Source organism: Pelecanus crispus, chromosome 6 (genome assembly GCF_030463565.1).
Source record: "Pelecanus crispus isolate bPelCri1 chromosome 6, bPelCri1.pri, whole genome shotgun sequence".
Taxonomy (NCBI): domain Eukaryota; kingdom Metazoa; phylum Chordata; class Aves; order Pelecaniformes; family Pelecanidae; genus Pelecanus; species Pelecanus crispus.
This window is the reverse complement of record NC_134648.1, coordinates 54,586,377-54,874,734: the sequence shown is the minus strand read 5'-3', so window position 1 is coordinate 54,874,734 and position 288,358 is coordinate 54,586,377. Positions and strand designations below refer to the sequence as shown.

The 288,358-nt window shown below is 39.9% G+C and overlaps 4 protein-coding genes and 1 non-coding gene across 5 annotated transcripts in view; 2 read left to right on the top strand and 3 right to left on the bottom strand.

Moving 5' to 3' along the window:
• PSMC1 (proteasome 26S subunit, ATPase 1) overlaps positions 1-1,627 on the bottom strand; it is a 10,903-nt gene extending 9,276 nt beyond the window's left edge. Inside the window, exons 1-2 of the mRNA XM_075711766.1 lie at positions 1,602-1,627; positions 754-807 (exon numbers count right to left, since the gene is read on the bottom strand). Coding sequence (XP_075567881.1) covers positions 754-807; positions 1,602-1,604 — 57 coding nt within the window. The 5' untranslated portion in view covers positions 1,605-1,627. The remainder of the gene's footprint in view (positions 1-753; positions 808-1,601) is intronic.
• Positions 1,628-60,458: 58,831 nt separating this feature from the next.
• KCNK13 (potassium two pore domain channel subfamily K member 13) lies at positions 60,459-133,403 on the bottom strand. Its single transcript, XM_075712976.1, has 2 exons — positions 133,067-133,403; positions 60,459-61,351 (listed from the first exon to the last, which is right to left on the bottom strand). The coding sequence occupies exons 1-2, from the start codon at positions 133,401-133,403 to the stop codon at positions 60,459-60,461; spliced, it is 1,230 nt and encodes a 409-aa protein (XP_075569091.1).
• A 9,587-nt stretch (positions 133,404-142,990) lies between these two features.
• On the bottom strand, positions 142,991-194,767 carry TDP1 (tyrosyl-DNA phosphodiesterase 1). The gene is made up of 15 exons (XM_009486222.2): positions 194,221-194,767; positions 192,615-192,658; positions 191,883-191,938; positions 189,616-189,712; positions 187,330-187,364; positions 185,050-185,142; positions 182,697-182,867; positions 181,067-181,145; positions 179,134-179,319; positions 178,277-178,325; positions 175,091-175,157; positions 170,849-170,956; positions 168,654-168,756; positions 155,316-155,430; positions 142,991-143,064 (listed from the first exon to the last, which is right to left on the bottom strand). Exons 1-15 carry the CDS (start codon positions 194,765-194,767, stop codon positions 142,991-142,993), a joined length of 1,824 nt encoding a protein of 607 aa, XP_009484497.2.
• Positions 162,066-162,147, top strand: TRNAL-AAG (transfer RNA leucine (anticodon AAG)). Its single transcript has one exon. It is a non-coding gene; the product is annotated as a tRNA-Leu (tRNA).
• Positions 194,768-194,898: 131 nt separating the features above from the next.
• Positions 194,899-269,371, top strand: EFCAB11 (EF-hand calcium binding domain 11). The gene is given in 7 exon segments (XM_075713050.1): positions 194,899-194,996; positions 195,154-195,541; positions 197,084-197,179; positions 201,098-201,141; positions 204,218-204,321; positions 205,685-205,775; positions 269,272-269,371. Coding segments are annotated over 7 exon segments (921 nt in total).
• The last annotated feature ends 18,987 nt before the right edge of the window (positions 269,372-288,358 follow it).

Genomic DNA, 288,358 nt, shown 5'->3' with positions numbered 1-288,358 from the left:
CTTTCCAGTCGTAATTAAGATTCCTAGTTTTTACTTTCATTATAAATAATCTAGCCACCAAGCCAGGAAACATGAAATTCCTACGCTACCCTTAACTGGTTTAGTGGTGGACTTGGTAATGTTAGGTTAATGGTTGGACTGCATGATCTTAAAGGTCTTTTCCAACCTAAATGATTCTATGATTCTATGAAGTCACAAACAAAACTCATATGTGAAAGGATGAGGAAAGTACTGAATCTGAACGTTTCTGTTGTGTCTTCATCAATAGGTAACATGCATTCAGCTTCCCAGCTTGGACATAGCTTGCCATGTACATTATACTTCCATCTCCAAAGGAAACTGGAAAGGCCTCTAAGGGTCCACGACATGAAGTACAGACCTCATGCAGATGACAGCATGATGTCATTTTCAAACCAAAACCAGTTACTTAAGTGACAGCTTGAAGGCAACTAGTCTTTCCTAACCCAGACATATTTATAGCTTTATTCTTTTTAAAAATAAATTACTACTGCCAACTAATTTCAGCTTTCCTTGACAGTTAAGCCCTCTTCTCTATTTTTGAATGGCAACCTTTTTTCTCCAATGTGCACCCAGATGAGATTAAGACATTTCATCAAAACTAGCAAGAGTGTAACTTCATGCAGTTGAGTACAAGAACGAAAAAAAATTGTAAAATAAAGTGTATTGCAGCCAGTCTCTGTGGTAGCACACCTACAGTTCATCCTATAAGAAAAAGCATTTGGTTTTAGTTACCTTGTCATCCTTCTTGCCACCACCAGGACCATGTCCACCACTCTGACTTTGACCCTAAGGAAAAGGAAAAAAACCAAAACCAAAACAACAGCCAAATGTAAGTACACTACTATGAATCTTGAAAACTGACAGTTCCACGTAAACGAATGCCAAAATTAGATTTCTCCTATCTAAACAAAGTACTGATATATTCCAATTACTTGTCAAAAGCCAGCCAATAAAGAGAAGCATGCACTTATGGGGCAAGGAAGGACGTGTTTATTGGTGTTTTTGACTCATACGGCATTGCGTTCTCTGGCTACATGGCAGTTTTTGCTCATTCCTCACCAGTGTAAATTAACGAGCACCACTAAGTAACGTGTACCACGAAAAGTTCTCCTCTGCTCTCCTACCAGCTCGTTTACCTGCCCCTCCTCCCGCCAGGAGAGCAGACCAGCACCGCTGGGCCTCTGCGGGCGATGCCCAGACCCACGGGCCGATGCCCAAGCTCCCGGCCGGCGGGGCCCTGCAGACCCGCGGCTACACAACCACTCTCCTCCTCCCCCAGCAGCGAGGCGAGCCTCCCGCGGCGGCGAGCCCCGGCTCACAACCCCGCCCGGCCTCAGCCCGACCGGCCGCGCTGCCCCCGCTGCTGCCCCGCCGGAGGCGGCCTAGAGGCCCAGCGCCGCCGCTGACTCCGCAAGACCCCGGGCGATGGCGGCGAGACGCCCGAGTAGGCCAGGCCCGGCTCGGCCCGGCTCGGCCCGGCCCCCCCTCGCTCCGCTCCGCGTCGCCGGCCACGGCCACCGCCACCGGCACAGCCCCCTCCGCCGCACGGCGGGGCCCGGCAGCGCGGGCCGCTGTCTCACCATCCTGCCTCCGCGCCGCACCGGAAACCCCGCCCCAGCGGTGCCCGGCGAGGGACGCGGCGGCGGCGTCACTACGGAGCGCGGCAAGGGCCAGCCGCGGCAGGCGGCCTGCGCGGGGCGGAGGCGCCCGCCTCAGCCGCGAGAGGCAGCGCGCCACGCGGCGGCGGTTGGCGGTTGGCGGTGGCCGGGCCCTCAGCCGGGACGGCCGCCGCCCGCCCCCCGCCCCTCCGCTGCGGGCCCCTCGCTGCCCCCGCCGCTGCCGGCAGGCCCGGGCCGCCCGCCCCGAGCCGAGGGCCCCGCCCGGGCGGCGCAGGGCACCTTGAGGCGGGCGCTCGGGGTGTCGCGCCGGCGCCGAGCGGCAGAGGGCCCCGTGCCGCCGCAGCCGCCCGCCTCGGCCCCGCAGGTGCGCGTCGGCCGCGGGGGTTTGGGGTGTTCGCCCTCAAACGGCCGTAATTCATCAGGCCTCGGCCTGCTGGGCGGTTGGTTCCTGTGTAACGCTGCAAGTGAAGGCCGTCTGGCTTGCTGTTACTGCTGCCTGCGGGCGGTTCCAAGCGTATCTAAATTAGTCCTCTGGAGTGCGACGAACCGTTTCCTGGAGGAAAAAGCGAGTGGCAGACACTTTGTGGTCACAGTTCAACAACCACTTAAGTTGCAGTAGCTTTTGAGTACCATTTCAGATTAGTAACACTTTTTGCTTTTCATAACAGAAGAAACGGGTTGTAATGGCAAAGTGGAGAAGACGTTTTCAACAGTCTGCTAACTGCCTTTTCCTTCAAAAGTGTGAAACTGCCTTCTCTGCCATAGAAACCTAAAAGAGAGTTCTTTCCCCATGAGATACTTTCTCAGGTATTCCTACAGTTCCGTTCACATCAAAACAAGAACCTCATGATACGTATTAAAGCTCATAATAACCAGCTGCTGCAATGTTAATATCCATAAAAATGATGTTAAAATTTCTGAATAAGCTGGGAAAGTATGCCTTAATTTGGGTAGTTCAAGTTACCTCCCTTAAGCACTACTACTTAACCACTGACAGATGGGTCTTCCTGGAAAGACCAAAATGCTCTGGTTGCATTGTGCCACAAGTGGAAATGTTGACGAGCTTGCAGCTCTTGCCTGCTTTGTATGCCTGCTTGGGGAGTGGTCCTGCTGTCAGGCGTTGTGGGAGGTTCTTTAAAATACGCTGTCCCGAGGTATTCATCAATCACAACTTAGCCTGGCACATACTGCAAACTCTGCTTTTCATGTGTGGCCTGGTACTGTGGAAGAAGGTACGTGAGCACTGTAGAGGGCGGCAGCTTTAAAGCTGAGGAGAGTAGCCTGAAGTATGGAAAGGAACAAAACCAGAGCTAATGTTTTACAGCGTTGATGGAAGGGTGAGACCATGCCTGGACCAGTATACTGAGTACTGCTTGCAGCAAATATTTTCAGAGTGCTACTGGTGCTGGTTATTCTCCACCTGTAGTGCGAGCTGCCATGTGTTTTGACTGTTCCAACAATATAAACAGACATTCATTGTGTGTATAAAATGCCAGTAGCACTTCTTCCAAAGGTTTGTTTTCCTGTAACATTTTTCCATCTGTGTTTTCAAAATAAATGAAGTCATCCAACCTTGCTTTAAAGTTACTTGCAGAGGGAGTAACCAGAAAAGCTTCTCAGTAATGAACAAATGGAAAGACAAATCAAAGAAAGGGAGGGGTTTTTCTGTATGTCTAGAAATGAAATCTAAGCTTCAGGAGTTTTAACTGCCAAGAAAGAAGAGACACTGTTACCTTTCTGTTAGGAATTCTTGCTGTGAGCTGACCTGTGTGGGAGTGTAGAAGTAGAGCAGGAAGAGTGACAAATACTCTTTGTGACCTGTATTTAAAGTTATGTTTTTCTTTTCCTAGACCTGATGCTTCCTTCCATCTCTTGCATCAGCTAGTCAATATAAAACCATAATTTTGTTGTGTGTAAGAATTGCTTTTCTTAAAGGTAGCACTGTAAGAACACTGGTAAAGTTTTCAGGAAATCCCTCCCTCCAGCTAAACATAACATACCTACGATGAACTCTACCAATCCGTAATATTCCTGGGGAAATGCAGGAGAAACTTTCAGCGTCTGCTTTTGACATTCCCAAAGGTAAAGCACAGGTTGAACACAAGCACATGCTCAGTCCAGACCCAAATGCCTGGTTTGGGTCAAGTCTGTTTTACACTGTGTCCTTGCACCAGAGGCCCCGTCCTCGTTTGGGGCCCGCCACGACCCAAAGTCCCTGCTCTGCGGGAGCCCTGGCTGTGTCACTAACAACCTTAGGGGATCGTCGGATACTTTCTCTTCTTTGGGCTGAAAACTGTGACAAGATACGGCAGGGTTGCGTGGGCAGTTGGTATGGAAGGGCAGGGTCTTTTGTGAGCATCACTGTCAGCAGAAGGGTATTAATCAAGATGAGTGTATAGTCTAAAAATACTTACATTCTGCTTTCACCCTGTTAACCAGCATATAGATATATATTTACATCCGTCACTGTTTCCAGTGTAAAGATCAGAGCATTCATGAAAAGGGCCTTCACTTTAGAGCAGTCAGTAGGATGTGGAGTATGTTTTGCTCTTTGCTTTGATGTTGTTTTTTCTGTCACACTTTCTCTAGAATTCATGTCTGAGTAGGGAACTTTATTAAATATTAATGTAACAGCCTGGGCTGTGTAGAAAGGTGTGAGCTTTTGATCATCTACTTTGGTTTGGTTCCGTTTGTTTACAAGGGTTACTGTTTTGCACTGTGGATTTAATCTGACTTTTCAATTATTTTTATTCTTTTATGAATTAGCTGTGGTTTTGTTATGGTATCAGCTGTTCTGTAACTTTTAAGGACACTTGGAATAAAATGAAATGAAAACAGATGTTCTTTGCTTTAATAACATTCACTTTGTGGAGTTCACTGTCTTACAGGATTGCATCTGTAACCTTACAGTGTACAGATGCTACAACATCCTCTCCCTCTAATATATGCAATTCTCTCTTCAACCTCACTTTACATTCAGACATATCCATATTTATTTAGAATTATACCTGTAATTGGTGGTGCTGGTTATGATTCAGATTTATTGTCACATTTTTCTTATAAAACCCTGATTTTAGTGTCTTGTAGCTTTGAAGTCATTCCAAGTGGGAGAATTATTTCATAAGCTGACCAAAATGGTGGGTGTGTAGGGTGAGTCTAAAAGCTCAGCTTCGCATTTGTGAGCTCGCAAGACACATCTATGACAGCGTATCTGGTTTTGTAGCCTTTATAAATATGAGGAAATTATATATGGGAGCAACAGTAAAAGCATGTTGTCAAGATTGTCTCCCCGCTCATTCACTTAAATACTTGCTGTGGAACAGCTGTGGCAGAAAACATGAATTACGGAAGGGAAACGCTGTGGCTTTTGAACCAGCTTCCTGATTCGGGGTGATCTGGTTAATGGCCTTCAATTTTTGGGGTTAGTAGTGCTGGCTGACTGTAAGTGCTGTAGAAATGCAGTTCTGTAACCTGGCTGCTTGTCTTAACTTTCCACATCCACATTTTTGGTTTGCTTGTGGAGTATGGATAATGTCAAATTAGGAAGTTTAAACAATAAATATCTTTAATGACCCAAGTGCCTCTCATTTTTTGTGTTACCCTCACTAGAAAAAAACAAAAGAGCGAGCGAGCAGGGGGAACAGGAAAGAACACGCGGTCCCTGTTTGCTAAAGAGAACATATCCTTGGGGTAGTCATAAAGCTTCTCTTCATATCAAAAAATATTAAGAGTTGTTCGGGGGGGGGGGTGTGCTTTGTTTTTCTTAGTGTTTTCTACTCCCTCTTCTTTATTCCGAAGTAAGCTTACCGCTGATCTTTTAGGCATATCGTAAAGCCCCCATCTCTGTTCCCAGGCTTTTGAGGAGGAAGAGGGCAGCTGGGGGCTGGGGGAATATTGGGGTTGGGATTAGTACATAGCAAAGAGGTTTATTTTCCCTTTGCACATAGAGGAAATTACTAGGATTGCTCGTGTTTTTGATATTAATTTGTCTGTCTTAATATATGTCTAGGTGCCTAGAGCTTTTTATGTTTCCATAAATTTAAACAAACAAGCCTACAGATAAGAAAAAGATTAATCTTGCTATTGTAACTATATATAGTGGGTTACATTTTCAAAAGTTGCAATTTGGACTCTCTTTTTCTAAGAGGGTTATGAACTTGCATCCCCTTCAATAAATGAATAAAGCTGCACGTTATTAAGGACCATTTGGAAAAGATTTTTTTTTTTTAAATGTGTGTGTATCTAAGTACCCAATTAGCCATTAAGTTTCTGTGCTGCTTACAAGTTGTTAAAACATTTTAGCAATGGAAGGCATTCCCACCACCTACTAACTGGCATGTAACTATGTGAAGGGTCATTATTAGCAGGGTACTTACCCTTGTAGGCTCCCCACAGAATCAACTCAGAGGAGTTTCTCCCCCAACTCAGAACAAGACTCATCACCTTCTGGAAGAGTCTTTTACTTTACATTGCCCACCTGGGGAACTAGGGATGTAGCTTTTTTTAACTAAACTGCTCAAATAAGTGCTTTCTGTCAGGCAGCACGATTACTTCCTCCTTCTCCCATCACCGAGACTCAGATACGATGATTTTAAAAATAGGAATGTCACCTTCAGCTCCATTCTTTTCCTGATGTCTGTATTGTGCATTTGCACCAGTTCATTTCCAAAAAGGAGTGGAAGCCTGTTAGCTTCAGCCCTAACTACATCAGTGGCTCTTAGCTAAAGCCCATTTGATTTGAATTATTGGGTATATACAAAGACAGCATTCCCTTAGAAAAGATTCACCTGATGTTTCACAACTTGAATCATTAGTCAGAACTTCTGTGACCTTCCTTGACATAGCGTTGTGTTTCTAAACTTGAACAGTGGTGGTCCTTATGCCTTCCCGATCCCTGGGATCTTCTGTAACTGCCTCGCTCCCAGTGTGGATGAGAGCAGCTTTCAGCCTCCTCTGATCTGCAGCGACTCTGCTGCGTCCCCAAGGCACGGAGGCCTCTTGCCCTGCCTGTCTTTCCCTGCACATAATCGCCATGCCATTATTTGAAAGAGTGAACAGCAACTGAAGGTAGCTCGCCGACTCCTCGTTTCAGTGGAGAGCCCCGAGATGGATCCCCAGCTTTAGTGCTGCTTTATGTTAGTGAATTAGCACCAAACGGCTGTAACAGAATGGAGGATTAGGACTGCAGCTACGGGCTGATCCCTCTAAAACATTAATGTGTGTTCCCACCAGTGGTACCGAAGACTCCAGTGAGACTGTTTGCCTGCTCAAATTGAAGCAAATGCTGAAGTGGATAGATTCTACTGTGCATTGGAAAGGAGGTGCTAAAATAGATGAGAAATCCTGACAGTCTGAATTCTGAAGAATTAGAAACCCACATTTTCTCTGCATGGTTAGGAATGATCTGGGGGAACATCATGTTCTTGGATATGAAGTTCTCCATTCATGCAACCTGAGTTGGCATTTATTGTATTGCTAAACATTCTTATGCTTAGTTTTCTATTGTGAAATTTTATTTCTTGAGTGCAACCACATTAAAGCAAAATTAAACGTCTTGACAGCATTACATATAGGCTTGATTACTGAAGTTTTGTTTAGGAGAAGGTCAGATAGGAAAGGTTACTGGGAACACTCTTTAAAAGCAGCTCATAAGGTTTTATGCACTTAATTTTTGCAATAACCAGCTTAGAGGTTTATTAAACTTGGAGTATGCTATAAAATTTTTTGTGAAGAGAGAATGAAGGCTCTTTTAATCCTTATGGAAAGGTGATATCTTACTGGACACACAAATCTTAACCCTCCACTGAGAGGGAGGGTCATGAAGGGTAACTTAACAGGCAGTGTGTTAAACCACCAACCATCTAAACAGATTGTGTAAAAACAGTAATAGTGCTGCCACGTTTCCTTGGCTGTGCACTTTGGACCACACTTTGCCATTGGGCTGGTGTATGCAGGTCTCTGGAAGGCTGCAGGGCTGCGGAGGCAAGTGGAGGCAGGAAGGGCTGTTCCCTAAACACAGAGCTTCGACGTGGGGTGGGCTGAACTATGAACTATGAGAAGTTTCAGATTATTTCTTTCTTCCAATAAGTTAGCTAAAATTTGTAAACAGAAAGGCATTAACAAAACCCTTTTTATTTAAAAAATCAAGTCAAATGGGTTGACAATGTTGAAGTTTTCCCCCAAGCTTTTCTTGAGTAAAGAAATTAATTCTAACAAACCTTTTCTATAGTCTTACTTTTGGGAAACAAACAAACAAACAAACAAACAAACACTTTCCAAAGAAAAATGTCTAACCAGATATTCCTAATTAGCTTTGGGAGGAAGTGACTAGTTTGTTCATTTTCCAGATCAGCAACAACTTTAAATAAAGCTCAGCAAAGCTGGTTTTGGTCCTGTAGCCAAAAAGACCAAATTTAATACATCAAAGATTTCTTTGAAGGGCAAATGATGCCAAGTTGAATGGAGTAGAGGGAACAATTTCTATCTGCAAAGGGCAGAGTTCATTCCAATCTATTGTTACAGCTGGAGGAAGGTATTCCACTTAAATTTGTATGTTTGAGAGAGGGAGATCAGGAAATAAGGAAAAACGATCAACTGCTGAATAGCAAGAATCATAAGGAAATACAAATATATGTTTCTTGTTTAGCTTAATAATTATTAAGGGGACAGCTGAGCAGTACAGCAAATGTTTACTCTCAGGAGCTGGATTAATTACACTGCACTTAGCTACAATATAAACAGGATGCCATAATTTTTACTTTCCCTTTCTGTTCTAGGAGTTGAAGTGTACTGACATGTTGTAAAATATCTGTCCCATCCCATTTCCCTTCTGGCTGTGTTGGGGGTTAATTAGTGCCACAACTGGTATGTTGAAACCTATTTTTCTGCAGTACCTATTCATTTGAATAGCTCACCTGAGTTTCCAGCCACTGACTTATCTGCATCACTCTACCTTCAAGTACTTATTCCCCTGCACAACAGCTCCCACTGATATGTGTTGGTGTTGTGAAGTCTGAGTGCCACTGAAAAGCAGACTTCTTGGAGCAGGAATTATTTGGAACTGGACAAGCAGAATTCGAAACATCCAAAGTGAATGGATGCTTTCAAAACTTTTGATAATAAAGTTCTTGGGAATCTTTCAGTGCTGTAGCAAAGTCTGACACCTTGAAGACTGACTCGCACATGTTTTCAGAATACTGCAGAACAAGTCATATATTAAAAGTTATGCTTGTAATATACTCTGTCTTCATAGGGTCTCCTTTGGAAGTCTCAAAGCAACAGACAATTCCTCTCAGTTAAACCTCGTAGTCTTGTAGGCAGGCAGGTGGGTGAAGGAGGCTGTCTCAGTCTTATCATCCAACAGCTGAAGTGCAATTACTTCTCCCTTATTGTAAGCAGTCTTAGATTCACCTCATTCACCTGGTGGCAAATACATTCCTGTAAGTGATGGCAAAGTTTGGCCCAAAGGGTTTCAGTGAGTGAAAGCAGCACAAGAGCAAAGTGGCATCCTAAACTCAACTGAAAGTGAGCGTAAGAAGAAAATGCCTTTCTCCCTGTCTTTGAAACAGTGGTTGGCAGAATACTAGGTAGTGTGGCTTATTCTCATTTTTCTGTAAGAAAAGATCCTGTAGTACTTCAGCAGTGAGCGAAGAACGATGTTGCTATGGTGACTTTTTGTTGCATGGCAAATGTAATAATCAGTTGATTTGTTCGTAAGGTCTAACATATTAGCCAGTCTATATTTTGTAGAGCTTTTGGTAGCTCTATGAAAGCTGATACAAAAGACTGCCTGATGAGAGAATTACTAAATTTGGGGAAAAGAGAAAAAAAGAAGTGATGAAACACGGAGATATCATCTAAATGGAATACAGAGTTCTTTATCTGGCTGATTAATAGTTGCTGATGTTGAAAAGATGCCATCACCCAGCACTCCTCAGAACCACCCATTGATATACTAATAGTCTAGGATGGTTTTAACAAACTGAATACTTCATCATTAATTACCTCAACATTCACATAAATTGAGTTTGTTCCAGAGCCACTTTGCAGGACTCAGTCAGTTGATGAAGAGACACTGAAATAATTTTAATGGAAAGAGGAAAACCTGACATAGGCTTTTCCCCTCATTTTACAGAAAGTAGTATTTCTAAAGACACATACAAATGCTTTCTAAATATTATACTGACTACTAGTTAGGCTGTGAGCCTAAAATCCTTAGACAGTACTAGAAGTTTGCCAAGTCTGGGCACTTCATTGAATTATTAACTGCTAATGATTTGTATGTTTTTCCTCATGAAAGGGCAGAGTGGTTAGAATTACTTATCTCCTGCTGCAAGTGCTCATGCTTTGCAAAAGCCAAGAAAGGCATTGTGCCTGCCCCACAGGGCTTCTCCTCACAGTGCAGTGCAGGAGGGAGGCCAGAGGGCAAAGCACATCAGCGCAGATACACCGGCGAAGGGTTTGTTAAAGACACTAGTTTTGAGGAGACACTTGGGGTCAGAAAGCACTTAGGGACAGTCCTGAAGCCCACTGAAGTGGATGGAAAGAAAGGCTGAATCTAACAATGAATAGCCTAAGTGGACTGAATGCACCGGAGTCTTAAATGGAAGCAAAAAGTAGAGAGAAGGGAGAGAGCTATCATCAGTGTAGGAGAATGGGAAGTCATTGTCTGAGACATCAGAAAAACAAGCGGAAAAATCTTAATGTCCCTAGTAACCTAGGAGTCACTAGCTCACCACCTTGCCACTGGAATTGAGATGAAGATATGTTGGTTTTAATTGCTCCTCACTGAAGTACTGGTTCTACATTAATCTGTTGGCTATAATGTAATCACTCCTCTCTGTCATTTCCTGCAGCACTGTAATCTAATACTGCACAAACGTCTCACCATGTTCACATCCTTTATTGAATAATTGTGGCTTCGGTTTCATGATGCATAGTCTGTTCAATCAGCCTGTAATTGCAGCGCTATCTGGAGGTATGGTTGATATACCTATGTAATTATGTTTACTGTTAATACTGCAAATTGAATCTGTTGAGTTAGTGAAATCAGTCATCCTCGCTGGCAAGCAGCAGTCTCTACAGATGATTTCTTCAGATGCTGAGGGACTGTTTTTTTCTAGTTCTACTTTGCTCATTCACACAAAAGATACCCTTATTGAAAGATAACTTTGAAAATAAGAACCAAAGCCCCACTGTGGAAGTGTCAGCACTTACTATAGAGGCTGTGCAGAAATCTTGTCTATCCAAAACAGCTGGAGAAGGCCCTGAATTCAGTGGAACAAGTGTGGTACTGGCAAGCGAAGTGAGAAATGAGAAATGCATGAATTCCTGTTTGTTTTGGGTATTGCTTCATATGGGCTTTTCTAATAATGGGCAGGGTGGTGAATTCAGGATTATTTTGAGATGCCAATCTCCTCTGGAAAAGTGTAGGAGCCATGCGGGTGCTGTGGCTCTGGAGCTGTATTTTATCTTCTCCAGAGAAGTCTGTTGAAAGAACTTTGTCCCTCCCTGATACAGATTCTTTGCCCCCCAGTCTCATATAAAGTCAGCCCTGGAAAAGGTTTTCAGATATACGTTCACTAACTATAAGTGAAATTGTCCATATTCCCTGCTGTAAAAAAAGCTCTCTACTTCAGTTTCCTTCTTTTTCATTCACAGCAGTTTCCTTCATGCTGTATTACTCAAATGTTACATCTATCAGGATAATATACTTCATATTCTAGTGTGAAGTGTTTAGAGACCATATGAGTTTGACTTGTAGGATCATAGTGGTTTTCAATAACATCAAACTGTACGGGGGTCATACCATGACATTTTGGGTGTCACCTCTTCTTTCATAATCTTCTGGTTTAGAAGCTATGCTATTTACTCTTAACTGCATTTGAAACATGTAAAATCACCTGTTGTATTAGTGATTTCTGGAATGGCAACATGAAGAGGTTGTAATGTTTTGGCGACAGGCTGATGTGCACAGTTCTTCATGTCAAAAGTATTACACCGCATCAGTGCAAGGACTGCAACTGTCTGTGCTGTGATCATTTGGTAGGATTTGTCTGTATCCCCTCTAACACAAGAGAAAGGCTTCAACCAAAGATATATAGAATTATACAAGTTAGAGGTAGAAGAGACATTACTTTTTGCAGAATATGTTTCTCAATCTGCAGAAAAAAATGATGTGACCTGTGAGAGTACCCCCAAGCTGAGTCTGAAGTAACCTATCTGACACAGGCTGCATGTGAATCAACAGCAAGATGCAAAATTCTCTAGTCCATTAGCATGCTTTCATCGCTCTTAACACCTAAAGAAACTTTCTGCAGCAGCAGTGTATTGCTGGTGGGTCTCACATCCAAATAGTGATCCAGCACACACATATTTATACATGAAATGTGATTGCATCATGGCACAATCGTGGCTTCAGAAACCTCATGGAAGTGTTCCAGTTAATTAAATATGAAACAGAAATAGTAGGTACAACAATGTCAACATATTCTGCTGTCAGCTCTTAAAAGGAGAACTCTTTAGCTCATGGTAAATCAAACCTCCCCAGCCTGAGAATGAAAAAGGTGGGTGCCTACTAAGAGAAACAATGGTCCTTTGCAAAACTAAAAGAATTCCAGCTAAAAAGGTATGTTAAACACAGTGCACCATTCGCAATAATTATACACGACTGTATCTATCTTTGGATCTAAGAGTATAATTTCATTTAGAGAAATTAATGTCTTTCCATGACTGATTGTACTTCTATTTTCAGTATCTGTCTTTGTGAGTGTATGAGCTCCATCCACCTGTGCTTCCCTGTGATCAGCTTTAGAGATAACATGGCGTTTACCATATATCGCCAGGATTCAGAGTAGCAAAGCATTTGCAGTTTCAAAAACTGTCTGGTGTTGAGTGTCAGATTTAAGTTGTTTCTAATGAATTTCTTGGAGGACTGGTTAGAAGTAAAATTCATTAAACTGTTTCACATTTTTAGATTCTCATTCTCATTTCAGTGATTCTCAAATAGAGATTGCCAGCAGCGATCTTCATGTGTATGTGTGCTTTTGTCTTCATGAAGAGATGCACTTTTTGCTCTAGGTTATCATGTTTTTCCCCATTGTTACTCATCTGCTGTTTGCTGTTGCTCTTATTGACAGTGCGCATCTATGCAGTGGTCATACAATCTAAGTAAACTGTCTCCCTGCACAGAAAGGTCATAGCTGCAGAGAAAAATAAGCAACGCACTTATAAAATATAGGCCAGTTTAGCTCTATTCTAGATACGTGATAAAGTGAGAAACTAAACAATGACAGAATGGGATGTGATAATACAAATCACCAAGACGGAAATATGTAACATTGCAAAACCAATAATAAATAGAAAAAAACCAAGCCAACTAAGCAGTATCTAAATGTATGCCTGGGTATACACATGGCAAGGTTTGAGGAGAACAAAATAATAGTTTGCAAACAATTGAAGAATATAACCACTGAAGAAGGGAGAGGTAGTATGTAAATCAGAAAGAAGCAGAACATAATCTTAACTGCAAAAAAAAAGCTGCCTAGAGATGAGCCTGTGGAGTATACTTCTAAACAGAGCACTGGAAATCTAGATTCTAAAGATATTTGAACAGACAATGAGGCAAATGTTTGGGCACACACCATTGGCAACGTCTCACCCTGGCCATGAGTGGCTCCGGGTACAGGGTAGGGACTTGCTGCTTCCCAGCAGTATGTGGCACGTCATTTCCTTCTGCTGAAGCCTGCTTTCTTGGGACTTCCCCATCAACAAGAATTACTCACCTCATGGGCTTTTTAGCTCAGGATGCTCCTTTTGTAAATGAAGAATTGGTCATACAGTATGAATAACATTTGAAAATGGATCTCTTGAGGACATTTATTTGAGACTAAATACAGCACTGTTGCAATAAAATAAATTCAGTTCAGCTTCCAACAGCTGGGAACACTGCGTGGTTTATGTTACACAGTTCCAGAGTTCTCCCCCCTTTTCTGCATTTAGGTGGTTGTTGGAAACCATTTGTTGGTACTATATTATAGTTATTCTGGGCAACTGTATTGCCTATGGCTCCATAAACTCCCTGAAAACAACTATTAACGACCCTGAGTACAGCTATTTACATAATGACTGTGGAGTTTTCTTGGGAAATGCTCTCTGAACACACAAATCTCCTCATGTTGCCTGTGTGGTCTCTCAGCTCCAACACTGCAAACATCACTTCAGGTTCTCATATAATGCAAAAGTGCACAAAGGAAGAACTGTCAAAAACAGAGCTTTCAAGGGGGGGTGTTATTTTCTTTACGCAAAACTCGTAAGTATCCCTTGAGGCACTCTCCCACCATCCTCCTATCTCACAGCTGGCCTGCTGGGCCCACAGGTCTGGGGCTGTGGCCAGGCTGAAGAGTCCCTGCCCAGCTGGTTGGAGTTGGCCCTGGCCATGCAGCAGCTCTGCAGGGGGAAGAGCCTTGCTGGCTTCTGTGGGGCAGGGTTACAGAAAAGGTTACAGAAAACAGTCAAGGGGAACCTACCAAATTTGCTATTTGTTCTTTAGCAGCACTCTCAACCTGTTTCATACTTCATTCTTCTGTCCAATTTAAGCTTTGACGTTTCAGAATATTAGTAAGGACTTCAGGGCATTTTCCTAATGAATCCGGGCTTTTGGCTTTTCAGACTAGAACATAGTTACTACTTTGTAAATTAGAAGCGCTTTCACGTTGGTGTTATAGCAATTAAATGGGAACTATCACTGTTTCCCTAGAAGCTAGACGAGAGCCCTCTCCCATTGTTTTTGATTTCCACTGTTACTCCACCTGAACTCCACTCTGCTCTGAATGTGGGACTTTGTATGGAGATGAAATGGTTTACTTCTCTACAATACAGGTGATGAATAACATTCATTTGTCTCTTCATTACATCTTCTTGATAATGAGGCAGTATTTGCTTTTTTTTCCTAACTTAAGCATCATTCCGCTGGAGCAACACCTGAGTCCTTGGAATTGAGCATCCCAACAGAGGCAAAATCCCCATGCTGGGGCTTGGGTAAATGCGAACCATATTATCTACAAACTGATTTCAAAACAGAGAAGCAGGGGACTCCTCTGAAACCTAGACAGCAGTGGTGTGTTCCCAGAAAGCCAGTAAGTCTCAGGAATCAGCTGTGATTACAGAGAGTGAAAACTTCTCCACTTTTTATCCTGGTCTATTCTTTAAAGATGCCACACTTCTTCTATAGCAGATAGTACACAGCACATCTTAAACACAGCACACCACCTGCGAATCTTGGTCTGGAAGTCCTGACTTTTTTTATGCATTTCCCCGGGGAGCCCACACACTGAAGTCAAAGTCATGATTTCCAAGAGGTGATAAGAAAGAATTCACAGTCATGTGATTCCAGAGGATTTTGGTGGGTGTCTGAAGCCCAGCTTGGCATTTACCCATTTGAGGATCTAGATTTATGACCTTTATCTCTGTGGTAACTACAAACTGCCCTGTACTAGTATGTGCCATACCCGGGCAGAGGAGAAGCAGGCATGTTACTGTAAGTAATTATGTTACCTAGGTCAAACTCTTAATATTAAATACCTGTTCCTTAGCCAGAAAAATCTGTAGCCTGTATAGCCATGGTCTTTTTCATTTATGCTAGATCCCAAACTATTAATGTGCTCTTTAAAACATAAAGAAATTTAAAAAGAATCTAATGTGACTCATTCCTTTGTAAGGAGACTGTCTCTCTTTTTATGAACTAACTGCCCTCTGTGTCTCCCCAAGATATTTGGAGCAGCTGATCTGTCTTTCACCTCATGACTGGGTTATTGGTTATATCACAACAGGAAAAATTATATCAAAATAAATGGTACAGAAATGATGCGTTTGGACAGTGAATGGCAGCACTGACAATTATGGCTTGTGTGGACTTCATTGAAAGTCTGCAAATTGTTCAATATCATAAACAAGACAAACTAGGAGCAGGAATCTCTAGAGCAGGTGGATTTACTACCCCAACCAGATGTATTTTTCAGAGATCCTATTGCCAGTTAAAAAGTGATTGGCTATGTAATTACAGATATGATTACGAATATTAGATCAACAGGCTGACAATAATCATGGTAGCCAGAATTTAGTCTCTGGCAGAAATGAGATTAACAATTGAGAGGTCCTCTCATGGAGACTAACCAGATTTCCTGTACGATATAAGCATTCTTCATTAAGCTTGTCGAACAAAAAGGCCACAAGACATCCTGGAATGGCAGTTCCAAGAAAACTATCATTTCATCTGTTTTTCTTCCTCTGCATAGGTCAATGTCTGATGTTCCTATCAGTTTGTTCTACTCACACAGTGTGGAATGGGAGCCAGGTTTGGTGAGTGATCCAGACATGGCAGGGAAGGTTGCAGAGCTGGATCACTGCTAGGTGAGGTATCTCATCTGAATCTGGAGCAGGGCAACTCACGTGGGTTCTGGGCAAGCAGTGGGAGGCTGGTGCACAGGCTGTTCAGGGCAGCAGCCAGGTTTGAATTGCAGTGTCAGAAATCACCAATGTCTGTGCCAAGCAGGCAAAGGTCTTGGCTGGAGGCAGTGCAGCCCCTGGGGAGGCAGGCAGCACCCTTTGCTTGAGAGTCTACGTGTTCATAGCACTGGGTACCTTCTGTTCCTGCCAGTTTGCAGAGTCTGAACACTCTCCCCCTCAAGGATGCTAAATCCCTTGTAAGAGGCTCTTCTCAGAGTTTTCTGCTGTCTTCTGATGATTTTTCTGTGGAGGCTGCTGACAATCCAACCCCATGCTAACAACTGCTGGCTGCAGTGCTTGTGTGTAACATTCCCAGCACTGCCAACCCCAAATCCCAAAGCCACGCTGTAAGCACCAAAATGAGAATCACAATCTTTTCCATGATTTTTAGAAACACATTTTAATGTTCCCTCTGCCCTCAGCCTTATGACCTTACAGAGTGCACCAGAACCTTGTGTTCAAGCTCTCTTTGTGACCATGAGAGAGTACTTTCTTTTGTAAAAGAAAGCTGAGATGCTCCTGGATCACAGTAACGCAGGGGCTGGGAGTTCCAAGGGAAGTGTTCAATATCCTCAATACACCAATAAAATCAACGGTGCTGACAAGAACCATGATTATTGCTGATCGCTCCAGGAGCAAAGTGGAGACCTTGCGAGGCAATGATAAAACAGTAAGAACTGGTTGGCTAGACAGAGGGCAACAGTAGCTGAAGCGATGAAAGGAGAGGCAGGGGAGCAGAGCTTTACAGGGGTGTGCTGCCTGGCTACTGGCTGAAGTGCGAAAGGATTTCAGCTGATTCCTGTCACCTATGGTCAGAGAAGGTATTTCCAGAAGAGGAAAGTGAAAGTCTGGAGGAGATGTGTAACAATGAATAGAAAAAATGGGACCATTGTTTCTTTTTCAGCATTAGCTTGTGGTAGGAACATTGGAAAGTCACTGTTTACATACACCCCAAATAAAAAAGGAGTGTTGGGCAGGCAGAGGTCTGATATATCCTCAATTAAACCAAAACTAGCAGGAATATGTTGTCCCTGTCTGTGCTGTCAGATTCCTTGGAGAAGGCAAAAATTGCTGGGGGAACCCTTAACCTTTTACTTACATTAATGTCCTGCATTTGTAAACAATTCTATTCCTCCCACGGTAAAAGAGATGCAAGGGAGGAAAACAATCCCGAGAGTTTCAGTTCTGGGGTGACAACACTACATGTCCCCTGGAGCCAGGCTAGCCAGGCTTTCAGGCTTTCCAGAGACTCGGGGCAACCGGAGAGCTCCTGCACTTGCTGCTGGCAGCTGAAAGACAGTGTCACACAGAAAGGTGAGTGGCCAAGTGGTCAGAAGGACCAGGAGGGCTTCTTTTTTCCTTCTCCTTTCCATTCTGCATGCATCATGGCTGAACATACTCACTGACAACCTAGTGCCTGAGGATTTCTATATGTGCCAAAGACAGCCTGGATTTCATCCCTACTTGTGTGACCTGGGGGGAGCGATACAATTCCAAACAGGCAGAAGAGTTCTGTTTTCATGACTCTATCTCTCTTCATCCTTTCCCCTCAGCTCATGTGGTGGCCAGGCATCCCAGCTGCAGAATACCCTGAGGTAGGAGCATCAGCCCCAGAGGAACTGGGCATAGACAACTCAATTCCCAGAACAGCTGCTGAGGAACGACCAGCTACTGAAAGCATCCAGATCCAGCAGCCACCTGGAAACTTGTAGTGAGTGGCCCAGGGGGAAAATCACTGACTGCCTCCCTTGTGCTGCCAGCCCTCCAGAACAGACAAGCAGTAAGGAGGAATGGAAACACACACAGTATCACCTATGGGTGTCAGGAAACTCCCTGCACATGCTGTTCAAAGATAGACATATAAGCAGCTGGGTCATTTGCCACACCAAGGCATAGGCTCATTGGTTTGCTTTTCAATGGGTGCACTGCTGAGAAAAAAGAAGAGATGAGACTTTCCTCCCATGTGGCTTGTTGCAACTGATTATTGTAGCAACTCACTGTGAGACCATGGAAAGTGTCAGATTAACATCTTTTTTTGTATTTAAACACAATACCTGTTTGGAACGTGTGAGCTATTTGTTGCCTTTTTGGCCACCTCCGTGCTATTTCTCTCACTGTGGAGAAGCTCTCAAGTCCTTTGTCTACACAGCTAATTGAAAAAACCCCACCACTGTCTGTCTGAGCATGAATGCGACACTCAGGGCCAGAACCAGTTTTGGTCATTAGACTAATTCAATTTGCTGAAAGTAAGTTTACACCAGGGCTGACTGTAAGAGTCTGCCTTGCAGTAAGCAGTGGCCAGGGCTAAGAGCTCAGATGAAAGTCCAGAAGCAGCACTAATACAAATATTGGAAGTTTTCTTACTAAAAAAGTAGAAGTCTATTACAGGCCTGTAAGTTGTTTTAGTTAGCCTTAGGTGCGTGGTACCAGAAGCATTTCATGCTGCTTGAGGATTATGTTATTGAACAGCTATTGTTGCAATTAGCCTTAATAGAAAAATCCTCCTGAAAGCATATTTCAGTTCATTGTCTGACCTCTGCCTTTAGCTCAGTTATTCATTTCCTCTCTAATTACCAAGTCATATTTCGTCTTTGTTACAACATCCCCTGCTATTTTATCCCTTTGTAAAGAGCTAGTCTGAATATTTACATCCTTACTGCTATGTACCTAACATGTAAATTGCTTCAGGAATTCACTTGGGGCAGTTTGTTAAGGAAAGCTCATTTATTTACTTGCCTGGATTGCCTACACACTTCTCTGCAGCTGGGAGTGGAGGTGCACGCAAACACTGGTGACCCCCATCTTACAAGGTGCGAGCTACTCCTCTCTGGCACACAGCCCTGCTTTCACTGCAACCAACCTGGTGCCGCCTGGCAAACACCAGCACAGTGAGTACCTTCGTTAGCAACCTCTTCAGAGAAGGAAAATACCAAGTTAGCTTCGAAACTGGATTAATTTAGTTCATTTAGCATCAATATCGGTGTTTCTCCTGACTGCAGGATGACACAATGCTTGGGAACTATGGCAGGATTTGCGGAACCGATGTCGATCTGCAAGCCAGCAGATATAATTTGACACCCTCCTTTCCACTGTTTATTCTCCCTCTAAGTTACACTGTTGGACTCCTTGTCTTTGCTCCTTTTCCAAATTGTAGAGACACGGGGTGTCTCTTTGTGGTTTCTGTTCCCTCACAATCTGTGTGGGAAATCCTTAAGGAGAAAAATCCCTGGAGGCTGAAAGGCTGTATGGAGATACTGTTGCATGAAGCTCCCTGGACTTCTGCTACTGACTGCTGTTGGAAGCACAACTAGACCTTTGACCTGACCTGATCTGGCATAGCTTCATTAAGGCATCTACTGTGAATGGGTTTTTCTTAGCTTTTGGTGCATTGTAATATAGAGGCTGGTTTGTACCCAGGAAGATGTTGAAATGAGCACATACTGCTACCACAAAGTAGTATTCTTGCATATATTCTTCTGTGCTCCATGAGGAATAAAATCTCATTCCTAGCCACAAAAAGCAAGCACTATGCAATGAAGAAGCCTTTGTGTTCCATTAAGAACTTTGTTTTAGGAAGGCTACAAGGGATCCATGTTCAGGTAGCACCTCTTTAGTGAAGGGATGCCCAGGAATGACCAAACCCTGCCTCAAGAGGTCTCCAGTTTGCATGCTGTTTCTGAGGTGCAGAAGGCAACTTACGGGACAGGAGACAAAGACGTGCATTCACAGAATGTGCTCGGTGGCTTATATTAACACAGGAGAAATGAGGGAAAACAACACCTGCCCATACCATGCAGGCTTATGAGGGGGAGAAGAATGGGCTAAAGTAATCTAATCCTTTTCCCCGCTGGCACAGGCGAGTGCAGCATGTGCTCCCTTAAGTTGCCAGAGTCTGCTCAGAGCAGAGCCACATTCCTGTCCTCTGGGCTGGCAGCCACAGCACCTGTCTGTCCTGAGTCAGGCACGGCCAGGGCTCGGCTGCCTCTGTACTCGGGAATTTTAGTTCTAGAGCCTAGAAGAACTTTACCTTGTGCATCAGAATCAAAGAGCTACCAAGCAAATCACATATTCCAACAAGTTCGGAAAACTGGAAGGAGCTGTTCGAGTCATGAAACCTAGACCCTACAATCCCAGGCAGCCACACAATAAGCACTTAATCCACTGCCTTCTCCAGACCATCCCCTCTGTGCCATAGCTCTGGCCTGGAAATATTTCCCCATATCCTGTGATAAGTGTAACCTCTTTTGTACACACTACCAAAAGTCCACAAGACTGTAACATGCCATGGCAAAAAGGCACAGGACATATGGAGAGAGTCACCACAGTCTGAGGTCCCTGCAGCAGTGGAGCTTTATTGGGTGAACATGCCAATCTGATCTGGAAACTGATGGCAGCTCATCTACCCTTCGGTTTGGGTTTTAATCTAGAGATTCTTCCTTTTGTCACTTGGGGAGAAGGAATTTCAGTGACTGCTTTCTCCCTGTGAATTGCATGGATGGTTTTGTTACTGTGCCTGTTGCCATCTTTGTGCCTCTGGTTAGAAGCTGTCAAACAGCTTCTTACCCAAGCACTTCTGATTGCAAATTCCAGATTGTTTGCCTACATTTGATTTGGCTTCTCACACAACACCACAGCCAGAAACCATGTTGACGAATACGAGAACAGGACTGCGTTGCTAATTAGCGCCTTGTCAATTTATCGTATTTTACCAAGCGTAAGTTCCCGGCACAAGTGGCCACATGTTACAGTCTGCTCTAAATTTGCCCAAGAGAGCAAATGGAAACTACAGTGGTTCTTTTTTAAAAAAGGGAAAATTAAAATTAAAGTGAATGTCAAAGATGCTCTGAGGCCCTTTGTCGCACTTAACAATACATTATTCCTATTGATTCATCTAGAGTACATGAAGCATGTCTAAGCTGCGGCACGGAGTGAATCTGAAGTCTGTCAGGAGGGAACTGGTTTGTGGAAAGACAAGACGTTGGGCAGATGAGCATCAGCCTCCATGTTCCCCAGCACGGCAGGCAAACCACAGGGGCACCCATCGCCCAGGCAGCTAACGCTGGTCCTTCGGCAGGGGCTGTGCTAGAAGGCACGTATGTGGAGGGCAGAGAGCCTGTCACGAGCAGAAGTGTCTATACAAATGCCCACCTGGAGGAAAGTACAAGACAATGATGAAGCACAACAAGGGCAGTGCCAACACTCCCAACCTTTCAGTTGCCTTTCTGCTTTATATGTTAGCCCCACAGAGATCAGCCTGAGCTTCCCAGGGAGCACACTTTCTCCCACAGCTGGGGTCAGGGAAGCCACCTTTCTCCCTGCAGCAGCTGGTTGTCTTCTCATTAGAATGGAAGGTCCAACAGTGGTAATACAAGGGCTTTTATATTTTGTTGACCCCTGACTGCTGCTGCTACTGTCCTAGCACCGAGGTGCAGGCTTGGAGCTAGAGATGCAAGCTGAAGGAATAATTAGTTCCCATAGCAGCAACCTCCAAGCCTTCAGTGTGGAGTGAGGCATGAAGGAAGGAGCATGCCACAGGAGAGCAGCTCCCAGGATTTAGTAGTACAAGATGTCGGTGCATCTGCCTGTCTGTGGGAGATGTGAGAGCGCTTTGGGGTTAACTGCAGTGAACCACCTTATGTCTTTTTCATACTTCTAGAAATCACTCTGAGAAGTTAGCACAAGTACATCCTAGCAGGTGTACGTGCCACTACTGCTTGTGATGCCAGCTGGGGAGAACATTTGGATTTGAAACATCTAGGAAGGACTGAACTGCCTCACCAAACTGGGACAGCTGTGCTGTGAACATCCTGCACCCCAGGTCCCCAGCTGCTCTGCAACATCTGTTAATTCTGACAATATGCTATGGTGTCGATTTTTATTTGTTTTCACAGGAATAAACAGCTTGAAGAATAGGTGACTGATGCTAGAAAGGCAGTTCTGTTTTTGTATAATTTACCAAGTTTGTAGATCTCCTTCTTAAACATTGGAGGAAATTTTATGTACTGGTGCAGAGTTCTGGAGCTGGGATACTGACAAGAATGCCAAAAAGAGATCAGCAGGCCACAACCCCCCCTTCCCACCCCCCCCCGCAAGTGTAGCTACATTGCAGTTGATAGCTCATGATGCCATCCATTGGCACAATGTGGAGAATGGAGGCTTTTAGAGAGAGGATTTCCCTGCTCAAAGGCAAAAGCACTCACTTAGATAACTAAAAAGAGCATTCATGTCAGCCTTGATACCATTATGTTTAATGGAGCTGAATGTGTGCCTTCTGCTGAAACAAAATAGTCTTACAGCAGTGGGAGAAGAGAGACACACATATTTCACATTGTAGCAGCCTCATGGGAAGGAGAACAAGGCTATAGATGCTGCGAGACTAATCACAGAGCTGTGGTTGTTTTGTGCATTGCAAAAGTGAACAAGATTGATATTTACATAAATCCCCTGGGAGAACTGGGCAAAGGCAGAGTGACTGGCTTCCCCACTAGCATGGCCAAACAGGCAAATGCATCTCTGGCTCTCTTTTCTCTCCTTTGTGATTCCTCTTTTCTTCCAATATCATGCCGTTACAGAACCGTTATCATGAGGGCTTGGTAAAATCAACCTGCCCAGCAAAACAGCTCCTCTCCTAAAATTTCAGCATTTTTAAAATGAATAGGTTAATAAATTGTTGTTTGGATTCTCCGGTCAGAGGGGTAAGTATGAACGTTCCTTTTCCATTCCCATACACAGTCTACATTGAACTAATGCACAGTGGAAAACTGGAAGCAGAGAGAAACGTTCCTCCTCCCCCTTAACACATGGTCAGGGTCTCACTCTCTGGCCCCACACTGGATCTTGCAGTAGAGTAAGGTTTGACTCTTTTCCCCACTGAAGGTTATCTAGCTGACACTGACTCTGGTCCCAACTTTTCTCTCAGGCCTTCTCCACAGGGCAAGACTTGCTAGCATGATGAGCAGTTAGATCCACAAAGGATTCACATGCCCAAATTCAAACAAATGGCCATAGCATGACAATACAGAAAGTCTGAGATGCTAAACTCTAAACTCAGTTACTGCCCAGCCAGCCCTGGAGGCGCATGGAGTCATTTCCACGGTTATGTCCTCAAAGCAGGTCCATATATAGCTGCATGTTGGCTAAGCACCTGGATTATGCCATGGGGCATTTAGATGCTGCTCCAGCTGTTTTGTCTGCAGGTGTTTTTGGGGCATACCTGATTGAGCTCGGGACAGAGTGTACCTGGGAGCAATGGGACCTCCCAGCTACCCTTCCTCCAAATGTGGCAGTATCTGTAGCACTTCGCTCACAGGCTAACACTGGTTTGCCTTGGATGTCAAACAGACATGCTTTTTTTCTGCCTACCCCCAAAAGCATAAACAAATGCATACTCATAGAGGAGATGGAGGGGTAAGAACAGCTAAAAACAACCTGTCGTAAAAGTTATCGAAAAACCTGGTATTTGTGGCCTGCAGATTATGGATATGCTGCTAATCTCCTAGATCTAAGTCCCATTCATAACCTGGTTAGCAACTGTAGCCTTGCTTTTAGTGCCATGTACATGGGCCAGATCAGTAGTGATGTTGGTACAGGGCAGGAAACATCCCAAACTAAATGCAAAATAGACATTAGCCTCTGGTTGTCTTCCAGAGTTCAGCAGCTGGAATCAAGCCACATGATTCAGACCACTTTTGGAGGAAATAACATAGCTACTGTCTGGCTTTGTAGCATGGCTCACTGCAATCAGTCTTTCCTCAGTGCATTTTTCCACCGTTCAAGTAAATTTTGGAACAATAGATGATAATGTGACTGCCAGTCAGCTTTTTTCCTTCTCTTCTGTTGTAATTATGGGTCTCTGTTCAGTGCCTTATTACTCAAAGAATCTTTGGTTTTTCATGACTATTTAATTAATCCCATTATTTTCTGAATTACAAATCACATTTTCAATTTCTTCATTTATTAGGGTGGCAAACCACTCAATTAGTTTTACAGTACAGAATTTCCATACGGTCTGATTATTATAGATCAACACTGCATCACTGTGTTGCATCTATCGCTTGAGGCTCAATCATTTCAATAACCAGCAGGAAAAGAAAGCATTTTGTATTTAAATGACATCATTTTGGTCCCAGTTCAATAGAGCATTTAAGCCCGTGCTTAACAGGCTAGGAGGTCACTAGGACTCCGCATGTTTTTCAGCAAATGAATGATGCATTGCTGTGTCAGGGAAGGACCTGAAGAGCTCAGCTGTCTGAAACAGCATACCTGCCCCTTACAGCACACACCACACAGGAGAGCTGCAATGCACCTCCAGCAAAGCTGCTTATCGTACAAGTAAAGCACAGATGCTCTCTGCAGGAGTTAGGGGATGCTGGTAGAGTCAGCAGCAGCATTTTCATCTGATTCATGTTTCTGAGGGTCTTGGCCCCAGATCAGTATAGCAAGAACGCACGCTTAAGTCCTGCTGCAGATAATTGGGCTGAAATCCATGCTGACCTGAAGGTACGTGCTAGCTGGTATTGCTGCCTCCCACTGCAACCCCGCAGGCCTTTGTGTTTGCTCTCCTGTACACTTTGGTGGGAGCTGCTGGAGCCCTGTAGTGCTGCCGTTGCTCACTCCTACTCTAAGGATGACAATCTTAACACTTTTTTTTTTAGGAATATACTTGTTTCTTTGCTAGCTTCTGTTCAGAGGAAGAAGGGAGAGCCATTAGAAGCTGCTCTGCGTGTACCCTCTGCAGCACCATTTTATCCAAGTGAGGTGTACCATGGCAACCGCCGATGCGGATCTCAGGGTGTGGGAGATCCACTGAGGGCTGGCAAAGCTTGTGAAAACCCTTCTGTGCCAAAAGGTACCAAATGCCATTCAAAACCAACATTTGACTATGGCAACCTGTAAAAGACTCAAAGGATGCCACCCAAACTAACTCACTGTTTTATTAAACAACCATAATCCTTGCAACTTATTCAGTACCTTGCAGTCAGTAGACTAAAATGCTATAATCAAATTAAAATCCCAAAATTTCTTTTCTACAGTATGGACAAGTTACTGCAAAGCAAGATACCATGTGAGTTTACAATGTAGAAGAGTTGGGGAGCTGGTTCCTCAATGGCAGGGGTTGAACAACCTTGCAGTCCCTGCAGGCTGGGCAGCCGGGGTGGAGAGCCACGCGGCTGCATGTTCATATCCCAGTGTACTCCCTGGTAATCTGCCTGCTCTGCACTGGCTGAGCTGTGAGGGAACAACTGTGGTGCTCATGTCATGGGAGCAAATCTGGGAATGGACTACCAGATCTCCTACCCAACCCTGCAACTCTCTCCTTTGGATCAAAGAGGACAGATGCCAAAAGTTTTCTTCTGAGAGGATGAGAAATTTTTTTTTTTTTTTTTGCTTTGTTTGTGGGGTTTTTTTCTGTCGGTAATACAAAGTTCTAACTTTTTTTTTTTTTTCTCAGGGAACTCCTCATTCAGCCTTGCCAGGAGATACTGTATCAGTACAGCATTATGAAATCAGCTTGTGTTTGATAAGATGTCTCTAGTTCTTCAGACCACAGGTAAATGTTCTATCAAAACCAGAAACAGTACTTTTTTTTCACTTCACTTATTTGTTAGTGGTATGACTTACTGTGGACATAAAAGCAGACGACCCACTGACATGAAGACCTATTTAAACATTTAATCTGTATCAAGACATGGGCCAATGAGTGCTTTCATCCTTATGGATCTCAGCTTGACCTTTCTTGTGAAATTCTGGCAGCTCCAAGGATCACAGTGTGCTTTGTCTGGGAGCTTGTTGCTCCTATGTGGTCTACTTGTGCCTTAAAGATTACAGTCAGATGCAGAAAATACTCATGTAACTTACTGTATCCTGAGCCAGATCCTGCAAGGACACTATGTGCTCCCACAGCTTGCTGAGATTCTCATTTTGTAAATCTCTCAATGGAATCATACGACAGCTGCAAATTTAGGAAAAAAAAGGTCTTGGCATTTGGATTCCACTGTGAGCCTTTTACAGGTCTTGGCTTCATTGGTCTGACTTAACTCCCCTCATTTGATGAATCAGAGCATCCACTTCATAAAGAGAGGAGTCTTTTGGCAGCACAGTGCTGCCAAAGCAGTGAGATGTCTTTGGGAATAACCGGCTGGGAGCGAAGTGCTTTGACTTCTCTGGTTATAGTCAACAGGTCAGTGTGCTGCCTCTGCGGTTCTGAACACCCTGTTCTGGAAGGCTTTTGGTTTTGTCCAGGGACTTTTAAAACTAACAACATTAAAGTAGCAGCGACTATGAGGAGTGTTTGTGTCTCCGATGCTTCAGCAACTAAGCACATTGATTCCTGAGTGAAATGCAGTCTGCTGTTGAATCATGTAGGCTGTATTCCTAGGGCTTCTCCCAGATGAGACTGCATTTCCTACTCTCTTCAGCTTTTGTATTTATTAGTTTTAAGAGTCTCAAAGTCTTCAAATCATCAGACAGAAGCACAGAAACACACTGGAATGGAGTAGAAGTTAATATAGTGTCTCAATAATTGTACTCATTTGGGAAGACAATTTGTAATGACTTTCAGGTCCATAAAGATAAATCAAAAGCACTTGAGGCACAACTCAGTGCATAAATGCTGTTTATTACCAGTGCTTTTCTTCTGTAGGTCTCAGTGCATCCTACAGAAGTAAGCTACTGCAAACCATTCTACAGGTGAGAAAACTGAATTACAGAGAGCTTAAGTTACATTTCCAAACCACTGTTCTGAACCAACATCATCCAGACAAAGTCCAGGCTTTATAATTCCATATCTGTTGCACCATAGTGCATGAAGTACTAATCACATATAGAAAAGCAGTAGAGTTGTGCTTCAAGCCACAGATTTCACATCTCAGTTTGGAGCCCAGCCTACTCTTTCCCCAAACCTTGGGTGCATTGGTGTTTTTGTGTAGGCTGGTGTGCTGGAATTTCCCAACTGAAGGCCACTCAATGCAAAATGCAGTGCAGCTTGAGTGCCAAGGACTGATTTTTCCAAGGTCAAGGGAAAATGAGAGTGAAACAGGTAGTCTGTGTCCTGATTGGGGTCTGCACATCTAAAAATGACTGTCTAAAGCATCTAAAGACTCAAGATTCATCTGGACTGAAAGTGAGCTGGGATCAGAAGATATCCCTAAGGGTGTGGTTTTGCACCTTCTCTGCTCCTCTGTCATTTTCCAAGGCTCTGGCTCCCACAGGACCTTCTGGTGAGGGCCGGCTGGGATTTCTGCTGCTCTAGTGAACAGACCTTTCTTTTCCCCAGTGCTAGAACATGGACAAGAGCCCACCCTCCCTCTGACAGCAAGCTGTTGTTCTGGTCTGAGTGGTCTTGTTGAGCTGTCCTGAGACAGCTTGCACTTTGACTATGGTTTGAGGATCTTCAGAGCTGGATATATTGGCTCGTAATGCAGAATCAAGCATGAAGCAAATCACCAATCTGGTAAGAATTTACTCAAGTAGCTGAAGTTCCTTCAAAGTATTTTCACAAATAAATTTGCATTGGCAGGCTTACCAACCTTGTATTTTCATCTCCATGAAGTCATGAAGCTGTTGTAGACTCCTTATTCTGTGCTCTGGCTAATTTAATAAAAGTACAGTTGCATGTATGAGTTGGTCAGTCCAGGGCTGAAGTATTATTGTGTGATATATGGATCTGCTGTTGATGATTGCAGACCATGATAGTGGGTATGATTACAAGAATACTTCCTACAGTCTCTTCCAGCTGCAAGGGTATTCCACAGCTAACCTTAAAATAGGAGAGCTATTATGAACTCAAATAACCGCAAAAAATGTAACATATTGGTACACCCTCACTGAGGAAAGAACTCAAATAACTCACAAAAGAGAACCATGAAAAATCCACACAGCCAAAACATGTACACTGATTTAGTCATTGTACAGTGGGAAGATAAACATTCATCTGCTTTTATACCTCAAGTACAACAAGTCTCATTAGAAGTCTATTCACAGCTCATAGCAAGCTGTAGACTCAAAAAGAGTCAGTGTACTTCAAGGGAGGTGTAAAAGCCATTGTCAGTCAGCAAAGCTATAATTTATCATGATCATATTCTCTGGTGACTAATTGGGAGTTAAATTATGATACCGTTCTTGTTTTTCAAAATAAACCACGGAAGCTTTAAATTGCTGAAGGGAAATATTAGCTGTGATCTTAAGTTATTGAAATGCTGTGATATATTCCAGTATTTAGTGTTATCATTTCTGTGTTTGAATTGTTCACTGCATATGACTCACTCTTGAACAGATGGCAGGAATTTTTGCTTCTGAATGTTGTTCTGATGGTGGAGGGTCAAGAATCCCTCAGTTACAGCAAACCATTGCAAAGGGCGACAGCAACTGGAAAGCAAGTATGGTTGTTTTCCTTTCTTGCACAGGCAACCAACCAACCACCCACCCACCCACTCTCTGCCCAAGCCGGAGTGTGTGCTTATGGCGAGACAGCCACCCACTGCCACTGGCCATGCATCTCTCTGCTTCCTGCCATGGTGTGTGTGGAAGATGGAGGTACAGAGAGAGTCAATGGGATAAACATGTTCTGGCTACACAAGTAAAATGTCAATTTCAAGGATATTGGCTCGATTAGAGACATCCTGTTGGACAAAACTTGTTTTTACAATTGAAGATTAACTCTGTCAGTCACAATAAAATCTTGACTAAGTCATGAATATGCCCAAATACAGACGCTGAGAAGAGGGTTCTAAGGCTTATAAAATGGGACCCAACAGGTGACTCATTTGTGTATTTGTTAGAAAAAATCGAACATTTGTGTTTAAAGAACATCCAGTATGGATTGGTGTTGTAGGAAAAAATTGCCCAGGCAGGCCCAGTGGTTTGGATCAATGCAACAGCCATTATGTCACTGGGTACGTTCTGTAATTATTCTATATTTAAACAGTGGCTAGAGTCTCATCCCCCAAACCCCATCATCCTGATCAAAGCTACCTGCATATAACGAGCTCTCTCAAAGTCTCCCTTCTCCTACCATATGCTGCCGGCAAGCCTTGTTGTCCCATTTCTCACAAGCCCAAGTACACTTGCTTTTTGCATCAAGTAAGTTTTCTGCCCAGACAGAACACAGCTGCTGCACTGTGGCCTCTCGCCTGAACCCATGTGAGGAGCTGCTGCACCCATGTGAAGGGTGCTTCACCAGTTCTACATCATCTGGCCTGTGCAATTCAGCTCCTGCTCCTGCTGCCTCCCTCCCTGCACATTTCTCAATTGTACAAAATCTGTCCCCATGTCCCAGACTGCCTCCATTCCCCATCTCACACAACACAGCAGGTGTGCAGTTCCTGTACTTTTTGGACCATCAGCCTCCCTTTTGTTCTCATGGCACGTTTTAGGAGAGGTCTTCCTCAGCTAAGAGCCAAAAGGGACTGTGGCACCTGCTCATGACGCGAAGCCTGTGGCACACACAGGCTGCTCCGAGGAACTGGCTGTGCCAGGAAGAACCCGTAAGAGTGATGCATTTTTTCTTCCCTGCACCTTTCAGTGCAGGTCACCCTCCTCATGTCTCAACACAAAGACCACAGCATAAGAGTCCACCATGCTGCTGCTGCTGTCACCCTTTCACCTCTCAGGACAGGAAGGAAAGACAGTAAGAGACAAAGCAAACCCAGCTTTTGCTGTCTCCCACTGAGGAAGCTGTGCCCTGCAGAGTGCCACCAGAGCAGCAGAAGGGCTGCTGCAGGGGAGGGCCTGGGTGGGCGAGCGCGGGTGCACGTACGGTGAGCTAAGGAACCTGCAGCTGTTAGAGGTATTGGTCAAAGCACCTCACTGAAGGGAACAGGGTCACTGCTGTCACTAGCGTAGGGCATTTTTGTGTATTTATCTGAGGACAAGACATCCCCTTTTTCAAATTGCCATAGAACAAATTGCCTGCACAAAACAAGAGCTTTTAGAGGTTTTACTCAGAAGGGGAAGACTTGCTTCTTGCCAAGCACACATAGCTTTCACCTGCATCACCTAATTAGCTTCCTACAATCCAGTCTGTGTTGTTTCAGAACCTGATACATCCCATATCCGACAAAGTCATTCCTGTTCCTATGTCATGCTTCAATTGCCCCAGTTTGCAGGAAGCATTTGGATGCTAAATTTGATTTAAGCCATTATGTTTCATTTTTATTGAGAATCTTTGACTCACCATTTATTTAGCTGCTTCAGTTGCTTGTATGGCAGGTTGCCCATTGCCAAGTGGTTTAAAAATCGGCAGACTGAGAAGCCCCAAATCCTCAGAGACTGGGCCAGATTTTACAGGGGGTGAGTCATCCTTCAGTTGACAACTTCCAGCTGCTGATATTGGGAGTTTTAATCCTCTGTATTGACAGCACAAATGTCTCAGCCAATCTTAGCCATTTTATGCAATATGAAGAGATAACGTCTAAACTAGCTGATCCCTGATGCAAAAGGGCCTGCCAGTGTTTATTGGTAATATCACGAAGGCTATGTACTCTCTTTAGTGCTACTGATAGCTCTTGACGTCAGTGAGAATGGAGCAGAGGCAGAGGTGTCTGTGTGTGTCATTTTCTTCATCCATGGTATCAAGATTATGAATCAAGACTGAGTGTGAGGCATCTTGTAATGAAGCAGCATGGCTGGGAGCCGCAAGGAGGAGCGTGCATGGTGCTTCCCTTACAGCCTCAGAGACCCAAAATCAGTGAGTAGGTTGTGGGAGATCCTGGGACTGATTTCTAATTATGCTGATGGCAGTCTACTCTCCAAACAGTGTTGCTGAGAGGCAGAATCATTTCACTAGACTGTAAAATGCATGAACAGCAGACAAGATTTATGACACATTGTGTGTGAGCAATGAAGTTGTTTTAGTAGTTACAAACATTGTCAGATATAATGAGTAACTGAGATTTTCCAAAATTAGGGTATTTTTTAAAGTTATCCTTAGAAAGTCTCAGAACCATTAAAAAGAACTGCAAAATCAAGTTAGGGACTTCAGAGTAGATTCACAAAGTATAGTTAATGTTAGTTTTAGACAACTATATAAAAAATTTAGACTCTCAAAATGAATGTTCTGTTACTACCCAGCCCTCGAGGACATATAAAACAGATCCAGTAAACATACAGCCTATGGGCATGTGGGCAACCACCAAGGTCTGAGTGGCATCCAGCCTCTTCAAGCCTGCGAACTGGTGGTACACCGAGCGCTCTCTGACCCACACTGCTTGCACAACCTTCATCCAACAAGCTAAGAGCATTACAATGTCAAAACACCACACGTTTGGGAAAAGGTAGTGCCATCCTTTTTGGGCAATGCTTAGGGCAGTCTCTGTGAAGATTTGCTACATCCTGTGAGAGTGTACTTAACAGAAGCTATAAAGCATATGGGAACATCATCACCAAAACTGCTAAACACTCCTGAGGCATTGCCTGCTGCTTCTGGTAATTCCTCCTCTCCTGACCAGCTGCTGTGATGGTTATGCCGGAGTGTCAGCCCCACATGAGGCCACAATCTGAACTTGGGGCTGCTCCTGTGCAGCTTCCTGACCCCACCAAATCTAACTTTTAAGACAAGGCTGACAAATAGGTGTTAGGGCTGTGAATGCCAAGCGGAATTTGCAAGCTGCTATTTGCATCTGTGCCTGCCCAAATACCTTCGAGACTCCAAGAGTGAGGCTGTCCCCTGCTCACAGGGCAATGCACACCATTTCAGCCTCAAGAGTCAGTGTCACAGAAGACAAAAAATCAATAAGATGACTAAATAGCAGGATCTGGGTCCTAAGGGTCACATAAATTTGATAGTACAAGTAACTACTGATGTAAACAGCTGCTGAGTTTTATAAATCTCTGTATAAATGTTTAACAGGATTGGGCCCCCAATCGCCTGCTTAGTGCCAAAAGACTTGCTTGTCACACACTCTGACTTCTTTCCTGCGCTTCTTTTTATTTCATCATTGTATTTAAAAAAGATAGGAAGAAGATGCTTTAAAGGTGTTTACATTACTCTTTGAAGCATAATTAATATTAAATTTTGCAGGATGATGAAATACAGGAGAAAGTAACCCTGATTTTGGAGAAATTAATTTCCTAACACCTTCAGTTAGGGAGGGAAAAATCAATTTTTTCTGTTCTACAGCCTTTTATAGTGTTTTAGTCAAAATCCAATTCAATCATAGCTACATCCAGGTGCACAGCCCCCATAGAAGCCTGACTATTTCTAGCAAAAAGTGAAAACCTGTTTTCTGGCCCCCTCCCAGGAAGGTCTGGTATAAGTGAGCTGCAGGGGAAGGGTGTATTCTTTCTTAAATTTGGTTCTTTCACTAGTTATCCCTAGGGTAGCAGTATAATTTTTTTTAAAAAGTCCTAGTTTAAGGATATTAAAGTTACTACAGGGAAAAATAATTTTATTGGATAACTATTGAACAAACAACTAAAGTGATTTTCTGCCTCTGGACATGCCTACTTGCCTTCCTTAAATTAACAGCTTCTCAACTAAAATCAAAATATTTCCTAGTGTAAAAGCCACCTGTCCTGTTTATTCACACCTAGCAGGGTGAATAGTTCACTTAGTAGGTTCAAAAGGAAATCACTGTAAGCATCATCTGCAGCTGGACGAAGGTTGCCTCAGGGCCCTCTGAAATTCTTTCCTGTCTATGTCTTTCTGAGTCACAAAGTGCCCAAGACAGCCAGAAGGTTTCTGGCAGTGGCAGAGCAGACAGAGTAGTGGTCCATGAGCCAGGAGAGCCAGGCACTGCTTGCTGCAGTTCACCTGTTGCGTGGCCCTGGCCAAGATACTTCTTGCTCTATCTCCTCCATGGGTTGTCTGCTGCTGGGACAGGGTTTTGTGCAGCAGGGGCTGGATGCAGCAGAATGAGCAAGGATCCCTCCTGAAGCCCTGGAGCAGAGGAACAGGTTTGCCTTACCTGTTCCTTACCTGTACCTGTAGCTGGAGGAGGCCTTTCCACTTCCTGGAGGTGTTCACAAACCAAACACTAGCTCATGAAATGGGACTGGGGACAGCTTTCAATATCCCCTAAAGGCTGGGATGTTTGTCTGAACAATTCAGAACTTCTCAGCCTACAGGACAGAGACGGGCAGCACTCAGTGTAACATTGTTCTCTGCTTCATGGTTCTCCTTTACTGTTTCCTTCCAAAACTCTTTTCTCTTTCCAAATGTAAAGTACACATTATAAGGAAAATATAGCAAAGGGGGGCAGGAGGGACAGCTGCCTGCCAGGAGTCAGGAGAGGAGAGACCTTGCTCTGGAGAAGGAGCCAGGTCCCTTTACATACAAGGAAAATCATAGAATTGTAGAATCATAGAATATCTCAAGTTGGAAGGGACCCATAAGGATTATCGAGTCCACTCCCTGCTCCTCGTAGGACTACCTAAAACTAAACCATATGACTAAGAGCATCATCCAGATGCTCCTTGAACTCTGACAGGCTTGGTGCCATGACCACTTCCTGGGGAGCCTGTCCCCGTGACTGACCACCCTCTCAGTGAAGAACCTTTTCCTAATGTCCAATCTGAACTTCCCCTGGTGCAGCTTCATTCCATTTCATGTCCTGTCGCTGGTCACCAGGGAGAGGAGATCAGCACCTCCCCCTCCACTACCGCCCTTGAGGAAGTTGTAGACTGCCATGAGGTCACCCCTCAGCCTTCTCTTCTCCAAGCTGAAGAAGCCAAGTGACCTCAGCTGCTCCTCATAAGTCTTGCCCTTCAGCCTTTCACCATCTTGGTTGCCCTCCTCTGGACACACTCGAACAGTTTGATGTCCTTCTTACATTGAAGCACCCAAAATTGCACACAGTACTCGAGGTGGGGCTGCACCAGTGCAGTGTAGAGTGGGACAATCACCTCCCTTGACCGGCTAGCTATGCTGTGCTGGATGCACCCCAGGACATGGTTGGCCACCTTGGCTGCCAGGGCACACTGTTGCGTCACATTCAACTTGCCATCAACCCAGACCCCCAGATCTCTTTCTGCGGGGCTGCCCTCCAGCCTCTCGTCCCCCAGTTTGTATGTATAAGCAGGATTACGCCATCCCAGGTGCAGAATCTGGCACTTGCTCTTGTTAAATTTCATACGATTGGTGATTGCCCAGCTCTCTAGTCTATCTATAAGGCCTCTCTACCCTCAAGGGAGTCCACAGCTCCTCCTAGTTTAGTATCATCGGCAAACTTACTTAATGTACATTCGATTCCTGCATCCAGACCATTTATAAAAACATTAAAGAGCACTGGCCCTAAAATTGAGCAAAAAAAAAATCCAAAGAGTTTCTCATAACCACTCAGAGTACAGAGATTTAACTGATTTTCCAGCTAATCTTAACAGTATTCACTTTAAGACAGTCCTTCTAAGCCCTGTACTAAGCTACCTCACTGATAAAGATCTGGATATGAAGTGTCAATAGAAGGTTCAACTTTTACATTCTTCACTGTAAGCTCAGTTTATAAAACACACCTGCTTTGGTATGTACAAGTGGTCAGTCCCATTTTGGCTTGATTTGTTAATGTTTTGACTAATGTAATCTTCATCTCATCTAGGCTGTCTGGTTTGCTTGCAAATAGGAAAGTCTGGGCTAATACTCTGTTCAGAGAAAATAACAATGTAACTTGCAATTATTTTTATCAGGCAATGTGTGAAGAACTTGGAGAAGAGAACATACCCTTGTCCTAATAGTCTTCTAATTTTCTTGAGACAAATTACAAAAAATCACAGAAGGGGCATCATATTGTAAATTCTAAGAAAATTGTCCCATTTTTTGTGCCTTGGAGTATCTTTTAAAGGAGAATGTCTCATGCAGGTTCCATTTAAAAATACCTAACTGAATACCTACTGAAGCTGCTAAGCCAAGCACAGAACTGTTAGAAATTCTAGGTTGTCTGATCATGATTTTCTCTTCTTATTCAGGTGCATTAGGCTACAATTTTTTTTTTTTTTAATATGAGTTTTGGAAGAGTTTAATAGCCCCGGTCAGAGTCCTATGTCTGCAAATAAACATCCAAACTGTCTATAAATACTTATAAAAAAAAAAAAAAGAGCAGACCTGCTCCCTGGCTCCAAGCAGATGAAGCATACCTACATAGGTGTGTCAACAACAAATTATGGCAAATCAGTGTAAGTCCTTTCTACAAGAGGGAGAAGAGGTATAGACCATACATCTTTGCAAAGCTCTGATGCCACCTTTCCACAATATTTTCATAAGAAATCTAGGGAAACGTGGCCCAAATGAGGCTGCTTAAAGGTGAATCAGAACTGACTGAAAACTCTGTCAGAGACACATGCAGGAAAAGGGGCTTGGTATAATTCCACATTTTCACCAGTGAACAGGTCAGAGTTAACACTCTCTTTTCTGGGATTGAGCGCTGCGGAGGTCATGTGATGTTTCTGAATAGTGTATGGCAGAAGCAGCCAGGAGCTGAGGGCAGAGGCACTGAGAGGGGTGAGACTGGCTCCTTCACCCCAAGTTCTCCACAAACAGCATCATGAGGCTTTCTGTCTTACTGAGAGCAAAGGTAGCTGTTGCTCAAACAGGACAGACATGCATTGCAGAAATAATTCTAAGACCATTATCTTATACTTTTCTTTGAATACAAGAAAATGTGTGCATCAGATGTCAGGAGTGATTATGGTAATTAGATGAATGATTAGGTCAGATCAATGATTGCAAAGCCTCACAGCAGCTCACTGATTAAATGAAATAAATTTTCAACCTGATTTTCCTCCATCCAGCTTCAAAAACATAGCTAATATTTTATGTAAGTTTATGTAAGTAAATTCCTTAAACTTAGGGGTTTGGAACCTAGCCAAATATCTTTAAATTAGATGAGATTATCTGACAGTATCCTAGTGCAGTTTTGGAGTGCCAAGTTTAAACTGTACAAGGAGCTGTGCATGTAACATTAATAGTGTGTAGAACGCTTCACAGTGGTACATAGCTTGCCCCACACCACAAAGCTCCTGTTTGTGATGATACATAGCAAAGACAATTTCGGAACCCCTGGTGTAAAATAAAGGAGTTGAAGTCCAGAGTAACAGCCTGTAACACTAATGATGCTCATTAACACTTCTCACTCATCATTTTGCCTAGAGTAAACTATGACATACTGCAAACATGGGATTAAATTTTAATGAACAAATGCCCAAAACTCCCCCTTCCCTCATGTTAAAACTGGAAAGCTGAAGTGACTATATATTTGCTGGGGCTCAGGGGAAATATATAAACAGTATGTCTTTCCCACTGACTGTTACATGAGCTTAAAATCTCCTTGTTCGACTTAACATTAGTCATCTGCCAGTTTCATTACCCATGAGCAAAACTTGGAATTGTGTGTGTAGTTAGGGTGTAATATAAGGAGACTTTATAGCACAGAACAAATAATGCAGTATTGAATTACAAGTATTTTTACAAAGAACTTTCTAGAACAAGAGCCAAAGCTGAGAAAGGGGAGGCCTTAATAAGGGAGACCTTATTGCTCTCTACAGCTACCTGAAAGGAGGTTGTAGTGAGGTGGGTGTTGGTCTCTTCTCCCAAGTAACAAGTGATAGGACGAGAGGAAATGGGCTCAAGCTGTACCAGGGGAGGTTTAGGTTGGATATTAGGAAAAATTTCTTCACGGAAAGGGTGGTCAAGCATTGGAACAGGCTGCCCAGAGAGGTGGTGGAGTCACCATCCCTGGAAGAGTTCAAAAAACAGGTAGACAAGGCACTTTGGGACATGGTTTAGTAGGCATGGTGGTGTTGGGCTGATGATTGGAATGATGATCTTAGAGATTCTTTCCAACCTTAATGATTCCTAGTTTTTACTTTCATTATAAATGACCCAGCCACCAAGCCAGGAGGCGTGGGGTTGCTACTCTACCCTTAACTGGTTTAGTGGTGGACTTGGTAATGTTAGATTAACATTGGTTGGACTGGATGATCTTAAAGGTCTTTTCCAACCTTAATGATTCTATGATTCTATTCTATGAAAACTTGCTTGAAACCAAGTACTGATGGCAGACTGACTGGAGCACACCAGCGTTGTGAATGTCTGTGCCAGACACAATTCCCAAAGCAATCTTGTGCTGCCTTGCAGTGTCTTATACTGCAGTGTCAGCCTTTCAGCCCCTAAATTACCCATACAATGGGTATGTGTGTACACATCTCTGTACTTCTTGACAGGGCTCAGAAGCTACTTATTCGGTTTTTTTTACTACTCCAGGGTAACACTAGGGAGGTCAAAAAGACATTGGCTTTTGTTCAGTAGCAGGTTACATATGGGTTCCTCCAGAAGTGATAGACACCTTCACATCCCTCTGAATGGGCTGCCTGCACCCTTTCTCTGTGTGTGGAGCAATGTCCTACTGCTACTCAATGTATGGCTTTGCCATACAGCTTTGTAATGCAAAGAACAGTTTTTAAGCTGAACATTTTGCAGGTTGAAGTCCTGATAGCCTCAGATTACATGTGACCCTGGGCAGCTCATCAGTGCGCTGAAGGCCCCGTTCACAGCCATACAGCAGGATGCTTCTTTCTGCTCTCAAATGCTGTGGTGGCAACTGTCACCAAGAAACCAAACCAGGGGGAAGCGTATAAACATCAAAATCAAGTTCCAGCTTTCCTTACCTAGCCACTTGCAAGGTTACATGAATCAGTATATTGCTGCTTCCCCTTACACTTGAATCTAATGGTTTCATGCCCACCATACTATTAATTTTAGGCCTGCTAGCACCTCTAAGTGAGCTGAGCTGGGACAGAATAGGAACATGCAGAAATGACTGTTTCAAAGCAACAAAACTATCCTTTGGATGAAGGATGTGCATCTGTTATACTATGAGAAATCAGAAAGCAATAACTGAAATCCACAGTACAGTCAGACACTTAAAATGAAATGATTAATAATTTAGTCAGAGTTCATAAAACTTAGGTAGTTTTTCATATGAAGGATGCTTTATCAGAAGACAACAAAATATCTTTGTTCTTTTTACTACTGCTGTTATCATCTTATTGAAGTAGTATCATGCCATCTTGCCTTATAAGAAAAATGAGTACTTTTCCACCAACTTTGCAAAGTGTGTAGCTGAAAGGGATACAGGTGTTTACATAGGTGTAATAGAAAATAATTTATTAGAAATGAAAAATGTGTTTTCCCTGTAAATTTGGAAGGATGGGGAAACAGGAAAATCAGTGAGACTTTTCTGGATCAGCTAGAGTATTGTAAGGTGAGAGTGAAGATGGTGAAGATGGTTCAGTGCTTAAGGTCTTGGCGAGTTTTGATGAGGAACATTTTCCACAGAAACATCCCAGTGTTAGTAGCACTGGCCTTATTCTCCACTGCTTTTCTCCTATGCACTTTGTGTAGATGTTTAAAATGTTACACTCAACCCATGAAACTCCAGTGCATGATTTCTTTAACACAGAACAAAGTAAGACAGTAACATCCATCTGAACAGGACCATTCAATACTAGACATGACAGTTTTCTCAGCAATATAAGCTGTACTGTTTCTGGACATAAGCTACATTCTAAGTGAAAGATATTAAAGAGAAATTTCCCACATAAGCAGATTATTTCATAGTTATCCACTAACAGAATTCAGGCAGTCTTCTCTAAGGCATCTTGCACTGGTTGCTGCCAGACACAGATTTGAATACACCATTCATCTGATCCACTATTATATTATTTTCTCCCCATAAAGATAAATGAAAGTCCTAGTTGTTTATTCTGGGAAATTTTTTGGGGGGTGGGTGTGTGGAATCAGATAAGGAGTTGGAGGATTTATGGTTTTGAAGTTTTTGCCTCAGGATGCTCCCTACCACCTCTTAACTTCAAATGCATTACATTTCAAGTAAAAATAGTTTAACTGCACTTCAGGGAAAAAAAAAGAAAATTGCCACCAAATCCAAAGTATTTCCACCCTTAAAGGCATTGGAATTTGGAATTTAGGTACAGCAAAATAAAAGAAAATTATTACATTGTGATAATATTTTCCCTATGCAGGTCTTGATATTCTTTAAAATACTGATTCTGAAAGGCATTATTTTAAAAGAGAGATTGACATGACAACAGAATTTGGAGCCAGACAAATGTATGTTGGAGTTGGATGGGATCATCATATCCAGGATGTCTTTATACGGCTTAATTGAGTAACAACAGAAGCAAAGCTATAAAAGGCACCAGCATTAACTTGAAAAAGCCTGCCAGAAAACTTTGATATTAACTCTTGCATCTAGGGCATGCCACAATGTTTATACTGAAATTGTTATTCAGTCTCACTGGACTGAGTGTGAAGGGGGTCACTACAGTGACTGGAATGACAGAATTGGTAGCAGACCTCAGAATCAGTGAACTGCAGCCCTTTCAGCATGATTCCATCATGTCCAGCAGTGAATGAAAGAAAAGACAAAGCACAGAAAAAGCATAAATCAGCTTTTTTTCACCTTTCAATAACTAGCTGAGGAACAATTCAGAAAGATGCAATGGTTCTGAAGAATCAGAGGCCTGAGATATCCCATCTGTTGGAGAGTAATCTAATTACCAGATGACAGGCTACTCTAGGGCAGGTCTTTTTCTCCCTCTCTTTTATTGCAGATGTATTATATATTAGTATTTTTATAGACTATTTAAACACAGAGCAATAACTTGACCTCTTAGGTAACCTAGCAGGTGAAATACTAGGTTTTCAGACCCTGTTCCTGTGGAAATAAGTGTCTATATATGAAAACTGGACTGTCAGCAAGATATTCCTTGGGAGAAGGAAGAAACCAGCTTGAATACTCAGGTACAGGTGCAACTTCAAACTAGAGTTCTTGCAACCTGAGCACATACTGCAACCATAGGAGCTCTAAGATCACTATCAAGCCTAGCAATAAGAGACAGATTTTATTGCTCATTTGTGACCATTTGGCCAACATGTGAATTTATGACTGAGACAATTGAAATGGGTATTTTTTTTCTTGTCAGTGTAGTGTTCTGTTAAACTCCTGTTACGTGAGAAGATAATTAAGGAAAAAAGTGAAGTACCAGGCAATAGATCACCATGATACCAGGAGCTGGCTCCAAGCAGAAGCAGGCTCAGGAAAAGTGTTCCCACCCAGATGGAGCTGTGCGGGGAGAGCACGAACACAGCTGTAGAAGTGCCCAAATGGGCAATGAAGCTGGTGGGGCTGAAGGCTGCATATGACGAATGAGGGCAGCGTAACACACCTTACAGCTGGGAACATGACACTTAAGTCTGGCATGCAACTTGCTAGTCCATACAGGGAGGGATAGAAAAAGGATTGGAAGATATATGGTGAGAACAGAGCTGGACTAAAGGGCTTTTGTAGATCTAGTCTGTAGTTGGCAAGCCCAGGGAAGGTTTGTTTAGTTCTGCATAATCCATAGCTCAAAAATGTCTCACTAAGCCCAAACATTGCGGAAGTGTTTCCACATCCATTATGAAAGGTTGGCACAAGTGTAGAGCGCTTGAAGGAGAGAAGGAGATGGCTCATCTATCCATTGGAGCAAAATGGAACTGAAGCAGACAGCTGCTGCTGTTTCATCACAGTTAGCAGAAAATAGTGTCTCCAGGTGACATCAGAGAAGAAATATTGTTGTTCAGTAAAACAGATTTTCAAACTCGCAGTTCCAAATAGTCTGTGCTAACCGTAGGCAGTGTAGCATTTGCCACTGTACTTCAGCTGCCTCTGTATAAATACATATTTGAAGAGTCCAGTTAGTTAATGCGACATCCATAAGCAAGAGGAAGTGGGAAGCAGCAGTTTCCTTCTAAAATGTTTATCTGAGGAGCAGAGAACATAAATGAGTGATTTAGTGAGAGATGGAATTATCTCCCTCCCCTTATGGGCCCCATTTTGTAATCATCAGAGCCAGGCTGCTCTCTGAAGGCTCAAAGTACCATTGTGTCTTTTTCTCTAGACTCAGATAATTTTTGCCAAGAAAATATTCAGTTGAGCCACTTGAGATTGATGAGATATCTGAGTCTTGTCAGGAAGAGATGTAGCTGCTATACTTAGTGAACAGAAATTGTGGGGTCTTACTTTGATAAGAAAAGACAGTGCAGGCTGTTGGGGAAAAAAAATAATTTCTATAGCCCATTGGCTTCAAAATGCTTCATTAATAAATACAATTTTGAATTTGACTTGTTTTATATTCAGAAGAGGTGGCTTGGCAAGGCCTAAGGATGTTTAGCCAGGCCCTATCTTTACCACAACATTTGCCCTAGCATAATGATCAGCACAAAGCCACTTGGCTGTTTCAAGTTCTGATCCTTGCAGACATGACCTTTACTTTCAATGTCTTAGAAGGATTTTCTTCTTCCATCCCCACAACCCAATGCCCAGAACCTTGTCCAGTGTCCCTACCCATAGCCTGCATTCAGTATGTCTGCTAGAACTGGAGTTTGATCTAATTTCTACTTCTCTCAGATGGATCATCAGTTTGTTGGCTTGAATGATTCCTTACCAAATATGAGCACAGACCACTCCAAAGAAACACCAATAAGTATGATGTAAATGCAAAACACTTGATACACTTTATCCAAGTATGGATGTAACACATTACTGCGCATGGTTAAACCTAATTCTCCCTGAGAAGAGTGAGGTAAAGTGGACTGGAAGGCAATGTTCTCAGAAGAGATTCATCAAGATAATCACTAGTGACAACAAAAGAGAAATGTCTTTAAATACCCCAGGGAACCACCTGCACTGTGGTTCTTTACTAAAGCAAGTGCTAGTAAGGTGTCTAAACTAACTTGTCAAGAAGCAGAATATCTACAAATTACCTTGCAGCTTTGTGACATATTCTCAGAATATTAGAGCTATTATAGTTCAAAGCTATTTTAACAAAACGTGTGCTTAAAGTAGTGCTGCTTTGGGGATAATTGTGCAAGTACAGTAAGTGTCTGATTATATACTTAATGGCCAGATACAGGTATTCTTTTAATACTGGAAAGTGTATTTGGCTTGCTCTTACATTTGTGCTGCAAATGGAATTGCTTGACTTTGTGCTGTATTGCTAAAGCTGGAGTAAAGTTAGCTCCTATTGCTTGAACAAAAGGCAAATGCTTTTGAAGTAGGATGGTCAGATTTTTGCCCACTGTCACTGAGAAATTTCAGATGACCATGACCTGTTGCATGGTGATAACCACAAAGTGCTAGGTGGACATGGGTTTCTTAAAAGGCTTACAGTTAAATGAAATTGTCATCCCTTTTCTTACTACAGATACTTCTGTTATTTCTATCTCCAGGACATGAAATGGTAGAGTAAGTAATTTTTTAAGTATTTTTACCATAAAACTTGTCTGCTACCAAATCATTAAGAGGCAAACAATTCTGAAAGTTGGGAGGAGAGCTACACAGCAGTAAAAACAGTGAACACATGCAAAATGATTACACAAGGTGAACATATTAAGATTTGTTTAGAGCTAATATAAGGCACACACATGCATGCAAGAGATAAACCATGCCATTTTCAAAGGAAGTTTAGCTGAATATGTCTCTGGGATGTATCTCAATCATTTCTCTTGCACAGTCTGGGCTATGAGCTTATACTGGAGTTTTCAATTCAGCCTCATTTCCTAGACTGCTACAGATACAAAATGAAAAAAGCATTGCCTTACATAGTGCTGCCTTTTAATCTATTTAGTATTATGATTCTCTTAACATTTGGCTACCATCCCAGGAAAAGCACATAGGTGAGGGAAACGTTTGAAAAATAATGGAGAAGCCTTGGAGCAGTTAATTCAAATAAACTAAACTGGATTCTTTTCTGCAGGAATCTTAGCAAATCCACTTGCATAAATTCAAGCAACTTTCTGCAAATAAAGAATGGAAAGGAGAAAAATGCTTCCTTGCTCTTTTTGAGGTCATCTGTCCCATCACAAATTCCATTTAAACAGGCTACAAGAACTCTGGTGTAACAATCAGGGAGAAATGGAACCTTCAATCATCTCCTTTTCAATCAAACATTTTAATTTAGAAGCAGAAGACTGCAGTACAGGAATATATGGAAACTCATTTTGCTCCTGTATATCAGATAATTAATCCACAAGGGTGCTACATCTGCTATTTGCAGAGGGAAGAGGGAGTGCCATAAATGCAGAGGAAACTGCCAGCGTACTAAGTAGCAAATTTCCACGAGTGTCCACAGATTTCTATCAATCTGCATATGCAGACTTCCTCTAAGCACAGCTTCTGACATTCAGATCAAAAATAATGGTCAAGAGAGGTAAATGAGACCACTTATATTTATTTTCATCAGCAACAAGTGGTTTTAAATTATCACAGTGGCACTGGCATGCTATGAAAACCTCTGAGTCAATCAAGAAGTAACAGGAAGTAATCAGTAAATTGCAGGAGTCTTAAAAGTAAGAAAGAGGACAAGCTTAACAGGAAGGTCCGTGAAACTTGACATGAAGGACAGTTCTCCCCCGAGCTGCTCTCAGTATTGGTAAAAACAAAAAAACCCAAATCCATTGTCAAAAATTAGTTTAAGCTACTTGGCTATCCCTTAGAGTAAGAACAAGGCTTTCAGACATGAATAACCAGACAAAGTAGAAAACATACAAACCGGAAAAAAACCCATCCAAAATCTGACTCACTGTTTCACTAGGACCATACTAATAAGCACTAAGAGAAACCAGTCACCCAATAAACGTCAGAAGTAACACTTTTCATTGGAAAAAAATGGCAGAACTTGTGGTATTTCATCTGAAGACTGAGATTCTTAGAACTCGAAGACTGAAAAAAAAAACCAAACCCAACAAAAGAGGTTACTCACTAAAGGAAACCAAATTAAAATGCAAACAAGAAGATTACAAAAACCATTGCATAGCTTCTGCTATTATCTTCTATTATCATGCTAGTGCACTGGCCTTGTCTGGAGATCTAATCATCTGGATAGCCTTTCAGTTCTAACTCTAAAGTTCACTGGAATTGGTGAAGGTTCAGTGCCTGGAAGGCAGGATCCTAAACCTGGGATTTGAACATACCAAAAAGAGTGAAGGGGCAGACCATGAATCTTCAATACCTGTAGCTTCCCAGAAGCTCCTCTAGTCTCATTGGCATTGATATGAAGGAAGGGTAATGTCAGGTAATGACAAGGTAGTGTCACGTACTCAAAGCTATTAACATCAAACAAGCCTACTGCTCAATGTAGAGCACAACGCATTCCTATCAGTACTTGTTGCTTGGTATCGATTGCACTGGAAATGAGGAGCAGCGAGAGGAAATGAAAATAATATTAAGTTCAAAGGTACTGACAGCCAATGAATAAAGACTAACCAGATTCATGCCAACATTTACATGCATTTGTCCTGTCTCAGCTTGGTAAGTACTTATCAGGCCTGTTCCATCATCAGTCCGTCGTGCCATAGACAGTGCACTACAGTCAAGATGAAAATGGTGGTTTGTTTTTTTTTTTCAGGTAGCACAGTAGTTTTCCCCACCAGTTTGCCTAATTCTCCTTTGAAATAATTTGAATTTTTTTGTCACTTACCAATTGGAGAACTTTTCAGGCCCATAGTAACATTTTCTAAGACAGATATAACCCAAAGAAAGCAGTCCATGACCCTGTGACTGGGACACTAACCTGGGATATAGAAGTCTGCTCTTTAGTAGAACAAAAATCAGGTCCCATCATTTGTTTCCAACAGGGATTTCAATCTGAGTATTTGTCCTCTGCTTACATGAAACCAATGCATTTTCCTGCAGCATTTTTTATCTTATACCAAGCAAAGCAGGAAGAGAGGCCTTCAGGAATCTGTAAAACACAAACCCCCGGTTATGCTCTGAGAAAAATGTAGATCATTTACTTCCCCTGTGGAAACTGTGTTTGCCTCGCACTCACCACTGATACTGTATTTTTCAGGAACACAAAATTAGCCACAAGAATAACTTCTGAAAAAATAGAACTGAAGACGTAAAAATCATCTTAACTATAGCGAGTGAGTTTCAATGAGCAGAAACATCTGCCTTCCAACAAACAGCGCACACAGGAGCTGTATGCGTGGATTTGATACATCACATAAGAAGGTACAAGTGTCTCATTTAGCTGTTTGCTGAGACCACGAGAGCGTTTTGACAAGCTGTGCTAACATACTAATAGGCAGGGATAGAGGCACTCTCGCACAAAATTGCCTGAGTCCATGACAGACAAATTAAGTTAGAGAGCATCTAATTGAGCGACTCTCGTTTCGGCAGTGAGTGCTGACTGTCTCTCCTGCCACAGGACGTGGCGGGGCCTCGCAGCACTATGAGGGAGCAGCCACGCCATGCCACGCCATGCCGAGCAAACAGCTGGTGGGGTCTGGGAACATCCTGGTGGGGCTTCTGGTAAACGTGAGTTTTGAATGATGTATTATCACAGTCGCCCATCTTCATGGAACATTAGCCTAATCCCTGATGCTAAGCTTATGTACCAATTCCCAACCTCTGCAAAAAGCAAACAGCTGTTAAAGTAGAATAAGATGATGGAATGGAACACTTAAAATGCAATCTAAAAGATTCATACAGATACATATATTAGCACACTAGTATTCCTTACAGGTCTTTTAACGTAAGTGTACTTCTATGCTGTACTTCTACGTCTCCTTCTACACTGTACCCCTACTGTTATCCTAATATCTAACTGCTGCAAGAATCAGAAATGTGAGCACTCCATTTCTTTGGAGTGCACTTCCACTTCCAGTACATTACTTTAATGGGAAAGAGCTGGTCTAATATTTGGGCCCCACAGTGCCAAAGGCCAAATCCTCCCCTGGTGTAAATCTGTCAGTTTACCCCCACCTGAAAAATCTGTTCATGAAAACACTTTCCCCTTAAGCAGTTCAGAGCAAAGCTGAAAAGGGACTTGGTAGTTTGCTGAGCATTCGTCAGCAGAGAAGAAAATCTTTAAATGTATGATATGGTTGCACTATATAGACATACATTTTGCTTTTTCAATAAATATTCTGTTACAGGATCTATATTGTTTTTAGCACAGATATATTTCTAAAGTAAATTTGCTTTGCTCACGTACTTCCTGAGCAGTTTAGTAACACAGGAAACAGTGTTTAGGAGAACTGCAGAGGCGTATTTGTCTGGTTATGAGCCCTTAATGCTACCTGCTAAAGAGAAAAGTGTAAAACCTTCACATGCACTTTTTATAAAAATCTATGTTTTGCAGGAAAGGGAAATTTTTTCTTAACATTATCTGCCTGGAAGAATGATGATTCAGAAGCATTCAGATAGCACAATTATTATTTATGTAAACATAATTTTTTAAATGCTGTTGCATTCTTTACATGATTATTGTTCTGCATTAACTAAACGCAACCCTAAAAGTGCTTTTTTTTGGCTTTTATTCCAATTACTTCCTTTTTAATTCTTCCAATAGAAATAACCATATGGGTCCCAATCTTTATTCTGTTCCTTTTATTCTGCAAGTGATAACTCTGCTGGGCACCCTGGGACTTGAGTGAGACATGTGAGCCTTGCTCCTGTTGCACCTGCACAGGAGGGAATAGTTGCCCTCCTGAGCACCCAGCAGAGCTTGTGCTGAAGGACTGGCTTTTCCCAGTCACGCCCCATGCCCCTTGTTTTTTCTCTTCTTTCCAGTCGCAGTATAAGCAAGACCCAAACTTATTTAATTACTCAGATCTGCAAATAGTCCTGACTTCCTGTTTTCTTATGTGTGTGCCTTGGAAAGAAACATTTAGGGACCTCTGATTTGAATATTTTTAATTGCTTTTCCTTGGGCTTTATGCTTTTGCTTTTGTAATCATCTTTTTGTCAAGCTTTTACAATAATAACCAGGATGAGGACATACATCTGATCTGTATAGCACAGTAACACATCTTCTTAATACAGTTTAACATGCTACTCGTTTTTCACTTGCTTTGCACCTTGAGCGGATGTCATCACTCAGCTGCCTTTGGAAATACAGGCAATAGCTTTTTTACTTGTCTCTATAAATATCATTCAGAACCCATCTCATGCGGTTTAATGTTTTCCCTTTAAAATACAATATACTCAAGTGGTTTGTGGTATTACATCTGCTAATAACACAGTGTTTCTGGAGTGCCTCAAAGTTAGCTCCAGCCATATGTATGTGAAGTATTATTTGTTCAGGTTTTCCACTGACCCTGAAATATTCTGATATTCTTTCCTGGAATACTCTGATTCTGATTCGTTATTAGAGTATTTGTGCTGGCAGCTGGACTGGGTCAGATGCAGATTCCATTCCCCCCATCATAATACCTGTTTAGTATTAGAGGTGTGTCATGGTTCCAGCCTCCTGCTCACACTTTTTGTTCATAATGAGCTGGGAACAAAACTGTTTGGACTCTTTGAAAGCGGTTGAACCTCTTGGTTATTTTCAACAACATTTGATGGAGGGGTAGAAATATAAAAGATATTAAATTTCTACAAATTTTGTGAAGGTTAAGTGCCTAGGAGAAAATTGTGCCTGAGGGAAGGGCAGGGCAAGCTGTTACCTGGCCTGGTAGCAGCCTGCCCAGCCACCGCTGGCTTAGGATGTGCTGGCCTGGGGGCAGGAAGCAATGCAGGAGACAGGGGTATTAAAAATGTGGAAAATAATTAGGATATCATAGTGGGCTTGCTATGGCTGCAGGAAGGAGCTGAGAGTATCTGAATATTGGATATTGGATATCCAATAGGGGTATTGGATTAGGATGTCATTGGGAATAGAAGGAAAGGGGTTGGATTTCTTTGCTGGTCATACAGGGAATATGGGGCTGTTACAGTCATTGCAGGGAACAAGTATAGGGGACATCAGACATATGTATGCAAACAGGCATTGTTAGTTCCACTGCTGACAGGAAAACTTATGCTAATTTTTGCTAGCTATGTCAGTAGAGGGGCTTTTTAAGTAAAGGAACGTTTGAGCAGAATCTTACAATTTCATCCTAAAGCTCCCCAAAAGTGCCCATCCCTGTATGTATCTGCCCCAGGAACGTGCAGGGGGTGCAGACACCCAAACTACTCACTGGGCGCCAAAACGTCCATCAGAGGCTGGGCAGACAGCCCCAGGTGCAGCCTTTTCTGCCGCTGTGGTGCCTGAACACCTGGCTGTGGTGGGTGTGCTGGGACACGGTGCGGGGGAGGCCCCCGGTACATGTGGCTGCCTGGCTGGCCAGCCTGCTCCCCAGGAAAATCAGAGCTGGATAACCATGAAAACAAACTCTAAGAGCAGGGAAATGCCTTGCTGCTGCAAACACAGCACCCCTTGCGGGATGGGGCCGTGCGTGCCGTTGAACCCTCCAGGCGCGGAGGGGCCCCAGCTCAGCAGGAGGAGCAAGAGGTGTGTGGTGGCAGTGTTCATGTCGAAGGAGGCATTTGGAGTGACGTGACCACATTGCCCACTTTCTGTGGTATAACGACCGCCAAAGCATGCTGGTGTTGGAAACATAGCCGCTGTTTAAAAGTGGCCTATGGAACCTGACTGAAAATAACTCTAATTTGAGGCTCAGTCACCTAAGTCATCTAAGTGTTTTGTAAATTTTATTATTTGGGAGTAACCTGGTCTGTTTAAGGTACTTAAATCCTTCTCTTCCCTTTGGAAGAATACTCTGTTCCTCTAATAATAACACAAATGTGCTTTAATTATCACGTATTCCCCTGCTGCAGCTCACCATGGCAATAGGATTACCAGGATGCCGCATGCAGCAGGCTCTTCCTCTTGCACACTTAGGGGCAACTTCTTGAAAAAGCAGCCCTAAAAATTTCCCACTTTACCATGCATCTGAAAGGAGACCAATACTTCCCTTTTAAAAGTCCCAACCTACATCTAGTACTCATTGACATCCAGTGTCATTTCCTAATGGTAGTAAGAAGATGAGGAGTATGTTTAGTGAGTTCTCTTCAGTTTCCTCTCTGTGGCCCTGTTCTACATTGTCTCTGTTGTTTGCTATTATTATTGTTATTAACTTACATTTGCTTCCAGAGGCCCCATTTAGGTCTGTGCTGTTCTGTGCTTGAAACTGCTTATTGCAGTTATTACTGTTGCCAAACAGCCATGATACAGCTCCTCTCATCAACCCATTCAAAGTTTATTACAATCAAGAGAGTGATGGCTTTGCTGTATTGACCTACTTCCTACAAAGCAGATTTTGTATATTTAATGTGTGACTCTCCAGGGTATGACAGGGAGCAGCACGATTTCCCTCCAGCAAGCCTTAGCTCAGGCCAACTTCACTGCAAGGAATATTTACCTATGATGCATATCTGATGGGGAGGCAAAGTACATTTTACATGGTTTGGTGGTTTTTTTTTTCCTGTTAGACAAGCATTTGCTTGTGGACCAGGAGCCAAGATGACTTAGACAAATAAATAATGAACAAACTCACATTCAGCATATTCATTACAAATACACAAGGGATGTTTTGGGGATTGGAGCAAAGAAGTTTCTATGGTCTGCTGATCATACAGCTCTATTCCTGCTGTCCTCATGAGATCAGTGTTTCAAAAAGATAATCAACAGCCTGATACAGCAAGGGAAAATTGTTCTTGAAAAACCTTTTCGTCACACACACACAAAAAGTTGTTCTGTGTTTCAGTACTTTTAGCCAATCAGGTTAAATATGTCTAGCATAATCTCACCTAAAATAGGATTTGATGTACAAACTTAAACTAAAATTGAACTCATATTTATAGAAAAATATTCCATGCTGTTATTTGACTTTTTTTTAATGGATATTAAGCAGTGGAACAGAAATACATGGTGTGGAGGAAAAAACCCAACCCAAATACTACCATGTGTTGCCAAAGTACTTTTGTATTTTTCAGATTGAATTCTTCCAGATAGTCTTTCAAGTAGTTTAATTTCCTTCTGTAATGCTGGGAACACAACTATTTTATAAGATGTGACTGTAAAAGGACAGAGTGGAGTTTTGTGCTGGAGGCTTGGTAAATCAAGATTTCCTTTTGTTTGATTTTAAATTTTAACTACTTTTTACCCTACTAATCAGTTGTGCAACTTCACTCAGATCTGAAAACTAAATTTTTTCTGGCTCATATCTCACAACCTGGAATAAAAATACTGGAACTGCAGCTTACTGTCATTTACACTTGATGAAACTAACACAAGATGAGTGCAAAATTCATTGGGAAACCATATTCAGACAACAGTATGTACAGAACGATAGTTTAGTTTCAGACTGGAAGAAGGTATATACTGGGTTCTGCAAGACCTGCCCTGGGTCAATATTTTTATTTAATAACTTAGATGATGGAACAGAGAACACAATTTTTAAGTCTGAAGATGATCCCAGGTAGTCAGGGGTGGCAAAGATGCTGAAGGACTAGGATTCAAAACAAAATGGGTATGGGAAAGGGATCTGAAAAAATAGAAGCAATTCAACAACAATACATGTAAAATGGTACATGGGAATAAACACCTGTGTGGACTGGAGGCACTACAGTTTAGGTAACAGTTTTGCAAAAAAGAATTGAGCATTAATAGCACATGACAAACTGAACATGAATCAACTGTGTTTTAAAATACCAAACATCAGCCTAGAACCTAATGAAAAGGATGTTGTATAGAATCATAGAATCATTTATGTTGAAAAAAACCCTTAAGATCATCGAGTCCAACCGTTAACCTAACACTGCCGAGTCCACCACTAAACCATGTCCCTAAGCGCCACATCCACATGTCTTTTAAATACCTCCAGGGATGGGGACTCTACCACTTCCCTGGGCAGCCTGTTCCAGTGCTTGACTACCCTTTCCATGAAGAAGTTTTTCCTCATATCCAATCTAAACCTCCCCTGGCGCAGCTTGAGCCCATTTCCTCTTGTCCTATCGCTAGCTACTTGGGAGAAGAGACCAACACCCACCTCACTACACCCTCCTTTCAGGTAGCTGTAGAGAGCGATAAGGTCTCCCATCAGCCTCCTCTTCTCCAGACTGAACAGTCCCAGTTCCCTCAGCCGCTCCTCATAAGGCCTGTGCTCCAGACCCTTCACCAGCTTTGTTGCCCTTTTCTGAACACGCTCCAGCACCTCAATGTCTTTCTTGTATTGAGGGGCCCAAAACTGGATACAGTATTTGAGCACTTTAAAAAAAAAAAAAAAAAGTGGATCAACCAGACAGTCTGGAGCACAATAGAGAAACTATAGAAAATGTCACATATGGAAAGGGATTTTTCTAGTCTGGGGTAGAGAAGACTGAGAAGAGATATTGTAAAAAATACCTTCCTTTGGAAATGGAAGGGAATATTCTGCTCTCTGTATTCAGCATGGCTAGAATGAAAACAATGTGCCACAGCTGTAGCAAGGGAGAGTGAAGTTAAGCACTTGGAAAAATGTTTAAAAATAAAATCAATGATGCTCTGTAATAGGTTGCCTGCGACAACTGTGGAATCTCTTAACACTGGAAATTCATCAAGAGCACAACCAAGTTCTCTGTTTTCTTATCATCGTAGACTGTGATGTGTGGATACTAATTCTTGCTATTGCACAGACCTATTACGTGGTGTCAAACAAGGACCAAATCTTTTGCAAATACGGTGACACATTTCTGTAGTTTCGATTGTTTCAGCACAAGGTCTTTAAGCCTTGGGCATCCAAAGAAAGTAACAGAGCTCAGGGCAGCTAGAAAAGCAGCTGATTGTGCTATAAATAAACTGTTAAAACCCTGGCAGATTAAAGGGATCTTTTTTTAAGTGATGCTAAAATATTGCAACGCTCTTTTGGATGCTTTGCAGGACCTGGCATTTCAAAAATTTGTAGAAAGAAGGTCAGAAAATCTTCCAGCTGATATGAAACAATTTCTCAATCAAAGACAACTACTTTTACTAAAAGCTAGATGCATTATGAGACAAAAACATAGGTCTGTCTTCGTTGGACCACATGAAGCTCTTTTCCCTTTGGATCTGTGCTGCGAGTCTAGGGAGGTGTAAGCTCTGTTTGACACCTTCTCAGCTGACGGGACATTTGGAACATCATTCTCTCTTTGTGCCTCACTTTCTTTTCCTCCTGACCTGCTTTGTGTGGCTTTTCTTGTATTTAACAGGTTATGAGCCTGACTCTCAGACTTTTTCTCAAGTGGGGTGCTAACATCTATCAAAACATGTAGGAAGTCGATTCTGTGCAAGGCCTCTCCACCTTTGGCAATTTTGTTTGAAACTGGCCAATGTTTAAAACACAGCAGAGGCACACAGACACATATGTACAGTCTGATCCCATGCATTTTGTTTCCATAAGGCATCAGGCAGAAATGCTTTAAGAACATCTTATTATTGCCTCTAGTACTGGTGTGAGAAATCCTACTCAAATGCCAGTGAAATCATGGCTGAGAAGCTGATGAGATAAAAATCTTTAACATCCATGACATGGTTGTATTTTATAGCAGCCATGAAGACTAGTCCTTATCAAAAGGAAGAAAACTGAAGTCAAGACTATTGTTTCCCTAATATGTTGGGAAGTCTGGAGTGTTACTGATTGTTACTGTGCTCACAGAGCAAAGCAGACCCATTCATTTATTAAAAATATAGTAAGCCAAAAGCAACAAATATTGATACCATGAAGTTGAGTCAACTCATCAACCCTTACTGAAGGCATCCATAGAGAACATAAGCATCCATGCAAATTGCAGGCCAGTTGGATGTACAAAAAGAGGCAGAATATCCCTTCCAGCTGCCAAGGAGTCAAAGACAGTTCTGCTGCTCTCCATCCAAGTACCTGTATGTGATATTTTAATTCCAACTTCCTAAAAACTGTCTTGCTACTCTCAGTGGAAGTAGGAATGAAAAATAATAAAAACACACCTTTATCATTACATTTAATGGATAAGGTATCACTCTGAATCCATATTGAATAAAGAGGTGTTTGTTTTACAAGACTGCTTTTTTGACAGTGAGTCCACTTTCAAGTGATTCAACAGAGGCAAACCCCATGGTATATTTGGCTAGGAGAAGGATTTGATGAACTGAGACAAAGATGAATGGAAAGAAAAAAAGGAGGGAAGAGGATCTTGTAGGTAGGGACTGAGGGAAGAAAGTTGAGGCAAAGAACAAGCTGCCACGGGCAGTCAGCACAGAGCAAAACCTGCCCTTGCAGAACTGCAGGAAATTTCAGGCAAAATGTGATAATTGTCAGAGTTTTCCAGCTGAGGAAATGAGTGACTACCAAACAATTCTTAGAGATAATAATCTGGATACTTTCAATTTTAAATAAGTCTTCCTTATGAGTAGATTATTATTTTGTAGACCGAATAATGGTCCCTGGGTAATAAGTTGGTGCAGAACACAGTACTGCATGAGTAGAATTAGCATTTGCACAGCTGGTGGTAAAAGCAAAGCAAAAGGGTAGTCAACATTTCTTTGGATTATTTTGTGAAGTGAAATTAATTCTTGTGAAAAAATGACAGATAAAGAGCTCAGTAGCAAAGTCTCCATTGATTTCAGTGGAGCAGAATCAGTTTTTGAGCCAAGAACGCAGCCAAATCCAACATGCAGCGTGAAGCCAAGATGTCATGAGTTGCTTGCCAAAGGGGTAATACCCCTGCCTAGGAGGCTAGGGCTGATGGACTGACTGACCTTTCCAGCCCTTGCCATCTCTAAGACCACCAACAATAATGATACCTAGGGATTACAATACCCATCTGCTATGTATTAGGCTGAGAAAAGCAGCTGCCTAGATGCTATTTACAAAGAAATGTGTTTAACTTGGAGCTAAGTATTTGCTCAAATGCACTAGCTGCAGAGGAAGGGTTGTGACTTCTTGGTAGGGGGTGGTGGTCAATATTTCATGAGAAGGGCACTTTCAGCGCACTGTGAACAGAGTGCTACACGCAGAAGCAGCATCACCCAGCAGATTACAGATATTTGCACCAAGATGGGCAGGAAGTAGCTGCGCCTGCTTTGGAAAAGGATTTGAACGGCATCCAGAGGCTTCTTCCAGAGTAAATTATTCTGTGAATTTCTGAACTGGTGGTTCTGGACAGCATTATCTCTGTTTATTTCTGGCCCTGTACACTAGATGCAGACAATATGACACCCAGAGGTTAATAGCCAGCAATTGCTGCTGCTGCAGCAATATGGACTCTACTGGTCACAGTGTCTCCTTGACCATTGCAGAGATGCGAGCAAAGGTGATTCCAGCCTTTTTAACTCCAACAGACTTAGCACAGCACCCATTATTCTGACCATCAGCTCGTTTCCAGCATTTAGAACAGATGAACAAATACATCTTCAAACTTCTCTGATCTGAACTGTGACTGTTCACTAATAAGACCAAACCTCTTCGGTGAGCTGGAGAAATTAAACTCTCATGCAAGCTTCGAGTTAGCAAAAAGGAGGATTTTACCAGCTCCAAGCGGTAGATGTAAAGGTTATGTAAGGTTATTTTCATTTTCTTCACGTGCATCCTTTTCTTCTAAAGATACCAAAAACCAAGGTTAAGTTTTCTCAGATAAGACCACAACCAGAAAACACTGACAGTGTTCTGTTGGTTTGAAAGGGAGAATAGCTTTGAAAGACATTTCAAAAGATAAAGTTTGAAAACTAGGCCATCTTGCCTTTCTCTGGGAGCTTCTGCATGGACACCTAGTAGGAAATCCATTTGGAATCCAGAAACTCACACACTTGCTTGGAAAGAGAGCCTGTTAATTCTAATTTTAATCAAACTTTCCCTTTATAAAAAGCTAGGCAGCCTGAGGAAAAGGATATTTCATTCTATACAAATTCTACTAGTATGCCTCTCAAAATCTCTGCAAATTTATATTCTTTATTCTATTATTGCAAATATTTCAAATCATGAAAACTGTAGGCAAATGTTAGAGTGGAACTGTAGAAAACCAAAATATAAATTAGTGTATCTATTCCACAAGGTTGTTCTTACATTTACTAATGCTTTTAATAGTCTGCAGTGATGGGGTTTTTCTCTGGTTTGATGTGAAGCAGCTTGATAATGGGCCATATTAAAAAGCTTCTGACTGCTTGGACCTGAAATGTCGTTCTTTGTGTTCACACTCTGTTTCTCTTGAATCTGATAAAGAATAGGACTGTGTTGGTCCACTTAGATGAGCAATGGCTTTAATTTTCGTATTGAAATGTGATCTTCTAAGCAGTAAGCACAGAATATTGTATGGGCATTGTTGGCAAGAGATGTTTGGAAAACAGGTAAGAGGGAAGGGATTGTATTCTTATTTCCTGGATTAAGCAAAACACTACTGTGAAAGTTCTCAAGTAGACAGATTGGACTGGTATGTTTGGCAGTATTTTCAGTGCAGGGGAAAGACAACACTTGATGATTTTCTACAACTTGTATATGAAATTGTACAAAAGAACTTTACTACTTCTTGAGGAGTCCACGGAATTACAGTATTAGCCAAATGTTAGTAACCTAACTCAAAACAACGGACAATGCAAACTGTATTGATTGAAATGCTGACCCTTCTCTCAGCTAAGGCTCACTGAGCTGCTGCTCCCGGAGTGGGGGCATTGGCAGGTCATAGCAAACAGCTCCACTTCCACAGCTGTTGGAGAGGAGTCATCCAAACAACTTAATACCCTCACCTCCAGAGGAACTTTGCTCAAATATAATGTTAATCAAAAAGCACTTTCCCTGACTTGACCTCTTTCTCTTCATTAATTCAGTCTGAGAAATAGATCTCGTTTGTTTTTCATGCCCAGCCCAACCTTCTCTTTGTTATTCAATTTATAAATGTGTCAAATATAATTAAAACTGGCAGAGGCCAAGATTAAACCAAACAAATGGTAAATATTGCTTGTGCTATTTGGTTGATGCAAAGCTTGCACTATAAAAGGCTTTTAAATAAATGAATTCAGCTGTTACTATGCTGCAGTACTGAAACCTTGCTCCAAGTGTTTGAATTGTTCAAGGACACTGTCAGGTCATCTTAGATTCAAAATCTAAAATACGGCTGGGATTTTGAAATTGCCTAAAGGAATTAGGTACCTGACTTCTACTGAAAGTCAGTGTACAGTGGGAAGTGAATTGACTTTCAGCAGGAATTAGATGCCTTTGAAAAGTCTATTGATGTCCTTGTAAACAGAGGACCATGTCCTTCATGGAGATAAATTAATGTAACTCCTTTGACACCTGTATACCCAGCAAATTTTACAAAACATAAGACAAGCCAAAAAAACCCTAAGACCTACCTTTACTTATTTGATTGTATTTTGGTTAGCACTAAATATTTCCTTTCAATGTGCAATAATTATATTGTACAATAATGATATTGTTAGGGGGTGGTATAACTATAAGCCCAACTTCCAGGAAATTAGTCCATTAAGGACTTTCAGTTTCAGTCTGCCAGGCTGCAACTTGCAGTTTAACCCACTGATTTTAGTGGTTCTCCTGACCTGTTGAGTGCAGATTCGGAGCCTCAGTACATCCAAGGTTTTCCCCAAAACATTTTTGCATTAAAAAACCCACACCCGTACCTGATTAGCCATCATGCATTTTCACAGCAGGCAATGGGGAAACTCAGTACTTTTGAAAGCACGTTTCTGTCTTGCTGACTGAGATTTTAGTGCTAAGCAATACGGCATTAAAATTGAGATTACACAGCTTTGAAAATAGATCCCTGGCTATTTGACACTATTTCCTTTAATTCCTCATCACTACTTTAAAGAGTAATGCAAGAAATGCGATGTTGTCTGCATTTTTATTGTATCTTTTTTTCACACAGGATGGGCATTTGTCACTCCTATGCTAAATTCTGCTTTTTTTGGCACATGTATGTTTATATCTCCACATGTTTTATGACTTTAATACCTTGACGCTACATTATGAACTGAACTTTTTGGGATTCCACTGTCCAATGCCTTTAGAAAACACAACTGTAGTAGTACCATTGGACTGGAGTCAGAAATTTCCCATTGTGATCTTAAAAGTCTTCTTATTTATCCCCAAATATTCTCTAAGAGTTCTACCGGTCTTCTAGGTAAAGCTACCTCATTCAACATTCAGCATGGCTTCTGGAGGGTGAACTCCATGTCAGAGGTCTCTTGGGGACAGCATGACATCATGATAAAAGATGGAACAGTCACAGAATGTACTGGTCCTTCATGTCCGAAATGTCAATTCACATCTGAACAGAGATGATTAGACAAAATTAGTGCACTTATTCCCTCTTTATCTTCAGTGGACATGAAATCAGACCACAAAACAGGTGCATAGAGCCTTGCAATTGGCAGGCTCGGGTCACGAGGAAGCCAGTGCTTGAGACAGTAGAAGGTCAGGACTGATCAACAAAGGCAGAGCTATTGCGCACCAAAGATCTCATACAGCCTTGCCCAATCTGTTTGATCAAGACTACATATTAACCCCTTGCTTTCATAACCATAGATGTTTTCAAACTTATTGAAAATAGCTGATAAAGATTCCTCTGTGGTGATGGGTAACAAGGCTTGGTATCACAAAGAATGGAAAGGAGCAACATAACTGTCTCATGTCTTGCGAGCAATTGAAACCATCTGAAGACTACATTAATGATCTGCTACTGGGATGCATCATATTCTAAAAGCTAAATAATCTCTGTTGAATTGACTATGCAGACTGTAATATTTTATCTATTTCCATCAGTGTATATATGTTTTTCTCTCCTTCAATTTGCTTTCTCACCTATTTGCTATGAATATTGCCCTGTATTTAGACTTCCAGAACCAAATTTTGAAAGCTAATTGGATATGGAAGGATTTGAGTGAAAATCCTATATGGAAGCCAGATCCTTCATTAACAATGACACAGAACTATATAACAAATTAACTCAAGAAACTTGCATGTTTTGCTGATTTGTCTGTGATAATAATGTGTATTACTTCAATCATCTGGAAAAGGGAGTAGTGTTGAGTAACTTTTCCTGTGTTCAGTGCTCAGCAAAATCTGACATTTGCAACTAAGTGTTATTAACTCTCATAAATGGAGAAGTAAGCTGCAGTTTTCAAGACTGTGACTGTCTGCCCAGAATGAGAGCCCTGCTTAAGCAATGAGTCAAGTCCTAAACTATTTCTGCTAGTTGGCGGCATGAGGAACACTTTTGTAACAATGAGATCTTGGGGTTACAGGCAGTGAAGAGAGGCATTGGTGAATGAGTCTGGAAAGAAGGCTTCAGAGCAAGACTTTTTTTATATCCAAGTATTTTTATTCAGTGAGGTTGAGACAAAGAAGGTCTTGGGAGAAAAAAAAAAAAGTGTAACAATGTAATGGTACTATAATATCATCTAAAATAATTCAGTGGCAATTTTTGCTAATACATAACCCCCCCAGAAACAAGTCAGACTGCTTTTCTCACCAAAGTTAGGGTTTGGGAGCTGATTCAGATTTTACATGGATCCAAATAATAAGGGATAATATTAGGGATATTCCACTGCTGCACAGCTGAGTAGATATCAGAATTTGGACTAATGGCTTCAGCTCGAAGCTTTCCTTGTAACTGAGGGTGGCAGGATTTGACTTTTAATCAGGACATTTTAGCTGTAATATGTCAAAAAGAGCTTGCAATACTTTTCATTAGTTAAGTACAGTTGTTGAATCTAATATCTGGTTTTACTTTATTATATGAAAGGATTCCAAGAGGTATGTTTTTGTTTTCAAATTCAAATATTGTTTGAAATGGGTATTAAAATGTTATCGTACAGTATTAGGAAACTAAATAAAAGAACTTTTGGCCAGAATGAAGGAAAAGCATATGATATTAATTCCTAACCCAAATTAAACTGAAAAGGCTATCTGCATTGTTCTGAATGAGAGAAATTAAGAACTGCATACTGGTGTTTTAAATTCCCTAAAACTGTAGTATTCTGCAAGGTTTTCTACCTATGAGAAAACATTTAATCCTGATGCATGTACTGTTCTCTTCAGGGGGAAGTGGATCAGGTCCTTTGTGACCACTTCTCATATACTGTTTAGCTTTAATGCATTGCACGGTTTAAGGACAGCCAGGAACTCAGCCCAGTCTTCCTTAAATTCTTGCTAGACTTTATGTTAATTTAATCCCTTATTTCTCCAGTAACCTAATACAAAGCATGATTTCACTGTCATTAAAGATCACCTTGTTTCCTGTTTTCATATTCTTTTCATTGTTATTCTTCTTCTCATTGAAGTCTCCTTTCTAGTCATAATGAACACTCGGAGTATTTCATTGAGAAAAATGAGGACTTAAACGTTTTCTATTTCCCTAATCAAGACCCTGTCATTATCATCACTGAAAGCCAGAAAAACAGGTGAAGAATGGCAGAATTACATGAAAGGTAAAAAGGACACTGCCAAAGTGATTTTGTGATCACAGTCGCTTATAATAATAACACTGAATGTTGGCATGGCAATCTAATTACATACTAAGGCCTGTTGTGTAAACTCAGTTACTAGTTACATTACATAATGCTGATGCTCAGTTGCATCAGTCACAATTGAACATAATATGAATAGAAATTTGGAAGTCTGATCATTATTGTGGAATACTTCATACAACTCATCAGCAAGGCAGTTTTCAATTTAATTTGATATTTTTGAAACAGAAAGCCACAGTGATTCAATTCCAGAACAAAAAGTAGCCTAGAAAAAAATCACGTGTTTTGCAAATGGAGAGAAGAAAACAAAAGTAGGATAAATTTTTATTCTCTCACTTTTGACAGTATCCTTTTAAAGGGAAGACTAAATTAAATTCTAAAGGCCAAATTCTCTTCTCATTCATATTGCAATACCTCCAGAGTAGTTCTACCAACTTTCATAGAATTACTCCAGATTTACACAAATGTTAATGACAGCAGACATTGGCTTTTCAAGCCTAGCCATTTCACAATAGGAATACATTTTAAGAAGTGATGTATAAAAGATAATAGTTTGGGGGTTTTTGTTCCATTAAATTAGATCTGCAATATCACAGAGAAAGGCTGATTCTTCTTTTGGTCTCAGATAAGCTTCTTTCAGAACACAAGTATGACGAGAGTGAAACAGCTCAGAACAATCTTTGAATTAAGAATGTGTTCAGTAAACACACTTGGTTTCTTCCCATACTGCAGTATGGGAATAGTATAGGATTTCTTATCCTGACATCCGTATTTCACATAAATGGAGAACAGGACATGGAAAATTGATCTGAAGGCTAAATTAAATTTCTCCTGCAGTGACCTGTTTGAGGAACAGAAGGAAGGGGAAGAAGGAAGGCTGAGACTGGTGCAATTCAAAGAGCAAAGACATTACGTGACAGCCCCAGAAAAGCGTCAGAGGTCTTCCAACAGGAGGTATGCCATTCACATCCATTCTACTCTCTGGCAACACTATGTCCCTAGCTGTTTCCACCTGATTCACCTTGTTTCTGTACTTGTTGAAATGATTCACACAGTTTCACTGTTATTACTCTTATTATTTTACCTATCCACACTTGTCTCTGCCAGTCTGTTATTCATAATTGCTAGGGCTCCAACCCCACCAGAGAATCCATTTTGCTTTGAATTAGAGCTCATTTGCCTCGGATAGCCGTTAGCAGTTTCCGACAGCTGTTTCTGCATGATGGCCAGCGAGACTTTATTGGAGGCCAGGAAGTCTTTCATGGAGATCATCTCGCCTGACTGCCGGCGTCCATCTGTGTCGCTCTCATTGACAACATCAGTCTCAACAGAGATGTTTCTCCGGCTGCGCACGTTTCCCGGCATTACCACGTTCCTCCGTGAACGAAGTAATTTTCTTTGGCATCTGTGGCAGCACCTGCAGTCCAGCTTCTTTAATATCCAGTTTATGGATTGTTTGATGACAATAGAGATCACATTAAATAAGGAATAGATGCAGCACACTCCCATGAGTATGAAGACAAAATTGCCAAAGCGGTAAAGGCCTTGGCTCTCATACTTGATGTTCTGGCTACTGACCAGGTCACCGAAACCAATGGTGCTGAAGGCCACAAAGCAGAAGTAAAGTGAGTCAAAGTAACTCCACCCTTCAATTGGTGTGTACATTGCAGAGGCACAGCAGGAAATGATGAGCGATGCTACACATAAAATCAGCATGACATAGTACACGGAGGGCTTCCAGCCTGCCAGGCTGTCCACCTCAGAGGTCCCTGAGCCCCGCCGGCCATTGTGAGGGAGGACCCCTTTCCTCCTCAGCTGTCTTTCATGGCAGGACTTCATGACGTAGGCTATGACAGTGATCAAGCGCTCCAGGAACAGGTTGAAGAACAAAATGGTCCCTGCACATCCTATAAGGCCGTAAAATATCAGAAAGATTTTGCCTCCAACGGTGGCTGGGGTCGTCATGCCAAACCCTGGAAGACAAAATCGAACAGTAGAAAAAAATAAACCTGTAGTTACCATGTCAGGAGTTTTGTCACAGAAAGAACTGGCAGGAAATCCCTGTGGCACACCTCAGCTCTGGAAAAAAGTGAGGACACTCTCCCAAACTTTTACCTACTTGTGCTTGACCTTGTCTCAGCAGTAAGGGGAAGAAAATTCATGTCAGCATTTCGTCCAGAATAAGAATTAAACAAAAAGTGGAAGAAAACACACTGGAAAGAAAAGAGAGTTTAGTGAAGGTCTGAATTTTGGTCTGGTTGCTAGGCTTGCTCCATCCCCCTTTGTGCCTTGGATCACTTCCAGGCTTCAGGGTTATCGCACCCACTTCCTTCTCTCTTATGTTGCTCTAAAACATCGGTCTGATCCAGATATGGCTCTTACCTCGCAGGGGTCTGTCCCCACCAAATCTTTGTAACCCAAGGTGAAATCTTTCTAAGCCTCACTTAGCTGCTGCTGTAGGTGTGGGTGGCACATCAGCCAGCACCGAGCACTCACCACAGCCCAGCTGAGGAAGCCCAGGCTGGGAGCACACACCGGAGGAGGCAGCCCCTGACAGGGGAAGCAGCCCCTCATGGGGGTCCCCAGCAGGCGTTGGAGCTGCCCTGCATCTCACGCTGGTGTTGGTCACCCCTTATCAGCCCTCTTTTAAATCAGCATTGCTGAAGTTTTTCTATTTCTTTGTGCCCCACTGCACAGCTCAAATATATACGTGAGTCTTAACGAAAGCCTCCTCTGGTCCCATTCCCTGTCATGGGATTTCTCAGGTCAGAGGCGCTTCAGTCGTCTCTCAAATTCCTCCCTTCCTAAAGCCTGCAAATAGTAATTTTGTTTTGGTTACAGCTATTGATAAGACAATTTTGCTGTAGTAAGATATTACTAAAAAATAAAATGTCCAGAACATCACTGAGCAAGTTTGAGTAATACTCATGATAAATAACTTTGCTCCTGTTTTATTAAGATGAATAAGGGATTACATATCTGATCAATTAAGCCAAAATAATCTTGTTGAGAGGACAGAAAAATCATGTTGGACAAGAGACACTTTTATTTGTTTCCCTCTCTTTGTAATTGTGAGATGTTAATTATGAAATAAAGACATTAGGGTCTGGGAAGTAAAGGAAATCGTATTCAGTGCGATACACTTGTGCTTGGAAGACACAGCTGCAGCGTGAAGACATCATGTTTCCAGCAGTGCTGAATTGCACTCATCTTCACTTCACTGGAAAGCTGCTGGCAGCTCAGATTCCTCTCTAACACTGCTCCTGCCTCACACAGTTAAGTGACAGCCCTCACCTTCACCCCTCCGGCATGACCCCCTCTGAACAGCAGCCCCAGGTGTGGGCTCTCAAGGGTCTCCGCATCTTCAGGCAAACCACAGCATCCAGAGGATGAGGAAGCACAAGCCTCCTCATCAAATTTGTGTGCTAGAGAGAGCTGGCCTGCAGCTCTGTGCCATGGGGAGCAGCACCACAAGACAAACCACATAGACAAAATGTTCTTTGTGACAAGAACTTTTCGCCATTGTTCCCCTTGGCGCACAAATATTTCCACTCGCTTTCTACCTTCCCCTTCTGCTCCATGACCTGATCCCTCTATAATTCTAGTTTTGATGCTTATTTTCTGTGTAGGCTGGCTTATATGCAAGTCATGACCTCCACCCTGTGGACAGACACGTAAAGACTGATGGATGAAGGGAACTCCTCTGCAGCTGGTAGGACCTGCCCAAAGCAGCTGGCAGGCAGGGAGGTGGGGGCTGCTGCGTCCCTGGCCCACCCTGCTCTTTGAAGAAGAGAAGCGGCTGCAGGCTGGGCAGGGGTGGAAAGGTGGGGAGCCTCTGGCACAGGGTGAAGGGCAGTGGGGACCAGCATGCATCTCTCACAGCATAAAGCAAATGCTCTGGGAAGACAAATGTAGTTCAACCTCACAACTCCCGTGTGGCGTTATGCCTTCAGGCTGCTTCTCACAGCCCCTCTTGGGATCCTGCCACCGGCATCACAGCTAGAGCCTGAGCTCCTCAAGTTCGTTCGTTTAGTCAACTGGATTTTTATCCAGAGCTCAGCTCTGCCTGTGTAAAAACCCACTAGCAAAGGCTTTACAAAGGCACCCAAACAGGCACGACGGGAAATGCATGGTGAACTATAAATACCAAAAGATGCAAAACATTGAGCCAGAGAGGCAGTGAGGCTCTGACTGTGACTCTGCCCCTTGTCAGCTCCTCCGCTTCAGCAGGGGCACTGTTTTGACCTCCTGGAGTAAATGTAATTTTTTGTTCATTTTTCTATTTATAAATCTCAATATGTAGCAATCAATACTAATATTTCCACAGAAGCACTAAAATGGAAAACCTAAAAGCAGTATAAAGATATTAATTTAACAAGTATTTTCCTTCAAAGATCATTTGTCAAAAATGAGCTATAAACTTTTAGTTCCAGAAATAATTTCAGTTCTTGAGATGCCTTGTATTTCCATGTACTGGGCCACACTACGCCTGGTTAACTTTGACCATCACAGTATTACACTCAGGACTCATTTGGGATGCTGTATTATAGAGTAGGACTTGTTTGACAGTAAGTACATTTTTCTACAAATGGACTCTTGGAGTGTTTGAAATATTCATAAATCCAAGTAAATTTGGTGAATTGTTTCAGCCAAGAAATTCAGGGGGGCAAAATTGAAACAGGCTGAAACAGTTGAAATGAAACTAAATGTTCTTTTTTGGCATTTTTGTGATAAAACTTTTTGTTTCAAAATATCAGTCACGTTTTGGTTAAAAAAAAAATCAGTTGAAAGTAAAAAGAATGGAAAAAAATACTTTGAAAAATCTTTCAGATTTTTAAGTTTCATAATCTTAAGATGGAACACAACATTTCACTAATGATCAAATCAAACCTATCAAAATTTCATTATATGATATTTTCAACTTCTGAAAGACCTAAAAAAAATCTGTTCCTATACAACTTCAGGTTAAGTTTTTTTCCTGTTTTTTCCTGCTGGCCATCAAACTAGAAATGCACTGCTCATTAATCTCTACTAAAAAGTGAATTCTTTCAAAAAAGCTTTTCATACAACAGCCCTGCAAACGTTAGCTGGAAGTAAATTGTTATCCTTGGTGGGATCTGCCTCTTTTTTCCCCCAAATTTTTGTAAGGAAAAATGTGGCTCATTCATGGACAAGCAGGTATGGCAATAGGATTTGCTCTTGCGTTAGTAAAATCACTGATGATCTTGTGCTGTGCAAACACAGAGGACCTATGGATAAGTCAACTCTTTCATGAGGTGAGTGACAGCTCTCACACCAAAACTCTCCCCTCTAACCTAAGGACACCAAAATAAGCCTGTTGTCTGCATGCTGGGATCATACACGTTGCTCGGGCATCAGAGGAGCTGTAAGCTGCTCTCTCTGAAAGCAGAGACAACGCTTCGCACAGTAATGCCTGTCCTGGGGGCAGGTATCTCCATAAGTCCTGGACATATCTCCCCATACGTCCCCTCTGCATCCTGGACCTGGTCAGGGTTTGCAGTGGCTCTTTTGTGTGGAGAGACGTGAATGAAGGCTGGTGCAGAGCCGGGTGACATCTCCACGTGAACCTGGGTCATGCACCCAGTCCTGACAGCCACAAAGTGCACCTGTGTTCCCCCACCAAGACACAGCATTAGTGCCTCACCGTATATTTTCCAGAAGATTGATGAGACACTAGCAAAAACAGTATTTATCCCCTCTCTTCTGCTTCAGATACTCTACAGGGCAAGGGACTAAAAAAAGTGGATTCCCTACTTTGCTTGTAAAATGCCTTTTTTTCCTTCCATTATGGAAAAGGATAATGAAGTCTGGGGTGCTACTGCAGCATTTAAAAACTGAACTATTGCAGCATTTAATTTTTTTTGCAAAAGCGTAATGTGAAAAAAATGCCTGGCAGGTCTCTCCATAGCAGCTGAGGGTTTCTCTGACATGCCACGTGAGATGCTGCCTACCTGACAAACTGAACCAGAGAGGAACAGGCCACAAGGTATCTGAATTACTATTGATATGCTTGATTGAGGCACCATTTTTAATCAAAAATATTTAATTCTGCAGCTGAAATTTGTCGGTTTGAAGTCTTGGCACAATGGTAGGACACCTATCGTTCTGCCTGGTGTCTTTCTCCAGTCCCTGCACCATCCCAGGAGAATTGTGCTTCCCCTGTTCCCTGTTGGGGTACCCCAAAACTGGGCCAGCACCCCCCATTTCCATGCCCATGACTGGTACATGCAGAACTGCCCCTGAGCTGCCCTCTCTTCATAACAGAGAGTAGAGCCTTACAAACAGCAGACTTTTCATTTCCAGTCCCTTAAAATGTTAACCAAAGGCAGAGTACTTATAACTTCAATGATTCCTGCAAACACTAGCAGAAAGACTGTACATATAGACTTGCGAGTTCATTTTTGCTGTCTTCTTGAGATAGCTAAGAGTGTTGCATGCAAGTATTTCTCCACTGTAATTATAAGATCAGGTTTATTCACAAACTGGACCTACATATCTTTCATAGCTGCAAGTCGTGTTTATAAGAAAATGTAGCTCTTGGTATTGTCATTGTCAAATCCACCATCAAAATACATACTACACTTGTGTAACTAAGCCTTCCTAGTCGCTTGGCTTTTCTTACAGCAAAAATGATGGGTTTAGAAGCAATTGCCATGTTTTTCCTTTCCACCTACTGCAAGAGGTGGTCATCATCCATGTTCTATGTGCCAGCTGAGGGGTGTCAGCTGCCCTGGGATTAGAGACTTCAGGTGAGCAGGACCAAGCTGCAAGGACACAGAATCTCCATACTGGGTCAGATCGCTGTCTTTGACAGTAAAAAAAAATAAGAAAGTGTGAATAGGGAAGAAAATACGAACAGAGTGATCTTCCCCTGGGATATCCTCCCAGCTCGCAGAAATCAGCAGTTTAGAGGCTTGAAGGACATCACGTTTAATAATTCGATCATCAACCTTGTCAAATCATTTTTCAAATAATTTATACTGCTGGTCTCCATTAAACCTGAGGCAGTAAGTTCCCCAATGTAATTATGCTTTGTGGAAAAGAAGTCTTTGTCTACCCTGCTGCCTGACAATTCATTTCAGGCTTCCCACTTTTTGCAGTTAGCTGTAGCGATCATCATTTGCCATGCACATTCTCCCTTCACCCTTCACCCTTCTGATTTCATAGACTTCTATGATTTCCTTCTTTCTCACTTCTTTCCCAGTCTGAGGAATTCTATAACATTTAGTCTCTAGTTTTCAGTCTGCTAAGACATATTTCTAACCAGCTGTATTACCTTTCTTGTTTCTTTTCTACCTTAATAGAGTCTTGCCAAGATAAGGGAGCAGGACCAGAAATATATACAGTATTTGCACTGCAAAAGTACTTTGAATTAATGCAGGGCATACTGATGTGTTGTGCTTTGCTCCTTTTTCATAGGAATTCCTGTTTACCTTTTTAATTGCTATTGACCACTGAACTGGTATTTTCAGCAACCTACCCACAGCAAGTCTTAACTCCCTTGCTCAACCGGTGATGGCTGTCTTGGAGCAATTCAGTGTCTGGCTGTAATTGCATCTATCTTTTTCCATGTGCATTACTTTGTATTTGTCACCACTGAATTTCATCTATTTTTTTACTTAGTTATTCAGTAATATGAGATTCTTCTACAGTTCATTACAGTCAGGTTTATAGTTGACTATCCTGAATAATTCTCTGTCCTAAGGAAATGTTACCTATTTATTTATATCTTTTCTTACATTGTTTCTGACCGTTGAAATGTGTAGATGTCAGCAAAGAGCCTCAGAGACCGTGTTGTTAATGTGCTCCATTTTGAATACTGAATATTGATACCTAGACTTTTCTTCTTTCCTTTTTTAACAGTTATTTATCAATGATAGGGCTCTGCTTTTCATCCCATTTGAGTTTTATTTCTTCAGACGCTTTGATGAGGATGTTTGTGAAAAGGCTTTTTGAATGTTCAGGTACACTGTTATTTTTGTGCAACAAGTTCCCTCTGCAAAAGCTGTATCACATTTTTGAATGTCCTGACTAATCATATTCTTGTTTAAACTTTCCTAACACGCCTCTATGGAAGACAGACTTACTGGCCAATGGTTTCCAGGAACATTTTTGCCCCCTTTTCTACAAATTTTTGTTACATTTCCTGTCATTTCTTCTCCATGTGCCAAAACTGACTTTAGGCTATAAACCACACTTAATTAAGCAGCAGTTTCATGTTTACGTTCTTATATAAGAAGTCCTGCATGAAAAACTTCAGTCCTAGCAGTTTGAAAGAGATTACTCAAATAGGAGAAGTAGAGGAGAAACCAACAGTCAAATACAGAGAAGGAAAATGACTTAGTGAGCAATTAGAGCAGCAGTCTGATCCACACAGCATAACAGTGAAAGAGCAAGAAGTTAAACTGTCAGACTGGGAAGTAAATCCAGAATAAAATTATGAAATCATATAAAAGAGGAAATAAAAGCAGTGGATGACACTTGGAGATTATTTGAAAACACAAGATCCATTGATTACTACAACCTGGTATTATCTTTCCTAATATTCAACTGAATTGAGCAACTACGTCCCTTGTAATTTCAATTTTCCTTCAAGTATTGTGAGGTTTTTTCCACATGCTGCTTAAGCAAGGATTCAGGTTTGTTTGTTGAATATTCATACTAATTCTGAATTTCTCTGAGCTACATTTTCAGAAGTTGAAAAGAGTTTAAACACCGAGTAGAGTCAGTAAAAATTTTCTAAAGCACTGCACACCTGCTACGCAAAGCAATTTTGTCTTGGCAGCAAAACTTCTATCTTGCAGATTGTTACTGCAAAATGCTCTAAAATCCACCTGTGTGCTCAGGTTATATTGTATGCATATGCCAAATGAATATAGGTTACTTATACCAAAGACCAATTAAAAAGTGTAAGCACGTCAATAGTATAATATAATCATGCTTCATGATTTCCTGAAGGAACTACTGAGTATGACCAAAGAAAAGCAAGCAGCTGTAATTCTTATCAATAGTCAGTTTGGTAAGAAGGACTGAGGTCCAACAGGAAGTTCTCTCAAAGCAGAATCCTCTGACAGAAGGTAAATATTGACTAACATTAAGCAAATATTGATCTCAATCTAACAGTAACACGTTTATATTGAAATCTAACAAGAGGAAATGGGCATCAACTTTCTACAATTAATCAACTCTACAAAAAAACCTATTTTCTCTATTTTCTTTCCTCAATACTCTGTTTTATCAGCCCCTAAAAATCTAGAAAAGCTGAATTAAAACAAGCACCAGCCTGCAAAAGCCAGACCACCGAGAGGAGGCTGTGCAGCCGTCCCACCCAGCCATTCTTGCTCTGCCAGGGACCCCTGCCCCATCAAATCCTGTTCCCCTGACACAGCCAAGTGGACTTGTGCCACCCACGTCCTGGCATGTCCTTAGGAGGCCAAAGGGCACAACACAGAGCCTCAGGGAATCCAGCTGCCTACTCCAGGCCAATATTAGGTCATTTCATCTTTTCTGTTGTAAACTGTTCCAGTGCTACCAATTGCTGTAAGTGTTTCTCCTGGATCATTACCCACACTCATCTCTCTCTGCCTGGTGGTACGCAGTTTGGCACGTGTTTTAATTCTGGATGTCCTGACATTCACGGGTTACATTAATTACACCTTCAGTTTTCATTTCCTGGTATGCTTGATGCCGTGAAAATGTGTGAGAAACAGTTCATCAGTCCTAATCCCTCATGAATGAAGCCTGGAGCGCTGAATATAACGTGTGTGTAGGAAGACTAGGACGAGACATATAGATTTTAAAGTTAATTTTGAATCGTGAGATTGGGTCTTTCTATAGTTCTGCAAAATATCTCTCTTTTCTGAGAGGTTTCATTTCCTTTTTAAATGTGTGCAGTTTGCTGCTCCTGCCTTTCCAACAAAGAAGAAGTGGGTAGAAAGAGGGGGTAACACTATAGCAACAATAATGAATCACTGTGATGCTAGAAATATAAATATCATCATGAAACAGCTTTCCAGCTTAGCCTATGATCAGAGCTCTGTCTGTGATGCTGTGGCTATATTCCTAGTGCATTTTCTGTTTATTTGATTAACTCTTTTCCTTGTTTTTCTCTATCAGTTCTACTTTGGTCATGACTCACTGGGGAAATGATTAATTTCACCAGTGGAACAGTCACTGAAAAATGATTGAGGACCTTGACAGGTGTGAACCAAGCTAAATAGGACCAAGACTTTCAACTGCAGTGAAAAGATCATCAAGAAAATAGTAATTAGGAAAGAGAAGTACAGAAAGTCTTAGATACCTGCAAAGATGCTGACCTTCCTTCCCTCAGACACATTCTGCACTGAACTATCTACGTAAGGACACTTTGGGCTTCTAAAAGAGAGGCAGAAGAAACAACTGTAAGAGAAGCTGTACTTCAAAGACTTTACTGAGAAAATGTCCTGTACTACACACTGTTCCTACAGTGTGCAGACACTAATAATTTGGCAAAATTCACGTCTGCCACAGTAGCCTATTCTGGTGCTGTCGGAGCAGAGTAAGTAGTCCTAGAAAAATTCTAGTTCTGCTGGAGTAATTGTTACCCATAGGAACTCTTGTAGGAAGAGCTAAAGCACTCTCAAATCATGTCATATCACTCCCCTTATGACACTGCTACATCAGCAAGCTTGTAACAGAGTCCTGTTCTGGAAAGGAGCAAAGATATCAAGTCCTTCCCAGGAAGAGAAGAAAAAGACACATTTCTGTGAAGACTTTCACTCTGTGAGAAGAGATGTCCATGGAAGCAGGCATAGTGCTGTCACATCTACCTGACAGCAGTAAACTTGGACTTGGGTCCAATTTCTGGTATGAAAAACAGGTCTAGTGTGATTCATTTTGCTAAGTGTATGCGGAAAATCACACACATGCTCACACACACCCCTCTCTCATTTCCCATCAGTGGCAGCTCGGCATCTGCACTGTGTGGCTGCCTGGTGACACATACGTTCCAACATGTTAGAATCATAGAATCACAGAATTGTTTAGGTTGGAAAAGACCTTTAACATCAACAAGCCCAACCATTAACCTAACATTACCAAGTCCACCACTAAACCAGTTAAGGGTAGAGTAATAATGGATTTCATGTTTCCTGGCTTGGTGGCTGGATTATTTTTTAATGAAAGCAAAACTAGGAATCATTAAGGTTGGAAAGGATCTCTAAGATCATCACTCCAACCATCAACCCAACACCACCATGTCCACTAAACCATGTCCCAAAGTGCCACGTCTACCCATTTTTTGAACACTTCCAGGGATGGTGACTCCACCACCTCTCTGGGCAGCCTGTTCCAACACTTGACTACTCTTCCCATGAAGAAATTTTTCCTCATATCCAATCTAAACATCCCCTGGCACAGCTTGAGCCCATTTCCTCTCCTATTGTTAACTACTTGGGAGAAGGGACCAACACCCACCCCACTACAACCTCCTTTCAGGTAGTTGTAGAGAGCGATAAGGTCTCCCCTCAGCCTCCTCTTCTCCAGGCTAAACAGTCCCAGTTCCCTCAGCCGCTCCTCATAAGACCTGTGCTCCAGACCCTTCACCAGCCTTGTTGACCTTCTCTGAACACGCTCCAGCACCTCAATGTCTTTCTTGCAGTGAGGGGCCCAAAACTGGACACAGTATTCCAGGTGCGGCCTCACCAGCGCCAAGTACAGGAGCACAATCATCTCCCTGCTCCTGCTGGCCACACTATTCCTGATAGAAGCCAGGATGCTGTTGGCCCTCTTGGCCACCTGGGCACACTGCTGGCTCATGTTCAGCTGGCTGTCGACCAACACCCCCAGGTCCTTTTCGGCCAGGCAGCTTTCCAGCCACTCTTCCCCAAGCCTGTAGCGCTGCATGGGGTTGTTGTGACCCAAGTGCAGGGCCCGGCACTTGGCCTTGTTGAACCTCATACAGTTGACCTCTGCCCATCGGTCCAGCCTGTCCAGATCCCTCTGCAGGACCTTCCTACGCCTGAGCAGATCAACACTCTCACCCAATTTGGTGTCATCTGCAACATCATGTTGTCAGAACCATTCATTTCGGTATCTCTGACTATGAGGGGAGAATGAGCTAGCCGCATCCTGAAACTCCCCATTACTGCAACAATTATTTGACAAAATAATATTTTATCAGGGACAGCCTGGTGTGTGGTAGCATTTATCTTATTGGCAATGCTATTTTCTCATGCAGATGGCTACATGGTGGAAAAGGGCTCAGCCTGCCCAGGAAGGCAGGGGATGTGTGGCTATAACAGCGCTCCTTTGTGCTATATGCTCTTCTGTTTCCAGATCTGCCTGCCAGAGCTAGCTCTGCACCTCCCACCCAGGCATCCTGAGCACTCTGTGGAGCTGTAAAAGCTGCAAATGTCTCCAGGGCTATTAGAGCTGAGTCATATCCGCAGATATACTGCTACGCTGCTTGGTGACCTGGGACCCTGCCTTGAGTGCCAATGCTGCTGCTTCCTTCTGCGCTGGTCTGCACCCGCAATGTCATGCTCAGGCAGGCTGAGAGAGATGTAACCTTCTGCAGAGCTCATAGCAGGGTTAAGTCCATTCCTAAAGGGCAATATTGATGTTGAAACTAATGATATAAGATGTTTTGATGAAACAATAAATATAGTCACCCAAGTACAATCTACACTTTCTCATAGATATTCAGATTTTTTTTCCCACTCTAACTTGTTTGGAGAGTTCTCAAACCTGGCAGACAGCAATCTCACCACTGTTTCACTGAGGCTGAAGGACAGGAGGGAGATGCTGCTCTGACTGCATGAGTCCCATGCTCAGTCTGTGCCGCTGTGGGTGTATAAAAGACTTTTGTGAACGATTGTGCATAACATTTCTTTGCCTCTGAGAAAAGCCTCCTGAGAACCCAATCCTGTAACACAGATGTAGGTTAGCATCATGCCAATTGTGTGAATGGGACTTCGAGGGTAGAAATAGCAAAATCTGGGGCTTTCATGGATTTGTTTTCAGAAAGCATAAGAAAGGCTGGTTTTGTTTTAGTGTATGTGAGGTAAGGTCTGTATTTAACACAGCGAAGTTCAGCTCACAGCAAGTCACTCTTAAAACTAGTCTGGAGAGCAGGATACCTGTTATCATAGAATCATAGAATCATAGAATGCTTTGGGTTGGAAGGGACCTTGAGAGATCATCGAGCCCAACCCCCCTGCAGTGAGCAGGGATTGAACCTGTGAACTTGGCGTTATTAGCACCATGTTCTATGGCCCTTCTTCTCCCATTTCGCATATATAAACAGCATGTTCTGTCTTGAACAGAAACCTAGCTTAAGAAAAGCTTCCAATGTTAAGAAATCTAAAAGTTGTAGTTAAAAAAAAAGCTAAAGGGATGACATTGGATGAAAAATATAATAAAAACTCAGTTTTAATAGACAACATCTTTATGGGTCTGTTGATACATCCGTTATAATGTCTGTGTAGCCCTTAGATAATACATGACTCTTTGTGAGACAGAGCCTCTGTAATTTTCATTATTGTAAGTTTTTCTTATAATTTATGGAAACTTTGCCATTCTGCTTTATATAATTAAGGCTGTATTTTATTTAAGGTTCATTCCAGGTCTTGTGTAAGAAATGTACACAGCCGTGTTACAGCTTCTGTGCTATCATAAATTCCATGTATAAATATTTGACGTCTACCTTCTGGTTTCCCTTTATAATTTTTATGTAGTTTTTGAAGCCTGAGGTGCTATGCCCAGTGCTTTTCCATCATCCCTATAGGGGATCATTATTATGGGATAGAACAGGGCTCAGTTTTGAAAACACATTATTATTTTCAAACTCTTTTGTGACTTATTGAACAGTCATTTAAAGGCTTGTGTAGTTTTTATTTAGCCTTAAAACATAAAAACATTAAGTAATCTAAATTTTATTAACACATTTGTTCTTAATATTTAATTAATTTTAATATGTCATATGAAAAGGTACTCAAGCCCTATATATGGGTGCAACACCACATCTGGTCCATCTTGAGCACCCATCAAAGCCAGCCATCAATAGTTTGGCAGGCTCTAAAAGGCAGAATAATATCACTAACTCTGCTGGGGCTGCAGGATTGTTCAAGTGCTTGGTTACATCTATACTAATACTTCCCAGCCCTTGGGAAGGCGGTAAGGGTTCAGTCCCTGCAGCTGTTTGCAAATGTGCTGCAGACACCAGCGTCCACCTCTCTCCTCCATAGAAATGTCTGGCCCCAATGGAGACACCAAGCCCAGCTTCGGCGGGGCTCAGAGCCCTCTTTGGGTGCAAACCTGCTCGTGCATGGCCCCAAGACAAGCTGGAACTCTGTGCCGAAATGTGCCTAGCAGCTGATACCTTGGTATGGATACTGTAATAATGATGAATGTTAGTTCTGTGGACAAGTAGCATCAACCGTAATTCAGTGAGTGAAGCTGTTAGTGCTCCTGCCCCCCCGTCTCAGGCCTCTGGCAGAGGTTGCAGCCCTAAAGCCACTGTATGAGTCTTGCTATAGTCAATTTTTGCTATTCCTTTTTGGATAAATGAAAGCCCTACATTTTACAATAAAAAAATAAAGTTCTGTTTGATGTCTCAATAAAAGAAAGATACTAAAGCAGTAGTGTTTCTTTTGTTCAAAGTAAATAAACTAAAAATTATTAGATTGCTATGTGCTGGAGGGATGCCCAGCCTGTGCCTCAAGGGGAGGGTGTGCCTGTTCGTCCAGCCCGACTGCACCAAAACCAGGGGACTCATCTGACCCTGCCACTAACCCAGTGCATCGCCTAAGTCCTCCCCCTGGGGTGGATGCCAACATGCCTCGCAGAGATTGGCAAAACTGTGGTAAATAAGTGTGACTCAAGTTCATACTACAGCAAAGTGTTAGACCCCTCCCAGTGGGTCAGCAGATTATTTAACACTAACTGGTTTTCCTTAAAATTATAATATGCAATATCCTCAACTCCAAGATATACAAATGAATCGAAGGAACAATAAGGAAATATGGTAGAACGAACTGATCTTTTCCATAGTTAAAAAATGCCATGGCTGAGGAGGCAGTTTATGTGATACAGTAAAAAATAGCAGTATCACCAGTTCCATTCCTGTTAAAAAACACCATAAAAATAAATCAAAATTTTAATCACAACAGAAATATTTTCAATTTGAAAGCCAAAGGCATACGCTTTTGGATTTAAGATCATTGAGAAATGCAGTAACAGTCTGATTTGTGATGTATGTTCAGTTAACATTTAGCACCAAGAGAAGGCCTTTAAAGACATATTTATAGGAAAAAATGCTTTAAAATATTTGCCTTCTTTTACTGATCCCAGAAGAATATGTTCAGAAGACAGGTATATAGTGTATACACCGTGTATATGAAGTGTCTGTGATGTGTTGAAGAATCAAAACCAGACCTAAAGATCCTGAAGTGTGACTGAAAAAATATTTCTTTGTCTCAGTTCCTTACAGCAGAAGGAACTTAAGAAAACGTGAATGGATTCATATATATGCAAAACTGAAAAAATACCTATATCTGCGTCAGATAAGCATGCATATGATGAATACATATATATGTATATAAACCTTTTTTCTGTTGAATAGTCTACCTTAGTAACAATAAGCAGTAACTTCAAGCCATAATTCATCTTGGCAGGATCATACTTTATCTGAATCGTGAATGTAATTAACACTGTTTCAAGGGTTTGTTTTCAGTCAGTCAGTCTGTGTAAACATAGTAACTTCAGCTATTAAGGAATAGGAACATAATGTTGTGTACTAATTAAGCTATAGGCTCATCTACACTAAAATTTTCCTTTTAAATAGTACAAAACTACCCATATTTTCAGAGTTTTCAAAGGTTAGTTTAAACTTGCTTATTGTGAATTTTATTCTTGGCATGGATACATAAGATATCTTATTTTTCTTGGAGGAAAAAAGTGTTTCTCTGTCTCCTGGAGGGCATTTTTCATGTAATACTGTAGGAAAGGTACATATGTCTGCAGCTTCTCTGATTTCCTTTTTCAGTCCAAGATGTATTAATACAGCTTCCTCTGGAGTAGAGCTTTAGTGTTTCTTCTCATTTAGGGGTAGAACTACGGGAAGTAAGACAGGTTTTTGGTTTCCCCCAGTGGAAAAAAGCAAGTGAGAAAATGTGGTGTCTGTTTGTATCCTTTTGGTAACATGAGCCTGGGGAAATGCTGGTAGTGGCATTTTAGTGAAGGGGATTTTGTAAAATTAAAGCTCTTCCCTGGCTTAAAATACCAACACAGTCAGAGCAGTTTTATGCAGCAGTGTCACTTGCAGTTCGACTAAAGCAGAAAGACCTTGGCTGCGAGTGTTAAGCTCAAAAAAGTACAGAAAAGAAAAAAAATCTCCAGCTTTACAGGAAGCTGGACACAGATAAGGAAAGATAATTTTTGGTAACATGAAGAAATAGTATATGTGCATGTGTGTTTGTGTGTGATTACATTTTCCTAACCAATTTGAAGCCTTATCTTGATGGCAGGGAGGAAGGTTGAGAGCCATGACTACCAGAACCACCACGTGCCAAGGGCCTCAGCATTGCTAGCTCCAAGGAACAGAAAACCTCACCCAGAAAATTAGGTTAGCCTGGTGCTTGGATACATCAAACTGAAGGACAGATCGAAGGAGCATAGCATAAAAGACAGCATGAAAACTGCTTTAGTTCCTTGGAGACTGACAGACAGCCCCAAAAAGCTAAGAATAAAGACAAAAAATTCAGTTCCCAAGCAGGTTCTGCAGGGACTGCAAATGCAAAGGAAGGACCATGAGCTCACATGATATAGAAAAGGCTGTTGGTATGGTATGTTGTAATGTTTTTGAAATATTCTGTAAAAAGAGGAAGCAGATATTAATATTGTGATTAAAATTACAAAAGCTAGTAGACAATGCTGATGGCAAACATTATCAGAGATTTCAGTGAATATTTATCACTAGAGAACTGGTATGGAGAACTGACAATTTTGTGAGCGCTTGCGATGAGCATATGATGATGAATTTGAACACCCATTTTATCAACTTTGAATTTCTTATCCATTAATCTATATCTCAAAAGTAGGAGTTATGAAGGGGGCAAAGGCTATTTCTCACCCTTTTTGACATTTTGAAAGCAAAAACTTGTGCTGGGAGGGGCGGATAGATGGGCACTTGGGAATAAAACCTGAGTTTGTGAAGTAATCATAGAATCACAGAATGGTTTGGGTATGAAGGGACCTTTAAAGATCATCTCATACAATCCTCCTGCCATGGGCAGGGACATCTTTCACTAGATCAGGTTACTCAACCTGAATAATGTCAGGCTACTCCAAAGAATACATCATCTACAAAAGAAGCCTTATTGCTACTAGGTGCAAAAATGTCAAGACAAACTTAGGACACCATAGAGAAGAAAAAAAACAATCAAAGAAATGTGACAGCAGTAGAGAGCACAGTGAATTTTGGCTTGGAGAAAAGAGTAAGTCATTGCCGAAACAGTGTGCTGGCTTGTGCGGATGCACGATGACAAGGCATATAGTTTTGGTGTTGAAGTGTCTGTTTTTTTCAAAAGGCAAGGACTTGCTAAGTTCCTCGCTCATGGATGTCCTAAATGTAATGCACGTGTCCCTTCTTGTGAAGCCAGAGATGCTCTTTTAGTGACAGGTCTAGTGGCATATGTCTGTAAGACAAGCCTAAGGCCAATGATCCAGCCTACTCATATGATTGTACCGGTCCAAACATTCATGTAAAAAATGACATATATGTAAAATAGGACAGGGAGGTTCACGCTGCACTACTCCAAGTCCTCCACAGCAACTTTGGCTTGCTGTCAAAGTACTGTGCCATTGCAAATATTTAAAAAAAAAAAACCCAACACAATACCTACTGCAGGGACTGCTTCTCTTCTTACCTATCTGGATGATGACCAGTCCTGCTCTCTGCACATCAGGCAGTATGATTTGTAGATGTACTAACATTAAAATGCTGAACAACCAAGTTAGCTGGTCCAGTACAAAAATATTTTGTGAAATAACAAAAAGGATCTGTAGACCAAAAATTGATTAGTAATTATTCCAACACACTCAGTTTCACCGAGGCTATTAGAGCTCCTGGGGCGCTGATACTTTAATGAAAACTATGGGTGAACTAGTAGTGCAATGTTTTGATGCTGAGTGTTGCTGCCCTCCAGGATCTCTGGGGACACCTGAAAATCTGTATCACACAGACTGGATTCGACCAAAAAACACCACTGTCCCTTCTTCTCTGGCTTCCTAGAAAGTGAAAATTGGCTAAAATACTTTTTGTTCAGTATATAATTTTTTTTTATATTTTAAAGATGTGATTTTAAAGTTTGACTTCAAATAAAGTTTTGCTTTAAGAGGTGTTACAATGAATGTTTTCTTAGAAGTGGTTAAAGCAAAACTAACAAAAAAGTAAAAAAAGCCACCTGCTGTCTTGCAGTCCCAAGAGCGATGTTTTACTTAGAAACATGACAATGACGTTCCTTCGAGATGCATGTCTGGGCTTGCTAAAACATGTTTGTAGCTAATCTTGACATGTTTATGGCTTTATGATTTAACTTTTACAAAATACACCACTAAAAGTCCTCTTCAACAGGAGCACTGGAATAACAAGCTCTAAGTATATTCAAATGATAAATCCTTCCAGTGGAGGTAAAAAAAAAAGCATCCAATGCTGTCCACGAGTAAGAGGTGTTTTAAGTATCCAGTGCAAAATATAACATAAAATCCACTCTTACTTGAACATTTAATGACTATTCTGGAACAGTATATATGTTTCAAGGAAAGAGGAATGAAGATGTCCTGACGAGTGAACAGCAATCTAAACCCCATCCATCTATGTGAATGTGCATTGGTGGATGAATCCAAGGACAGTAAGACACCCTGCTACCCAATTTTTATTTGGGTATTTATTTCATGTAAGATCTATTAATCACCCATGTAACAGCGATGGTAAGGTGTCATCAGACAGAAGATCTGAATACATTCAGATAACCATTGGCCAGCAATGGCAGCTGCTTCATATGCATGTTATAGCTGATTCATGTTCTCTTCTTCTAATCTTCTGACCTCGTATTGTGGTTTTGAATATCAGGATCTTTTCAACATCCACTTACAAGCTTCACAACTGACAGCACAACGTTTAAAGCTGAAGATGTTGTAGCAGACTTTCTACTGAAGACATAGCTTTCAAAAAACCTGACACCTAGCTTAGAGAACTACCTCAGGAATTGTACTGCCAGTAACTGGTCCAGCTGCTTGAACATCTGCATGCCATTACTGTATAACCCATGCAGTATTTATCAGTGAGGAAGGCCTAGCAATACCTTCACCTCCTTCCCAAATCCTGGTGTGGGTGCAGCCTGTAGTTTACCATGTTTGGTTAGATCTTCACTAACTGAGCAGATGAGCTTATTGAAAGTCATATTGCTTTCCATTTCCATGTCAGTTAGTAAACTTGTCTTGAAAAAGACCTGGTTGTTGCCCAGGTAACTCGGAAACTCTATTTTTTCACTTTGGCAATGAGTTTTACTTATTTCTTAAATCCTGTTTCCTATTGTCCACTTCTGCTGGTTTGTGTCACCAGATATATTTACAAAATAAACCAAGAGAAAATTGTTAGGTGAAGTACTGATGCTGAAGTTAAGCATCAGTCTTTGCACAAGCAGTACATGCCACAGAAAATTTCAGAAAAGGAATGGCAATATTCCATTTAAAACCTTATAATTTATGCAATTCCCAGGAATAAAATTGTCAAACAGGATTCCTGATCAGCTTCTGTAATGCTAGGAGGGAAATTATCTACTTGTACTCAATGCTGGTCTGCCAAACAATAAACTGGAGCACAACCAGTATGGAACTGGCACACCCTTTAGACTCAAAGGGTAAAACCACCCAGTGCTAAAAGGTTTTATTTTATCCGGGAAGTTCTCTCTTTTGCCCAGGCATCCTCTTAAGACTTTCCTTAATGGCAGGTATGACAGCTTAAAGAATTCAGGAAAAATGGGGTGTCAGCATCCTCTCAGCCCAGATCCTTCACGTTAGTCAAAAGATTGGGCAAAGTGATGCTCTATATTCTTGGCTACTTTGGAGATGTTGGTTTTTACATGGTTTCCCTTCTCAAAAGAGCTATAACGTTGAAAGAATGCACTGAATATTCCCACCAAACACACTGGTTCCAGGCAGCACAGGTGGAGGATGTGCCCAGCCTCTAATTAGCAATAGGTCTCCATTTTTATGATCTGGAGTCTTTGGGTTTTAAAATCCTAGTGCACTAGAGCAACTTTGCTGAAGCAAATGGAGATGTGTCTGCTCTGCTCTTTTCTGAATGATGATCATGTCAGGGTTGTGTTTGTTTAAAGATGCAATGCAGTTTGCCGTAAGAGTTTGCATGCAGTCTGCTAATGTATTTATTATTTATTCTTTACATGGGGAGGCAATGCAGTAGGATATTAAAAAAAAATCCTCTCTAAGTGGTTGTTACTTGATTATGTACAGAAACAACCAGTTTAAATCTGTATTCATTTTTACTGAAGACATTGGATAATCCCAATGAATAAAATCAACAGATAATACGAAACTATTAGCTAATAATCCACTGTGTAAGGAGCATCACAGGAATGAAGTCTAACCTTATGATCTCTGGGTTTTCTTTCATATATATAATAATGCAGAGTTGAAAGGCTTCCCCAGAACTCTTGTATCTATTGGATCATCCAAAGTAATTAATTAAGAAGCACTTTTAAATGGCCTTTTCTTCTCAGCTGGAACATTTTAATCCCTGTCTTTTTGGGGGCTAAGTAGTTTTTCAGTCAGAAACAAGAACTGGTTTTTAAACATTATGCCTATATTCAGGTCTCAATCTCTTGCTTAAGATATCATTCATGATGAACAGTTCAGCAGTAAACGTCTGTTCACAACTCTTTCAAAGATGCCTTTGATTATAGGAAGAAGCCTCAAATGATCTGCCTTTGAAAATGAGTTACAGACAGGGCAAACTGTCCTCATAGACTCTTTCCATGCTCTCAGAAAATTTGTAGGGAAATGTCAGTACATATGTGACAGGCATTTGACAAATTTTGTGTTAAAAATTTTCAAACTCCAACAAAATGCTTCTTAGCAAATGCTGCTGTGGATCAGAAAACGCTTCCACATCCTAGATGGTAAGCTTTGTTTTGTTTCTGTGATTGATGAAGCAAAAGCTTTTAAAAATTGCTTCACAAGTTATTAAATAAGTCCCCTCTCTGTTTAAAATTTTTGGTATATGTGTTGTCTTCTTAAAAGGTTTTGAAGAGCTTGGGTTCTTCAGCAACTCTTGTCTTTCAGACCTAAGGACTGGGTTACTTAGAGAAAACAGCTAAAATTTCACTCAAAAGTTCAAACTGTGTTTGGTGACCTGCCGCCATAGCTGCCTATTACTGAACCTCCTTGTCTGAAACACTTTTCTTTTTAAGTGTGTTTGTGCTGGTGGTTACAGTGGAAGTCTCCTGGCTTGGAAACCAAGTTATATCTGCCTACTGTTTTAGTAAGTGCTTTTTGGCTGCTTGTAAAAAATAACACTCACTGCTTCAAAATTCCCACTTCATCTGAGGAATGATACATCACCTTTAAAAAGGCTTTCTGTATAAATGCAAAATATTGTGCACTAGTGAAGACATATTGGTTACACAGATTATAAAAATGTTAAATAATACAAACAAAAATTATTTAATGAGGTAATAATATGTACTGTTTTACAGCTGTTTGATAAAAGCAACTCCCTTCCAAACTATGGTAATATGGCATTTGAGATGATCTTCATATAATTTATTTCATACTCAGAGTGTCCTTTTAAACACCTCTGTCAGACATGACCACCAATGGAGCGTGAAAAATATATTGACTTCTGCAGGACTGCCAGTGTGTAGTTCCTGAAAGGCTTTAAAAGTTGAGCTATTGAGGATAAAGAGAAGAAACAATAATAAATCACAGCTTCTGTTTTTCATGTAGTTGATCAATTGCTCTCCTGGCTGCATGCTGCCTTTCGCTTTTAGTCCCTTTTGCTGTTTGTTATCTATTTGCCCATGCAAATTTTTTCCTTGGTTCAAACCATTATATGGATTCACCAAAACATTTCTCCAACAAGAGTTCAGAACAAGAGTGGTCTTTCCCCTTGCTGTCTGGGTAGCCGTCACTGATTGATGGAGTTAAAGTGATGAATTGTTTTTAGGAGCTGCTTTCTAGACATCCCTATTTCCACATTACCTTCCACCTCCCAGGGAGGATAATTTGTCCTTCTGTTTGAAAACTGCTGCGTTTGAGTGCAGCCCCAGCCTGAGCAACCCATTGCTGCTTTCTCTTCAAGTGACAACACAAGGAAGGGAAAGTTTGCAAACTGCAAAATGTTTGTGTTGTTTTCCATAACTTACAAAAATGCATTTCCTCATCTCTTGTAAACAAGACCTAATCCAAGGATTCCTACCTAAAAGACTGTATAAAGACAAACAACACATTTGACATTCCTACCTCATTTCTCACCACTGCCCATAAGGTCTCACACCCAAAGAGTTCTTATATTCTAGATAAAGAACATAAAGTAAATCATGCTTCCCAGATTTAATTTAATAGAAACATCAATGCCATGGGAAAGATAAGTGAATTAAACAGGAAGACAGAGCATGGGTCAATACAAATATATGCATGTGCAAACCCTTCCTGAAAAACTTATTGACAGCAAGTAAGAGAAGAAGCTAGTGAAATCTTTCAATTCAACAGGAAGCTTTGACATTAGCAAATATTTGCTCTGTGTTAATCTGTACACCAAGGGGAATTCTGAATTATTAGCTGTTCCTTTCACATTTGCAGCCCCTTCCTTATTGATGCATTTCCATATAAATTGTCCTTGCCATCTCCTTCCTGTCCTTGCAAGAAACACCCTTCCATTTCAGCAGGATGAAAGTCAGAGGGAGTTAATCAAATAGGAACTAATCAGTTGAGGCTGAAAATATGTTTCTTAAAATCATGTTAAATGCTTGAATTTAGTTGCTCATTACTTTTATTTCCAGTAGGCAGGAAAATCCAGTTGACCAAGTAGTAATTAGACAGTAGTTTTAGCCAGATTTCTGTACCCTTTGTACATGACGGCATACCAGAGAAATTCACTGGGCAATCAGATTTTGGCCTTGATACAAACCATATTCTACAAATTAGACATAAACCTATTAAGATAAATGGAATTATATTGGTTTTGCAGCAATAAGAGTGAGGTAAAATTTGATCCACAGCCCTGGGGTTCATTTGGAGCTACCTATTTATAACAAAAATATGTTAGTAGATAGAAGCATAAATGCTAAAAATAGAATGGTTACTTTTGCTAGCATTTTATCTTGTCTAGAAATTGGGGTTTTGCCTGCTGCTATTGATGTGAAATTCCTGGAAATTGCTACTCACATCTCAGGAAGTGAAGTTTTGACATTATTTTTTGTGATGAGAGCAGATACACTGCAGAAACAAACTATGGAAAGCAAAAGAATACTATAGACTGAGAACCATATATACTGATGTGTGCTACTCTTGTCTTTCCCTAGGATTGTATAAGCTTGCCTGAGATCATTCAGCTTCTTAAAACCTGACAGCTGATTCTGAGGAATGAATGAAAAAGCTACATGACATCCAATGATGATTTGAGGACTCTGTGCAAAGCAAGATAAGTGAGTTCAAAGATAAGTTTGCAATTGTATGAAATTGTCTGTCCTGATATGTAGCAACTCAGCTGAGGGCTGACACATACCACCTCCTCTCTGGAGTAAATAAACAGAATAAAACAAAGAACAACTTCACTTCAATAACCAAATTCTGGGTAGCTGATGAAGATACCAAGAAAGGTCTAAAGACAGAAAATAAGCAGTTTAATTCCTTTCCTTCTCAGGGAGGGAAAAATGTGTGATGATAGGTCCTGCAAAGGAACAAACAGAACTGTTTTAAAAAGGGAGCCAAAGGCTGTCAGCAGAAGAAAGGTCTTCAAGTCCCCAGAAAATGGGACTTTCTGGGGAGCAGAAAGAGCCATGTTTGTCTAGAAGAGAAGGTGTGATAGCTATGAGGAAGGAAGTCTAAATTAGAAAATGAGGGATACTGGAAATATAGTGGTCCAGTCCATCTTAGCAAACAGGCATTTCAGCTCAGTTTGAATATTTCTTCTGCTTTTCAGAGAAAGCCATGGTTGATTTTGAGTATTTGAAGAGTTTGTGTGGGATGTGCTTCAACGTGTGGTCCTGGAGAGGTAAACCACACATCAGAGCTCCCTGGGGCTGCAGCTCTGGGAAGGGCAGTGTTTACGCTGGCAGAGTGTCTTGTGGGATCAGGATCGGTCCTGGAAGCCATGACAGCCAAACAGTAAGAGCCATGAAATGAAAAACATCAGTCTTTTCCTAGAAACGTGCTAGGGATACCAAAAAGGTTTCAAGCTCAAACTTAGGAAGCTAAAGCACAATGACCAGGAAGTTGGGTGCAAGCACAGAAATTTGGTGACAATGCAAAGGAGGTAAATTAAAGAGGGACTACACAGATAGATTATTTTTTTGGTTAAAAAAAAAGAAGAAAAAAAGCATGTAATCTTTTCGTTAACATTCTCTAGAAATAAACACAGCTAGGAATTTATTGCTTAAGTAAAAAATCCTGTGCTGTGAAGAGCACCTAGCAGTTGGATGTATGTCAAAGAACTATTGGCTGAAGACAAGAGGATATATTGACTGTAAAGTAAATCTTTAAATACTTACCAAGGACTAAAGCAAAAATGGTACATCAGCACCTAAAGTGTGTTTCATGAAAAATTTAGGTGACAAAGTCTAAGAAAGAGATGCACAAAAGCCCAGCTTTTCCTTAAGTATTGGAAAATCTGCATGTAATTATGTTACCCTGGATACTTCTCTAGATGCTTAGCTTTGCCTGAGAGCCTATAGATGCTGTTACCTCCACTGGCCTGAGCATTTCTAGGATGCACAGGTGAGGCAGTTCTCTGCTGAGGTCCCCACAGCACTTGAATCACTGGCTGTACTCTAAACGTGGCTAATGCGCAGCAGCAGGACTCCATTTAGCACAAAACACAACAGCTATTGTCACTTCCGCTTAACCCAGCTGGCAATGTCTGTGTGTTGTGGGAAGTTTGAGATTTGGATTCAGTCCTCTTGACATCACTCCCTTGTGCAGAGCATTGGGGTGGAAGCAGTGTACGTGGAGCTCGTGTCAAGCACGATAAGGGGTTCCCCTCCATGCTGGGCAGAGCAAGGCTGGCGTTAGGAGGCACAGCATTCAAGTCCAGTTTGGATGAGAAATGTGTCAGGCTCTTGACATCCCCTGAACATGTCTTGAATACAAGGTGCCATCAGATACACCTGCACACCAACTAGATAGCTTTCATGAAGAGCAGCACGCCAGGTGTCTCCATGGACTTTAGAGCAAGCCAAGAATAGAGAAAGGAATAAATCACAATTGTTTTAACAAAGTATAAGGTTGTACACCTGATTAGAGGACTGGTAACAATAATAATAAAAAAAAATCATCAAATATCTACTTGAAAATGTCTCTGTTCATACTCTAACTCAGGGTTTCGAATTTAGGTGTCAGAACTATGGACACAGCCTCATAAACATTCTGCTCTAAGAGTTACTTCACATCCAAACTTTCTTTTCTTCCTATATTGCTTCTTTACTAGATATCAATGGGTCCATCTGAACCTTCAACGTGAAGCTGGATTAATTCTTTTTTTTTTTTTATCACTATGTCACTGTCAGCAAAAATGTAGAATAGAGATTCTGTACATTGATATACACAAGAGATCTTCTGAATGTGCTGATTTTCTCAGGAATCGGTATTGAGACCAGTTTTATTTAGCATCTTCATCAATGACCAGGAGAAGGGAGCACACTGTGAGATCCCCAGGTGACACTAAGTACATTGGGGTAATCAAATGGTACACTGAGAGCAAAGAAGGATTTCACAAAACAGAGTGAGTTTGCAGAAAGGTAGCAGATGAATTTTAGTGTAGAAATGTAGGGAAACATAGCAAGGGAAAAATAACCTAAGCCATGCCTATACAATGCTGAACTCAGACCTGGCCATTTCACCAAGAAGATCTTGGGGTCACCATTGGTGTTTCTCTGAAATTATTGGCTCAATATGCAGCAGCACTCAAAAAAATGCATCTTCAACTGCATTCAGTTCTGGTTTCTACATCTCAGGAAGGAGATACTGGAGTTAAAGAAGGTACAAAGAACAATAACTAAAGTGATTAAGGGAATGGAGTAGCTTTTATATGAGGAGAAAGTGTCTCTATTTAGAGAGGTATGTGCTGAGGATGGATATGATTAAGGGTTGCAAAATCTATGCAGTAGAAAAGCTGAATTGGTGGATGGCATTGACCAGATCCTGAAATACCAGAACTAGCACATCATTCCATGAAACAAATAAGAAACAGCTTTAAAAATAAAGTTCTTTTATACTCAAAGCAATTTGAACATCCAGCATTTGCCTCCAGAGGAGACCATAGAGGCAGACTCTGAGCAAACTCAAAAAAGGATTGGACAAATTGATAGACAAAGGGTCCATGAGCAGAGAGGAATTGGAATGGGTCAGAACATACCTTCTTAACATCCATAGCCAACGATTGTGGATGTTGAGGGAGTACAAGGACCTGTGACTTTTACCAGGCTCACATTCCCAAATGGCATCACCTCCTGCTGGAACCTCCTGTTGGAACACAACACTGGACTAAAGGGAGCATTGGTTTGGCTTGCTGGGAATTTCTCATGTTCTTAGAAGAGCCTTGCTTTCCTGCTTGCTGAGTCAGGGTGTGCATGTTACTCCAACTCTGCTGAAAATTTGGTAGGCAGGCTCCTTCCATCCTCATCCCACCTCCTCCTTTAGTTTGGGTTAGATGTCACATTTCTATTGCATTCCTTAGCAAAAATATTAATTCAAGCTGAAAATTCCTTTTTACCTTGCTTCATGACTTAATAAAGCATATATCTTAGAAAATAACTACTATGAAAACAACTTAGAAACATAGAATCATAGAATCTAATTAATGAGCTTCCAGCATTTCATAGAGATCAAACATGATATACTTACTGACACAATGAAAAACAACACTGAGGTGAGGGAGGCTGGGCTGACTGACGTCACACACATGATTAAATTTTGGGTACTTCCTCCCAACAAGTTTTGATGTGAGAACTGATCTGTTTTCATAAAATTATTGAGGGATATTAGCAAATCACAATGAGTTTACTATTTGTCAATTTAAATTTTAGTACAAGATTCTCTGGCTAAAAATATGTAGTTTGAATTGCAAATCACAGTAGCGTCTCCGTACATTACTAAGGCATATATTTCCCCTCAACACAGAATAATCATGACTACGTGCACTTCAATTTTCGTTCACAACTCAATTACAAAAATACACAGTGTTGTAGATGACCTTCTACGTCTCTTGCCACAGCCAAGGCCTTGGAGCTTGTGAGGAAGAGGATGTGCAGTTCTTGCATTCTTGTCTTTCCACAGAACATTCACAATTTCATTTAAAGACTTTTCTATTTTTACTTTGGAACAATTGAGTCTGAGGAGATTTCTGATGATTCAGGCAAAAACACCATTTGCTTTGCAGCCCATTCAGCATGAGGAACAGTAACTGCTTTTTTCAGGGACTTTGCTCACTGCAGGCTTATTGAAAGCATCGATGCCTATGGTATTCTCTTACTTTGGTACATGACAGAATGTAAATTAAAAAAAAAGTAACCTGCCACCTTTTATATATCCCCATAAAAAGCAAATGATAAAAATCTGAGTTCATCCTTTTAAGGAGACTGTGCAATTATGTTTCTTATATTACAAATAAATATTGCTTTACTTTTTCTACTCAGATTAGTACATTGTGAGTCTTTATTATGGCATCCTCTAATTAATTCTGTTTTAAATAGGTTGAAGTGACTGTTTTTAAACTCAGCAGTGTGAGGGCAGTAATTCAGCATAATCATAATTTAATGATGTGAGCAGGTGTGAGGAAATGACAGGTTTGTTCCAGTGCTGTACAAGTAGGCACATGCTAAAGCAGCCTGCTCAAGGATCAGGTCTTCCACAATGTAATGACTTCAACTGGTAGAGTATAGGTGTCTTTAAAATGAAACACCCCTTACTGTTTTGGCTTGTAAGACACCAGTACATCATTTAAAAACTTCTGAATTCCCCATTTTACACAACCCTTTGTTGCAGCAATGCTCTCTTTGGAGCGAGGCAAAGCATACAGCGCTGCCTGCACTGATCCCCTGAGAGCTGGATCAGGCATACAAACAATTTTGCAGGCTGAACTAATTTAAAAACTTAAAGCATGGGTTGACTGCTTTGAGTAGGAAGGTATCTGTATTTGAGCTGTTTCCCTAAGGTTCTCCTCCAGGATTTACACACCTACTATGTATTTTCCAAGTGTATTTTCCAAGTGTATCACATGCTTTACATAACAAATAGAAATTCACTTGCAGTTTGAAAAGCTATAATATACTTCTATTTCACTGTGTTTATTAGAGGTTTTGCCACATACGGTTCTTTTCTAATTTGTATTTGGACATGAGAACAGCCATAGCTGTGAGAACAGAAATAATAAACTCCTTCAGGAAATCATTATCTGTTAAGGGAAAGTCACTGTAATGCACACCAAATAAGAAAATGAAGGCATTACTAGCATTGGTGAAACACAAGCTTGAGGATCTTGAAGCTTCAATGCCCAGTTTTGAGCTGCACCACTATTCTGAGTTACAACATACTGACTTCAGCAGTACTTGCTCAGACACCTCACCGTGTCGAGCCTTGCTAAATGCTGTTGCAGTTTTGCTATTTAAGTAAATGGAATTTGTGTAATCTGATGGGTTAAAAGCTAGAGATCCATGGTTTCACATAACTGGCAGGTGGTGGCATATGTTGGGGAAGCAGGAAAGAAAGAGGATGCAGAAGGAGCTTGGTGTGAGCTCAAATCACCTGGTGTAGAGAGCTTAGATCCGAGTTCAAACATCTCAACATTAAGGTTGAAAAAGACTTGGATCTCCAGGAACACAGACTTGACAGATGCTGGATCTATTTCAGCATTGGGCATGTTTTACCATAGAATCATAGAATGCTTTTGGGTTGGAAGGAACCTTGAGAGATCATCTAGCTCAACCCCCCTGCAGTGAGCAGGGATTGAACCCCTGACCTTGGCATTATTAACACCACGCTCTAACCAACTAAGCTAACCAGGCTACCAAATCCTTTACACTTTCAGGTGATGGCAAATTTGAGTGCGGGACTCCAGGGTAGGTTGGTCCCACCTACCAAGTTCTGTCTGAGCCCTCTAGTTACTGTAGTATGCTGCAGTTACATCAGCATTGCCAGCATAAATGCAGAAGTTGTCAGCTATACTGATGACAAAAAAAAAAAAAAAAAAGAAGTAGCTTTCTCAATTTACACTGAAATTTGACAAGCATGTTTACCTCAGTGGCAATAGCAGCAGAAGCAGCTCTTGCCCATTTAACCCTGGCATTGGCTTTCTTGTGGTGCCAGTACAACCGCCTGTGGCCAAACACTGATCCAGAAAAGAGGTCAAAAATAACCCTTTTGTCAGAGTATTTTTAACCAGATGAGCTCCTTGATCCAACTAATTGCACAGCCCCACAAGAAGCAGGTAGGTGAGAGAGAGGAGGTGGTGCTGAGTGTTGGATGTGGAAGGGATTCGGGGCTATGGGGCGCAGCACTGCCTCTCAAGGGCAATGCGCAGCATTAGGGATGTGGTGTTTCCACCAGACCAGCTCCTAGTGAGTAACTGATCCATCAAATGCTTTTGGTTTTGGATATGCTGTCCTCTCATTCCTGGAAACTGTTGTTTTCTGAAGTTATGTTTCCTTCAGTCCCTGCTCGCCAGGGGAGGCTGAGAGAGCTGAGCTCTTCCAGTGCTGCTGCTGGCGCTGGCAGCGCTCCCCTCCAGAGGACCAGAGGACCGGAGAGACAGCACCGGCGGCCTTTTCCAGTGGGTGTTGCTATGGGCAACTGTATGTAGAAGAACGTAGGCTAGAGCCAGAGAAAGCCAGGGGGATAAAGTAGAAACAACAGCCCATCAGGAACAGCTCTGAGAGCGGGTATAAATGCTGATATAGCAGCAGCTCAAGCAGCTCCTGGCAGCAGATGTGAGCTTTCATGCTTCCTAAAATGAGGGCGTGGAGGTGCCTGTTCCTCTGAGGACAGGGAGCAGACCGAGAGGTGCGGAGACTCAGCAAAGCAGTCAGCTCTGCACCTTCCGTCAATTCTTCCGTCAAGAATTGGAACAGGCTGCCCAGAGAGGTGGTGGAGTTCCCATCCCTGGAAGTGTTTAAAAAACAGGTAGATGTGGCACTTTGGGACATGGTTTAGTCTAGTCTACCCTTAATTGGCTTAGAGTAGACTTGGTAGTGTGGGTTAATGGTTGGACTGGATGATCTTGAAGGTCTTTTCCAACCTAAACGATTCTATGATTCTATGATTCCTCTGCTGTCTTCCCTCCGCTCATGAAAGAGGAGGAGCTGACATCTGCTGAGGGAGAGCTGTCCATCGTGATCAATTTACCACCTTCCTCACATCTAGCTGGGCACAATTAAATTATTTTCTTTGGAACCATCAGAGAAATTTGTGTTCAGTTTCTCTTAAGGCACTTGCAGGGTGTCTGACAGGCACCTATACAAGCCAGTTTAATCTGCACAGTTTAATTGTCCAGGAAAAGAGCAGGTAACCTTCTGCACAACCCTCCATTGAAGAAAAACATTAGTTCTTTCCATTAGCACAGAAGGTAGCAGAAACAGCTATTATACACCTGAGCTTAAAAGCTGACTTTCACCTCCAGTTGCTTTGCAATTGCATTTAGGAGTCTAAGATGGACAACTCCATGCCTCAGTTTTGGTAACCTTCCCATGACTGTATAGCACCGAGCCAGAAAGCACTGTGAAAGCCAGATATCAGGCATGTCAACGCTACTGCTGGGAACCCATGAAAGAACTGTTTTTCCTCTACGTCCTCCAGTTCACCTTCCCCTGCTGCCCTGCTTTCACCCTCCGATACGGGCGCAGGGGAGCCAGGAGTGCAAAACTGCCACTTCCACCTCAAAGGCCACCTGGACAAGCAAGTCATTGATTTTTCTTAATTTAGCATCCCATCCTGTTGCTGTTGCCTTTCTCTTCCGACATCCAAGATAAAGTATTACCTTGCTCGCCTGTTTTACTTTTCCTTAGGTGCTTTGCTGACAGAGGCGCAGCCAGCTCAGAAGGAGGGGGCTGAACCAGGACATTAGACAGCTAGGCTCCTTTGGGACACACTTGTCCAGATTAGACTCCATCCACCTCTGTTTTCTACAAAGGCGGCTCAACTAAATCAACCTTTTTTCCAAATACGGTGAATTACTCACTTTTTAACACAAACCCAAATGAGACTAAAGTCTTCTGGGATCTCATTCAGCCAAACATTATTCATGTGCAGCTTTGAGTTTCACACATTATGACATTTGTTTCTAAGGCAAGAAATCAATTGCAAAGATATACAAGAACTTACTCTAAAATTTGCAAGCAGCTTTTAAATTTCATATAATTTATTTTAGTCTCCTATTTCCCAGAGGATATAAGCAAGGTCTATGAAGAAGTGATAGAGAAATAGTCATTACCAGTTTATATTTCATTGTCATTTTTTCAACGGAGGATGATTTTATCCAAGCCCAACTTTAATAAATTGAACTAAATTATATCAGGAACTGTCACATCTTCAGGTCTCAAATTATCTTCTAGCATCATTAAACAGGTACAGTAAGAAGTCTGCTAGCACCTCATGGAAAAACCTGAGACATCTTCTAAGTAGGTGTGATTCTACCTGAAGACGACTTCCAGCTTTCCTGCCCCTGTTTTTTTCTCTTCTCACATTTGATACAGGCATAGTTTGCTAGAAACCAACAATCTCACTTTCTTAAGATTTTAAGCTTCTCTTCCCTGCTATTTATGTGCACATAAACTAACTGGAACGTTGCAAGAGAGAATTATAGCTTTATATAGGAAATACAGAACAGGACAAGATTTCACTCTAAAGCAGATGTACAGCACATGCGCAGCCAAAGATGAAGCATTGTGTTTTAGCACACTGGGTAAGATGCAATTGTTCACACCAATAATTAAGAAGTAATTTCTCACATTTCCCCCTGTAGAACAAGTGAATAATTCCAATAACAAGCTGGGTCTTGCCAATTTAAAGTAACAAGATGCAGGAAACTGCCATATTTAATCCTCATGGAAAGTTAAGTATATCTTCATGGGTGATGGACACTTTTGAGTCTCATTCCCACAGCCTAAAATTTCTCTTTTTCTGACAAAATTTTTTTCCTGCCTTCCAGGATGAACCCCACTGAACGTCAATGAGCAATATTGAACTGCTATGAAAAGATGCTTCCTTTTAGCTTGACAGATAGAAATTAGAGCCTTGCAATGAAATGTGCACAGATGGTGTGGGGCTTATGCCTTGAAAAAAGCAAAGCGGTGATGGGAAATAGGAACTTCAACTCTTTTAAAAAGAAAAACTTGCTGATGGCACATGCAGATAGTAAGTGTGCAATGTGTGCAGTGAGGCTGAGTCTCAGACACACAGAATTCCTCTTGAGTTTTTCACCAAAAGGTGAATGACTGAAAATATTGTCACTGCTTTCAAAAACTTACACCTTTGCTTAGTTTGTCCTATGGTGGGAAATTACTGGCTTCAAGCCATGACAAATTAAAGTGCATGGGTGTGTCTTTGAAAGACATGAATAAACTGATGGATGGCTCTTCAATCCCACTGATGATTTTTAGCACACTTTCAGTTACAATGGATGGGTCTGAAATTTTCTTTCAGTTATACAGAAATCTGACGCTCTGTGCTTTTTTTTTTTTTTTTTAATGGGTTAAGTTGATCCTGATAAAATCACCATTGGTTCTCCCAGAGATAAATTTTGTCTCTACAACTCAAATCAAAACCAACTCCAAAGTCAAGTATTTCTTTTTGTTCTTCGGTGTTAATAACACAGTCATAGACTACTGAAAGTAAGAAAAACAACAACAACAACAAAGCATTTCAGTAATTGCCATTCTGAGGGTTTTTTCAGTTCTTTTGCAGTTAGTGAAAGCAGGTATGGGTTTTGCTTTTGTATCTGGGAAGGTTCTCAGGCAGCAATGTACAATGCCATAATATTTTGGCTGCAAACACTACAGAAAAATGGTGATTTAAAAATATTTTCATTAAATAATCACCATGCCTGCCACAATAATGTGTTCAACAGCATATGGAATGGTAATTAATGGCTAGAAGAAAACATTAAATTAGCTTCCTTTCTAAGATTTAGAGTGTCCCTGGAGACAAATACCTTCCACAGAGCATCTTCTCATGTATTTTGATGCCTAGAGTGGAGAGAAATATGGGAGGAGTCACTTTTTTTCTCATGTATCACATGAAGTTCAGAAAACATGGAAAATAACAAAAAAGGAAAATCTGTTCATGTCTGAAAGGGCATGTATTATGTAAGAGAGAAGGTTATGTTTAAAGCAATAAAATTATTTTGATTAAGAAAAATAATACATAGTTGTTTACTTTCAGTTATACCAATATTCTTGCTGGCAATTTTTCTTGACATGGGAAGGTAATGAAATCTTCAGCAGGCAAAAAAATCCTTCTTCATAAATTCTGAATGAAAGAATCCCTAACTGTAAACATTGATAGACAAATTCTGCCTTAACTCCAACAGACCATTGCAAACCTGAACTGGCCAAACCACACAAAACAATCTGTTAGATTGGTTACATTTAAAATCCATTTTCTTTTCCTCATGCAGTCACAAAAGCATCAAAATTTTTTTCAAAAACTTGAATGAGCTCAAGACTTTCCTTAGAAAACAAGTTTTGTGATACTCTACTGTTCCCATGACTCTTCCCTAAAACTTTATCTTCTCCCTTCAAGAGCAAGGTTCACTGGTACTTAACACTGTGCAGTTGCAGTGGAGCTGTAACCTCCCTACCTCTCAGTATCTCCTTGCTGAAACAGGTAAAAATAAACCCAGGATCTTTTAGCTGCAGAAGCCTACACAGGCTGCATGCCGAGTTGCTGACCACGCTAACCCCCCCAACAGCTGAGGAGCATTTCCATCCTGCAAATACCAGCTGCAACATTGGTTGCAAAATGCACAGCATATCCCATTTGCCTCGACTGAAATGTGTGCTGCCTGCTAGTGCTCATTACACAGCAAAACTGTCAGAATCTCAGAACTAACCCAGTCACACGAGTTTCCAATTCCTTTTAAGAACACATATATCTCCTTCACCAAAGGAGGAGCCTGCTCTCTTCTTGCAATTTCCCTATTCTTTGTATATAGTGTGAAGCAAGAAAGACAAAGTATAGACTTGACCAAGAGACAGAAACCTGGAGAAGAGTTTACTAATACATCTCAGGTGTCCTATTTAAAAAAACAGATAAAATGAAAACCCCAAGCAATGAAGCAGGATATTAAAGAGAGTCTGTTATAACAAATGACCATCAGCTGCCTGACATTACTTGCTCTCAAACCAGGTGAGGCCATAGGCAAATGCATCTCTATAACTGTAAAGCTGAATGGGGTAAGCTAAAGAAACTGTTCCATTGGGTTAAATGTAAAAAAATCCTACACTTGGAGTAAAATCTTAGCTTGTCAATGGCAAAGGAGTAAAATCTTGGCTTGCCAATGGCAAAACATCACCTTGAAAACTGAAGCAGCTAATGAAAATGATGATTAACATGGCTTTAAAACTGGTATTTATTTGTACTTTTCATAACTCATAAACTCAAATATTACATTCTGTTACGTTATGTGATTAAACTGAATCTCACTGCAGTTGTATTAGATAATTAAGCATTTTTGCCTAATTTGGCAAATGTTTAAACTGAGGCACAGGAGACAGAACCTCAAATAAATGCTAAAAGTTTTGACTCCCATTTGTTTAAACAACTTAACAGCACTAATTCCTTGGCTAAGCAGCTGTCACACGAGTATAAAATGAATGCTTATCAGGAAAACATATTAAAGGACTAAATGCAACAAAAAGACTCTGCAACTCATATCTTCTAAAAGATTAATCACATCGGCATAAGGCATCTCATGGTAGTGCACAGCTGACCTCTAACTGACTTCCCACGGGCCAGTTATTTTACATTTGACTCCATGTACCACTTCCATTGCTAAAGCTTCAGTGCACTGTCGCTGTGGCAGAAAGGATGAACTGCAAAAAGCCACAAACAGCGACGGCCTCGGATCTTTCCAGTCCATACACTGTGATATTCCCACATTTCCAGCCTCTTTGACAAGGCAGCACGTGAACCCTGCAGCACAGTTAAGATTTCGGCCCGTCCAGGTTTGGAGGCCAGTTTCAGTGGCTGCCCTCACCCTTCTGTGCTGTTCCCCATGTCAGCATCACCTAATTACATCTGCGGTTTTAAAAGGGACTCAGGCATTGCTGGCCAAATATTCTGCCTGTTACACAGTACAGGCAATACACTTAGCATGGGAACCCTGCACTGGGTCACAAACTGGAAGAGATTGTAAATGGCATTAAATAAAGGCGAGAGCATGTTTTTTGAAATTGCATTTGCTTCACTACTCTTGTGCTACTGTTTGGCTTCCCAAAGAATATAGATAGGGCATTATGGTGTCTGCGTGCCCAACATAGTGTATCCCACCTCTGAAAATAACCAGGTAACTAGTCTTCAGAAAGGGAAGGCTGCTGCCAATTGACTATAAGACAAATTGGTCACGGAAGGTTTCTTTCTGTCTGTGTCAGTTTAGAGAGCAGTTTAGACCCCAAAACATAACTATTTACACAGCTCATAAAAAAAAACCCTGAAAAATTGTCTCTATTTGTGTATATTCTCATATATATTCTCAGATATTCACATAGGAAAATTTTACACTAGCCAAAGAGTTTGGTGTAGTGCTATGTTACTCCTTTCTTATGTCTTTGTAACTCCATTACAAAAAACCTGTTTACGCTAGGGAAACACAATGATGAGTCAGACACCAAGACAGCAAATTCAGTGACATATAAATGTGCTGTAAACAACAGATGTAAAACTTTGCACAAATGACTCAGTATCTAGTGAACAAAATATTATCTGATAGGACAAAAACTGGGAGGGAAAACCATCAAAACCCCCAAACCATTTTAATAGCGTAGTTGAGTAATAAGCTACATAATATTTCAGCTACCTTACTTTTATGTTACATAGAAAAAATCTGAAAAGATTTAGTATTCTGAAAGCTACTTGTTGGGTATAGCTTTTCCATTAAAATAAAGTTACATGGTATTCCAGAATTTCAAGTGGGATCCTTTTTAAATCAAGACTTCTGAATAGGGAGCTTTTGCGGGGACTCAGGGAAAAAAGGAGAGTCTACCGCCTTTGGCAGAAGGGGCGGGCAGCTCAGGAGGAGTACAGGGATCTTGTTAGGTCCTGCAGGGAGGAAATTAGAAAGGCAAAAGCCCAGCTAGAACTCAATCTTGCCAGTGCTGTAAAAGACAATAAAAAATGCTTTTATAAGTACATCAGCAATAAAAGGAGAGCCAAGGAGGATCTCCATTCTTTGCTGGATGTGGGGGGGAACATTGTCACCGAGGACAAGGAAAAGGCTGAAGTACTTAACGCCTTCTTTGCCTCTGTGTTCAACAGCCAGACCGGTCATCCCCAGGGTACTCAGGCCCTTGAGCAAGAGGATAGGGATAGGGACCAGAATGGAGCCCTCATAGTCCAGGAGGAAGCAGTTAATGACCTGCTATGCCACCTGGACGCTCACAAGTCTATGGGGCCGGATGGGATCCACCCAAGAGTACTGAGGGAGCTGGCAGAGGAGCTTGCCAAGCCACTTTCCATCATCTATCAACAGTCCTGGTTAACAGGGGAGGTCCCTGATGACTGGAGGCTTGCCAATGTGACGCCCATCTACAAGAAGGGCCGGAAGGAGGACCCGGGGAACTACAGGCCTGTCAGCCTGACCTCGGTGCTGGGGAAGATTATGGAGAGGTTCATCTTGAGCGAACTGCACAGGCAAGTACAGGTCAACCAGGGGATCAGGCCCAGCCAGCATGGGTTCACAAAAGGCAGGTCCTGCTTGACCAACCTGATCTCCTTCTATGACCTGGTGACCCGCCTGGTAGATGATGGAAAGGCTGTGGATGTCATCTACCTCGACTTTAGCAAAGCTTTTGACACCGTCTCGCATAATATCCTCCTCGGGAAGCTGGCAGCTCACGGCTTAGACAGGCATACTCTTCGCTGGGTAAAGAACTGGTTGGGTGGCCGAGCCCAGAGAGTAGTGATAAATGGTGTTAAGTCCAGTTGGCGGCCGGTCACGAGCGGTGTTCCCCAGGGCTCTGTTTTAGGGCCAGTCTTGTTCAATATCTTTATCAATGATCTGGATGAGGGGATCGAGTGCACCCTCAGTAAGTTTGCAGACGACACCAAATTGGGTGGGAGTGTCGATCTGCTCGAGGGTAGGATGGCCCTGCAGAGGGACCTGGACAGACTGGATCGATGGGCCGTGGCCAACTATATGAGGTTCAACAAGGCCAAGTGCCGGGTCCTGCACTTCGGTCACAACAACCCCATGCAACGCTACAGGCTTGGGGAGGAGTGGCTGGAAAGCTGCCTGGCCGAAAAGGACCTGGGGGTGTTAGTAGATAGCCGGCTGAACATGAGCCAGCAGTGTGCCCAGGTGGCCAAGAAGGCCAACAGCATCCTGGCTTGTATCAGGAATGCTGTGGCCAGCAGGAGCAGGGAGGTGATTGTCCCCCTGTACTCGGCGCTGGTGAGGCCGCACCTGGAATACTGTGTCCAGTTTTGGGCCCCTCACTACAAGAAAGACATTGAGGTGCTGGAGCGTGTTCAGAGAAGGGCAACAAGGCTGGTGAAGGGTCTGGAGCACAGGCCTTATGAGGAGCGGCTGAGGGAACTGGGGTTGTTTAGCCTGGAAAAGAGGAGGCTGAGGGGAGACCTTATCGCTCTCTACAACTACCTGAAAGGAGGTTGTAGTGAGGTGGGTGTTGGTCTCTTCTCCCAAGTAGCTAGCGATAGGACAAGAGGAAATGGGCTTAAGCTGCGCCAGGGGAGGTTTAGACTGGAAATTAGGAAAAATTTCTTTACGGAAAGGGTGGTCAGGCATTGGAACAGGCTGCCCAGAGAGGTGGTGGAGTCACCATCCCTGGAGGCGTTTAAAAAACGGGTAGATGTGGCACTTCGGGATATGGTTTAGTCTGGTCTACCCTTGATTAGTCTAGAGTGGGCTTGGTAGTGTAGGTTAATGGTTGGACTGGATGATCTTAAAGGTCTTTTCCAACCTAGATGATTCTATGATTCTATGATTCTATGATTCTAACCCACTATAGTTATTAAAATGGCTAAAATATATCATGTAGTAGGATCTGCATAACTTCTAATAAAATATTCCTCGTTGACTCACAACATATTCGGAAGTCTTTTCCTGTGCAAGAACCACATCTTACTAGAAGAGATGTTTCATAGGTGCCTCTTCTACTTGTGACTAAGCACGTCAGTTCCCTCAGCATTTGCAATCATAGTCCATCCCTGTGCCCAGCGTGGCACAATTGCAAACTTGGAAAGAAATATTAAGAAAAGATTCACAAGACTTTTAATTGCCTTGAACACAACTTAACAGATCAAAGTAGTTAGAACACTTAACAGCAAGCATTTTCTAGACCACTGCTGATTCAAAATCACAATCTGACAGCTAATGGTTAATAAAATTTCCATTTTTTCTCCCTGATATTCATCTTAAACCTTTTCTTGCTTAATTTTACTATTTTTTACTATTAACCATACTCTTTTTCATGCTAAGTAAATCCACTCCTCCCATGTGTTTACATTTTCAAATATTTATAGATTGTCACCAGTTTATCCTTTACTATCAAATATTTACAGGCTGTTACTTAACTGCCTCTTACCATGCAATTAATATTTGCCTTTTTTAATCCTCTCTCATCTATCCATACCTCGACCCACTGGAAATTGGTGTGGCTCTCCCCTAGACTTCCTTTATTCTGTAAAAATTTTGCTCAAAATAGAAAAAAAAAAATTAATCAAAAAGGTCCAAAAAGGTATGTGTGCTTACCCAGATGAAGTTGTGAGTAAGCACTTTGGGGCCCCAAAAGCCTCCTCTACTTGGGCCAGACGCAGAGGGACTGGTCCAGGTGAGGAGCTGCCCCAGCTCAGTGCCCACCCTCCAGCGCCATTTGCCTCTCCTCTGCCTGGCCGTGGACAAGGACAGGGGCAGACGACCCATTTGCTCCGCTGCCAAACCCCGTGCAGCCCACCAATACCCAAATGGGTTTCTAGGAAGCTTCAAGAGGCATCCACTTGAGGGTGTTCTAGAGAGGCTCAGTGCTAGAGAGGCAGTACGAGAGCTGGCACCATCCTGCTACCGAAATAATAACGGAGGGTAAAAGGTGCTCTAGGGAGAGCTCCCAACTGCAGGCATCTGCAGAGCAAGGAGAAGGACATCCTTCCTCCATTTCCTCATCGCCTCCAGAAACTCAATGAATTGACTAAGCTATAACTGAGTTTTCTGGTTTCTAGAAGCACAATGGAAATACATAACCTGACTTGCAAAAAACAATTTTATTTTCCTTGCCACTAAAGCATTTATCGTGAGGACATGTTATTACTGCTTTTAGCATTCGTGACTCAGAAAGGAAAGGGAACTGTTGGGTTGTTTTTTAAAGAAAATACTTGCTGGAATACTTTCTTAGAAAAGGGAGGGTTTATTTTAAAAAGCCTGTAAAAGTCACTTACGTTCCTCACAGTTCTTTCAAAATTACTTAAATGTGTGATATATTCATATCTACAACAATCACATGAATATATTTATTAGGAAACTCATGCTGTCTGCAGCCTAATACTGTTATTTGCTCTAAAACTCGATTTCCACTGATGTTCATGTTCTGAACAATGATCTATTAGCAGAATTAACTCAGGGCAGCTCTAACAAGCACTTAGGAGAAAAGTCTGCATGTAGGTCCCTATTAAAGCTTGTGGTGACTCTCCAAAATCCAAACACAGCCTCAGTGATAAAATGCAAAGTTAGCAGTAAATTTATCCCTCAGGGTGGCCTATGTTTTACATTAAATGGCATTTTTTCTTTTTTTTCTCTGATGAAGACAGGCTCTGAATTAAAACTTTATTTCCAAGCATTGATTTTAAGCCACCATTCACATGTATGTGCTACCACCGCTATCAAGGGCTACTTTAACAGACTGTAGCCTTTCTGATGTCATTATATATCCTCGCCACGGGCAAAGTTAAAAGGCATACCAAGTGCTAAAATGGCATGAATACAAAGTATACAGAGGCTAAGTTAATTTTACCACTAGCAATTTTGCTGTTACTATGGCAAGTCTGAAAGCATTCCTGTTATTTAAGGCAGGATTTTGCAGTGCTGAAGTCCTCATGCTATTATAGAATCATAGAATCATAGAATGCTTTGGGTTGGAAGAGACCTTTAGAGGTCATCTAGCCCAACCCCCTGCAGTGAGCAGGGACAGCTTTAACCAGATCAGGGTGCTCAGAGCTCCGTCCAACCTGACCTTGAATGTTGCCAGGAATGGGGCTTCCACCACCTCTCTGGGCAAATCCTCCCAATTCTGTAAGAACAAACCATCCCAGGGATACTTAAACTGCTTTTTCACAGGGGTTGAAGTATACCTTCTAAGAATCACTTCTACATCTGCCTCTGGCTTTTCCCTTGTGGAAAAACATTGCCAGCCCATGTCCTTGCACGTTGGTCACAGCTCTGAGGCTTCCATGACAGCTTCAACACAGCATCTGGATCTGATCCTGTCTGAAACTGTGTGCATGCACTGGGTCTGCTCCTGATTTCATCCTCAGCCAGGGAGACTGCAACTGGGCCTTGAATTTTGCCAAGGGAGTAGTTCAGTAAAGAATCTCCCCAAGGAAACAGATAACATCATCAGAGTGTGGAAAAAATGGGAAAATATACACGGAAGAACAGGCATAAAGTAAAATAGGAAAAGAATGGTTAATGAACTAAATGAGTCTAATATGAACCTGTCTAAACTAGTCAAATACACGCCTCTGGAAGGAATGGCAAGAGAGGACACAGCCTTCCACAATAAAAAGAGATGCTGATTTGCCACACCGAACTATTTTATCATTAAAAAGACACAGAGCTGAGTAACAATCAAGATAGCTAACAAATGCTAGAACATAAAGAACAGGAGATAAGATACATCTAAATTATGGTACAGGCTAAGGTACAATACATATAATTAAAGTCAAGAACTTGGTAAATTGCTGGAGTGAGGGGGGAATCAGAGCAGCAGCACTGCAAAGCCCTGCTCCACATCACTGGTGTGATCTCATTGCAGTCATTATCGTCAGCTGTGGGCTTCTCTCAGAGTAGGACAAAGAGGATTCAGGGTAATAACAATAATGGTGAAAAGCACGGGAAAACTGCTGAATGAAGAGAGATTGAAAAGGCTCTGCTGTTAACTATGAAGGGAAGATATACTATAACAAAAATTTAAAAAGATATTTAAAGGGGTAAAGAAAGTGAAGCATTCTTGTTTATGTTTTCTAACCCAAGAACAAGAGGGGTTTTGTTTAAATATAAATACCGATGAAGAAGAGAAAATATTTGCACATTATATAACTCATTGGAGATGGCGGTTGCACTTTACCACACACTTGCACAAAGCAACCCAGAAGTGGGTATGAGAACTCTATACACTACTGCAATTTAAATATGAATAAACCTAATCAGCAATAATAGCAATGATGTACCACAGAACAATATCATTAACATAAATAACAGTCACACTGGTAACACTGCTGGAGGACTCGCTGCTTTATGGTAACATGAGGTTAGCAAGAATCCAAGAATTGTATTTTTACTGGAAAAAAATCCTCTTATGAAAATGTTGGTAAAAAATGTAAAGGATATATAAGTTTCAATGCTTTGAGGCACAAGCAAAATCATAGACCTATTGAAGAAGAGAAAATAGGACTGCAAGGACCCAAAAGGCCATCTCATCTATTGCTCCACCCAGAGCAAGGCTAAGTAAGGGTGTCTAATTGCTTAGTAAGATCCAAAAGGCACTGAAACACATTTTGGCCAATGTCTAGCCTGAATCTTTCTCAGTCCCCCTCACACATCTCACCCTGCTCACTGAACAGAGAGCAGACTGCTCCCTCTGCCTTTGCAGGTTCCTTTCGTGTCCTGGAAGACCCTTACCCCTTTTTCCTTCCTCTTTCTTTCTTCAGCACAATCTTAGATCTTCAGATTTTGCTAACAGACGAAGTTTTAAGGCTCTGATTATTCTCAGCCATCTCCTCTGGAGTCTCTCCAACTTTCACTTCTTCCTTGAGGCACAGTGCCCAGAGCTGAGGAGTATAGCAGTAATTGCAAATAGGGTCTGAACAGACGGCAGTGGTTGCTTTGCACACCTTACAAGTAATATTCTTGCTTATATGCCACAGACGAGGACCTTCCTTTTTATTTTCCAGCATGATACTGCCTGCTCATGTTCAGTTTGTGATCCTCCATAATGGTCAAGTGTTGTTACCGAAGAATTTCTACACGACCTGTTGTCCAGCTTCTGTACTTGCATACTTGGTCATTCTCCAGTGCGGGATTTTGCATCCCCACATATGAGATTTCACCCCACTCTTGCAGATCTGTCCTCCGATTTGAGTTCTCTGCCATTCAAAAGGCTTGCACCCCTCCCACCATTATGACAGCTGTCAGTTCAATAAGTAAATTATCTCCTTTTTCATAGAAAGACTTCTAGTGAAAATACTCAATAATGGCAGTGGGACCAGGTTACCCTGCCTTAGGAGCACCACCTGATATACGTACACACACTCACAGTGATGACTTCTGTTTGAACAGAGTTTTGCAACCAGTTTATACCCACTTTACAGTATTTTAATCTAGATCATGTTTATGCAGGATGTGCATGAACGGCCATGTGAGACAGTATCAAAATTTATGCTAAAATGATGACCTCTCTGTTTTCCCACTGAAAAAGCCCATTACCTTGTCATGGAAAGAAATTAATTCACACAGGTCATCCCACATACACCAGCTCTCATGGTTTTGCCCCCCATTTCCTTCCTACTCAATTTTTCACAGGTTATAGGAAAGAAAATTATTTTATTTCTTTTCCATTTACTGTTAATATATCAGCATATATATATATAGCGAGAGAGAGCCTGAAATGTATTTCTGCTGTTCTGTATTCCATATTATAAAAAGAGAGGAAGAAAGAAAATGTCCAGTTCACAGAGGAAGGATTCTGGGTGTAGCTGTAGTCCCTATAGATGCAGGGATCCAAACTTCAGGCTGCCCTTTCCCCTGACTTCATAATTACAGTGGACTAGGAACTGGCAATGCACCTCAGTAAACCTGTTTTTTCTTGAAATGGTCTAAAATTGGAATTTTCTAAAATTAAAAATACTGACGTGTGACCAGGCAGGAATTCACAGGGGGAAAAATAAAAATTTCAGAGAAGCAAAATACAATTATTCACAGAAAGCAAATGAAAACACCAAAAAACGGTTAATTAGATGAATTCTCATCTAGCATGCCTATCTCACCTGTCTGATTATCAGACCTGTTCTTTCTTCTTCCTACAGGGGATTCATTGTTCATAACAAAATCCAGCAATTTTTTTTTCTATAGAAGAAACTTATTTTTAAAAAGGATATTTTCTAATTATTTCATTTTCCTCCAAAACAAATCTAATACTAGTAATAAACAGCTGTAACTTTTCCATAGCTGTAACCAAACCATTTGAATCAATGAATACACTCCAATTTATTCCAGATATCTTTTCAATCAATAAAAAAATGTTCCTGAAAATTTGGGAATTTTTATTTAAATGACTCATTTTTTTTATAGTTTGGTTGTTAATTGGAAAATGTACTTTTTACTTAATTTGTTTCTTTTTATTCCAAAGGGACAATAAAAATTTGAGGGTTTTTTTTTCAAATTAGATAATCCATATCTGGCAAAATTATCAAATATATAAGAGTGTACAGTCTTGTATAGAGGTTATATACTATGAAAGAGTATACAGTATAGCACAGCATGGCATAGTATATAACATCTCCTGAACTAAGTGCTTAATGATTTATTTTATAAAATTACCATAACTTAATTAAGAACATTTTATTTTCATGAACAGAAGTTTGTCATTTTAAGTCTACTTGTATTTGTCACAGTTTAACTTGTCAAGATATCGCATAATTGTTTCTGATATCTTCCTTTTCAGTGAAGTTACCGTCTGACCTGTAACTGCTTGCTGCATTTCAATGCTCCAATAACAGTAACTCTCCAGCTGTCTGTCCGTCTGTCACTACAGCAGTCACTGGTCCACTTCAAATCTGTCTTTGAAGCGGTTACTAATATTTAGGTATTTTCTTTCTTTGTAACTCTCACTGTGTACTTATCTAAGCTGCTTATTGTATGTCTCTTAACTAGCTAACGATTTCTTCTGCAAACTATGCCCAGCTGTTAAGTCAAACTCCATCCTTCCTCCTCCAGGAAAGCAATCGCAAAATATTCTTCCTGTAGTTTCCTGGTGTTCTTCTGAACTTCTACCTGCTCATTTTCAGTGGATAACTTCATGCTCTTTTACTGTTTTTCTATCGTCTCTAGGTTCCAAGTGAGCAAAGCTGTCACAAGAGGTAATAAATATTGGTAAGTCTCCAAACGCTCCATTTTGTTTGCTTACCTGTTGTTTAAGGGTATACCGTGAAGCAAGATGCTTCATCACTGCATGGGAAGATGTGCAACCACAACCTCATGAAGGTGAGCATTTTTCTCCTGATTGCTTTTTACCCTGGCAGAATATCACAAATAATTTCTTTCTGGTTAGAGAGCTGCTTAGGGAAGTAGGGAAAGGTAACACCAGCAAATCATTATTCCTATTGCAGTAAAGGCCTGGAGGCTCAAATCAACAGCATTTATGCATGTTGCAAAACAACGTGAAGAATGTGTGTATAACACCAATGTCTTCACCCTCACAAATACTTCATAAACACTGTACATACGTATATACACATACAGATGTATACATATCTTATATATCTCTTATATATGCACATATACTATACCTTAAAAGCATGTAAGCATTTTTTCTTTGTATTTGCAGTATGTACTTGGCCAATTCATAAAATACATTCTCGGACAAACTCTGACCATTTGGAGTAACATCTCAGGTGTGCTCAGGTCTTGCCCCAGTGCGGAGCCAGACCTGGACTCATGCGGGGGAATCACTGCCCCGCGTGTGGCTCAGCCACGGCCGTCCTGTCTCCTCTGGGACACTCAACACAACTCCCCCAGTTTGGACAGCCACGCAGTACTGTGGTAATGGTGGGCCATATCAAGACCATAAAGACAGCTACTGTCTTCATTTTTAGCAGCGATACGGGGTGGGAGGAGGGGGGGAGGAGTCTGAGAATGGTTCCTGTTTCTCACTTCCAGCAAAACACCCTGTTACGTCTGCTTAAATTTCTACAGCATCTTCTTTTGCATACTCATCTTTGCCTCCCACTGACAGTGGACTTTGTACTTTCTTCTCCTTGGTTTACTTAACCCTTTGGGATCCCATGATCCCATGCTAGACAAATTTTGCATTGAAAATTTTGTTTTGGCCGTATTAACAGGATATAATTACTGAATATTTTGGCTCTGTCACAATTTGTAATTGCAGGATTGTTTTGCTAATAAACTCAGATTAATTCAGCTGCATGTCAGCCCACAAAGTATGGGCTAAACTTAGCTCTTTTCAACAATATTATTGCATGGAACAAACTCAACTTTCTTTCTTTTTCCTGCTTGCATAGGTAGGGACAGATTGTATAGTGCAGCATGCAAGATCTTTATGGTATGGCCAGCTGACATTATATAGTAGCAAAGATGGCAATTTCTGAGCTGGAACCATATGACAGGCTCTCCTTTTTATGCAATACAGTTAACAACAACTTCCTATTGAAATAACACTAAATACATATACTCTTATTAACGAGGGCATAATCTGGCAAGCTTTAAATGAGGTAGCGACGGAAAGTATGGTGTAGTGTGATATCTGTGACAGCGAGTACAAGTTTCTCTTGCAGGATTTAACTACGCTGTTCAGCTGACATATAGGAAGAAAAAGATGTCAGAAAATTTTGGTTTTGAGTGGCATTAGCACAACTTTCCTGTGTGATGCAGGTATACATGGACCTCGGTGCTTTGCAAAGAAATCTTTAGGCAAACAGATGTTCTTCCAGTGAAGTCAGTCTGCCTCTATTTCTGCTTCTATTTCAAATTATTCCTGCAAGGAAAGATGAGCAGTGCTTATGTAAGGCCCAAAGGCAACAAATGCTTCTTCTCATGCTGAGACATTAAGCCAGTGTTTCTTTTATTCATGCATGGCTGCTGTGGAGGTGGGATGTAAAGATCCCACAGCATTTAAAAAGCGTGGTGAAGTCCTAATCATATTCCCATCTTCCGAGGCATGGATCCCTTTCACTCTAAGAAGGGGAAGCCCCAGATATCACCATAGTACGAGATCAAATGCGGAAAGACAGAAAGATCTGCAGGAAAACATCATTTCAGAGCTAACTAAACACCAACTTCCAGTACCTTACAAATCATCCCTGACTAAATGGGAATTCTGAGGTATCTGAAACTCAGATCATAGCATAGTCCACTTCAATTTTAATGTTCAAGACCATCTATAACAAATTGACAGCAACACCTTGGCTGCCACATCTGTCCAAGTGTGAAAACTAATTTCAGTGTCTAGTCTCTTGCACTGAGATAACGAAGCCCATATAGTCCAAAAAGGCAATTTTATTCTAATTTTCTACTTAAAATACTGTCTCAAGGGAGGCACCTTTGCAAGATGACACTGTTTGCAGTATTGTAAAGATCTCAGTCAAGTCATACCTTTTTTAAGCACTACCTGGCAAGCGTAGTTTGCTGATTTTTTGGCACATTTCCCATTCCAAAGCACTGAGCCAATCTTACAATATTCCAGGATTAAATACAAATCACTACAACTAACACAACTCAATGCATCATCACAAAAACATTAAATCATCCATTCCTTAAAAACAGTTATTTTCTTCCAGATCACGCACTTATTTTTAAGAACAAAGCATGACTTCTCAAGGAATATATCCAGTAATACAGAGTCTGGAATAAAACAAAAACAGGCAATCCAAACTTGTGTAGGTGACAAACTGTGATATCATTGCCTTTTCCTTTCTTCCTTCCCTATTATGAATTGACTACCAAGAAATAAAGTGTTGCTGAGTTTCCAAATTCAGGACTTTCTGGACTTAGATAATTACCATCAGGCTCTAATCTAAGACAGTAGACCTGTGGTTCAAAGCACATTCCATTCCCAGCAATAATCAGTGGCACTGCCTCTGTCAGTGAGGAACTAAAATCACCATTAACAGTGATTTTCATATCCCAGTGTGCTAAGCAAGAACATTAGCATTGTAAAATGTGCAATCACCAGTTTTTTCCTAATGCCAGAGCTACTAATTTCATTGCTATATGGCTCCTGAAGTGAGGACAGAAGTTTTAGGATGATTTGCATTTCAATATGGAAACCAGAAGAACCCGAGAGCTGCAAACTCAGCTTCATAAACTCATATTGCCATGGGTACAGGACTGCATTAACAGTGATATTTTCCTAGCAACTAACAAACATCATCAGGACAGCAGGCTTTCTTGCCTATGCCTGCAATACTGTTCTTTCTAGCTGGCACTATATGTTGGTTCTAAATGATGTTTCCATATTTTTAAAGTTACAAATACCTGGGTGAATCAGTGAATGCTTTCCATTCTTTACATTTCAAGGCTGATTATTTGTCCTGGATTTTCCCTACTGGGTACTTGAGAGCTCTGATAATTTACAAGCCCCAGGATTATACTGGGGGATAGAAGAGTGAAAATCTACCCCACAGAATTTTCCTCAACTGACTCAAAGGCTGCTTTCTCCAGTAACTCTTTTCTTTCAGCTGCTGAGGAAGATACTTTGTGCTCTTGATTTTCATTAAATGTGATCATGAGCAATGTGTAAGAACCATAGATGATTCACTGGATTTTATGGGGGGAAAAACACGTCTGTTCCATTTTTACCCACCAAGTTTTTTCATAGTCCCATAGCAATGAGGAGAAATGGAATTCTTCAGCAGAAAAAATGGTGGAGGTAACAATAATGATGTCAGATGATAGTATCTGAAAGATGAAAGTAAAGTCTTGTCTTACTCATTTTCATAAAAGATTTCAGTTCTGTCTTACTCATTTTCATTTGCTGCTCAGCAGTTGCTCAAGTTTTAATCCAAGTGTGTGTGAACGTCCACAGTCTATATCCTTCCTCCTCATTCTTTACATTCTAGTTCATTTAGAGATTGTTTACAAAGCAAAAACATTTTTAGGCAACGATTATGTTACTTTGTAAAGATCTAGAACTTGTGGGTTCCCTGCCTAATTCTGCTGTGAGAAGCCCTCTATACTTCTGTTGAACCTATGTATGTATACATAAAACATGTAGATGCCAGGAATTAACAGCAAAGCAATTACACCCACAGATATGTTGTGAAGCTCAAAGCTTTCAGAAATCTAAAGAAAAGCTTGGCACAGGAAAGGCCAGTAGTAATAGCAACAGAAAAAAATAAGCATATAGTTTTAGTTGGACTCTGCAATAAAATGGAGCTTGTGTGCCCACCTGCCCATGTCTCTGATTATCTGTCAGTCATATTCTGCCTGAGTAATTTTTAGAGCTGTTGATCAGTCTCTGTCAAATCTGAAACAGGGCTAGAAGTCTTCAAAATAATTATGATCCTACAGATTTTCTGACAATAAGCGTTTGGGTAACAGACAGAGATGCTAATTCATGTTATTCTAAAACAAGAGCAGTCTAAAAAACTTCTATATATGTTGACAGCAATCAGCATATACACATTGTCCAGCATTTAGCAATGTAGCTCTTGATAAAACATAGCATGTGCTGACTTTTGTGAAATTAAGGGGATCAGAAGAGACTTAATGGTTACTGTAGAGTGGGTTGACTGAGGGAATAAAAGGAACAAATTAAAGTAAACTGAGTTCAAGTAAAAAATTAAAATTAAAAAAAATCAGATAGAATCGATACAATCTTAATTAAGATTCAATACATCCTCACAAACATCTAGGCCAGTTGGGATATTCCACACTCACAGTTCAGTTGAAACCTAAGTTATAACCTCAGCTTTGTTTCTTGAGGTTATTAGCAGATGTGTGAGTGCACCAGGTGCAGCTAGGACCATCTCCAAAACCATCCCTGAACTCAGTTCCTCTCCATGGACTTCACAGTCATCACTGGTCTCCCTATGACTTTGATCAGATATACACATTTTGGTGTTCAATACAGGGGTATTGTTCCTCCATTTCAATTGCCCATCAAACACAGAAGTCAGCTAAATGATATATATGGTTTCTACATGAAAACATTCTTTCTGAAAACAGGAAATTCCCATGTCGTAAATTTGAGGAAAACTTTGTGGGTTTGGTTAATTTCTATTTATTACTTCACTTGTTTGTGTGTAGGTGTGTAAATGAATGCAGGTCTTCTGTGGCATGGCATGTGTCAAATACACGTTTACATAGAGGTGTCCCAATAGCCTGGGCAGCCCTTCTCTGTAACTTCTGCAAGGAAACATTCTGTAAGGTCAGAGGTCTTAATTTCTAAGTGCTGATACACTGAAAAAAGCAATTTCTACCCAAGTCTAAGCAAACATCACAGTCCTGCACTTGCAGATTAGCACAGTTCGTAGGCACAATGGCCCTGGCAGTCAGGCTCCTGGCGGCATGTCAAGACAGTCCTTGGCAGTCCGGCATCATGTACCGAGACCTTGTGATTTAAGGGCAGAAAGCCACACAGTTTAGGCTTCACACTTCATGCATACAGTTGACTAATGACCATGAAACTGTTAACACCATGGTTCATTATGTTATGTCAAAGGGGACAACGACTGTTTTTCCAACAAAATGCTCTTAATTTAGTGAAACTAAACTAGTGTCGATTACAATCCAGAAAGGTTCAAGGGAGGTAATAATCTCTAAAATGCTGCAGGGTTGTTGTTTTTTATTGCTAATTTGTGCATGTTTTGACAGTAATCACTGAACCCTTTGATGTTTCCAGAGGTTCCCATAGTGCTGCTATGAGAAGTTTTGGCAGATTCTGCAGTCCTCAGATCAACAGCAGGAGGATTTATTCAACAGCAAGTATTGGGTTTATTTTTTTTACTTCACACATCAGAGCTTCAAGCCTACATATTTTTGTCATAATACTTCAAAAAGAAAATTTTAAATGTAAAATTGGATACTAAAAACTTGAAATCTAATCAATCAAAAAATAGCTACTTTTTTGTCCTTCTGAGACTGTGGTTTTACAGAAGACTTCACTTGCTCTTCTGTTTCACCTTGCTGTAAGAAATGCCAGTATGAAGAAAACTGCCTATACTTCACTGTCCTGTGGAGAAAAAAAAAAAAAAAAAAGAAAAAAAAAGAAATTTCAACTACATTAATTATAAATTTTATGTGTAATTGCAGAAGGAAAATTTAAAACTCATTTCTGCATAGACCTGTTTATATGTATTACTTGCCCAGAATAACAAAGTAAGTAGTTCCATCACTTCAGGGTGATTACTGAGGATGTGTAAGATTAAGCATCTGCATAAATCTGGATTGTATTTCAGACACTGTCTACAGCACCATCTATTTTAGGCACATTTTCAACACAGAAATTCAAGAGTGCTATTCAGACTCTCTCCCCTTTGCAGATACCTGACTTACAAAATTCTTAGAGCCTCATTGTTCCTCCACAAAGTACCCGAAGCACCTAAATATGAGTTGCCATGAATACTCTACAGCAGCTCAGTCTGACTATCCAAACCTTGCATTCCAGGAGTCATGCAAAGAGATGTCTAAACTCTCTTTGCATCTCTTGGCTTACATTTGTTTACTTTTCTAGGCACTGGCAATTATGGATTCTGTTCAAAACCACCAGCAGTGGTGCCTAATCTTATTGCATATAGTGGGCAATGACTGAAGTAAACTATCATCTGGGAAGTCAGAAGCTTCAACTCTAAGTCCTGCTTGGCCACAGGGAGGTTTCAAGCATTGCTCTCATTCCCTGGAGCAGTATCTAAACTACCAACTTGAACACAAGGCTGGAACAGAGCCTTTTCTGTCCCTTCTTAGGGAACCTGGGCCATGGTGCCAACTATAACAGGAGGAGAAATGGAGCATGAACATAGAACTGCCAGTGAAGATAATGACCATGTCACTTCTACTTTTTTATTTTACCAGTATAGCAAAGTCCTGACACCGATTGTCACCACTTATGAATGCTGTTAAGGAGTCATCTTTCATCCCTGCTCTAGGAAAATGAGGTTCTTCAGAGGAATCTGCTCCTGGAAAAACTCCTGTCAGCCCCTTAGGTTATCACACCAGACAGCTGGCTCAGGTAAAGGCCCCGAGGGCTTCTCCAGAGCTCTGTCCTAGAAGAGCACTCTTCAGAAAAGACAAGATCCAGTCCAATGCAGCCTGAAAGCCTTAGTCACACCTGTGTTGTCATCAGGGACAAGGTAATGGTCAGGAACAAGTAGGAAGGAAAGAAGCAGGTGGAGGGAAGAGAGTTCATGTGCAAGTCTGTGGTTGTTGAAAGTGATTTTATATAAAGTGGAAAAAGCATCCAAATGATGAAACGATTCATAGCAGTGTCTGTTGGACTCCTGTCATCAGACCCCACAGCTTTACTGAGTCCTGAAACAAAAAACAAGACCCAGAAAGGCTCTGAGAGGGATATACTTCTCTGAATGGACTAGTTGTAAACAGTACATTCTCCATTTTAGAATTAAACTTCTGACATTAAAAACCCTACTGCTACTGCTTCTATTTGACCAAAACTGAATTCATGATTTTAGAAAGCAAAACCTAACAAGTTCATGGTATTTCAGGGTCTGACCCTCTTATAGCACTAATTGTGCAGTGTTTAATTATGCGTCTACTCTGCTGAGTATCTTTTTCTTTTACATTGCTTAGTTTTGTGGGATCTTGCATAGATTTACTTTTTTGGATGTCCTCTGCAAGTTCTAAAGACAGTACATTGCTAGAAAATCAGTAGTCACATGGTTCAGAAGTCCTTGCCCATTCTTTTGAAGTGGCTGTTATCCTAAGTACATAAAAGTTGTATTTGATGTAATTGAGGCTTTTGCTTCTCTAGGTCTTTTGATCACCTCCTAATTAATGAAGTAATGACAGCCAATTACATTTACATCTAACACAAAGCATATTGTTAAATTTTGTCATACCCATTTAACGTTCCTTTCTTGCATGCTAACACAGCGTTGTAACCTTAACATTTTCTGCCTTTCTGCCTTACCACTGCTGGGAGCGTTAATCAATAAAGTTATTAAATTTTAACATTTTAATTAAGTGGCAATTAAATATGAGGAGCTGAAATGTCTGCGTAACTCATGTCTCTCAGGATGCTTTTTCCAAGCACAGTCTACAAAAGACTTAAAATGCCTTAGGATTCTGTTGTTTTGCTATGGACAAAGCCTCATTAAAGCCATGAAAGGGAGCTACACACCTCTCTGCAGGGCTAAACCCATGTTTTATCACTGATCTGAGTTATCTGTTCTCTGAGTCAGAGCCCTGCAAGAACACAAGCCTCAGAAATGGTGGGGAAGGCTCACTTCCCTTTCTTATGTTCACGTCCATCAGCACTGTCGGGTTTGTTGCCAAGAAGAATTCAAATTTGGCTCTGTGGTTAAGGCAGAGGTTTCTGACATCCTCTATGGAACAAAAAAGTTTGTTTGTTTTCTCTGGATTCAAGTAAAATTCTGTTGGGCACCGTAGATGAACTTCACCAGGCAGAACAAACTGACTTCTTACCAAGTCCCATAATAGTTACTTGATGTGAAGAAAAGCCTATATTGCCAGATGCTAGATTTGTTTCTAATTTTAAAAAAAGAATATCTTTTAAAAAATGAAAACCAATAATGGAACAAACAAAGAAAAAAATTACTTGTATTCTAATTGTTTCTGCATAGTGGAATTAACTAGGAATTCTCTAACAAAACATTTTGTCACGGGGAAATAACAAAGCATCAAACCCAAGAGGTTCACAGAAACATTTTGGTTTTGACATATTTTTCCCAAAACAGAAACAGGATTCTGACAATTGAGAAGCCATCTTCCTCAGTGGTCTGCTAAAGGATCCTGGTTTCCTTGCATGTGGCTGAGAGACAGCTCTGTGGGTTGTCCAGTGACAAGTAACTCATAACCCCAAAACAACCTGTTGCAGAGCCAGAGGTTCATGACAGCCCAGCGGTGCTGGTGGCTCTTAGATGCACAGCGCTCCTTGGGCTCTCTTAGGCATAGGGAGAAACTACCCTTATTCCAGGAAAAGGTCTCCAACTGTCCCAATGCCAGAAACTTTCCAGAAACGACTCTCCTTTTCAGATGCAGCAAGTGGAGTCCTTGGTGCACTTGGCAGCATACAGAATCCCTGACATTACATATCTGGCTGCTCCATGTTGCTTTGAAAAATGACGAAAAAAAAATTATTCCTGCAGACAGCTTTTTGTGTATGATATGTAGAAACTTTTGGAGTTTCTGTGCAAATGGTATCCTGAGCCTGAACTAGCTCCACCAGATCATATGCTTCCCCTAACTCCTTTGGACATGCTGCTATTGCAAACTGTCCTCTAGCACTCTAACTGAGCACTAGTGCTGTGTCCTGGGGCAGTTCCAGAGTTCAAGGGTTTAGTGGGCCAATTACCAATTACTAGCTAGCTCCTTTCTTAATAAAGTTGAGCGTCTGTTTTGTAAACAGTTGTGCTAAGAAACACATTTTCATCTTATAACTTGGTCTGTAATTCTGAATTATGCAGTAGCGCTGCAGAAATGAAGTCACGGATGCTCTGCAGCCTAATTTACCATTAAAGGGTAGATAAAATGATGACCAAATGTGCAGATTTACAAGAGCTCAGATAAAGAGGAATACTCATTATTCCAGGTCAGAAGATGAAATTCAGCTGGAGTCAGGAGGAGATTGCCCACATCTTCATAGCTGGTTATCTGCACTCTGTGATTTTGGCATTACAGCAGAATAGAGCGCCAGGGCCCACTAGGCATTACACGGAAAATAAGACTTGCAGAACAGAACAGAAGAATGAGGAAGAAAATATTTTTGCAGAAAACAAGTTATTCCTCAGGACAAGAGGCATAATCACCTGGCAGCTGGGGAACAGTGGGCTGGATACTGTGGGCCAGTAAGACAGATCCTGCATCCCTGGTTACAGGAGACTCTTACAGCAGCCCGTATTAGATAAAGGCTTCTACATCCTGCTTTGCTGAGAGCATATTCCTTCTCACAAATCACAGGCATCAATCAAGGCATGAGGGTTCACTTTTTCCAGTTACATGATTTGGGCACAGCTCCAATTAATAGACAGGATAACAGTCAAAACAGCACAAGGGGAGAAAAAGAGACTGCATTTGCAACCAAGACGCTATTTAAGATGAAAGGTAAATAAATGATGTAATTTTAATGTTTCGGCCCAATCAGACAAGTCTTCTCTGCTGTGGATACTTACTGTTTTCCTATAAATTCATAGTCCTTTAAATTTATCCTTTTCTTCCACAGCTACTTTAATGTACAGCTTAGTCACCCAACCTTTCTAATATCACAGCAAGGCAAAAGCTGGCTTCTGACCCCCGCAGCCTCCTCGCTGCAGACAGCTGTACCTTGGACTGTTCGTCTGCACTAGGAGCAAGTGCCGGGAAGTTCCTAAGGGAAGTCAGAACAGCTCTTCTTCTTACCCACATTTCTTGCTTTGATTTTTCTCTGTGCTGATCAGGTGCTGATTCTCTGTCAACTCTAAGATATCTCAAACTAATACTTAAATGTTTCACGCTTTTTTTTTTTTTTTTACTCATTATGTCAGGAGTTGACATGATTTTGTCAGGATTGCAAACACTTGCCAATGCTCCCCCTTTAATCTGCCGGGGAGGAAATTCTAGGTATGAGACTGTTGTATCTCACACCTCTAGCAGCAAATAAACACATCAGAATCTGAGCTGATATTTTTGTATGTTTCTGAGCTGCTCATTTTCATACTAGATTTGGGCTACTCCCTATTACTTCCTTCTTGTGCAACATGTTCTGTCATGGAAAAAATGATCTGGTTGCAATTGAAAGTGCTGCTGATATAATGCATTGCTCTAAGGAAAAAAAGCCCCATAGATGAAGAAACACTACTTTATGTCATTTATTCTAGCCAGCACCCATTTTACCCTAGTATGGACAGAGTTACACCCCAGATAGTCAGAGAGATTGCTCTACTGCAAGGGAATAGTCTCCCGAGCAACCGGGGGAGGTGTGGGGTGTGAATGGCAGCAGGATCACCCCAGGGACCCCACTGAATCACAGCAGTTTTGAATTCCAGCTAGGATTGCACAAGACTCTGAGAAAGGATGCCCCAAAAGTATGCAGAATCAGTGACAGTTGACACACTTGTTGTGCCCTTTCCTCACAAGCTTTGGTGACTGCTTAAACACCAACCTGGCTCTCTCAGAGCATCGTGACTCCTTATCCTGCAGGAGAATTTTCTGCCACCAAGGTAGGTCCTGTCAGCAGCACTCATGGCACAACTATAGCAGTGTGATCTAGGTCTCTGCAGCAAGGATTGTGCAGAAACCTGCATAATGTTTTAAATCCTTAGGAAGGTTCCCAGCATGCTGGGACAGCATGGGAGAAGGTTCTGAGCAGGACTGCCAGGGTGAAGCTGAGACAGAAGGAAGCGATGTATAGAGAGAGATCACTTTTACTCTAATTAGGTTCCTGGTTCATGTCAGTTGCTTGTTCAGGAAATTCTTACAACAGTCATAGGATGGGTCCCATTCCTACCCATACACGTAGATGAAGTTTTAACTTCTGTGCTCCTGATTACAATGAGATTACACAAATTTTAAGCCTTTGCCACAGGTAAAAGAAAACATCAACTGTACCCACTCCAAGTGACTATATTTTCTACAAATGCTCTAAGTGATTAAAATGCTTCCCACTGAAGTGGTGAGAAGAGAGACAGGCATTCCCTGTGTGAAATAAATGGACAGACACCGTTAATGAACGGATCCTTTCATTATATTAAAGGCCATTCCTCTTCAGGAACTACAGGTATGCCAGCTAGCAACAAAGCCTCCAAGTCCTTAATGAAGAAATGAAATGTTGTAGGAACAAGCACTGTGCGATGCTGTAATTGTCATGTGTAAGGGACAAAATCTACCTTAGGACTCATTCAAGCAAACAGTCCATGAACATGCAAACCAAAAGATTGTGGAGCATAGCTTCATTTCTGAAAGGCAAAAGTCTATATTCAACACGTTCTTTAGCCAGACCTATGTCTACAAAACATCTGGAATACCTGCGAATGAGGGACAAAGGCATTTAGCCTGGATAATATTCAGTGGCACTGAATGACAGCTGGATCACTTCAGTGTGAGCAAGGGGTAGTGAGTACCTGTGCTGCTGCTGAAGCTCAGCAGGCAACTCTAAGCCTGTGTTCCTCATCCTAAACACTTGCCTGCCCACTGGCCCTTTACCGGGAGGTCCTTTTTCTCTGCAGTTGCCTTGATGACTTCTACAGGCCACCTCCTCCTCATTTCTGCCTGCTTGCTGCCCAGGCACCTGCTTTAAAAAGAGTGGTGATACCCAGCTGACTGCAGCTCTGCCTTTGAGCATGGACAGAGGATTAAAAGTAGGATTTACATCTTCTTTTCTGATGTGGTATTTAGGTTAACGAGCCTCAGAGGTAATGGGAAAGAACTTTAGGAAGAGCAAATAAATAAACTAGTACTAATGGATGATATTGGATGTTTTTTATTCAATGGGAGCAAAATTTGATTTTTCAAGTGCGAGTCTGCTCTGAAACATGACTGTAAAATCACCTAGTAAACAAAGCAGATCTGTTCTGTGTGTATTTTGAGTCATGCCAATGTTTTCTTTAGCATGAGAAGGCTCTGCAGACAGGTTATATAGAACATCAAATTTAGCCTCTTGAATGCTGGTAAGATAAAAAATTAATCTTAAAATTATCTGCCCTTCAGTGCAACAGCCTCTCCAAGATATGACATAGACTTGTAGACTAACTAAAATGTTATTTCAAAAAACAGTATTTTGTCCTTGATTTGAGTAGCAAACCACTGTACAATCTGTATAACAGTACACTGCAAAAGACGGCTTTTAAACTGATTGCAAACTCACCCACCTTGTTATTTACATGCTCAACTTTAAAGACATCAGGAAAACAGTTCCAAAGTTTCTGCATAAAACCTCATCCAGTTAATTTCTTTTTCCAGTACCCTCCTGAATCAGCTTTTGAAGCAGGAGATAATTCATTCTGGTGGAATGACAGAGGAAAAACATCACTAACAGGAGTATTTCTCCTTATAAAAAGACAATTTGCAAAGCAGTAACCCAGCTCTTGCTGCATAAATTACAAAACACTTAGTACCCAGTTATGACAAGCCTGTTACATGCTACCTCTATTCCTCTGCTTTTTCTGATTCCAGACAAAGAAATTGGAAGGAACAAATGTGGGAAACCTTGAAATTGTCACTAATGGCCCTCAAGAGTAAATGAGGGTGCTCAAGAGTGTTTTATTTCTTTGCAATACTTCAATACCAATAACTTCTGAAACACATTTCCTTCCAAAATAATTTTTTTTAAGATTATATAGGGGTGTCTTGTCACCGGCACTGAACTGTAGCAGTCCTGCCATGAAACAAGGCTGTAATGTAATCACAAACAAAAACCCATGAGGTATCAGAGCAGCCAGAATACAGTGTCCAGCTGAAAACGTGGGGAGAATTCCTTTTAGCTACCCATACTAGGAGTATCCATATTAAAATACGGGCAAGGCTAAAGCCTTACTCTTACAGAGGGTGCCAGGACAGTTCTAATGACAAGAGGCATTGGTTTACAGCTCATCTGTAAGGCAGTGTCTCTTTCAGCACAAGGAGGTTTGAATTTGTGGTGAAGTAGCACTTCAGAGGAAGAGACGGCCAGTACTGCTCCCTGGAGCACGTAGGACAGTCTTAAGAACTTTCTCATTAAGCCACAAACCAAGCTTGTACCTGCTTACTCAATGAACTAGGAATATTGCAGCCTGAGATGGACAATGCAGACTGCAGTTCTTTGGGCAGAAGAAAATTCCTATTTAAAGCATTTAAAAATAAAAGAGGAAAGGAAGAAGGGCAGCCTGTATAACAAAAATGAACGCCTACTTAGAAAAAGAGAGAAACTGGCCATTACAAAATATAATTTTTTTTTACAAAAAACAGCACCACAGTGCCAGTGCACAGCATACAGGGAATGGAAAAGAGATGTGATGTAGGGAGAATACAAAAGGAAAGAACAAAAAAAAAAAAAAAAACCCCAAAAAAGAATTAATCTGCAATATGAAAGAAAAGTTGCATTTAAAGAGAAGGTCCCACCCTAACAGCATTATGTTATTTATATTTTTATAGAAATAACTTCAGAAAAAAAAAACCCAAGCCAACAGTTTCTGCTTCTAACTGGACTGTAACATTTCCTTATTTTCAAAGCTGGAACATGCTGGTTTTGCTCTAACTAGCTTTAAGGTTTTTGAGCTTCACTATATAAGTAACTTCATGTGTGTGCATAAGAACACAGAATTCAATATCATGCCTCTTTGGTAAGCATTATCGTCTACCAGACAGAATCAGCAAAGCTCATCTGTCTGTATAGGCTACATTGCTGGCATGAATAAGAGAATCACAAGTACAGATGTACACAAGGAACAGCCTATTTTAGCAAGAAGGCTGGACAGCTGTTGCTGTGAAGTTCTGACTAATTACTGCAAAAGTGTTGCAGAAAAGTACAAAATGGATGCAAATACATGCTTAAAATAGAAAACTTTTTTAGTTTGCATCTTTAGTACATTTAAATTCAATGTTTTGCTACTTGTTTTGCTTTTTTACAATGTCACATTTTTACACTGAAGCAGTATATACTTTCCACTTCTTTAGTTTTCTAATAACTGAAGACTATCAGATTTCAGCAGAACTGCTTTCTATTAAAAAGCATCACACTTAAAGAAGTCATCATTTCTTCAGTGTGAATAAAATCACATTTAGGGTCTTATTAACATTCTTACGGTGAGATGAAAGCCAAAATTGGTTTGAGGTTGCAAAAAGCCTGGGCTATATTTGCAATCAACAGCACCTTCTGATATATTGAATTTTCACAAGTCAAGACGACTGAAACACTTCCACAAGCTATATTCTTCCTTCAGAGATGGCAGTGTGAAATCAATGGAACACTTAAGCCACATGAATGCTATAAAAATCCAATGTTACAATCCTAAATATTTTTCCTGACAATCTAAATAATATAACAATACTTCAAATATTATTATTCATATATAAAAATAATGTCTTCATTTTTAATATTGAAACAATTCTGTTCTGAAGCATTTTTTACTGCGCTGAAAAAGCTTTAACATATTAACTGTTGGTGCATCAACCACCTGAAGAAATGCTCCAATTTAACAGCTGAAATAATTCCACTGAATAAACAGTACTATCCATACGAGTAAACATAAATAGTAATCAAAGCCTTTACTTTCAGTATTTTATATCTTCACTAAATTATTCTAAAATTCAGTTAAGACAGTCAGCTAATATTGGGATTTAAGTCTGCAAGCCTCCCCCCCAGCATTTATGATTTAATTAGCACAGCTTTCCCATTCTTTTTATATGTGCGCTAATCCAAATCCAAATAATTATTTTATACTAATAACTATAATATAAATCATTATTTGAACTGACTAACTTTTAATTACTTAAGTCAATATAGTCTCTCATTTTTTTTAATAATCTCACACTATTCACTATACCTAGACCCTCTCTATTCCTAGAATTCATCCACTAGACAAATTAAGACTGCTCCCATAACCAGCAAGTAATTTGTTTAAATTACTGTTTTTCTTTTCTCCATCCAACTTCTCCCACTTCATGCTATGTCTAATGTTCTCAGCTCTGATTAGGCTTTTGCTTTCAGTTAAAAAAGTAATTTTCCCTCCAGGAAACAGGAAAACTTCGTACTGCATGTGTCACTGCTCTAGTCAGAAAACCCTCATTTGCTGTGTGCTCCAATACATAGAATTAATCTCCAGCTCAGCCTGCAGCATATTCCTCAGGAAACTTCTGGCTTGGAAAATTAGAGCTGCCTCAGAAGTAACTATTAGGCAGAAGTAGTAGAATTATAGCTGGGAGATCTTTTCACAAGGTGAGCAGGCTGGAGAGTGGCCCGTCTGGAAAATGGACCCATTCTCCAGCTGGCCCATCTGGAAAAAGCCAGCATCTACCAGAGCTTTCTTTGGCCTGGTGTTTGCGTGCTCAGTCTTTGCCAGGGAGCTGCAAAAGCAGCCATGAGCATGGTGCGTTTCCTGATCTACTCACCTTTCTGCAAGGGGCTGCGGTGTAAATAGCTTGGGGATGGAGGCTGGGCAGCCTGGCGCTGCCTGCGATGTTCCTTCCAGTATTCACCTAGCGAACTTGCAACGTTTGCTTTGGACACACAGACTTCCGACAAAGGTCTCTGCTGCATGTCACCTGAAGGACTATGTTCCATTTTCAGCAGTGTTTTGTGCAAAAATTGCCTTGGCTTGGGAGTATATGGACTTTTAGAAAGTTTAATTGTGTTAAATCACTCATGAATACAGGATTTGGCCATCCAAATTAGGCCTTCCAAAAATTTCAGATATCTAAGACTTGTTATCTGTCTGTCTTTTGAAAAGTGGGATCCCACAACAGTGGCCTCAGCCATGTCCCACCTGTACATGAAGGCAAGGTCTGGGCATGCCCAGCCACCCTTCCTCCCTTTATTTCCCCCCTATCCCCTGGTTTCTGTGGGAAAACAATGCAAGTGTAGAGCCCAAAATGAGCAATGGCTTATTTTGCTAGGTCTCTCTTTTCAGCAAGTGGGAGACGAAGGGAGCAGTGGAGGGTACAGTGGAGAATATCCACTGCTCGGTTTAAATCATTTTCATTGCCTTAATTCTTCATCTGGTGAATACAGATAACAGTACTTTCCTCATGCTCTTTGTCTCCAAGTCATACCAGTATATGTAACACTAGCAGAAGGAGGTACAATTAGTTATCAGCTGCCAAAATAGAGAATTCCAGCAAAGTACTTAGCTCCTTACAGGACCGAGTTCTTCAAAGTAAAGATGATCTTATTTTTTAGCTGTTTTTTGATTAACCTTTTTCCATGCAGGTTTTTTTTTTTTCATTCCAGCAGCAATAAATATATTGTTATATCTGATTTCACCGCTTTAATTTAATTAAGTGCTTCTCAGTCCATGATCAGTTCTATTTTAGGCTATTTTAAAGTTTATTTAATTTGAGATGTATACTAAGCAGGGTAACATAACTGCACATCAAAGCCTGCTTCACCCTAATATTAAAATGTTGCTTTCATTTCCTGAAGGTTTAAAAAAAAAAAATCTATGAAGTTCCATGTAAATTTGTCACAAAATTCTTTTTATCTGCATTCTAAAATTACAAGTGAAAATTTGCCAAAGAACAAGATATGCAGTGTGCCGAACACCTTGCCTTTTTTTTTTTTTTTTTTTTTTTTTTTTTTTTGAGGATAACAGGGATAATGAACACATACTATCATCGAACCTGGGGAAAAAAGCTCTGGCAGAGGCATAAAAAGGTCATCTCATCCATTCACTACCCAAAGATGGAATTAAAGATTCCAGCATCATTCATTCTTGCGGGATGTCTCGTTAACCTGCTTGTAAAGCGCACACTGGGGATCGAGTCTGTAGAGCATTCCCAGGGAGACTGCACAACTGCTTCACTTTACTTAGCGTTAGGAAACTTTTTCTAATGTATAACCTGAATCTTCTTTGTTGCAATTTAAGCCTATTAACCTATGTCCTAGCTGCCCTGCACTTTGCGAATAGAATGTTCAATCCTTCCTGCATTGGATTATTATATATTTTGTTCTCTCTCACTAATTCCCTTCTTTCAGCTGTGCAAGTTCCTTGATTTGTTCTGATTTTTGCATAAGTTCTGTTTTCTAGGTGTCTGATCATACCAATCATTTCCTTCTAGACCCTGTTTCTAGAAGTGAAGCAGCTGAAATCTGAAAACTGCATTCCAGACAATATTTCCCAGTACAGCATGCAGTGGAAATATTATGCTGCCATCTTCCTCATATGTTTCAATGTGATTTTAAAAAAAATTTTTTTACAAAGGCATAACAACAGTTCTGGACCAGACAAAGGCAACAGGCCCGTGCAGAACCCCATTTGATACATCCTTCTATTCTGACAACGATCCAGTGAAAACTATTCAGTGAATACAATTTCCAGCTTGTCCTGCTGGAAATTCACTACAACCACATTTCCTCAGGTTGCTTATCAAATGTAAGGCAATGTCAAAAGTCATGCTAAAGTCAAGATATCTGATATCAGTTGCTTATTTCTTATCCACAGGGCTAGTTACATTGTCATACAACAAAATAGACTAAATTTGACAAGATCTACTCTAGGTAATTTCATGTTGATTATTAATTGACTCCTTGTTTCCATGTTTACAAATAGTTGATCTAATTACCCATTCAAGCAATTTTCAGTGAATTAAGGTTAAGTTGTTTGGGCTATAATTTTCTTTTTTAATTCCTTCCTGTCATCATTCCTTTTTTAAAGACTGGCAAAATGGTTGCCATTATAAGTTGCCTGGAATTTCAGCCCCTTCCATGAGTTGCTGAAGGGCTTCTTATTGCTTTAGTCATTTCTTTGAATATTCTAGAATGAAGTTGAGTTGGCTTAAATGATTTGAAAAGATCTGACAGATTTAGGGATTCTAACCCATTCTTTTACTTTCCCCTTTATCACAAGTGTTAATTGTACCACACATCAGTTCAGAGTTGACCTTTTCAGGAGATGGGTGCAGAAAAGGGCATTAAATATCTCAGCCTTCTTGGAGTCATTTGTTGAGAGCTCTTCCTCTTTTCTACACAGCAGACCAGTATTTTTCTTAGTCTCTCTCATCAGTATTATGTTGATGAATGAGTTCACATCACCCTTGATACCCCTTGCTAATAGCATCATGTTTTGAGAGGCTGAATTTTTTATTCTGTTCCTGTATTTGCATATTATTCCTTTTATTTGTCTTCACTGATCTTATTTTCGATCCATTTTCTATATGCTCCCTTCTTGTGACTGAAATCAATAACTAAAAATTTAGACATGTTGGTCTTTTACTACAGTTCCTGTCCTTCTACATTTGGATGACTTGAGCCAGCATCTTTCATATCTTTTGTCTGAGAAATTGCTAGCCTGCCTTAACTCATTCTTTTCTTTAGTTTTGGTTCCGCTGAGATTGCACACTGCGGATCTCCGAGTTTATTAAAAGTTTTGCTCTTGAAATTCCCTGGTTTTCTGTTCTTCCTCCTTCTCCTCTAAAGAATAATGAACTCTGCCACTCTGTGGTCACAGAAGTTGCCTTCTACACTTCCACTGGAACTAGGATAGAGTTAAATCCAGAAAGGTTCCCTCTTAAGTTGCTTATATGTTTCAAAAAGTTGCTAGAGAACTTGTGCTCCCCTCCCAGCATGTAAGCCACTAAATAGATAAATCCCCTATTATGATCTAGTCATGCCCTGGAAAATCTCGCCAGCTCCTCACAAAAAACCTAATCTCAATCTTCTTGAGAGGGTGTAACTGATAAAATTATTTCCTCTACAGACTTCAGAGTGCTTTTAACTACTTACTGATCTTATTTAAGAGAGAGAGAACCTGTGGCAGAGAAGTCAGTGTTGCCAACAGTGGTGTGCTGTTTTGGTTCTGCTACTGCCTGCACACCCATCTTTAGATTGCTAGGGTGGGATTTATTTCACCTAAATTTCAACACCAATAGTATAAATATCTGCCTTTGCACTTGGCACCTCAGCTGTTTTTTTCCAGTCAGGGAACAGACACTTTAGGACATATTAATTCATCTGACCTATTTTACATGTCTTCTGTAAAATTGGATGACTTGAAGACTCTGGCACTAACAGAAGTAATAAAATTTACACAGGATAACTGACCCGACTTTTCCCCTAACCTTGTGGGTTACAACCATGTGGTTTAATCTTGTGTTTCAACCAAGAGAGAACATGCTAGACTATCGCTCCTGTAGCTTTTTTAGATCTTGCTTGTAAAAGGACTTCCAGGGTGGTTTAATTTCATACTTTGTTTCTATTACATGGTTTGCTTTGTTTGAAGATTTGTACTTTGTTCTGCACATAGCAGAGACTGGTGGCCATTCTGTCGTTATAATCACCATTCTCCTATTCACATTTTTTCCTACATCTTTGCTTTATACAGATCTGTCATATATTACAGAAAGCTTTCAGTAGAAGTTATAGTGAACAGTTCACTTGAGCAGGTAAGTCTTTCGAAGCTGGGGAATGTTCTAGTTTTATTAACTGATGCAGTCCTAGGCTGGTAGCAATTAAAAGTTAAGTGAGTTGACTACTACTTGGTAGTCTCTGTAAAGCACGTAAACGGCCTCAGTTTACCTTCAACCTAAAGCATCAGCCTAAGCACCTCTTATTGGCAAACACAGAACCAAGTGGCGGGGAGCGGGGAGAGAGAGAGATGAAGGATGGGAATGGAAAGTGAAGAGCCTTTTGCTCTAGAGATGCTTTTTGTGAAGTACCCTCCCAAGCGCAAGGGAAGGGAATCTGTCCCATCCTCTAGAGCACACACATCTTTTAGGCTCTCGGGGCTATCAGTTCAGGAGTATTACAGTGCATTTTTAAAGATTACCTATAATTAAAGACTTTTTTGTATACACTAGGCAAAACTTTCTTCTCAAAGTATTAGAATGAGAGAGGAAACATTTTTCCTTTTGGGTTTTTTTTTTTTTACTCTGTCAGCTCCCTGCATGTGTTTGGAGGATAAGGAATTGTCTGGATGGTCACGTCCAGAGGGTTGTGGTCAATGGCTCGATGTCCACGTGGAGACCGGTGACAAGTGGAGTCCCTCAAGGATCCGTACTGGGACTGGTGCTGTTTAACATCTTCATCAATGATAGACAGTGGGATCAAGTGCAGCCTCAGCAAGTCTGCAGATGACACCAAGCTGAGTGGTGCAGTTGACACGCCAGAAGGACAAGATGTCATCCAAAGGGACCTGGACAAGCTGGAGAGGTGGGCCTGTGTGAACCTCGTGAGGTTCAACAAGGCCAAATGCAAGGTCCTGCACCTGGGACAGGGCAAGCCCCGATATCAATACAGGCTGGGGGATGAAGAAATTGAGAGCAGCCCTGCAGAGAAGGACTTGGGGGTACTGGTAGATGAAAAGCTGGACACGAGCCAGCAATGTGCACTCATGGCCCAGAAAGCCAACCGAACCCTGGGCTGCACCAAAAGCAGCATGGCCAGCAGGTCAAGGGAGGGGATTCTGCCCCTCTGCTCTGCTCTGGTGAGACCCCACCTGGAGCACTGCGTCCAGCTCTGGGGCCCTCAGCACAAGAAGGACATGGACCTGCTGGAGCGGGTCCAGAGGAGGGCCACAAAAATGATCTGAGGGCTGGAGCACCTCTCCTGTGAGGACAGGCTGAGAGAGTTGGGGTTGTTCAGCCTGGAGAAGAGAAAAGGCTGCGGGGAGACCTTAATGCGGCCTTCCAGTACTTAAAGGGGGCCTGTAGGAAGGATGGGGACAATCTTTTTAGCAAGGCCTGTTGTGACAGGACAAGGAATAATGGATTTAAACTAAAGAAGAGTAGATTTAGACTAGACGTAAGAGAGAAATTTTTTACAGTGAGGGTGGTGAAGCTCTGGAACAGGTTGCCCAGAGAGGTAGTGGAGGCCCCATCCCTGGAAGCATTCAAGGTCAGGTTGGACGGGGCTCTGAGCACCCTGATCTGGTTAAAGCTGTCCCTGCTCACTGCAGGGGGGTTGGGCGAGATGACCTCTAAAGGTCCCTTCCAACCCAAAGCATTCTATGATTCTATGATTCTATGAGTCTATGTCAAATAAACCTCCTTGTTCTTTGCTCCTTCTGATTTCGTTGTTTCTGGCTGCCGTTTCCTCTTGTTGTCAGGCAGCAAGCCGTGTTGTTCCTCTTTCTTTTGTAGCTCCACTTTTATGACATCTATTGAACAAGGTATTTTTTTTCTTTAATTAAAATTGTCTTTGCAGTCCTCTTGATGCAAATGCTACATTATTTAGAAAAAAAATAAACCCTGTTCTGTTCTATTTACACAACGAAGGCCAGCAGGATTGTTTCAATACCTTCTGAAAAAGCAGCCTCCAAGGCAATCAGTGTAACATTTTTTTTTTCATTTTGTCTCTTGTATATCTGTGAAATATTTCAAAGCAAAATGTTCCCTTCTAAATTTCATCTCCTTGTTCAATGTTACTTACTCAGCCAGATGCACTTTTCACTTTTAAATTATCACCATAAAGTTGATACATTAATTACTGCAATGACATTTTTATGAAGCTGTTCCTTGTATACTATTTCTGCTCATCAGAATTCCTGGTTTCCTGCACTGAAACTATGAGATATTTGAATATTTTGTCATCATGGAAACTAATCATAATTTTGAAAGTATGCCAAAAGGAAAAGGACAGCAGACATGACATTCAGTAACCTGTATTCCACCTTTTCAGGCCATAAGTGCAATACGCTTGTCAAGTCAGACACTGCAGGATGTAGTAGATTCACAGGGAAAGAGAGAGTGGGTGTCACACTAACTCAAGCAGTCATGACCTGCATTGATATTTGGGGTATTCCTATCCTTCTGGCTGCTCTACAATAGAAGAAAGCAGGGAAACCATCAATACATTACCTCCAACAGAGCTTGTTGGAACTAAATGTTTTATTTCTAATTGTTTATCTGAAACAGAATCTGAACAGCCTGGTGCAATCTTTGCATTTCTGCTGATGAGTATGGCAAGACGACAAAAAGTACTTTATATCCAGGAAAGGACTTAGAGGCTTAATGGCTCCAGGAATGTAATCTAGTCCTTGCATGCTCTGGTTCTGCACCTCGTACCAGGGAAAAGGTAGGCACCTCAGAAAGGTATCTGAAACAGTCTCCATGCTGAACAAAGAGTACTTCATAGGAATGTCTCCATCACTGAGAGCAGCCTTGATGAAAAACTTGGAATCAGTAAAGTATCCATAAAACTGAAAATTATGTACACATTGCCCTCCACTAAAAGTAGCCTTCACCAAGAACAGCCAGGATGTGAGACCTGTGGTCAAAGCAGGGAACCAAAACCCAAACTCCCCTTCTTGTGGCAGAACTTTGATCACTATGCTTTTATTCAACAGCTGCATGTCACTGTTTTTAAGGAAAAGAGGGATCTCTTTAAAAGAAAATGTATAAGGGGTTGCATTCGGGGCAGGATTCAGGGTCTGATGGTGTCTTCTGAAGTTCACAATTAGGCAACTGACATTCAGGGACAAGAACACCAGTATACTTCATGGGCATAAAAATGAGCTTAGCCTCTCTGAGTCAAAGAATAGCTTTATTCTCACTGTTGGGCTGGATAAAGTGAAGCAGAGAGATGACACTTGCACTTTATTAATGAATGAGGGGTGCAGCTAGGAGCATAACTAAAAGCACTGATTTGTATTTCTTTCCTCTAAAAGGTAGGACACACTTGTTGCATATGCACAACCTTCTTGAAGTGTCAGCTCACCAAGAGGAAAGAGAAGACCAGAATCTATGATTAGAAAAATCCAGAAACTGAATGACTCTATGAAAAAGAAAACGCTAGCTCCTGTGAGCTTATCTCATTGTCCCACCTGGGATTACGAAGCCCTGGTTATGGCTCAGTGGCTAAAGCAGGTCATTTTGAATTATTAGGGCTGCTTGCAGCATAAACAATATTTAAAGAAGAAAAATGTTAGCTAGGAGAACAACGCACCTTGTGCTGTACAAGTTCAAATATTGCAGGCATGGTACGGTTAGGTAATGGCACATCCTTTGCTCTCTGTGACACCAGGAGTAAGCTTGGCCCTTGGCCCCAGGTGGAGCATTTGGTGCAGTTGCCATCCTTTGTTCACTCTACATATGGTAAAGACAGGGTGATCTGAAGGCTACAAGCAGCAGCCCCGCTCTCTGGTTTTAATTACCTTGGTGGTTTGCTGAGCGTTATCTCCCACACATGTTTTTTTTGCACAGCTGTAACTCCACTCAGTAGTAGGTACTGCATTTACACCGGTGAAAATGAGGAAACCAGCACTTTCTCTGACATTGATCAGCAATCCCTCCTTCACTCCATGACAGACTGCTGTGAGGTGGACAGTACGGCTGTCTCACCCCGTGCAGGTTTCCCCATTAGTAAACAACGCTCCCATCAGCAACCCCCTCGAGGCTGCTTAAAGAAGATGCTGTGAGTCCTCCTACCCCTTCTGTACAATACAGTGTGGTTGCTCGTCACTCTCTACTGTAAAAATCTCACCCTTTGCTCCAGGAAATTTTATGTCTTGGGCCTCAGGTAATGCATCAGTGGACAAATCTCTTTTCTCACCTTGCACCGAGACTTTACACCTCCAGCCCAACATGCTGCAGTTTCTTGCAGAGAGGAAGGATGCAAATTTTGACAATTCCTCCATGTACCTCATTTTGTGGAGATGATATAATTTCCTCCTTTGCCTCACTGCTTATAAACAGTTCAGACAGAAAAGACGAGAGGCAACAGGCACAAATTGAAATACAGGAAATCCCATTTGAACAGGAGAAAAAAACCCTCTTTTACTATGAGGGTGGTCAAAACACTGGCACAGGTTGCCCTGAAAGCTTATGGAGTCTCCATCCATGGAGATATCCAAACCCTGACAGTATGTGGCCCTGAGCAGCCTGCTGTAGCTGACCCTGCTTGGAGTGCAGGGGTTGGACTAGACAATCTCCAGAGACCCCCTCCAACCTCCACCAGCCTATGAAAAGGGCAGCCATATCATACTTCAGTTTGAGGAGTTGCTTCAGGATATGCCTTTATGACAAGACAGATTTTATTCCATTTATAGTTAAACAGTTTTTAATCAAGATCATAAAACTGGCTGGGTTGGGCATAGGTGTTTGTTTTTTTTTAAAGAAAAAGAAAAAGGAAACAAAACCCTTTCAATTTTCTGAAGTTATTCAAAGAAAAACAGCTGTACATGAGATAAGGGTGTCTTTATGCATTGATAAATTCTTCATTTGATGCAAGTGAAGTCAATAATATTTTTTTCCAATGGTTTCAAAGAGCAGAAGAGGATCTAGATGCTGCAAATATCCCAGTATGCTAACCCTCTGTATTGCTCAAGGGTAGTAGCGTCCATCTATTTCCAGTGGAACTGAGGGTGCCCAGGTGTCTGTCATGAAAGATAAGCAATGATCCAATGTGTAGATCTTCAAACACTGGGCAGCAGCTCCCTACCTCTTTGAAGTGTTACTGTCCCGAAGTACCACAGAGGTCCTTAGATACCAGAGTGCCTGCTCATGATTGCAGCCTTACAGCGTAATGCTGCTGAACACCCAGAGCCTACCAAATGCTGTACCCCCCCTGTATAAACCACATAAACATTCATTGGAGTGCAAATTGGGACTTAGATCTTGTTTTACTTTCTGGTCTGCAGAATATTTTACTAGTCTATGCAAAGTGGAAGAGTTTCAACAGAAAACACTGAGTCCCGGCCTAAAATTAGGTGGTCAGGGCACACTGCTGAGACATGGGGATGTTGCTTCAAGTCCTCGCTGAGAAAGAAATTGCTTTAATCTCTTATATCCCAAGACAGTACTACTATGACCCTATTTCTAGGCAAAAGGGACACTACATTATGTGACAAAGGACTGATGGGAAGCCGAAGTGGGCTTATGGAGGAACCTGCCACACACATACGGGCTCCTCCCTGCGGGTTAGAGTTAGGCACCTGCCTTCGTGGGATGGAGAGGCTTTGACCCCATGTGTTTCCCTGGGATCACCTCCTGGCTAATCTAGGTAGTCTCCCAGTTAGGCAGGTATTTGTGGTTACCTTCTTACATTTCTAACGTTTCAACTTCCTGTATGGGTAACCTTAGTGCTGGATCACACTACGCAAAAGACACATCAAAATTAGGAGTCACGGTCTGAGCACTGATAGGAATAAACCCTTTTATGGAACAAGCTCTAAATTACTAAACTGAGAAAAGACAAATTTTTGTTAGTTTTGACCTCTTGACTCGACGCACTGATATCATGCTCCAATATCTATGTGACAGACATTTTATGTGAATCTTAATTAAAAAGACAGTATTATCCCCTTACATATTGCAAAAGTCTCTTCTTTCTTCTGAAAGCTAAAAATACACAATGGTATTTCTTTCTAGCTAAAGTACAGGAAGCAGTTGATGTTACAGGTAATGTTTGAGTGATGCTTTAGCAGTATATCAAAGTGGCTAGGCCTTATTTACTGCAGAAGAAATAAATTTACTCCAGTGGAGTGGCAAAATAATTTCCACTATACAAAAGAGAAAAAAAAAAAAAAGAAGTTTACCAAAAAAAAAAAAAGATCATAGAATCATAGAATGCTTTGGGTTGGAAGGGACCTTGAGAGATGACTGCTTTTACAACAATTTACCTGCTAAATCAAAAGTTTCTACAGCAGCACAATGTACTGAGTGTAGAAGGTTAGCTGATATTAGGAATATGCCATAAAACCACTTATTCCTGAAAAAGTGTTTTTAACTGAAGGCACCAAATTTTATTTAGCTGTAGAAAGGTATATAGCCACCAGAAGTATAGACTGAAAAATACACAAAATAATCCTTCCACTTTCTTCAGAACTGGCAAGGTCACAGCTGGAGTAATACATTAATTTGGGGGCACCGTAATGGGGCATGAATGAAGATGTGGACCATTTGGAAAGGGTTGAGAAGAGAGCAAAAATATTGATGTGAGAGGTGTAAAACAAAACCTTTTGTTAGGACCCCAACATGGTTGATAAAAATGAGTGTGCAGTTGCAAAGCCTGCAGGAGAACGGTCCTGTGTGGCACAGCTGAGGGGATCTGGCTGATGCACAATGGTCGTGTGAATGTCTGGAGAGCCCAGCCAGCAGCACAAGCTAAGATAAAGAGCTGAAACGCACAGTCAGTCTCACAAAGCAGCAATGCTACTGAGAAAACTAAGAAAGAGGGCGGCCATTGATATGATTGAAGGAGTGCAATGCACTGAGGGATTAAGAAAGAATGATGCAATTGATAAAACACACTGAGAAAGTGACACCACTGATAAGACTGAGAAAGAGCAACACGAGGTCAAGAGAAGGGACAGGATGTAAATCACCAAAGACTACAGACCACACACAATCTGAAACAAAAAGGGTTCTTGAGGACATTTTCTGCAGAAACATTAATGGAGCTCTAAACTGTGGGCAATGGAAATCAGCAAGCCAGAGAAATTACCAGAAAGTGTGAGTGGATAAGTGGATGCTTGTGTTTGCAAGCAGCTACAGTTAATAAGACCACAGATACCCTTCTCTCCTTAACAATCTCATTTATGTAAGATAAATAGTAACATTAAGAACTACTGGCATCAGCTAATACATGTGAGAAGTAACTGTATCACTGCAAAGGGGGGGTTACAACACTGTGTCTTCCTGAATTGAGAGAAGACTGAAGGGACACCTGACAAAAGTCTTTGAGTACCTAAGAGGCCATTCTCTGGGTATGAAGGATGGTAAGACAAAAATAATGCAGGTCACTGAACTGCAGTAAGGTAGACATCAGGAAAACCTTTTTTTCTGGTGAGGATAATAATGCACAAGGCTGGATTCCTTGTGGAAGTTGTGGGATCTCCAACAGTGCAGGTTCAAAATGGCAGCTTGGACAAACATCTATAAGGAAAAAAAAGTCACATATAATTGACCTCCTCTAGGAACAGAGGTGGACAAGGTGGACTTTGGAGATCTGGTCCCAGCTCTCTTTACTACAATTTTATGGCTGTAGCAAAGAGATCTGGTCCCAGCTCTCTTTACTACGATTTTATGGCTGTAGCAAAGGTTAGCATCAACACTGTATTTTGATCATAGGAGAAGCACACCTAAAGGGAGATGTTAGAATGGCAAACAAACTACAGCACTTTGCAAAAATGGGCTTAACAATGGTATAAGTTACTTTAAATACCAGTTCAGCAGAACATGTAAGCATAGTTCTTGGGTCTTACAGACTTAAGGTCTAAGGACACAAAACACCCAAATCTTGATGCCCTGAGGAAATATAAAACCAGCCTGATGACATCTTTCACAGCAAAATTAACTCCAGATCTAAGAAACTCATTATTAGGGAGAGGTTGAGCAGAGCCACTGGAAAGCGTCAGGTATTCTACAAACTGCAGAACAGCACAAACTCTCACACGTCCCACATAAAGCAAGGCATCTCAAAACTCCTCTTCAGGGTACAAGTGTTAGTGGAGATTTCCTGAAGGATTGCTGCTGGTAATTAAACCATCATTCCTCAGTATGCATTTCACAGGTGGAGGGAGACTGATGTGAATTGGAGATACCATTACTAAGATTTATTGCCCCCATTTGTCACAGTGGTAAATGCACACAAGATTGCCTGTCTTTAACTAAAGCAAACTCCGTTTCTCCGGGGCTTTTAGCTGCCCGCAGCCTCTTGAACGAAGCCTTTCTTGCTGACACCCACGGGCTCCCTGGGGTGCCTATGCCAGTTCCTGGTGCTGCCCCTTTTCATCTTAATGTACTCGCATCAGCCCTCTTGGAATTTCTACTCAGTATCACCCCGAAGGCTCCTTCAACCGGAGTAGACTTGGGTTTATTCACAAACGAAATGAGCAGTGCCAACTGACTTGTTGATTCTGCCTCAGAAAGCCCAAAGAGCAAAAAGCCAAGTGGTTTGAAACCCAGCCTTTCCAAGTTACACACTTCGCAGCCGGACACTACAAAATCTGTTTTAAGGTTCTTGTTAAAACCAGACTAGATCCTCCGAATGCTCCGAGCTTACAGCCTACGAAGCCACCTACCTCTGGATCCCAGATCTGCTATAATAAGATTTCCCAGAACTTAAAAGACGTACAGCGTTTGTTTAAAGCTTTCGGCTTTGGGTGCCACTGTTCTCTCACAAAGCCTGCCGCCCCGTGCCGAGGCCAGGTTCCCCCGCGCAGGCAAGCGGCGCTCCCGGGGGCGAGCCCGGCCGGCCCTGGGGCCGCCGGTGGGCAGCCGGGGCGCCGGGCAGCCGAGCGCTTTCCGCAGGTGCGGTGCTTCCCGCGGCCCTGCCTCCTTGACAAGAGGAGGGAGAAGAAGGAGCGGCGAGGAGACGGGACCGTGCCCGGCTCCGGCACGAAGCCCGCTGTAAGCCCGCGGAGCCGGGGAGCGGAGAGGGGGCTGCGCATCCCCGGCCGCCCTCGCCCCGCCGCCGCCGCCGCCGCCGCCCCGGCCCCCGCCCGTCCCTCCGCGGCCGCCGGCGGGTCCCGCCGCTCACCGATCGTGGAAACGACGGTGCCCACGAAGTAGAAAGCGCCGGTGAAATCCCATCGGGGCCGGATGTCATCGACGCGGATGCCGGCCACGCTGGCCTCCTCGTACTCCCGGAGGAAGTGCCGGAGCTCGGCGCGGCTGAGGTTGTGGCGCCGGGTGAAGTTCTCCAGCCGCTCCTCCCAGCGCTCCTTGGCCTCCCGCTCCGTGGGCAGCTCGATGGCCGAGAAGACGGCGGCGCCGCACAGCATGTACAGCACGATCAGCACCGCCAGCAGGAGGAACCGCGCGTTGTCCGCGTTCAGGCGACCCGCGCTGGAGCAGCAGCCGCCGCGACACGCCATCCTCCGCCCCGCGGGACCGGCCTGCCGCGCCGACACGCTACGTCGGGGCCCTCCCGCCGCCGCCGCCGCCGCCGCCGCCGCCGCCGCCGCCGCCGCCGGGCATCACGGCGCCGCCCGCCAGGCGTGCGCCGGGCCGCGGCCGCACAGCTCAGGGTGCCCCCGAGCCCGGCGGCGACGAGCGGCGCTCCCGGGAGCCGGCCGGCACCCCCATCCCCGCGGGCCGGGCGCTGCCCCGCCGCGCCCGGCACGGCCCCGCGGCGGACGAGCTTCGGCGCATCCTGCGGGCGAGGGAACCGCCCGGCCCGGCCCGGCCCGTCGCGCCCCGCAGAGCCCCTCAGCCCCTCCGCGCCCCGCGCCCGGCTGCCGCCTCCGCCGGTTTCATATCCCCTTCCTTCCCCCGCCCCGAGCACGTCGGAGCGGGGCGCGGGGACAGGCGCCTCCTGCCTGCCGGGGGGGCGAGGCGGGACCGGCGGCAGCTCGCCCCGCCGCCCCCCGCCGCCGCGGGGTACCCCCGCCCCGGCCCGCGGGGGGAGGCTGCCCCCGACCCCGGGCCGCCCGCGCCATGGCCAGCGGGGCGCCGCGGGCCGGGCCGCGGCCCTGAGGGGAGCTGCCCCCTGAGCGGAGCTGCCCCCTGAGGGGAGCTGCCCCCTGAGGGGAGCTGTCCCCTGAGCGGAGCTGTCCCCTGAGCGGAGCTGCCCCCTGAGGGGAGCTGCCCCCTGAGGGGAGCTGTGCCCTGAGCGGAGCTGCCCCCTGAGCGGAGCTGTGCCCTGAGCGGAGCTGCCCCCTGAGGGGAGCTGCCGCCTGAGGGGAGCTGCCGCCTGAGGGGAGCTGCCCCCTGAGCGGAGCTGCCGCCTGAGGGGAGCTGCCCCCTGAGCGGAGCTGCCCCCTGAGGGGAGCTGCCCCCTGAGGGGAGCTGCCGCCTGAGCGGAGCTGCCCCCTGAGCGGAGCTGCCCCCTGAGGGGAGCTGCCCCCTGAGGGGAGCTGTGCCCTGAGCGGAGCTGTCCCCTGAGCGGAGCTGTGCCCTGAGCGGAGCTGCCCCCTGAGGGGAGCTGCCGCCTGAGCGGAGCTGCCGCCTGAGCGGAGCTGCCCCCTGAGCGGAGCTGCCGCCTGAGCGGAGCTGCCCCCTGAGCGGAGCTGCCCTCAGCCGAGGCGCGGCCGCCGCTCGGAGCGAGGCCGCCGCCCCCCGAGGATCTCCCCGGTGCCCCGGGCAGGCCGGGCCGGCACCTGGCACGGCGGGCCGCCGGAGGGCGGCTGCCCCCGCAGCCTCCACCCCTCACCGGGCGGGGGCCGCCCCCCGCCAGCGCCCGCGGCCTCCCCGCCCGCGGGGGGCTGCCGTCCGGCCCGGCCTCGGCCCGGGCCCGGGGCCGAGGGGCTGCGGAGCGCCGTGCGCCCAGGGTAGCGGGGCCCCTCACAGACACCGGGAGTGAAAACCTGCAGTTATGGTACGCGCCTGCTACCGAGGCAGGAAAAATTGCTCCCTTGTGCCAAAAGAGGGCACCTCTTATCTCTGCGGCTCCGGTTACTGATCGCCTTCTCGCCAAGGTGTTGCATCCCCACCCTCCAACGCTGGGCAGCCGAAGGGAAAAGGCATGTGGAAGACAGAGGCAGCTCTCCAACTGCAGTGTGGTTTTAAAATGTGTTATTTTCAGGGTCAAAGAGCTCTCGATCCAAACCTCCTGGAAAAATCATCGTTACTATAAAAAGAAAAAGCTAAACTCAGCAATATCTGGCAATTACTACAGTGCTGAATTCTACTTTAAAATGATTGGGGGCTAGAATTCAGCTCTGTAAAACACATTAGTATATAAACACTCTTTCCAGTGAAAGACAACCTACATATATTTAATTTTATTTTAGAAAGCGGGTTAATGAGGTATTACTACAACGTTTCCTCCCCCCCCCCCCCGCCCCCCCGCCATCTTCTATTAATTATGTTGCAGTTAAAATGCAATGGGAACTAACAACTAATGGTAAGATCTTAGTAATTGCAAATCTCCCTTAACAGTAGATAATTGTATACTTAGTGTAAGAGCCATTGATGGTCTCACAGCCTGAGGTGTATTTACAGCTCCAGTACTGATCAGACTCCTAGGGGTGGACTGTGGGCAATTCTGTGCAGCTGTTCAAGAGAGGATCACCAACTGCACGGCAACGAATCTGCACGGCACAGAGAGAAGCCAAATCCTTTTCCCACATTGCACAGTAAACCAACAGCCGAGCATGAATGGGACTCATGCTTTCTCTCTGTTTTTTCCCATTTGTTCTTATTCATAGGTGATACATAATGCATCATGTTGCAGGATTTTATTCCTCCTTCATTAGTCTTCAGCATAGACTGACATACAGCAATTACAATTAGCAGCAATGCTGGAAGACATTAAACAGCCAAAAAATAAGGAAGATGAAATGCCAGTCAAACTAAGCAGACTGTGTCAGGTGCTAAAGGTAACCACATGCTTCCATAAAAAATGCTGGTGTGTTTAAAATTATTGATAGTTCCTAAAAGACGGAAAAAAACCCCTATATTTCCCTGCTTTGCCAGTCTTTGCCAGAAAGAAGATGGATCTGAATCAGTGCTCTCCCAGCCAGCAGAGGCAGCAGAAATGACCAACCACGCTCAGTCCTCACTGAAGTCTTCATTCATCAAAGTTGTCCTTGGGCGGCTTGGATCAGCACAGTGGGAACAGGAGCCTTTAACTGCTTGCAACCATGACATCAAGGTGATTGCCCAAAGGAACATGAAGAACAATCATATTATCCAAGAATTATCCAAGGAAATTTACTCAAGGATATTGAGTTCCTCCTTATTTACGTATTATTTTGTTAGTGAGGAATAGTTATTTTTGTGTTGGTCTTGGGCATAGAAGGAGCATTACATTAATGCAGGTAAGAACATCTGGCACAGATCTGAGAGCCAATGAAGTATACTACTGTCACTGGGCATCAAAAATTGCAAGTTGAATTGTTAAATCTGATTTGTTAAATCTGAATTTGTTAAATCTGATCTTCACCAAACTAAAACACTATAAAGGATGTGCAGTGATTTAATCTCTTGAGAAAGCGGCTTTTTAAGGACATGCTCCCTATTAAGGGACAGAGCAAGTATGAGTTGATGTTGACTGGAATCCTGAAGTAGAAAATGTGCAGATGGCTGGCAAATATCACAGGCGTGGTGCCTTTTATTGTTTTAAGCTCCTTTTCTTCCTTTACTTCCCCTGTTTTAATTAAGGTACTTATTCTAATGCATGCTTTCTTGTAAAAAAGGTCACTATTCCCATTGCTCTTGGGTAGATAGCTGGAAAAACTTGAGCATGTGAGAGCACGAACAGTGTAATGGTGCAGTCACCCATTCAGAGCATTTAAGCAAGGCTGAAAAAAGAAATGCAATGTGTTCACTGGCATAAGGGAAAAAAAAAAGCTATCTTTTCGCTTCAGGTGAAAAAAAAATGGTTAAATATGTTGCTGACATTTAAATTAACCCCAAATCGAACTTATCATCTTGTGAGCCTGAACAGAGTGCATTGCCATTAACCTCAGTACAGTCACTTGTGGCATCATTATCAGGAAACCTTCTACCTTAGCCCTACCCCTCAGCACCACAAGCACACAGCTCCCTAGTGCCTATGCGTGCAAGTATTTAGTGACAAAAAGATTGGTGGTGGTGAGGCTTAGCACAATGGTAAATAACAGAAAAAAATCAATGTGTTTACTAGTTCTGGTGATAATGTTAAATTAGAACCCTGTAATTAAGAAAACTGCAGTCACTGAGTACCCTAGTAATGATTACCAAAAAATGTCTGGTCAGAACAGAGCTATATTAATGCATCAGCAAATTACTTGGAAAACTCACGCAGAGATTTACTTACTCTCTCTCATTGACAGTGTCAGTACTTTTTAATTAAACGCCTCCTTTGGAAGTGATAAGCTGGTACACCTAACTAAAATGCACTGCTTGTCTTTGGAGAAGCTATGGGAGAGCTGCAATTTACTCCTGAGCAAATTTTATACATAATGAAACATTTTGCTAAAGGAGCAAAGAAACCAGCATTCTCTTACACCACATCTACACATCTTTTAAATACCTCCAGGGATGGGGACTCAACCACCTCTCTGGGCAGCCTGTTCCAATGCTTGACAACCCTTTCCATGAAGAAATTTTTCCTCATATCCAATCTAAACCTCCCCTGGTGCAATGTGAGGCCATTTCCTCTCATCCTATCGCTTGTTACTTGGGAGAAGAGACCAGCACCCACGTCCCTACAACCTCCTTTCAGGTAGCTGTAGAGAGTGATAAGGTCTCCCCTCAGCCTCCTCTTCTCCAGGCTAAACAATCCCAGTTCCCTCAGCCGCTCCTCATAAGGCCTGTGCTCCAGACCCTTCACCAGCCTTGTTGCCCTTCTCTGAATACGCTCCAGCACCTCAATGTCTTTCTTGCATTGAGGGGCCCAAAACTGGACACAGTATTCCAGGTGCGGCCTCACCAGCGCCGAGTACAGGGGGACAATCACCTCCCTGCTCCTGCTGGCCACACTATTCCTGATACAAGCCAGGATGCTGTTGGCCTTCTTGGCCACCTGGGCACACTGCTGGCTCATGTTCAGCCAGAATGTTCCTTCTTGCCTTTATCTAGTGTACTCTTCCCTCACAAAACAGAAGATGCTTAGAGGTAAAGATGACTTTATAAAAGAGATTTTCAGGAATGAGAAATGTGAAAACTTTTTCCTTCTCTTTCACATCAGTTACTAAAGTGTGGCTGATAATCATGTTCCATTCTTCTTGGAGAAGACTATTTCATTTATACTTAGAGAATACCCTATAGGGGTATTTATATTTGAAGATATTTGCAATTTAAATTTTACAGTTGGGAAAGTGAGGCAGAGATAGACAGGGCTTAAAAGTCCCTACAGGGGACTCCTCAGGAGCTGTCCTCAAGAAAAACTTCCACTTTTGGAAGTCACCTTGCATTTGCACACTTTATCTTCCAGCATTTCAACAGGTAAGAAAAACCCGGTGTGGTTGACAGCTTAGTCTTCCAAACTGCATAACAACCACAATTCAGAGCGAAGTTTTTTGTTTGTTCATGCTTATTGGTACTAGAACCGTGTACGGTAGTGGTTTGCATGTTAAAGGAGAATCGGAGACACAGGAATCAACTTGTGTCAAGTCAGAACGGAGTCAGAAAAAGACTTAGTAAAAGAATTCAGGAGCTCCCTCTCATTCCTCCATTCTAAGCAATGGGAAATCCTTTCAACTAAAGGATGAACTTTTTACTCTGGTTAATACAACGGGGTCACAATACCTTGAAAGCATTCCAGCAACACTTAGAAAGCAGTAACTGGGAATTAGTTTGAGTAGAGACACAATTTTGATAAATGGAGAAGCAGAAAAGCTAGTATATGACAAAAAGAAAAGCAGCCAAGGATACAAAGACTGCAGATTAACATAGGAACTTACTTCTCTGAACTTACACAGCTCCTTTCAGCCTCCAGTACTTTTTGCTACGTTTCTTTCTTTTGCCCTTCAGGATGCCAGTTACAGATGCTCAGATTAAAAGAAACTCGGAGTAAGAGAGAGAGAATGGTGTGACTACTGTCAGTGTTGGGCTAAAATTCTGATATCCTGGGTCACAGTGATTAATTCCACAGCTGTAAAATGTCAGCAACTTTATTGATGTCAGTAGAAATATCTGTGGGATTAGGTAGCATCTATTCTGAAGAACATTACATCTCAATTCTAGCTTTTTCAAATACACACACTGGGTAGCCAGAGTACGTCACAGTGAATATCTATATATTACAGTAATTTACCGACTTCAATATTCAGTTCTTAGTATCACATCTCTCTTTATTAATTTTCATTTACCTGGATTTTTTTGTGCAGTTATTTCTGTTGCTGCATTCATATTTGTTTACTGGAAGACAAGCTGGAATATCAAAACCATAGAAAGCCTAAGCAGAAGAAAGTACAAGGAATTAACATGTCACTAATTTCTGAAAAAAGCACATCGACACATTTAGGAAAGCCACCAAACAAGACAGCTATCATGTTGTTGCATGTTTGCATACCTAGCGTGGAACAAAATGCATGGTACCTTTTACGCCTTTTTACCTTCTGTGATGCTGGATTTAATCTCAAATGTGGTGAAAAGTATCTAGATAGATCACCGTATCAGAGTCTTGAACAAACCAAAATTAGATCATTGCTTTACAATGTGACTCCAGTAAGAAACTGCACAATATTACGCTGCCCTTGACAGAAGATTTAACCTTTTGAGAATCACAAGCAACCACTAACATTCCTTCCTTGTCCCAGGAGGGAGCAAACTGCTATTATCCCATTATGTTAACAGGTACAGCAATGCAGTCCAATATTGAAGTGCCATTATGAAACCAAATTTCGTCGTACACCTTGATCTCTCCTTCTGCAGGGTGTACGGCAGCTCTACAGAGCTTGCTTCCCTTCCATGCTGTGACCTCTCTGATGGATGGTTTGTAACACCAGTATGGGACCTTGTACAGCAGACGGTTTGCAATCAGTTGAGCCTTTAGAAAACATGACCAATTGCATGAGCCATTAAAATTGGCTAGGGCTTGATCAAATTGTTTTAGCCATTTAGGCACAGAGAAATGCGCTACTTCCTTACAACCTAATTAGCAGCGCTGCAGAAATGTATGCACATTGTTTGCACCAGCATGTATTGATATGCATTAACAATAAATTCTTACACTGTTGTTGTAATGGACATTACAATTTTTGCTTAATTTCGAAGGGGCACCAGAACAGATTCATTCTGAGCAGTAGCAAGAGAAATTAATCAGCAATTTATTGAGTAAAAAAGATGTTGTGCTGAATAACAATTACTTCTACAGACAATGCTATTGCCTTTTTTCTTTTTTTTTTTCTTTAAATTCAAACTACCTTTTAAAAATAAAGGAGAAGCACATGGGTCTCAGACCTAAATATCACTTTAACCAAAGATCCTAGAGTGAAATCCAGTTACATGTCAGACATTCTGCCGTGGGTTGGACTAATTTGTCTGTTTTCTCCTTCTCTTTTTTCATAGTTCCACTTTCCAAATGTCAGGGCCCTGATATGGAACAAAAAATGATTAGGGTGGTATGAAAAATGGGATTTCAAAATATTCTGCACAAGAAAAAAATTACGATTTTATTTGGACAGTTAAGAAGTGTTCTTAAGCCTGTCCCGGCACCTGAGAGGCTGTGCATCTAGAAAATTGTTATTAGGCAGCATTTTCTGGCCAAAGGTTTTGTCAAGAGCCTTCTGTCCAGCTCCAGTATGTCATGAAGCCCAGCTGTGTTTGGGTTGCATAGGACTGACAGCAAAAGACTGTTGCCACTGTGGAGTTTCAGTTCTCTTCGGACAATTTCTTCCAAACAAGTTTTCCTTGCCATTCTGGAAGAGCATTGTTTGAAGAGTTAAAACAGAATTACATGCATTATCTGTTTCAACCAAACTCAACCTTTATTTGAACCATTAGTTCGCCTCACACCACATACTGCAAACCAAACCCCCAGCCTTCTCTCCTTCCTCCACCTCTGCCACCCAGCAGTGCCTCAGTTCCACACTTATACCACAGTCCAAGTTGCTTTGGGTCACAGCTCTGCGTTGGAAAGATTTCCTGAGTTTTCCTAGCAGAACTGATCGCTTGGTTTATTTGTTCCCACCGACGGACTTTGGAAGGATCTTCTGACACTGCATTAATCTGAGCCCTGGAGAGCTGAAGTTAAATCATGCCAAGTTCCTGGAAACCGAAAAATTCCAGCTGGAATTTAACCAGGAATGCCTCAGAGCTGGTCAAACCACTCTGATAAAAATAGAAATACTCATATATCTAAAATTAATAAATCACATTCTTCATAAATTAAGGATAAAAGTCCATTAATTGTAAGCCGACCTTTAGAACTCTTTTAAAGCTTTCCTCATATGAAATCTTCCGACTTAGAACTTCTCTAATTCTCACAGAATGAAAAGAATTAAATGATAATATTCTGTTAAAAAGAAAGTATAACAATGGCTATGAAGTTGTTATCTCAGTTTTTAGAGCACACAGCTCCATTTTCATGTTACCTTCCCTGATCCCTATCTTTTCAGGCTCATCAGGGACAGAATCAAAGAGTTTCTGCATGTACCATAAAGATTCTGCCTACAGAATCGAGGGAAGGTGAAAGCAGAAAGCAATCTTCCTATCTGTTCCATGGACATCCCAGCAGCACTGTGACCCATACTTGGCTCACATTATTTGCAAAATTCTCAAAACCAGACAAAGCAATAATGATTATTTGGTCTCTAAATTGCCAACATGAGCTAAGAAATGAGCAACCTAAATACGTAAGTTCCTGGTATTTCCTGTGAAGAGTGAATGTAAAATTCCTCTGTGCTATAGGCAAGGCTACTCCCACTATCTAGCTCCATTTACCCTTTGAATAAGAGACTGTACAGTAACTTCCCCAACAATAACTCCAAGACATAACCTTTTTGATTTGAAATACCATCTGATAACTGCACCAGACAACTTGAATGTAACTACAGAAGGCAGAACAACAGGGAAAGGCTACGAAGATGGAAAAGAAGCAGTACTTCATAGAGTTTCTCTATGGATTGGTCTGTGACAGTGTAGGAAAAAGAAAGAAAACTCCTTGCTAGCCAGATGCCACGACGATTTCCTAAACACTCACTTTTTCTATGGTAATTTTTGAATGAAAGAGGGATCGACATTAGATAAACACTAGGAAGTAGTGCATTCTCAGCATACTCCAAACCATCTTGGAGAATGACGCTGCAAAATGAACAAGCGAGCACTGGAACAGCTACCCAGTCAGATTATTTGGGATCCAGAGGGAATTCTGAATGAAGTACCACACTATACTACAATATTTCCAGGCTGCAGGACAAGTTGTTCACGCATCCCACGACACTATTTAAGACTACTCTTCAGCACCCAAGCCCATCCACTTCAATTTAGTGTTTCGGACAGTACCTGGGTGTCTACAAGAGGGCAAAAAAAAGAAGGTTAGGAAATAACTGACAAGAAGCCAAATACTGCAAGAAGCCAAACCAGCAAATATTAGTGCTTGCATTAGAAGTGATAATTGCAAAGGAAAGTTTCAATCCAATTTGAAATGTACACACTTAGAAGATGCAACAAAGGATACAGAAACAAGATTGACTTTATTTTTATTTAAAGTTTACATACAAAACCTTTTATTCCAGCTACTGGGGCCAACCGACAGTCTTGCAGAACAGTAAATTTTGAATTCATTACAGCTAAATATGCAGAGAGAATCTCTGAGAACAGTCTACACTTGTTTTAATCTTGAAAAGCATTATTAGGAACCACAGTAAAGAAAAAACATATAAAAAGGTACTTAAAAATGCAGGTTCATTTATAATAATACAGTTGTAGATTCTCTAAGAATCTCCCCATTATCAGCATTTTAATGTTTCTTCAACTACAAATTAACTATTACAGAAGACATTATAGCTTAAAAAACAGAAATAAGCTATTGTGGAAGTAGCATGGCAGGCTCAGTGTCAGTAAGTGAAATGTCACAGAATACTGGAAACATTCATGACGGAACCCACATGTTTCCATGTGTATCAGGGGCATTAGTGTAAGGAATATTCCAAATCCACGGTTGATCTGTAAACCAAAACAAAAACATACTCATGACAAATTTGATTATTAAATGTAAAACTTTGATCCTCTTCCCTCCCTTTGGAGGAAGAGGAAGGTCAAAATTCCCACTGATTTTCACATAACCCCCCCATGTGCAATTCCAGTTTACTGGAAATTTTTATTCAGCTATTTTTTAAAACGGTAAGACTTAGAGTTTTCAAAACGCTTTGCTTTCCCCCCAAATATTATTTTAAATATAATTATCATTACCCAACATACTCCCCACCAGCTGTAAAAGATTTGTATTTCAGACAGTATACAAGAACTGTAATGTAGCCAAATTTGGTTTGGCCCATAGGCAGCAAGTTTTGTGCTGCCTATCTCTTAACCCAATGGAATTATAAGTAAGCGCTGTAATGTATTGTTTTTCACATGGACAGTAAGAATTCAGTATCTAAGAATGACGCTGCCTGAACTCTGAAATGTCCAAGTTCACACCTCACTTCTTCACACATTACATCTTTAGATGAGCAACAGGTTTGCACCAGACAGTTCCCTCTCTCCACTTCTCAGAATACAGAAGCCATTCCCACTCTTGGGAAGGAGAAAAGGCAACACAGCAGGAGCCAACTGCTAGCTCTGCAACCTGCTCTTCCTCCTACTACATACATGCTGCAGAAAAGCAGCTGGCCTATGAAGCCAAGCTATTATTCTACTTCTCTCAGGCTACTCCTACTGAAATACAGAGAAAACTCCTTCAATCCTTTCAGTGGTTTTTCTCAAATAAGAAGTTTATACAAATCGAGACGGCTTCTTTTCTCTATCTACAAAATGAGCCCTGAAGGAAGACAGTGACATTAATCTGTACAATGCATAGATTAAACTGAATTGTACTGAGGATGACAGGAATAGTTCCTTTATCAAAACCAAGCTACTCATCTACATGATATGCTATGTATACTTGCTAAAGAAGATTTGCTACATGCTTGTCAACTGAAATTTTAGATAAGCGATTACGATTACTGTTGTCCAGTTTTAAGTTTACAGGATCCAACACTAGCTCTCACAATATAGGAAGGGAGAATTACTGTAGCAATGAGAGGAAGAAAGTAACAGAAGTAGTAATGAAGGGATGTATAAATTAGTGCCACGCCAATTAAACATGGGGCAGGGATAGCATTCCTACCAAGTACTCATTACTACTTGCTACTAGAGGGCGTTTATTCTAGTACTGTAGTTCCATATGTTGCAGCGAAACATGTCCTAGCGATGCAAATGTTTTACAAAAGCGTCTGTTTAGACTAGTAAGAGGGTAATAGGAAAATGCTTTAAATTACAACAAAATTGAATCTGCTTGACTTGAAAAAAGACTTTACATTTAGAGTTTATGAAGACTGATAGGGATGTTACAAGTCAAAGGAATGTGATCACCAGAGAAAGAACAGCCTGTGCAACAAATGCCATCTTTCACATAATGTTATTATAAGAGGACAATAAAAGCAAACATCCATGTCTTCTCCTGACTTAAAATCATGATATAGCTTCTAGGTGGACGAAGTAGTTGGGTAGCTTTTGGTTACAGTGGATAGGTGACTTCCAAGCACAAAAAACATAAAAGGCATTGGAAACTGGAAGAAACTATAGCACCTAACTCACAGTGCACTGCCAAAAAATGTCTCTAGGTTTCTAGGTCAACTGCAGGATATCCAGACTTTGAGTAAGCTCTTAAAAAAAAAAAAGTAGCACCATTATTTCCCTAAGCTTCTTTTATCAGTCTCCTGTTTGAGAGCAATGTGTACCTTTTGTATTTTAGGTGAATACCTTACCACATAGTAAACCTTAACAGTTATAAGAATGGGTACAGGATAAAGCAAGTGTTGGAAAAAGCATTGAGGATTTCAAGCATACATTCAGATTTGATCATTGACCTCTATCTATGACACCAGAATAAATCCAGTCCCACTCAAGCACTGGAATCTGTCACTTGGAGTACATTATGCAGCTTGGAACTATCCATCTTCGCTACCATCTGCAGTTACTCTGTTTTAGCTCAGCAAAACATATAGGCAGAGGAAGACTTACATGTACAGAAATAACTTCAGTCACCCCTTAAAGCACTCTGAGAGGCTTCAATGCCTAATTTAGTTCTTTTTTATTGTGGCTATCTTAATAAAATTTTCTTAAGGTAGCTATTAACCTACTTGGAACTTTGTTCTATTAATGGATGCTGTTGGTTTTAAAAAATACCTGATACTATTTTAATAAGCCATATGTAAAACTGTTGCTGAAACAAACTATAATTCAGTTATTTTTAAAATGCCAGATCCAATTTAAAATTATTTGTCACTTTTAGAAGGAGCTATAACAGCAAGAGAAAGACAATGACTGTGTACAAATACTGTATGACTGTAGCTGCTTACTGTTGCACACTAAAATAATTGCCAAACTTTTGAAAGTTAAATCCTTTGATCTTCTGGAAAAAAAAAAAGGTTAACTGTTCCCTATTTATAGCCCCACTATATAGATTTTTAAAGAGTGCTCAACGTACCTACCTTCCACACCTTTCAAGTTCAGTTCTTCGTTTCTGATACCCTAATTTTGTCCCAATTGCACCTTATTGGAAGCAGTGTTATCTAGTGACCCAGTTCCACTGCTTCCTTCTTGCTTCACTTAGAAGCAGCAGAACTCTAGCACTAGAGTTAGCACACAGTAAAATGAACGGGGCCACTCCTACCCCACTGCTACTTTAAGATTATCTGAAATCTCAGACAAAGAGCTATTTCAGTTATACTCAGGCAGACTTTTGAAGATTCTCTCACAACTGAATAGACTATCACATTTCACTTAAAGATAGAGAGGCCCTGGAGAACAAGATGGGTTTTTTCAAGTACACCTGATTAATCACTCAAAGAAACCCTCACATTTTGAGATCGTGTTATAGAACATGAAATCATGAGCTGACAGTGGTACAACAGTGTTGTTTTGCAATTTTAACAGCAGTATTTTACAAATGCAGTATATTGTGTGGCTCAAAAACATGCCGGCAAGCCATCTCAAAATTTCATGTTCTTATAAGTATGACAGATGGCAGTACAGTATGTACAGCCAAAACCAGAAAAGTCTGTGAGTTACAGGAACATGCAATTGAATAGTAAAGTATAAAATACAATTAAAGCACAATACAATTTGTGATCCTCTTCCTACAATTTAAAATACAAGTGTCTTTTGCACTGCGAGTGCAGATCTGGATGAGAGCTATTCCTGGTTGATTTCTGAACACAGAGACTCGATTCTTACATCATCTTTCACAATACTGCACGAGTCTTCCAAATGAAATATGTAGCTTTGAAGTAGTAAGTGTTCACATATATAGCAAGGTTGCTCACAAATAACCGGAGTTCTTCAAGTCATTCTACATATACATTCTAACGCAGCAAACTTACTCCCTGCTGCACAAGGCTGGAAAGTTCTCCCTTTCAGCATTTGCAGGTGGTGTACACTATACTTCGGTCTCTTTTCTCCCCTCCCTTTGGACGAGCATGGCATTTAAAAAGGAACTCACCTGGTTCCTCTCAGTGCAAACATCATACCCAAAAGATCTCAAGAAGGGGAAAAGGCAGATTTGGTATAGATGTGGGATCTATAATAATATTCACAAACAAGGTAATAATACCTGAAGGCCAGGACAATGACCACTCGCGTTTGGGAAAAAAAGAAAAGAAAACCAAAATCCAGAACTGCAGTTTAAAAGTAGGATTTGTTTCTCAAAGTGTTGATGTGATGAGAAAAAAAGTCCTTTGCATTTTTGAGACCTTTCCCAAGCTGTATATCCCTTGATGTACTTAAAGTTTCAAGTTCCTCCCATACAGCAGATATTTTCCTCTGCCAGTAAACTGAGGAAACTAAATCACAAATTAAGTGATATTCCTTAACTACAGCATGTAGCTTGTATCTTTTCTGATGCAAAGGTACAAAAAACCCCTGGGGCTCTACCCCTTTGTGTAATGCAAGTCTGTTGTAAGAAACTTCTCGATAGGGTGAAACCGAAGTGATAGGGGCATCAGTCCGCAAGCACTCTAAATGAAATGCTGTACCTTCATGAGAGGATCCGGTCAACCAGTACTGGTAAGAGAGATAATAACAATAATGCAACCGATATGTGACAATGGAGCTCAATGAGAATATAATTTGATACAACAAAATAGCAGTATTTATCTGGAAGATTCTAGAGGGAAATAAAAATCTGAATATTATCAAAGGCACAAAGAAATTTTACTTATAAAGCTATCTTGCTAAGTAAGACTGGCTGTTGCATGCATGTTTCCCAAATACCAGATTGGATCATTTTCTGTTTTCCTTCCGAAGAACTCTCAAATTATATCGCTGGTCTATAGGTGTATTGGATCTGGCTGGGATGGGGTTAATTTTCCCCACAGCAGCCCTCATAGAGCTGTGCTTTTCATTGGTAGCTAGGAAGGTGTTGGTAACACACCAGTGTTTCGGCTACTGCTGAGCAGTACTCGCACAGCATCAAGGCTGTCTCTCCAACATTCCTCCCTCACCGGTAGGCTGGGGGTGGGCAACATCTTGGGATGGGACATAGCCAAGACAGCCGACCCACACTGACCAAAGGGATATTCCATACCATACGACATCTGCTCAGCAATAAAAGCTAAGAGAAAGGAGGAGGAAGGGGGGACATTCATTATTTACAACATTTGTCTTCCAGAGCAACTGCTACGCGTACTGAAGTCCTGCTTCCTGGGAAGTGGTTGGACATTGCCTGCTGATGGGAAGTAGAGAATAAAATCTTTTGTTTTCCTTTGCTTCTGCATGCAGCCTTTGCTTTTGCTTTATTAAACTGCATTTATCTTGACCCACTTTTTTTTTTTTTTTTTCCTGCATCTCATTTCTCTCTGTCCTGCTGAGGAGGGGAGTGATAGAGCAGCTTGGTGGCCCCTGGCACTACAATGAGCTTCTTTTATCTTAGTAACATCAATACATTCAGCTTTGTCATAGTCAACAGCCTGAATCTGTTGGTTAACAACAGAGGAGTTCAAGAGATTGTTTTATCTGTATAGTTTATCTGTCAAGATATTAAGTAATACTATTGGCTACCATATAATTTTATTTTTAAAAATTCTTTAAATGTTTTGCCCTGAAGATGCATCTGCTGCCCACAGATGGCCTTCTGCTGTTCAGCTGACTACTGGAGGTGAGCAATTGCAATTGCTCAAAACAGCAATTTGCAAAGAGTTAGTAATGTACATGTTGCACACAACAAATGTTATCTGCTAAAAATTAATGAGGTCCTTTGTCACTTCAGACTAGGAATGATCTTGATCTTTATTTTAAAACTGCCAGATGTAATATGTGCATGTTATTCCCTGCAGCAAGAGGAAGATGCAAGCTATGTATATCATGCATAATAAAACTGTCTTGTGCTGGTAATTTAAAGCAGCTGGGAAGAAATAGTCTAAACAAAAACCACCCAAGTTCTCTGTGCAACCTTAACTCTGATCTCTTAGGATGACATATTTTTACATTTCCTCACACTTCAATTACAAATCTTGCAGTCTGCATGAGATGGATCAAATCACATGTGAGTTCAACAACTAGACTGGGCATCATACGTCTATCCTGAAAAAAAACAACCAAAATAATGTGGTTTTTTAAATTCTTGGGTTGACCAACTATTGCAGCAAAATACGGACCATCTGGTGAATGATCTCATGATTATGCTGTCAACTAATGATCTGAAGCATACTTTGGAAGATCCCTCTTAGCCAAACACAAGCTTTGAGCTCAAAGAAATTGGCTAGTAACATGTGGCAAATCAGATCAGACAATCTAGTGGCTCCTGGTTTTCAAGTCTGTAACCCTATCAAAACAATACGTAGTAGTCGTCAAACTAAATGGGGACTCCGTAACTCAAGTTTCCTCTCATACAAAGTGTTAATTTCTTCATGGTCATTATAAAAAGCTTGAAGAAAACCAGGTTTGCTTTATACTCAAATGTTACACTTTGACTCTGGGAAGCATCTGACGTCAAGCTCCCTTAAGAAAGCTTCAATCTCAGATTGCAGGTTTACCAGTCAGTAATAATGTTTTTGGTTCCCCCTAGGATGGAAATGGATGCCAACACAGACTGGCATTGGATCCAACCCCTGCTCCCTGCCACAGTATATGAACTACAATGACAATGTGTACTTGCTGCTTGAAAAAATTGCAAACTAAACTAAACATACTTGGATTTATATTTACCATTGCTCTGAGTTTTAAGTAAGTGAAATATTTTCTACTCAATGTATTAGTGTCACTAGAAACAGTGACAGCTAGCTTCTAGTTGTCATCTTCTCAGAAGAAAGGGTATTCTCTTAGAGTTTGTACCATATTAAGCATGCTAAGAGGACTTGAAGTTCTCTAAAAATTCATACAGGATGCTGCCAGTCGAGTTCTTTCAAACTCTAGAAAGTAGACAGGTTCCATGTAGCTATGCAGTATTAATTAGAAAAAATGAGGTTATTGAAAAATGTGAATGAATTCCCCAGAAATCTTCTTCCTTAATTTCTTCAAAAATATTTTAATTACTTGACACAGAAAGTGGAGAATTCTAGAACTTTGGACAAAAAAAAAAAAAAAAAAAGGTGGGAGAAAGGTAGAGACCACGTAGAGGGACATTTTCCCAGAACTTATCTTCCCTCCTGAGGATACAGCAGGTCCCTGGTAAGCAAACTCAGAGTAATAAACGATTCCTCTAGCTTAGCTGGACAAAACCTACCAGAGCTGGAGGCAAATATGCCTCCAGTTTTTTTGTTTTTATCAAACACAACAGCAGTTTATGTGTAATAAATGGTATGGAGTGTTACTAGTTTCCTGAAATCACGACAAATATTTAACAAATGTAATTTCGCCATACTCCCAATTCCTACTCATTGAAAACTAGGCAAAATATCAAGCACTGAATATCTGAAGTTACAAGGAAAACATCAATTTGGTCTTCCACGTAAGTGTGGCAATGGAATATCGAACAGTGAACAGAGCCCTTCACAAGGGAGAGAGCTGTTCCTGTGAGACATGTTTGTTACAGATCCTTTTGCGCATCCTTAAGAAAATGAAATCACAGCTGTCAGAGGTTGAAAACTACAGCTGCAGAACTAATGAATTGTTAAGTGGACTGTTCATTTCTCCACAATGCTTGCACTTGCATTAAAGCAAATTTCCATCTCATTTGCCCACCATTCTTCCAGCCTCTCACAGCATGAGATTTGACAGCTTTAGCCCCCAGTTACGAAGGGTAAAATATATTTTCCCGCTGGAAAATAATGAAATACATTTTAACACATTTTTACAAATCATTAGAATGGCTCAGGAAAGACATCTTCAACAAAGAGCAAAATAACCAAAGACTAATGTAATTCATATAATTGGCATATGTAGAGAGTAATATGTAGTTTCACTCTAACTTTAGATTAATCTGAACTGAGCTGGAACCTGTCTTATTTTCTTGTATATACATATATTTTCTGTATATTATTAGTTAACTGAACAGCCAGTTTCTTTCCTTCATTTAAATAAATACACTGTATTTACTCATTCAGTTTTGAATTAGAATGAGAATTAACTTGTTTATCAGAAATTACTTACCCCCCTACTTTTTGGGGTTCTCTTCCAGAGGCTTTAAGCAGTTACAGAGCATTTTGAACTAAGAGCTCAGAAAAAGCTTATATAAATTCCTGCCTTGTAACCCAGTCACAACTTAAAAAACTGCTGATAAATATAGTTTTAGCTCATCCCCTTTTCAGTAACACTGTAAGAGAGTTCTGTAACAAGTGCATGAGATTAATAAATCTGAAATCTGGCATAATATAGAATAATAATGCAGAGAAACATTTTACCTGCTGAGGTCTCCCTAAAAAAGCAGGAAACAGAGACAATTAAGCAGAAATCTAATCATACTTAAATGTAACTAGAAAGTTAAGTGCAACTCACTAGGAAAAAAAGCAGATGAAATAGCCCAAAATACTGAAGCTTACTATAATACAACAACATTATGGTTTACAATACATGTTCTTTGAGCTAATTAATCACACAATTGTTACTTGACAATTTTTAGGTCCAAAAATATTTTTTGCAAGCATTATAGTGTGGTTTCTTGGTGGCTGTTTTGTTTGGTTGGTTTTTTTGGTGGTTTTTTGTTTGTTTGTTTGTTTGTTTTTTAAAATCATCCTATGCAGTTAAAATGAGCTACTTGACATGAAAATATTTCTGGTATGATTTCTCTCACAGAAGAAATCTTATGAACTCCTCAACTCAGCTTGAAGTGTCTATGCTGCTACCAGCTACGGTTTGAGACCCAGTTAAATTCTATTCTTTGCTCCCTTCAGGAAGATCAAATGACTCTGGTTGGTACAAGCAGATGGAGTTTACCTGTTCACGTATTGTAAAATGTGGCTCTGTGCAAGTCTGAAATACAGCTGAAAACTAAATGAAAGTTAACGGGAAAATTTTAAATATGTTATGTGTCACAGAGGTGATACAATTACCCTACCAGTCACATCTTAAAGCACATTAATACATCCTTCAGTGACTACAGCTTAGCCTATGATTACATTTCAGTGAAGGATAATCGATCTCTCTGGGAGAGAAAAACAGTGCAAAACCAAGAAGTTATCTGCCTCACAATGATCTCAACTTACAATCTTTAGAAATCTTTGGAAGAAGAGGAGGAAGAAAATCTTCATGATTATTTCGCCAAGAGATCCTATTTTTCTGTTTTGCGTAAACTCGAGTTTTAGAATGAAACCCACTGACTAATGAGGCAAACCAGGCAAAGGTGGACAAGTCTTCTGTATTTATTTTCCTCCCTGTTACATGGGGTGAGAGAAAAGTAGGACAGGGACCAAATTGTTTCATTATTATTGAACTTAATGGACTTTAAAAGACTGCAGACCAACCTCACGAATTATTATGCCTGACACCTGACAGATTATTTACATCATTTAATGATGAGTTTATCATTGTATTACCTGAGATATTTTTTCCAAGATGCATTTACTCCATCTACTACTGCATTTACTTATGCTTTTCCAGATGCATTTACTTCACTGTAACAGTTTTCATGCTGGAAGTCCAGTCCCATCCGATAAACACCAATTAATATGAAGAAAGCCATTGTGACAGAATGACAAAGAATCTCTGCAATTAAACTATTTCCACAAACTAAGGAACTGTTTTTCTTTCACTTTGTTACATTATCTAACAATGTAATTCTGTAATATTAAGTATGTCTGATCCAAGATTCGAATTTGCACAAGTATGGGAAAAAACAATGTATTTTGGTATACCAATCTTCTACTTAGAACTTTACATGGCAAATGCATGGCCCTGCTCTTGACCATCTGCTCACTGTTCTGCTTGCTTCTCCTCCCTCCTGCTCCTGATCAGATTTTTCTGATTACATGGAAGTGATGTGTACTTTGTTTTCCCATGGTTAGAGAATATGAGTTCATGGAAAATCCTCCAGAGCCTTTTCTCTATCAATTACAGGGATCAGTCAATATGGTTTCTTTAGGGAAAGGATAATTACTTGCATTTCTGCTTCTCAAGACTTAATTAAAATAAACCTATTTATATGACTCTCCATAGACTTCGGGAGTTGATAACTGTATTGTTAAGGACAGATTATTTTATGAGTCCGTCCCACAATATGGGAATTCTTTAAACATCTTTTCCAGCAAGAGGCTGAAGAACTGAAACAGAATAATCAGGAAAGAGATGTGAAAAGGCACAGGCAGCTGACTTTGCTTCCATTGGCAAAGCCTAGACAACTTGAATTCTGACATCTGTTCATTTCACAGGAGAAAGCTGAGACCCAAAAGCTGAACTACAAATGAGTTCTCTACAGAAATAAGCTTTCCATGCAAAAAGTGAAAAATGTTATTTGGAAAAAGATCTTTACGTTTAGTTCAAATATGCATAAAACTGACACAGTAGGTTAAATGCAGGAATTAAAACAAGAACAATATCAATTATACAACTACATTTTTGCACAAGGAAGATAGTATATGTAACACATTTGAGAGTACACACAGATTATAATTTTTAATCTTTGTTCTAAACTTTCCAAAAATTTAAGTATGACCTTTTAGAAACACCTTCCAAAAAACGTAAGTTAGCAAGCAGACAGTGCATACATGTCCCAGAGCACAACAGTTAGTTGTAGTATATTCTTCCCCTTTAGTTAGCTAGTAACCCAGGCACAACCCCTGCCACCACTCTCCGAAATAACGTCAACACTACTTAAACAGACAGTGTGTTTTATACTAAATAAAACAGTGTAATAGATTGTATTATCACTTCTACATTAAGCCAGTATTTTTTTCTCTGGGAAAACTGAAATACCATTTAAGAATTCTTTTAGGTAAATAGTAAGCTCTTAAAGCAGAAAAATCATCTTTACAAGTTACAAAAGTAACATGCATCATATTGAACAGAGGAATGCCTGGCTGTGTAGCTAGTGCCATACTCAAGGTTTTGGCTTCTATGATCATGGATCTACTGGTGAGAAGCCAGGTTTGTTGGGAGCTGATGGGATTCACCTGACCAAGTGGGGCAAGAGCCTCTTTGCCAACAAGTTGTCCAGACTTTAAGTAGGACTTTAATCTAGACTCAGTGGCGGAAGGGGATGGAGTTTTGAGCAACACAGAAGAGCCAGAGGCTGCTGATGCATTAGGAACCAACAGGGAAACACCTGTGAAATGCCGCAAGAATTAGGGCTTGTTCTTCTAAAAAGGTGACATGGTCAACAGCCGAGCTGAAGTGCCTCTATATCAGTGCACACAGCATGGATAACAAACAGGAGTGGGAAGCCACTGTGCAGCTAGAAAGCTGTGATCTAATCGACATCCCTGAAACTTGGTGGGATGAATCACATGGCTGGAGCACTGCAATCGATGGCTATAAACTGTACAGAAGGGACAGGCAAGGAAAAAAGGCGGGGGGGGGGGGGGAGTTGTCCTCTATGTAAAAAAAAAAAAAAGTGGATTAACTGCACAGAGCTGTGTTTTAAAACCAGCGATGAACAGGTTGAGAGCTTATGGGTGAAAAATCAGAAGTCAAGCCAACAAAAGAAACCTCATGGTTGGTGTTTACTACAGGCTGCCCGATCAAGATGATACTGCCAAAGCATTCTTACTCCAGCTGCAGGAAGCATCATGCTCACATGCTCTGATCCTGCTGGGGGACTGTAGTCACCCTGAAATGATGTGTCTTTACTTTTATTTACTATACAAGACTCTGTAAGTCTATTTACTTCTTAGCTTTTAAACATTTCTCCCCACATCATTTGTTAGTTCAAAAATCTACAAAAAGATTTGAGTTGCTATTAATACTCTCTTTCCTGAACTCTTTGTTACTCTCTATTATTTCAAGCTCTACTGCAGATGATGTCTTTTTTAGATCATAGCTTCCCAAAAAAAGAAGTTAGTTACAATCTTTTCACATTAGTTTTAAAAACAAAAATATAAAAATTTACTCCTCCCAAACACTGCAGGTTGCACACACCATTATCCTCAATGTATTTTTACATTTTCGAGCTATCATCTCCCCATAGCAGCACTTACTTATCACTTTCCTGATCTGCATGTTCTAGAAATAGTCTCAGAAGCTGAGAAGGTTGAGATTTTGTAAAACTCTTCACGTGTTATGAAATATATCCACTCTGCCCCTCCAAGGAGGATTCCAACACAGATCTTCAAGAAAATGAAGTCTGAAACTATGAAATAAAGAATGGACTAAAAGCAACCCTTCCTTCTTCTGATTTGAAGTAATTCTTTTGCATTTGCTCTATGGTATTTCTTTCACACCCCACTTCCAGAGGATTGTTTTTTCCTCAAACCTGCTCTCTTCCAAACACTCCTCTTTCAACACTCCTTCCCCCATTAGTTCTGCAGAAAACCATTTTGATTCCATAAAGAATATCTATTTTCCTAATGCGTAAAAGAATCCCAGAAGAGGAATTAAAAAAAATATTTAGATTGTTGATTCAAAACTTAAGCAACAATAAAGAAAAAATTAGAACCAAAATACTCTATAGTGGCTTTCTTTGAAGTTGCAAGCAGAATGCGGGACTGATACAATCTCAAATGCAGTCATGCCACAAAAATGTTAAAATAAAGCTTTGGAACATAGCAGTGTTCAAATGACTCAGAGTTACTCATATTAGTTCGCTTCATATACAATACAACTACTTTTCTTCTGAAGTCACACCTTACCTTTGCTTCCATACTGTTCTGGCGGCAGGTCATAAGGTACAGGAAAATATGTTGCTGAATCATTACTTTCTGAAAGCATTTTCTGTCTCACGTGAAAGTAACCTTTGTCCAATCCCTGTGAAGGAAGGAAAACATACAGAAGAAAGACTTGTTAGTTTTGGGGGAAAAAGACAAACCTAATCCACAATAGATTCTTTGTCAATAAGAGTTATTTTAATAAACGTTTTGCCTCCATTACTGAGATTAGATACTTCCTGAAGCACTTAACAACTCAGCTTCTCTTATTAGTACTATTTCAGGCTCTCCTCTTTCTTTTACATTCATTGGCTTGGTCCCACAGGTGGGTCCACATTGGATCTACTCTACCTTCTCAGGCCCTTACACATATACCAATCTATTTCCATATTCACTAGGTAAACACGCTTGTGGCCTTGCTTGTGTGAGCAATTCTATCCAAATTGCCTCAGGTCTTTGCTAGTACCATATGGGTAGCATAACTCAATAAAATAAGATGCTGCTTCTTTTGCATAAATGCTTACAGACATTGGAATCAAATTTTAATTATTAAACAAAATATTAACAACTTTAATGTAGAATATTAAACTAAAGAGCAAAGCTTTAAAATTTTCTGTTTGCTGTTTAGTTTCATCCTGACCATATTAGTTAGAAGTTCAGTGTGTTTCATGAACTGAAATACAATTCAGCTTGTGATATAGAAACAAGTATTCAAACATATGCTTTTCAGATACCCTGGGTAACACCATCCACATACGCTAAAAAAATTTAATGAAGATTTTATACTGCTTGCACAAAAGTTTCAAACACTACAATTATATTAGAATGACAGTGGATTTCAAACAAGGTTAAGGACTACCAAAAGAAAAAGCTATAATGCAATACAAGGGCAGATAGATATAAAGTGATTCAAGTAACTTTGGCAGATGATATTGCTTAGCCACTTCGCCAGAGAAACTGGATCCCGTTCATCAATTGTAATGAGTTATACAAAACCAAATCTCTAATACTGAGATTTCCAATAGCCTATTGTAAATTAAGTAAAATTTGATTAGAACAGACTAAAAGATTAAAGGCTATCAAGCTTTTATTATTTATTTCTAAGACGTTACTGAACAACTGTATTTTTCTTTCTAAAATCATAGAATAGTTTGGGTTGGAAGGGACCTTTAAAGGTCATCTAGCCCAACCCCCCCGCAATAAGCAGGGATGTCTTTTACTAGATCAGGGTGCTCAGAGCCCCATCCAATCTGGCCTTGAATGTTGCCAGGGATGGGGCACCTACCACCTCTCTGGGCAACCTGTGCCAGTGTTTCATCACTCTCATTGTAAAAAATTTCTTCCTTATATCTAGTCTGAATCTACCCTCTTTTAGTTTAAAACCATTACCACTTGTCCTATTGCAACAGGCCCGACTGAAGAGATTGTCCTCATCTTTCTTATAAGCCCCTTTAAGTACTGAAAAGCCACAATAAGGTCTCCCCACAGCCTTCTCTTCTCCAGGCTGAACAACCCCAACTCTCTCAGCCTGGCCTCACAGGAGAGATGCTCCAGCCCTCGGATCATTTTTGTGGCCCTCCTCTGGACCCGCTCCAACAGGTCCATGTCCTTCTTGTGCTGAGGGCTCCAGAGCTGGACGCAGTACTCCAGGTGGGGTCTCACCAGAGCAGAGCAGAGGGGCAGAATCACCTCCCTTGACCTGCTGGCCATGCTTCTTTTGGTGCAGCCCAGGGTTCGGTTGGCTTTCTGGGCTGCAAGCACACATTGCTGGGTCATGTCCAAATTTTAAGTTATATTTTATCCAAACTGTAGGATCCATCAGTCCAAGCTTTGGATTACCATTTTGTGATAATACAAGCAAGCTTCTTAATTACCACTAAATAATTCCATTTTATTCAAACATACACGCTGGCTGAATTGATAGTCCCATCTATATACAGTATTTTTACAATACTCTAAGTTCTTCTTTACTGAATTCATCAAACATTAGCATAGTAAGTTGGGGAAGCAACATTCACATGACCACACAAAGCATGGGATACAAAGCAGCCTTACACTCTTTTTTGATATTCAGGAAGCATAGTAACAGAGAAAATGGAGAGCTGCCAAAGAAAACATCAAGCTGTATTACAGCAGTTCTAGCAAGTCAATTCAAGAAACTCCTTTAGAATATAGATGCTTCTTTTGTCTCATGACCAAAAGTAACAGGAAACTACTAGTTATGATGTAAGAAACAGTGTATATAATTTCAAGGACTAGGTAAAAGCCACTGCCTTCTAAATGAAAGAAGAGAAGAAACAAACAAACAAGGTCCACGCTAAAGAACACTGTGATTGAAAATCCATTTTAAACTTCCCCTTCTTATACCACTGAAGTCAGTGGAATTTTGATAAAATTTCATTAAAACCAGGCTACAGCCTTTTATAGAGCTTAGCCTTTAAGTAACAAGCAATATGTTCAAGACAAACCAATGCAAAGATACCAGATTACTTTTCAAAGCTCATAAATATCTAAGGGTTTGAAAGTGACTGAATGGAAAAATACACAACAATGCAAAAATAGAAAAAAAGCAACAATCAAGTTGTACAGCTTTATGCCAAATGAACTTGATTCACTCAGGGATTGATAGAAATTTCATGTAAAAATGCAAATAACCATATTTATGTCTGTAGTGGAAAGAACGTGAAATATGCCAGTAATGCTATAGCTCACAAAGAACAGGAACTGTGTAAGTGGTGGTGGCGGCAAGAGCTTTTTTTCACAACTCATAGTAGTCAGGTTTCAGTTGGTGAAGCATCTGGCTGGTGTGCAGTACTAGATATTACTCATAAGGCAACATTTAAATTGCAAACTAAAATGGCTTGTATGAGGTTTGATTGCCCTGAGCGCCCGTGAGCTTTTCTCTTGTCTTTTACATGCAGCTATGAGAGAAATGCGGAATGGCGGAGAAGGCTTCTCTGCTGTATCATGAGTAGGTTCTTATTCTACAATGAACTTGATATGCATGCCTGATGAAGAACACTAACATCACACAGCTGTTGCCTGGCACCATCCAAGTTTGAAATTTGTATAACCATTGCTATCAAAGCACATAGTGTAGAACAACACTTACTTAGGCCTCTACGTACATACATAGTAATCTCAGTTTAATTCAAGTATCAAGAACTGCTACATGTATTCCACTCCAAAGTTCACACCAGTGAGTGCTTTTCACACAACGTGAAAGAAAAAAACACCACTTGTAGGACATTTTAAAATTCATTTTCTTTCCCGTTATCCATCTTTTTTTCAACCCAGTAATATTTTTGTTCCTGCTTCATTTCTTCTACCCTCTGTGCCCTGTTATTAATTCAGTGTGTTTCTTTTCAGGCATTTTTCTTCCTTCTCTTTTTCTACACCTTTGCTTTCTTCTTCCTTGTTCTTCCTCAATAGTCACCAGTTATATTTTCCTCTCCTCTGAGAGTCTTACTTCTTCTCTGAGGCTGTCCTCCAACCGCACTGGACTCCATCAGTTGATCCCAGAATTGTTTTGTCTGTCAGAATTTAACCTGTAGAGATCTTCCATTCAGGAAATGCTAATCTAAGAAAACATACTTAGTTTTCCTCAAAACATCCTGGAGTAAGAGTCTAGGTTATGGAATACATTCTTCAACAAGCTCTCTGAGGAGATTCACATGCTTTTAAAAATAACTCTCATGTCTATCTTCACACAGACAATCACACAGAAATTGAAATGTCACACATTTTGCCTGTTTTGAGCATTTCCTGGATGTTGACAGCTCTCATTGCTGTTTCCAAAAAACAAACCAGCAGGATCTTGCCTAAAAAAACTTCTGCCCGCCTTGGAAATTTGCCTTGGCCATATTCTATTCTTTCAGAATTTTTCCCTCTGCAGCTATATTTTGTTCTTTGCTGCTCACAGCAATGCATTTTGAAATGTTAAGAGACACATTTGTTGGGAAAGCATTTTTTTTTTTTTGTACTTAGGAAACTTCAGATGCTGTTGTGGGTTCTATTAGTGCCTTAGCATCATATATTGTAAAAGTAGGCACTGGGAGGAAGAATGGGAAAAGGAAGTAGAACAGCCTTTAAGATTCTGCTTTCCAGTCTTTTTTGCCCCAAACACAAGACAGACTGCAGATTACTAAAAAAAAAAAAACCCCACCAAAAAACCCACACACACCACACAAGACAGAGGTAGGAATTGGTATCCCTACTTCAGTGAGAATTAACACTGATATCACTACAATATTTTGATAATACTGAAGTAACTCCTACAGGAGACAGGTGATTATCCCACTGGATGATTACAGGACTATCCTTTCCTATGCCAGTAAAAAGAAAAAAAAAGCATGCTCTTCAGCAAAACTATTTAAAAACTCACTGGTTTGGGGCAGTAAAGAATTAAGGATGCACACCACACAAACTTTACAGTGACCATGCTCCTCTGGCCAGTAGAATACACAATAAAATTCTTCCTCAATATTGAGGCGCGTTTATTCAAAATAGAGCTTTACTCAACTGCATCTCAACATTGCCCAGGTGGCCAAGAAGGCCAACAGCATCCTGGCTTGGATCAGGAATAGTGTGGCCAGCAGGAGCAAGGAAGTGATTGTCCCCCTGTACTCAGCACTGGTGAGGCCGCAGCTCAGATACTGTGTCCAGTTTTGGGCTCCTCACTACAAGACAGACATTGAGGTGCTGGAACATGTTCAGAGAAGGGCAACAAAGCTGGTGAAGGGTGTAGAGCAGAGTCTTATGAGAAGCAGCTGGGGGAAATGGGGTTGTTTAGTCTGGAGGAGGCTGAGGGGAGACCTGAAAGGAGGTTGTAGGGACATGGGTGTTGGTCTCTTCTCCCAAGTAACAAGCGATAGGATGAGAGGAAATGGGCTCAAGCTGCGCCAGGGGAGGTTTAGATTGGACATTAGGAAAAACTTCTTCATGGAAAGGGTAGTCAAGCATTGGAACAGGCTGCCCAGAGAGGTGGTGGAGTCCCCATCCCTGGAAGTGTTCAAAAAACAGGTAGACATGGCACTTTGGGACATGGTTTAGTAGGCATGGTGGTGTTGGGCTGATGGTTGGACTGATGATCTTAGAGGTCCTTTCCAACCTTAATGATTCCTAGTTTTTACTTTCATTATAAATGACCCAGCCACCAAGCCAGGAGACATGAAATTATTACTCTACCCTTAACTGTTTTAGTGGTGGACGTGGTAGTGTTAGGTTAATGGTTGGACTGGATGATCTTAAAGGTCTTTTCCAACCTAAACAATTCTATGATTCTATTCTTTTTTTGTAAGAAGCCCACAGTGACAAATTCAAGTATCCAAACCTAAAGTTCCTTTAGCTTGGAAAACACGTCTCTAGGTGTCTACCGCTGGAGTTTGAAAACCTTGTAGCAGTTCTGTGAACACTAAAAGCAAGGTTTAACATCATAAAGTCCACATATAAAAATCTTTGTTTACCTACATCATACATATTTCCCCACACCCACTCTATTTCATACAGGATAGAAGACTTCATCTGAAACTAGAGAAATCAAAGAAAAGTCATACTACATTACTTTGGAAGTTAATGTTACAGTCAAAGAGCTTAACCTACTTTATTTTGGTTCTAGTCTAAGTTGAGCTATGACTGAAGGCAATTGTTCACTTGTTTGAACTCAGCAAAAATTTAAGCAATTCAGTTCTGATGATCACACGCACCATGGCTGGCTGCTCTCTAATCCAGACTCAGCTCATACACCCATCCCCGCAGGCAACTACAAAAGAATATTTTACTCATTACCAGTGAGTATTCACCATCTAATACAGCATCTCAGAATCCGAGATACTATTGTTAGTTGTCTGTGACTGATGATCTAGATATAATTGTAGCATCTGATAGCACTAGCTAGGCAATCATGGGCAAGTTCTCAGTTTAATAGCAACTACTATATTTCTCTGAGCTTTTATTTCCAAAAGCTGGCTGGCTAGTACCATATTCTTCAACAGACATTTTAGAAGATTTAAGTATTCCACAAACTTTTATACCATTTTACAGGTCAAGCTCAGTTTATCTTACAACCTTATCAGACATGGAAGCTGTGAGGAAGAACTATTTATTTAAAAAGCTTTCCATTAGACACTTCCAGGATTTTTCAAACAAAATAATACTGAAACATGCTTCCCAGAACTCCACACTGTTAGGTGATGGGGTTCTCTCAACATGTTTTTACATGTTAAAGACGTAATTTATTTCAGCCTCTGGAAAGGAATCCCTAGCAGGTGAAAGAACAAGCTGAACACGAGGGAGAGTAAAGATGTAGGAGGTGAGAAATAGAAATGGAGATAGAAAGGGAAATGCAGTTTAAACACAGGACACATTCTTTTTTATAAACATTATTTTTTAATCAAGAGAAGCTTGTGATCCAATGTCAGCATCAGCTGATTTTTCCCTAAACACTAAAATTGTAAATGATGACAGCTGTTGCTATGTTGAGAACAACCATTCAACATATTTCTGAGAGCCTGCATTAGCACATCAGGCCAACACCCAACCTCAAAGCATGAGTGCTGGAAGCATTTTAAAAACCAGACAAAAACTGGCAGTCAACAGATGGCAAGTGAGGAACAATCCACTTCCAAATTTGTATTCAGCAGAAAATACAAGGCACAAACTGCAGAGCTAGTGGAGTTTTTAAGATTAGGAATATTAAGTGAGTGCTATGAAGTGAGTGCTATGCACATCCACCAGGGTAGCGTGGCCGAGCGGTCTAAGGCGCTGGATTAAGGCTCCAGTCTCTTCGGGGGCGTGGGTTCAAATCCCACCGCTGCCAGGAATGTTTTAACAGTTGGACCAGATTACCTTGAAGGTCTTTTCCAACCTAAATGATTCCATGATTCTAAGTCTTAACTTCTACCAGAGTAAGTATCATTAACTTTGTGATCAATCTGCATGAAGCAACCTGAAGAAACAGAACTGGGCTTAAGCTGCGCCAGGGGAGGTTTAGGTTGGACATTAGGAAAAATTTCATTACGGAAAGGGTGGTCAAGAATTGGAACAGGCTGCCCAGAGAGGTGGTGGAGTCCCCATCCCTGGAAGCGTTCAAAAAATGGGTAGATGTGGCACTTCGGGACATGGTTTAGTCTAGTCTACCCTTGATTGGCTTAGAGTAGACTTGGTAGTGTAGGTTAATGGTTGGACTGGATGATCTTAAAGGTCTTTTCCAACCTAAATGATTCTATGATTCTAACTATCAGAAATTAGCAGTATTAAATCAGCATTCCAATAGCTAGAAGATACCGAGTCTTTTGAGGCCAAAAAATGCTGTTATGTTTCAAAACACTTCATCTAGTTTGTATTCTGTATAATTTTAATTGCAAACAAACTTAAAAAAAATCAGTTTGTAAAAGTGTTAAGTCTATTCCTAGTTCTCCATTATCTTCACCTCAGACTACTCTCCACATAGTATGCTAAAACCACACTGAGCCAACAAAAGTCTCGACAACCAGACTAAGTTATCAAAGAAACACTTTTTATGCAGTTAAAGACAGATTCACAAGCTAAGCATTGCAACTTGAATGTCAGATGACTGCATGTACGTAAGGCAAGTGTTAATATTTGTCTCTCTGACTACCTCCTTCTTATCAGGTATCTCTGCAGGCACTTCCCAGTGAAGAAAGGAAAGACAGCTGCAGTCCCTCTCCCCACTGTGCTCCCATATACACCATACCATGTGATTACTGACAGGTGACTTGTTTTTTTCTGGTTGACAGTCTTCAAAATTAACTAACAATATTTAGGAAACTGGGAGGAAAAGAACAAAGTACTCTCTTCCAAAGTATGTATTAAATGTTACATATTCTTGCAAGACTTAGATGAGCTTCAATTAACTTGTGTTCCAAGAGGTCTGAAACTCAAACATAAGACTATCTCATGCATACTGGCAGATTTTAGTACAGCCACCTGTATAGAAGCACATATTTGCATGCTTTTTATGATTTACACAAAACAAGTAAGAGTTGTGAGGGCTGTAGAGAAAGCATAGCACCAGTGCCAGTACAACTGAGGGAGTGAAGATAGCCATGGACAGCCTATAATCATGGTATGGCCAACTGATGATGTAGTTCCACATGTTAAGCTAACCTATTGCTTTGACACATTTGAGATAAGCCAGATTCCAACCTACCTCATCAGGTGGTTAGTTCTCTAACAGACTGATCTGCCAAGTCAGACAGCTATAGCAACATACTTGTCACCAGAACGTGATCTTGAGTTACAGCAAAGCTTCACTGTATATTCTCCCTAGGGTGAGGGCCTAAGCCTGCAGCAGTTGTAGGTTTAAAGGAAAAGAGGCCTTGAACATCAAAAATGATTGCCACAATCCCAAGATTGTCAGCATCTTTTCTGCAAATCTGAACTCACCCTACAACTACTCAGTGAGATCAAGATCTTGGCAATGTTTGTATGAGTAACTTTTGTTGTTTCGATCTGCTGTATGTATAGAAATTGGATGAATTTACTCTAATGAGTAACTAACTACTTCCATTCCTGCTGAAGGCTCCTTTTTTACTGAATATAGTTAGAAAATTTCCATAGACTTTGATGACAAAGGAAGGCCCAACAGACAAAATTCTCATCTCTGAAGGTTAATGACACCTTTGAAATGAATGATTTTTGACAACTTCAGATCCCAAGGGTCAGATCTTATCACGAGAAAATCTACTGCAGAGTATCATTAGACTGAAAGACAGCCTTAGAGCAAGTTATCTCAAGTTATGGATGCTAAATTAAATCTCATTTAAAGATATTTGGAACAGTCTTCTTGAGATGACTCCTAAAGCGCCATAAAGGAAAATCTTTGCCAAAAGCATTTGTGTCTACTAAAACACTGCAAACGTATTTAATTAATGAAAGGCATGTCACTCATGACAGAAGCTTGTACAGATATGCCTGAGGAAGCCTTAAACTAATGTGGACACTGCTAGCACAGTAATCATAACACGATACTTAACCACGGCTATGTATTAGCTCCAGTTCTTTGACAGTTTTGCCAATTTGTACTGAACTCTACTGCTATAAACGTCAACTGGCAATTCTCAAGACAGAAACATCTTGTGTGCGTTAAACTATTTTTGGTTTTCAGATGTAAGATTGCATTATGCATGCATCATAAGGATAAATTTACACTGCAATAAAAAAAACCAAACATCAGGCATTCAAATCCTTGATGCCTACAGTTAAATTGGTTTTCAGCAGTACTTATTCACTTGTTGGCAGCGACTCATCTTCCCGATATGTATGTTTCTGCACTCTCTGAAAAGCCATTGGGTTCCCAGACAACCTCACTCCACACCCCACAGCCCCACAATGTGGCTTACTCACACTTCTATAACCATGTTAGGGGTACAAGTGAAAGGTCAGTTTTGAAAATATTGGCCCCTAGCTTTGCATTTGACACTGACTATATTAAATGTTGTGTTTATTTTCAACTTTAAAAAGAAATCAAAGCAGCACAGAAACTGTATTTTTCACAACAATTTTTTCTTATTAAGAGAGAAGGTGAAAACTCTCAAGATGAAAACCAGAACTTCATTATTGCTGTAAGGTTGACAGTTATACAGGTGTTAGATAAGGCAGCACAATAACATCATTACAGTCTTAAAGCCTGAAATCTTTTTCTACAGGACAGCCACAACAATCAGAGAATAGGGAGCAGTGGAGCAGATTGGCAGCAGACAGATCCTACTTCTCTAATTAATCTGATATTACCTTGCAGGCATACTATACAAGATTACAGTTCTTGCTCCCAGTGTATGAAATGTATTAATACTCCCTCCTTTTTGCTACTACAAACATTAAAAACAAAATAAACATTTTTCATCCCCTTACTTAATGGTCAAATTTTCAGCAGTGACTCTTATGCACTGCAGGAAGTTTTCACACTGCTTGCTTCTTCAACTAAAGTAAAAAATAACATAGAGCTATATAGCAATAGGTGAATTTGATCTTTTCCTGAACATAGTGGGGATTGGAACAGGAACACCCTGACTGCCTTTTCCAAAAGGCTGATCAAAGGGGAAAAACAGAATGCCAGAAGTCAAGGACTCTTATACATTTGAAAACCAAGTGTTCTCTGGGGTTCATTTCATAAACAAATTTTGAGTGTGCCTGTAAGTGTAGAATACAGCAAAAATTGCTGAAAAGCCTTTAAGATTCAAAGCAATGCAGCCCCCCTCCCACACCAAGCAGAATTATCTCTGGTCCCTAAACAGAGATTTGGCAAAGAAGGGATAGAAGAGGTCAATTTTTTTGCAGTTTCAGTGAAACCTTTCCTCTCATGAGAGCAGACCCAACCATTGTCTTTTTTGCCTCTTACCCTGATGACCACAGGGCTTGAGCTTCATTAGGAACTGTTTACCCAAGAGTATTTATCAAAACCATTCTTTACAGTTGTATTTACTAGTAAAGTACTTATACTGGATTTATAGCAGAGTCTATCTCTAAACTTTCTTGTGTAAACCCGCCTGCAGGCTTCCGCTAAAGGCTGGAACAGATGCTTAATAAGTATCCAATGTGTTTTTAATCATCAGTAAACTTAGCTTAGACACTGCATTTAAATTCCGGTTATTTTGATGCAACAGGAATAAAAATACACTTCCATTTTTAGTAATTCTCAATCTCTTAAATAGCTGAGTGGATTTTACTCCAGCTGCTAAGACGGACTGCGAGCAGAAAAAAAAAACATTAATAATTTTGGTCTAAATAAACATCCAGAATGATGAAAAAGTCATTAATAGCAGAAAGGTCTAACTAGTTGCAAAAAAGGTGAAGTTTTAACTTCAGATTGCTAAAATTTCCTAAGGGTCGAGTGCTTCAGAATCTTTTATATTTCTGATAAATAAATTAAATGCTCCTGAACAAATGAAGTCTGATTTTAGAATTAAACTGTTACAGAAAAACTCACAAGAATGAGATCAAAGGCATTAAGACTTACAATTTTAGACATGGGGAAGAAAATTCAAGGTCTTTTTATGTAAGTTGTGGCCCTCTGAAAAATGGTCTGGGTGATCCCCACCCCCCCAGCTCCACATGCAAGAAATCTTGTTTAGAATGCAAGATTCAGGATGGAATGGAAGCCAAATGTTCTCACAGGGGGCTTGGGGGTGTTGGGGGTTTTTTTGGTGTTTTGTTTTGGGGTTTTTTTTCAATTGTTCTTTTTTTGGTTTGTTCTGTTTTTTAAAGTGAAAATTTTGCAGATTGAGCAATCTGAAACAGGTATGGTCACTCTTGGCAAAAAGACTAACTCAGTTATTCCTGATTTTCTACCCATTTGAAGTGTGTTTTCCAAAACTAGCAATGCATGGAAAAGCCAGAGTCAGAACAGGAATATTCAAATTATGTAAAATGACTGCACAATCTAGTGATCAGTTATGTTCATACAAAAAACTTCATCCACTAAGTACAGTCATACCAGTACCATACATAAATTCTTTGCCTGGCAGTATCTGGAGATAACAGTAGCCAACAACTTAGAACATCATTTTATCCCTTGACATCAGTTGCTGTTAAAAGTCAAATCCTTTTGCACAATTTTTTTGCCCAACAGTTCATTACTCTGTTATTAATAGTTGTTTATGCAAGTGATGCTTGCTTTTTGGGGGTTGTTTTTGTTTGTTTGTTTTAGAGTGCAGTGATATCAAAACCAATGTTTCCTACTATAGGAAGTTGTAGGATTTTTCTTGTTTCAGTCTCTGATCAACAGATTTTCTCTAAAAGTTTTCTTCCACATAAACCATGCTAGAGAATGATGTCCGAGATTGATATTGTGAACCTTAGAGACAAAGACCATACTACTATGTAAACTCCTTAATAAATGCCAAGAATGAGATACAGGAGTACTTTAGCTACAGCCAGAAACCATCAATCTTAATACTGAAGTCTTAGGAGGCTGCAGTTATACAGTTATGGTAAACTTTTTTACAATGTCATAATATTAGTGAATATTCATTTGGGAGTACATTACTAATCAACAGAAATGATGAAACATTATGTGAATATCCATGAACATTATTCTAGGGAAGATGTATTCTTCATCAGAAAAATATTTCTAAGGACTTTTAGCATACAAACATTTTGTCAGAGAAACTTGGAATTTTCTTCTTGAAAAAGAAAAGAACAAATTTTTGAAAAGAACAAATTTCACACAGGAAGGAGTTTGAATGGTAGACTAACTGCTATTGATAACATTTTGGTACTAATAGGTTCACCAGAGAGGAGGAGGAATCAACAATAGGAACAAGAAAACTTGCATCTCCCCACTATCAGGCAGTAGATCTAAATAAGAAAAAAACAATCTAAAAGAAGGGAAGGTTTTTTTCTTAAATACAATGCACAATTAAGTAGCACAGGACTCACTACCCCAGGATTCAGTAGGGGGCTAAAAACCAGCAAAAGTAGTTCAATAAGAAACTTTACATGTTAAGAGGATAAGCTGAGTTGTGGCTACTAACCATCATGGTCTGGATAGAATTTTCATCCTGGAAAGCATTTAAAATAAATCATAAGGAACACATACTAAAGAGATACCACATACATACTGTTTATTGTGCTAATCCCCATGGCATCTGCTACAAATGCACTAAGACTAGACTACAAGCGATATGGACCTTAGTACCACGAAAACATTTCACATCTCCCAGTCCTCTGCTCCACACACTACAATAATAGTAATTTTGGGTCAGACTTGTCTTCTACATACCGAGACTGCTGTCACATAGGTTTAGATGATACAATCCTTCAGCTTTTAAACAGCCTTTTATGAAGATATCCTTAGATTTGTATTGGAGATTTTAGAAGACGCATTTGAGAACTTGTTCTCAAAGCAGAAATTTGGAGAAGAGATAGTCACATGGCTTTACAAATGCATTTCAAGGAAAGAGCAAGAACAGCAATCAGTGCAACGTTAATAATTGTTTTTCAAGTTACAACCCATATGCATCACTTCAATGTGAATATGAGCTCACAGCCTAGTTTTAAGAAGCACAAAAGAAGATATTTGATCATCCTTCCCAGCAACATTTAGTATATGTTAAAGTTTTAAACTATTACTGTCTTGCAGTAGCACGACAAAAGTCACATCAATACCAAATCCATACTTGCTGCCTAGGAAAACAGACTGTTTCTATTTTAAAGAATACCTTGTGTAAACTCCACTTGCTATCAGCTTTCTAACCTGGCAACACAGAACCTAGTAAGTGGATTATTCAGTCACATTTGTATTCATCAATATTTGCAGATTCTTAGCATATTCCAGGATTTGTACTCGAACTATGAACTTACAAATGCTGAAGGCAAGAAAAGGACTCCAAGTTCATAAGAACGGATCATCAGTTGGGTACCATTTTTCTCCAGAGCTCCCCATGCTGCTTTAGATAGATTGGCACTGCAAAGAGAAACAAAGCATTTCAGTGAGGCATAATCTTCACAGCAGAAAATGCTTAAGTACCACAGCTGTAGCAATGCACTTCTAGCAGGAGAACTTCACTTCAATCAGAACAGTCTTTTCAATAAAAAGTGATTTGGGTGTTATTCCTTATTGCTATTTTTACAGCACAGTGGGAGTAGCAGAGACAATATATAGAAGGGTATTCATACAACACATGTGGATAATTATGCAAACCCACTTGTGTCATACAGATCTACAAGACAAATTCAGCCTTTTGAATCTTCTCTGCAGATTTCAGAAAGGAACTTGGTATTGGTAAATAGCCTCAATTTGATGACTTAGGAAGATTACAGGCTAGCTCTATTATGACTAGTTACATTATAATACATTTAGTACAGAGCATTTTTGCAAGTGTTAAACAGTATCTTTTGCTCCTGGCATTTTGTTCTTTGATATATTTATGAAAACAAGTATTTATCAAAGAGGCATTTTTTTTTTTATGTGCTGTTCAGCACCATGTTGTAGCTGATCCTTCATCAGTATCTGCTATGAAGTTGTCGTGGTTTAGCCCCAGCCAGCAACTAAGCACCATGCAGCTGCTTGCTCACTTCCCCTACCCTGATGGGATGGGGGAGAGAATTGGAAGAGTAGGAGTGAGAAACACTCCTGGGTTGAGATAAGAACAGTTTAATAATTGAAGTAAAATAGGAATGATAATAATAGTATAATAATGATGATGATAATAACAATATACAAAGCAAGTGATGCACAATGCAATTGCTGGCCACCTGCCAACTGATACCCAGACAGTTCCCGAGCAGCGATCGCTGCTCCCCAGCCAACACCCCCAGTTTCTATACTGAGCATGACGTCAGATGGTATGGAATAGCCCTTTGGTCAGTTTGGATCAACTATTCTGGCTGTGCCCCCTCCCAGTTTCTTGTGCACCTGGCAGAGCATGGGAAGCTGAAAAGTCCTTGACTAGCATAAGCAGTACTTAGCAACAACTAAAAACATCAGTGTGTTATCAACATTCTTCTCCTATTAAATCCAAACCACAGCACTGTGCCTGCTACTAGGAAGAAAATTAACTCTATCCCAGCCAAAACCAGGACAGAAGTCGATCAAGTTTGGAGTCAAAAAATAAATGCAATTCTGTTGTCAAAACCTACTTCTACAGCAAAATACAAAGCTTAAACATTACGTTTTAACTGACAGACATACTGGATCCTTTTTGATAGTAGCAAATGGTGGAATAGAAGAAACATGACAAAAAAAAGCAACCATGAATTTATTTATTAGGTGGACTCAGCATCACATCTGAATGACCTTAAATCCTTTAAAGAGCACCTTAATCAATACTACTATTGCAGGCAACAGTGTCAATGAGTGATGAAATTTAAAGAGCCAGAATATAAAGAGAAAAAAAGACTAAAGTAACTGAGTATTTAAGAGTAAGGATACAAAGATCACGATTTATAGTATATAGGGTTCCACAAAAATCAGTTTTGGCAAAACTGAAACATACCTGTATTTTTCATTCATAGTAAGACATTCTCCCCTCACATCAAGAAATTCCTTGCTCCCTCTTTTGGCTTCTTTAAAAACCAAACAATAGAAATACAAAGCTAGACTTCAAGCTAGACTGCTGAACAACTCAGTCTGACAAAAGGCCAGATTCCAAATATTAGGTATCTACGTGTTTTGCAACAATAAGGCAGCACAAGGATAAACTTAGGCCTAACCCTTATCTATTTTGTACAAACCAGCACATTCATGTACAGCATGTGTTAAAGAAACTCAACCCAATGTTTAAGAATACTGACCACTTCAATTGATTCTCAACCTCAAAATGGGCAGTTACAGCTCAGACAAGATTTTGGTGCAATTGCCAACAGCTCCTGACAATCATTTTAACTTGCAGCCCCAAAAGGAGCAATGCAATGAAGAAACATTAAATATGGACAAAAATTCATGTCACTACTTATAGTATTATGATGATTATGGCAGTAACTCACATAGGCATGCAATTGACAAGAAATTTATATGTGACTTTTTTTAAGTGAGAGGTGTATGGTTAGTTGTTTACCTTGTAACTAAGAACCATGCAATCTTCTGGAAGTCAGGAGAGGGTCTCATGTATGTCTTAATGTGAGGTATAGCATGAGTTCGACCCGAGATTTCTGCTGACCATTTGCTAGAAAAAGAAAAGGAATTCTTTTCATATACAGCTTTATTTTGAGATCTAAAAAAAATACTCACCATACAGTGCCATGGGTTTGGTAATACAACCTTATACTTGTAACATTTAATACTTCCTCCCCGCCCCCTACAGAAAGGCTGAAAATACTTTCTTTAACTGAATTTTTAATCCTGAAATCCAATCATACTAGAAGCCAGAAGGGCAGGATTTTTTTTTTTAATTTACAAACAAACCAGACAGATATTCCCCTCAGTGTATCAAGCTCTCCTAACAAGTTTTTCCATTCCTCCACTCCAGCTAGCACTCAAGAAACTAAGTCCAAACTTCCAGCCAATATTTCTTCTTTGAAGACTATCAATGGTTATGCCTTTCAGCAAAGCAGCTTGGCACCAAATTAGACCTTGCAAAATTCCCCAAGCTCATTACAGTTTATTATGCATGAAGTAGAGGCAAGAAGCAACTGATAGACTGCTGACACTACCCTTCCTTTTTCTGTGCCCCTAAGCTACTGAGAAATTTGAGGGCTTAAGAGAGTAGGGGTCATATTTATGTATATATTTATAAAAACTAGTTTAAAACAAGCCACTGCTGGGGTAATTGAGCATCAATGTTACAGAACTAAACCGCAAGCAAGCAGTAGATATATGTATATAACTGAACGTATGTAATCATGGTATTTAGAAGCACTTTCCAGTCACAGCTGTTAGTCCTCACTCAAAATCAGGAAGGCAGCTTCCAAGTGTAGGTTAATGGTTGGACTGGATGATCTTAAAGGTCTTTTCCAACCTAAACAATTCTATGATTCTATGAAATACACCTTCCTCCACCCAGAGACTTTTCTTTCCTCAGTTTGGAATATAATAGGCTCTGGTTGTCACAATCTTGTTTCCGTAATTTAGCATTCTCTTCTAAAAGACAAATCAAAAAGAGTCAATCAGCTGCAAAAAAACTCTTAAGTGAACTGTGTTTATTGAAAAGCCTAAGAAGATTGAAGTGGAAGGGCTGGAATTATTTACCTAAGTTGACTTGCAGGACTGACTGACTTTCACATGAGTTAAGTCAAGAGGCTTTGCAGTTCAGGGGTCAAGACCTACTTAAACAACCCTATCCTCCAATGAAGGAAAGAAAACTGTTTCTGAGAACTGGTCCCGTATTCCTAGAGGGCAAGAGCTGAAACATTGTAGGCATGTTTGGAGCAAACTAGACATCTTTGTATTTTGTTGCAAACCACACTGAAGTTTGTTTTGAAGAACAGACTAAGATATATATATAAAATACAGAAACAGCTAACTAAACTTGTGTTCCCCTGCCGAACTTTACATAGAGGTTGTAAGGCTATATCATAACTCAACAATTCTTGTTAACAACTTTTATCTCACAACTGACAGTTTAGGCAAACATTATCTTTAAGGCACAAAAATAATTAGGTAACTCCAGTAACATTGTAGAAATTAAAACCAGGGGAAATATTAGAATTGGGAATTGAACACAGATTTTCTTTAGATCTCATTGCCTTACTCAAGGACAAACCTCTCCCCCCACTATTACCTGCAATATTTTTGCGATACCATCTCAGTCTACTGCCTTTTGCCTCCTTATCTTTGACAGATACAATTAAGTGTTTTAGCAAGAGTACTACCACTTCTCTTCCATTTACATCACATCTACAAGCAAAACCACAGCTTGAAGTAGTTCTTTTTTGACAGTTAGAGGTCATGGTACTATGTAAACTAAGAGCTCTTTTTTATTCTTTTACATTCCTAGGACTAGAACTCCTTATCACTAGTACAGCTTAACTCTGACTTTAGACCACTAATCCTGACATTTTTACCAGTAACTTTCTGCTACTTCCTCCCTCCCAGTCTTTTGTGGCATTTCAGTCAGCAGCTATTCTTTTTTCCTTTTAATTACACAGCCTCTAATGCGATGATTAGGTGCACTGAATTAAAGAGGTAATCTACTTTCCAACTCTCCAAATGCAACAGTTTTTGCCCCTCCTACCCCTCTGTTTTTCCAACAGCTATTCTTGAGTTTCACAGAATTTGGGTTTTTTTGGGAAAGGAGGAGGAAAAAAGATTCTCTACCATGAATAAGGTATCTTTTGCAATATAGAAAATACTTTACACTCACTTGCACTGCACTACAAATGTGAATGCTTATAATTTGTTGTTTTTATAAGTAGTTAACTGCTTGCAAAATTTCAGAAGTATTTTTTTTAAATGTTTGATAACTATTTGTTTTACTCTGCAATGATTTTTTGAGTTTGAAAAGGAGGCTACACTGCAATCACAGTGCATTTAGCTGGAAGACCTAGAGCAAGTATCAATTGCCATCAATGTCTGGTATTTCTGGCACAAATGAGGTAAAGGAGCAGACAGACCCCTTTACAAGTGGAGTTAATGAGACAGGGAAGACAGATAATCCTAACATCCTGAAAATTAATCTGTGCAGACATGCTCAAGCCATAAGCAGAGCCAGGAATAACTAATTTTCTACACCACCACCTCTTTCAACATTCAGTTCTTAGTTCAAATATTGAATGGGCTTTACATCTCAAGATACTGCCAACAAGGCTTGAGCCTAGTTAAAACAACTCACACCATTAGTCTCAACCATAAGAGAACAGTAGGTCTTCTGTGTAAATGCTCCATATCTCTCATCTTTTATGATGTTAGGGGAACACCACCATAGTTCTTTGAACTGAGAAGAAAGATTATTATTCTTCAAAACTCTACAGGCCTAAAGAATACATAAAGTTCTAATACAACTATGATTATGAACTTGTCAACAGCAAGCCAAACAAACTCTTGTCAAACCAATCTCTTCCATTCTTTGAAAATAAAAAATTGACAAGGTAACTGCACAAACATAAGGGATATGGTATTAAAAGTCAATCAATTAAAATGAGCCCAATGAGACAGGTATGTGGGTGTTTTCTCATTAAACAGGAATAAAACAATGAATGGTCTCATTATCAAGTAATGTTCTGTGCACTAAATAAGAGACGAAGCAAAAAAGGTTACATTTTTCTTCCAGTAAGATTCTCATGAGGTATATGCTTATAGAAACATGAGTTAAGGCTGCATAAACACCCCCAGTTTTATGATCTCCTCACTTTCTGAATCATGACTGAACAATCTTGAAGTATTCAAGGTGTTTGTAGCTTTCTTCCTTTGCTGAATGTGCTCAGAGGGCACACTTCAAAGGCAGGAGACACAAAGCCTCACAAGCTTTCTGCTCCAGTTCCATTCCTTGGACATTGACCAGCAAGGCCCACAGCAGCAATCATGTTCACTCCAGAATGGAGGATGCTCTCTGCAACTAGCAATTGTATTCTCAGCCCTCTGAATATATGCACAACTTTACAAACTCTTACTTAGACATGGGTAAAGTATCTTACCAGCACAACTACCACCTAAAAGCTACAAGTTTCTAGTGAAAGGAATGGGGAGCTGTGGTCTTGTAAGAGGTTACCAGATCTAGCTTTTTTTTTTTTGATCTGCGCAAAACAACTTTTCCCATTGTTCTCAAAACACACTTAAGTTTTTAAAAATTCAGCCTGAGGGAGACATCTGGCATGGAATGTGTTAGACTGTTAGAATTTGGGAATATTAGTAGCAAGTGAAAATAGAAGTTCTTAATGGAAAACATCAGGCACCTTTAACAAAAGATATTACCATTACAGAGAATTTTTGCAGCAGGACTGCTGCACTCAAAAAACAAACAAAAAAGCCTTCCTAACCCTGTTGTGGCTCAGCTGAAATCCTGTTAATGCTGAGGCACAAGTGGGAAAGTGAAACACAACTGTTAAAAAAAAAGAAAAAAGTAATAACATTATTCCAGTTCAGAGACGGAAAGCTTAAAATAGAAGTTTACAGAATCCAAAAGCTGTTAGTGTCCTCCATTAGCAGCAGTATCCCATATCATTTTTACAAGTAAATAGCATGTTTTGACTATGTTTTAGAGATAAGACCAGCAGATAAAGAACTAAAGCCTTTTATTTTAAGGAGTTTAGGAATACCATGCATCTGACTACTTCCCCTTATTTTAACACTCAAACATTATAACATTTTAAGTTTAAACATACAGTCTAAGAAAAAAGAAATCAAAGAATTGAGTTCTACTTACTGAAAATAGGAATGCAACCACAGCTGTTTCTGTGCTGTCTGTATACTGTACGGAAGCGAGCCACCAGCTTAAGAAAAAAAACCAGAACATGTAAATTTGTTTTCTGAAAGACATTCTAAAAGCAGCAAGCATCTTGGGGAATAAGTTATCTGTACTATCCTCATGACTTATTTTCAGAAAATGGTTATATGCTCCAGTAGTATGAAATGGTATACAGGTTTGGGTTTTTTTTCATTCTTACAATTTAGCCATTTCCTAAACACTACGTAGCAGATTTACACTAGGAAAAAGATAAACAGTATACAGGCTATAGAATTAAGTCCTCTTAGAAGACAGATGTTTATGGACAATTGTTTGTTGTGATAACACTTGATACGAACAGATTAGAATCACTACCCATACAGGCTAGAAAGAATAAAAGCAGCAAATAAAACAAGCAGCTTGGGGGGGGGGGGGGGGGAGGGGCGTGCAGATGGAACAGGCAATAAAGCCAAACAATATTATTTTAAAGAGCAAAAACTTCTCTGAGGAAATTGTATTTGTATTGATTTGGTCTTTGGCTAATACATGTTGTGATTTCTTGAAATGAATTTAACAAAAAACCACCATCCATGGCATACTGAGTTATATTATTGTTGTGTTTTAAGAACATGATGCAAAGCCTACTGCATTCAACCTGTCCTAGAAGACACCATAAGGACCTGTAACAAAAGCTTTGCTACTCTCAGGGATGCCCTAGCTGCAGGAGTCCACGGAGCTGTTCATTTGCACAAATACAGAGTTATGTAATTCACCAAGTTATTTCACAATATGAAAGAAATGACAGTAAGGAGTCATTCAGCAGATTGCATCTCTGACTTTCAAGAGTATCAACTTTGCTAAATAGATGCTGTAGACAACCAGATGTATTTCAAAAGACCCCAACTTACTTGTGGGAACCACAGACACCTATAAACTCACTGGCTGCAGTTTCTACATATGCCCAAACACTGCTCAATTCAGAGGAAAGATAGAGCGCTGAAAGCATTCCTGCTAGCCCAGTGTTCAAATTCCAACAATTGTTATAAGAGCTCAACAGCTACTCTACTTCATACTACACAGAAACACAGCTTGGAACAAGAACACATGTTTATGGATTCAGCAATGTCAAAGAATCACTGAATCGCTGAAGTTGGAAGCACCCTCTGGAGATCGTCTAGAATCACTCCCTGCTCAAAGCAGGGCCGAACAGAGCACGTTGCTCAGTACAGTGTCCTGTCAGGTTTTGAGTATCTCCAAGAACAGAGACTCTACAACCTCTCCAAGCAACCTGTTCCATTCAAACCAGAAAACCTTTTTGCTCTAAGGGTACACTGGAATCTCCTGCATCTCAATTTATGTCCATTGCCTCTTGGTTCTTCCACCAGGCACCACACAAAGAATCTGCCTCTACTTTGCATCCTCCTATCAGGTATTTATACACATTGATAAGATCTCCCAGGAAAGTCCTCTTCTCAGGTTGAAGAATTATCCAGCTCTCTCAGCCTCTCCTTGAATGCCAGATGCTCCAATCCCTTATTTGTCTTTGTTGCCTTTTGCTGGACTTGGTTCAGTATGTCCAAGTCTGTCTTGTACTGAGAAGCCAGTAACTGGACACAGCACTCCAGATGTAGTCTCGCTGGTGCTCAATAGAGGGGACGGGTCACCTCCCTCAACCTGCTGGCAACCTGCTTCCTAATGCAGCCCAGGATGCTGTTGGTCGTCTTGCCATCAGAGTGCATTGCTGACTCATCTTCAGTTCAGTGACCACCAGCACTCCAAGTCTTTTTCTGCAAAGCTGCTTTCCCCCAGTCAACCCCTAGCATGTACTGGTGCCTGGGTTTATTGTTCTTGCCCCAGCACAGTACTTTGCATTGCCCTCTGTTGAACTGCGTGAGGCTCCTGTCAGCCCATTTCTCCGGCCTGTCCCTCTGAGTGGCAGCACAATCATCTGATACATGAAACACTCCTGAGTTTGTATCATTTGCAAACTCACTGAGGGTGTACTCTGCCCTGCCACCCACATCATTAACGAAGATATTAAATGCACAGCCCCAGTATCAATGCTTGACATGCACCACCCCTAGTGGCTGACCTCCAGCTGGCCTTTGTGCCACTGATCACCACTTTTGAGGCCTGGCAGTTCAGCTGCTTTCCAACCCGCCTCACTGTCCAGTCATCCAGCCTGTACTCCATCAGATTGTCTGTAATGATGGTTTAGGAGACAGTGTCGAAAGCCTTATTAAAGTTAAGATAAACAACATCCAGTGCACTCCTCCCATTCATCAAGCCAGTCATCTCATCGTAGAAGGACATCAAGTTAATTAAGCATAATTTCTCCTTTATATCCATGCTGACTACTCCAAATAACCTTCTTGTTCATCATGTTTGGAAATGGTGATGGGATAAAGAATCCTGGAAACCCTCCCAGGGATCAAGGTGAGGCTGACAGGCCTATAGTTCCCCAGATCCTCCTTTTTAATGAATCTCTTCCAACTGCCTTGACCTTTTGAAGGCTAATCAACAACAGCCTTGCTTTGACATCAGCCAGCTCCCTTAGCGTGCAGGGGTGTAACCCACATTAAGTGCTTGCTTTTGAGAAACAGAAGCTTCACTGCATCAGAATACTACAGTACCTCTTCCTCTTTCAAGCTGGCTGGGGCTAGGCTTTCTATACAAATATACCGACTTCATGAACACAAACATAGGAAGACTGCACAGAACAATTACATACTGCAATATTAAAAAAATTACTAATGAGGAGTGAAACATTGTATTCTCCATTGTATCTGGTGTGCAGGATGACACTGCAAAGAAAACACAAGGAGTACTTGGCACACTCAAACCTGAATTTTCTGCCAAAACGGAAGTATGACTGGAGTTAGAACAGTGGGCAAGAGCTGTTTCTTCCTATACAGCAGTGTATGAACATTGCTATACAGGCTTAAACATTATATACCAATGCCCACAACCCTTTTTCTATTCAATCACAATAGGAGAGCTGGAGTCAGAGCTCTAGTAACAGTAATAGAAGGATTCTACTGCTACCTATTCTACCAAGTGCTCAGGAAGGTAACGACTTCAGGCTCATTCAACATCAACCACTAAAGTGATTTTGCAGGACATTATGACCACAAAAAGCTAATAAACGGGGGTTCATGTGCTTACCGGGATAGCCTTCCAGACTTTGCCTCACATTGCTCACAGTAGGATAAACCTTCATGGAGGCAGAGGGAGGGAAAAAAAGTAACTTTAATAATGCAGCTCTAAATACACAACCTGTCAATTTTCAAACAAGAACCACATTAAAGAGAACTTATTTGAGGGGAAACCCCCCCCAAACATTAAAAGCATCATTTTTCAGAATGAGTACAATTACACTGCAGCTTAAAACTAGTTGTGTACCAGTAAAAAATATTTTACCTCTCTTGCAGAACTTACCAAAATTAGCTAGCAAGACTCAAACAATCCAGCTTCAACCACTTCCACAGTGATCAAAGTAAGCTCTCAACATTATTTTTATGAGATTTTAGACTCATATCTCTAACACAAGTATGCAGGGGCAACTAGCACACAGTAAGCGCATGGTTTGACAACATTTTGTCCTTTATTTAACAAGCTCCTGCCACAAACTTGTTTCCGCTCCTCCCCTTAACTGTGCTAATAACCTGACCAAAATAACCAGTTTAGAAAATAATTTGTTTTAGATACTAATCACTCAGCACTCAATTACATCTCAGTAGCAGAAACAGCTGCATCTACAAAACTCAATGGAAGACAAGCTATAGAATGAGAATATAATTTTGATTAGATTATATATACACCAGTGTCACACCGATGGAAATTACAGTACATTTTTTTATAGTATACCATACACAAGTGAGTGTCACTAAGTGGCATCCTTATGATTTCAGGATGAAAACTACATTAATGTCTTCCAAAAGTTAAAAGCAAACCAATGACTAAGACTTAAACAACAAATGAATAAATGTTAAATAAAGGTTGCTAGCAGCTAAAAGACATACCAAATGAATTGGAACATCACATTTAGGGAGAGTTGTCACACTGCGGCCTGCAGCCACCAGGCTCTCCTGGAACTCCGAGCACAGCCATTTGGACCCATCAGCTCCCATTGAACCAATGCTTGAGAACTGCCCAACAACAGGCCAGGATTCCTGTGCTGGTATTGATGAAGCATGCTCTTTCAAAAGCTAGTGAGGGAAATCAAAACATTGTTAGACTTCAACAGGCAAAGAAAACCTTAATTAGGAGGTTGATATCGCTTCTGATATGATAAATCCTCTATAATTCACTACTGACAACAAGAGATTAATATTCATACTATCTATTTAACTCTGAAAAAAAAATGTCATCAGGCTCTCCAAATAAACCCACTGTTCCTTCAAGAGAGGATCAAACATCACAAGTTTTATCCAAAAGCACCAAAGTCAACCATTAAATAATGGGTAAGAAGAATGCTAGCAGCTCTTCCTAAAAATATGAAACATTAGCTTCAGAAGGCTTCAGAAGCCACAATAAATTAAACAACTAAATCTTTTTATATTTGGTGGTTGCTGGCCATAAAATTCCTCTTGTATCCTAAAGTGCCAGCTACAATAGAGGCCCAGGATAAGAGGGGAAAAAAGAACAATTGAAGAGAAAATTGAAATAATCCTTTTAGAGGAGGTCTTTAGCTGTGAATGGAATTTAAAGTCACATTAAAAACAGATGGATATAGGCACATATTAAATTGTATATAGTGGCTACCTTCTTCCTGCTCTAGAGTGGACATATAACTAAATGGCTTCAGTCTTCAGTGTTGTGTCACCAGGTCTATCTGCATTGTCACTAAAAAAATTAACCTTTTTAATCACAGAAACATTTGCCACAAGACCACCTTTATCTTTTACATGCTTTTTCTGTTTTACTTTGCTTTTCAACACAAGGTTGCTCTTTTAGACCTCCCCTTGCTCGTAAAGAGCTTGCCCTTCCTGAGGTATGTTGTGTGCATGGTTTTTTGCCTAGTAAGACACTGAATGAAAACAATGTGACAAATAGACATTTTGTACATCACTGAAGTTTGCCATGGACAGCATTAGAATTCCATGTAAAATTCACAATGGAATTTGAAATAATGCCACTTCAGCAGGAGATGCAGGTTGAAACTTCCCTAATTATGAGGCATTTAACAGATGACCTATGAAATACTTTACCCGATTCTAAATAAATACTGAAAAAGAAGGGGCCCTACAAACTTGAGATAGGCAATCTTGTATGAAGATTTACCATTATGGCTTATCTAAATAATGTGGGAGGGTGTTTAAAAAAAAATAGTAATCCATGTTCCTAATTATTCAGTTGATTAAAAAAATAATTTAAAAAATCAAATCTTAGAAATGTAGTAGAACAAAACTAAAAACCTGACTGAATTGATGACATCAGCTATGTGCAAACTGGTTTTTAATTTGATGGTTTTTTTGCCAGGTCAGTAGGGAAAAAGAAACTCTAACAGCCTTTAACATTTAAGTAAATAAAATAAGCCTGTTCCCTATGTGCAGGCAAGTCTATATCAACACATCTTTCCTCAGTGAGTGCCTTTGAAAAGGCACTTTTGAAAAGGTTCCCAGTCATGCAAGACTAGATTTTGATAGTGCCACACTTGTTAGAAACACCAACAGCAGATAGGAAGTCATTTCAGCAATGGGGCCTCCTCAAATATGTGTAAGCACATGACAATTCAGCCCACAAGCTGACCATGGCAATAATGCTCAGAAATATTATGTGCAAAGTCTACATTGTTGGAAGTTGCAAGCTTATGTTATTGCTAACTTAAACTGTAACAATGTATTCAAAGATTGCTGATCATAGCTAGAAAAATTGAAAGGAACTAAAGAATGTTCTCCAAAATTATATTTACAGTTAAAAGGATATGAACAAAAAAGGTTACAGTTTTAGTACCTTTCTGAGCCTAAGGTGACCCCACTTTTCTTTATCACTACCTTGATATCGTCCAGGGGTAGAACCAAGCAGATACACTCTACAAAAAGAAAAAAACACCACCAAGTTATTTGCAGCTCTGGAGGGTTTTGGTTTGTAAAGTATTAAAGGTTTTACTTAAATACCATCAGCAAGGCTGAACATAGAAGTACAACCAGAAAAATTTAATCTTTCACACTTAAGTTTTACAATATAAAGAAAAGTGGATTTTTGGCTGTATAATTTATTATTTGCATCCTATATGGCTGTCACACACCACCAGGCTGTTCTATAGCATAGACAGGAACTGCATCTATTTCTGTGTACAAAAATGCAAAAGATAGATGGTTAGTAATAAATGCAAACAGCTCTCATTTGGCACAGAATTGGGCATATAATTTTGAGTAAAGTCAATTGCTACATCCATGTCAGCAGATTCAGGTACAAGATTTAATTTGGGCACCTAATGGCTCAGATGCAAAGTACAGCTTTTTCAACTGCCTTCCTAATAATAGTTTAGTAACCTGTTTGACTTTGCTCTGAAAACAGAGAAGAGACCTACCCAGTCACAAACAAACAGATTGTTTAAGAACCATCTCATGCCTAGCTTTATCCACGAATGAATGTCCCCTACATATTTTGTATGGCAAGGAACTGATCCTTATCCTAACAAGTGACTCTTCCCTAACCCATGCATAAACTCGCATCACCTAGGGCCCAGCCAAGCTGTCCAAGCTCATGCAGATGACCAAGTGAGTAAGAACAGCAGCTGAGGCTATTATCCCACCTGACTATAAGGTACATACTTCCTCCCCCCACCAACTTTGTAGACTCCATGTAAAGAAACAAGCACTAAACAAGGTTTCAGTCTCTATTTCCACCAGTTTGACCCTTTTCAGCTTTTCTTTTCAAGAAATGTTTGCCAGCTTATAAAACCACTATTAAGCGGCCAAGATTTACACTTTCTGAATTAAATACCATACTTCAGTGGAAATGCAGGATGTATCTATGAGAATTAAGCATCCTGAATTATTTTAAGTAATATCAGCAATGTGATATTAGAGAAGACTGTTTCAAGACAAAGTATATTATTGCTTAACATAACACTGCCTACCAGACACGATCCATGCCTGTAACGGCCAAAATTCTACACATACATATATGGATTGAACTTTCCCTTGAAAGTACAGAAGCCTATTCTTAAGAAAATCCTCACTACAGTAACTTCTGCTTATATGACCCCTCTTACATGACAAACCAAATACAACTCAGTTTTTTCCACTGGTAATTTTATTGGAGCAAGTACTTAAGGCAGACTGACCTAAATGAAACTGAGTCCCTATTACTTACACCTACCTTCTGTCAAGTTACTGCTGATGCACCTTTTTTCATTCCTTAAAATGTATGTTTATAAAACTAGAAGTTGGTCAATTCACCATAACCTGCATAAGATAGATTTAAAAAAACTGCCTAAAGTTAGGCTCATGTTTGAACACTTAAGTCTGAAACAAGGTAAGCTCACAAAACAAACATATGGTTCCAATAGATCCTAACAGATAATTTTTTTGGAAAAAAGGCATGCAAGTTACTATGAACACAAGATAACATATACCTTGTCTCTGATAAATCATGTTCTTGAACCAGATCTATCCATTCCTTAAGTGTTGGAGAATTGTAAGCCATCAAGTAACTTATTAGGTCAGATTTAAAATTAGTTTCAGATTCACCAGCAGAACCAGTTGTTCCCTGAGGTAGCCTTGGATATAAAGGGCTTAGCCATATTCTGAAAAGAAAGCCACAAAAACAAGGACACTACAATTAACACATGCTTTTAGTAAGTGATTAAAGCACATCTGAAGGTCCTAAATGAATACGAGACAGATTTATTGTAATACTAACCATAAAGTGACTTGCCTTTACTTTACAATTAAAGAATTGTCAAGTCTTACACTCAATACCATAAAACTAATATTTTCAAATGAAAGCAACAATCTCAACACATTTATTCATGCATATGTTTGCAGCTTTCATCACTGTTAAGCAGGCCAGGCTCAGACTTAGCAACCAGTAGCCCTTTCATCAAAGTTTTCTCTATGAATCAAACACTGCAATGCATTCTGCTAAGCTACTGTTTTGTGTAATGGTGTAGAAAAACACCAATTAGGGCACCTGAAAGTTCTGCATAGTTTGAGGAGTTGCCCACTGTTGTGGTTTAGCCCCAGCCAGCAACTAAGCACCATGCAGCAGCTTGCTCACTCCCCCTGCCCCAATGGGATGGGGAGAGAATCGGAAGAGTAAGAGTGAGAAACACTCCTGGGTTGAGATAAGAACAGTTTAATAATTGAAACAAAATAAAATAGTAGCAGTAATAATAACAATATAATAATAATACACAAAGCAAGTGATGCACAATGCAACTGCTCACCACCCGCTGACCGATACCCAGACAGTTCCCGAGCTGCGATTGCTGCTCCCCGGCCAACCCCCCCAGTTTCTATACTGAGCATGACCTCATATGGTATGGAATAGCCCTTTGGTCAGTTTGGATCAACTATCCTGGCTGTGCCCCCTCCCAGTTTCTTGTGCACCTGGCAGAGCACAGGAAGCTGAAAAGTCCTTAACTAGCATAAGCAGTACTTAGCAACAACTAAAACATCAGTGGGTTATCAGCCTTCTTCTCATACTATATCCAAAACACAGCACTATGCCAGCTATTAGGAAGAAAATTAACTCTATCCCAGCTGAAACCAGGACACCCACAATGATAACTTGCCTCTCCAGAACTTCCATCAGAATAAAATAGGGTGGGCACTACATAAGGAAAACATCTAGCATTTCTTTCCAGTCACACATTATTGTAGCCATGGAAACCAAAACCCAAAGGTTCTGCGTTATCAACTTTACAATGTGTTGATACAATCCTTTGTAACTCAGAAGCCTATAAAACAGAGAAGCCAGTGAACCAACATATTGGTGATACTGCGTATTATTGCAGTATGCAAAAGCTAAAAAGAAAAACATTTTTCACGTTTGACAAGCAGTGCAACTTGTTAAGCATCCCAGATAGATATTTTCATACCTTCCTGGCTTTCTGAAAAGCTAACTGCCAAAAGATACTAAAGCCATCCCTAAGTAAAAGATTTAAAGGCAAAAAAATCAGTGGTTATATTTTTGCCACTCAAAAACTCTTATGAGAGCTTGCCTCAGACAAGTGAAAAGCTTCAAAACCTTGCTATATTAAATGGCAGCAAAATGGATATCAAGGTGACAGTAACTTCTGAAAAGCTATCTTCAATTAGTTTGATGAAGAAATCTTATACCCTGAGTTACTGCCATAAAAATAGCCAAGAAAACAATAGGTTGAGGGGCCTTATATTAGCATGTCACTTGGTCCTATTTTTTGTGCTCTAAACAAAACTATGTCCCAAGCTGGCCATTAAGTTTAAAAACTTCTACAAAAAAAAAAACAACCCAGGAAGAAAATTCCTTCCAAGGAAAGGATACTGGGTCATCTACTGTATTAAGGAACCAGTGGTGCCCAGCATTTATCAGGTTACATTCTAGACAGTCACAGCAGGAGCAGAACATCTGCACACTCACATTATTCTTGCAGCATCAAGATAATTTTTAAATAGCTGCTTCAGATTTGTATAAAAAATACATTATAGCTAGGTAGTTTTTTCATAAAGGGACAGCATGGCACAATAGATGATCTTAAATCAGTCAGACTGCATTTAAGGCAATACCAGCTCAGGACATATTTTGTTTACAGTAGAAAGCAAGTAGAATTCAGGCTTAGACAGCTACCACCATTCTAGGTTTGATTTTTTTGCAGGCTAGCTCTATCTTAGGGGTGTAAGACTTGTAGCACTGGATCATCTGACCTAGTATCCAGTCTCCAGCAGTAGCCGATACCTACAGAAAGCATTAAAGTAAGCATACACCTGCTAGAGATTGTTGCTTACCCCTGAGTTTTCTGGTGCCAATCTTCAGCAATAAGATTGGATGTATGTATCACAACTCGAAGACCTTCTTCATATAACAACAACATCATTTTCCTTTTAAAAAAAATATATATAACACATTATCCATTTCAAATATGCTGAGAGTAGGAGATAAACAAACAATTTATTAAAATGCTCCAAGATAATTATTTTCAAAAGATTTGTTCCACATAGTGCAAACACTTAGACTTCAATCCATGCACATGCCAAACTTGCATGGTAGTCATTAGACTATCCCCATGTATTTTGTCAGCAGCATCATGATACATTCCAGAGTACAGCTTAACATCTCATGAAACTGATTTCCCAAAGCAAAAATGAGTACTTGCAGAACACTACTTATATTTACTACGTTCTTCAGATAAACTTACTCCTTCGCAGATAGTTAAAAAAAGTTTAAAAAAACTCAAGCTACAGTACAAAGAACTTTTAAAACTAGTAACTGAATTAAAAATAAACGTCTGTATTTTTTGTAGCATAAGTTCTCCAATTTTCATATGCAAGTTTTCAATACTTTTGTAAAGACAGCATATCCATGTGACCCTGGAGGATGAGATGGTTTCCATGGAAACCAATGCTCAAGAACAGAAGCGGTAAGGAGAAACATGTTTATTTTCATTGCTGTCCCATGGCGAGATAATGCTACACAAATCATATCAGGCTCAAATTTAGACAGTGGTTTATTCAGTAATTTCTGGTTTTAATGTTAGAGTTCAGCAAACGAACATTCAAGCACCTGCACATGTTTTCCTGTGCTTACCGCATAGTTTATGCAATATGGAAGACCCCCTAACTATAAAATAGTTTCCCACATCTGTGTTATGCCTTGATCTAAGCACAAATTGACTTGCCAGTAAAGTAAGTATTTTACAGAAAAATAAAGTGCAAGATTAAGGTATGTAAAAGTGATAACTGACCAAAACACCATTACCTAAAAAAACCTTCTGACATGTAATTTAAGTTTTACATCATACAATGGGAATGATGTGAATTTAAGTCTTTATATTTCATGGGTGAAATCTATTAAGTTTCTCTTGGAACAAAATTATTTCATTGCCCACCAAGATCTGATTTACTGGCCTGCTACGCACTTGTGTTCCATCTGCAGTGGAACATGCATTCAGAGATACACTACCCAGAACAACCCTTTAAAATATAGGGTTAAAGAACTGTAGCATTTAACACCACTACCACTTATTTATCCCAAAGTGTGGTGGAAGAAAAAAAAAAATTTAAAGTGAGCATAAAAAGAATGAGAGCTGCTGCTTAAACGGGTTAAGTGAAAATAAGCTAAATGTTTAAAAATTATCAATTTGAAAAACAACTTCAATTCCTTCTATGTCTCTCACTAAACCTGAGAGAGAAGCAAGACTCATTTTTTAAATGCTGATTTCTTTCCTTCATTTGCATATTCTTCTCCAAACAGGCAATGAGGAGGTCAGTATGCTTTCTACCAGAAACACAGAGGTACCTTAAATAGGCATTTCAGATCAACATTTAAACATAATGTTATGTTTTATAAAACTAGTTATAAAAAAGGATTAATTGATTAAAAAATACTGCAGTGCCCTGAAACCAAAGAACTTCGCTACAAGACATGGTTAAATCTGTTCTTATCTGTAGCTTGCAATCTATAAAATTCCATTTGTGACACTATGATAGCAAATTAAAGTTTTTTCTTTGAAAAGACCCCAAAATTCAGTAATTTTTTCCAGATCATCCACCTTAACTGCAAAAACTGAGCAGTAAATCAGTGTTGTGTCTGACCTGCCAATGACTGATCAAGTCTACATTACAGTTTTGGTATTAAGGCATGAGTTAAGAGCCAGGACCTGCAGTTCACTGACTTCAATTGTCTAACTTGCACATCTCATCTACCTAATAGCTGGTTTGTTTCTTTAAGCTAGAACAATCCTATTATCATTTATAAATATAAAATAATTAAGGAATTTTTTCTTTAAAACTCAGCAATTTCTATGAAACCCAGTTTTATGACTTTAAAATGACTTGCAGATAAATGAGATATACATATATAACAGGAAAGACACTACTATTAAATTTCACCAGTGTACATTAGGCCTTCAGAATTATGTTTTCACAAGCAGTAACAATCTAGCTTCCTATCCCATAAATACTTTAAGACACTAGACACTAGTTACTAGTCTAGTTATGGTAATTGCATGTATCAACTCTGTGGTCGTCTTTAGAAGTGGAGCTTTCTGCTTCATAGCTGTTACTTACGTATGGTGAGTTCCAAATGCAATATCCAGTTTAGCCTGTAAAATTAAAAAGCTGATCATTAAAAATTCCTATTGTGCATTCCTATATGCAAGAAAGTTATAGGAGGAGTGGTGCTGCTTCATTTTGTTTCGTTTCACTGCTCTCTAGTGGACAGATCACAAAATACATTATTTTTCCCCTCAACACCTTTAAACGCACTTTCTTAATTTCTAGAAGTTAGACTTTAAATGGCAATGCAAGTCTCCTGGAACTGCTACAGCAGAATTTCTCATCTCTTGCCAGCAATATTTTCAGAAACAGTCAGCCTTGCAGAAACAGTCAGCCTTGCAGAAAAGGACCTGTGGGTCCTGCTGGACACAAAGTTGAACAGGAGCCAGCAACGTGCCCTTGCAGCAAAGATGACTAACAGCATCCTGGGCTGCACTAGGAGGAGTTCTGCCAGCAGGTTGAGGGAGGTGATCCTTCACCTCTATTCAGCATTGGTGAGGCCATACCTGCAGCACTGGGTCCGTTTCCAGGCTCCCCAGTACAGGAGAGATACAGACATACTGTAGAGAGTCCAACAAAGGGCCACTAAGATGATTACGGGACTGGAGCATCTCTCCTGTGAGGAAAGGCTGCGACAGCTGGGACTATTCAGCCTGGAGAAGGCTCTGAAGGCGATCTGGTCAACATGTACAAATACCTGAAGGGAGGGTGCAAAGAGGATGGAACCAGGCACTCTTCAGTGGTACCCAGTGACAGGACCAGAGGTAAATGGGCACAAACTGAAATACAGGAGGTTACCTCTGAACATCAGGAAATACTTTTTTTACTGTGAGGGTGACTGAGCACTGGCATGAGTTGCCCATAGAGGTTGCGGAGTCTCCCTCCTTGGAGATAATCAAAACCTATCTGGACATTGTCCTGGACAACTGACTCTAAGTGACCCTGCTTGAGCAGGAGAGTTGGACCAGATGACCTCCAGATGTCCCTTCCAATTTCAACCATTCTGTGATTCTGAAGCATTCGAAAACTGTTACAAGCAGCTTAATGGCTAACACTGCAAAGAAACAGAGAGAAGCCAGACAGAAATGCTTTTTTATCAGTGCTCTGCTCTTAAAGAGCATTTAGAGCACAATTGCTAGGGAGAGAATGAAACATGAGTTACAGATGTTAAGAAAATACTTTCAGCCAGTGATGGCTCCAACATTGTACCTAGTCAATATGGGTGTGGAGGAGAAGATTAAAATACTTACATTTCATTTTGGGGTACTGACATAACAGAATGCATGTAGACTACCAGAAAAATCTAAAGCAGTATACTCTAACAGGAAAATCATTGCAAATGCCATTTTCCCTTCTACTTACTATTAACTACACTGACAAGTTTATCGGATAGGACACACTACATTCAAATTCTTGTTGTGTATGAAAAGGAAACATTATATGCAAAACCATGAATTTATTGTTAGCGTATTTGAAATCTTCATCTAAAATTGCTGCTACTCCACAACTTAGTGCAAACACCTGATTAGTATAGCACACAGCACCCCAGAAATCCTGGCCTTGAGAACTCACTATGTTTGACATCAATACAGCAATCTCTAGGAAGCTCAGGGTTACCAGACTGCCTGAGAAGGAAGAAAATTCCAAGATCATCCTCTTCCTAAGAAACAGTAAGATATCCCCATGATCAATAACACAGTCCACCCAGCAAAATCCTGAAATGCTGACAAGTTGCCATAACCACATCCCTCCCCCAGGCTGAAGCCATAACTTTATGACTTGGGGACAGCAAAAGAGCGAGCATAACATCAGAGAGAAAATGGCATGTGCCAGGAAATGTGTTCATAGAAATTTAAACAGTATTACAGAGACTATGTGTAACAGCATTTTCTTGTGTAAAACATATTTGGACAAATAATAATTCTTTGATGAGACTTAAGATTACAGTGACACTAGGACTAAGCTCTGCCCTTTACAGAAAAGGTGCTTCCTTTCAAGCCATTACAAGAATTTGAGTGCAACATGCTAGTGGAGAAGGCGTGCAGCTCTTCTGTGAGCCTCATGACATTTTTTGTGAGCAGCCGTTCTGCGCAAACCTTTTGTGGGTGACAGCACCACAATCACAGAAGACTAGAACATAGTTACCATGTTCCTGTGGTCCTGGTAAGTATATTCCTTAAAGCATAACAATAAATTCTTGACTTTCCATATAAAGGTGTGCCTCTCTTCATCAACAACAAGATTTGAGTGCAACAGATGGCCTAATTTCAACCAAAGGATGATAGAAATTTTAATTACCTGACAAAAGCTAATGTTCTCATAAGGGCGTGCTTGTGCAAGCAGTTCAGCTTTGGATTCTCTCTTTTCACCATGAACTAGTAACAGTGGCTTCTTCCTTAAATAAAAGGAGATTAGTATTAAAACATCAAGTGAATTCGTAATCAGTCTAAACTATTCCTTCATGTAGCTATGACTTCTGGCCCTGAAATGTGATAGCCCAGAAGGAAGATGGCACTAAAATCTATATGCTTTATTAACTAACTCAAAAAAGCAGTGACTACAACAGAAACTCTAAAAGAAAGACACTAGAAAACTTTAATGGGGAAAAATAGAAAGCAATAATACAAAATCTTGCAAGGAACTCATCTGTATAGCTAGAAACAGATAGATAAAAGCTCTCGAAAGTATTGATACACACAGTGTGGATCTAAGACAGCTTAACCATTGTTACCTTATGGAAAAAATGGGAAGAATGAGAGGGAAAAGGGGGCTAGGTCTACTCTGGCAGCCATTTCATGTTCACTTCCTAATACTCTGTTCTACTGCATTTCCGGTAAAATGCAAAAAAAAAGGGAAAGAAAACTGTATGTCATAGACTCACTTCATCTGCAGTAGGCTGCAATTATCAGAATGGAATTTCAAGCAAACATAAGAACTGCTTTCATGACAATATCCAGCAACTCCAACCATATCATATCCATGACATATCATCCTGATAATTTTCACAGTCTTCTTGTGCCCTTCTACCCTTCCTAAATTCCCTCCTTTCTCTTGGACTACCTTGCTCTTGGCTCAGTAAACTTGTACTGGGTTTGCATGGTAAGGTTTTGGTAGCAGGGGTGCTACAGGGGTGGCTTCTGTGAGAAGCTGCTAGAAGCTTCCCCTATGTCCAACAGAGCCAATGCCAGCCGGCTCCAAGACGGACCCGCTGCTGGCCAAGGCCGAGCCCATCAGCAACAGTGGTAGCGCCTCAGTGGTAACATATTTAAGAAGGGGGGTGGGGTGGGTGGGGAATGAACCCCAACAGGACACAAACTGCAGCTGGAGAGAGGAGTGAGAATATGTGAGAGGAGCGACCCCACAGGCACCAAGGGCAGTCAAGGAGGAGGGGGAGGAGGTGCTCCAGGCACCGCAGCAGAGATTCCCCTGCAGCCCCTGGTGCAGCCCATGGTGAGGCAGCTGTGCCCCTGCAGCCCATGGAGGTCCATGGTGGAGCAGATATCCACCTGCAGCCCGGGGAGGACCCCACGCTGGAGCAGGTGGATGTGCCCAAAGGAGTCTGTGACCCCGTGGGAAGCCTGCGCTGGAGCAGGCTCCTGGCAGGAGCTGTGGCCCCATGGAGAGAGAGGAGCCCACACTGGAGCAGGTTTGGTGGCAGGACTTGTGACCCCGTGGGGGACCCACGCTGGAGCAGTCTGCTCCTGAAGGACTGCACCCCGTGGGAGGGACCCACGCTGGAGCAGTTCAGGAAGAACTGTAGCCTGTGGGAAGGGCCCACGTTGGAGAAGTTCATGGAGGACTGTCTGCTGTGGGAGGGACCGCGTGCTGGAGCAGGGGAAGAGTGTGAGGAGCCCTCCCCTGAGGAGGAAGGAGCGGCAGAGACAACATGAGATGAACTGACCACAACACCCATTCCTCATACTCCTGCGCTGCGCGGGGGGAGGAGGTAGAAAAAATCAGGAGTGAAGTTGAGTCCGGGAAGAAGATGTTTTAAGATTTGATTTTATTTCTCATTACCCTACTCTCTTTTGATTAGCAATAAGTTAAACTGATTTTCCCCAAGTCGAGTCTGTTTTGCCTGTGACAGTAATTGCTGAGTGATCTCTCCCTGTCCTTATCTCTACCCACAGGTTTTTTCATTATATTTTCTCTCCCCTGCCCAGTTGAGAAAGGGAGTGATAGAACATCTTTGGTGGGCACTTGGCATCCAGCCAGGGTTAAACCACCACAAAACTGTATGGCAAAAAGCTTCTTATTCCATCTTTATAGGTCATCTACTGCATTGTTGTCGTGGCCCACAATGGGACCTCCTAAGTGTTAATAAAAATCAGAAACCAGCCATACTGAACTCTGACCATTTAACAGTCTTGAAAAGAGGCAAGAAATCAATAGAGGACTACAACTGTGGAATAAGCGTACAAGGAAAACCAAGAGTCTACACATATGCAATTGGTAATGATAATTTGCAACTGCAAACAAGTGTTTATCATTCAGCTATAACAGCAACTTGCATGAAAAGAATGATTTGGAAACTGTGTCATTTCACTTTTGTAAAATAAACATACCTGAATTCCTGCGGATACTGTCTTACAAGCCATCCCACATCTATACAGTAGTTAAACTTGTACATGAGAGAAAGAAAACACTCATTAAAAAGAAAAAGCAGAGTTTGTCAGAACAATGAACTACAGCAAAAAAGCTTTCTATGCAAAGTCATCGCTCAATACCACTTAAATCACACACACCATGTTTTAAAAACAGTTGTATTTTTGAATTTCACATGTTTTCTTTCATATCTCAATTCAGGAATAAATTTCAGTTATTCAATTTCAGTTATTCAAAAGTTATTCAAAATTATAGCATTCATAAAATTTAACATGAAGAAAAAAGAACCATGTACACATAATGTAAAAGCTTTGGTTCAAGAACCATCTCTTTGCCATGTGCTTAAAACATGAATGATAGCAAAAGCTTCTATGCAATAATGAAAATATCATTGCTAGATTGCAAGGCTTTTTTCTTTCAAAAAAATCATTTACATGCACATAAATACGCATTTTTCAGTTGTGCATTCCCCCAAAACAGGAGAAAGCATTCTTATAATTGCCCAAATTCTAAGCAGAACATGGGATGATTTTCTTATTTCAATAAATTGTTGAAAATATTTAGAGTTCCCTCTACATTTTAACAGCATTCCCTGCTGATATCAGCTACATGGCACAAACATGGATTATCAAGTTTAAGGTTAATAAAGTGAAATAAGCAAGTGAAATCAATTTGGCAAACAGAAAACTCACCTGGGCAGAAGATACGAGAGTCCCAAAAAGAGGAGACAAAATATCTATTAAAAACATTAAAGCATAATTGAGTAAAAAAAAAAAAAAGGTTCAAGTAAACATTTCACATCCTCAACAGTTTGATAACTACCACAACACAAGTGCCAGACTGTTCAAAGACTTGGTGTAACACAGACATTCACAATTAAGTTTACTGTTTTGAATATTCAAGTCACTGATTCCCCTGTGAAACCCTTATGGTCTTATGTTTATAAAAAGCATTAATCCTCTCAAAGGAGGAAAACAAATTTTAAAAACTCATTAGGAGAAAGACCAAGATCATATGGAGAAAGGGACATCAAACTACTCTCTCCCCTATAGAGGGCTTGAAGAACTGTGGCAGAGTAGAAGCAGTAAGGGCATAGCTAATGTTTAAAGACTTATCTGTTGTGGACCTATTGTACAATAGGTGTATCCTTAGTTCATTCATGGTAATGCAGAAAGCTAATCTGACTGAGGATTTATAACCTCAGTAACTGAAGCACAGCAGCAACTTGAAAATATATCCTACAAATACCTTCTAGGATAGGCAAAATATTTCATGCCCTATCTCTACAGAAATCTGGTTTTGCAGGTTAAACAAAAAAACTCAGCCCCTCTACCAGCTCAACTAATCACCTAGCAGGACAACTAGTCCTAATAGAGGACAGGCCAAAAGCCACAATGAATTCACAAAGCAGATAAAGGCATACAGCATTAAAGCAAGGGAGGTCTCTGACACCAGGCTGCCACCAATAATCAATGCTCACAGGCAGCACATGAGGCTGAGGAAAAGTGACAGCCTAATTGTATAGGTCTTCAGTCATTTCTTCTCCTTCAAAGAACTACAAAACTTTTCTGCCTCTTTTTAGTATATTTCTGTGCATAAATCTCTTATTAATGCTTGTTTCTGATTCTGGCTTGTGATGTATGAGATTTCTGAACGAGGGGATGTTTACAGGTGCACAGAGCTGTTCCCCCTTACATCAAACTACAGCTACACAGCATGCCTGAAGCACCAGTATTGTACACCAAAGACTTCACTCCCATCTTGACTTACACTCACTTATAATTGAATTGAAACAGGCCCATGAATCCCAGCCACAGAATTTCAGAAGTACTATCTATCTTGTACTGCGTCATGTAACAGTGAATTACTAGGTCCAAAGCACTCAGCAGTATGAAAACAAGTGCAAACAACTACTCAGGGAGCATGCTTATGCACCCAAAGAAGGTATCCCTTTAACAGCCATGAAGGCAAGTGGTCTTCCCCGGATTAACTCACACAGAAAGCAGCAATAAGAAGCACCATATGATTTGCCTTGGCTAAACGCACATTAGATTTGTGCAGCATAACTCAGAAGTTACAACAGAATCAGTATCAGCAAATCAATGCTTTATACACTATACTTCTAAAAGAGAAAGGCAAAGATAACAGAACCAATTCCTACAACTTGCACATTTAGAATATGAAGCCTCACTTACACCAAGGAATATTTGCATTTAGAAATACCCACAAACTAAAAATAAGCATTCCCTTGCAAACAAGCCTCCCAAAAGCCCACTTCTGTAGAAGCCACCTGTTCACCTTTTATATGCAGGGCTCCAGAATTATAGCTCTGTTCAATTCCTCTGACTTTAGTGAGAAAAAACCTGAAAGGGTTTCCTCCATTCAACAAATCCCAGGTGTCCTGGGCTTCACCGTGTGATTCATTATACTCCTCTGCTTTCTGATTCTCCCAGAGTTCATCATCTTTGCGAAGATTCACAGGATGTTCTTCAGGTGCATCACATTTTTCTTCTTTCAGTGGTTCTTTGTGAGCATGCTTTTCCTGATCTTCAGGCTCTTCATCACTACTAGAAAGACACCAGCCTAAGCCTTCTTGGCTAGTTCTCTGTTTCTCTGCTGGAGGTATTTCTGTAGAAAGTTTTTTATCACTGAGCTTCAGGGGAGAAGCTTTTCTCTTGTGAGCAGCTTTCCTAGCTTCAGAGCATGGATACTGTGGCCCACTTGTTCTGCCACGTGCAGCATCCAATAGTGAAGACGTAGATGGCTTTTCACTATCAGAATTTTCCTCGGTACTTTCATCACTGCTAGATACTGTCCATTTTCCGTGTGCACCTTCCTGAAGCATGTTCCTAGGGATTAAAAAAAGAAACATGAAAAAAATTGTGCATATTTACTAGGCTCAAGTCTGTTTTCCTTCCTAGTTTCTATTTGCTTATTACTAGAGGAGCTTTGCTTTTTGTATTTGGCAGGATCTCCATGCAACTTCCGACTCGTGAAAATTTCATAGCACACAAGGCTTGCTTGTTTCTGTGCCCAGGAAACAAAGAAGCACGTGCAACGGGAACAACCATCAAGTGGGAAGCAGCTAATGTGGAAATCCACACACGGAAAACCGGCTAGGATAGGGACACGAACAGGAGCGCATTTCAAAAGTCAAAAAGAGTTATTTGCACCACACGGCTATCGCTGAGGCCGACCCTAACGCTGAGGGGTCTGGCGCGCTCTGAGGAGGTGCAGAGCGCAGCCAGGGCCGCTCCTTTCCGGCTGCCGCTGCGGGACCACGGCCTGGAGCCAGGGCCTGGAGCCAGGGCCTCCCTCCGCCGCCCCCCACGCGGCCCTCGGCCGCGCCGCTCCCCTAAGCCGAGGGCGCCGGGAAGCCCGGGCACCGCCGCCCCGACCACCGGGGGCCGTGCGGACGGGACCGCTCCTCCCGCCGGTTTCCGCGCCGCCCCGCGAGGAGGGCAGGGCCTGCGGCCGGGGCAGGCGGGCAGCCAGGGCGCCAGTAGCGGCGCCGGTAGCCGCTCCCGCCCCACAGCCGCCCGCGCCCCGCCGCTCACCCCAGCCGCCCGCGCCCGCCCCTTGCCGCGGCGGGAGGAGCGCGGCTCGCCACAGGCCCACGGCGCAGCCCGCGCGCCCGCAGCCCGGCACGCAGAGAAGGCCGCACCGCGCCGCGCCCCGCCCCTCCTCGCCCGCCAATGGCGCGCGCCGGGCCTTAGCCAATCGGCGCCGCGCTTGCCGCGCGGGGTGGGGGGGGGGCGGTGGCGGCGGCGGCGCCGCGTGGGTCGCTGGGCAGCGTGAGGCGGGCTGCTGGCGCGGGGGGCCGGAGGGGCTGCGGGCCCGGCCCATCCCATCCCATCCCATCCCATCCCATCCCATCCCATCCCATCCCATCCCCGTCCCATCCCCGAGCGAAGGGCATCTCCGGCCTCCCGCGGGTGTCGGGAGGCGCTGGAGCAGCCGCGGCATCGCTCTCAAAGCTGCTAAGCCGGCAAAACAGTCACGTCTCGGTGACCCGAATTAGTCTCATCAGGCTTTATTTGACCTTCGTATTAGTTCAGGACAGACAGGTGCGGTATTTGCATAATCGCTCATTCGGCTCGCTGTTAATGACTGTGTCTGAAGTGCCCCGCTAATGAGATAACTGCGTGACGACTGGAAGAAGGGGGTGGGGGGAAAGCAGGTGCGAAGTCAGTGGAAGTAAGAGCACGGACTACATCAAAGCTTGCTCTGTCAACCAAATGAACTGCCTCAGCATTTGGTTCTCATTAATTTATTACAAGCTTGTGACTGCAGTTAACAAATAACGTGTGTCGTATATCGGCATGCAATAACATTGGCAAGCTACACCTAGAAAAACATTAATGAAATTTCAGCTCGTTTGTGTAATTTTATTAGTGCTTTTCTGCAGAGTTGCACGTAATGCTTCTTCCTGAAACAATTGAAATTTCAACTCGTTTGTGTAATTTTATTAGTACTTTTCTGCAGAGTTGCATGTAATGCTGCTTCCTGAAACAACCTGGGGATATACTCTTCAGTACTATGAGATTAAATGTTTTATTACCAACCCTTGCTGAAGGTCTTCTGTGGGAAAAGCTCTCAGGAAAGTTGCATGGTTTTGTATGTTATGTGCATAATCTCTTGTCTAAGTATAGACTATGGGAACAGTATTTTTTTTTTTTTTTAAAGGTACTCCAGAAAATTTGATGGCTTCTGGCTATGCTTGCATTCCAGTCTCTCCCTGTAGTTCCTGGCTGTATAGTGACTTAACTGAGAGAATTAAAGATGCCTGGCATTTTCCAAGAAAAAATTCGAGATCTTGCAGAAACAAATTTAATGTAATTTGGTTTCTAGAAGTCTGTACCATATATTCTAAGTTTGCAAAAAGCCTTTTCATAATAAGCACATAAAGTGTAGAAATAGGAAAACTTTATTTAACTTCACAAAAATTTAAAATTAAATTGACTCAGTCAATTTTCAGGTACTGTAAGAGAGTAGATGAACAGAGTTCTGACAGAGATGCCACTAATCTTCAATAGTTTTTTTTAAATAGCATAGTTTATTCAGCAAGTACCTATTTTATTCTTTCCATAACAGTTATTCAAAGTAAAAAATATTAGGTCAGGTTTATTGTTTTTTAATGCAAATCACTTTCTTTCTCTAGGTTTTTGAAGTATGTGATGAAAATAACAAAAGCTATTTAAGCAGAGAGGACTTTAAAGTTACTGTAGTAAAGTTGTTTGGGTATAAACCCTCAAAGGTATAGATTTTTTCATTTATGTTCTGAAGATCTGGTTTATATAGGTGTCTCACCATTAAAACTCTGTGTACTGACTGGTCCACCCTAATTGGAATGGATTACTGTAGATTTGGTAAACAGAAATATCTACAGATTCTTAATGTAATTTTCTGGGCGTATTTATTTCAAAAGAAAATAATCAACCCCCCTACCTTTCCTACTGTAGACTGTGAGGAGCAGAAGGATGCGCTATATTTCATATGTGTACAAGATGTATGAAATAAGTGACTTAGCTTGTTATTGATCATTTATTGGTTTTTATTAGTGGTACACTCCATTTCTTTACTCAGTGGTTACAATAGGTATTAAACTACCATGTGTCCTAATAATAAACATGCATTCTCAAAAATATAGCTATTTTTGGTTTCAAGTAACAGTTGGGCATTTTCACTCTTGGCTTCTCTAATATAAATCTATAGCAGTATGAAAATCACAACCAAAGAAAGCTTTATTGAGAGAAATCATGTGTTGCATGCTCACTGGAAGACACAGGATAAATTGTATTGCTTAATGTAGTTCTGGAAGTTATGTTTCTACTCCAGTACTGCAAGTGATCTCAAAAGAAGAACACACATTCAAGATTTCAAAATAAATACACGTGTGTCTGAGTTTGTCTTTCTCATGGCATGTTGATGCAAGCCTGACCAATATACTATAAAGTATGTTTAGCATAGAAATCATGATTCATCTTTCTTCTCCAGTTTGAGCAGTCTTCTTCCCCAAGGACCACTTGTGACTAATATTTTTTTTTTTTTACTTAAATACATATTTTAGGAAAATAGTCTTAACAAGGTCATAAACAAAATTTTGTCTATGATAACTTAAAGTAAAAAACACAGAAATGTTTTATTAAACTGTGAAAGCAGTCATCTCTGCTACATTTCAGCTGTGGGTAAATGTTTTGTCAATGAGCTCGGGCCAGATCTAAAAATAATTTAGATTTCTAAAGTGAGTCTTAACTGCTGAATTATGAATCTGAAAATGCTCAGCTGCCCCTTATGTATCTTCTCCTATCTGTTTTTACCTTCATGTAAAAATTAGCTGTTCTGTTAAATTCCCTGAATGTTTCTTCCAGTAGGAGTACTCAAAACAGGCTTAAGGCATTCAAACAAGAGGTGTTCTGTGCATAAGTCACTGATGGCTCCTTCTTGGAAAGAGAATAGAAGTGGAGGATTCCCAGGAAGAAAGGAGGTGCAGCTTTAGTTATTTCTTCCTGAGAAGGTGCCAAGTCACACCTGCTGTGTCTCTAGGCAGTGCTGCGACCACCGGCTGTAGACCATTTTGTCTGTGCAGCTGCACAAAAATTAATTAAAAGCATTTGTTCCAGGAGTGATTCTGTTGTCTAGTGATTTTGCTAGCTCCTTAAGTGGGCCCAATTCCAGCAACTGTTGCTCTTTTCCCGGTGACTGCTCATTGTGAAGTACTAAAAGATCCCTGGGTAGACAGGTACTTTTCTTTGTGGCTTTTGATGACATGCATTACCTGTGGTTTATGGCACAGCCGCACCTTTTGCTTTTGCTGATGGCTAGGCCTTGTAAGTGTTCCTTTCAGCATTTTGGTAGTTTTTAATCTAGTTCTGAGAAACACAATTGTCTCTGTGCACCAGATAGGAACCAAACACAGAAGTTACAGTCCTAAAAGTTCATTGTTAGGATCCAGTTCTTGAGCATGTTATTGCACATTTTATTTTGTTGCCAAAATATTAAAATTGGAGGCTATCGGAACAGCCCTTGTATGTCTTCAGAAGTCACTAAGAACAGCCCTGGCAAGGAGACTACTTTCAAGAGCTTTTCCAAGAATTAGGGAATGGTGTACATGCTTTACTACATAAGGTGAAACTGCTTTGTCAACTACACTACATATTACAATAAATTTTTCAGTAGAAATGGCAAGTACTTAGCATCATCAACTGCATTTTTAGTAACTTGTTGCTGGATCTTTTTTTTGGTCATGTTTTCATTTGTTCTATAAAAGTAATACTAACTCTACCCACTAGATGTCATTAACGAACTCTACTGGAGAAGGTGGGACCTAAATTTGAATCACTTTCCTAATCCACTTGCTTTTTGAAAATAAGTTGTTGTGACAATTCTATTTTTTCACAAAATATTATTTTTGCATGGTTATTCATAGAGATTCTGAACTTACTACTGTTTAAAATTAAGCCTTCTGAGACAAGTAACTAGAAAAATATGAAAATAGATTAACCTGATTGTTGGGCTGATGCTGTATGTATATTTGATATATTAGCGTAATAAAAATCATCATTTATGGGAACTAGCAGCGTTGTGGAGATAATGTTTGTGGCACTTTTTTTTTTTTTTTCCTCTGAAAGTTTGGTTCAGTGATCCTCTTTTCCCCAAAATTATTTGAACTGATCTAAAATGCCCTTGTATTTCAACAACCATTCAGCTGGCTAATTGCATATTCAGGTGTTAAGTGTTTCAAATTAAAAGGGTACTGCAGGAATAGTAGTCATGAAAATATGTTGTTTCCCAGCTGAAGTTTCATTCCTGGTACTGGTACATTTCAGTCTAACTAAAAGCACTCTCTACACTGTGCATAGGAGGCCAGGCCCCCCAAAATGTCCGGTGTTTTCCCTGACCCAACTCCGTACCTTTGCATCAGGACACCAGTAGGTCGGCTTCTGCTGCTGAACAAGATGCCAAGCGCAGGGCACCCTGACATCCAGAGCACAGAAGGGCAGTCTGAGCTCAGGGCTGCTTGCAACTTCCAGCTGCTCTTCTGGCACATCTTACCAAAGCTTTCTAAAAAGGACTCCCTAGTCTATTTGTATGCCTGACACAGTCTATGTGAAAAGTGTTGCAGGCCAAATGGAATATATAGTCTTAGGTTAACTGGTCACGACATGTTTAGCGTGTCGGTTCTCCAGAATGGAGTATGCTTAGGTTGCACTAGAAGCTGCTCACATGTTGTCTCAGTGTTGCATCTATGTGCAGTCTTGTATTTTAATAACATAGATGCAAGAGTTCGGACTCATGAGCGCTCAGTCATGCCAAAAAGCATGTTCCTGACATTGTTCAAAGATCTTTTCCAGTGATCTCTTGGTCACCTCCTAATTCAGTTCTGAAAAGTCATTTTTTTTGTTTTCATGATGTTGCTTATTTGCTTTTGTACTATAATGAATCTTGGTAATACACTAATATTAGTATTAGTGAATCTTGGTAACACAATAATCAACATGTAAGTGTCAGTCCTGTGTTCCTATCAGATAAAATTGTGAGGTAAGATCCTATTGAAAGACAGTAAAGGAGATACATAGTACATAAAATGAGACAGTAGCGCGTTGGTTTCAGGATGGTTGTAGAAGCTAGATGATGCAAACCAGTTTTTTTCATTTCCTTCTCATTTTTTTATTCTCTACCTTTTTATTAAAGTTTTTATCTTGGACAGATTTACCAAATGAATTTTGATCAAACTAGGTTTCAGGAAATAGTTGGTCTCCAATCTGAATATTGAAACAGAAAGTTCTTTCATTGTTTAAAGGAAATAACAAATTTGGGGGCTGATGCTGCAAAAGTTAATTTTGAATATTACAGTTCCTTTGTGTGTAGCTGAACTCCAATCTGTATAAAGTTAAGCATGTTTGTTTAAGAATAATTAGTTTAAGATTTGAATATTGATTACGATCCTATTAGGACTGCATATATACTTAGTTTACTGGATGAAAAAGAGGTGGTTTTCTTTTAATTGGGATACAGTATTTTCTTATTTAAATGCCATAGATGATACTGTTGTGTAATATCTATTATTATGAGATCAGTATTTAGTGAAATCACATACTATTGCTATAAAATACAGGAGTTCAGATTTATCACTTCTGTAGAAAACCACTGTGGCATATCCTCTGTGTTCCAGGTGGAGGTGGATTCAGTAATGTCTTCTGTGAGATCATGAAATTCAGCTAACATGCAAACACTTATCTGTCAAAGATTTCTACTCCTTTTTCATTCATAAATTTAAAATTCTGAAGTTTAGACTCTCAAGAGTTTTGAAGAACCCAATGTAGATTAATTATAATGTATGTGATTGTATGGGGTTCAAAAAGGCTGAGTGCTGGGCCCTGCACTTGGGTCACAACAACCCCATGCAACGCTACAGGCTTGGGGAAGAGTGGCTGGAAAGCTGCCTGGCCGAAAAGGACCTGGGCGTGCTGGTTGACAGCCAGCTGAACATGAGCCAGCAGTGTGCCCAGGTGGCCAAGAGGGCCAACAGCATCCTGGCTTGTATCAGGAATAGTGTGGCCAGCAGGAGCAGGGAGGTGATTGTCCCCCTGTACTCGGTGCTGGTGAGGCCGCACCTGGAATACTGTGTCCAGTTTTGGGCCCCTCACTACAAGAGGGACATTGAGGTGCTGGAGCGTGTGCAGAGAAGGGCAAGGAAGCTGGTGAAGGGTCTGGAGCACAGGCCTTATGAGGAGCGGCTGAGGGAACTGGGACTGTTTAGCCTGGAGAAGAGGAGGCTGAGGGGAGACCTTATCGCTCTCTACAACTACCTGAAAGGAGGTTGTAGTGAGGTGGCTGTTGGTCTCTTCTCCCAAGTAGTTAGCGATAGGACGAGAGGAAATGGGCTCAAGCTGCACCAGGGGACGTTTAGATTGGATATGAGGAAAAATTTCTTCACAGAAGGGGTTGTCAAGCATTGGAACAGGCTGCCCAGGGAAGTGGTTGAGTCCCCATCCCTGGAGGTATTTAAAAGATGTGTAGATGTGGTGCTTACGGACATGGTTTAGTGGTGGACTCGGCAGTGTCAGGTTAACGGTTGGACTGGATGATCCTAAGCATCTTTTCCAACCTAAATGATTCTATGATTCTATTCTATGGTTCCATAAATGAGCTGACCATGACTATTAAAGAGGATCATGTGATTTCATTTAGTATTATAATATTTTTAGTGCTTGTATGTTACATTTAGCTTGAACTTATTCTTGCTTCTCAAAGTGGCATTTCTTAATAGCGACATTATATAGATAAGTGATAGAAGAAAGTAATTAGTAATTTTTAGTGTTCAAGTTGGTAAGTGATGGAAAAGGTTCTATCAGGTTTTTGATACTGTTCCATACTGTTCCACTGTTTACTTGGGCAAATACATCACAGTTCAATAAATACGTCTTTCTGTAACAACTCACCCATTTATATAGTTCTGCTTGTTTTTTTCTTGTCCTTGACCGTATCGATTATGCCCATACATCTGTTTGTGTGGTCATGTGGTAAGTCTTATTGGAGAAATTATTCATATAAAAAAATGAAGTGGCAAAAAAATGCCATTGCTTTTATCAGTAAGTTCCCTCATCCCTTTCACCACATGGCCCCGCAAGTATTTGTATCAATACACTTGAAGGGCATTGCAGCGGCTGGTTCTGTTTATTCTATCATTGATGCCAAAACCCGTGGTCTTTAAACCACACCCTTGCTTGTAAATCTTTCGTTTAGGCAACAAATACAGAATAAAAATTTTACTCAGTTTTTTTTTTTTCAATTTTTTTCATGAATGCCTGAACCAAAAGTAGTGAACTAATATATAAAGACAGATTATGGATTTGTTAATACCTAATTGGCCTGAATATTTTTTTAAGATGACCTCTTTGTGTGTTGAGATAGCTTTACAGCCTGTTCTAGTAGCACATAAATTGCCAAGTCTCAAGATCAATGAATAGGCGGCACTATTGTAGGAGTCATTCTATAAAAGGAAAATTGTATACGGTAATTTTCTGGGCTCGTGTGTTACTCTGAAAGAGAAAAAATAAATGGATGAAAAGCTTATATTGCTTTTTATGGTTTCACTTCCATAGTTATCCAATTGAATGGAAAGCTGTTCATGCAGGCAAGTGGAGTATGTTTAGGCAATCTCTGTTATTAAAGAAATTGTGCATGTAAAGAACCTAGCAGTTGAAAGCAGCAAGTCTTTGTAATCTTGGAAACTGAGACTGTAACAGTTCTTAATATATGATTTTTTCAAGAAGAAATAAGGAAAGAAACACTGGAAATCCGTAAGCTTGGAGTTTAAGATTTGAATTGAGACAGCAGGTGGAGCTGAAGGAGTTGTGCTTTTGAACCACTGCAGAAAGAGTAGGTTATGAATGAATCAAAAGAAAGAGAAGTGCAGAGCTTTTGTTATGGTATTTGATAAAGAAAAATTCCTGCAGGATACAGTCATGTTGCCTCCTAAAGAGAATTAAATTGTTTAAAATGAGCATAAAGCATATATTAGAAAGTTATGAGAAAGGAATATTTGTCTGTTCAAATACTGAGCTGAAGTGGGATTTTTATTTTTGCCAAAAAAATATGTATCTGCAGAATTTTTATATCAAGATTTTTGCCTGTTTAATGGGGAGGCCTGACGTTTTGAGGGGCAAATTTTTGTTTCTTAATTTTTATGTTTACTTTGATTTTAGAAGAAATGGTCAATTAAGTACTTACAAACTAGGTTTGCATTTCAATTTCTTTCATTTTCAGTTCATTAAAGAGATAAGATAAATATACAAGTAAAGACTTTCATATAGTGTATGGGAGGAATAACCAATCCAGTTTTACATCCAATTTTATTATGAATTTCGTAGGAATCTATATCTGAGATTATAGATTATTTCAGAGTTTTCTCACTGCTGGGAATGATGCCAGATAGATTGTTTATGCAGCATGGATCTTTATCCATGGCATGCAAGTGCTATTGACTTACAAAAGTCCATGTTTCTCTCCAGTGCAAAGAAACATGAGATGGCAGGTAACAAGAAGCAAAAAAGTGAAAGTAAATAGAAGCATTATACTCAAGTATAGAAAATATGTGAGAAAATTTAAACAATATTGAAATGTTTACATGATCGTGATCTAACTTTGAAGACTATTATTTCAGTTTTATTTTTGTGTTTATAGAAATAAAATTATTCATAATTTTTAGACCACAGTTGTACATATTTTTAAGGAGAAAAATAAAACTGACTTTTTTGCAGGAAGATTGATTTATATTTTACATTTTTCTAGGTGTATTATTTGAAAAGTTTTTAAATCTCATGAGAGCAAAGATGACTGCACAGTTATACAGTAGTGAAACAAGGCAAATATTTACAGATTTTGATGTGCAAGGTAAGTTTTTTCTGCTAAATATTTGGAGTATTAATTTAATTCTAAAACAATTAAGCAAAACAGAACACCTGAAAGAAATAAAAAGTAAAACGACATATCCTGGATGCTGCAAAGTTAAGTAAAACAGTACCAGAGTAACAAAGATCATGATGATATTACTATAAGTGAAGTCAGGGTCAGTAGGCTGCAGTGCCCTAGATGGTAGCTCTGGATTGTTGGTTGTACTATGAGCTCCTCCAGCTGTTAAAAGACATTTCTAGCCATTCACCCTACCTGCTTGCTGTTACTACCTCATTATTTCTCTGTTACTCATACTTGTATATCTCCACTCACTTATTTATGCCACATATTTCTGTCCCTGGTGATGGCTATAGAGCTTTTTTGCCTCTCATGATAGACCAAGCAAGGGAAAACAAAGCAACAAGGATTTTTTTCTCGTTCTTGCTGGGAAGTAGATGTGGTGATTCGTTTTTGCTCCTGCTAGACAGCAGAGGATCTCCCATCACCAACCTGAAAAAAGGAAAACTTCTTCAGGAGCCTCTGAGCTGATGGACATTCAGATGATCCTTTGCCTTTTTCTTCCTGACCTGAGATAGGACTATGGTCCTTGAAAAGAGGGAAAGTGAAACATATGGCAGATCAGATGTTGGGATGATCAGATAAGCATCCACTCAGCTTTTTGCTATGAACTAAAAGTAGCTTTTGAAGTGTTATTTTTAGTGAGGTATTTCAAAGGACTTAACTGTTTCAAGTGCTGTGCTTTTGTTTGTCTTGCTATCTGCTGCACACAATCTGCCATAGCCCTGTTTGAGATGCTTTATTTTCCAGTTGGATCTCGAAGTGAATTTGTAACCCAAGTGGTTGATCGGTTGATATTACTCTGATATAACATATTCAGGATCTTAAGACTGCAGTAGGATTAAACTGAAGGAGATTTTTTTAATGAAAGACAACTTTTGAAACACAATGCTCAGAATAACCAAGATGTCAATGAAAATGATAGGTTTGAAATGTAATTTTGTGTATTTTAGAGTCTATATTTTCAAAGTTTTACAAATCTGAAATTTTCACTTCAGAATGTCTACTTTTAAAATTAAATAAGAGAGTTGTAGATGTAGGCAGAGTACTTTTGAACTGAGTTCACAGTGGCAAAAAAGAATTGTCAGTATAAAATCTTTCTTAGACTGTTTGTCTATATAATGTAGCCATCCTAAAATATTTTGCAAATACAGTAACTTAAAGAGTGTATAACCATTTCAGAAATGTGAATTGGTCAGCTCACATGCAAACATGACTGTATTAAGTAGTTTTAAAAGCAACTTAATTTATATTGTTTTTCTCTTGCCTAATCTTGATTTAAAAGATAGAGGTTTTTTGATGTTTGAAGACTTCAAGAGAGCCTTCAGTTCTGTTTCTCCTAAGTTATCTGAAGTGATCATAGTTGAAGCCTTCAGGTAAGATTAACAAAGAGATCCTTATTCCTGGATAGCAGGCTTTTTGTTGTATATATTTCAGTTAATTGAAATGATTAGATTCTATCACGCAACTGAAGATATAAGCTTCAGCACATTACTGTTTCAGTGCCTTTAATAATAAATATTATAAATAATATGTGTGAATAACATAATAATGAAAATAATTTGTATAAATAGAAATAATAAAAATAATAAGTATAATTAAAATAGTAAATATTACCAGATACAGAAAGTAATTTGTTGCCTGTACTGTTTCTTAAGAAGCCTAAAATTATTTACTTTTACATTTTCCTCCTGTAATCAGGAAATCTGCATTCAAGAGCTGTCTCTTGAAAATTTCAGTTAAGCTGTAACGCATATTGCGAGGCAGTAGTGGTAAGATTTCTTGCAAGGTGAGATTGGCTCAGAAGTGAAAGTATCAGATTTTGAGAGTAATTTGCAGATCATAAAAAATTGATCTTACCTCCACAGTTGCCAGTAAACATTATTTTAAAAAATGTTTTGGAAAACATTGCATTGCAAAGTGTAAAACTTACTTTTTGTGATGTCAATGATTTGTTTGGAAGTAACTCAGTCATTGAGAGGAGTCTTTCATTTTTGAAAACATGGCGTCAGATAGCTTGCCGAGCACCATCTTTAAAAGGTGGGGTTGCATTTTGGGTTGGTTTTCTTTTTTTGCAGTTATCTGGAGTCATGGTACAAAGCATTGGAGCAGGAATCAGTCTGTACATCTTTCAAGCCACTAGCATACAATAATACAATAGCAAAATCAAAGTGTAGAGTGACTAATGTCTTACATGATACTGTTGTGTTTTTGCAGTAAAGATGCAAATCTAAGATATTTTGGGGAGAGTACTTACTTTAAGAAGGTTTGAAAAGTTATGTGGTATATTCTTCTGTATGTCCAAGTGATTTTACCGTCACTTCTTGGTAGATTGTCAACAAATTAATAGGAAAATGCAGGTAGAATAGCTTGAGGTGTTATCCTTTTAAATATTTTATTTTAAGGACTTCTATGAAGGACTTAATGTCTAATTTTTCTGTCCAGTGATTAAAATGTTTTTATTGAATATTAATGCTTTGTAGGTCAGAAAAGCATATGTAGTTGCTGTTCATATTGTTTTATTTTGCATTTTTACATATATTTTTTCATTATCTTTCTTATTTGAAAAACTCAAATAAATTCACTTAGCTTCATATTGTAAAATAGTTCTGTAAACTTTTGGCCCATCTTTCTGTCACTGAAACTCCCCGATTTCAAATTTAAATTATAATCATGATGAATTTAATAAATTAAGGAAAGTTCAACCAAATGTTACAGTATCCTATGTATCTAGTAAAGAAGACATGTCGTGATCAACAGTAGCTGTAATGCTAGCATGTTAGTCTGTAAATATCACAGTCCAGCAAATGAAACTTGTGATTGCATATTTATGAACGAGGTATGGAACCTGAAGAGAATCACAGAAAAAATTATTTTTCAAGAAGAAGGTTGCATGTTTCTTTGGCTACTCTTGAAAGAAATTACACAATAGTATTGTGTAATACAGATTTCTTTAGGACTGAACAGGCCAAATCTGCATGGAATTCTTCAGAATTGTAATTTGAAATCAGAGTCCTAAATCCTCTTTTAGGTACACATCCTTTCTAGATATTTATTTTAACTCTTGGTCTGTATGTTGAACTTTATGCAGGGAAAGAAAGCTAAGACTTTTGTCCTAAATTGAGCTGTACAATTGGATTAAAACTGTATGAAAAGAAAGGCAGAGGAAATATTTTGGACATAGATATTTGTCAGGAGCTTCAATGTATTTGTGGCACAAAATCTGTATTACAATGGATTGCTAAAACAAACAGTGTATATAATTTCATATTTGTAGATATGCTTCTTGTTCTTCCCTCTTTTTAGTACAGAGACCAAAACTGAATTTTGGGACTGAACATAATTTTAAACTATTTCTTTTGTGTTAAGTAAGATAATTTACAATACATATACATGTAAGAAGTTTAGCATCTTTAGGTGCCATGACTCTGATCAAGTGTGAGTTCTAAAACTATGTCTATAGTTCTGGATAACAAAGAGAGCAAATAATACTAGCAACTAATACAGCACATAAGGATCAGGCCTGTAGAGCAGAAGTTTATGCTGGGGACCCAGTATCTGTATGACATTCATTGGGGGGGTTGCTTGGACTGATTCCAATTCTTGGACTAATTCTGGTCAACAGACTGAACGATCACCAGAAATTGGAGTGCTTTGGGTACATGCTGGGAGCACATCTTTCAGTTTAATTTCATCTGGAAGGAATGCAGTTTGTGTACTGTGATCACTGTGATGTTAACCATGGTACAATCAATGGGGAAGACTGGGAGATTCAACTCAAAAGAGCGCTCCAAATCTTAAGTAAAACATAGTGACATATTGAGACAAGGAAAAAAAAAAGCTTAATTGGTATATTTCAGAGCTTTGTGAAATTCTTATATGAAAAGGGTTTTTTATGTTTATTTATAGAATTTTCACTTTGGTGGAAATGCTGTCTCCAAACAATGTCAGGTACTGGTGGGTTCCTTGAATTTGGAAGGTTACATGTATTATTTTCTTATACTTTAAATGAAGTAAAATGTTACAGAATAAGCTAAGTCTGTGGTTAATGTCACAAAGGCTAAAAGGAACAGGAAGGAAAAGGAAGTAGGGAAAAAAGTTAAAGCCACGTACATAATACTTAACTTCTTTACTCAACAGAGGGAATTATTTTCTGCTATAGAGTGTAATTCTCAACTTATTCTTAGACATAGAAATGAAAACAAGTGTATTCAAGCTACGCAGAACACAAGGAAGGAAGAATATCAGTAATTGATTTATATTAAGAATGAAGGGCCCCACCAAAGTCATTTAGCTTTCAGATCAAGTAGACTTGATTTGTAGGTATGCAAAATGCTCATAATGAGCCATCCATACATGTAGAACTGATTTTAATAAACTTGAGGCTTGAAAATTGAATTCTTGTATTTATTATTCATATATTTTACAAATATTAGAATAGTCTTAAAATATTTAATATAATATAGTAAGAAGCTAAATAATAATGGATTATTTTTCTAACCTACCTCTAAACAAGCGTTATGCTAAAAATCTTTTTATGGCTACAAAGGAGACACAACTGATACATAAAGCCAACATTTGTTTTTACTATATACTGAAATCTTAACAGTCTAGTCAAAGATTTATTATTAGTACAGATTTAATAATTGGAAAAAAAAAAGAAAAATAAAATAAAGAATACTATGCTACAAAAAGTCTCAGTGCAGTTAAATATGTTATACACCTCCTAACATCTACCCCTTTTTCTGTTGTTATTCTCAGTCTTCCACTGTCCCTCTCAGTGCTGAGGTTGACAGGTTACAGGGAGGCATGGTAGGGTGAATTGCTATTGTCCCGACCTCTTCACCAGAGGGAGTATGACATTCATATTGGTTTTCTTCTGTCTCACTCTAGCATCCACTTCGGATCATTTTTATGTGTTTTCCAACACAGTTTACACCTTCCTCTTTCTTCATTAGTCTGCAAGCCCACATTACTTCCAAATGTACTATATATGGCAAGTATTACATATTTTAGATACTTGTTCTTTGCTCTCTTTGTCATCCATAGACCCACTTTTGTTCAGCTCCTGTGCCTGCATTTCTTTAACTGACCATTGGTGAGTTCTTTATAGTCTTGGTCCTCCAGTGTTAGCCTGTGCCCTGTATCTTAACATCCATCCCATTCCTGTACTCCTGTACTCTATATGCTGTGTCTTTATATCTGAAGGCCTCTGTTATCATGCCAGGTCTATATTTCTCTACATCATTATCATAAACTCATAAATATTTCAGTTTACATAGAAGAAACCCTTTTTACTACTGTCCGTATGAAGCTATGTTTATACTATATAAAGGTAAGAAGAACAATTGAGACATAGCCACCTGGTCTTTAAAAGAACTGCTGCTGCAGATAAAGCAAGTAAAATCTCCAGGCAGGTCAAGCAAGTTCAGACAAAGTCTCACAAGCCTCAGTCCTCAGACCTTGCAAACTCAGTACAGAGTTTGTGGCCTGTTATTAGCAATGGCTGTAATGTATTTACTGTAATACAGGGCTATGAAACATACAGTTAATATCTCTGCTTTACTTTAACATTGTATATTCTTTTATAAATGTATAAAGTTGTAGTGAATTAATTTGAATTGGTAATAGAGCTTCATGATGGAGTGGTGGTGTTAAATGCTAAAGATACCTCATTCAGTAGTGTTTCTAAGTATAGTGAGTGAGTGGTTTGGGGTTTGTTTTTTTTTTTTTTTTATTCCATAGGAATAGGACCAAACATAAATACATTTTCATCTCATACTGATAAAATAATATTTAATGTAGATGTTCTTTCTCCTGAGGGATTGTTTTCCTACAAATGTCAGTAATATACTGCACTTAGCTGTTGCTAAAGTTTGCAATATGTGGGTAAGTTTTCAGTTTATAGTTGATTGTATTAACTGACCATAATCTTGCTGGAACAGTAGTGTAATGCTTATTGTTTCTGAGCTAATATTGCAGTTAAATTGAACAAAATGCTCAAGTGCTTATCATGGACCTGTTATGCACCTGATTAAAATGCCATTGTACCATAAAAACTCAACATTCTTGACACAAGAGTTGCAGAAGTACCTGCATGTAATGGTGTGGTGATATGTTCTTTCATGATGGGGCTCTGTAATGGATTGCACACACAAGAATTTCTTTATAATAATGCTGCTGTTCTGCATGTAGCTACATGGATGTGAAATGTGACAAGTCCTTTGCAACAATAATTTGTGATAAATGGCTGTCTGTAAGTGAATATGTTGTCTTTTAAAGTGGGATTCAAATTCTTAAAAAAATATCTCAACTACTGTTTTCCTTTTTTGTTGTGAATATGAATGTCATACTTGAATTACACAATATTATTAATTACTACTTCTGAGAAAATATTTGTCTTAGCTGTACCATTTGTTTAGAGAAAATAGGTTATTTGTATGCTAAATCCTTAGACCATGATAATGGAAATAGTGACAGAAGTAAACTGAAAACCAATCACATGTGAATGTGAGTGAACCTATAAATGAAAAATGTCTTACAAACCAAAAGTGGATAAAAAAGTCTCATACAGTTTTTAAAACTAGCAGGCATAAATCAGATCTTAAGGAAGAAAAGAAGGCATTCATGATCTGCATTTTATGTTGCTTTGCCTTTAGATTGATAGGATCAAACACTAGAGGTATATTAGTACTTTTGTATGTATTGGTACTTTCCATACGAAAAATGACCTAATTGTCTCGTATTTCTTTCATGTAATTATCTAGTAATGAGAAAATAACCTGTTTCTCAGAGCCACCCCATGGAAGAAATCTTATGCTCTTTTATGCAAGTTTGATTTATAGACATGTACTGCAGAGCACAGTGAATATGAGACATTCATCTTCCTATGGCTAGTTGCCATGGAAACATAGTACACAGTACAATGTCATTCCAGCTCTGGTGATGCCTGCAGTAGTTTATTCCTTTGTTGTTCTTGTTTCTTAAGCAACTGTCTTGCAGCCTTTCATATTATCACACTTCATCACCTATACAAGTCTTTCTCCTTATCTCTTGAGAATTGTCTCTAATAGAAAAGATCCATTTTTTGTCTACCCATGCATATCAGTGTATGTACTTTTTTTTTTGAATCATGGGTTAAAAGCTTGTCCCATGCCCACAAATAATATACCATTGCCCTAAAACTGGTAAAAGAAGATGGAAAACTGGACTGAACATCAAAGTGTAAAGGACCTGGCTCTGCATCTTTATTTGCTATCTCCTATCAGGGACTGGAGTTAAGAATGTTTTTCTGTAACCAGTATCTCACTCCAGGAAGACAGAAAGTAAAAATAATCCAACAGATGCTCCTACCTGTCCTTAGCTGGCATGCGCGAGATGGACAAAAACCCAACAGCTGTCTTATAATTCCCACTCTGTTTCACCCTTGTGAGATAAGAAATGAGAGGAACTGGGGAAAAAAAGGAGATCCTCATAATTAATGTAAAAAAGTACTAAGGGAGTTCAAGGTGTTGACAGGAGTCAGATTGAATGACTTGTATATTGACAAGCTGTACCCTAACACAAGTTCTTCTTTTTCAAGGAAGTACCTATTTGATGATTCATTACACACGGACCAGATACACAATTAAGGCTGTATATCTCCCAGGTTCTGCCTAAGCGGGGTGATACTTTGCGAGAAAACATGTATGGTTGAAAACATTTTGTAGAGAATCCTGAGTTAACACCTAAAGATAGATGTATCTTTTTGGTAATATTAACAATGAGTTTTGATTTGTTTTTCCTATCTATAACTCTGTTACCAATTTTGTAATCCAATTACTTAACAACATACTTTGCTACTTGTGGTGGGTTGACCCCGGCCAGCAATTAAACGTCCACCCAGTCACTCACTAACTGCCCCCACAGTGGGATGGGGGAGAGAATCAGAAGAACAAGAGCAAGAAAACTCAGGGGTTGAGATAAGGACACTTTAACAAGCGAAGCAAAGCTGCGCATGCAAGCAAAGCAGAATACAGAATTTATTCACTAATTCTCATCAGCAGACAGATGTTTAGCTGCTTCCTGGGAAGCAGCACGCCTAATGGTTATTTGGGAAGATAAACACCATAACCACAAACATCCCTTCCTTCCTTGTCCTTTCCCCAAGCTTTTGTTGCTGAGCATGGTGTCATAGACTCATAGAATGGTTTGGGTTGGAAAGGACCTTTAAAGGTCATCTAGTCCAACATCTTTCACTAGATCAGGTTGTTCAAAGCCCCGTCCAACCTGACCTTGAACACTTCCAATGATGGGGCATCCACAACTTCTCTGGGCAACCTGTTGCAGTGTCTCACCACCCTCACTGTAGAAAATTTCTTTCTTATAGCCGATCTAAATCTACCATCTTTCATTTTAAAACTATTGCCCCTGTCCTGCCACTGCAGGCCTTGACGGAAAGTCTCTCTCCATCTTTCTTATGAGCCCCTTTTACATATTGCAAGGCCACAATAAGGTCTTCCTAGAGTCGTCTTTTCTGCAGGCTGGATGGCCTCAACTCTCTTAGTCTTTCTTTTATTGCAACAGTAGGTGATACGTAGGTCTCTTTACAGCATGAGCAACAAATTTCATATGGTATGGAACATCCCCCTTTGGTCAGTTTGGGTAAGCTGACCCAGCTGTGTCCCCTCCTAACTTCTTGCCCACCTCTAGCCTACTCACTAGGGGAATAGAGTGGGAAAAGGAAAGCCTGGAGGCTGTGCAAGCACTGCTCAGCAGTAGCCAAAACACTGGTGTGTTATCAGCACTTTTCTAGTCAGAGATCCAGAACACAGCATCATTCGTGCTGCTGTGAAGAAAATTAACCATCCCAGCCAGACCTAGTGCACCACTGTAGATTCAAATTATTCATTCTTTCTAACACTTGCCTACTAAAACCATCACTAGCTAAATCCTGCTGGAACTGGGCATACTGTTCCTATGGAGCGGTAAGCTGTTACACATCTATTTCACTTCCAATGAAAGCATTGAGCTTTCACTGTAAATAAGTCTGGCACCAAATCATCCTAACAAAAATTTTAAATAGAATTTCTGGCAGCTATGACCCAGGTCTATCTATTTTCCCAGTCCTACAGAAAATTCCTTTAAAATTTTGAACTGTTTTGTGTATCACTTTATCTGAAGGGAAAGAGACTGCTAAAACAATTGACGTAAGCACACATATGAATTTTTACAGGTCTGAGAGCAAAACTTAGCATGCAAGTATTATACAATATGCCGCACATTTACACACTCATTCCTTCTAAATAGTTCAACATACTTTTTTCTAATTTGGGAAAAAATACTACATGAAATAAGTCTTGAAATTTTTTTAAAAGTTAGTAATTCATATTAAGTTCATATTTAAATTAAAAATTTGTGCTTCTTCTGTTTCTGAGGATATGTTCAAACAAGTATTTGCGATTATGTTAGCAAATTTAAATAAGTCACTGGTTCATGCCTCTTAGTTATCACTCCTGCCATTCACACTGGCCTTCTTTCATTGGTCCTTGAAGTGCACAGTAAATTGTTTTAATATAAACCATTCTTAGTTCACATGAATCCATTTTATTTTGCATTGCCGTGGAGTAGGGATATGCATGTGGTCAGTTACCATAATACCTCCATGGCAATACAACTTACTAAAATGTGTTAATGCCACAATAAGTGCTTAGCTGGTCATATCCTCGGGGCTCTTTTTTAAAGACAGCTTCTTTCAGACAGGATAAAGCTGTGACATATAATTAAAAATATTAGAATGTGGCAGCTGCAAAATAGACCAAATTCACAATATCAAAGATTATTTTTTTTTATTATGAATAACATCTGGGATAATATCAGCACAGGTATCTTTTTTCTCACCAACATGCCTCAAATGTGAATCAGTTCTTTCAGCAATAGCTTAGATTTATTCAGTTTGGTGATCTCTTTACAGGGACTACCTACACAGATGCTGATTGTTTTTTTAATAGCATTGAATGATAGAAACAGAGAAAAAGACTGACCCTACCAAACTCATTTCAAATAAACTATTAAACAACCATTAGATGTCAACATTTCTTGTTCATTCTTATCCAAAGCTGAACCTCTACCCTGAAAAGGAAAATGTTGCTTAAGCTCTTTCAGAGCATACTTTTTATTAAAAGTACATTTTTCTCCAGTGTTAAGAATAAAAGATTTCTTGCAAAATAAACTGCATCTTTTATGTAAAGTGTAATCTGTGATGCATGCTGATAGACTGAAAACCAGATATGTTTGGATTTTTTTTTACTTTAATCAATAGAATAGAATAGAATAGACTATTTCAATTGGAAGGTATCTACAATGATCATCTAGTCCAACTGCCTGATCAATTCAGAGCTGACCAAAAGTTAAAGCATGTTGTTAAGGGCATTGTCCAAATGCCTCTTAAACACTGACAGGCTTGGGGCATTGACCACCTCTCTAGGAGGCCTGTTCCAGTGTTTGACCACCCTCTCAGTAAAGAAATGCTTCCTAATGTCCAGTCTAAATCTCCCCTGGTGCAGCTTTGAACCATTCCCACGCGTCCTATCACTGGATACCAGGGAGAAGAGATCTGCACCTCCCTCTCCACCTCCCCTCCTCAGGAAGCTGTAGAGAGCAATGAGGTCGCCCCTCAGCCTCTTTTTCTCCAAACTAGATAAGCCCAAAGTCCTTAGCTGCTCCTCATAGGACATGCCTTCCAGCCCTTTCACCAGCTTTGTTGCCCTCCTCTGGATGCATTCAAGGACCTTCACATCCTTCTTCAATGGTGGGGCCCAGAACTGCACACAGTGCTCAAGGTGAGGCCGCACCAATGCTGAATACAGCGGGATAATCACCTCTCTTGACCGGCTGGCTGTGCTGTGTTTGATGCACCCCAGGATGCCGTTTGCCCTCGTGGCTGCCAGGGCACGCTGCTGACTCATGTTGAGCCTGCTGTCGACCAGCACCCCCAGGTCCCTTTCTGCAGGGCTGCTCTCCAGCCTCTCCTCTCCCAATTTATACCTGTGCCTGGCGTTACTCTGTCCCAGGTGCCGAATCTGGCATTTGGACTTGTTAAACTTGATCCTATTAATCATAGCCCAATGCGCCAATCTATCTAGATCCCTCTGCAAGGCATCTTGTCCCTCAAGAGAGTCAACAGCACCTCCCAGTTTGGTATCATCAGCAGACTTGCTAATGGCGCATTCAATTTCTGCATCCAGATCCTTGAGAAATATATTGAACAGAACTGGCCCTAGAATTGAACCCTGAGGAACACCGCTGGTGACCAGCTGCCAGCCAGATGTAGCCCCATTCAGTAGAATCCTCTGAGCTCTGCCCTTCAGCCAGCTCTTCATCCAGCACACCGTGAACCCGCTCATCCCACAGTTGTACAACTTGTCCAGAAGGATGCTGCGAAGGACAGTATCAAAAGCCTTACTAAAATCCAGAAAAACTACATCCACCGCCTTCCCTTCATCCACTAGGTGGGTGACCTTATCACAGAAGGATATCAAATTAGTAAAACAGGACTTCCCTTTTGTGAACTCATGTTAACCGTGCCTGATGGTTGCATTATTCTTTAAATGCCTTTCAATAGCATGCAGTATAATCTTCTCCATAATTTTTCCAGGAACTGAGGTTAGACTAACGGGTCTGTAGTTCTCTGGGTTCTTCCCTCCCTCCCTTTTTGTAGACTGGAATAACGTTGGCTAGCTTCCAGTCAGCAGGGACCTCCCCAGACTCCCAAGACCTTTGGCAGATGATCGAGAGGGGTCCTGCCATAACATCCGCCAGCTCCTTCAGTACTCGGGGATGAATCCCATCGGGCCCCATGGACTTGTGAACGTTCAGCTGCTGCAGCTGGTCCCTTACAATTTTAGTGTCCACAAGTGGAATGTCACTGTTCCCACACTTGTCCTCTGACACAGAGGAACAGGCAGCCCAAGGTCTATCAGTATTATTAAAGGCTGAGGCAAAAACTGCACTGAGTATGGTAGAATAATATAGTATGAATAGCATGAATAATAGATAATATAAATAGCAATAACTCTTTGCAGTATCAAAGAAGTGTTTGCAAAGTCTAGGGTCCCTTTATAGTAGAAAAAACCTATGACAAAAATAAAAATGAGCCAGTCTATGGCATAATAAAAGAACAGTCTTCTTTTCAAATTGTTAGCCAGTTTTCTTTGGGTTTAGATTTTGTTCTTTTTTCTTACAATCTCTGCTGCATTTTGAGAAAGCTAATCAGCATCAGAATTGCAACACATTTGAAAAGGGGATATTGTAATATTACATCCTAACAAAACTTAAATTAATAGCTAGTTTAAAGAAATACCTGATGACAGCACTTGTTTTTAACATGACAGACTAAGTTATTACTTGATTTAGTAAATGTTCTCAAGTTAATTGGCAGCATGTACTGTTTATGACATAGTTGCACAGTGTCCCTTTACTTCATGTTTAGTATTTTGTTTAAATTAAGGATAAAATATTATTAATAGCATTTAAATGATGTATATGCTCTTAGCTATCCTTATATTCCTGAACTGGACAAAGTTTGTAACAGTGTTCGTGTTTCAGCTTTGCGAGAATTTCTGTGAGTATTTTAACTGACTTCTTATGAGGCTTGTAGGATAATGGGAGTTGTCTCACTGATACCTTTGGAACTTACAGACTGGTTTCAGCGAAACATTACAAAGAGCTGAGATCAAATAAATAATTGGATTTCTGCAAATTTCATAAAAATAGGTGAACAAAGAAGAAGAGAGAGATGCTGTAAGTGCCCCCAACAGAGGAAAGGACTGGTATGTGAGTTAATGAATCTTAACAGGCGTCACAGAGTCTACATGGAAGCAAGACCTTATAAAGGCCCAGCTGTGGAGAAGCTTCATATAAAGATTTCATCATAGACTCTAAAGTCAGTCAATCATAAGAAGCAAATCTACAGGAAATCAGGCATCATTAGCTCAACTATTCGCAGAATTATTTGTTTAATGCAATTTGTAACTAATATATTCTTTTGTTTCAATATTTCCCTCAGAAGTTTGAAAAACATAATGCCGTAAATCCTGAAAGATTTAATAATCTAAGATGATTTCTGAGTTTTTAAAATGTATCCACTGAATTTTTCCCCCAAATCTCTTGTACATTGTGCAAATTCTCTTAAAATAAGTTTGATGACAAGAGAAGATTCCCTTTTAATCATGGAATCCTAGAAAAAATAAGATTACAGATACCCTTGAGCATGTGCTGCATCTTGTATTTTGGTACATTGATGATACTACGGAAGAGGAGTCTTCAGTACACAAATTCATATGATCATAAAAAAGGCCCCAGCGTACCAAAACAATGTGCCATGACAAGAGGCAATGTGTACAAGTTGTGTTGGGGGAAATTCTGTCTAAATATGGGAAAAAAAAATCTTCATTGTTGAGGAGAATTAACACTGGAATAGGTTACCCAGAGAAGTGGTGGAATCTCCTTTCCTGGAAATACTCAATGCTCAGCTTGACAGGGCCCTGGGTAACCTAATCTAAGGCCCTACTTTCAACAAAACCAGGTGATTCTCCAGAGTTCCCTTCCAACCCAGAGTTTTGTATGATTCTATGCTTCTGTGATTTCTGTTACAGCACAAGAACCTCAGAAGTCACAGGATATTCAGTAGCATTTGAGAGACTTAACTAAGGACTAGGGTCACACATTGCACTAGGCGATATACAAATACTTAGCAAAATACTGTTTCTTTCCCAAAGATCTTGGGAGTTATCACTGAGAAAATAGTAGTACATATGAGAGGCAGTAGATTCCAGAACCTGAGTTCTTCTGTTCATCTTAGAGAAATGAGCTATGTTTCTCTAGGTGCTGAGGACATTTTGAGAATGCAGTACCTCCACAGTTTTACGACCTGCGGGGTATATCTCAGTTAGATAGAAATATGGAACGGACTATCCTTAATGTTTTTGGAAAATGATCTTAAGACTCAGAAACGTAGGCACCTGTCATAGAACACAAGCTGGAATGGTAAAAAAGAAGTCAGTGTGCCAAAGCAAAAGATTCTTCTGCATTAGATAGAGTTGGATTACTATCATTATATGGGACAGTAGTCTACATCAGGCCTGAGGCTATGTTAGGGAAGACATGTCCTGTGCCAAAAAGATAGCAATAAATGTTGTGTTTTTCTCCCAACAATATAGCTAAAAGAGTGATTGAGAGTGCTTCACTGGTGTGCTCTGGATAAAATTTCAAAGTGTTGAATTGTTCGTGATTTGAATCAACAGATTTTGTTAACTTCATAACCAGTTCTTTTAATGAACTCTTTCCATGTATTTGTGGTCTGTATGCCTTGCCTTGCTTTTTCTCTTACAAATACAATGCTCCTAAATGTAAGAAAGAGCATATGTGGCTTTCACACAGAACTTCAGTGTAATTCCCAGGGAGCTGGTACAGAGAAAGCTCTATTCAATCAATGGATATTGATTCAGTGGAGTCAAGAGGATTCCATTTCCTGTCATTGTGAACAATTTTTAGATATTCCAAATAAAATGCTGGCCATTTAGGATCCTTTGTTAATATCATCCTTGAGCGCTCGCAGTACTTACCTGCCACATATTCTGGAGAAACATACTCTATTGTGTTATTATTTTGTTTGAAAAGAGCTTTCTGTGAAAAGGCCTTAACTGCCCCACTCTAGACTTCCTTCTCTCAGACATGACCAGAAATTGTGGCTTCAGATTTCTTCACTCTGTGTTTGTACTGTAGCAGTTGTAGGAAAGGTAACTGAGTCACACTAAATTCTCTTTTCTTTTGCAAAAAAAGATCTTTCATGGCAATTTCTCACCCCATTGGTCTTTGGTTCCTAGACTCTTAAAGTCCTATCATTTCTAAATCTTTCATCCCATCCCACCTGATCCCTATGAATTCACAGCTATTTTTTGCTAGTTTTCTTTCTTTGTCTATGTTGGTTATGAACTAGGAATAGGAAAAAAACTTGTTAGTGAGTAAAGTGCTCCATAATTATTCTTTATTTGAAACATCTGATGATGCCTACTGTGATAAGCAGGTAATGGGAGAGGGAACTGTTTATTTGTCAGATATGCTGTTGTTATTCCCATATTTCTGTAGAACAACATTCTTTTTTCCTAGGAATCATGTCATACTTTTTAGAAACTTTTCAATAATTCAAACTATTAGTTTCCCATATGAAACTCGTAGTTCCATTTCAACAAGGAGCTATCCCTATCCAGTTCTGTGTCCTAGAATTGTACAACAGCTGTAATTGCATTCTCTGCATTGAACACAGATTCTTAAAAATCAATTCTTTTTATTTATTTATTTTCACAGCCTAGCCAAGGCTCTTGAAGGTTTAAGTTTCCAATTCTATCATCATGTGATATGGCATCTAAGTAACCTGATGTGACCTCTTCTCATTATTATTTATATTTGGATCCAGACAGATATTAACAACACAAAATGAGCCAAAGAGCCTTTTGTCAAAATCTGATGTACCACCAATGCTCTATGTCCTCTGTTAGGACTACTTGGCATGACATAATCTTTTTATCTCAATATGGGAAATGCCATGTATATGCTGTATGAGTATCACAGGTATATTCATTCTAGTCCCAATCCTTACATGTGTTTAACAAACACTAAATGTCTGAGAAATTCATTCAACAATTTGGATCATGGTTGTGTCTCGCTCAGGATGTTTTCCTCCAAGTTAATAATCAAGAACTGATAGGCTTTAGAGCTTTAAAGCACATTGCTGATGTCCAGACTGTTGGTTAGCTCAGAAGTAGAGATTCACCTCTTTTCCTTCCCCAATTCCAAATTTCTGCCAACAATCTAGAATTCCCTAGGACTTCCTGGCTAGATAGGGTTGTGGTTTTTATCCACTGTGGAGTCTCTTACACCAGCTGAAGTGCTTTCTTTACCGAGTTTGATTAAACATTTGAATGTTATAGGAATTATGAAAGAATTAGTTTGGGAACTGCAAACCGATTTCAACAAAACCAAAGTTTGCTGGGTTATGATGTTTTAATCAGTTACTTGATTGACTGCCTATAGAAAGCCTGTTGTCAGAATTATGTGAGTAGAAGGCATCAGAATATGTGTTCACTTTGCAAGCAGTAGAGTACATTCCTGGAGTTGCTCAGACACATGAAGAGGACATATTTGTTACACTCAAAAAAGCATAAGGGAACAAATTCAGATCTTCCTATCAAGGTAACCCATCACTCCATATTGCCAAATAGCCTGCAGAAACAGGCAAAGAAATTGTTTCAAGCCCTTCATGATATGAAGTCTTATTCTCCAAGCTAGTTATGAGTCTTTGCTGAAAGTAAGCCAAATTCCGTACTTAGAATGCAGTTTTACTGTTGAGAAATTGGTCAATGATCTCTGTCATTTAACTGGTAAGTACATTTAGCAAATCAAAAATAATGATCCTTTTATAACTATCTTGTATTAAAGATTTTTTTTTTTTTTAGTATATTCCCAATCAGCCTGTCTGCTGTGTTTTATGTGTGTCTCTTCGTCCCCTGATTATAAACTTCTAGTACTGTTAATCTTTTTTGGAATGAAATAATTTTAGGAAATGAGCAAATGAAAAACCCTTGTTTTCTTGACAGATAGTTTTGATTCATCTTGTCTACTGTAACTGATTGTCTCTGGCTTCATCTAATAAATACTAAGCTGTTTGTCTTACACATCTAAATCGCAAACTTGGCAGCAAATTCTCTTCTTCATTCTGTTGGTCTTCATCTGCTGGGTTTTTCTCCCATGAGTAACATTAATATGGTGTATGCACTACAATGCCAAATGCAATGTTAGTTCTTTACCTAAGTTAGTGAATATAAATACATAGTGGCATTGTCTTCTGCTTATGCATAAAGATACATAATATGCTGTGACTAGAATTTTTGAGCATGAGTGTTATTCCAATTTAAGGACCTAATAAATTTTTCCTTATATTAATTCTGTAGTGAAAAACAATAATTCTGAAAAAATGTAAGCATTTTAGTGTAATTTTAAAGGGCATGTCAAGTTTTATTTGAAAGAATTATATCAACTATTTACTCTTTTCCTCCTGGCTTCTTATGTTGGAAGGTTAATAAATTCTTCAGCCTAACTTTTTCATGCTGACAAACTGTGGTTCATAAACACTTCAAATGGAGTCTTGTCTGGAGTCATCTAGTAAAAAAGGTCAGTAAGAAGTCACTGGTGCATTTAATTGACAAGACTGTAATTAACTAATTTGTTCTCCAGCCCTCACCTTATTGTTGTTCTTTTATCTGAAGACCAATTTTAGTAAATGTGTGTTATGCTTATTTTCATATATGTATATAGCACAGCCATTCTGTTTTACAGACTCATTCCCCTGTTTTTCCTACTAAATACTGACTGTTCAGGACTGGAAGCTTTTCATAGTCAGCCCCTTCTGGTAGTGAATTTCCTTTTGCAATTGCTCATGTCCTACATTTAGAAGAAAATATACAATGGTCATACCTCACATATATGCCTAAAGATAACTGAGGAGGGTATGAATTTTAGGGACTATAGCTTCAGAAGTCAAGTAACTAGTATTGTTGGTGTGAACACTGATTTCCCCTGAGCAGTGTCAGTAGTTAGAATTTAAAGCGTTTGGAAAATACTGTTCTTACATGTTAACTGTTCTCCATAGTCATGGCTTGTAATAGTTTGGACATTTTTGTCTTTTATATTGTTTTATACTTTCACTTTTAGGGGTGGAAAACCTAAGTACCTACACAGAAGTTGGAAGTAACTTCTTTCTGTTTTCAGTTAATATAGTTTTTAGTAGCAACAAATGCTACTTTAAGTCCAGAACTCAATTAATAATGTCAAGAAATCTGGTGACAATCCCATAAGAATTTATAAAAAGTTTTTAATCTGTTTATGAAACATGATTAGGATTTTTTCACTGGCATGAATTGAAATGATGCTATCTTGCTGAACTGAATGTATAATGAAACCTACAGAGGCACATATATACATTTGTTGCTTATTTAGTATTACTCCATTTTAAAATCTGCATGACCTTGCAAAGTAATAAGATACCATGTACAGCCTCCTAGTCTCATGTGAACTCTTTCGTAGTCTTGTGTCTTGAGAGTAGGAGGCTTTTTAGATGTTAAAGGAACTATTATCTACTACTGCAACTTAATGGGGAATCATGAAGCATTCTTGATAGTCTTTAGGGTCATTCAGGTTAAATTGGTTTAACCTTCTGAAACTTTAGGAAAATCAAGCATGGTGGCAGATGTCCAGCCACAACCAGGAACAACTGTGGTTTACCTTTGGTGACCAGAGAGATACGGTGTCTCTGACCTGGTTGGCTTGTTTGCTGAGGCTGTTGCTGCTAATGGTTCCTGATGGTCTAGGAAGAGTTTGTTGGCCAGTATATGCAGGGCCTGCTTTGCAGGGAATAACAATGAAGAATAGTACACGTTTATTTTGGTTCGAGATGTCATCCTCAAATACAGCAGAAGAGAGAAGTTGGCAAAAGCCAGAGTAAAACAATGAAAAATAGTGTGAACAAAGAGATTCCCATTTAAACAGATCACAGAGAAATCAGTAAAAACTCCCTCTTAACATCTGTGCTTTTTTAGTAAGTGCCAGAGGCCTAACATGTAAGACGGGGAAAGTGGAATGCTTTATTTAAAGTTTGTTGGCATTATAGATTCATTGAAAACTTGGGGAAAGAAGGGCAATCAGTAGAACATGGACATGGACTAAATCATGCTCATGTATAAATAATATCGTATATTAAAGAAAATCTTAGGAGAAATTGTTATATTGATGGAACTGTTGATTTCTCCTCCCTTCCTCCTCACCCATTTTAATGTTTCTCAGTCCTATGAAGACATATATAAAACAGAACAAGATTTTTGGAGTAAATGGGAAAGCTAGATGAAGATAAAGTTCCATGCCAAGGAATAAAGCTTTTTCCTCTGTGTCAAAAGAGTGACTCAAGACTGACATATCATATAACTGCCAATTAGGGAACACACATCTTGTGCATTGCTTGCTGATGGTGCCGTTTAACATACTTTCATAGAGGGGTATGGAATACTTTTGTCAGTACTTCAATATAGTTTTGATTTAAGAGGTCAGTCTTTATTGTATAGTTCAGTGCAAAGTTACAGGCCTTTTGAAGCGATCATGTATGTGCTGACATGTAGAAAAAAGACTTAAGAACGGGTACCTGAAATGAATTACAACATGCTGCCTACTCTGGAGTAGGGAGACACCTTGACTTTTCATCCTGTATGGTGATCTTTGATCAATACTACCTCTATTTGTTATTTCATCATATACCATTCTGGTTTTCTAGAGAAGTAAGTCTTATGCATTCACACTTTCTGTCTATCCTGCCTTAATTATTTTTAATACATTGGCTAATTTCAACCAAACTGGACACAAATAGAAATTGAAACCATCCTAAGTTTCTAGAACTTAAAATTTTAGCAACATGTGTTGTTTTCCAGCTGAGGCAGAAAACATGCTCTTTATTCATTCTGAGAAATATAAGCAGGTTATCTGTTAAGCATGTATTTACTCATTCCTTACACATATGTAGTTTTTAAATATATATAAAGCTTCAGTCAGTTGTGGCATATACTGCCTCTTACTCAGCCAAACAACAAGGAAAAGGAAAAGGGTGAGAAGCATGAAGAAAATTGGAAGTATTGTAAGGTGAGAAGTCACTGAGGAATCAGGTTATTGTGGTAGGTAGATGAAGCAAATCTATAGAAGGCTAGATTCATTATTTCACTACTCATTAAACATCTTGTTTCTACTCCTCTAAGTAATTTTTTTTCTAAAAGAGAAAATTGGATTGATGCTGACAGCATCTGTTATTTGGCAAGGCTAATTCCTTAGGACATTATTAACCCCTTTCTACCCTGCCATAACCCTGTCTGGCTTTTTGAAGAGAATTTATTAAAGTATTCCATGACTCTGAAAGAATGTAAGAGAAGAGAAATGAATAGAGTTAGGGGAGGCTGAAGGATGTCAGGTGGTTGAATTTCTTTCATATTCAATAGTAGTTTATAACCAAGCTTTTTCAATTTTTGAATGTTAATATGAATCCTTAAAAGTAGACACCTGTGATGTCTATCTAGTAAGTCTTAAATATCTTCCAGAGAAAGCTTACTAAAGTTAACCTGTTTGCTATTCTGTGTAGCTTTCAAGAAACATACAGGACCAAAGGCTTCCATTTCCTAATTGCTGAAGTAATCAGTTTATCCAAGACATTCTGCATTTTAAGTCCTGCTTTTGCTTCTGTGTCATAACTACATCAAATTTACATTTGAGTGAGACCCCACCATATTTATGAAACAACGTCCATCTTAGATGCTAACCCATGTCATCTTTTGCCCTTCCTGCAGGTCCATTTTTGGTAGCCTTTTTCTCTCTTCTCTTCATGACTTCATACCTCTGCCCAAGTTAACAGATACATTTCTTCATACAGAATATTTTCTATATAATCTTTTTTTTTTAATTGAATAGAGATAAAAATCAAAAAAGAGCATCAACATTGAGTATTAAAACTATATTGGCTGTTTAGGAATTGTTTTAAAAATTGTGTAGATATTCTCAGGCAAGTTACTGTGAATGAGGTGTGAAAAAATGTTGAAATCAACAGCAATATTGAATGGGATAAAGTATTGGAAAAGAATGACACAAATAAGAAGTAGAATGTGTTCAAAGATAAATGAATGTATGTCCTAATGTTATGCATGTTGCTTAGCAACAAGCAGTAAAAGTGTGGATGAACAAGTAAGTACAAAAAGTAATTAAAGGCAAGAGGCATGTGCATGGCATAGTACAGTATAATAACTAGGAATAAAAAAAGATGAGAGAAGCAAAGATGGAGAAAAAAAACAGATTTAAAGAATGGTAAGAGAAATATTGAAACTTTTTCAGTTATTTGTAGACTGATTTTTTCCCTGTAGCATTAGCTAGAAAAAAATAGGCAGCAACTTCCTCTGTAATAATGCCTTAATATAATATACCTTACCCTAAGGAAACATAAATTTAAAAATGTGAATTGACTATAAAAAAAAGTAAAAAAAACCCCACAAAGTAATACATTTAAAACATAATAAAAGTTTATTTTCAATGTAGAATTAACACAGATTTTTAATTATTTCAGTTACTTTGAAAATGAGCATTTGAAATAATACCATTCTCTTTTAGCAAGAACCCAATTTGCCCACCGTTTCTGCCTCTGAATCACTTCTCAAAGGACTGTGTTCATGTGGTTGCTTTTAAAGCTTCATTTTCTAATGCTTAGACAAAATTCCTTATAGTACAGTTTTTCACTTAACTGTCTTCAAATATGGTTTGGAATTCACAAAGAATTTTTTACAAAAATCCATCAAAATAAATATTAGGCTTCTTTTTTCCCCTGTGCCGTGGAATTACAAATTTATGCTAAGGGTGTCTAACATACACAGATCAATGAATGTGTTTGGAATGATTGTGTTGTAAGAGGAGTGAGAGGATCTGTGGTTTATATACCTGCCAAAGGTTATTGCATACTCTTCTGCAAATTGCTGTACTGTTTGTGCCTCAGTTTCTTCACTGCAAAATGGCATTTCTCACCAGCCACACCGAGCACATTAATATCAGAATCATAAACGCTTTTACAAACTGTGACTATTTTTACAGTGATCATGCCGTAATGGAGGACTGCAAAATATTATTGTAATGTATGCCTGTTATTACATGAAACTTATTCTCATAACGTACATAATCAGTAAGAATTATTGAGAAACAGGCTTCTTAGCAATAGAGATCAATCCAAATTAAGTTCAAGTCTGTTGTTCAGATGTAGTTTTTTATATTTGTTATGGCTGTAATAATTTTCATAGAATCATAGAATCGTTTAGGTTGGAAAAGACCTTTAAGATCATCCAGTCCAACCATTAACCTAACATTACCAAGTCCACACTAAACCATTTAAGGGTAGACTAGACTAAACCATGTCCCAAAGTGCCGCATCTACATTTTTTTTGAACACTTCCAGGGATGGTGACTCCACCACCTCTCTGGGCAGCCTGTTCCAATGCTTGACTACCCTTTCCGTGAAGAAATTTTTCCTCATATCCAATCTAAAGGTCCCCTGGTGCAGCTTGAGCCCATTTCCTCTTGTCCTATCACTTGTTACTTGGGAGAAGAGACCAACAGCCACCTCACTACAACCTCCTTTCAGGTAGCTGTAGAGAGCGATAAGGTCTCCCCTCAGCCTCCTCTTCTCCAGGCTAAACAGCCCCAGTTCCCTCAGCCGCTCCTCATAAGGCCTGTGCTCCAGACCCTTCACCAGCTTCGTTGCCCTTCTTTGGACACGCTCCAGCACCTCAATGTCTTTCTTGTAGTGAGGGGCCCAAAACTGGACACAGTATTCCAGGTGTGGCCTCACCAGCACCGAGTACAGGGGGACAATCACGTCCCTGCTCCTGCTGGCCGCACCATTCCTGATCCAAGCCAGGATGCTGTTGGCCTTCTTGGCCACCTGGGCACACTGCTGGCTCACATTCAGCTGGCTGTCAACCAGCACGCCCAGGTCCTTTTCGGCCAGGCAGCTTTCCAGCCACTCTTCCCCAAGCCTGTAGCGCTGCATGGGGTTGTTGTGACCCAAGTGCAGGACCCGGCACTTGGCCTTGTTGAACCTCACCCAGTTGTCCTTGGCCCATCAATCCAGCCTGTCCAGGTGCCTCTGCAGGGCCATCCTACCCTCCAGCAGATCGACACTCCCACCCAACTTGGTGTCTTCTGCAAACTTACTGAGGGTGCACTCAATCCCCTCATCTAGATCATTGATAAAGATATTAAACAAAGCTGGCCCCAGTACTGAGCCCTGGGGAACACCGCTCATGACCGGCTGCCAAGTGGACTTAACTCCATTCACCACTACTCTCTGGGTTCGGCCACCCAACCAGTTTTTTACCCAGTGAAGAGAACGCCTGTCCAAGTGATGAGCTGCCAGCTTCCCAAGGAGAATGCTATGGGAGACTGTGTCAAAGGCTTTGCTAAAGTCCAGGTAGATGATGTCCACAGCCTTTCCTTCATCTACCAGGTGGGTCACCAGGTCATAAAAGGAGATCAGGTTGGTCAAAGCAGGACCTGCCTTTCATGAACCCATGCTGGCTGCGCCTGATCGCCTGGTTGATCTGCACTTGCCTCTTGAGTTCACTCTGTATGAACCGCTCCATAATCTTTCCCAGCACCAAGGTCAGGCTGGCAGGCCTGTAGTTGCCCAGGTCCTCCTTCCGGCCCTTCTTGTAGATGGGTGTCACATTGGGAAGCCTCCAGTCATCAGGGACCTCCCTTCTTAACCAGGACTGCTGATATATGATGGAAAGTGGCTTGGAAAGCTCCTCTGCCAGCTCCCTCGATACTCTTGGGTCATTTTGATGATGATTTGAATAAAACCACGTTGTAACAAGGGGCTGAAACCTAGAATTAGTAGGAAGGACTCTACAGGAGACATTTGGAAATTTGCACCCAAAAAGATGGGATAATTGGGAATCCCAAGACTCTTGAGATTCTGTATACCCCTACTCAGCAGGAACTTGTGACATCATTACAGTGCTCCAATTCCACATACAAGGATAAAATTTGTTAATATATGTAAATGTATATACAGGTATATATGTATATTCTGTTAGCTCGATTGTAGGATAGATTCCAACTCTAACCATAAACTATTTGAATACTGTTACACCTGTACTTGATTTTTTTGAAAACCTGGAAAAACTGCATTTACAAAGTTTGTTTTAAAAGAGCATTAAAGTTGCAGAATGAAGCAATCAAAGATGGATTTGCTGCATGGTTTTATTTGAGCCACTTGGAGATTATGCATTTTATAAGGGTCTTCAGTTATGTGAATACATACATTGCTTTCCCTTCTTTTTTTAAAGAAAGAATTCCCGTTTCATTGTTTCATTCAGAGTCATCAAGTGAAATTGTTCAATTAATGAGCATCTGCTCACTGTTATTGCTGAGTCCATGGACTTATGCCTAATTTAATCCATACCATTCAAACTCTGAAAAGTTAATTCAGGTATGATTAATCAAATTGTAAAGCCAATTGCTTGTTACTGTATCCTCTGGTACTATACCACCAGTAAGTATTGAGACTTCCAGAGTCATAGACTGCGGTTCTTGAAAGTGTAACCTTCTTAAAAAAAAAAAACAGCTAGGTGACAGAAGCTTCTTTGTGACAGCAAAAGATAGGAGGGTTAATATTTATCATTGAAGGTATGTGATAAAAGAATATTCAGGTCTAAACTTGCAAGAAGATCCCATTGTTAACTAGGCCCTTTAAAAGCTTAGTCCCAGTTGCATATGGAATTTATTTACTTGATAGCTTCTGGTAGCTGTTCCAGTGGTTTCTTCACTCCAATAATTTTCCTTTGCCTCATTATCTGTCTTCCACTTAGCTGAGTCGCAGTGAACGGCCATATATACAGTTTTCCAGAGTACTGATGTACAAGAAAGTCTCAGGACAGTTAGGATATCACAGATTTAAGTGTGAAGATGGCACTTATTTAAGCAGAACAGTTATATTATTCTTTGATCTTATTGGATATAACTTAATGTGCTGTGTTACTAAGACTGAAATGAAAATCAGCTTTAACTAAAATCAGTGATAAACAATGTAATACTATGCCAAACTAAGTTGACCACTGGTCTTTAGGTAGTCTATGTAAAAAGAAATGCCCCCAAAACATCAATGAAAAACCCAAATTATTCCTGTTATCCAGAACACAACATTAGCTACAACCAAAAGAAGATCCTGTTTCAGTAGTAATACTGCTTGCTTTCCTTCCTGAGTCTTGATACTGTTTGCACAGCCATTGGTGATTCTAGTTCTGTGATTAAGGGCAGTTCCTGCAATCCTGTTTGTAAATACCTGCAAATATCTCTGCTACCTCTTTGCACATGGAGCACCTATTCCTAAACCTGTCAGGAAGAGGAACATTTCAGCAACAGCAAGGCTATTGTTCCTCTTTTCAGTCATGAAAGCAAAAGAGTAAAGAATGGAAAACCAAACTGAAGAAGATCTAAGACTCTCTGGTCACAGTTCACAGCTAGTTTACAGAGAGAAAAGAAACAGATTTAAATGAACGTTTAAAACTTACTGACATTCTCCAATGTGTATCGGTGTTCTAACAAAAACATTATGAATATGTATATCATTATCAACTTCTGCAAGGAGACAAAAATAAGTAATAAGTATCTTTCCTCTGTTACTGTTTCTGCTGGCCTTTTTAACGGAGTAATATCAGTGAATAAGTGTCATTTTCCTTCATATTTTATAATTGGCTCCTATGAGGAAAATCAACTATTTGTGTGGAATGTGCTCTAAAAGTAGAAGTGTAAAGTACTTATGTTCTTACAAGATGTAGGTCTGCCTTGATTCAGCAGCAGTGAAATAAACAAAATGAATACTTTAATTAATCTGACTTGCAGAGCACTTGAAACAATGAACTCTGTATACAAACATAGCAACCATAAGTCTCCCAGAGGAGACAGCTCAGGCTTGTAGAATAACTGGATGAGGATGCTTAGAAACCAGGAAAATTAGATCCAGTAGGTTCCAAAATGCTTTCAATCCAAGAATTGTTGAATTCTGTACCAAGATAATGCTGAGATTAATCTTAGCTTGTACATCTCCATTTTTAATTTTTGTGGTTTTTTTTCTTTAATTAGAAAATTATTTTCAGTATGCACCTTGCCTTTAATGAAGATGCTATTTAAGTATTGGTAGAAAGACAAGAAAACACTCTTTTACTGTAAGGGTGGTCAAACACTGGAACAGGTTGCCCAGAGAGTTTGTGGAGTCTCCATTTGTGGAGATATTCAAGCATCAACTTGAGACGATCCTGGACAACCTAGCTGGCAGGGGGGTTGGACTAGGTGATCTCAAGAGGTCCCTTCCAACCTTAATGATTCTGTGGTAACATTGAATTAAAAGATAGGTGTGTCTATTCTCCAGAAAGATTATGGTTGCAAAGTACTCCATAAATATTAACTGACGTCAAGCTTCCAAGATTTTTGAAGGCTTTTTAGAATACCATTTTGGAGAAACTTCAATGATGTTAGCTATCAGTTAAAATGTATTTGTGTAGAATGGTGAATAAGACAGTGAGAAAAAATAGGCCATTTTTAATTTTCAAAAGACTTGTAAGGAAATGCCTAAGGGTTTTAAAATCCAATATAGGAGACGAACGATCAAGTAGCAATACTTACAAATGACATAACACTATTTACCTTAGTTATACAGAGAAAAAGTTTTGAGGAGTCAGAGGCTCCCAGTAAAGCTAGGAGGAATGATTGATAAGATCCCAATGATTGATAAGAGAGATGTTCAACAATAAAGCTAATACAAATTAGAATGAGTAATTATTGGATTTCAGACATCTTTTATCGAATTAAGTGAAGTGCTAATGTTGAGTTTTCACTGGAAATGTGAAATTAGTTTCAAAAAGCACTAAAATATCCAATAAGACTGGGATAGAAAAAATACTATGAACAAGTATAGAAATGTGCAAATCAAAGGTATGTGCTGCCTTTGAACACTAGCTTACTCCAGCTTAAAAAGAACTTAAGGAAACAGGAGCAAACCTGGTCAGACTTCTGCATGAGAAGAGACTGCAAAGTTGGGAGCTCTTTAGTTTAGGAAGCAGATCCGTATTAGGATACATAGTACCAGTTCCTATTATGGATGTAAAATGTTATAATTCCATTTGTCATCTGATGGGGGTAGTAAAGCAAAGGGGTAGTAATAGGACTGAATGAAAGAATTTAATTTTGCTGAAAGGATATACTTTTTGATACTTGTTTTGGCCCAGACCAGAGAATAGTTGTCTAAAGAATGCATTCCATGAAATATAATCCAAAGTCTAAAGCTTAGCTGTATTCAGGAAGTTGAGACAGTTACATGAATAATAAGGATATTTGCAGTTACATTGACAGTACATTACAGTTACACTGAGTTTTTAATTAAATTACATTGAGAGTTACATTACAGCCAGCCACCATCTGTAGATGGATTAGTTTAAGAAGGAAATTTATCTGTGAACAATCTATTTAACAGTTTACTAGGATGGGAATACCCTTGTCTGAAGGGTCTAGGAATAACTCTTGGAAGGGAACGGAAACTGAATTAAACAGGTCTTCAGTTGATTCTTAAGTTTCAAGAGCAACACCACACAAGATTTCTTGGAAACAGTTGACGTTTACAATCACCGCATTACAAATGGGAAGCTGAGGTAAAGAGAAGGGCATAGTGTCGGTCTGAAAATCCTGTTTCATTCTGAAAATGATCCTGTATATGTAATTATAAGGAATCCTCTTTTAAAGTTTCGAAGCTTTTTTCAACCTGCCTTTGCTAATTCTTACCTGGTGGCTGTGAAGCTGCTTCTGTCATGTGAGTGTTATTTCCCCCAGACTGTGAAGAGAATGTTTTCTGAGAAAACCAGCAGCAAAACTGAAATTAAAGAACAAGGATAGAGATGTGCATAGACAAAAATAGCACGGATAGAAAGTAAGGTGATATTTGTCACAGCTGCACTGGTACTGGCCAGAAGGCCTTTAAACATTTGTTGAAGATAGAACACTTTTTAATCAAACAAGGTAGAATAAGATATAGTTCTTCTGGAGAGCACAAGCAGTGGAAACTTCATAAATACCTAATTAGTGTAGAGTACTTCTCATCAGTACATCACAAAGCTCTTTCCATAAGAGGTAGTGTCATTCTTCCATTTCACAGAAGCGAAATGTGGTGATCTCATCAGAACTGACCAGAAAACTAAGAGTAGCAGGCATATTCAAGGCATATTAGACAAATGTCAGATTTTTGTTGTTGAGTGTATATTAATGCTGGTTTTGCTGAATGAAACATGGTAAAGTATCTGTCATTTGTTAAGTGTTCTCTAGATGAAAAATATATCTTCTCTTGGTTTGTTTTGTTTTTCTCTCTTGGTTGCTTGTGTGCAGTTTTTGGAATGTATAGGAATGTTACACGTCACATGTTGAAACAAAGTTTGTCTGTTAGAAAAGTATCTGAAAGAAAGGCAAAGTAACTATCCTGTCAGTTGAGCAGATAATTTTTTTATTTTATGAATCATTATGCAGGAACATTATTTAAGGACCATGAAAGGTCTTTGAGTTGGGAGCTGGCTTTCAGCTTTCATGAATATAGCAACAGAATGGACAAATGAGGACACTGACATGGATGAGACAGGGTTGTAAAGTAATATTTTGTGTAGACCAATTGGTGCAGTTGGAAAAACTGGAGAAGTTTTCAAGATGTACCAGCTTTTATTGAGGTCAGAAAGCCAAGCCTTTCTTTATCAGTCTTGAGTATAAATTCAATCTTCATCTGGATTTGTGCTGGAATTCATCAGCTGTAAATGGGTATCTAGTTGCTTGGGCTGAGGAATCAAACCTTGGCCACCTCAGTCTCATGTTGCTGGCTAGAGAAAATAGCAAACAGAAAACTGTTCTACCATAGTGAATATCTAGCTTGGATTTGGCCTTTGATCTTGACTCTTCAATTTTTCTTTAAATCTTCTACAAATATATATTCCAATTATAGGCCTTTATATAGACAAATCAGCGATGCATTTAGACCTGACTGAGACCCATTGACTGTAATGGCTGTACTGGTATTTCAGCATATGCACAAGAATCAATTGGTTAACAAATAGTGCCCTGAACTGGGAGTTAAGAAATGTACACGAGACTCCATTTTCACAGGTACACAATAAAATATACAAAACTTTGAGTTAGATTTAATGTAAAAATTCTGTAAGGTATTAGTGCTATAGAGTAGATAAGAAGAATTTAGACTTAAAGCATTTTCCAAATCTCCACACCCTATTTCATTTTACTTCCTTGGTAATCTTTTTTTTTTTCCTAGTAAAAATCTTCCCTAAAGTAACAAGCTACCTGTTGTAGAAATGGAAGATCTGTCCTGAGAGGAAAGATTCCTTAAAAATACATTTGTTAAAGTAGACACAGCCATGTGCTTTGCTTGGAGGGTGTGAATCAATCTTGTGATAGTAGCAGCTAATAAAAGTCCTGAACAAAGACAGAATAAGTAGAACTGTGATGCTTCAGGAGTGTAATTACTACAGTGCTACTGTAATGATTCCTGGACCCATGTGACGACCAATTCCTCTGCTCTTGGGTAGGAAACTAGCCAGTGAAGTGTTGGGTTTTGAATGGGATCCCAACTTTATATTAGTCCTTGAGAGTGATTTCAGTTAAATTAGTATTATCATGAACTCCTCTACCATGTACATAGAATCACAGAATCACAGAATACCAAGTTGGAAGGGACCTCAAGGATCATCTGGTCCAACCTTTCTTGCCAAAAGCACGGTCTAGACAAGATGGCCCAGCACCCTGTCCAGCTGAATCTTAAAAGTGTCCAACGTTGGGGAATCCACCACTTCCCTAGGGACGTTATTCCAATGGCTGGCTGTTCTCATTGTGAAAAATTTTCTTTTTGTGTCTAATTGGAATCTCCCCAGCAGTAAGTTGTACCTATTACCCCTTGTTTTTTCCATGTGACTCCTTGTAAAAAGGGAGTCTCCATCGTCTTTGTAGCCACACTTTACATACTGGAACATGGTGATAAGGTCTCCCCCAAGCCTTCTTTTCTCAAGGCTGAACAAACCCAGTTCTCTCAGCCTTTCCTCATGTGGCAGGCTTCTCAGTCCTTTGATCATCTTTGTGGCCCTTCTCTAGACCCTTTCCAGCCTGTTCACATCTTTTTTTGCATAGTGGGGACCAAAAGTTCACACAGTATTCCAGGTGTGACCTGACAAGAGCTAAGAAGAGTGGGATAATGACTTTATCTCTGCTGGTGATGCCCTTGTTGATGCAACCCAGCATCCTGTTGGCTTTCTTTGCTGCAGCAGCACACTGTTCACTCATACTGAGCTTCTTGTCCACCAGGACACCCAGGTTCCTTTCCACAGAGCTACTCCCCAGCTGGGTAGATCCCAGCCTGTGCTGCACTCCTGGATTATGTTTTCCCCAGTGCAAGACCTTACACTTGACCTTGTTGAACCTCATAAGGTTCTTGTTAGCCCACTCTTCCAGCCTATCCAGGTCTTCCTGCAGGGTGACTCTCCCTTCTGAAGTGTCCACTTCCCCACTCAGTTTGATGTCATCAGCAAACTTCATCAGGGTACACTTGATCCCATCATCCAGATCACTTATGAAGATATTAAACAGCGTTGGGCCCAATATCAATCCCCGGGGGACCCCACTTGTAACAGGCTGGCAGTTTGAAAAGCACCTATTTACCACCACCCTCTGGGTGTGGCCTGTCAGCCAGTTCCCCACCCACCACACAGATCACTTCTCTAGACTGTAATACATCAGTTTCTTTAGGAGGCTGTGGGAAACCATGTCAAAAACCTTGGAGAAATCCAGCTAGACAATGTCCACCACTTGCCCCACCAGGCAAGGTTACTAACCAAGCAGGTTGCTTTGCTGTAGAAGGCATGTGCTATATACATGTATAGAGGACATCCACAGCCACAAATTATTTCCAGTTTTAACTGATCTCCTTTGTTACCCCAAAATCAACAGTATGATTTACAGTTACAGTGCTATTTCTGGTCTTTTTACTGTTTATATCATTCTCTTGCTTAGCATTGTTGCTCTTCTCACAACAGCACTTTTCTCATTAGTATTAAAAGGTCTGTATCTATTTTTCTGCCTCCACTAGGCATAGAATGGATTCTGGAAAGGAATAAAGGATTTTTGCTTTTTTAAATACACCCAACATAGTATTTTCCTCTCCCAGTTGCTAAAATTATGCTGTGCCTGTATTGTTTAGAAGTGGAAGGCTGGCAGTTGCAAATGTACAGTAGAAATGGTAAAGTGTCTTTATAAGCATAGTGTTCAATAATATCCCATAAATGTAATAGAAAAATGATCTGATAGTTTTCATTCCTAATAAAACAGGTAACTAAAAAAGAATTTAAAATTATGTAAGGTCCCAGAGAGTTACTAGATCTACTGTAATTATCTTTATGAAAATACTATTATGTTGAAAGTCATGCTGTCATATTTGAATCTACTATTTTTGAATATTTTATATCAAATAGTCTTTTACTCCAATGTCTCTGAGAAATACTGCTTTTAAGGGAGAGTTAAATGTGGCTTTCACTATAATGTGCATACAGCTCATGCATACAAGCTCAAGAACTTGTTAGCAGTGATTTTCTAAGCTATGTAAGTTCCCTGTGCCTTGTAGGGTCCCATTTGACAGTACAAATGAATAGGTGTGACCCACCCTTTATTAGTTTTCCCTTACTGGGCCCAGCAACACAGGATTTGGACAATGCTTGATTTAATTCTGTGAGATGTAAGGTTTGGTGATAAAGATGATGGTGTAGATTTAACATATTATGATTTTGTACAACTTAATCTACACAACTTTCTGATTCAAAAGATAGCATTATCGCTCTCAACAACTACATGAAAGGACACTGTAGCAAGGTGGGTGTCGGTCTCTTCTCCCAACAAGCGATAGGACAAGAGGAAACGGCCTCAAGTTGCGTCAGGGGAGGTTTGCATTGGATACCAGGAAAAATTTCTTCATGGAAAGGGTTGTCAAGTGTTGGAACAGGCTGCCCAGGGAAGCGGTTGAGTCCCCATCCCTGGAGGTATTTAAAAGATGTGTAGGTGTGGTGCTTAGGGACATGGTTTAGTGGTGGACATGGCAATGCTAGGTTAGTGGTTGGTTAAGTGATCTTAATGGTCTTTTCCAACCTAAATGATTCTATGGTTATACCTGTTTTGTATGGACCAAGAACTGGCTGAATAGATTTCAGAAAGTCATTGGAAAATTATAATTGAATTGAAGTGTTTTCTTTTGGGTTTTGCAGTTACTAGTATAAGGCTTCATTTTATTAAATATTTTTGTGATTTGTCAGCGCTGGTAGAATATGTTGATGACACTAAGATGGGTAAAATAGTAAAGAACAATTGTGAAAAGGCAGTTAGTGAGTGACCATTGGAGCAAATTATCAAGAGAAATAGTGAACTACCTGTTATTTTAAAATGAATATTGGTTACTTTAACTTTAGAAATTATTTGACTCAATGCAGCCAATTAACACAAAAAATTGAGTCATTGCAGTACCGGAAGTCACACTGAATTTGCTAATGATTCCTTTTAACTTTAAATTTTATTAATCTATGAAAAACTATCTTAGTAGCCAGTAGTCATATTGCCTGTTCCAGTAGCAGAAGGCAACTAATTCTGTTTGTATTGCTTTTAGAAACAGTTGTGATCAGTCGGATTAGCATATTAATCTCCATGATAACCCTCAGACAGCCTATATTGGTATGCGTAATAACGTACCCAGCTACTAAGCACATCCATATGCATGGCTCACCATTCTCAGAGAATGTCTTCAGGCTACTCCTAAGGCCATTGTTGCAGGCTCACGGGATGATGTAGACACACATAGCCAAGACCTCTACTGGCAGCAGCACTGTAAATGACGCTAGTGAGTCGTTCCAGTGAGATGCAGAATGTATCATTTCTAGATCTGGGTCAAAACCAACCATCTGCTTTAAATTCAAGGTCCCATACCAACAATGAGGCATAATTGCCACTGAGAGTTCACATCTCATCTAGCTTGGACAAAAGGAGTGAAATTTAATTATAGTTTTAATAATGCTGTTTGGTTAATGAGTTTCTGAAGTGTCTGGTGTTCTTGTTTGGCTCAAAACTGGTCTTTATAAACCATTACAAAGTGCTGTTAGGGTTTCTTTGTAAGTTACAGTAAAGACCGTGCTTTTTACAGCTACCATTTAGAGGCAATCTGAACTATCAGACAATATCAGATCTTCACATTGCTATATTCTCAAATGGAATTATACCAGAGCTGGTGGAAGTGGGAATTGAAATAAATATGGGGTTTAATTCTCATTTGACAGATCAAAAACTGAGTCACAGAAATGAGACATACAGAAGATAACACACAAAATCTGTAGGTGAAACAGAAACTGTACACAGAGTTTATGAGCTACACTCATAAGGTATAGTGACCCCAAAGTCATTCTTGTTTCCTTGGACAGGTCTTTTTTCCCCCACTCATGCCTGTTGCAACTGTTTTACCAACCATTTCAACCTCCATTTTCTAATATGGTAAAGAAGACATTCAGTATCATAGTTCTATTAATGAATGTGCATAGGTCTGTGTATTTTAGCAAAAGAAAACAAATGCAGAGCTACGGCATGGCTACTGCCGTCTTTCTGAAATAATTACATGGGGTTTATATTTTGCCTCAGGTTCTGTGTGTGTCTCACCTTCATTAACTCTGCTCAGAAAGCAAAGCAAAGTGCAAACTGAAATTCCTGCACCATAGCTGCTAAAATTAGGCAAAGTTTGCAGTTTTGTCCTTGGAGATCTGGTACTAGCCTACAGTTAGTCTTGCTATCCAGTTACATATAGATGAGCACTGAACAAACATAGAAACACCAAAGACCAGCATAAAAAGAAATAATTACCTGCTTGTTATGCTAACATTGAAGAAGTAGAGTTAAAGCTAGCCTCCTTCTCCTTCCATCTTCTCTTCTCAACACCAATTAGTAATAAAGTATGGTTCTTTCCACGGAGTCCTGAGTCTTAAAACATGCTTTGGCAGGGTTATAGGTGATATGGTAATTATTTAAAGATGAATCAATTATGGACACTGGGCCTGTAGGCAACACATCACTTTGACTCATACTTCAGTATTTGCCCAATTTTCATTAAAACAATTGGTCATATAATGTGCATGATATGAATAGATTCCAGAGTTTTTTAACAAGAAGAAAAACTGTGATAACTTGCTCCTTGAGCTCCAGAGGTCAAAAATGTAACCTTTTTGTAGAGCTCATTAAAATGAACACGATAGATATGTGCAACTGTGTAAGAAGTTCGGCAGACTCCACCAGTAAAGAGACTTTCTTTAAATAGAAGCCCCTACCTGCCCTATATGTGTATTTTTTTATGATTACCAGACAATACTAATTATCTTACCCACCTATTCTCTTTATTAAAGGTATATAAGCAGTAGTAGCAGTTCTGCAAGATACCTAAGAAAAATATGCTTTCCTTGTGTAACCTATTATATTAATTAAAAATCTTGAATTTTATGAAAGTAGTAAACATCATGACTTGCCAAAGTTAATAGCAGTCTTAGGTTTACTCATTTTTTCTTAAGATACCAAGTTTTTTAATGTGTTTGTTAGGATCTCTACTCCTGGCTAACCTGAATTAATAGTAATAACAAATAATAGAAGCTGTTCAGCATTGCTTCTCTTGGTTCACAAAAAATGTCAGCTCCAAGCATAAATATACCAGGGAGATGCCTGCCTGTAGCATTTCTGTCCAGCAGACTGAATCATCGCTATCTACATACATTCTCAGTTAAATGGTTAATTCCGTCACAGTTATGAATTCCTATTGGCTTTGTGGGACAGGATTTCATCCAAAGAGATGAAATGGAGTTCTAATTTGGTCACTTGTGCTCTCAGTAACATCTTTTTAGATTAACTTGGAAAGATCTCTCCAATTTATTTTTGTTTTAATTTCTGTAGCAGTTTCTAGTGCTTCAGAGGTCAGCTGACAAGAGGGTCTTTCATGCAGGAAATGCTTTCTCCGATTGTTAAATCATGATTAGTGGAGGCAAAATTTAGCGTGTTCTCAACAGAATCTCTCAGATGGTTTTTTGGACTTCCTTTTGCCAAAAATGAAAATGACATTTTATAAGGTACTTCCTTTTGGTGCAAGTTCCAGTTAGACATTTCATTATATGGGTCTAGATTAATAAAGGAATCCTACATCTTTCTACTATATAGTTCCAATCAGTTGGTCTAGTTTCTGCCACCTTTTACTCCCTTCCTGTTCTATTATTTACTTTTATTTACTTAATCCCATAGATTGCTCGAGATTTAACAGGTTTCTTCCTTGAAAATTAATCCTGTTATTGTTTCTTCTTACTGAGTGATCTTCTGTCAATGTACCTAGCTCCAAAGAGCTAAGAATATATGCCTACAAAAATAGATTTGCCTATTCTCTTCTTCAAAGGCAAGAGACTCCTCAACACATTCCACGTTTATAAAAAGTCATCCACAAAACAGGCCCATTCAGCTATTGCTGAATTCTGTTTCTTCCTTGATTTGACATTTCTCTATGCCCCTGAACTTGTAAAAGGCAAGCAATGGATTTATGTGTCATAATGACTATGGTAGTCTATTTAAATACTTTTCCTAAAAAGCTGCCTCATCGATGGTTAAAACCAGGAACCCTCTCAGTGCACATGCAGTTCCGCAGCATTCCTAAAATCCTTACTGAAAGTATTGCTTTGCTAAAATTGTTGTTTACTATAAAATCAGTGAACTCATGTTTCTGGTGAAGCACAGCTATCTAAATATAGACAGATCAGTATGTGGTTTATATAGATATGCTACGATTTGATTCTGTTCCTGAAGAAGCTGCCCGTCCTCAGAATTTACATAAACAGATGCAAGAGTTCTAGATCTTATTCCTGTGTGTGTAATTTTGATTATCTTTTCTGTTTTTTCAAATGTGTATAAGAAAGTAATATTGAAGTGTTCATTTTATTTGTACAGATGTAACTCTTAAAAGCTAAGCTGGAATTCAGTTTTTGATGTTAGTAATTTGAAATTATGTATGTTAAAAAATCTTATGAAGATTTGAACATGTAATTCATTGCTAGTAGCCCACTGCTTTTCTTCTTCTTGAAACTGTTTTTTTACATATTCTATTACACACATGAAATATATTTTTCAGGTGTGTGATTATTGCTTTCCATGCCTTCTTCGTATTTACATCAAAAGTTTTGCCTCACTTGGATGTATCAGCCATTTATGACTAGGTTTTGGGGTTTTTTACTTAGTTGAAAATGCAAGCAACATGTTTCTCCTAGAAAACATATTTAGTGAAATTACAGTCTTGTTTGCCATATGGTGCTTCATACAGATGGATGATTATTATGCAAATCTTTTGATTAGTGAGTTTCTGCTATTCTAGGAACCATTTGCTTTGTATGTGTTGGCTTTGTACACATTTAGTTCCATTCTTAGGATGATCTGGGACTGTGCCAAATCTTTGATAATCTTGGTGATACAGTTTTTTCACAACTTTAAACTTTTTCCTGTATTTATGGTTTATTCGATTTTCTTTGTTCATCAGGCAAAAGAATTAACTTTTACTTCAATTTAACATGTGAGGAATATAATGCAAGAAGCGTCACTCCGTGCTGAATGAAATCAATAGCAAAATTTGCATCTTTCCATCATGGACTTTGCCTCCATGTTTATAGGCATGTAAGATTGGTGAGGGGACCTGTCAAATAAAATATTTCACTTCATATGCAATGTTTCATATGCAACCAGAATCTAGTCTGATGATTCCTACTAGCTTTTCTCCAACTAGCAAGTTTTGTAATTGAGCACTGGACAGATTGATATATAATTCTAGGGGGGTTTTATTTCTACATGGTTCATAAAGATTTTGGATATGAATTGTATCTTCAACTCTTCATCTATGAACATGGAATGTGAAAATTGTACGTGAAAAGAAAATATTACTTTTTGTAGCTAGCCCTTCTGTTAACTTTAGAGCCCTTAGATACAAGAGGCTAAGGTCTGTGTGTGATGGAAAGCATTCAGTCTATGCTTATGTAAGTCTCTTACTAACATAATGTACTTTGTATTATGATTCGTTCAGGCTCATGTAAAAATCAAGAGTTTTTTCTACTGCCGTGAGCAGGCCTAATATTCATAAAAATTAAAGTATTCCTAAATGGTATAGTTGATGTGCATGAACATGAGCATCAGACTTCTTATTTCTTCACAGAGGTAAAAATTAGACCTTAGTACAGCTGAGATCCAAGGAGATATGAGAGATGTCATTTAAGCTCTCTCACAGAATGGTAATGCTGCACATCACAGTATGTGTTCCAGGAGTGGATTTTTGTAAGTTAAGCTAATCTTTGTCACAAAACATTCTAATGAATGAGTCTACTAAAGCAAAATTTAGGTTTTTAAATGTTTTATTTCACGCCATATTTTGATGTGCAAATATTTCAGACATAAACAATATAAAATGATACTGTTATAACTTAACATGTTATGAAGTGATATTCCTTAACTATATAATTCAAGGATATAGTGAAGGAGATGGTTTCCAAGAGTAAAATAGTATTTTATGATCAAAGCTGTTGCTTTTCATCCATTTATCTAAATCAGCTCATTAAAACATTTAATGAATATATAGATACCTATCCCATAGAAAGCAGCTCTTATTTCTTCAAAGGTTGCTGAAAATAAAGCAGTTTTATCTATATCTAAGGTAAAAACCTAAATTGACTAGCTGTAAAGCCAAACTGAAGCATTATTAGCTGGAAATTTTGGGGCCTATTATGCATCAAGGAAGACTAGGTGGTTATAGCAAGCTATTTTAGTTTTAATCCCATGGATCTATTAATCATCTCTCTGTAATCAGTTGAATTTTAGATTTTTTAAGCCACTACAAGGTAAAAGAGCCATTTCACTGTTGTCAGATGGAGAATCATTTAAAACACTATGTTTCTGTATTTTGACAAAATGCTCTTTTTTATTTTCACTAGTTAAGAGTTTGATGTAGTAAGAAATGTTTTTTACTACCTATAAACCATTATAACTATATGAAATAATGCTCTTAATTAACTTTTGAAAACATGTTTAAATACTTGGTAATCTAAATAGTGCAAATGTTCCAGAAGTGGGTTGTACTTTGAGAGACAATAGAGCAATCTTTGGACCCTCTTTTTCAGTCTGATTTTGTATGTAAAGCATTTTATTGTTTAATACTAAATATTTATCACTTTGCTCTCTCTCTCTCTTGAATTTTTCACTGTATCAAAATGAGACGTTTGTTTTAGTACGAACCTTCTAAATGGCCTGTCCACAACAGTAAGCAGATAGGACAACAGCTGACAAATAAAGAAACCAAATCACTTGCTGAAAGGTTCAATATCAAATCAGGTAGAATTTAGAGAATTTCTTTGGTAGGGAAGTACAGAGGCTGGATGACTTTGTTTCTCAGTTTCCTCTCTGAACCTTTTAAATACATGACTCCTTATCCCTCCTGGTTGCAAGTCTCAGTTCTGCTGTCAGTTTCTCTTTAATCTGCTTGATGGTCCTATCTATGAGTGTTATGACCCTCAGTTCTGGCGTAGCACATGTCCTACACTGAAATATTATAGCACTATTCTCTAGCTCTTGCCAAGACTTACATATAATGCTGTGTAGTAAGCGTTCAGTGTGTATTAATGATTGCTACGAATTGCATTGGTAACTGCTAATTATCCCAGTATTAAAATCCTTATAAAAATATCCTTCATCAGAATCTTCTGATATGGAAATATCCAGTTTGTATTGCTCCTGTAGCACTTTACTTGGAATAGTATTCTTATCAATCCATCTAAACTTTGGCAATTTCTCACCCCCTCTGAAGACAGTGATAAAGAAACTGTTGCTGTACATCCAAAATGTTCATTATTTGACTTAGCCCATTTAGCTGTAATTATTTTCCAACAAGTACATTACTAATTTAACAACATCATCATTTTCTAATGTGTTTTCAACTGGAGTAAGAAGGAAAAGTGCATATAGGTGCTATTGTTCCTGAGTACAACTCTTACATTTTATTAGGAACTTAAGAAGGACCTGGTAAAAAAAGAAAGAAAGAGAGAGTAATAAAGGGGAATAAATTTTCTTTAACAGCACTGAAGATTTAAGCAATAGGGGGAAAGGTAAAGTAGTCTGGAAATACGAATACGAATTTAGAAATATGAATTTAGAGAAAGGAAAAAATAATGATAACAGGGGAATTAGGCTGTAAATGACACCGTGTTAATAGAGGAGAGGCAGGTAACATATAGATTCAAACTATGTTGAGACATTGAAGTTATTTCTTCTTTTTTTATTAGTTTGCATATCTGCTTTCCGACCCATTTGCACATGAGAAAGATTGTTTTTCTTTCTCTAAAAAGAGTTCATACAAAAAAAGTTATTAATAAAACAATATTATCTGCACAGAAGTATTTAATAACTAAGTAATCTATTGGAAAATATGGTGAACTTATGACCTGTGAACAATCATTGGTACAAAATTTGGTAAAGTCATAGTAAAGGATAGTAAAGCGGCCCTGCAGAGAAGGACTTGGGGGTAGTGGTGGATGAAAAGCTGGACATGAGACAGCAATGTGCACTTGCAGCCCAGAAAGCCAACCGTATCCTGGGCTGCACCAAAAGAAGCGTGGCCAGCAGGTCAAGGGAGGTGATTCTGCCCCTCTGCTCTGCTCTGGTGAGACCCCACCTGGAGCACTGCGTCCAGCTCTGGGGCCCTCAGCACAAGAAGGACATGGACCTGTTGGAGCGGGTCAAGAGGAGGGCCACAAAAATGATCTGAGGGCTGGAGCACCTCTCCCACGAGGACAGGCTGAGAGAGTTGGGCTTGTTCAGCCTGGAGAAGAGAAGGCTGCGGGGAGACCTTATTGCGACCTTTCAGTACTTAAAGGGGGTCTACAGGAAAGATCGGGACAATCTTTTTAGCAAGGCCTGTTGTGACAGGACAAAGAGTAAGGTTTTAAACTAAAGGAGGGTAGATTTAGACTGGCTATAAGGAAGAATTTTTTACAATGAGAGTGGTGAAGCACTGGGACGGGTTGCCCAGAGGGGTAGTGGAGGCCCCATTCCTGGCAACATTCAAGGTCAGGTTGGACGGGGCTCTGAGCACCCTGATCTGGTTAAAGCTGTCCCTGCTCACTGCAGGGGGGTTGGGCTAGATGACCTCTAAAGGTCCCTTCCAACCCAAAGCATTCTATGATTCTATGATTAACGGTATTTTGTACCTTTCAGAACTGTGTTTTCTTGGTGGATACCTTAGAGTGTATATGAATTTGGTTTTATTGTCTTCTTTCATAGTGATGAGGTTAAATCTGTATTGTGATGCCACTATCATTAAAATTTCAATAAGCAGAAATATTCCTTCGTTACAAACAAATTTATTGCTTCATTGGTTTGCATAGTAAAAATGTGAGGAGCTACAAATTAAAAGCATGACTCTCGTCTATAACAGAAAAATGGTTGGATGGAAGGAAGGTAAATACTATTTACTACAAATGTATAATGTTTGTCTCGCATAATTACCCACCAGAATTCGTAGACAGCTATACACTTTTCAGCACTTAACTTTAATATTTTGTTCTATTGGACTGATAATGATTGAACGTGTAATTTCTAATACACTAAATGCACTATGTTCTGCACAAATAGATAAAACTGGTCAGATGCAATGAAGAAAACTACTTTTGGAGAATGATGGTCAGCAAACACTTTTCCTTCCAAAATCCCACCACTATCCTCAGAAATTGACAAAATAAAAATTCAAATGTAATTTCTTCATAGAAATTGTGAATTAATGTCTCCACTAACTCTAGTAAGAGTTAAATAAGTCAGATATAGTCTATCTTTTAACATTTAGACCATTATTTCTCATTGTTTTTCACTGTAGTTAAGAGCTTTATGTTCCTTAGCTGTTCAGATGTCATACATGAAAGAACTTTCAGAGGTGGCCTCCAAATGTGCTAAAATCTAGCATGTGCTATTTTTGTTTTTAAAAATTCTTGGTTTTGTTAAAACCTGCTTTATCTTACTTCCATTTAAATTATAACATTGCATTTAATATATTGTTTCTATTTAAAAAATCAATTAATTTAAAAGAAACAAGATTTGAAGAACTTGTATGCTTGAAATCTTGCCTGATTTATCCAGCTGTCTAATGAAAGATACTACCTCTTCCCACAAATTTTTCAATTCTTGGACTATCTCAGTTGTGACAGCATTACATTGATTTTATTGTAACTGATATTCTGAAACTAAAAAGTTCTTTGTCTTACAGAAACTGGATGTTGGAGTTCCAAATTAAAGAACTATCTACTCATTTGGAATTGCATGGGGAACTATTCTTATTCAGAGACATGAAATTCCCTTCATAACATATCTCTTACTTTCCAAAGTAAGAGAATTGAGCAATCTGGCCATGCCATATTTATATTTTCTACCTCTTAGCAACTGATCAACAGTGAAGAAAAAAATTAGAATACATGGAAGCTGCATTAATTGCTCTATAAATATCTTTCCTTTTGTCATTGAAAATAATGATGAGCAGCTTCTTCTGTGATTGCAAAAAACTTGCCTAGGGAATTCAGAAAGTTAGTTTTTATTTCATTTTTAATGCTAAGATTAGGCTAATACAGGCTATTGAGACACAGCAGTCCTTAAAGTCAGCTTTATGCTTTATATCATCACCCAGCTCTACATCTCCTTTACACTTGTAACAGATAGTGCTGCCTACCAATTCTTCATCTGCCTGGATGAGACTAAACATGGCTAAAACACCTCTGAAAAGAAAAAGAGTACACAAATAGTATTAGTAGAAAGAAGTACTTTAACATAGTAATTTAGGATATAGGATAGGCAAGGAAAGAGAGGCGGTGGGGTGGCTCTGTATGTTAGGGAGCGTTTCGATTGTACAGAGCTCAACAATTGTGATGATAAGGTTGAGTGCTTATGGGTAAGGATGAGGGGGAAGGCCTACAAGGCAGACATCCTGTTGGGAGTCTGTTACAGACCACCCAACCAGGATGAAGAGGTAGATGAAGCATTCTGTAAGTGGCTGGCTGAAGTCTCACAATCGCTAGCTCTTGTTCTCATGGGGGACTTCAACTTACCGGACATCTGCTGGAAATACAACACAGCAGAGAGGAAACAGTCTAGGGGGTTCCTGGAGTGTGTAGAAGATAACTTTCGGACACAGCTGGTGAGTGAGCCTATCAGGAGAGATGCCTCACTTGACCTGCTGTTTATGAACAGAGAAGGAGTGGTGGGAGACGTGGTGGTCGGAGGCCGTCTTGGGCTTAGCAACCATGATACGATAGAGTTCTCAATACTTGGCGAAGTAAGGAGGGGGTCAGCAAAACCACTACCATGGACTTCTGGAGGGCAGACTTTGGCCTGTTCAGGACACTGGTTGGGAAAGTCCCATGGGAGACAGTCCTGAAGGGCAAAGGGGTCCAGGAAGGCTGGGCATTCTTCAAGAAGAAAGTCTTAAGGGTGCAGGAGCAGGCTGTCCCCATGTGCAGTAAGACGAGCCAGTGGGGAAGATGACCAGCCTGGCAGAACAGGGAGATTTTGCTGGCATTCAGGAAAAAAAGGAGAGTTTACCACTTTTGGAAGAAGGGGCAGGCAACTCAGGAAGAGTACAAGGATGTTGTTAGGTCATGCAGAGAGAAAATTAGAAAGGCAAAAGCCCAGCTAGAACTCAATCTGGCCACTGTTGTAAGACTCAATAAAAAGTGTTTTCACAAGTACATTATCAACAAAAAGAGAGCTAAGGAGAATCTCCATCCTTTGCTGGATGCAGGGGGGAACATTGCCACCAAGGATGAGGAAAAGGCTGAGGTACTTAATGCCTTCTTTCCCTCAGTCTTTAATGGTCAGACCGGTTATCCCCAGGGTATTCAGCCCCCTGAGCTGGAAGACAGGGATGGAGAGCAGAATAAACCCCCCATAATCCAGGAGGAAGCAGTTAATGACCTACACCACCTGGACACTCACAAGTCTATGGGGCCAGATGGGATCCCCCTGAGTATACTGAGGGAGCTGGCAGAGGAGCTTGCAAAACCACTCTCCATCATTTACCAGCAGTCCTGGTTAACAGGGGAGGTCCCAGATGACTGGAGGCTTGCCAATGTGACACCCATCTACAAGATGGGCCAGAAGGAGGATCTGGGGAACTACAGGCCTGTCATCCTGGCCTCGGTACCAGGGAAGATTATGGAGCAGTTCGTCTTGAGTACGCTCAACAGGTTGTAGTGAGGTGGGTGTTGGTCTCTTCTCCCAAGTAACTAGTGATAGGATGAGAGAAAATGGCCTCAAGTTGCGTCAGGGGAGGTTTAGACTGGATATTAGGAAAAATTTCTTTACTGAAAAAGTGGTCAAGCATTGGAACAGGCTGCCCGGAGAGGTGGTGGAGTCACCGTCCCTAGAGGTGTTCAAAAAACATGTAGATGTGGCACTTTGGGACATGGTTTAGTAGGCATGGTGGTGTTGGATTGATGGTTGGACTAGATGATCTTAGAGGTATTTTCCAACCTTAATGATTCTATTCTATTCTATTCTATTCTATTCTATTCTATTCTATTCTATTAATATTTGTTCCACTTCAAGGGTGAATTAGAGGAACTTTTTCTTCAGGCTGCCAAGTCACCTTTTGGATTGCAACTGATTTCCTTTTAGAATCCACAGAATTACTGGGGAAGCCAGAAATATGCAAGAACACCCTTTTTTTTTTTTCGTGCGTATGCAAATAAATAGAAGACTGCATTCTGTCTTACAACACGTGGGCTGTGCTACAGTGATGCTTGCCTTCATGAATTAATGAAGATATTTGCTGCAATTCCAATCTGTTAGTCCTTGCTGTAGGAATCCATGTGCTCAGATAAGCTGTTCGAGACCATCAGTCTGATCTTTCCTACCCAGCAATAAGGTTTTCTGTTACGCTTAGCTAAATTTGATGGTTTATTGTTCATATGAAAGACTTCTAACAGTATTGGTAAAAGGTGCTGGAGGTAGTGCTTCCCAAATTCCAGTAATGACTTTTCAACTCTTAAATCCATTGTGAACTACAAAGCTGAGTTTCCTCAATACGAGGGAAGAAGCTTTAAAGCTTCTACAAGAAGAGAGAAAGTTGACCTAGTCTTGTTGTCTTCAGGACCAAAATACAAATTCCTTACTTCAACTCTTTTCCAATAGCTAAAATGAAAAAACAACAAAAAAGAATGAATACAGAGAAAAAGAAGCACAGTTAGGAATCAAAAGAGGAAATCAACCCCTTTAACTGTAGTTGGCTCATGGTTAAACTACTAAGCAGCTGTGATTTTATCTATGTGTTGGACAAAATGAAGAAAAAATGTCTTCTTGGCTATCATAATAAAATTATGAATTACCTTAGTGATTAGTTTCTTAGGAACTTTTATGTCCTCAGATTAGGATCTGAGTGTCTTACAGCCACTTTTAAAGTGTATAATGAGAGGTCTTTTGGGGAGTGAAAGGTTGCATTCTCTCCATGTTTTAAACAGGAAAGTGGAAGCAGAGAGTAGATGAAATGGCTTGGCTGGTGTCACACATGGAACAAATAGAAGCACCAGTAACTGAACACAGGCCTCCAGTTCTAGACTAGACCATCTGTCTGCCAGCCATATTTCTTCTTTATGATTCTGTCTATGATTGGTTATTAAATTAATATATCAGGTTTTTTAAGTGGAATGACATATTCCACTGTTTATGCAGTGCCTTTCCAATTGTATATGATTTCCTTTGAGAAACAGAAATGTAACTTATTTACAGAGCAACTATAAGCCTTCATGGGAAAGAATATAGTATTTGTATCTAAATAGTAAAATAGACATTATTACTACTCTGCTTTCATTTGTTTTTCTGTTTTGCTTATAGAGCTGTTGACAGTTTGTTTGCAGTATTTCAGCATAAAATACACAGTTGCATCTGATCACAGAGATTTTTTAGTGATTGAGAAAACCAATTTCTAATAAATAAAGATAATTATAAGTAAATTTACATGTAAATGAATAATACTGTGTGATAGAAGATTTACTAAATTTTCTAAAACATTCACCATTGCAGGTTGGCTGTCTCCTTTTTCACATGAACTTTTTACATAATCTACACTGCTAAATAATGGGCTCTCATTCCTTTCCTTAGGACTTACAGATGTAGGGGATCCAGTGTACCTAACTGCTTATATGTATTTAATTTAAATTGGTTTTTACCTAGCCTTGACAAGTGTGGAAGTAGGAGAAAAAGCACGCTTACTTTCAGAAAGAGAGTTTAGGGTGGGGAAAAATATTTTTCTTTCCACAAACACACTACACATCCTCTGTGGACATTTTACTTTTTGTTCCATGCAAGCTTCCATGCTGATCAGAACTTTGGGCACTTTCAGGATTAGGACTATGTCTGTTTCTGAAAAACAGAAAAGTACATGCCTATAATAGAGTAAACTGCAAACATAAGACTTTAATAGTGGGATGGCATCTGATTAAATCCTACATATTTTAAATACATTTATTAACTAAAAGGGGGTGAATAACGAAGTTACTGGTTAATAAAGGATGTCAGATTGTTTATGTGGGTTGAGACTGTGTGACTTTATCAAGATATCTAGTGGGACTTTCAATGTAAAGTAAATTGGTAGCCCAATAGGAGATGAACACCATTACCTGAAGAATTAAGGTTATATGTAGCCAAAGGAATGGTTTGCAATAGCCATGTGCATTCTCAGTTCTAAATTAACTCAGCAACTACTCAAGGAAATGACCTGCATACTGTCATAGCCATGTCAATGAATATCTCCACTTGTATTCAGCAATATCAAAAACATAGGGGGATAGTGTTGGGAAGTAAAAAGAACAAAAAAAAAAGCAATATTGAAATATTTGTAATATACTGGTGTAAACCGCTGTTATTCCTTTCCTTTGGTTGCTCCATGTGATTCAGTGGAAACTGATAGTCTCATCTCTCATCTTCTTTTAAGTATTATTTACAGGGGATGATTCATCCCACCTATCTTAGATGCCTGTGGTAGGACGGGATGCTTTCCTCTGAGGAAGTGCCTCTCCCTCTCTCCAATGGCTAGACAAAACCAAGATAACTAGTTTCAACTAGACAGAACTTTTTCATGACAAGTTAGACCACATAAATTCTACCTCATGACTCAGAAGGGCTTTGTTTTTAATGGAAAAATTCCAGAAATGGGCAAAAAGTATTATATTTAAGGGCAAACATGCATGTGAGAAGAAATTGGAAAGATCTGGATCAGTTAGCTCGGATAAGAGATGAATAAGAACATGCATGATTGAAAGAAACAAAAAAGAGGGTGGTAAAAAAGACAAGGAACTCTGCACTAGTACTTACATTCTATTGTAATAAAAGTACAAACACCATATCAAAAAAATGCAACGAGGCTTGCATGAACACAGAACGCATTATATAAATCCTAATTCAATAGTATTCAGAAAAGGCTTAAGCTTTTTACTCCTATGAGGAGTAAAAATACAGGAAGCTATATTAAGTAGATTTTTATTTAGGTGAGAAAATACAAACACATAGAGTATAAGGCAGTCACATGTCAACAAGCACTGGGAAGATCATTCCTCTGTGAATGCCTGGTTCAATACTTAGGAGTATTAGCATGTACTAGTGGTTTTTCCTGAAGTATCTCCTGTTGATAACTGTCAAAGGCTGGGTGCAAGATAAAATCAATGATGTGATCTAGTGTGGCAATTTTTGTGTTTATATGCTTTATTTCTAATGTGGAAACATAAGGTTAAAGGTAAAGCTAGTTCATTTCAGATGAACTGGAATAGGTTTTGCATTAAATCCTCTTACGGTGTTAAAGGGTGCAGTTGTACCAGAACACTTATCCATAAAATGTGAAGTAGCTTTCTATAGATTGCTGCAGGAATGTATAAACTTTGAAACAATGTGAAGTGCCAGTGAAAAATTATGATCTCTGAGTCTGATCAGATTCCTGTTTTGAAAACATCATCTTGTTATTTTTACTCTTTCTCACTACCTTTCCTGTCTATTGCAGTCATATCTCAATAGCAGAGAGAAAACTATAGACTGATTCCTGAAAGAAAAAGCAATTTTACCAGTGCGTAGACAAATTTAAGTGTAAATTCTCTGATTTTCTCACTTTTTTAGGGCTTTTTAAAAATTAATTCATCCGTGGATGTCCCCTACGACAGCAAGGAACATAGCTTTGAAAGAAACTCAGCGTATTGTATTCGTGATGTAGCATACACCTGGTTCACAGACCTCTGCTTTCAACAGTGAAAGCATGGACTTCCTGCTAGTTGGGGTTTGCAGAAACAGAATATTCTAACTCCATAGACTGGTAAATAGCCTTCTTTTCCTTTAAGAATTTTGAATATAAATGTGTTGCTTCTCTTTCTGAGGCACAGCATATGCTGCTATTACGCATCTTGAAATAACTTTAATATGGTATTGGCAAAACCAGGTTATTCTTCTTTAGTATGTCTAGAAAGTCTTTTTTTTAACATAAATAAAGATAGTTTAATGAAAATATGGTTTGGCCAGTGTAGAATAATGGATTCTATAAAACATATTTATTTAGCAAGTTTAGTAAATAACTAGGATTTCTTCTGAATTTATGATTTCTGTAAATCTGAAAAGAGATTTATTTACCTCTACTGTTTCTTTCTTAAACCTGCTTTTAGCATGCATTTGTATTTTTATGCTTTGATGCATATCTTTACATCTTGTTGAATACAATACTGCTATATAGGAGCACCCCTAATAAAGCATGCAGGTTTAATGATAGTTTAGTTCAATGTTTAAAGTATATAGTAACATATCTTTTACTGAAATAGTCTAGATAGCTGGCCTGGTTTTCTTTAAGTAAATACTAAAAGTTCCCTTTTATAAAGAAAAAGTGTAACTTCAGCAACTGCACATTTATAGATTGTGTTCGTATGATTCCATCCGTTTTTATCAAGGCAGCTTTTGAGGCAGTTTATGTTACCCAGCTCTGTGCTACCCTTATGTGATGCTTTATACTGAAACAGATGGTGAATCCAGTTGCTAAACAGGGAGAAAAACAAGAGAATTAATCAGAAGTCATAAATATCTGAAAACCTCAAAGTGAAAAACGTTTGACACACAGTTAATACTATTTTTACCTCTTATACAATGTTTTTTCCCAATAATACTTAGTAAATAGAAAAAAATGAAACACAAAAGTGATTTCAGATTCATTGTAACTAACACTTTTTTCAGGTTCATTTGTTTATAAAATAGTTTCCTACAATAATTTCCTAAGCCTTCTCTTTCTATCTAGAAATATTAATTTGCTGTGTTCTCAAATTGAGATGAAGTTGCATAGGAAAAATGTGGGAGAAAACAGAACACAAAAATATCAAATCTTTGAATGACAATACTTATTCTAAGGTGTCTGTCATGTGACATACTCTTACTAGAGTGCAGATAGCATCAGTGAAATGTGTAAATTCCTGATACCATTTTCAGAATTTAGTATTACCTGCCGGTTGACATTCCCTGAGATTTATGCCTCAACAAAATTAATATAATCTGACCTATTGGTACTAGAAGAAAATTTATGATTTACAGAGTAGAATACAAATACTCTTAGAAACTTGCATTTTTACATCACTTCACATTTCACAATCATATATGCAAACTCATTAACCCATCACTGGAATAAAGGCATCTCTGAAGAGAAATGTGGCAGAAATGTATGGTAATACAAGAATCAAGCTGGAATCAATACGTAAGGCCTACTGTATGCAATTACAGAGAGTTGTTTAGGTAGGCAGAATGTAATAATCAAAGGTATAAGGTTGACTGTGTGCTTCAGTAATTCTTACTTATCTTGTGAGGGATTTATCTTTCATGTAATGCTAGTCACAGAAACCATAGTGCCTATGTTTCTTAAAGTACACAGAAGACCAAGAAGTCTGTTCTGGTTAATTAGTAATATCAATAGGTTATCACAGGGAGACTTTCTGATGCAAATAAAATGAATTGAGAGATACTAATTTTTCACTAAGTGTAGAAATGTTTTAGAAAACATTCTTACTAAAAGCTGAATACATACAAATTACAAAATCTCATATGAATGCCAATGTTTTAAAAAGAGGTCTTGCTGACATTTCACTTTTTCCAGCAGCACATGTAACAAAATGGTCACATTCTTCCTTTTTGTATAAAATATTATGGAAAAGTTGTGTATCTGAAGTTTACCTCAAAAATGGAATCTTTAAAATAATATTACAGTTCATGCATAGTTTAAGAAATCAGTTCTGTAAATCTGAAGGTAGAAGGTGCACTGTGATAGGTCTACCAAGTGAAGTATTAATAGAGATCTATTATAACTCTATCTCTGTGCTTCAGTAAGTCAAGAGGTATGTACTAATTCCAGCTGCTGGTAACACATGGCAATATTAAGAACCAGAGCTCTATGATGTATAGTGTTACCTTTATGTGGCACAATATCTGATATTAGTTCCTATTTTCTGCTGGTTTTGTTTTATTTTGTTCTTTAGGGAAATTGTGTCATGGTTTGAAAAGGATAACATATGTTGAATGCTGTCCTCCCTAGACCACATGCAATATTATAAAAAGAAATTAAATTAGTCGTAAATATTTGGCAACCTGTATGCAAAACAGATCTTACAAATCAAGTTTAATCAAATGTTGCTGTGCTAGTTGCTTTAGTGTTATTTTTACTAGTTTTCTTCTTCAAACTAGTCTTTTATACTGCGTGCAAGTTTGATTTACATCACAACGCAATGTTAGTTCTGTGTTTACTCAACCACTAAAGAGCATCTGGTTAAAACATTTTAAAACATTTCAAAACACTTCACAGTAACAGACAAGCTTCTCCAAAGTGTTTCAAAATTGAAATTGAAAATGTGAAAGTGGTCTCAGCAAAAATTACCTGATAGGAAGGTTATGCAGTCATTTTCATGCTCTTTTAAATACATCGTAGAAAGGGAACTTTCTGTAGTGAGTTATTTCTGAAGTGGCGTTCTGCTGCTCACCCTGGAGGAAGGTGGTGTTAATGTTCCATGGGAACAACACTAAGAGTTCCTGAAGACCTCAGGACATCCCAGACATGCCTTCCTCTTGGGCTCCACCGCAGTCTGTTAGCAGCAAGGAACTCCAGCAAGTTGACAGATAGGTTGTACTTAGACGTCCTCAAGGGGTTCTTGAGTCTCCCTCTTGAGCAACGATACTTCCTTTTCCCACAGTCCATGTTGAAGCTGCTTGGGTATTCATGTGTCATCCGTCTGCACCTTCAGTTTGGGAACCATGACTAGGATTTCTTTTTGAATATATCAGTGAATGTACAGTCAGAACCGTGCTGTCTCTCATCCCATCCAGTCCCATGTGCATATATCCTCAGCATCCAGGACTGGCAAATAAGTGTTAACCCTTGCTACATTAGTTCTAAAGTTATAAATCCTCACCACATCTGATGATATGAACTCGTCACTGTCAAAGACTGCATCGGCACCGTCTATGATACTATCTGTTAAAGTGGTCAGTTTTCCTGTATTGTTTTTTTGGTAGGACTTCCTGTTACTGTGAAAATTCTCTGTTACTGGAAACATAATTTTCCTCATCATTATACTTCTTTTCTAGCTGGATCATAACATACTAGAAGACTGCTGAGCACAAAGTGAAAAGCTCTTCAGAATAGCTGTTCTAAAGGGATTAAATGATTATCATGTCTGTCCCATTTCTTTTATCTTACAATCAATTTCAAGATGGTACTGGATAGCTCAGTTGAAGTGATTATATATTTGAAATATAAATTTTTTTATCTCCTTTTTGGTATCACAGTGTTTAAGACAGATGGATTTCTTTCCATTAATGTTAATATATTTATGGTTCCTTGTAACTGTCCCCTTACTTGAAGACTTGAGTGACATTTAGAGTATAAATCTGTCTAACAGGAACTGATATGCTAGATGTAAGATTTCAAACTCTCTTACTTACATTGTTACTAATAAATACAGTTAAGAAATTAAGAAATATTTCTGTACCTGAATTAGGTGTAGAGAATGGGAACTTGATGCCACAAAGAAGGCTTAATGGAAGGCAGGACCTTTCACTTGAATAATCATGAGTTTTCAAAAGCTTTTATTACATGATGATTATATAATCGTTAGTATTCTTAAGGTGAATTGATTACAGAACAGTTTTTGCTGGTAAAACAAATATTTTAATTAATATTATATGGCATCCATTTTGGTAATTTGTACAGAGACACTAAGATTAGTATGTCCCTGAAGAAATTTTCATTTATATTTGTCCTTTACTGAATAGAGTGTTTCTGGATTTTCAGTCCTTTTTTTAATTTAATCTTCGCATAAGAGATGTGGCATGAGAAATTCAGTTTTTTATATCACCTTAAATATATTACTGTGTAATAAAATTTAAATGGAATTATTAAAAGTGCCTGACACACACATTACTTTCTGGGTCTGTTAGGCATTTACAATTCTCTGTCACTGAAAATAAATTGCACTTTGGTCCTCAAACTTTTTAACAGTTTTGGAAATTTTTACATTGCCTCTTAATATTTTGCTTTTATCCTAAAGGTTTCTAAACCACGTTGCTCTGATGTATTTTTTTTTAACAATTAGATTAATCATCACTGACATGGAATATCCTGGTTTGTGTAAGACATGCACTGCTACTACATTTGGAAGAAACAGTGAATGCTCTTCCACTCAGATATTTATATATACTTTGTTATCTTTGTAGCTGAGTCATTTCGAGAACAAACAGGGGTAACACTTAAGTATGATTCTAATTTCCTTCATTTTCTCCTATTACAGCAAACAAAAAATTGTTAGATTTTTGTGAATTTGTTTCAAACTGCTGTATTATTATTACAAAAGAACTAGTTATTGAGATTAAGATCTGAACAGTACATCTTGTACTCAACAGCAAGTGATAATGCTTTAGATGTTATGAACATTTGTTCAACTGCTTTAGACTATTCTCTGTCAAAGCTCTATCTACAGCACAAAATAAGCTTTGTCCTTACCAGGACAGAGCTGCAGGTTCTCAGTTGATCCTTTAGGTATTCTGTTCCTAGACTATTGGACACCTTAAAGATAATGACAAAGACATAAAACTTGGCTCAGTATTTTACAGGAGCTAGTGTAGAAGATGAAAGCAGATTTGATGTTATAGTACCCTGGATTGCAGCGGAAATGTGCTGCTGTGTTCCAAACTATTTTGTGTTTCCTAAGGGCTAATGGCTTCATGACCAGGATATTGCATTGCTGTAGTCCAGCTGAAAAGTGACAAAAGCATGTATTACAGATGCCAAATCATCAACAGTAAAAAATGGATGAATTCTTGTACCTGTTTTAGAGTTACTGTCAGAGAAAGAAGTCCAGAATCAGTTCTAAATTATAGACTGACTTGCCTAAATGGGGTTGTGTAACATCAGCCAGTAGGTACTTCACTGTGCCACAACCTCCTTAAAGTGTTTCTTCCTGCCATCAAGTGTAACTTATCTTTTTCTCAGTTTCCACTTCCACGTTCTGCTTTTTATCCATGAGCTCAAGTACTGAGGCAGTTTGGTGACTTTGTGTTACTGTATTCAATGCAATATGATTAAAGGGTGGAATTTTGTAATGCTTACATAGTGTTTTCACTGCAGTTCATGACACCTTTCCAGTTCTTTCAGTCTCTGTGTTTGTATTTTAAATAAGGTTGAAGAAAAAGGGAACTGTGAGGTACATTTTTCTACTGCTCCTTTCTGGTTATGGCTCTCTTGAAATAAACTGTTTCAAAACAGTCAGTCTCTTTTACATACAGTTCATAGTTCATTAGCTATGTCAAATGCTGTAGAGAAGTTCAAAAGAAGGAGCAGGGATGACTATGGTGTTCATAGTGTGGATTGTCCGACAGAGACTGTAATGTGCTTTCTATCCCATGTCCTGCAATAAACTCAGATCATGACAGGTGATTGGTAGCATCCATTGAAAGTGTAGACAACAAGAATATAATAATCAAGATTTAGTGAAAATATATTTTGAATGTGACATTGGATTCAGATGTGTGCAGATAGTGCTACCATGTCAAGTTGCTGTCTTAACTTGTGAAGCTCAAAGCATTAATTTTGCTGCAACATGGCAGCTGCACACAGATGAGCACATGTGCATTTAAAAGCATGAGAAACAAGCAGGCTGTTCATGAAAGATAAACATTTAAGAGTGTGAGAAAATTGCATCATTCATCAAGGAGGACATTTGCCACTTCTTTCAAAGTTTGCATCATGGGTTTGCAGCTTTGGACAAATAGGAGAGCTTAACTCACCACCTCTCAGCCTATTCATGTGCCCATGAACTTCAATACTCAACTTTTAATCTTTTTAGAAAGATAGCATCCTATGTCACAGAGTATCTACTTTGTCCATGCTAGAACATTGTTTCAAGAATAACTTAGAAGAGTGAGTATTGGAACACCAACATTATTCTTTTCCAGCATATGCATTTTATTTTAAACTTTTCAGATCTGATCCTACCTAGCTTGCAAGATCTGAAACCACAGCTTTAAATAGTAAGAAGAAACATGAAATATATGTATGTGTGTGTTTTTTCCTGCAATCTGCAAGTTAGCTAGAGAATAGTATTCTTCTTTTTCAGTGTTAGAATTAAAAAAAGTTAAGATATGGAGGAGGCAGAACTGGACACCATCTGGCTACATTGAATTTAGTTGCCTGATAATTTAACTATTTGCACTTCTACAAGGAATACGAGGAGAGTGATGGTGACCATATGCTCAAACCGGAGTTTCAGGTGTGCTCACGCTCTCCTCCGCTTCTACCAAACCTAGATGAGCAACTGTAAACTGTTGTCACACAGGGAATCCTTGGCTAAGCAAGGTGATGCCTAATGAGCCATCTTAAAGATTCAGCAGCTCTGGAAAGCAGGTTGACCATTTGCCACCTGGAGTTTAAGGAAGTTTTAACCTAAGTTCCAATTTAGGCAGCACTTGGATGAACTAGTACTCATCTACTTTAATTAGGGGGTTTTGTGTCTTCTTTTTTAGGTATAAACTCATTTTTTCCAGGCTTTGTCTTCTGTATTTTATAATTCCTTGTTAAATGAGACCTCGAGCCTGATTGGGGCTTTTAGGCAACAGCAGAAGATGAGTGTTAATGATAAAAATAGTTAAATATGTTAGTCATGAAGTAAGGTATTTCATGCTTTCAAATAAATCTATTCAGAGGAGATAAAAGGATGAAAATGTTAAATACATTAGATAGAACTAAAAACTTGATTTTTAAACTCCCTTTTTTCCTAGCTGATGAGTTAGTACTATGGAGCCAATAGTCAATCTCTGAGTCAGCCTCAGTGCTTTTACCGAGTAATTAAAGGCAGAATTAGTAGCTCTAACGTTAGGTGTCTAGTCTTCAGCAAGGATGATGGTTTTAAAGCAGTAAAATGAGAAGAGATGAGGGCTTATCTGAACTTTTGACATAAGTATAGTGATTAAGATTTTTTAAAGATACTAGCTTGAATATTTGTGTGTTACAGGCTATACAATTTGATTCGTTTTTTCCTAAACATTTTTATTTCATTCTTCAGTTTGTCTCTTCTTAGCCTTTGTCACTAGTTCTTGTTCACTAGCCCTTTGATATTAAGTATCATCTCTACGGAGGTACACTATGGTCATGTCAACAGCGTCTGATGGAAACGGAGGAACTGAATTCCTTTGGGCAATTTCTGTTTCCAAATGATTTTTTGGCAGTTTAGGTTTCTGCATTATCTAAGTATTCTCTTCAAAAAACAGACACCAGGGTTGAATGCAGTATTCCAATATTGGTGTTATCCATGGAATTCTGCATCTGCAGCATAAATAACACTTCTCCCTTATTTGTGTAACTAAAAATGAGGTCACTCTTTATGTCTTGACGGCTCCTTAAAAGCTCACGCTGGGTTGCTTTTCCACCAAGATGCCAGAGCTCTTTATGATCATCTTTCTGTGATAAACATCCCATTGGGGATATAATCTGCATTTCTTTTTCCTAGGCTTCTAGTTTTGACTCTGCAAAAAGTGATTTTGTTTGAACAGGCAAGCTTAATGTACAATTCAGACCGTTGTATCCAAGTACCATATCTTCCACGTTACATACTGTAATATTATTATAATACATATCATATATTATAAATTCTACTTAATCCCAATCCAGGAGAAAAAATATTTATTAATTATATTGTTCCTCCAACTGCTTATTAAATAAATCCACCAGAAACACACACGTTTGGTAGTGATTCCAAACAGCAGATCTTTCTTGAGCTCTGCAAGGCATTTCTTAATTTACTTATAAAACCTGGAGATCCTTGTAGGTTTCAGTAGACCTTTTCTAAAAGGCAGAAACTTAGGAACAAGAAAAATCAGTAAAAAAGATTGCCATAAACAAGGGTCATTTATATTCAAAGGATAAATTATTTTTCCTAAGTGAAAGAGTGAGAAGACATGAAAAGACAAGCTACAGTGGGCAGCTGCACACCAGAAAGTTCAAGATGAGCTAGGAAACATACTCAGAGAAGTAGAGGTTCAGAGGTTCTTCTGTGGAGCTCTCCTGGTCAGCAGAAGAAGGCGGCAGAATCAATCTGAGAAGAGGGTCTGGGGTAGTTTGCTCACTGAGAAGCATTCAGAGAAATAAACTGAAGAGTTACTCTACCCGAGTACCACTACTAGCTCCGTGGGATCAACCATGGCATGAATGTTAAAGACTTCAGACAACAAAACCAGCTAAGAAAGAAGGGATAAAATTTGGCAGGACGAGGGTGTCCAGGACTATTTCCATTGTTCAGAGAGAAGAAAATCAGGGAAAGTGTACATCAATGGATAAGGAATATTGCAGGTAGAAAATTGGGCATCAAGAAGAAAGTATATTACAGTTACTGAGAGCAGTAGTCAGGCAGTGCACTCAGAAAAAACAAGACAGTATTTATCCCAGAGGAGAAACAACTGAAGGTAGTAAATTGTTGCTGCAGTTCTCCCGTCAGTTAGTAATTAACTTGTTCTCTACTTTTAAAAATAATTTTTAAAAACTGAACAGCACTGAAGGTAAAGTGAAGTGCATTTCAACCTTAATATAATTCTATGACAATGTAAATGCTTCCTTAAGCTCTCCTACCTAACTGAAACTTCTGACTGCTAGTATTCCAATAGCATGTCCTGTTTCAGGAAGCAAAACCAGGGGTGTCTTCATAATTCTTCCGTGTTTACTAAAGATCAGAATGGCTTTTCTCAACACTTAGCTTTTCAAAGAAGTGAAATTAATATACACATTAGTAACAAAACAGCTGTGGAGCTCTGCAGGAATCCCATCAAGGAGGAAGCAGGCAGAATGAGTAGAAAGAACCAGCTGGTTAATCAGAAGAGAAGGCAGCTTGTTGAAGAAGCTGTCATCCTTGAATCTTCAATTGGTGGGTCATTTTGTCCTCGGCAGGGACTCCTTGCATAAAGTGGAATTTGTGCTTTCACTGCTCAATCTGTATGACAGCTTTGGTTCTAAATACAGTGAAAGTCTTGGCTCTGGTTTAAATTACTCCCTGACGGTTTATTTAAAAATATCAAATAAATGTAATAGCAGTAAAATTTGGATGTAAAATATATAATCAATTTTAAACTCTGGATGTGAAAACTTTATTCTTAAACTGTTGAGATTATATACATGTGATCAGTTTCTGCAGTTTCTAGCAATTGTTTTCAGGTTATTTGGTGGTGGTAGGTTTTTTTCTGAATAATTGTCAAGTAGTGAGTTTCTTACTTAGATCAATTCAAACTGTGAAATACAAGAATTCAGCTGTTGTAGACCCACAGGTCTGTATGGTCGTTTATAGTTTAATGTATATTCAAGTGATATTTCTGCTTACTCTCTGGAATTATATTGTAATCATATGGAATATTTTTATGAATCTGTTTGTTTCACAGGCTGGTACTTTGGAAAGTCTAAGAACATGTTCTGGTTTTTTCATTGCTGTTTCCATAGGAGAAAAAAAAAAGGGGGGCTTTTTCCACTTATTATGACCTATTTTTCTAGCTTATGATAGTTGCCTATTGGAGCCAATATTAATTTATAAAACTGTGACCAAATAGTAAGAAAACATGTTTAACAGACTTGTGTTTGTAAATTGTCTTATTTTTAGTTTTTTTAAATTATTATTTGTATTGTAATTCCCAAAGAAAGAAGTCAGGATTGAAGTTCTCAGTCAGATAGTGAAGACATAAAAGAAAATTCCGAGCCACATATTCTTAACATTTAATCTGTGGGAAAAGGCACTAAAGCAGTCATCTCCAACTCATTGCAGGCAGGCAACATGTTAACCCTACAGATCTTTTGACATTGTTCAAGTCACAAGGAATAAGTTAAAATGAGGGCCAACAGGATTAGAGCCAAGTATCATTTAACCGCATTGCTTTGAAGTTCAGTGCATCAAGGAGGGTTGGAAGAATATTGTAACAAGTGGCTCTATAGAGCAAATGAATGTGGAAGAAAAGGATGTCCATAATAGAGTTAAATAGCATTTGCATACAGTAGACAAACATCATTTGGAAAATTTTATCACTGGGTCATATACAACGGATGATAAGGTTTTAATGGGAAAGATGGTTCCCTTGGAAATTGAATCCAGATTTTCTGGCTGAGACAGAGGAAGAATAGTGTCAGAAGGAGTAAAAGAGCAGTAAAGGAAGATCCCTGGATCTCAAGGTAAGTTACATTTCTTCAGTACTTCTGCTTCCTTGAAAATACAAGTTAGATGAAAATTTAACATCATTTTATATTAGTGAAAAAGGCAGTGGGGTTCTTAGGTGCCTTCTCCTTATGAAATCACCATGGGTTTCATGTGTAGGCTGGCTCCCTATGACATTCATATTAGATTTCCATAAATAATACAATGAGAAAAGCTATTTTAATAGAAAATGGGCTTTGGATTGTCACAGCCAGGTCCGAAGCGCGAAGGTAAGGCAGACATTGTTAGACCTGAATGGTGCCAGGAATTTAAGCATAAAAGAACTATGCCCAGAAATACCTGCAAAAAGGGCTCCAGGCCTAAATCATTCATAGCCAGTAATCCTGCTGGCCTCTGGTGTCTAGGTAAGATACAGCATTTGAAATGTAGAAAATATTTAATGAGACAATAAATGTATTGTGAAAGTTGCAAGGCACTGCTGCTGAATGGCTCACAGTACTTAAAAGCAGTTCAGATACAGTCTAGCATAGTAATTCAGGAAACTGCACTCCTTAGCGCTTCTCTGAAATAATTTAAAGAAAATGCACAACTTCTCTTTACTCACAGTATATACCTAAATAATGAGATAGCAGGGAACTTTATATGTATAGATTTTGGAGATGTATGATAGAAATTTGTATGAATGTTTAATCTCATTTGTATGGCTACAATAAATAGGAAAAAAACAGTGCTATTCTTGGTATGTCCTAAAACCAGGGAAACGTAAATTGCAGAGAAATTGTGATTTGAAGACCCACCCTTGTGTGCCTGGCATGCTTTTGTCTCTAATTCAGGAGGAGTAGTATATATTGCTAAATCTTTCATTGTGAAGAAAAAAATATGGACAATTAAGAAAATCCCTCTAGTGCATGGACTATTACAGAAATAAGTTACTTATACACATGGTATATCTCATTATATCTTCATCTGCTCTGAGAAAATGGTTGTTACATAGCAATATATAAAAGGCCATGTATTATGCCTCCACATGTAGGCATTTAATAAATTGCAATTGTGTATGGAAAGTAGGGGTCTCTGTAACTTGTTTCTCATAATACCTCAGCCGGAAACTAAAAGTGTTTGGAAACCAGTATTTAAAATTCCTCAAATTTCTAATTTTATGTTTCTTTGTAAACAGAAAGTAGTCTTTTTATATTTACTTATGGTAACTGTTAATGCTGTTTTACCCAAACTTAATGTGTCGTGAATGTTTTTAAGTCATACATTAGACAATACATTGCTTGGAAAGTCAAGTAACCATTTCTATCACTTTTAAAGAAATACTCTTTTTCTTTGAGCAGTAACCAAAGTGAACCCCCATTCCTGTAGAAAGCTGTAAGAAGGAACCTTGACGCTTTCATTCTCAGTGGTATAACCCGTATGTTATATTTCTCTTCCTGTATTTCATTTACATGATATACCTAGTGTTTTATCCTCACTGATCTCTATGAAAACTCCTGCCTGCGTAAAATAGATTAAATGAAAACTTCCTTCCCAAGGGTTAACTTCAGTTCTTTCAAAGTCAAAGTGAGGAACATCCATCTTTAGTAGTATAATTAATGATCTCTAAGGATGTTTACATAGTGGAGAAATCTAAGCTAGTTTTAAGCCACCTTCTTCACTTGGCATGTATCTGATGTATGGCCATGGCATCAGAGATCTGAGCTGAGTTTAATTTATCCCGGCTCTTATTTGACTTTTGGGGCTTGTCCTACTAAGCTAACCAGTTGAAAGCCAACTCAATGGCAGTCTCTGCTAGCTCTGCAGTGCATTCACCACTCTTTTTTTTTAGTAATAGAAATGATTGCTTAATTCTCTGATTTACCACTTAGGACAGATACTGAATTATGTAGAGAAATACAGGGTAGAATTAAAATCTTTGATCTGTATTTTTGCATGTTTTGGACAGATATGATGGATTAATGAAAAAAATGATGTATAAATCAGATAGATACAGTATATTTCAAAGTGTGCGAGTCTTTCCATACAAAAAGAAGAAATATTATGGCCAAATTCTGTATTTGTGTTTTTGTCTCAGGAACTACAAGATCTGACCATATGTAAACTGTTGTGGGGTTAGCTGGGAAAAAGCTTAAGTGACTGATTAATATGCACAGCTATTTATAAAATAAAAGGCTAGGCTGTATTTGCATGTGGATACTTTTCTGATAAGTACTCATTTCAGTGAATTAATAAACATGAAACTTCAAGAGGCAACTTATATTAAACATTAGTCTTTTAGGTTATTCATTTACTCAGATTTATGGATAAAATATTCCTGTCAGAAGAAAAGTACCATTTATCTAATCCAGTTTCCTATGAAAATACACTTAGGTGATTTTGGGAGTCTTCAATTACCTAATTGTATAAAAGAATAATTTATATCTCACAGTCAGTAACTTGTGATGCTGATTATTACTCAATTTTCAGTGAAAGATCAGACAATCTACCTAAGGCACTACATACCTTGAAATATCTATATATATTTTACTAAGAGTGTTAAATGAATAGTGACCTGTGAAATAAAGATCAATATGCTGTGACATAGTATTTTCATAATCACAAGGATGAATATATCATTTGCTTCAGCTGGATGAAAATGAAAATTTAACACTCTAAGGCCATTCTCACTTTCAGATTACTTTTGGCAAGGTTCCAAAAATCCATAACATTTAAATAAATGTAGTGTTTCTTCAGATTACAACAGCTAACTACTTACCAGTTTATTTGTCATTTATTTATCACCCAACATATCTTGCTAATCTCTGCTGAAAGGTTATTCAGAAGGTGATTCTTAATTCAAAGAATCATTTAGTGGCTTTCAGGGTGTTGAATAAACACCACGTAAAGTTGAGGGCCATTTTTCAAGAGCAGCTTCCAAACAGGCACACATAGTGAATATAAACGTTAAAGTTGTGATTTATGTCCATAATTCAGATATTTTGTGTGAAATTCTTGCCTCCTGAAAATTAATGGCAAAGCTCCCATTAACTTCAGTGTAGCCAGATTGTCAGCACTAACTTCTAAAACACGCATGAAGTGATCTTCCAGAATTAAATTCTGGGAATACATCATAATATTAAAAAAAAAGATTTTGTTATTTGATTATTATACATTCTCTCAGGTATTTATATCTGTACATTTTCTTTGAATGAACTAATTTACTGCAAATAGCACAGGTTATAATAATAATTACTGTCATTAAAATAGGCTTTTTGTTTTAAAAAATGCTTCAATAGTCAATCTTTAAAAACAGATCCTTTTTAGGCACCCTTTGAAACATACAGTCACTGAGAAGGGTACCTTAATTATAGGGAGTAGCAAAAAAACTTGCAGGCTCAAAATAAATAAGAGGTGGTACTTAATAACAGAGCAGGTGTTCAAGCATGGGCTTCGCATCGGTTCAAAAAGCTGTTAGGCAAATCCAAACAATAAATATACATCACGAATAATTACATGCAGACATACATGTGTGGTTTAGGAAACTCCTGAACATACAGAGAATACAGCAAGGGAGGGTAAACCAAGGAAGTATCACTTCCCGTGTCCCTGGGTAAGTTACCTCAATAGCTCGTCAACCTCATTAAAAAAAACCCAAACTTATGTAAGTTAGACATTTTTCTAGCTTTGGCTTCAACTTGTGCCTATCATCAGGTCTTTCCTTGTAAGCTTAAAAAGATATTTACTATCCAAAATATTTTTCCTAAAGAGTTACTTATGGTCTTGATTTGTTTGGCTCAATCTTTTTTTTGAGCAGAGTATTTTAATGTCTCGTTATAAGGCATGCTTTCCAGAACTTGTATAATTACTGTAGTTATTTTCTCAGTTCTTTTAAGTTCCTCAGTATCCTTTCTGAAGTGCAGGTGCCAGAAAGTAGACAGAGTATTTCAGTCATTATTTTCCTAACACTGTATTCTGAAATAAAATCAGTCTTGTATTTGTTTTAGATATTATCCTGCTTATACATTCAAGGATCATATTCACCCTCTTATGTAAAGCACCGCAGTAGGAGATAATCTTCATTTGATTACTTTCTATGACGCCCCAGTCCTTTTCAGTCGCTGCTTTCCAGGACAGCATCTCCAGTTTGTAATTATGACCTGTATTCATCCTTCGCTGGTGAATAAGTTTGCATTTCTTTGTATTATAACAGTGGTGTTTGAAAGGATCCCTTTCACCAAGAAACTGAGTGATTGGTCCATCTCCAGCTATCATGTTGTCCCTAAAGAATTAGGGGTGATCATCATCTCAAACTCGTCCTTATCTGAAAAGCAATAGAATATCATCATATTTTAGTCTTAAAGGAGAGCCAACAATAAGCTGAAGGACTTAATTTCATTTAAATATTTCTACAATGACAGGGTGTAATTTCTTATGTTTATGGCCATGTAGGGTTCATCATTGCACCATGAAGTTTGAACTTTGACCAAGTCTACTTCACAAGAGGTTAATAGTTCATTGATAGCAAAGTTAAGCACTAGTACAGATTTTTATTTTTTATTTATTGCCAAGGGTTGAGAGGAATCTTACCAAATAATGTTAAAAGCTCCAAAGAGGTGGGAAGTTGGTAGTCTGAGGGATTCTTGAAAAAGCTGAAGATTAATAATTATTATTGAAGGGGAGAATAATAACATTTTAATCTAAATAGTACTTCTTCAAGGAAAGGAGAAGCACGTATTCCAAATCGAGACCCTCTTCTGTGAAGACAAACTTAAAGATGTAGTATTTTTTTCAGAAGAAATCTTTCTTTAGTCCCATGTTTTGATAGTCATTGATGTTTTGAAAGCTGGATAATCTAGAGAAGCTGCTTGCAGCTGAGGTAAGGATAGGCAGATGTAACCAGTTCTCTGTTTCCTCTTATCAGTCTTTGTAACCTTTGTAACTGTGTTTCTGTATTTGAAGCTGTTGTAAATAAATTATTTTCTTTTACCTTTACTAGGCTTTTCTCAAGAGTGCTTTTAGAGTAAGTGTCAAACAGGACATCCTATCTCTTTGTGAAAGGCTTTCTTTAAAACTGAATTACTGTACTACTTCTTCAGGGTATAGAATCGCTTTGAAATTTCCAGGGCATTCAAAGGATAATAAAATGTGTCTCTCCTAAAGAGCATGGATTATTTTGGAATTTTCAATTTTGTCTATGTAGAAGATGCATCCCATTTTGCATGCTGCAAAATGGTAGGAATACTACCATTGAACACTAATGGTGATGACAATGTTTGCAGCACTATAATTTTAGCAATCTTTGTGTCATCTGTAGATTTTAGCAGTAATAATCATAAATTTTATTCCAGATTATGAATAAAATTATGGGCTGCACATTGGTATAAACCAATCCAATATTCTCCTAGATGATAACCAAATATTGAGATCCAATAATTAATTTTTTTTTTAATTATTTAAGATTAACTTTTGTATAAGTGTCGTATTTCTAGTAAGAAAGCTAGGCAGAACTAAGACAGATACTTTACAGAATAGAATCATAGAATCATAGAATCGTTTAGGTTGGAAAAGACCTTTAAGGTCATCCAGTCCAACCATTAATCTAACATTACCAAATCCACTACGAAACCAATTAAGGGTAGAGTAGCAATTTCATGTTTCCTGGCTTGGTGGCTGGATTATTTATAATGCAAGTAAAAACTAGGAATCATTAAGATTGGAAAGGACCTCTAAGATCGTCACTCCAATCATCAACCCAACACCACCATGCCTACTAAACCATGTCCCAGAGTGCCACATCTACATGTTTTTTGAAGACCTCTAGGGAAGGTGACTCCACCACCTCTCCGGGCAGCCTGTTCCAATGCTTGACCACTCTTTCAGTAAAGAAATTTTTCCTCATATCCAATCTAAACCTCCCCTGGTGCAACTTGAGGCCATTTCCTCTTGTCCTGTCGCTAGCTACTTGGGAGAAGAGACCAACACCCACGTCCCTACAACCTCCTTTCAGGTAGTTGTAGAGAGCGATAAGGTGTCCCCTCAGCCTCCTCTTCTCTAGACTAAACAACCCCTGTTCCCTCAGCCGCTCCTCATAAGGCCTGTGCTCCAGACCCTTCACCAGCTTCCTTGCCCTTCTCTGAACACGCTCCAGCACCTCAATGTCTTTCTTGTAGTGAGGGGCCCAAAACTGGACACAGTATTCCAGGTGCGGCCTCACCAGCACCGAGTACAGGGGGACAATCAACCTCCCTGCTCCTGCTGGCCACACTATTCCTGATACAAGCCAGGATGCTGTTGGCCTTCTTGGCCACCTGGGCACACTGCTGGCTCACATTCAGCTGGCTGTCAACCAGCACGCCCAGGTCTTTTTCGGCCAGGCAGCTTTCCAGCCACTCTTCCCCAAGCCTGTAGCGCTGCATGGGGTTGTTGTGACCCAAGTGCAGGACCTGGCACTTGGCCTTGTTGAACCTCACCCAGTTGTCCTTGGCCCATTGATCCAGCCTGTCCAGGTGCCTCTGCAGGGCCATCCTACCCTTGAGCAGATCGACACTCCCACCCAACTTGGTGTCATCTGCAAACTTACTGAGGGCGCACTCGATCCCCTTGTCCAGATCACTGGTAAAGATACTAAACAAGACTGGCCCCAAAACGGATCCCTGGGGAACACCGCTCGTGACTGGCTGCCTACTGTTTTGTCAGCCTGATTTATAACTGCATCAAATAATTTTGCAAAGTGTATTTGATAAAACTTAGCCCTCTGTGTTAATGGCATTAATTGAATTGCCATTTTCTATCAGCTTATACTGTGGAAATAAATATTAACAACTTTTACTTTTCAGTTTTGACTACCAAAATATCCACTTTAGCATATACTAACATAAAAATTAGCTTTTTTTTCTTACAACCACAAGGAGTAGGTCTTTTATTAACATAATCTTTGTTTCAAAATAAGCTGCTTGCAGCATGTGGAAGGTCATGGGGCAATTTGGGAAATTTTAAATGTAAGTTTGAAGTATCTTAAGACCTAGGAGTCTTGGGTTGCATGTTGTGTTATGGAACTTTGAGGATCTCTGCCACAGGTGATTGAATTTGGGGAATTAGGGATGAGGTGTAAGCACTAAATTTGTGCTAAAAGTGCTAACTTTGCACAAGTCATTGTAATTATTACCTCCTGTTGGATGCACACAATGATACTTGTTCTTTTTAAAAAGCTTTGAGATCCTCATATGAGACGTACTACACAAAAAAGCATTTTTAGTTCATTAATTCTTTATATAGAATTCAAGTGGTAGGACTCTTGAGCTCTTCAAAAACAATGTTGTGTTGGATGTCTACAGCTAAGTATAATGTCTGTTTTACATAATGTCTTTTGGGTTTTAAATACCAAATCTCTTTTCTCTTACAGAGAAGTCGATCAGGATTCTGATGGCCGCATCAGCTTCAAAGAGTTTGAATCTGCAATGAAGTATGGACAAGATGAAGTATCACCAGTGTACTTTGCCTAAAGAATATCCTCTGGCGAAAAGACAAAGTAAAAACTTCAGATCTCAAGATATTTAAAAATCAATGAAACTTCATTTATTTCAGCCAGCATTTTAAGAACTTTGACTGTAAGTGTAGCTCTGAAGAACAGCCTTTGAAGCTTTACTGTTGACAAGTTGGGTGTATTAATTTACATGTGTATGTGTGTGTAGAATACTTAAAATACTTGAAATCTCAATTGATTCCCAATCACCCTAGTTAGGAACTGCAACTGTGTACTTTTTCTTTTTGACTTAACAGATGAAAAAGGAGCAACTCTGATTTCCAGTTACTGTGAAATTTATTTGTTTACTTTTTCAACAGACCTTTGTTGGCAGACCAAAATATCTCACATGTATAGAAACTGATTAAATTTATGGCAGATAGTGCCTGGGTTTTTTTTAAATCAGTAGTATATTTGTCTTTCCTTTATTGTTTCACTTTCATATATTGTTCTTTTTTATATATTACACATTATTTTTAATTTAAGTTTATTGGTTAATTAGCTACATGATTTAATTCTGAACAATTGTCAAGAACTGTGTATGTAAGGAAGTAAAGTAAGCATAAATACTTAGCTTTTTTTTTTTTTAAACATTTTTTTAAATGGAGATAAGGACAAATCTTTCAAGTGTACATCATGGACCTCAGTCTTGCAGGCTGAAAATTCTGTGTATTCAAACCTTCGGCTGACTTTTAGGGAAGAATTTGGATATGTACACTTTAGCAATATCAGAGAATTTCCCAAGAGTTGAGGGGTAGTATAAGGTGGAATCTGTCATTGTCTACAAAGCTATCTTCCTTTCTCTCTCTCTCTCTCTTATCCAGTAGCTGGGAGATGTTCTTACCTGCTGTAACTTTATATACATCCATCCAAGCTGTGCTATAGTGAGATAAATCTTTCTTATTCAATTTATTTTATCTGTGATCACTTACTTCCTGCTGCCTTTGTGTGTTCATATTAATAGTAACAGATAATAGAGAGTTCATTATGGGCAGTGTCTCTGATCATATGTTCCACTTGATTGCTTCATTTCTGTTTACCTGCCAGTTGTTAAGTTGCTTGGATTAGAGATTTCTTTTGAAACTGTCCAGAAGCAATCCCCGCCTGAAGTGAACTTACAGACTGTAGCGCATACTTAATACTGCTGTAAATAAATTACAAATAACAAATAATAATGATCAGTAAGAGGAAGAGAATATCAATTCTGCTCTTAAGTCAAGAGAGTCCCCATTTTCTATCAAATTTGAGTGAGGCATTCCAGAGTACAATTTACAGGTGAAGCATTTACAAAATCATGTCTATGTTTTCTGCTCCCATTACATGTATTTGTCTATCTCATTAGCTACAGGCAAAGAGAAATTTTTAATTCCTAGGCAGATAATGTATAAATAATGGGAGGAAGTTGGAGACACTGAATATATCAGCAGATGTTTCTGATTCTATATATGAGAACAAAATATCCACTAGATTAAATGAGCTGTAACTCAAATAACATGCTTTATGTGCTAATCAGTGGGAGCAAACTGGTGTTACCTTTGGAAGGTGATGGCAAGACATGCTAATAGATTGGAGGTTTTGCCTTAGAAATGTCATTTCCCAATAGGTGAATGTTTTCGTAAGAGAATCATCACCATTGATGTTAATTAGAAATATCATCACAGCCTCTTCTGATATACAGGAGACTGAATTATTATCCCACAAGGATAGTTGCTACAGGTCTAGACACATTCATGAAAAAATGTATGATGGTTTGCTGTGATATTACTTACACTGGGTATTTTTGGCCAGTAGACTTCAGTTCTTACAGTGCCCAGACGCTCTACCCTTCCTAAACACTGAATCCATGCAGTATTATTTTATTATGATATATTATTTTATTATTATTTATTATTTTACTTATTTAAAAAATAATTATTTAGTTCATAAAGAGCAGTTAAAAAGTCTGTGGCCTCTTGTTTATATTTCTAGTCCAGCTGTGGTTTGCTGTCTAGATATCTGACAGTGTATCTGCTATCTTGTACAAGTATAGTCTTCTGTTAAATATTGTAACAGACAGAAAGGTCTTTGTATGCTTTTCATTTTGAGAAACATATATGTCTTGTATATATGACAAGGAATTCTAGAGAGAAAAGTGCTCTTTATCTGCTTTGTTTCCATATGCTCTCAATCCTCATTTTCTAAAGGACTTGAAAACTTGCTATGAACTTGAATTACTGAGAACATAAACTTCAGGAGAGGCCAATGAAATTATTTTACCATGTTGGAAATATTTTTTAGAAAAGAACTGTTAAAGGATCATAAGTGTTCTTGTTTCTCCTCCCATGGGGACTGACGGAAAGAAACTGCAGATGACCACAGCTTAGTGGAACTGAGTAGGCCCTGGTGACACTCTTCCCACTGAATAGTTGAATGAAAATTAATTACTAGCTAGTGCTTATCTAGGTTATGGCTAGCAAACTGCAGAAACACTTCAGCTATCACTACAAATTGATAAAATTAAGAATGACATTTATTAGGTGGGTTAGGTGGTGGCCTATTCTCAGTAATGGTTTGGGAAACAATAAAAGCAATAGCTACCCAGCTATTGAAAGAGGCCAAATGCTCTTCATTTTGCATGTTTTCCATTGCTGATATAACAGCTCAACATGAAAGGTCAACATGAAAGGATCAGCAGAGCTAAGAGCTATGATCAGCCTTAGATCACAAGCTGCAACTCTGACAACTCATGTCAACTCTAGAGTGACATAAAATGGGACTATACATTCATTAGCAGGTTACATTCTTATCCACAACATTTCCAAGCCTGTAAGGACATCAGTGATATGAATGATATGAGCCCAGATAAGACGTTTTCTTTTGTTTGATGGCTACCATCTTTGGCAGAACCCTGGGAAATGAATTGTGGCTGAAATTCCAGCACTAAAAAAATGAGTTACAATAGCTAAAGACACATAGCTCTTTAACAAATAATTATTCAAGTACCCTATGAAACAGCACGGAGGTGGATCTTCAGGATTTACTTACCAGAACGTTATACTATATTTTCCAAGGTTATGAGCACATTTGCTTTCTTATTATGTAGGCTTTTTGCTATTTTCTGACACCTCAGTTACTTAACAAGCAAGATTTCTGTGTTAAAAATATCCATAAAAAGAATATTTACTTTTCTCAACTTTTCAAGTGAGGAATCATCTGTTTAAATTATTTGCAAATGGATCCTTTATACACGTAGCTTATTGCTGCCATTTTATAGCAAATAGATTATATAACCATAAACACTATCAAAGTATATTTGTTTTGTTCCCCTGGGGCTTCTGTAATTCACTATAGCTGTTGCGATCTAGTAATCCGTAATTTCCCTTTAAAGGATTTGGATGATTGAGACTTTTAACCAAGGTCTGTAGTGACAAGACAAGGGGCAATGGCTTTAAACTGAAAGAGAGTAGATGTAGATTGGACAAGTTGCTTAGTGAAGTTGTGGATGCCCCATCGTTGGAAGTGTTCAAGGTCAGGTTGGATGGGGCTTTGAGCAGCCTGGTCTAGTGGAAGATGTCCCTGCCCATGGCAGGTGGGTTGGACTAGATGACCTTTAAAGGTCCCTTCCAACCCAAACCATTCTATGCTGCTGTGGTGGGTTGACCCTGGCTGGATGCCAAGTGCCCACCAAAGCCACTCTATCACTCCCCTTCTCAGCTGGACAGGGGAGAGAAAATATAATGAAAAAGCTCATGGGTAGAGATAAGGACAAGGAGATCACTCAGCAATTACCGTCACGGGCAAAACAGACTCAACTTCGGGAAAAGCAGTTTAATTTATTACCAGTCAAATCAGAGGAGGATAATGACAAATAAAATCAAATCTTAAAACACCTTTCCCCCACCCCTCCCTTCTTCCCAGGCTTAACTTCACTCCTGATTTTCCCTACCTCCTCCCCCTGAGCAGCGCAGGGGGACGGGGAATGGGGGTTGCGGTCAGTTCATCACACGTTGTCTCTGCTGTTCCTTCCTCGCCAGGGGAGGACTCCTCACACTTTTCCCCTGCTCCAGCGTGGGTCCCTCCCACGGGGTGCAGTCCTTCAGGAGCAGACTGCTCCAGTGTGGGTTCCCCACGGGGTCACAAGTCCTGCCACCAAACCTGCTCCAGTGTGGGCTCTTCTCTCTCCATGGGGCCACAGGTCCTGCCAGGAGCCTGCTCCAGCGTGGGCTTCCCACAGGGTCACAGCCTCCTTCGGGCACATCCACCTGCTCCGGCGTGGGGTCCTCCCCGGGCTGCAGGTGGATATCTGCTCCACCATGGACCTCCATGGGCTGCAGGGGCACAGCTGCCTCACCATGGGCTGCACCAGGGGCTGCAGGGGAATCTCTGCTGCGGTGCCTGGAGCACCTCCTCCCCCTCCTTCTTCACCGACTTTGGTGCCTGCAGGGTCGTTTCTCTCACATATTCTCACTCCTCTCTCCAGCTGTAGTTTGTGTCCCCATTTCTTTTTTTTTCTTTCCCCTTCTTAAATATGTTATCACAGAGGCACTACCACTGTTGCTGATGGGCTTGGCCTTGGCCAGCGGTGGGTCCGTCTTGGAGCCGGCTGGCATTGGCTCTATTGGACACAGGGGAAGCTTCTAGCAGCTTCTCACAGAAGCCACCCCTGTAGCACCCCTGCTACCAAAACCTTGCCACGCAAACCCAGTACAGCTTCTATTGTTTTATCGATTGAATGAGCAGTTGTTTAACTGCGGTCTTTGGGCAGCATGACATTCCAGGTAGCCCACACAGTGTAGTATACTGAAATCTGGGACAGCTTTGACTGGGAAAAAATTCAGCCAATTAAGCCCAATATCAAGATTGTCCTCACTGAAATATTTTGTTTACTTTTTTTCCTGGTGTATCAAATAATAAGTATTTCATCCATTTATGCAGTAATCAGAAGAATCAAAAAATAATATGTGCAGTACATCATAGAATATGCAGTATGTCCCTACAAGGTTCCCAAAATAAAACTTAGTGTAAAGATAGTACATTAGTTTTGTGGCAGTGTTACTGTGTCTTCTATCTTTAATCAGCTGGGTGGGTGGTGGCTGACAAGACAAACCCAGTAACGAGCTGACACAAAATGTCACAGTTCAATGAAAAGCTTTGGCATGACTCATTTACTATAAGATATCAGCTTTACACTTCTCTGGCAATGAAATGTAGTCTTAAAATTAGGATGAATTACAGCTGCATCCCTGCTTTGGTTCTTTAACACTGTTCTTTGGGAAGGCTGCCCAAATGTAAAAGAGTCGGACCTGTTTGTGTAACTTTTTGTGTAGAGATTGTCAATAACAATTTGAGAAAATACATTGCACCATTGTCCATAAGAAACAGGAATAACAAGTGGGGCTTTTAATCATAGTTATTTAAGGATCCATATCTGAGCCTTTTATTTGCAAGAAATAAAAAATTAGTGATGAATTTTAAAAGAGCCCAGAGGTTGCACATGAATTAACATTTTGGCTCAAAACATAGTGTGGTTCTGAAGTGAATCCTCTGATCTTCCCCACTTTCTGTGTATTGGTTCAGTTTGCAGAGTCATTACGGTGCATGCAAATCAAGATTCATTTTGGATGAAAGTAAACTAGAAGAGCACTCTGGGCACGCACGAAACATGCTTTAATACCTAATGGAGACATGAATCTGAATGATGACTAACGTGCACCACCATGAGGTTCTCTGAGCCCTCCAGCATATATCAAGCAGTCCAGCTGACCATCAGCAAAACAGTCACAGCAGCAAGGCATCCTGTTCTCCATATCTGTTTTTTCATCTGAAAGAAAAGCCAGAGTCACTGCCATCACAGTGTCCTCTTGGATTTGTTTCCATGGCTCCAGGCCTTCGTTATTCCCTTCAATGGGACCTTCGGATGTTGATCAAACTTAGAGTGGGGGCAGAGTTTGGTGACCAGCATCATGGTGTCAGCCAGAAATGAGCAGGAACAGAAATAAAGCTGCTTTTCAATTTGAGACCGTAGGGAGACAGGGCAGGGACATGCTACGGTCTTTTGCATGAGACAGACAAAAGGATGGCATGGAGTTTCCTACGGTGGAGAATCCTGTGGACAAGAAAGCCACAGTTCTGTGGCATAGTTTCTATTGAGACAACTTTGAACAAAATGTGTGGTGAGAACATTTCACCTAGTGACTCAGCACCAGTGGCATCTTAATACTAAACTACTGCTTTTGCACTGAAGTAGTTGCTACTGTAGAGTTAGCCAGGGAGTCTGGTGTTTAAAGTTGCTTTGATACCTCTGCTATGGTGAAAATCTCAGCCTTAGTCAGATGAAATCTCTCACTGACACCAAGGAGGAGTATTTCTATGTGCACTCCAGTCAAGTTTGCATTTAGATGTATAATTCTGTTAAAGTCATTCTAATTTAAATAAATGTAATATGCAAGGTGAAAATCTTCTTTTACCATTGACTTTACTAAATACAAGAAAATGTTGAAGAATGTAGATAAAGATGGCTTACAAACTAGCTATGAAAAATAAGACGCCTACAATAGTACATCTTACAATGAGTTGCTGCGTTAAAAGACCTACTGAGAAAACCCTAGTAGCTGCAGAACATTTATGCTAGAAAGGAAAGAACTTTGAAATACTTAATCTTTCTTGGAGAAGAAAGCTGTGATAGATGTTAAATAATTGTGAAATATTCAGTGACATATTGAGATGTAACAGATGCTATGGAATCATGTCATAGTCAAACATTGTACTAATTTTGTAAGTGTCATATATTTGTTAGCATTCCTATTCCTGGCTAAGGGCAATCTTGAGAGTTAGTAATATGAAATTCTAGTGATGAAAGTACAAATAGCAACTCATTTGAAGTTCAACTTACCCACTCTGTTGGGGAAGCAGCACACAGACACATTTAACTGTCTCAAAAGGCCTCAGAAGATGAATTACATGAAATTGTGACTTTTGACAGCATTGTTTTGGAAGAGGGAAGCCCTATTCCAGAACTGATATGCTGTGCTCAAAGAGAGCAGTCCTGAAGAAAGACCCCAAGTATCCTAGATTTTCCAAGTCCCCATTTGGAAGATAGGTCACCACCTGATAAGCTAGCAAATATATTAGCAACGTGTTTTAAGCTTTCTTTTCTCTGAGAGGCTCTTGATCTGAATTAATAGGTTTAATTAAATGTTTTGGGGGGTTTTGTTTGTTTTTTTCACAGCTAGCTTTGTGAAATGAACACATTTTACTGGAGATTTTAATACTGCACTGAAGTCAGACCAACAGGGGCAATTGCAGAATAGTGCAGATGATGGAGCCCAAAAGCCCAGTCTGGACAGAGACAGAATTTCACCACATGTAAGATGAAAAGCAGAGCCCTGAAACTTAAGCTAAATGCCAGAAAATTGTAACTGTTGTACAGGGCAGACCTAAAATCCACCTCTTCCAATGTCGAGGCTCTGACAGGTGTGATGATTAACCATATAGCAGTACAGGTGTAGAAGAGCGATGCTTCCCTAACACTCTCTGTGTGCCCAGCAGCCAGAGGTTTGCAACTCCCTTCTATTATGTCCTGTACTATAGAAGTGATTCTGTCTTGAATCACACATGCTCCTTTCTGTGTTTTTTTCAGTCCTACTACAGTCTTTTTGAGATGATCAGAACTGTACTCACCTCTGAAGTTGTGGAAATAACTGTGGCTTTATATAGCAGCATAATAATGTTTCCCATTTGATGTTCTATAGCTTTCATAATAATAATTTGAAGATTCAGTAGTGAAATGATGAAACATCAGAAATTATATTAGGAAGCAGTTTGATTTCTCTTTATTTTTGCCATGATCTTCATTTATACGTTATACAACTTTACTATCATAAATAAAAATACATATATATATTATAAATAAGAAATAAAAATTAGAAGTCAGACTTATTTCCAATATTTAAGCACCTAAATAAATAGGAAGATGGCTCTTGTAATCTGCAAAATAGTTGAGGCAGCTAGGTGCTAGCTTCTACTGGAATCTAATAGTTCATGCACTAACTACATACATAGCTTTGAAAATCCTGCAGGAATCAGCCTGCATTTTGGGGTTTTTAAAATTAGACACTTCATATGAATGAATAGAAAAAAGGAAGAATTTAAAAAATCAGGCACATATAGTAGACAGCCTCACTCCTGCAGTTCACTGAGAACATGAGGTAGATCCTAAGACTGGTACTTGACCACAGGTGTATTTATGCATTGCAGGGCAACATCATGCAAAATGTTGCCTAGAAGCAAGGTTTGGGTCCTGTGCTCTGCTGTGCTGACACAGCTGTGCTGCTCCGAATGGTGGAGCAGTCCTCCCCGGCATCTGCCGAGAACCCTCTGCAATGCTCTCCCGTGCTTGATCTACCTTATTAGGCAAGTAGCATTCAAATCTTTATGCAGTGCCACAACCTGGGTGTATTATGATCAGATGAAGACTACTTCATAGAGAGATTTTTCTTTGTTCACAGTGATCCATGAGAACAGCTGCAGATTTCTAAACTTAGCAAATCACCTAAATTTACTAGAGCTTAAGAAAAGTGAGTCATCAGATTTATTAAAAAATCATTTAACACTGAAACTTATTAGGTGTCTTTAACAAAGACTGGTCAGAAACTATGTTTACATTGTTGCCATGATTATAATATTTTGCCCCTAATTGTCAAAACTGTCACAATCTACAAGTTGGTATGATGTTTTAAAATTTAGATCAGGAAAAGACCTGTTCTTAGACATATAGAACTGAGGACTGTAAGTCAACGGTGAGAAATCATGTTGGATCTCTAGTTGAGAGCTGGTCATGGCAAAAAGAACAGTAGGATCATAAAGAAAATATTTGTAGCTCTCTGACTTGTACCAGTTCTCCATTGCAGTGATTCATCATTGCAGTTCTCTGTTCTCTATGGAAGTTTTCTAACTATAGTATAGAACAAAAAAATCTAGAAATGGTGTACATAGGCCAAGGGACATAAAGAAGTTCAGGGACCTTTGTCCTACTGAAAGCATAAGAACTTTAGAAATGCCCTATGGGGTCAGGCCTGTGGTCCATCCACTGAAAAAACTAAACCTAGACTCTGTCATATGAACATGTAAACAGTCAAAGGCTTTCAAAGTATATTTAGGATCTTTTATATAGATATGTCATTCAGTGTTCTTTTACAGCATGCTCCTTTTTTCTAGGAAGCATACAAATGAGATTAGATTTTAACTGCTAATCAATAGTGTTCCACAGCCTTCTGACAACAGAGGAAATTCTTCAATAGCAGCTTCGTTCTCCCTTACACCTACTTTCTTTTAAATGACTTTTATCGTGCTTTCAGCAAAGCTATAGCTCTTAACAGGGACCTTGGTATCAAAGAGGGAAAGATCCAAAGATGGGTGTTTTTGGTTTGCATGGCAAGGTTTTGGTACCGGGGGGCTACAGGGGTGACTTCTGTGAGAAGCTGCTAGAAGCTTCCCCTGTGTCCGATAGAGCCAATGCCAGCCAGCTCCAAGACAGACCCACCGCTGGACAAGACTGAGCAATCAGCAATGGTGGTAGCACCTCTGTGGTAACATATTTAAGAAGGGGAAACAAAACCCTGCACAACAGCAGCCAAAGAGAGGAGTGAGAATATGTGAGAGGAGCGACCCCACAGGCACCAAGGGCAGTCAAGGAGGAGGGGGAGGAGGTGCTCCAGGCACCGCAGCAGAGATTCCCCTGCAGCCCGTGGGGAAGACCATGGTGAGGCAGCTGTGCCCCTGCAGCCCATGGAGGCCCATGGTGGAGCAGATATCCACCTGCAGCCCGGGGAGGACCCCACACCGGAGCAGGTGGATGTGCCCAAAGGAGGCTGTGACCCTGTGGGAAGCCAACGCTGGAGCAGGTTCCTGGCAGGACCTGTGGACCTGTGGAGGAGAGGAGCCCACACTGGAGCAGGTTTGGTGGCAGAACTTGTGACCCCTTGGGGGACCCACGCTGGAGCAGTCTGCTCCTGAAGGGCTGCACCCCATGGGAGGGACCCACGCTGGAGCAGTTCAGGAAGAAATGTAGCCTGTGGGAAGGACCCACGTTGGAGAATTTCATGGAGGACTGTCTGCTGTGGGAGGGACCCCACGCTGGAGCAGGGGAAGAGTGTGAGGAGCCTGAGGAGGAAGGAGCGGCAGACACGTGTGATGAACTGACCGCAACCCCCATTCCCTGTCCCCCTGCGCTGCTCAGGGGGAGGAGGTAGAGAAAATCGGGAGTGAAGTTAAGCCAGCGAATAAGGGAGGGTGGGGGAAGGTGTTTTAAGATCTAGTTTTTATTTTCTCATTACCTTACTCTGATTTGATTGGCAATAAATTAAGCTAATTTCCCCAAGTCAAGTCTGTTTTGCCCATGACAGTAATTGCTGAGTGATCTCCTTGTCCTTATCTTAACCCATGAGCCTTTCCTTATATTTTCTCTCCCCTGTCCAGCTGAGGAGGGGAGTGATAGAGCAGCTTTGGAGGGCACCTGGCATCTGGCCAGGGTCAACCCACCACAATGGTCTTGCACACAGAAGAAGAGGTGGAAAATCCTTCAGTTATATTTTACTTCAAAACCTCTATCTATTTGGGCTGCAAAGAAGAAAATTATCTTTTTCTCAATGACATATCTCTGTATTTCAAAAAGGTGTGGTTTGTGTGTTGCATCAAGTGTTTAAATGTAGTAAAAAATGAGCTGCCCACTTAATTATTTGCAAGTCTTCATTAATCTACAAACCCACACAGTCATTATGGAATAACATATTAATAAAGAAAGATCACAAAATTAGTCTTCTAGAAAATAATTCAGAAAAGATTCCTCATAAACTCATACATGAGGGTGTTTTTGGACACTTGAATCCCTTTAGTATATCCTGTGTTGCTTTTATACAGTAATTTCAAAACCCAAATGTTGTTTAGAACTGAGTCAAATGCCTCACAGAGCCTGTCATATCAGAACATTAATACACCAGACTTGTAATTTCACAGGAAAATCATATCAAGTTTATTTAACAAGATCTGATTTTAAAAAATGTGTTGATTGACATAATTACAGTACCATCCTGTGATTTCTTATTGACTGGGTATTGTATTATCTCATGCATTATCTGCAATTCTCATTTGTATTTAGGCCTCTTTATGTCATTTTCACACTGTGAAGGGATGTTAGAATGAGTGTAAATGTAGTTTATACTCCTTTGAATATCCTTTTATATTCCTAAAATGGTATAAAATGAACAAATGAAGATCATAGGCATGGTTATTTTTATGTAACTTTGTATGTGTTTAAAGTTGTGAGCTTCTCTGAGAGCTTGTAGAGAGTATTCCAGGAAATACCACATCTTCCCAAGTGAATGGCAATAATTGAAGTACCTATCTTCCATCTCTCACTTTAGAGGTTTTCTTCACTCTTTCTGTTACACAATGGTTATGGACGTGACATCCTGTTATTACATGAAAAAGTGGAGATTTCCAAGAGATAAAATCTCAATTAATGCAAGGACCTTTTGAGTGTATATCCCTGGAAAGCCTACCTAAAAATTCTTCTGAAGGAGAATGTGAAGTCAAGACAAATGTTAAAGAGATTGTATTTCAGTGTTTTCCAGAGGTAGTCTGAAACTTCACACTCTAACATAAATGATTTCAAATTCCCTTCTACTTTCTTTTCTATTTACTTTTCAAGGGCATGAATTTAGTTTACACTAGTTTAAACAAAATTTAGACTTCTGTTGATAAAGTTGTTATATACAAAGAGACAATTTAAATATGTTACTGACTTTAAACAGTCCTGCTGATTGTGTAGCAGAAATGCTGATAGAGACTTACTGAGGACACTGTTTTGAAGAATAGAACTGAAAAGGGTCCAGAAACAAACTAGATGAAGCCTGTCAGTGTCAGTCAGGCTGACCAGAGCATCTCAGCAGAATTGAGAATCCCTTGGAAAATGATACTAGAAATGCACTTGATGTACTGAGGGAGATACACAAACGAATGAAAGTGTGGTTTTCATACAAAAGCAGTTATGTTAACATAAAACTTTTTTGTTTGATGTATTTTTATTCCATAGGCATGATTGTAATAGCAATATTAATTGTGTCTACTGATTTGTAATCCATTTCACTCAATGCAAATCCAACACTGGCAGGACTACCTAGGCACTGGTGAAGGTAAAAGTGGGATTTTCAAAAGTGTCTATGAAAATCAGTGGCTTGCCTCACTGAGGTTATGTACAACACGTTGTTGAATACTTCAGAGCTTGATTCGGGACATGAAGATACGCATGAGCTAATTTATGTCAGTGAAAAGTAGCTGAAGCTATGCTGCTTTCAATATCTGATCTAGTTCATCTATTGCTAACTGTGGATGTCTCTGTACTGTGCTCCACAGCAGAGAAATACCCCTGGACATTTTTCAATATCCTATCCATAGTGGAATCAGAGGTGTCAGTGAAGATTTTATTTTGTTGGCAGAATCTTGACTTCTGATGATGGTTCATGAAAACAGTAACTTAGTTACATGTCAACGTGTCTTGGAAGTTTTATTGGAAGATTTGCAACTATGCGAAGCATCTTTTTACTTACAACTTACATTTGATTCAAAAATCATTGGTGCCCAGTAAACAACAAACATCACAATATCATCTTATAGTCATTTTTCAGAGCATAACAGTTAATCCAACTCTGCAGTTACACTGTTACTGTATATTACAAAATACATGTGATGTTCACTCACCTGCAGTATAGGGCTAGGGTTATCTTAAACTTGGTATTTTTATGACTTTTAAAGCCTCCATGCTGGAAACTGCATGTAATCCAGTATAAAATCTTTTATTTCCTTTAAATACTCTTGATCACTATTTCAGGAATATTTACTGCAGCAGCATCTGTCCTTGCACAGTATTCCACTAGGCAAAGTACTCCCCAAACATGTCGAAAGGGTCTCTGCCTCTGAGAACAGGATACATGCTCAGTTCATCTTTCTTCCCACTGAGATAACAACCTTACTCCACTGTTCTCTGACCGATTTTACTGATCTCCAGCTATGTGAATACTGCATTTTTTGCATGTTTTGCAAAACCCGTTAATGCCACTTCCTGAATCAAACAACAGAAACCCTAAATATTTCACCTTTGTGAAATAGCCTCTGGTATTATTATAAAAATCACATGGGCAACAGTAGGTTGGCAAGCTGTGTTTGATGTTTCTCCTCCCTGCGCCAGATAATATATGTGCATAATTGCTCAAGTGCCGTCTGGTTGCAACTTAAGATGTGTTGCTCGTTGATAATGAAAGCGCTGATTTGGTCCCACACGAAGTAGAAGTAGAAGAGTATTTAATGTGAGGCTTTATGATTTTGTAGGACCCTGATGCAAAAAAAGAGCAATGCCCTGTCAAAACCTTTTAAGAAATATGCATTTAATAATAATTTTTCTAAATGGAATTAAAATGTGGCTGAAAGATACCTGATTGTTTTGGGCTTGAAAAATTTAGTTTTTACTGTGAGCATGGAGTGGCAGTGTGAAGCCTTCAGCCCATTTTATCACACACTGCTAGGGCTTCCCTGGCACAGGGGAAATGGCAGGCAAGAGCAGGGTTCAAAGGTGGCTGGGGCTCAGGCCAGCTTCCGCTGCAGTAAATGGCAAAAATCCCTTTGACACAAGTGTGTATGGCATCGCCCTTGTCCCCCCAAAACAGGGGGTGGTGTCAGAGCAATTGGGAAAAATCCCAGGAAGAAGCAAAAACAGAGCGAGGATGTGGTAATATTATTCAAATGCACAAAAGATTTGCAGATATGAAAAAAAAATCCTTTTCTTCATTTCCATTGATAGTACAAAAAAATAATGTGATTAAACTGCAGAGAGTGAGGTTTACTTTAAAGCACAAAAAACTCTTTAATGATCAGGGAGTGACTGGCAGGGCTTTATTGCCTGGAGCAGCTGTCAAATGCCCATTAACAGGGGGGCTCTAAGAACGGGCTGAACATATACCTGCCAAGAAAAGCTTAGGTATAGTCCATTCTGCCATGGGGCAGGGAGATGAAAGAATGACCTCTGAGATCCTTCCAGCCCCTGCTGTGGTCCTCTGTATTCTGCATGAAGACTTCTCATCTCCCATGTCTCTATACCAACATTTGTGCATAACTTGTCATTCAACAGAGCAATGCCCTTAGCAGTTCTTCCCTATGACCTGCATTTGAGATGAGAAAATGGTGAAGCATTATATATTTGCTTTTTTTAAATCAGTTTTTAAATTTGCTTGTCTACCTGATAATGTCCATTTTAAACACAGATTATTGTCATTTCAAATGTGCGCAAAAGTGATAAGGGAGGTGACTAGAAGCTTATTATTAATTTGCTGCTTTTATCTTTGGGAAATTAACATTCTGGCAAGGAATTTAATTGGGCTTTTTTGTTAATTCTCACAGTGATGCTTTGTTTTTTTCTTTTGGGACTGGAGAGAAAAACCAGCATCTGGTGTTTGAGGATGCTGGGGATTTACACCATATTATGTGTAATATCTCTACTGTAAATAAACAAAATGAATAATTAAGCGAATAATGAGGTGTCCTGAATGAAGACTTCTCAGACTGCATCTATGGAGTGCTTGTACTCCTGTTGTTTGTTCTCTGTTGGGCATCTTGGGCATCTCATTGCCCATATGGATATTAGCAATGTATTTTTCAAGCAGAAGCCAGAAATAGTATTAATGAAGGTTGTCAGAGACAGCAGAGGGGCTTTTGCTCTTTAGTACCGTATCTGCCTGTATGAGAGGGTAAACCATAAGAATATTGGAATTTGTGTCATGGCCCTGAGGGCGCTGACAGGCCTGACTGCCCCTTCCAGCCTCCTCTAGGACCTCCCCCCGCTGCCCACGGCCCAGCACCCCATGGCAGCCCCCGGGGCCGTCAGCCCCTGCCCCAGCGATGCCACAGCAGGGCCGGTCTCCAGCTCCCCACGGCCGGGCCCTGCCCGGCCAAGGGGCCCCGCCAAGCCGGGTGGACCCACAGGCCCACGGCCCAGCCCAGCCTCGGCCCGTCCTTGGCCCCAGGGCGGTGCCCGATGGCCGGGGCTGGGGCTGCCCCTGGCGCCCTGCTCCTGGCTGGGGGGTGGATGGGCCCTGGCTGCCAGGCCCTGCCCTGCCACCCCGGGAAGCCCCCATGGCCCACAGGGAGCCACCAGCCTCAACAGCCCGTGAGGTGGTTTTTTTTAAGTTCAGAAGAAACGTAGAAGAGCCACATTGGACGTGTTGTATGGTCTGTCCTGATACAAAGCAGAGGTCTGTAAGTTCTTGGGATATTTTTCTTTTCTTGCCTCAGGGACAGCCCCAAGGGTTTGTTCAAACTCCTGGCTGGAGACAGCCTCCCACACGGGGTCACCACGTGCAGTGCTGAGCCGTCACACAGTCCCGCTGTGCTGCCCTAAACAACACCAGGCCTCTTCTGGGGCAGAAAAATTCAAGTCCCCATCTTCATGTTTTTTAGGATGCTTGAGGTAATGCTGCCATTCCCTCATCAGCCTCTCCCAAAACACCAAGACTTGGCAGCACATTGGATGTAGATGCCATCTTCCATACATCATGATTTTGCAATGGATGATTGTAGGACGTGTTCAAATCGCTGGCACATCGGTGGCGCAAAGGGCAACTCTTCTCACAGTCCATGCAGCAGCTAAGGACAGAGCGAGGAGCAGGAGCTGCTGGGTTCCAGCACAGACCTGCTGATATACTGCAGAAAGTGGAATTTTCAGTTGAGCAAAACAATGAACTGTGTGTTACAGTATCTGGCGGTTGAAGGAAAGAGCTAAGAGATAAGAAAGTATTTACTCTATCAATTAACTATGGAAAACCGGCGCTATAACCTTGAAGAAGACCTGAGAAACTGATAAACGGGAACATCCTGCCCCAGAAGGCGCCGAAAAACTGGATGATTGCCGAAGCACGGTAACTAGGGGAAAGGCAACAGCAGCAGGGGGAGATCAGGAGCACTGACTCAATTTAAGACCAGAAGGACTTGCCCCCTCACCCCGTAAGGAGCATGCGTGCTAATTTACATAGCAAGCGAGGCTAATTTAAATACAGCTAACCAAGAGCAGATGGGATGGTAATTATTGACCAATGAACACAAATTTGGGTGGGTCTTTACTTCTCATGTAACGGGATAAATACATTGTGGTTCCTGTGTGTGGTGTGCTAGCTTTGTGGAATTATCACCTAGCACCCATCTCTGCGCAGAAATGAATTAAAGAAAATACCTCTGCTCTATGTGTATACTGGCATATTGCACACCTGGTGAACGACCCCACTTTGGGGACAACACTGCCTCAGCCATCTCTGAATGATTGCTTATCTGTTGCTTGCATTTTTTAAAAAATAAATTGGAGGTAATCTGATTTGCTGATTTCACTTGCTTTTACAGAAAGAGAAAGGTGACAACACACAAAAGTGACTGCTCCATACCTCTGTAAATGTGTGGCATCAGACGAAGTGAACACATGTTTTTTTTGTTCTTTGAACACTTTATTAACATACTTGTGATTAGAGCTGCACAGGCTGAGACATGGATTTCTGCCGCCGTGGTGAGGCAACAGGAGACACCTCCCTCGGCCAGATTTCAAGTTAATTTTCTGAAGACTATAACAGGGCAAGACCCACAGGAGTCCACAGAAGAACATCCCCATCTCCTCATTGTCCTTCTTTAGGTGGATTACTGAGGACACCTGACACCAGGGCAGCATGAAGCTGTGGCTGGAATTAATATTATCTCAATTTCAGCTTTCCACCTTGAAAGTAGCTGTGTATAAGTAGAATGCAAAGTGATTTTTATGTATATGTGATACGATAATTAAACTTAGCACTTTCTCAGCATTTGCTGTTCAGAACCGTAAAGGAAAGTTAAATGAATTGCCAAGGAGACATAGTGAAAATTAATGACGGAGATGGGACTCAGAAGGGATGTTGACATTTGGGCTCAGTGCTCTGCTGAACACCCCATCATTGGTTAAAATCTGTTAATATCAACTTAGGTCCTCGGCTTTTCCCTGACAACTCCACTGGCTGCTAGCTATGCTTTTGTGCCTTCATTTCCAGTCTGGTGCCAGACATGCTCTTCCCCTTCTCCTGAGGGAGAAGGCTGAGACCAATTGGCAGATGGCTGCTGCAACTGTCCCACCTCCTTGCTCTGTCCCCGGGAACCTGTGCCCACTGCCAGTGGGCAAGGTACCTGGTCACAGATATGGGGTCCCTCGACTTCCTATCAGCTGCTTGGGGAGGATAAACTTTAACACTTGTGCCAGAAAACATCTGAAGTTGTAACAAATAATGTCACTGTCAGTGATGGAAAACCACATAAATTTCATTCTGAACCACAACTGTACGAAAACAAGTCAAAAAGCACTGGTGCTCTGCCACAACATCACTAAGATTTGATGAAATGACAGCTCTTGGGGAAAAAAAAAGATTCTTATGTCTGCCTTAAAACACGATCTTATATAACAACTCATATTCCCAGTAACATGACGTGAAACCCTCAGACATCACAACTACAGGAAATATGGTTTGTCCGATGTTAAACCATGAGCAAGGACAAACTATTTTTAGAGCTGTCATATATTATTGCACCTAAGCTTTATTTGTCTTCTGATTAAAAAAGGTTTTCCTTCAGAGAAGTTCACTTGAATTTTATACTCATTTACTAAGTCTTATGTTCCAATTCAATTTATTTTAAAGCAGATTCTTTGGGGAAAATTATAAAGCTAATTTGAATTGATTCTTTGGAGATTCAGGCTTAAATGAAGTGCCATAAAATTGGCAGTCAAAGTGAAAAAATAGAATTGAATTTTATACTTGTATTACTCAATGGACACAGGCACCTTGCTCTTTGCTGCTGCTGAGGGTTTTGATGTAGTATATTTCAGACAATTTAAACACACCTAAGCATTAAAATTCACTGAAGCTTTGGTTACTAAGGAACCGTAGAGTTTTTCTTGTTCAAAAATATTTTATCAAATTATAAATTTATGGTTGGCAGGTTCAGAAAGTTAGTAATTCTCTCCAGTTTTTCAAAACTAATTGTGTAAACTCTTAGTGGTATTGATTTTGGAGAAGTAAAATCAAGTCCTATATTTGTAGCACATCTGGAAGATGGTACTTTAGCATCTGGTTGTGGACTTGTCAGAGTAATGCTCCTCATAGAGAACCTCCCCTTTCTCCATTTCCAAGTCCGCCAGCTAACAGTTGGGGAAAAATACTGAGCTGTTGTCAGTGTCCAGCAGTTTGGAGTCCAATTTAAAACATTTGTTAAAGGTCTGAGGTTTGGGTAGCCAATGTATGGCTTTTTTCTGAAACCAATGTCATGTTATAGGTTTTAGGATCCCATATTATGGGGCATCTAAAATCATTAACACTTTCAGACAATTCAGGCCACCATGCTAATTTGTTATCAAATGAGTAAACATTTGGTCTTACAGGTTTTCTGTCAACAGGTTAATTCTGAGGAGTTTTTCCCAGAAAGCCTGTAGACATACCTAGAAAAATGAGACCTTTTTCTTAACTGAATTTATGTTTTTCTGTTACTGTTTGATGCATGTACAGCTTGGGAAATTCACAGAAATAATGGCCGAGGAGCTGGTTGTTCAATTTCCTGTCACATAAATTACTGGGTAGGTGTTCATTACTCCATCCCAGCACTGTGCTTCCAACCTGATCAGAAGCAGAAGTGAGGATATGAAAAGATGCGCGGGAGAAAACTGCAGTCTACTCCATTATTTGTTCAGTACACATGGTCCTGTATTAGAAATTACTGTTATTTTGTATGAGTAAATACATTAAGAAATACTTAAATTGAAAAAAAAAAAAAATTGCTTTGTTCCAGTAATCTTTATGTGAAAACAATTTTACTGAAAGAAGCCTTCATCCTCAGGATTATTTTCTGTTGTGCTCAGCTTTTTTTTAGTCAGGAGCAGACATGC

Bases quoted from the DNA above. Each gene is read 5' to 3' on its own strand.
- KCNK13 (XM_075712976.1), bottom strand. From the start codon at position 133,403: ATGGCGTGTCGCGGCGGCTGCTGCTCCAGCGCGGGTCGCCTGAACGCG. The intron at 61,352-133,066 runs GTGAGCGGCGGG...TTTGTCTTCCAG, and splicing joins CACCGTCGTTTCCACGATCG to GGTTTGGCATGACGACCCCA.
- TDP1 (XM_009486222.2), bottom strand. From the start codon at position 194,767: ATGCTTCAGGAAGGTGCACACGGAAAATGGACAGTATCTAGCAGTGAT. The intron at 185,143-187,329 runs GTAAGTAACAGC...TTTTTTTAAAAG, and splicing joins GCATTTGGAACTCACCATAC to GAAAATGATGTTGTTGTTAT. The intron at 143,065-155,315 runs GTAAGGTGTGAC...TTTGGTTTACAG, and splicing joins AGAACAGTATGGAAGCAAAG to ATCAACCGTGGATTTGGAAT.